Source organism: Neoarius graeffei, chromosome 7 (genome assembly GCF_027579695.1).
Source record: "Neoarius graeffei isolate fNeoGra1 chromosome 7, fNeoGra1.pri, whole genome shotgun sequence".
In the NCBI taxonomy this organism is placed as follows: Eukaryota; Metazoa; Chordata; class Actinopteri; order Siluriformes; family Ariidae; genus Neoarius; species Neoarius graeffei.
The window spans coordinates 56,995,065-57,265,187 of NC_083575.1; the positions used below are offsets into that span (position 1 = coordinate 56,995,065).

The 270,123-nt window shown below is 42.5% G+C and overlaps 1 protein-coding gene across 2 annotated transcripts; it reads right to left on the reverse strand.

Annotated features, from left to right (window-relative positions):
- Window positions 1-6,873: 6,873 nt before the first annotated feature.
- slc24a3 (solute carrier family 24 member 3) lies at window positions 6,874-221,522 on the reverse strand. 2 transcript variants are annotated; one of them, XM_060926057.1, is made up of 17 exons: window positions 221,161-221,522; window positions 164,187-164,291; window positions 65,036-65,112; window positions 52,759-52,833; window positions 47,979-48,063; window positions 47,755-47,858; window positions 28,750-28,824; window positions 25,653-25,678; window positions 24,238-24,291; window positions 22,412-22,539; window positions 22,100-22,260; window positions 20,606-20,879; window positions 20,350-20,516; window positions 20,153-20,267; window positions 19,067-19,179; window positions 8,875-8,940; window positions 6,874-8,724 (listed from the first exon to the last, which is right to left on the reverse strand). In XM_060926057.1, the coding sequence occupies exons 1-17, from the start codon at window positions 221,315-221,317 to the stop codon at window positions 8,581-8,583; spliced, it is 1,926 nt and encodes a 641-aa protein (XP_060782040.1). In that variant the 5' UTR covers window positions 221,318-221,522; the 3' UTR covers window positions 6,874-8,580. The 2 variants fall into 2 exon arrangements, with proteins under 2 accessions (XP_060782040.1, XP_060782042.1); XM_060926059.1 differs by lacking the exons at window positions 6,874-8,724; window positions 8,875-8,940 and adding an exon at window positions 17,672-18,086.
- Window positions 221,523-270,123: the final 48,601 nt, after the last annotated feature.

The window sequence follows — 270,123 nt, forward strand, 5'->3', positions numbered from 1 at the left end:
TTTGCAAAAGTCTTAGGCACATGCAAAGAAAAGCTGTAAAGCAAAGATGCCTTCAAAAATATAATCAACTTAAATGTTTATACATTAAAAAATACGATAAAGGGCAGTAAACAGTAATAAATGAAACAAAGTCAACATTCAGTGTGACAAACCTTTGCTTAAAAAATAGTCTCGGGTACAATTTGCACAGTTTCATTCATCTCATCTCATTATCTGTAGCCGCTTTATCCTGTTCTACAGGGTCGCAGGCAAGCTGGAGCCTATCCCAGCTGACTACGGGCGAAAGGCGGGGTACACCCTGGACAAGTCGCCAGGTCATCACAGGGCTGACACATAGACACAGACAACCATTCACACTCACATTCACACCTACGGTCAATTTAGAGTCACCAGTTAACCTAACCTGCATGTCTTTGGACTGTGGGGGAAACCGGAGCACCCGGAGGAAACCCATGCGGACACGGGGAGAACATGCAAACTCCGCACAGAAAGGCCCTCGCCGGCCACGGGGCTCGAACCCGGACCTTCTTGCTGTGAGGCGACAGCGCTAACCACTACACCACCGTGCCGCCCCTTGCACAGTTTTATCAAGAAATTATCTGCCAAGTTTTATTGAGCATCTTGCAAAACCAGCCACAGTTCTTCTGGAGACTTTGTCGCACTTGCTTCTTGTTTTTGCTGCAAAACCCAACAGCCTTCATTATGTTTTTTTTTTTTTGGTCTGAAAAGTGGTGTAAAATGCTACTTTCTTTACTGACATCCAAACTGTACCAGTTTCTGTAACATTAAATGTTCATCTCATCTCATTATCTCTAGCCGCTTTATCCTGTTCTACAGGGTCGCGGGCAAGCTGGAGCCTATCCCAGCTGACTACGGGCGAAAGGCGGGGTACACCCTGGACAAGTCGCCAGGTCATCACAGGGCTGACACACAGACACAGACAAACATTCACACTCTCATTCACACCTACGGTCAATTTAGAGTCACCAGTTAACCTAACCTGCATGTCTTTGGACTGTGGGGGAAACCGGAGCACCCGGAGGAAACCCACACAGACAGAACATGCAAACTCCGCACAGAAAGGCCCTTGCCGGCCATGGGGCTCGAACCCGGACCTTCTTGCTGTGAGGCGACAGCGCTAACCACTACACCACCGTGCCGCCCTAGTACTGTATGTATTATATATTTAAATATACTACATATTTTTTAAATCCTACATTCTTAAGGGACCACCTAGTGGCTTGAAGACATTCCTCAACAGCTTGAAACAGCCCAATATATAATAGGAGTAAAGGCTGTATTTTATCATTGGGAAAGTTAAACACAATATACTATACATACAGTATCTATCATTAAAATCTTAGCAATTCAGCAGAGTTAAGAGTTTATTCTTGGATATTCTACCTTGGAAACAAACTTAAATATACTCTGTTTTTTTTTTTCTTGTGAGCTGTGGGACTTTGCCATTTTTTCCCAGCCTGATGCCCATGGTAAAACTGAGCAGTGGGACTTTGCCTTTTTTTTTTTTTTGTGAGAGATTCCACTCAGTTACTTCATGAAAATAGTAACTGGTAGTAATTTCCAGCAGTATTCCCCTAAAAAAACATGCAATGAACTAAGACTTCTAATTCCACAACTGCTTTTCTTCAGTGCCCACCATTATGTACTAGTAAATTGTGGCTGGAACAGAACGTCCTAAGCCGTGTTGTAGTTTTCCTTCTTTTCTTTAACCTCCTCACCTGTCCGATGAGTCAGAGTAACTAACTGAGCCCACTCTGTCTGAGGCCAAAGATAGCGTTCATCCTGCAGGTTTACAGAAATAAAAATCACAGTTGTTTAATCTGTGCTTGTGTTTGAAACATTCCACTGTAGGCTTTAATAACATGAAGTATCAGAATCAGTAAAACAAGAATTTTGGCCTTAGCAAAGATCATTTTTATTTAAGTTTGAGTAGCAAAAAATGTACTCTGATATACACTTGAATCACCTGAACAAAATACTTTAGTACATAAAGCAAACAATTCTTTCTTGCATTGTCTCAAATGTATAGTAAACCATTGATTTGGACTTAACCTGTGACTGATACCATCATTAAAGAATCGATATTTCCAGCAGTATTCCCCTGAAAAACATGCAATGAACTAAGACTTCTAATTCCACAGCTGCTTTTCTTCAGTGCCCACCATTATGTAATAATAAACAGAAGTCATTTCTTATATTAAAATATCTTCATGCGAACTAGCAAACCAAAGGGCATTTTAGTCAAAACACAAATGAGGACCCAAACATTATATAGTATCTATGAAAATATAGTTAACAGATATACAGGTAACAACAAAATATATAAATACCTTTTCATATGTGTGTATATATATATATATATGTACATCAGCAATACGCCACCATGTAAGTATCACATTTGTGTGTTCAGAAATGTACTCATCTTATTAAAAAACACCAGCAGATGAGCCTCTGGTTAGGATATATGCAGGGAAAAATGTTATTCATAAGTATGGTCTAATAAGTTGTGCTTGTCCTTGCTTTTAATCAGTGTGATCGTTGTGTATATAAAGTAACAGCAGCAAAGTACATTGCTAAAAATGATTAACCAGCACTGGCCTTTTAGCACAGCTCATGAGAACTGTATCAGTGTAGTAGCTCTGACAGAATAATAACTCATAGGGAACGCAAGTCAAATGTGGAACTGGCGGTTTTAAAGGTTGTAACATGACAAAAATTCAGTGATAGGAGAGTGCTAATTTTGAATGTCGAAGCTACTGTTGTTGTGTAGGTGTTAAATAAAGCACAAAAAATATATATATTTTTCCTTTACAGACTGAAATATGTAACTAAGCTATAAAGTTGTGTAAAGTGTATTATTTCAGGACAAATAAGAGAATACTGTATGTACAATAATTGTTAATTATTATTGCATTATAAATTAACTGGATCTCTAACTTTAACCCTGTTTGCCTTCAAGTCTTAAATAAACCTCTTCAACAAAATGACAAATGAACTAGCTAACTAATATTGAACAACACTTATAGTCCAACCCTCCCCAAATACCCCCCCAACCCAGTTCCATACTATACATTCTACCTGGAATAAGCCATGGTTTTCATTAAGTACAAGTGACACATTGATCAGACCTATTGCTAACACTGCTGTTGCATTTTTTTGGGGAATCGGACTCCTACAAAGCAATACACCAACATATTTATCAATATGGCAAATCTAAGAATGATATTTTCTGTATTTTCTACCCAAGTAGCAAAAGGAAAAGGATATGGCAGAAACTGTAATTAGAAAGAAATTAACAGTGTACAATAAAAAAAATAGCTTTATGAACAATGTACATATCAAATGACTTGATGCACATTCTAAATTTGAAAGCAGATAACCTTTTGAAACATTTTGCATTATAAAGTACAAAGTTTCTTTGTGATAAAAATACCAGTAAGACCATGTAAATTGCTCAGTGTGCATATATATATATATATATATATATATATATATATATATATATATATATATATATATATATACACACACACACACTCACAGAGTTGTGGTCAGAAGTTTGCATACAGTGACATGAATGTCATCTTGGATATGAATGTCATGGCAATATTTGGGCTTTCAGTAATTTTTTTGAACTGTTCTTTTTCTGTGGCAGAATGATTGTACAGCATGCATCTTTAATTTAAAAAAAAAACAAATTTTGGTGCACAAGTTCTAATTTTCTTTGGGTTTTCTGAAATCAACACAGGGTCAAAATTATACATACATGGTTAAAAATGTACATACACTCACTTAGATTATTAACTCAGAGGTGCTGAAACTTCCAAAACGTCTCTTATCTTGCCAAGGCCGAGGTCTTTTAACTTCCTGTTAGTGATCATGATTGACTAAAGCTGGTAGCTACTCTGTGCCTTCATAAAAAGGGTTTGTTTACAGCACTCATTGGATTGACCAACACACAGTAAAATGGGAAAGTCCAAGGAGCTCAGTGCAGATCTGAGAAAGAAGATTGCAGATATACACAACTCCGGAATGTCTCTTGGAGCCATTTCTAAACAACTGCAAATTCCAAGATCAGTTCAAACAATTGTATCCAAGTTATTGTGAGGTGTAGTCACTTTGCCAAGCCATTTTGCTTCAAGAAAACCCAAACTGTCACCCTCAGCTGAAAGGAAATTGGTTTGGATGGTCAGGAACAACCTGGGAACCACCATGGCACAGCCCTGCCATGAACAGGAAGCTGATGGATCACTGTCTACAGTTCAGATCACCATGGACTAAGAGGCTGCTATCCAAGAAATAACCCCCTGCTCCAAAATTGACACCTTCAAGCTTAAATTTTGAAGCTGACCACACAGACAGACAAAGAGAAAGCCTTCTGGAGGATAGCTGTATGGTCAGATGAGACAAAGATTGAGTTGTTTGGCCACAATGACCACCATGTACAGAGGGACACTGTACCAACTGGTGGTGGTGGTAGGATCATCATGCTCTGGGGCTGTTTTGCTTCCAGTAGAACTGGTTCATTGCACAAAGTGAATGGAATAATGAAGGAGGACTACTTCAGAATTCTTCAGCATAAACCATCAGAAACTTGAACACGACTTAGGAGTTACAACAGGACAATGAACCCAAACACACATCAGAGCTGGTTGTGGAGGATAAAGCAGACTAACATTAAGCTTAAAACAAGTCCTGACTTCAACCCTATTTAAAATATATGTACCGTGCTTATAAGTCGAGTCCATGCCAAGGGGAAAAAAAATTAATTGAACTCTACAAATTCTACCATAAAGAGCCATGACATATCCAACCAAAATTCTGCCAGAAGCTTGTTCATGGTCAACAAAAATGTTTGATCAAGGTGAATCTTGCAAAGAGACATTTTATCCAAATATTAGGTGTGCTCTATGTATATTTTTGACCCTGTATGTATAATTTTGACCCTGTGTTGATTTCATAAAACCCAAATAAAATTAAAACTTGTGCACCAAATTCTAGGTTTTTTTAATTAAATATGTATGCTGTACAATCATTCTGCCACAGAAAAAGAACAGTTCAAAGAAATTACTGAAAGCCCAGATATTGCCATGACATTCAGATCCAAGATGACATTCATGTCACTGTATGTAAACTTCTGACCAACTCTGTGTGTGTGTACACATACACATATACACACACACAGAGTGCCCTCCACAATTATTGGCACCCCTGGTTAAGATGTGTTAAAAGCCTTAAATTCAATTTTTATTGCAGAAGCATAATCTCACACTGAAAATTGTAGAAAAATTTAACCCTTAACTCAAGTGAATTAAAAAAAAATCCCCAAATAAGAAATAATTATTTTTCATAAAATCACCTGTTCCACAATTATTGGCACCCATAACAATTCCTAGAAAATAAATGTCATTGAAGCATTTCTGTCTACTGTAGTTTATAAAGTTGATCAGAGCATCTAGGAACCTTTAATTAGTAATTCATCACATCCTGTTTCCCTGGGGTATAAATATGATGTGACACAGAGGCCTATTTCTCTTATCCACTCTTCAACATGGGAAAGACGAGAACACACCATTCAAGTAAGTGTGTCGACCTTCATAAGTCAGGCAATGGCTAAAAGAAAATAGCCACTCGGCTACACCTGCCCATATCTACAGTCAGAGGAATCATTAAGAAGTTTAAAACAACTGGAACAGTGGCAAACAAGCCTGGACGAGGATGCAAGTTTATTTTGCCACCATGCACAGTGAGGAGGATGGTAAGAGAAGTAAAAAGTTCTCCAAAGCTCACTGTTAGAGAATTGCATCAAAGAGTAGCATCTTGGGGTCACAAAGTCTCCATAACAACCATCAGGCGCTATCTACATGCCAACAAGCTGTTTGGGAGGCATGCACGGAAAAAGCCTTTTCTCACTTACAAGCATAAACGTAAACATCTGGAGTTCGCTAAGCGGTACTGGGACTTCAACTGGGACCGTGTGCTTTGGTCAGACGAGACCAAGATAGAGCTTTTTAGCAACAAACACTCTAATGCATCACAAAAGATGAGTATGCGGAAAAGCACCTCATGCCCACTGTGAAGTATGGGGGAGGATCGGTGATGCTGTGGGCCTGTTTCTCTTCCAAAGGCCCCGGGAACCTTGTTAGGGTGCATGGCATCATGAACTCTTTGAAATACCAGGACATTTTAAATCAAAATCTGGTGGCCTCTGCCCGAAAGCTGAAGATGGGTCGTCACTGGGTCTTTCAGCAAGATAATGACCCTAAACATGTGGCCAAATCTACACAAAAATGGTTCACCAGACACAAAATCAACCTCCTCCCATGGCAATCTCAGTCCCCAGACCTCAACCCAACTGAAAACCTGTGGGGTGAGCTGAAGAGGAGAGTGCATAGGAGAGGACCCAGGACTCTGGATGATTTAGAGAGATTGTGCAAAGAGGAATGGTTGAATATCCCTCTCTCTGTATTCTCCCATCTTGTGAAATGTTATAGGAGAATATTAAGTGCTGTCTTGTTGGCAAAAGGGAGTTGTACAAAGTATTAACATCAGGAGTGCCAATAATTGTGGCACACATGATTTCATGCAAAAAAAAAAAAAAATTCTTAATGTGGGATTTTTTCCCCTCACTGAATAAATGCACTTGAATTAAAAGTTGGGTTTTTCTATTTTTTTTTGCATTGTTGTCCTATATTATTTAAAAAAAAAGAAAAAAGAATTTATTAGAAGCCTAAGAACATATTTTAACGAGGGGTGCCACTAATTGTGGAGAGCGATATATATATATATATATATATATATATATATATATATATATATATATATATATAAAATTTCAGATAATGTGCCTTGTGACAGAGAGACTTGGGTTGCGTTACTGTAGCTGGATTTGGACAGCTATCTAAAATCTTTAAAGCCCTCTGATGAGATACAGTTCATAGGTTTACAGATGCTGTACCACTGTTCACAGTGCACAGGCAGGTCCATGGTGATGATATTTTTCATCTTCAAGTGATATCTCCAAACTAGATAATCCAATTAGTTTGCAGTTTGCATGAAAGCAGTCCAAACAGATGAGCTTTTATATATTTATAGATTCGTAGATGATGTTTGGGTTCATCCTCTGAACCCAATCTATTTTGAAATATTTACGAGAGCAGGGTGTGTGTGTGTGTGTGTATATGTGTGTGTGTGTGTGTGTGTGTATATATATATATATGTGTGTGCGTGCAGAAAATCATGTTTTTGCTAAAACCCTACTAACTACAACAATAGCTTCATTTTACCAGGATGCGTTCCTGCTAATCAGCTACTTGGGTTTGCATGGCCCTCTGGGACCAGAAACACTGTGTGAAACACACATACTGTCAGTTGACCCCTCATGGCGATCATGCCACTCTGGTATGCTGAAACAGGTTCATTAAAAAAAAAAAGTGACACACAAAGCTTTCAAAGTTAAAGTGACAAAGCCTGGCTGAAACTGGTCTTTTCTTTGGGACAGCTGTGGATTTTTTTAAGACTACAATAAGAAATTAATGTGCATAAATAGTTTTCAATAAATTATTAAATAGACAAATCTCTGCTTCCATATATACAGAGTAACTGACAAATAATTAGTAAACATCTTTTTACACATCTCATATCAGCATCAACATATTTTCATTTTCAATTTTACCATAAATAGTTTACTTTTGGCAAGACGACTAGAACCCTGATTGAAATATTTCATTCTACCATGTATCAACGATATTTACATGTTCCGCATGACCTTCAAGGGAACATATGTCCAGAACTACTTTACTAAAAATATCATCATCTGTTCATTTACAGCAACCTTTCAACCTTTCCTACTCATCATCTAGTCAAGAAGTAAACATACTCTTATTTAACATATTAAAAATCCTCCATTTTGATAATCCCTGGCCTCCAGACAGAGCTGGTGAGGGAGGTTTGAAATACTCAATCTGGGTTTAATGCCCATGATAATCTCCAGTCACATGATCAACCACATCAATATTGTCCATAAGAATATATAACAGGTCACCAGTACCTTTTAGCTACTCCTAAAGTAATCCTTTAAGAAATCTTTCAAAATCATAAACTTCATGTATCCATAAGTACTCAGTACATCATGGCCATGGTCTTCAGTCTGACCTTTTCTTAGCCAGTTTAGCAGCTAATAAAACAAATGTAATCAAAACACAGACATAAAATTCTTAATATTTCAATAACAAACAAGTTATTAATTTTCATATAAAATTTTCAAACCTTTTCGTTTTCACATCAAACCAGGCAGTAGTCATCTTTGTCCATCTCCTGGTCCTGTCTAAGAAGTTTGCATCTTTGAACAGATCCACCATTCATATCTGCTCCTCTCCTTTCCTCTTTCCACTGGCAAAAGCCACTGACCAAATGCTCCATCAAAAGTGGAAAAAAGGGGAGGATTTACTGGATCAAGAAGAAAGTTTTCATAAAGGACTGCTCAGATCTTCCTTAGACAAGGAATGACAAGTCCTCATGGAACCGGCCAAGAGAGGGTAGTGATCAAGAAGAGAGGTGTCAATGACAAGTAGGCAGATTGACAAAGATGAAGACATTGAATTCAATAAGGATGGAGAAACACAGGAAAACAGCATACATCAGGAGACACGCAAAGCCCAGACGTTTGTCCAGGGTCCACTTATTCAGATGCACACCCAGAACCTGAAAGAGAGAATCATCCCTGTACCATGAGGTCATTAACAGCTTTATTGCTGAACCTGAATGGAGATAATTACAAAAATATTTAGAAATATTAGCATTTTATAAGCAGACACAAGGAATAAAACACATCCATCCATGCTTGAGGCTTACCGTGAGAAACACGGATGCTAAGAGCAATCCAACAGAGAAAATGAGGCCTTTGCTGTTGAGATGAATCTAGGTAAAAATTAAACATTGTATACTATTACTGATTTTTTTTTAATGGTGCAGATAAACAAAGGATAACATGCACACCTTACTGGTACAACTCTAATAGAATAGACATTTTTTTGCTGTACAAACACTACCTCCCTCTAGTGGTCCAAACTAAGGACTATACTGCGCAGGACAAACATCTGAAACGTGCGTGAAAATTTCACACATTTTATATATATATATATATATATATATATATATATATATATATATATATATATATACACACACACACACTCTCTGTATGGAAATCACGCTGACAATATTGCATTATGTCAATATTGGGCTGTCAATAATTTCTTTGTACTGTTCTCTTTCTATGGTGGAATGATTGTACAATATACATCTTTAATAATAATAATAATAATAATAATAAACAAGAATTTGTTGCACAACTTTTAATTTAGTTTGGGCAGAGGTTGGTAAAGTAAGCAAACACTAAATCAAGTAAAAGTACTGTTACTTTATCTCATCTCATTATCTCTAGCCGCTTTGTCCTGTTCTACAGGGTTGCAGGCAAGCTGGAGCCTATCCCAGCTGACTAAGGGCGAAAGGCGGGGTACACCCTGGACAAGTCGCCAGGTCATCACAGGGCTGACACATAGATACACACACATACATATATATATATATATATATATATATATATATATATATATATAAAACATTCACACTCACGGTCAATTTAGAGTCACCAGTTAACCTAACCTGCATGTCTTTGGACTGTGGGGGAAACCGGAGCACCCGGAGGAAACCCACGCGGACACCATGCAAACTCCGCACAAAAAGGCCCTCACCGGCCACGGGGCTCGAACCCGGACCTTCTTGCTGTGAGGCGACAGCGCTAACCACTACACCACCATGCCGCCCTGTTAGTTTATAATAATAATAATAATAATAATAATAATAATAACAACTCAAGTAGAAGTCTAAAGTAATGGAGTATAAGTACATTTTTTATACTGTAAATGTACTCGAGTAACAGTAAAAATATTATGCATTAAAATTACTCCTGCAAGTCCAATTTCCTGGAAAAAAGTTACTCAAGTACATGTAACAGAGTAAACATAACATTACTACCCACTTCTGATTTTGGGTTTTCTGAAAACAACACAGGGTCAAAATTAATCATACAGGGTCAAAAATATACATACACCCACTTCGATTATTAATTCAGTAGTGCTGAAAGTTCCAAAATGTCTTTTAACTTGTCAAGACCAAGGCCTTTTAACTTCCTGTTAGTGATCATGATTGACTAAATCTGGTAGATTTTGTGCCAACAAAAAATGGATTGTTTGACAAGTACAGTTATTGAGAAGTGAAGCCACTTTGCCAAGGTCTGGAAGAAGACCTAAACTGTCACCCTCAGCTGAGAGAAATTAGTTTGGATGGTCAGGAACATCTCAGGAACCACCAAGGCACAGGCCTGCCATGAACTGGAAGCTGCTGGAACACCAGTGTCGCTGTCTACAATCAAGTGAGTTTTACATCTCCATGGACTGAGAGGCTGCTGTCCAAGAAAGAAGCCCCTGCTCCAAAATTGACACCTTTAAGCTCAACTAAAGTTTGTAGCTGACCACATGGACAAAGAAAAAGACTTCTGGAGGAAAGTTTTATGCTCAGATATGACAAAGATTGAGTTGTTTGGCCACAATGACCAGAGGTACATTGGTGCTTGAAAGTTTGTGAACCCTTTAGAATTTTCTATATTTCTGCATAAATATGACCTAAACATCATCAGATTTTCACACAAGTCCTAAAAGTAGATAAACAGAACCCAGTTAAACAAATGAGACAAAAATATTATACTTGGGCATTTATTTATTGAGGAAAATGATCCAAATTACATATCTGTGAGTGGCAAAAGTATGTGAACCTCTAGGATTAACAGTTAATTTGAAGGTGAAATTAGAGTCAGGTGTTTTCAATCAATGGGATGACAATCAGGTGTGAGTGGGCACCCTGTTTTATTTAAAGAATAGGGATCTATCAAAGTCCGATCTTCACAACACATGTTTGTGGAAGTGTATCATGGCACCAACAAAGGAGATTTCTGAGGACCTCAGAAAAAGTATTGTTGATGCTCCTCAGTCTGAAAAAGGTTACAAAACCATCTCTAACTTTAAAGAGTTTGGACTCCACCAATCCACAGTCAGACAGATTGTGTACAAATGGAGAAAATTCAAAACCACTGTTACCATCCCCAGGAGTGGTCGAACAACAAAGATCATTTCAAGAGCAAGGCATGTAATAGTCGGCGAGGTCACAAAGGACCCAAGGGTAACTTCTAAGCAACTGAAGGCCTCTCTCACATTGGCTAATGTTAATGTTCATGAGTCCACCATCAGGAGAACACTGAACAACAATGGTGTGCATGGCAGGGTTGCAAGGAGAAAGCCACTGCTCTCCAAAAAGAACATTGCTGCTCATCTGCAGTTTGCAAAAGATCACGTGGACAAGCCAGAAGGCTATTGGAAAAATGTTTTGTGGATGGATGAGACCAAAATAGAACTTTTTGGTTTAAATGAGAAGCGTTATGTTTGGAGAAAGGAAAACACTGCATTTCAGCATAAGAACCTTATCCCATCTGTGAAACATGGTGGTGGTATCATCATGGTTTGCGCCTGTTTTGTTGCATCTCAGCCAGGACGGCTTGCCATCATTGATGGAACAATGAATTCTGAATTATACCATCGAATTCTAAAGGAAAATGTCAGGACATCTGTCCATGAACTGAATCTCAAGAGAAGGTGGGTCATGCAGCAAGACAATGACCCTAAGCACACAAGTCGTTCTACCAAAGAATGGTTAAAGAAGAATAAAGTTAATGTTTTGGAATGGCCAAGTCAAAGTTCTGACCTTTGTGAGAAGCGAGCAGTTCACGTGAGGAAACCCACCAACATCCCAGAGATGAAGCTGTTCTGTACGGAGGAATGGGCTAAAATTCCTCCAAGCCCGTGTGCAAGACTGATCAACAGTTACCGGAAATGTTTAGTTGCAGTTATTGCTGCACAAGGGGGTCACACCAGATACTGAAAGCAAAGGTTCACATACTTTTGCCACTCATAGATATGTAATATTGGATCATTTTCCTCAATAAATAAATGCCCAAGTATAATATTTTTGTCTCATTTGTTTAACTGGGTTCTCTTTATCTACTTTTAGGACTTGTGTGAAAATCTGATGATGTTTTAGGTCATATTTATGCACAAATAAAGAAAATTCTAAAGGGTTCACAATCTTTCAAGCACCACTCTATGTTTGGAGGAATAAAGGTGAGGCACTAAACCCCAAGAACACTGAACCAACTGTTAAGTAACTGTTAAGCATGTGTTGCAGTTCGTAGGAGGGGGAGGAGCACAGAAAGACGGCAGGCCAGAATAAAGTTCCATAACTTGTTTATTTGTTCTTTTCAGACACAAATTACTCTCCCAGCCATACACACACACACACACACACACACACAAGTCGTCTGGTTCAGGAGATAGCTCACTTCCTCTGCTCTCTCTCTTTATATAGGGCGCGGTCACTGGGAAGACACACAAACAGGTTAATTGACATCAGGTGTAGTGATTCTGCCACTTACCTTCCCTGACTCCGCCCTCCGGTCACAGACCGGTGCTTGACCACGCCCCCGCTGCCACATACCCCCACCGCCCGACTCAGGCCGGGCAGCCGTCCGGCCTGCAGCCGACTCCCCCCCACTTGACGGGCGAGAAAGTCCGCCACAACCATCTGTGCCCCCGGCCTGTGGATCACCTTGAAGTTAAAGGGTTGGAGTGCCAGATACCAACGGGTGATCCGTGCATTGGCATCCTTCATGCGGTGGAACCACTGGAGGGGCGCGTGGTCCAAAGAGGGTGAAAGGGCGTCCCAGCAGGTAGTAGTGGAGGGCGAGGACCACCCACTTGATTGCGAGGCACTCCTTTTCGATCGTGCTGTAGCGCCCCTCGTGTACTGACAGATTTCTGCTGATGTACAGCACTGGACGGTCCTCCCCCTCCACCTCCTGGGACAAAACGGCCCCCAGCCCTCTGTCCGACGCATACATCTGTAACATAAAAGGGAGAGAAAAGTCAGGGGAATGTAACAGTGGCCTCCCACCTTTACCTCAGAGAAAGCCTGCTGGCATTGCTCTGTCCACTGGACCGGATCTGGTGCCCCGTTTTTAGTGAGATCAGTCAGCGGGCTTTTTAGTGAGATCAGTCAGCGGGCTGGTGACGTCCGAATAATTAGGTATAAACCTACAATAGTAGCCAGCCAGCCCCAGGAACTGTCTCACCCCCTTTTCGGTCTTGGGCCTCGGGCAGGCCGCAATTGCTGCTGTCTTGTTAATTTGGGGACGCACCTGCCCGTTGCCCAAGTGGAAGCCCAGATACCGTACTTCCACCCGCCCAATCACACACTTCTTCAGGTTGGCTGTGAGACCCGCTCGCCTCAGTGACCTAAGGACGGCCCTCAGGTGTTGTAGGTGCCGTGGCCAGTCATTACTATAAATGATGATGTCGTCGAGGTACGCGGCCGTATAGGTGATGTGGGGGCGGAGGACCCTATCCATCAGCCGCTGGAACGTAGCGGGCACCCCAAACAACCCAAAAGGAAGTGTGACAAACTGGTGTAAGCCGAATGGTGTGGAAAAGGCCGTTTTTTCCCGGGATAATGGAGTCAAGGGGATCTGCCAATAACCCTTTGTCAAATCCAGTGTCGAGTAAAAGCGAGCCGTGCCTAGTCGATCGAGCAACTCATCAATACGAGGCATTGGGTATGCGTTGAATTTAGACACCGCGTTGACTTTGCTATAGTCTACACAGAACCAGACCGACCCGTCGGCCTTGGGTACCAAGACCACCGGGCTGCTCCAGTCACTGTGGGACTCCTTGACGATGCCCATCTCGAGCATGGCCTCGAGTTCTTCCCGAACCACTTTTTTCTTGTGTTCGGGTAGCCTGTAAGGGCGGCTACACACTACCACCCCCGGGGGCGTCTCAATGTGGTGCTCTATGAGGTCGGTGCGGCCGGGAAGGGGCGAGAACACGTCCGAAAACTCGGTCTGCAACTGGGCAACCTCTGCGAGTTGGGTCAGGGAGAGGTGGTCTCCACAGGGGACCGGAGAGGTACGCGATGCCAATGCTCCCTTTTGAACCTCCGGCCCCAGCTCCGCCTTCTCCGGAACCACCGACACCAACGCTACGGGGACCTCCTCATTCCAGAGTTTGAGCAGATTGAGGTGGTAAATCTGTAGCGCCCCACCCCTGTCCATTCGCCTCACCTCATAGTCGACGTCCCCGACTTGCCGTGTGACCTCAAAGGGTCCTTGCCACTTGGCGATCAATTTGGAGCTCGATGTGGGCAACAGTATGAGTACTTTATCTCCCAGTGCGAACTCCCTAAGGCGCGTACCCCTGTTGTACCGGCGGGTTTGCCGTTCTTGGGCCTGCCGCAAATTCTCCTGGGTTAGGTGTGTGAGTGTGTGGAGTTTTGCACGCAGGTCAATAATGTATTGAATTTTGTTTTTACTTGGTGAAGGTCCCTCCTCCCAATTTTCTCGCAACACATCTAAAATGCCGCGCGGCTTACACCCATATAATAATTCGAACGGGGAGAACCCCGTAGAGGCTTGGGGGACCTCTCGCACTGCAAATAACAAGGGTTCAAGCCATTTATCCCAATTACGTGCGTCCTCACTTACGAATTTTTTAACTATATTCTTGAGGGTGCGATTGAACCATTCAACTAAACCATCCATTTGTGGGTGATACACACTAGTGCGGATCGGCTTAATACCTAATAACCCATACAGTTCGTTCAGTGTACGTGACATAAACGAGGTGCCTTGGTCAGTCAGAATCTCTTTCAAGATTCCAACTCGGGAGATGACACGGAAGAGCGCTTCCGCAATACTGCGTGCTGAGATATTGTGAAGAGGCACTGCTTCCGGGTATTGCGTTGCATAGTCCACCAGAACTAAAATAAAGCGGTACCCTCGTGTTGACCGATCTAATGGCCCGACGAGATCCATCCCAATTCTTTCGAACGGCGTCTCGATTAATGGGAGAGGGCACAAAGGCGCTTTTGGAATGGCCGCTGGATTTACTAACTGGCATTCGCGGCACGCCGTACACCACCTATGGACATTGCCGCGAATCCCTGGCCAATAGAACCGGGCCATTAGTCGGGCTAGTGTCTTATCCTGCCCTAAGTGTCCAGCCATGGGATTAAAGTGAACCACCTGGAATACCAATTCCCGGCGGCTCTTTGGAATCAAAAGGTGTGTGACTTGCTCTTTAGTCTGAGTGTCCTGCGTCACTCGGTATAATCTATCCTTCATAATAGAAAAATAGGGGAAGGACGGGGTGGCGTTTGGCTGGAGCGTTTGACCATCGATTACTCTCACTTGGTCAAATGCATGCCGCAGAGTCTCGTCTCGCGACTGCTCTAACGGGAAATCCGTGAGGGATTCCCCAATAGAGAGAGGAGGAGCCAGCGGCTCCTCACTCTGACGCGGAGATGACGTAGATGGCTCTGTGACAGCTGCTCCCGCCAATGCGACACCGGGACCTCCCCTTGCTAAACTACGGCAGGACCCACTCTTTACTAAATGCTCATTAATTCCCCAAATCCCGGCCAATCAGTCCCCAAAATTATCGAGTGGGTAAGGCGAGGATTAACCGCCGCCTTTACTCTAAATTTTTCCCCTCGGAAAAAAATGTGGACTGACACTAAAGGGTAGCTGTGAACATCCCCGTGCACACACAACACCTTCACCCCCTGTGCTCCCCCCAATGCCTCGTCTTGCACCAGGCTTTGGTGAATTGACGTCTGATTACAGCCAGAGTCCACCAAAGCCTGATATGTATCCCCTTGGATACTCACCGGTATGCGATACACTCCGGACCAATCGAGGGCGGCTCCTGGCGCGTCGGGGATCCAAACCACCGCGCCCACTTCCATTGCCGAGCACTGCTGTTGGAGGTGGCCCAGCTCCCCGCAGCGCTAGCAAACCGGTCCGGGCTTCCTCTCTGCACTGGCGATCTGGGGCTCACTCACCTGGGGGGGGGAGACAGACACAGAAGGGAAAAACGGGAGGGCACCGCGGGTGCGACAGGCTGGCTGGGGTGGGGCTGGCCCCCGCCTCCGCGGTGGGGGAACGGGGCGAGGACGAGACACAGGAGGAGAGAGGGAGAGAGAGAGAGAGAAGAGGATGTCCGCTGTCCTGCCGTCGGAACAGCCGCCAAATGGTCCTCCGCCAACTCGATGGCCTGATCCAGCGACACCGGGCGGTGGTACTGGACCCACTCTGTGGTTCCCTCTGGTAGTCGGGCGATGAACTGCTCCAGTACCACCTGATCAATGATTCCCTCGGTGTCGCGGTTGTCGGCCCTCAACCACCGCCAGCAGGCGTCCCGGAGCTGCTGGCCAAACACGAATGGCCGGCCGACTTCCTCCAGACGCAGAGCGCCGAAGCGCTGTCACTTTTGTTCGGGGGTGCTCCCCACCCGCTGGAGGACGGCCTGGTGAAGGTCCGCGTATGCCAGCCGGCAGTCGGCGCGGAGCTGTAGCGCGGCCAGCTGCGCCTCGCCCATTAGCAGGGGGAGGAGGCGCGTGGCGCGCTGTTCCACCGGCCAGCCCGAGGCCTCTGCTGCCTGCTCGAAGAGCGTGAGGAAGGCCTTGGGGTCGTCATGCGGGCCCATCTTAGTTAGGGTGAGGGAAGAAGGGCCCACGGCGGTGGAGATGGTGGACCCTGCTGACGCGAGGAGGTGCCAGAACGCCCGTCGATCTTCCTACTGCGCCAGCACCAGGGCCTCGAACCGGTGTTCTTGCTCCTTCCGGAGGGTGACTAGCGCCTGGCGCTGGCTCTTCTGGGCCGTGGTGAGGGCGTGGACCAGGTCTGCGAAGGGGGAGGACTCCATGGGGCTGTTCTTTTCCTGCAGTTCGTAGGAGGGGGAGGAGCACAGAAAGACGGCAGGCCAGAATAAAGTTCCATAACTTGTTTATTTGCTCTTTTCAGACACAAATTACTCTCCCAGCACACACACACACACACACACACACACACAAGTCGTCTGGTTCAGGAGACAGCTCACTTCCTCTGCTCTCTCTCTCTTTATATAGGGCGCGGTCACTGGGAAGGCACACAAACACAGGTTAATTGACATCAGGTGTAGTGATTCTGCCACTTACCTTCCCTGACTCCGCCCTCCGGTCACAGACCGCCGCTTGACCACGCCCCCGCTGCCAAAGCATGGTTAAACAATGTGGACGGAATAACGAAGGAGGACTACCTCAGAATTCTTCAGCAAAACCACAAACCAACAGATAAACAGTTGAACCTTGGACAAAATTGGGTGTTCCAACAGATCAGTGACTCCAATCATGTCAAAGCTAGTTGGGGTATGGATAAAGCAGGCTAACATTAAGCTTTTGGAATGGCCTTCTCAAAGTCCTTACTCCACCCTATTGAAAAATATGTGGACTTTCCATTCCAGGAAACCAACAAATCAAAGTGAACTCTACTAATTCTGCCAAGAAGAGTGGTCAAATATCTAACCAGAAGGTTTTTGATGGCTACTAAATTTTCTGGTCAAGGTGAAACTTGCTAAGGGACATTTAACCATATATTAGGTGTGCAGTATGTACAATTTTGACCCTGTGTTGATTTCAGAAAAATAAAAAATAAACTAAAACTTGTTGTACAATCATTCATCCTCAGAAAAAGGACAGTTCAAAGAAATAATTGAAAGCCCAATATTGCCATGGCATTCATGTCCATGATGTAAACTTCTGACCTCAACTGTATCAAGAAAACATTTCCAGATTGTTTTTGTGAAATATTTATGGCTTAAGTTTAGAATTCAGATTATGTTACAGGCAATAAAAACAATTTTGGGACATAACCTGACTTTTCTTTTTTGGCTGTTCAGCCAGAATGACATCTGGTAAGTTTTCCCAGACGACCACAAATATATTCCAGGATGTTTTGAGCTGTGTATGGAAATATGATAAAGTGATATCAACCCCTGGTTTATGTTTGCTGGCTATCACACCGTACAGTACATGACTATGAGGAGTGAATTCACACCATCTTTGGAAGGAGTTTTGGAAACTCACTGCAAAACAAAGTCAAATGTTCAAAACAAATGGATGTTAGACACAGACTGGTTGAGAGGAAAAGTTAAGGCGTTGGTTAAGTCAGCAAAATGTCAAGTCACATCCAAGTGGACTGGGCTTTCACAAAAACCGACAGACTGACAAAACACACTGGCTGCAGATCACTTCCAAAGTAAGCTCTCTGTATTTTTTCTTAGAGGAGCAGTGGAACATTCTCAACACGTGCATTGAGTCTGGAGTGGACAGGAACTGTTAAAGCTGTCTAACAGGTGTATATAGTGTTTCTTTTGGATAAATACAATTTCTTCCTTCTTATAAATCTGCTCAATCTTTCCTCCTTTCCTGTTACACTAAGGGAAAAGTTTGGTGCAAGAAAATTGGGTCATAATTAATAGCAAAATTGCCCTCAGATATTAGGAGTGCTATATAGCTGCAAGCCAATTATCCATAAAGGTTATAAAAGAAAAGAGTGAAAAATTAGCATAAAACAGCAAATAAACCTACATCCATCCATTATCTCTAGCCGCTTATCCTGTACAAGGTCGCAGGCAAGCTGGAGCCTATCCCAGCTGACTATGGGCGAGAGGCGGGGTACACCCCGGTCAAGTCGCCAGGTCATCGCAGGGCTGACACATAGAGGCAAACAACCATTCACACTCACATTCACACCTACGGTCAAATTAGAGCCACCGATTAACCTAACCTGCACGTCTTTGGACTGTGGGGGAAACCGGAGCACCCGGAGGAAGCCCACGCAGACACGGGGAGAACATGCAAACTCCGCACAGAAAGGCCCTCGTCGGCTGTTGGGCTCGAACCCAGGACCTTCTTGCTGTGAGGCGACAGTGCTAACCACTACACCACCGTGCCGCCCAATAAACCTACATTTAGTACTTTATGGTGGCTATAATGTTAGCACTACTGGAAAACTAACCATATACAGGATTTCATAGAAACAGCACATTTTGTTTATACTTACAATTGAGCCGTAGTCAATAGCAAGAGTCTGGAGAGCCCAGGGCAGCCCCAGACCGACCAGTATATCAAAAACATTACTGCCAATGGAGTTAGACACGGCCATGTCACCTAGGCCTGGCAAACAGTATAATGAGGAAAGATGAGAAATTTAAAATGACCAACAGTTTACAGCATGTACAGGCTACACTTGTCCTTAAAGGAAAAATCCACCCTATATGAGTTGCATATTACACTTTATATTTAACATGTGATCTTAAATAGCACCCAGAATTTATTTTTGAAACCAAATTCTGATTATACTTTTTTTTATGTTTTGGGTTACATCTGTTTTCAGTATGTTTAATGATTTCCTACATTAACCCACAATGCTATTTGACTACCTACTGAAATAGCTCTTGCTTCATCTCTGCCTGAAGAGACTGGTAGAGCAGCACTTTCATCCTTTATTCTGTTGAGCTCCTCTCAGCTGCTCATGTGTGCACTCTGCTCAAACTCATTATCTTGTAGATAGCTAACTAGATGTGCTGAATCTCTCAGTGTCACTTTGTTTGTATAGCTGCATTGCAATCTGGAATTTTGAGTCGAACATTTGCTGTCTTTACTACTGCTATGTTGGATTTCTCGTTCATATGACATCACTGGAAAATGGTAAGAAAATAAATTCTTGTTCTCTTGTTTTTAGGCTCCTACAGTAAAACCTCCCTGTTATCCATTATGTTTAAGATAACTGATTTTATTCCCCCACCTATTAAATTCCATTATACCTGCACCAGCATTGTAAATGTGCTAGCAATATCCCCCTGTGGTGTCACTGTGACAAACCAACCACTTCTCACAGGAACAGTGAAAATACATCAACCAACAAATTAGCACCAGAATCACTAACACTAAGCACATCACGAATATTTCACCATAAAAATATTTGTGCTTCAGGATGGACATTTCCTTTAACGATTAACAAAGGACTATGAATATTTTAGAAAGAAAGCAAACGTGAGAGTGTGGAAGTGTGCTATGCCTGAGACAGTTGGTCGATATAACCAGTTTTGAGAATTTGTTGACTACTTTTGGTCCGTCTTGTGCCTACCTTGTCGTGCCACTATAAGGCTCGCCATGCAGTCAGGGACACTGGTGCCTGCAGCCAAAAATGTAATTCCCATGATGACATCTGGGATGCCCAGAGTGAAGCCAATGACTGTCACCTGGACAGAGCCACAAGAACAGCATCAAGTATTTTGGGGAGAAAAATAATCAAACAAAAATAAAGGAAGTAGATGCTCTTACCATCCACACCATGATGTAAGAGAAGCCAGCGATCCAGAGTGTGGAGGTGATGAAGGTGACCATGAACCAGCGCTCCCAGCGAGGTGAGGCACAGTTGGGCACCGTGAAGAAAAGCATCAGACTCAGCGGCCATGCCAACAGCCACTTCACCTTATTGCACATGCCCCCTGTGCGCACACGTGCACACACAGATCAATGAATAGTAGAAGATGCCATTATATATGCTTCTGTGATTAATCAGGTCATTAGAAGCTACCTGGGCAGTGGAAAGGAACAAAAGGTCCTTCGTTCTCATCTTCTTCCTCCTCTTCTTCTTCATCGTTCTCATTGTTCTCATTATCCTCGTTCTCATTCTCTGTATCAGTGCCAGGATCTGCTCCTCGTGTGTCGTCATCACGATGCCCATTCCTCCATGTATTCGGGCCTCGCTCTACACTCACAATGCCGTTCTCCATTGTACGCCTTACAGGAAATTTGACTGTCACCTCTGAATCCCCATTACTGAAATGACCGTTGATGAGACGCTGCCTCTGTAAACATGCACAAAACACACACTGATTTACTGCCATCCTACCCATCACAACGCGCATCATGCTACTTACTTCTTTTTACAATAGGTTTAGATGATTCATTAATTTTTAGGCTTGTTTGATTCACATTCTCTCTTCATGCTGAGTTAAAATGTAGCTGTTTATATTTGCCATTTCCTCAGCATGTGTCTGTGTGCAAACAGAAGTATATGTGTCAAAGATGAGACATCTTTTTGCACTGTTGGCAGTTCACTTTATAGAACATGATTAATAAATATTACAGAATATCATCACACAAACAAATATTTTTACAGAAAAATATGTATTCGAGAAAAAAAATGGAAACTTTCTCTTAAATTGTTTTTGGAAGAATTTTGCTTTACAGAATTGGCTAAACATTCACATAGTACTGAAAATCTGTAAAAATGTATAATGGATTTAAAAATTCTTTTTTCACGTATTCATATTTGGATGAAAAACACAGTAAAACCCTATATGAAGCCAACTCCACTTTAGATTTTGATTGAATGGAAAATTGAAACTGTTGAATAGTAAGCAGTAACAGGCGTTCAAATGACATCAGGTACCTGATACACTCAGAGATGCAATTAGACAAATAAATGTATGTACACATACAGTATACAATGTATTCCTTAAATTATGTATTCCTCTATAAAATAATCCATCCATCCATCCATTATCCGTTACCGCTTATCCTGTGCAGGGTTGCAGGCAAGCTGGAGCCTATCCCAGCTGACTACGGGCGAAAGGCGGGGTACACCCTGGACAAGTCGCCAGGTCATCGCAGGGCTGACACACAGACACAACCATTCACACTCACATTCACACCTACGGTCAATTTAGAGTCACCAATTAGCCTAACCTGCATGTCTTTGGACTGTGGGGGAAACCGGAGCACCCGGAGGAAACCCACGTAGAGTCGGGAAGAACATGCAAACTCCACACAGAAAGGCCCCCATCGGCCAATGGGCTTGAACCCAGAACCTTCTTGCTGTGAGGCGACAGTGCTAACCACTACACCACCGTGCCGCCCCTTCTATTAAATAATGTATTCCTTAAATTATTAGTAACAAGTATTACAGTAACATGGTGAAATATAATTGTACATTTTCTAAATAAAAAATTAAAAAATAACCCACAGATGTGTTGAATAAATTCATTCATAACTGGGAAAAAGTGTGTATGTGTGTGTTCCTGACCTCCATGATGAGCATGCGGGAGGCCATGGTAAGTCGGGTGCGTGGAGAAAAGTGACTAGTGATCATGATTCTCATGCCAGCTTCAGAGAAGGAGAGCTGGTGTGGGTACGCAGACAGTAACTCATCCACCATCAGTACTGACGGCTTCCTGTGGAAATTCACTACAAACAAAAGAAAACATTACCACGTTATACACATCCATCCTCCTTAACCTTTACTCAAACATTACAGTATATCTTTACTTAATGACATTATTTTAACTAATTTTTATGAATAAATTAAGGGATTTTTTATATTTGCTCTTCTTATTACCTTTTTTGAGTAGCACAGCTGTAGCATCACATCCATCATCAAGGTCTGTGCTGCTTGCCGTACCATTTCCCAGGTTTGTAGCTTTCTTCTTCCTCCGCTCAAAGTAGTGCAACACGTACGAGTTACATCTGATTGACATAGCAATGATCAATGACTAAACATACAGACATTTCTGCAACAAAACTTATTATACAGTGGTGCTTGAAAGTTTGTGAACCCTTTAGAATTTTCTGTATTTCTGCATAAATGAGACCTAAAACATCATCAGATTTTCACACAAGTCCTAAAAGTAGATAAAGAGAATGCAGTCAAACAAATGAGACAAAAATATTATACTTGGGCATTTATTTATTGAGGAAATGATCCAATATTACATATCTGTGAGTGGCAAAAGTATGTGAACCTTTGCTTTCAGTATCTGGTGTGACCCCCTTGTGCAGCAATAACTGCAACTAAACCTTTCCGGTAACTGTTGATCAGTCCTGCACTCCGGCTTGGAGGAATTTTAGCCCATTCATCCATACAGAACAGCTTCAACTCTGGGATGTTGGTGGGTTTCCTCACATGAACTGCTCGCTTCAGGTCCTTCTGCAACATTTCGATTGGATTAAGGTCAGGGCTTTGACTTGGCCATTCCAAAACATTAACTTTATTCTTCTTTAACCATTCTTTGGTAGAATGACTTGTGTGCTTAGGGTCGTTGTCTTGCTGCATGACCCACCTTCTCTTGAGATTCAGTTCATGGACAGATATCCTGACATTTTTCTTCAGAATTCGCTGGTATAATTCAGAATTCATTGTTCCACCAATGATGGCAAGCTGTCCTGACCCAGATGCAGCAAAACAGGCCCAAACCATGATACTACCACCACCATGTTTCACAGATGGGATAAGGTTCTTATGCTGAAATGTAGTGTTTTCCTTTCTCCAAACATAATGCTTCTCATTTAAACCAAAAAGTTCTATTTTGGTCTCATCCAGCCACAAAACATTTTTCCAATAGCCTTCTGGCTTGTCCACGTGATCTTTAGCAAACTGCAGACAAGCAGCAAATGTTCTTTTTGGAGAGCAGTGGCTTTCTCCTTGCAACCCTGCCATGCACACGATTGTTGTTCAGTGTTCTCCTGATGGTGGACTCATGAACATTAACATTAGCCAATGTGAGAGAGGCCTTCAGTTGCTTAGAAGTTACCCTTGGGTCCTTTGTGACCTCGCCGACTATTACATGCCTTGCTCTTGGAGTGATCTTTGTTGGTCGAGCACTCCTGGGGAGGGTAACAATGGTCTTGAATTTCCTCCATTTGTACACAATCTGTCTGACTGTGGATTGGTGGAGTCCAAACTCTTTAGAGATGTAACCTTTTCCAGCCTGATGAACATCAACAATACTTTTTCTGAGGTCCTCAGAAATCTCCTTTGTTCGTGCCATGATACACTTCCACAAACGTGTTGTGAAGATCAAACTTTGATAGATCCCTGTTCTTTAAATAAAACAGGGTGCTCACTCACACTCATTGATTGAAAACACCTGACTCTAATTTCACCTTCAAATTAACTGCTAATCCTAGAGATTCACATACTTTTGCCACTCACAGATATGTAATATTGGATCATTTTCCTCAATAAATAAACAACAAAGTACAATATTTTTGTCTCATTTGTTTAACTGGGTTCTCTTTATCTACTTTTAGGGTTTGTGTGAAAATCTGATGATGTTTTAGGTCGTATTTATGCAGAAATATAGAAAATTCTAAAGGGTTCACAAACTTTCAAGCACCGCTTTATCTCTTAATTAGACTTTGTTCAAAAAAGACCAATAAACTTACTTCATTATTAAAATGTAAACCAGGTACATCAAAATCAGGACAAGAGATTCCCACCTTTAAAATGCAACACACAACCTTCGATTAAAATATAAATACATCTTTTTCGCACTAATTAATTATATCATTCCAAGATATAACTGAAAAACATAATGGGAAGAAACAAGAAACAGTCAAAAGTTTGAATACACCTTCTAAATCAATGGTTTTTCTTTATTTTTAATAATTAAATACACTTCATGTCTTAAAGTAAATGATGAATGTCGTTCCTCTTTCCTTAGTTGAGCGGTTCTTGACATGATTACTACAGTTGTGGAATAGGGCTGTTTACTGTATTTTTATTATTTACTGTTGATCTCAAATGCATTAAGAGGGCAAGAAATTGCAGTAATTAACTTTTGATGAGGCACAACTGTTAAAGGAATACTCCAGAGTGAAATGCTTTCTAGGTCTATTTTTGCATTATTGGGAGTGCATACGTTGAGTTGCTACCACAATCACGTCAATCGGATGTGTTTTGAGAAAACTAGTTTTTTTGCGATTTCAACCGGAAAGCGCTAACACGGCAGTGTGCGGGACATGTCTTTTTGCCGATACAAAACTCTAGTTTTAAAACCATTGCAAAGCTCAAAACAACATGACAGTTCTGTGGAAGTGAGTAGAGGGTTCCTACAAACAAAACGAAGTGTCCCTGGCTCTGCAAGTGCACGGATAGAGTGTGTAGAAGAGTAAATACAAAGCCAGTGACCTTACCTGAATTTGGTCTTCTCCAGACGCTATCTTCATGGGACAGTATGGCACTCGACTTTTACGGACTGTCCCATGAAGATAGCGTCTGGAGAAGACCAAATTCAGGTAAGGTCACTGGCTTTGTATTTACTCTTCTATACACTCTATCCGTGCACTTGCAGAGCCAGGGACACTTCGTTTTGTTTGTAGGAACCTTCTACTCACTTCCACAGAACTGTCATGTTGTTTTGAGCTTTGCAATGGTTTTAAAACTAGCGTTTTGTATCGGCAAAAAGACATGCCCCACACACTGCCGTGTTAGCGCTTTCCGGTTGAAATCGCAAAAAAACTAATTTTCTCAAAACACATCCGATTGACGTGATTGTGGTAGCAACTCATGTTTATGTATTTATATATATATATATATATATATATATAAAAAACACTTTTTACCACATAATTCCATATGTGTTCCATCTGTTATTTCATAGTTTTGATGTCTTTAATGTTGTTCTACAATGTAGAAAATAGTCAAAATACAGAAAAACCTATGAATGAGTAGGGGTGTCCAAACCTGTGACTGGTACTGTATATGACAATGTGAAGCATGAAGTTAATGCACCAGTTTGAAATTTACAAAAGGGATAAAATATTTTCCTGAAGTTAATGACCATATGAACCTGACTCACCATGTAACCTTCTCATCGTAGATAAACTGGAAAAAGAAAGAAAATGTTGTTTATACTGGATATACTGGAGAAATCAAATACAGTGTGTTTAAAAAAATTTGATATTATTTGAGATGTAAATATCCCAGAAACTACAACTCCAATTCCAAAAAAGTTGGGATACTATGTAAACTGTAAATAAAAACAGAATGCGATAATTTGCAAATCATAGAAACCCTATATTTAATTGAAAATAGTACAAAGACAACATATCAAATGTTAAAAGTGAGAAATTTTATTGTTTTTTGAAAAATGTATGCTCATTTTGAATTTGATGTCAGCAACATGTTTCAGATAAGTTGGGACAGGGGTAACAAAAGACTGGAAAGTGTAATGCTAAACAAACAAACAAAAAAAACCTAATTTGGTTAATTGGCAACAGGTCAGTAAGAAGATTGGGTATAAAAAGAGCATCCCAGAGAGGCGGAGTCTCACAGAAGTAAAGATGAGGAGGGGTTCACTGCTCTATGAAAGACTGTGTGGGCAAACAGTGCAATAATTTAAGAATAACGTTCCTCAATATTAAATTGTAAAGAATTTGGAGATCACATAATCTATGGCACATAACATCATTAAAAGATTCAGAGAATCTGGAGAAATCTCTGTATGCAAGAGACAAGGCTGAAAACTGACATTGGATGCCTGCGATCTTCAGGCCCTCAGGCGACACTGCATTAAAAGCAGACACGTGTCTGTAGTGGAAATCACTGTATGGGCTCAGGAACACTCCAGAAAACCATCGTCTGTGAAAACAGTTCATTACTGCATCCACAAATGCAAGTTAAAACCAGATATAAACAATATCCAGAAACACCGCCACCTTCTCTGGGCCCGAGCTCTTTTATGATGGACTGAGGCGAAGTGGAAAATTGTCCCCACGGTCTGACGAATCAAAGGTAGAAATTCTTTTTAGAAATCATGGACATCACGTCCTCCAGGCTAAAGAGGAGAGGGACCATCCGACTGATCAGTGCACAGTTCAAGAGCCAGCATCTGTGATGGTATGAGGGTGCATTAGTGCACATGACATGGGTAGCTTGTACAGTACATCTGGGAAGGCATTATTAATGCTGAATGATGTATACACATTTCAGAACAATATGCTGCCATCCAGACAAAATATTTTTCAGGGAAGGCCTTCCTTCTTTCAGCAAAACAATGCCAAACCGCTTTCTGCACATAATAAAACTGCATGGCGCTGTAATAAAAGAGTCCAGGTGCTAAACTGGCCTGCTTGCAGTCCAGACCTAGTCTGGTTAACACCAGACCATATCACAAGTGAAATATGGTCTGGAATCCGCCTATTGAATTTCTCGTAGGGGAGGTGTGGTTTACGATTGTCAACGGCCGTTTATTGGACGTTGCGAATGTCTATCATTTGGTGTATACGTAGCCCATGGCCAATCATGGCAGTTGTACCTGGTGACGTAGTTAGAGCGACGAAGAAGACGAAGAGGCGAAGAAGAGAAGGAAAGAGAAAGAGAAGGCAAAACAAAAATAGGAAAACAATGGCACCGAACAATTACTGCCGTTTGTGCAAGACAAAGCTTGATCGAAAGTTTGGTTCGTATCGCTCGCCGCCATGTTAAATGTGATCCGTAAACAGTCCCAAATAAACTACAAGCTTCCGTTTGTCGAGTAGTACGCGTCAACGTCTTTCCACCCCTCCCCACTCTCTGATTGGCTCCCTAACTCAGGCGAGCCTTTAGACCATAGTTTCCATGCTGTCTTTTCAGATCGGAACGATTGTGCAAAGACTTCCCAGGCTAGTCCAGACCTGTCTCCCATTTAAAACATTTGGCGCATTATGAAGCGCAAAATACAGCAAAGGAGACCCCGAACTGTTGAGCAACTGAAATTGCATATCAGGCAAGAATGGGACATTTCTCTTTCCAAACTATAGCAATTGGTCTCCTCAGTTCACAGACGTTTACAGAGTGTTGTTAATAGTAGAGGTGATGCAACACAGTGGTAAACATGCCCCTGTCCCAACTTTTTTGAAATGTGTTACTGACATCAAATTCAAAATAAGCATATATTTTCAAAGAACAATAAAGTATCTCAGTTTCAACATTTGATATGTTGTCTTTGTACTATTGTCAATGAAATATAGGGTTTCTGAGATTTGCAGATGATCACAATCTGTTTTTATTTACAGTTTACACAGCATCCCAACTTTTTTGGTATTGGGGTTGTAAATAGTCTAGGCAAATGAAACTGAACAGGCTTAATGTTGAGCAATATACGATTTATTCCTCAAAATCTGAATGAGAAATTCAAACGTATGTGAATTCCATGAACGATTTCACAAATTTTCAATACGCGCGCTGTCTGAGACACGGCACTCTAACAAAAAAAACGCCTTTTCTTTTCCAGTGAATGGTATTTCTATACCTAAAAAGATAAAAACAAAAAACATTAAACATAAAATTTTGACCTGTTTCCACACATGCTGTTAAAATTTGAGGTCAATTGTATGATAATTGGCAAAGTTATTAGGTTGTGAAATGATATTAAATTTTTTGGACCACCCTGTACATTGACCTAAATTTATCACCAGGGGGCAGTAATACACAACATTCTCAAACATTTTTGAAGATAAATAACTATAACTATAAATGCCCACTAGAACTTTCATTCTCTTTTATAAAGAGAGATGACAGAAGAAATTCTGGTTGAAACATGCACAGATGCACACTTGGCCAGTACAAACAGTACGGTCACGCAGTTACCACAATTATGTAGTTTAACGAAACGTAATTGTACTTGTGTTCAACTCATTTGCAGTGCTAATTAACTGCTTATACAACACAATGCAAGTGTGAAATAAGTATAATGAACTCAGTACTTCAGATCAACACTGGGATGTGTATATAACAAGATACGTGAAAGTGTTTGCTTTGCTTGACTCCAGCTACCATGCTGTGTGTGTAAATAAGAGGCGTGTAGTGGAGGTTATGGACCCCCAGGGAAAGCTGCTTGCTTCTCTTCTCTTGCTGTGTGAGAAGAGTCACAGGCTTCAGAGGAGCACGAGCAACCACTTGGAGCCTCTACTCACCACGATCAGAGTGGCCACTGAGACAGTGTAGTACATGGAGTCCCTCATTAGAGTCCAGTAGGAGAGACGCACGGCCTGCACACCGAGGAAAGACGATGAAGGAAGAGAGAGTGAGAATGGAGCGAGCATCAATGAGCTCCAGAGAACTGAGAGCAAAAGTAACATAATGACTCATTTCATCTTTCTTTATGAGCTCATATAGCAGATGAAAAAGGTTTTGATCTTATATGATATTTCTACATATTAATTTGAAAAATCCTATCTTATGATATTTCTACATATATTAATTTGCTGTTGCATGTTTACTTTTCAAACTATATTCATTTTGACAAGTCCTTTTTTCATGCATTATGATTCTTAATTTTTACTCATATATCTGTCTGTATGAGCAGCGGCACAGTGGTGTAGTGGTTTGCACTGTCGCCTCACAGCAAAAAGGTTCAGGGTTTGAACCCCACGGTCGACAGGGGCCTTTCTGTGTACTGTTTGCATGTTCTCCCCATGTCTGTGTGGGTTTCCTCCCACAGTCCCAAGACATGCAGATTAGATAAAATACCCAGCCACTGGGGTTGCACAAGCCAGTGCGTACTTGGTGCCGGTCCCAAGCCTGGATAGACTGGGGAGGGTTGCGTCAGGAACTGCATCCGGTGTAAAACCTGTACCAAATCAAATATGTGGAAGAGATCTGCTGTGGTGACCCCTAACGGGAGCAGCCAAAAGAAGATCTCTGTATGAGATCAATTTGCTTGAGTGAGTAACTGAGTGCGTGTGTGGGTGTACATAGTTAAATATCACATCAAAATCATGTTTGAACATACAGTCCTTCCTGCCTACCTTTAAAGGATAAATCTACCCTGAGTGACTTGCAAATCTTCATAATTAATGTGAAGATTTATTTTGCAATGAAACTGAGGTGATGTTTTAAAGTTTAATCTGCCTTCATTGACATGCCAGTCTTTTTTATTTTCAACAATTTCCAAAATTTCCCACAATGCTATTCAACTAGGTGCTGATTGTGGCACCAAATAGTATTTCGACCTGGCTTCGGCTTTACCTAAAGAGACCAGTGCAGCAGCGCTTTAGTCCTTTCGTCTTTTCCCCCTCTCACATCCTCATCTGTGTGCATGTGTGTACAAGCATGTATTTCTCATTAATGACAGAACGTTCCAGGAAAATGATGCATCAGAAAAGAAGCCCTTGCTCTTTTGTTTTTAAGAGCTAACAGCAAAACTTGACCCTGTGAAATCTGAGATACGAGACATGAGATAGGTAAATTTTTTTCTCTTATTAAACACAATTGTAACTGTCCCTCTGTGACGCAAGTGTGGCAGACAACTGCAGCATTCTCACGAGAACAAAAATAAAGCACCAGGCAACAAACTAACACCCGAATCACTCAGCACATCCCAATTATTTAAATAGTAAAAGATATTTAATGTGTTTAGGGTGGAGTTTGCTTTTAACCACCACGATCCGGTCCAGACCATATTAAACTAGATTCTGTGATTGCTTTGGCTTCTTTAAAGGATCTTGCCTGAAAGTGCAGAGAGACAGTCTGTCGATTGATAGGGAGAGAATAACGACCACATAAAGCCACAGTTCCGGTTGGGATCCGATAAGTGAAGGGAAGGAGCAGCTGTAAAAGTGTGTAATGCTGACGTAAGTAGTGCGCTTGCTATATAAAGCAGCAAAGTCAATGTTTAAGTGGCGGAAGTGGTGTGCCACGGCAACCCAGGTACTTTGTGCCGCTGTCAGCGTTGCCATGGCGACCACAGGTTGCATTGCAGTGGAAGGCTTTTAACAGCACACATGATGCACACTTGCTCAGCACTTCATACACCTTTGTTAGACAGTTCAATCTCTGTGAGGTCAGTTCTTTGTGTGTGTGTGTGTTTATCTTAATGAGTGTGCATGAGTGTGAATGAGAAGGAATGTGGCCAGGATGAGTAAGGACATGAGAAAGCAGGCCTCGGCACTTTAAATTGTTAAAAGATCAGGCAACATCCTGTTGTTTTCAAGTAAGGGAGAGAAAATATATACATCTGGTCATGAATACCACGGCAGAATATGTGGAGTGTCACAGAATACGAAAACTTATCACACTGCATATCCTATGTAGGACACTGGATAGAGAGTAGGAATGGAACCCAAATATGAATACACTATGTGCACACTATTCATTTTTTTCCAGGTTTTTTTTTTTGAGAAGAAAGATTGGCAGAAAGATGTACATGACCTCTCATTGAGATTAATATCGAGCATCCTTAGGATCATGGTTTGAGCTACTTTTTCATTCTCTCACAATAAAGGTTGGATTTAAAATGGTGTATTAGAGACATTGTAAATTTTAAAAAAGGAGATGAGCTAATATTCCAAGAAATTTACAAGATACAACTTGGATATTCTCTGTGATTATAAAGTCAAATTTGCAAAAAAAAAAAAATCAAACCAGAAACTCCAAAATTAAAAAGCCACAATTTTAAAAGAAAAAAAAAAATTGGGAAAAATAGTGTTTTTTGCAAGGTTGGATCAATGTCATCACACCATAAATGCCACAGCTTTGGCAAGAGTTATAGGGAATGAATGCAGTCTTTCCTCCTCGATCGCACAATATAAAACCATAAAGGGCTAAGAGATTTTCAACTGCATTTCCCAGAACGCACTGCAGCGAGGAAGTTGGGAAACATGTGATTGCTCATTGCACTTCCTAAATGCAATAGATGAATGTACAAACCACACAGGTTTGTTTATCAGTGTCTTTTTGTCTTAACTGTTTATAAATGTACAATTATTGTACAAGGGCAGGTTCCCGTTGCTTTTAGTGTGTGGATTCTTCTCATCTCCCCAAATTCCTGTTACTTTGAAAAGGTTGAGCTGAGAGTTATAGGAAATGCGGTCTTTCCTCCTTGATTGTGCAATATAAAAGAATAAAATATTAAAAGATTTGCGCCTACGTTTCTCAGAATGCACTGCAGCCAGGAAGCTGGGATGCATGAGAGTTTTTTTTTCTCATAAATTTAAGACTTCTTAATCTTGGAATTTTCGACTTTCTAATCTTGGAATTTCTGAGTTTTTTTCTCACAACTTTATAATTTTGGAGAATATCAGAGTTTTTTCTCCTAAATATATGACTTTAATCTTGTAAATTCTGAGGTTTTTTTTTCTCAGAATATTACTCACTGCCTCAGTTCCATTTTTTAACCTACAATGGCTCTAATATGCCATTATATGGAGTAGCGTTAATGCAAAAGTATTGAGAAGGAACACAAAAGCATTGGGAACAAATGCAAAAGTATTGTGAGGGAACACAAAATACCCCCATGGGGGCAGCCATGGCCTGAAGGTTAGAGAAGGAGCCTTGGGCCCAAAGCTTGCCAATTTGATTCCCGGGACTGGCAGGAAAAATGTGAGGAGGGTTGGGTGAATGAACAGCACTTCCCCCTCCCTCTGTATCATGGGTGAAGTGCCCAGGGGCGGAGCTAAGGGGTGGCCAGGGTGTGTGTGATCACCCCAGGGCACGCTTTGGCCCTGCCCTGGCCACCCCAGGGCCGGACAATAAAATTTATAAAACCAATATGTCCCACGAAATGTTAGTTCCGCCCGCTGGATTTTTGTTCCGCCTATTTGGTTTCTGCGGGGATGCATATTACCGTAGCACATAAACATTTCGCGCGTTCAAGCAGCAGGTGGTATCAGATAGTCATGCTCTAGTCTGACAACACAACAACCTACGAACTACGTGAACGTGCGATTAATTTGGGATGTAAGTTATTCATCTCTTATACTTTCTTAAAGTTTTCTCACTTTGTAGACATACAGTTACTGTACAATCCTGTCCTCAGACAATTCAGAGTTTCCAGAAATCTCCCGAGTTTCCAGAAATCTCCACTCTGCCCGGGGTTTTCGAAAGTATCCATTTTCAGTGACTGAAAACTTTGTTTACATGTAAATGCAACTGTACAGATAAATATGCGTCTTTATAGATATCCGGCTACAGTGGGATTTGTGCTGTGTGCACACAGATAGATACTAGATAGATAGAAAGCAAAACGTCGGTGGTTTTCGATTCTACGACTCAAAAGAGAAAATTACGTCAGCAAGTTAGCTGTCTGTAAATCACTTTGCTCACTCTAACCGTAGAATACAACTTTTAAAGTTAATGTTTGTCTGTTACATGAAAATATAGAGATGTTGTGTGTTACTGGTGGGAGTACACATTGATTAATAATTGTCACACTCATACATACACAACACTCATGCATTCTCTCAACACACACTCTCCCCCTACCCCCCCCTCTCTCACACACATCCCTCTCATGCACCACATTTCTATATTTACATGTAACACACTCACTCATACACAACACTTATGCACTCTCTTAACACACTGTCTATCTCACTCTCACACACACGCACACAATTTGTGCACTACATTTCTATATTTACATGTAACATTCATACACTCAACACAGACACACAACTCATGCACTAAATTTTTATATTTAAATGTAACACTCATGCACTGTCTTAACACTCTCTCTCTCTCTCATATATGAACACATACTTCACTCTCTTAACACACACCGTCTTTCTCTCACTCACTATAAGATACAACTCATGCACTCTCAACACACACCCTCTCTTACACACACACCACTCATGCATGATGCACTACATTTCTACGTATATTTACATGTAACACACTCACTGGTATACACAACACTCGTGCACGCTCAACACACACTCACCCACACACCACCCATGCACTACATTTCTATATTCACGTATAACACACACAACACTCATGCACTCTGAACACTCTGAACATACACTCTCTTTCTCACACACACACACACACACACACACACACACACACACACACACACACACAACTTATGCACTTCATTTTTGTATTTACATGTAACATATCTTCACACACACACACAATTCGTATACTACAGCTCATCTATATCTACATGCAGTGCACATACTCCCCCCCCCCACACACACACCACTCATGCACTACACCTCATCTATGTCATGTTACATCAGTGCAACACTTTCACTCACTCACTCACAAACGCATTTTGTAATTCAACACATTGTTTGTACAGTATTTACAATAGACAATATCACAACATGTTGTGTTTACATATGTTATACGTATGAGTTAAGTATACAAGTATTTTCCTTTTCCTGAGCAAAGCACTCTTTATTCAAGCCTGACTAATATCCTTACTACTTCCCAGGTGCCTGGGACAGGTGATCTTTTAGTTTTTACTTTTGCATTTTAGTAGTTATCGTTAAAATCCTGATGCTTAACTAGAGTAAACAAGTTGGATGGTTTCTTTGTTTTGCAGATGCTTTATGTTACATAAATAAATTAATACATTAATTTCTGACCTCTTGGCTCACATGGGTTTTGTTCATGAGTTAGGCACCAGATATGCCACCAGATACATCAGAATACAAATCAAATCTAGCTAATTCAAAATTTCCCAGGGGAGGACCCCCAGACCCCCCCGTTTATTTAGTCACAGCATGGCCACCCCTTGTATATCCTTGGCCCCTCTTTGGCCACCCCATGTAAAAAATCCTGGCTACGCCCCTGGAAGTGCCCTTGAGCAAGGCACCTAACCCCCTACTGCTTCCCGGGCACTGTAGCATAGCTGCCCACTGCTCTGGGTATGTGTGTGTGCTCGTTGCTCACTTTTGTGTATTCACTACTTCAGATGGGTTAAATGCAGAGGAGGAATTTCACTGTGCTTGAGTGTGCATGTGACCAAATATTGGCTTCTTCTAAAAGTAGCTAAAAAAAAAAATCCCCACCATGACCCTTAGGGGGCTCCATAGACTAGAGGTGTACCTTAGGATGCAGCAACAACAAAGAATGCCAATGACATATTTTTCTTTTATACAGGTGAGTGCTTATATATGAAACTTATGGGACAAGAAAGACTGCATTTGTTAACATGAACGATGCATTTACAGCCCTTATTCATTCATTTTTAATTTGGCTACTAGTTTGTGTAGGTCAGAAACAGAATCAGCTAAGTTTGTTAGATGTCACAAGCAGGTATGAACAAAAATAAATAACTGCACAAGAAGGATCTCCATGCTCTTTAGTTTAGGCCATGCCTACTTTGTTTAAATGCAAATTCAGACACAGATATGAATATTGGAGCACTAAACAGATATAAACACAGAGAGTGGCATTGTACTACATTCGTAAGAGGCAGCCATGATGCCACAATGATCTGACTCAAAGAAACTACATACATAGTAGCCTCTCTAATATGGTTTACACACAGATGTGATAAACAATCATTTTACAGATGACTCATCGAGCAGGCTAATGTTGCTGCAGTATAGGCTGTGTGATGTGACTTTTTATCTCAATGCCTTACACACTTCTAGACACTACTACACACTTGCAGTATGAGAGCAGTATATGCTATTTACACTGTGACTATTTCAATGTCAGTGTTAATTAAAAGGGTCAGGAGAAATCCTTATTTCTGATTAAGCTAACAAGACTGCAATTGGTAGCGTCCCCTCACCGTCTCCTGCATAAAAACACACAGGACCACATGGGCGTGCCACGTGGACAGCACGGTGGTGTAGTGGTTAGCACTGTCGCCTCACAGTAAGAAGGTTTTGGGTTCGAGTCCAGTGGCTGGTGGGGGCCTTTTTGTGTGGAGTTTGCATGTTCTCCCCGTGTCTGTGTGGGTTTCCTCCGGGTGCTCCAGTTTTCCCCACAGTCCAAAGACATGCAGTTAGGCTAACGTGGGGCGGCTTTGGGCTGAAGTGCCCTTGAGCGAGGTACCTGACCCCTGACTGCTCCCTGGGTGCTCTGGTGTGGCTGCCCACTGATCTGGGTGTGTGCGCATGTGTTCACTGCTTCAGATGGGTTAAATGCAGAGGATGAATTTCACTGTGCTTGAAGTGTGCATGTGACAAATAAATGTTTCTTTGAAATGCACTTATAAACCGTAAACACCACAACTAAGCATATATTTGTAGCAATACTATTACTACAAATACTATGACTACAAATTAATAAAATAGTATTACTTTCAATACAGCCTTTGGAATTGCAACCAATCAAACTCTTGTAGAGTGAATCAGATTATTAAAATTTGATGGTAGTGTTTCTTGTTGCAAATGACCATGGTGGGGACAGATTCAGCTCGGATAACAGTGAAAAAAGAAAAGAATAAACAAAGATGGTACCAGGAAATAAGTAGGATATAGTAAAATGTTAAAATATGAAGGATACGTATACATTCCAAGCAGTGTGAAATGCTAGCAGGGGTACAGTAATAAGCTGAAATTTACAGCTTGGAACTTATCTAGCCTTGCTTTTCATGTTAGGCTGTGGTCACACTACAGCTTGCGATGCTTTGCGATGGGATGAAAATGAGGCATTTGGTAGCAATGCTTCCTTGCGCTTTGGGAAATATTCGCAAACCCATCTGCAAGTATTCGCTGCTTGGTTTGCCAACGAAAACATCGCCACCAAATTTCATGCGTGCACTGATATTTTTTTGCAACGTTTCTGGCCACTCAGGAGGCGGAGACACACCAACCCCCCCCCAAACTCTTAAAGCTCAGAGAACATTTCTTGTGCATCGCACGATTGGTGGTGATGCTACCAATTTTCATTGCCAAGTATTCACAAACCCATCACGAGCTATCATGTGACCAGGGCCTTAACTTTAGGACCACAATGGAAATAAGTGTTTTACAGTTTGTTGTGCTATCTTTGGTTTTAGTTTCATGTATTTAGTTCAATTGTACTTTAGTATATTGTCCTACTTGGATGTAATTTTTTACCTTAATAATCTTATCTATCTATCTATCTATCTATCTATCTATCTATCTATCTATCTATCTGACATGTTTATGTTAAAATAGTTTTCCTTTTTTGGCTCAGCCTTTGGCTGAAGCCTACAGAGGTACCTGTCTGTATGTGTATGTTTAACTGAGTTCGAGCATGTTTAAGAATGTAACTGGCGTGCCAACATCAGGTAGTGATTCCACAGTTCCAGTGTGGGGCCACTGCGTACTCACTATGTAAGCGTCATGTTATATAACCTCAGTTTGTGATGTAATCCTCTGTGGCTGAGTGGTCTAGAGCACTGTCTAGGAAAGGAACAGATTTTTCAATGTTGGTTCGAATCCTAGCACTGATGTATTTCTGAGCGGGTTTTTTTCTATTTATGTACCATAGCTTCTATCTCCCAATCAGACAAAGGCTGAGCTCAGACCTGCAGTACTAATGTAGGAGGTAAACTAGAGTAAGAAAATTACCAAGAATGCCAGTGTCCATATTCTCTCTAAATGGTAAATTGCATGAGGGTTGCTGTGTACTTACTAATGTACATCATTCGGACACTAGTACTACAGTGCACTGTGGAATTATTTGAGTATATTAGATATTCTCCATTATGCTTTTGAACACAAGTACAAAATGCCAGAAAATCCAAAATAGTGCACTATATAGTGAATAGGGTGCAGTTTCAGATATACCTAATACAGTTTAGCTTAATACCGATCTGTTGACCTTCCTCAGTCAGCTTTCTATGTAAACTGTGCAGTCAGTCTGGGTGTGTTTTGCTGTGTCCGAAATCACTCACTCATTCACTACTCCCTACTCACTATATAGGGAATTACTACAGTATATAGTGAACTCAATGGTATGGTACATGGTGAAGAAATATCTTGGTATTTCTAATGATCTCTCTTGCTTTAGCCCCATTTGGGGCAATACAGATTTCAAACCAGGAAGATTGGACGCAGGCTTTAAAAGCTGGGCTGATAAAGGGATAAGGGCCATACATAATTTGTACTCTTCAAACAAACTCATGTCCTTTGAAGAAATTGTTAATAAATTTAATATACCTAAAAATCACTTCTTTAAATACTTACAAATAAGAAATTTTATATTTGTAGCTCAAAATAATACTTTAGACATGCCAACAATAAACAACCTAGAGAAAGAAATGTTAAGTGATTGTTATGCGAGAGGCTTAATTTCACATTTATACAGAATTATGATAGCAGGGTCACAAGAATCGTCAATTACTAAATTAGAAGCCTGGAAAAAGGACCTAAAAGAAGATTTGTGCACAGCAGACTGGACAGAGGCATGTAAGGAAGCTCAAACTCAAACAATAAGTGTAAGATTGAAACTACTACAATATAAGTGGTTGATGCGGACTTACATAACTCCATCTATTCTACACAAGTACAATGACGATATACCTGATACTTGTACAAAATGCAACAAATTTAAAGGTGATTTCTATCATTGTATATGGGAATGTGAACACATAATGTCATTCTGGGAGGGGCTGAGAGATATGATAAATAAGATAACAGGTATAAATTTAACATTATCAGCAAAAGTGTTTGTCATGCACTTATATCCTCTCGAAGTGACATTGGGAAGAAGGGAATATATTTTTCTTGACATGTGTTTGTTACAAGCAAAACGTTTAATTGCTTTATTCTGGAAAAGAATTCAAGCACCAAATGTGAATGATTGGTTGAAAGAAATGGCAAATAATATGGTCATGGAGAAAATAACATATATAGTGAAAGGTAAAGGCAGTAAATTTGAGGAGATATGGTACCCATTTTTAGCCTTTCTGGAAAAAGATGGAGGCAATGGAACACCAGATGTGAATAATACAGACACCAATTGAGAAGCTTTTTTTATTTTTTTTTTTATTTTTTAATTTTAATTTATTTTATTATTATTATATATTTTTGTATTTATTTTTAATAATGTATGTATTAACGAGGTTTTTAATTAGTTATTATTTGTTTTCGGTTTAGTTCTTTCTGTCATTTGAATTTGGTTTATGTTAAACTTTAAAGGTTTTTTTTTGTATTGTCTTATATATTGTCTTTGTTCAAATGTAAGTATACCAATGTTAAAACTCAATAAAAATATTTGGAAAAAAAAAACAAAAAAATATAGTGAACTCAATGATAAAATGGAAAAAAGCAAAAAAAACCAAAAACAAACACCAACATGTTCGGACACGACTGTCGTGCCGTTATTTACATCATTAGTGTCGCACAAGTAAAACGTGCTAGATCAGTCGGCTGCTGGGTTTTCAAAATAATAAATACATGCATGTATTTTTGTGATAAATACATATTATACTGAGCATATTTCCCACATTAATAAATACAAAGTACTTTGTGTCTGCTGCATCTTTCAGTTCTTTTAAATCAAGGCTGAATACTTTCTTCTTTGCCGCTGCCTTTTATTAAATCAAATTTGAGGCTTTTGATTAATTCCTCGCTCTGCACTGTAACTTTTATTCTTGTATTTTATCTCTCATTCTATTTTAGATTATTTTCTATTCTCTTACTATTTTTAATTGTACTTGAATGTCCATTTATAATGTGCTTCTTCCTCCATCCATTTACCCCAACACACTTTTTTTTCTTTCAGTGCAACCACAATGCATGATGGTATATATTGCTTGGTTAGTGACCATCGATTGTACACTACTTTTCATGCTGCGTTGTGGGATACTTTGAGTGCACTATTTAGGGTGTAATAATTCTCACTATACATTCGGACAGCACTACAAAATGGCAAACTCACTATATAGTCCACTATTACTGGGTTTCATGTGACGTCACATCCGCCTCATTACTTATTCAAAACTTTAGCTGGTGGTCTACCAAAGCCCAGTTGCCAGAGTGTTTGTATGAAGAAGGTGCATTGCGTGCATGAAAAATGTCTTATGCTTGCGTTGTTTTAGGTTGTTCGAATCGATCAAACCATAAAACTGAAAAGTTTCTTCAGGGTTCCCCGTGAACTAATAAAAAAGGGTGAACGAACACGGGATTTCACAAAAAGACGTCGAGAAAGGTGGCTTTTGAGCCTCTCACTGAAATCGAAGGGAGCCGAGTCAAAGCATGCTCGAGTTTGCAGTGATCACCTGGTGAAAGGTTTGTATTTTCCTCTCAGCTATGTCCTTAGTGTTTTCCAAGTACTTTTCTTGCTATGTGTCATTATTTTACGGTACTTTTTTTAGTCACAAAGCACTAAAGTCCCCAGCTGTTTCTTTGTTTACTCCTCACAAAGTCCATATGCATGAAGGTCGCGACAAAATTCTTACCCAGCCATACAGTTACAATGCGCCGTGATCACTTCTCCGTCTTGTTTAACTAAGATCCAGGTCTTTAAAGGGGTTTCTGACGATCTTTGTGAATGATTTACCTGAGAGACAAGAGCCAACACAAGTGAGAATCAAGTGAACTGTTGTTTGTTTACACTTCACCTTGCAGCGCTTCGTTGTAAAGATGCGAACGAAAAGCTTAAAAAAAACCAAAACAAAACCCATACTTACACGGGCAAAAACAATACAGGATTCATTCGGCAGCAACTTGATACTGAGGTCCTTTACCCAGCCACATACAAAAAAGTTGTAAGCCCATACTCTTCCACGCTTTCATCTGTTTTGCGGTGTAGAAGGATGTCTGCAACACCAGATAGTTCGAGATGTTGGGGAACTCGACTGAAGGGTAATTTTCGAGATCGTATGACAAATCCTTCTTTCCCAGGCTGTAGGGGTCAATTCCATTGCACATAGCAATCTTCTGAATATACAGTGCTCAGCGTAAATGAGTACACCCCCTTTGAAAAGTAACATTTTAAACAATATCTCAATGAACACAAACATTTTCCAAAATGTTGACAAGACAAAGTTTAATATAACATCTGTTTAACTTGTAACGTGAAAGTAAGGTTAAAAATATAACTTAGATTACACATTGTGCCAGCAGGGGCGTGGTCAAGCGTCGGTCTGTGAATGGAGGGCGGAGTCAGGGAAGGTAAGTGGCAGAATCACTGCACCTGACGGGAATTAATCTGTGTTTGTGTGTCTTCACCAGTGACCGCACCCTATAAGTGGAGAGGGAGAGCAGAGGAAGGGAGCTCTTCCCCAACCTGGACCCTTGTGTGCGTGTACGTGTGTTTGGGCGAGCAAAATGAGAAGCTGAAAAGCTAAAATAAAAGAGTTTTGTGAGAACTCAGTTCTGGCCTGCCGTGCTTCTGTGCTCCACCCACCTTAACTATTTCTACAGTGGTGCTGAAACCCGGGATGGAGTACAGAAGAGAACAACCTCATGGAGTCCTCCCCCTTCAAGGACCTGGTCCATGCCCTCGCCACAGCCCAACAGAGCCAGCACCAGGCGCTGGTCACCCGCCGGAAGGAGAAGGAACAACGGTTTGAAGCCCTGGTGCTGGCGCAGCAGGAAGATCGCCAGGCGTTCCGGCACCTGCTTGCGTCGGCGGGGTCCACCATCACCACCGCTGCGGACCCTCACCACCTCACCCTAACGAAGATGGGTCTGCATGACGACCCTGAAGCCTTCCTTGCTCTTTCTGAGCAGGCAGCAGAGGCATGGGGTTGGCTGGTGGAACAACGCGCAGCGCGCCTCCTCCCCCTGCTAATGGGCGAGGCGCAGCTGGCCGCGCTACAGCTCCCCACGGACAGCTGGCTGGTCTACGCCGACCTCCGCAGGGCCGTCCTCCAACGTGTGGGGCGCACCCTGGAGCAGCAACAGCAGCGCTTCTGCGCGCTGCGCCTGGAGGAGGTCGGCCGGCTGTTCGCGTTTGGCCAGCAACTCCGGGACGCCTGCCGGCAGTGGCTGAGGGCCAACAAGCTTGACACCAAGGGAATCATCAACCTGGTGGTGCTGGAACAATTCATCACCCAACTTCCGGAAGGAACAGCGGAGTGGGAACAGTGCCATTGCCCGGCGTCGCTGGATCAGGCCATAGAGCTGGTGGAGGACCATATGGCGGTTGTTCCAACGGCAGGGCAGCGTGTCTCCTCTTCTCCCCTCTCTTCCCTTCTGTTCCTTGTCCCCGCCCCATTCCCCCACCGCGGAAGCGGGGACCGGCTCCACCCCAGCCGGCCCGCTGTGCCCGCGGTGCCCTACAGTTTCCTACTTCCGTGTCTGTGTCTTCCCCCCTCAGGTGAGTGAGCTCCGGAACACCGGTGCAGAAGGAGAGCCTGGGCCGGTCTGCTGGCCCTGCGGGGAGCCAGGGCACCTCCAGCATCAGTGCTCGGCGATGGAAGTGGGCGCAGTGGTCCAGATCCCCAACGCGCCAGGGACCGCCCTCGATCAGGCCGGAGCGTATCGCATACCGGTGAGTATCCAAGGGGATACATATCAGGCTTTGGTGGACTCTGGCTGTAATCAGACCTCAATCCACCAAAGCCTGGTGCAAGACGAGGCATTGGGGAGAGCACAATTGGTGAAGGTGTTCTGTGTGCACGGCGATGTTCACAACTACCCTTTAGTGTCGGTCCACATTCTATTTTGAGGGGAGAAATTTCGAGTAAAGGCAGCGGTTAATCCTCGCCTTACCCATTCGATAATTTTGGGGACTGATTGGCCGGGATTTAGGGAATTAATGGCACATTTAGTGAAGAGTGGGGCCTACCATAATTTAATGGGGGGAGGTCCTGGTGTGGCATTGGCGGGAGCAGCTGTCACAGAGCCATCTATGTCATCACTGCGTCAGAGTGAGGAGCAGCAGGCTCCTCCTCCCTCTCTCAGGGAATCCCTCGTGGATTTCCCGTTGGAGCAGTCGTGAGATGAAACTCTGCGGCATGCGTTTGACCAAGTGAGAGTAATCGATGGTCAAACGCTCCAGCCAAATGCCACCCCGTCCTTCCCCTATTTCTCCATTATTAAGGATAGGTTATACCGAGTGACGCAGGACACTCAGACTAAGGAACCGATAACATAGCTTTTAATCCCAAAGAGCCGCTGGGAATTTATATTCCAGGCGGCTCACTTTAATCCCATGGCCGGACACTTGGGGCAGGATAAGACACTAGTCTGAATAATGGCCCGGTTCTATTGGCCAGGGATTCGTGGCGATGTCCGTAGGTGGTGTACGGCGTGCCGCGAATGCCAGTTAGTAAATCCCGCGGCCATTCCAAAAGCGCCTTTGCACCCTCTGCCATTAATCGAGACCCCATTCAAAAGAATTAGGATGGATCTCGTCGGGCCATTAGATCGGTCAACACGAGGATATTGCTTTATTTTAGTTCTGGTGGACTATGCAATGTGATATCCGGAAGCAGTGCCTCTTCGCAATATCTCAGCACGTAGTATTGCAGAAGCACTCTTCCGCGTCATCTCCCGAATCGGAATCCCCAAAGAGATTCTGACTGATCAAGGCACTACGTCATGTCACGTACACTGCGTGAACTGTATGGGTTACTGGGAATTAAGCCTATCCACACCAGCGTTTATCACCCACAATCGGATGGCTTAGTCGAACGGTTTAATCGCACCCTCAAAAACATAATTCAGAAGTTTGTAAGCGAGGATGCATGCAACTGGGATAAATGGCTTGAGCCCCTGTTATTTGCAGTGCGAGAGGTCCCGCAAGCCTCCACGGGGTTCTCCCCGTTCGAATTGTTATACGGGTGTAAGCCACGTGGCATTCTAAATGTGCTGCGTGAAAATTGGGAGGAGGGACCTTCAACAAGTAAAAATGAAATTCAATACGTCATCGACCTGTGCGCCAAACTCCACACACTCACGCACCTAACCCAGGAGAATTTGCGGCAGGCCCAAGAACGTCAAGTCTGTCTGTACGACAGGGGCACGCGCATGAGGGAATTCACACCGGGAGATAAAGTACTCGTGTTGTTGCCCACGTCGAGCTCCAAATTGTTCACCAGGTGGCAAGGACCCTTTGAGGTCACATGGCGAGTCGGGGACGTTGACTATGAGGTGAGGCGAACGGACAGGGGCGGGGTGTTACAGATTTACCACCTCAATCTGTTAAAACTTTGGAATGAGGAGGACCCTGTGGCGTTGGTGTCGGTGGTTCCAGAGAAGGCAGAGCTGGGTCTGGAGGTTCAAAAAGGAAAATTGACATCACCCAGCGCTCCGGTCCCCTGTGGAGACCACCTCTCCCTGACCCAACTCACAGAGGTTGCCCAGTTGCAGACAGAATTTTCTGACATGTTCTCGCCCCTGCCTGGCCGCACCCACCTCAGAGAACACCACATTGAGACGCCCCCAGGGGTAGTAGTGCGCAGCCGCCCTTGCAGATTGCCCGAACAGAAAAAAAAGGTGGTTTGGGAAGAACTCGAGGCCATGCTTGAAATGGGCATCGTCGAGGAGTCCCACAGTGACTGAAGCAGCCCGGTGGTCTTGGTTCCCAAGGCCGACGGGTCAGTCCGGTTCTGTGTGGACTATAGAAAAGTCAACATGGTGTCTAAATTTGACGCGTACCCAATGCCTCGTATTGACGAGTTGCTCGATCGACTAGGCACGGCTCATTTTTATTCGACACTGGATTTGACAAAGGGATATTGGCAGATCCCCTTGACTCCACTATCCCGAGAGAAAACGGCCTTTTCCACACCATTTGGCTTACACCAGTTCGTCACACTTCCTTTTGGACTGTTTGGGGCGCCCGCTACGTTCCAGCGGCTTACGAATAGGGTCCTCTGCCCACACGCCACCTACGCGGCCGCCTACTTGGATGATGTTATTATTTACAGTAATGAGTGGCCGCGGCGGCACGGTGGTGTAGTGGTTAGTGCTGTCGCCTCACAGCAAGAAGGTCCGGGTTCGAGCCCTGTGGCCGGCGAGGGCCTTTCTGTGCGGAGTTTGCATGTTCTCCCCGTGTTCGCGTGGGTTTCCTCTGGGTGCTCCTGTTTCCCCCACAGTCCAAAAAATATGCAGGTTAGGTTAACTGGTGACTCTAAATTGACCGTAGGTGTGAATGTGAGTGTGAATGGTTGTCTGTGTCTATGTGTCAGCCCTGTAATAACCTGGTGACTTGTCCAGGGTGTACCCCACCTTTCGCCTGTAGTCAGCTGGGATGGGCTCCAGCTTGCCTGCGACCCTGTAGAACAGGATAAAGCGGCTAGAGATAATGAGATGAGATGATTGGCCATGGCACTTAGAACACCTAAGGGCCGTCCTTGAGTCGCTGAGGCGAGCAGGTCTCACAGCCAACCCGAAGAAGTGTGTGATTGGACGGGTGTAAGTACGGTATCTGGGTTTCCACTTGGGCAATGGGCAGATGCATCCCCAAATTAATAAGACGGTAGCGATTGCGGCCTGCCCGAGGCCCAAGACCAAAAAGGGGGTGAGACAGTTCCTGGGGCTGGCTGGCTACTATCATAGGTTTATACCTAATTATTTGGACGTCACCAGCCCGCTGACTGATCTCACTATAAAGGGAGCACCAGATCTGGTCCAATGGATGGAGCAATGCCAGCAGGCTTTCTTGGAGGTAAAGGCTGCACTGTGTGGGGGGCCACTGTTACACTCCCCTGACTTTTCTCTCCCCTTTATTTTGCAGACAGACGCATCGGACAGAGGGCTGGGGGCTGTTCTGTCCCAGGAGGTGGATGGGGAGGAACGCCCAGGGCTGTACATCAGCTGGAAGCTGTCGGTGTGTGAGGGCAGGTACAGCACAATCGAAAAGGAATGCCTCGCCATCAAGCGGGCGGTCCTCGCCCTTCACTACTACCTGCTGGGGCGCCCTTTCACCCTCTGTTTGGACCACGCGCCCCTGCAGTGGCTCCACCGCATGAAGGATGCCAACGCGCAGATCACCTGTTGGTATCTGGCACTCCAGCCGTTTAAGTTCGAGGTGGTCCACAGGCCAGGGGCACAGAAGATCATGGCGGATTTCCTCTCCCGTTGGGGGGGGGGGAGTCAGCTGCAGGCCGGATGGCTCCCCAGCCTGAGTCAGGCGGTGGGGGTATGTGGCAGCAGGGGCGTGGTCAAGTGTCGGTCTGTGAATGGAGGGCGGAGTCAGGGAAGGTAAGTGGCAGAATCACTGCACCTGACGGGAATTAATCTGTGTTTGTGTGTCTTCCCCAGTGACCGCGTCCTATAAGTGGAGAGGGAGAGCAGAGAAAGGGTGCTCTTCCCCAACCTGGACCCTTGCCATGCTTCTGTGCTCCACCCACCTTAACTATTTCTACACACATTTTTTCAGTTTTACTCAAATTAGGGTGGTGCAAAAATGAGTACACCCCACGACAAAAACTACTACATCTAATACTTTGTATGGCCGCCATGATTTTTAATGACAGCACCAAGTCTTCTAGGCATGGAATGAACAAGTTGGCGACATTTTGCAACATCAGTCTTTTTCCATTCTTCAACAATGACCTCTTTTAGTGACTGGATGCTGGATGGAGAGTGATGCTCAACTTATCTCTTCAGAATTCCCCAAAGAAAATAATTTCTTTACACCACAAAGGTGAAGGCTACAAGAAGATCAGCAAAGCTTTACTTATCAGTCAGAATACTGTAGCAAAAGTGGTACAAAAATTTAAGAAAGATGGAACTGCAACCATCTCACACAGACGTCCAGGTCGTCCACGGAAGTTAACAACTCGACAGGAGCGTCTTCTGATAAGAAGGGTTGAAGAAAATCGGCATGCAAGTTCGCTGCAGTTATCTAAAGAAGTAGAAAGCCAAACTGGGGTGACTATTTCCCGTGACACAATACAGTGTACACTGCAGAGGAATGGCATGCATGGATGCCGTCCATGAAAGAAGCCTCTCCTAAAGCCCAGGTACAAAAAAGCCCGCCTAGAGTTTGCCAGGGCCCATGTTGACAAAGATGAAGACTACTGGGACTCTATACTCTGGAGTGATGAGACCAAGATAAATGTTTTTGGAACTGATGGCATCAAAACTGTATGGCATCGAAAAGGTGAGGAATACAAAGAAAAATGCATGGTACCTACAGTGAAACATGGTGGTGGCAGTGTCCTTATGTGGGGCTGCATGAGTGCTGCTGGTGTCGGGGAGCTGCATTTCACTGATGGCATCATGAATTCACAGATGTATTGCTCTCTACTGAAAGAGAAGATGCTACCATCACTCCGTGCCCTTGGTCGTCGTGCACTTTTCCAACATGACTAAACACACATCTAAGGCCACTGTTGGATTTCTGAAGAAGAACAGGGTGAAAGTGATTCAGTGGCCAAGTATGTCTCCTGATCTGAACCCAATCGAACACCTCTGGGGAATTCTGAAGAGACAAGTTGAGCATCACTCTCCATCCAGCATCCAGTCACTAAAAGAGGTCATTGTTGAAGAATGGAAAAAGATTGATGTTGCAAAATGTCACCAACTTGTTCATTCCATGCCTAGAAGACTTGGTGCTGTCATTAAAAATCATGGAGGCCATACAAAGTACTAGATGTAGTAGTTTTTGTTGTGGACACTCATTTTTGCACCACCCTAATTTGAGTAAAACTGAAAAAATGTGCAATCTAAGTAATATTATTAACCTTACTTTGACGTTATAAGTTAAACAGATGTTATATTAAACTTTGTCCTGTCAACATTTTGGAAATTGTTTGTGTTCACTGTGATATTGTTTAAAATGTTACTTTTCAAAGGGGGTGTACTCATTTACGCTGAGCACTGTATCTAAAGCGAGCAGTGGCTTCTAGATTACGAGCATACTCTGATAAGTTATTGCTAGTTGTTTGCAATATGGCGGCCGTTTAGACCACCAGCTATTTCACTTACGGTAAAACCGCTAAGAAAAGTCACGTGACCGAAACCCAGCAATATAGTGATTACGGACACGGGGTTTATGTTTGCTGTGCTGTTACCTTTTGAGGTGACTGATGACCTGTTTTGTTCATGGTTAAGTGCTCCACTTGGCAAATTAATTCTGTTCATTTTGCAATAGTGTATGATTCATTATTTACTACTTCATGATGAGTGTTTGAACAGCATCACTCCACAGTGTACTCTCACTTGGTCCAATCCTGTTATACTCTGCTCTACATCCATTTTCCATCCTGCATCATTCAGGTCAATTGTTGTGCACACAGTTTTGCTGCACATGTATCACTTTAATCGCTATATTCTCGGATTACAATGGATACCTGATTTAAGCATCTGCCAAATAATTAAACCTAAATATAAATATATACACAATGGCCCATTTACCTGCCCAGCGAAGATCCCACACACTCCTATGATGCACAGGATGTTGAAGACTGCAGAACCTACGATTGTTCCTACTCCTACATCTCCCTTGGTGATAAACACTCCTAGCCATATGGAGGAGAGTTTATAGCACAGTTAAAGTCACACACTGAATCCAGTTAGTCATGTTATCATTAAGAGCAGAAGCTTCAACAGTGTGATAGAAAGACAGCAGCAGATTTTACCTATGACAGAGGTGAAGAGTTCAGGTGCTGAGCTGCCAGCTGCCATGAACGTTGCTCCAGCCACATCCTCGCTGAGATGGAGGCGCTGAAACAAACACACACAAAAACAACACAATAAAATTAGTGGCATAGCAAATTACAGTTGTGCTTATAAGTTTACATACCCTGGCAGAATTTTTGCTTTCTTGGCCTTTTTTCAGAGAATATGAGTGATAACACAAAAACTTTTTTCCCCACTCATGGTTAGTGGTTGGGTGAAGCCATTTATTGATAAACAACTGTGTTTTCTATTTTTAAATCATAATGACAACAAAAAACATCCAAATGACCCTGATCAAAAGTTTACATACCCCAGTTCTTAATACTGTGTATTGCCCCCTCTAACATCAATGACAGCCTGAAGTCTTTTGTGGTAGTTGTGGATGGGGCTCTTTATTTTCTCAGATGGTAAAGCTGCCCATTCTTCTTGGCAAAAAGCCTCCAGTTCCTGTAAATTCTTGGGCTGTCTTGCATGAACTGCGCGTTTGAGATCTCCCCAGAGTGGCTCAATGATATTGAGGTCAGGAGACTGAGATGGCCACTCCAGAACCTTCACTTTGTTCTGCTATAGCCAATGACAGGTTGACTTGGCCTTGTGTTTTGGATCGTTGTCATGTTGGAACGTCCAAGTACGTCCCATGCGCAGCTTCTGGGCTGATGAGTGCAAATTTGCCTCCAGTATTGGCTGATAACGTGCTGCATTCATCTTTCCTTCAACTGTGACCAAGTTTCCTGTGCCTTTGTAGCTCACACATCCCCAAAACATCAGCGATCCACCTCCGTGCTTTACAGTAGGAATGGTGTTCCTTTCATCATAGGCCTTGTTGACACCTCTCCAAATGTAACGTTTATGGTTGTGGCCAAAAAGTTCAATTTTGGTCTCATCACTCCAAATTACCTTGTTCCAGAAGTTTTGAGGCTTGTCTCTGTGCTGTTTGGCATAAATTTTTGTTGGTCTACCTGACCGTGGTTTGGTTTTAACAGAGCCCCTGAGTTTCCATTTGTTAATCACAATTTGAACACTGCTGACTGGCATTATCAATTCCGTGGATATCTTTTTGTATCCCTTTCCTGTTTTATACAGTTTAAATACCTTTTCCCGTAGATCCGTTGACAATTTTTTGCTTTCCCCATGACTCAGAATCCAGAAACGTCAGTGGTTGATGAAAGATGCAGGAGTCTGTCCGGATCCCAGAAACTCACTCAGCTTTTATGCGCACACACTGATTACAAGCAAACAGATCACAGGTGAGGACGTTACCTTTAGTAGCCATTCAAACCCATTTGTGTCAACTTCTGTGCATGTTATCAGGCCAAAATCACCAGGGTATGTGAACTTTTGATCAGGGTCATTTGGGTAGTTTCTGTTGTCATTATGATTTAAAAAGAGAAAACACAGTCGTTTGACAATAAATGGTTTCACCCAACCACTAAGCATGAGTGGAAAATATGTTTTTATATTATCATTCATATTCTCTGAAAAATGGTCAAAGAATCATAGATTCTGCCAGGGTATGTAAACTTATGAGCACAACTGTACATACTGTAATAAGACACAATGTGGGTGTGAGTCAAATAGTCTTGGTATTTTCATTAGACCCATTACTATCTTTTTGGGAGGGTCTGGTGTTTAATTACTATTGATTATGTTAATTATATGATGGGACTAATTATATATAATCCTTCTGTTTCATTTTTACTGGCTGCAACCGAGTTCATTCTTGTTTGCTGCAGATAAAATAATTCAGCTATATTAAAGCTATCGCTCGCTTTGTGCAGTCAAGCAGACAGAGGATGTCTGTGTGCGCATGCACAGGTTTACCACCTTCTTCTTCTTTTGGGTTTTACGGCAGCTGGCATCCACAGTGTTGCATTACTGCCATCTACAAATTTACCTTGACCGTGCACTGACAGTTACATCATTCTGTCACGAAACAAACAGCTGATCACACCGAGGTGCTCGCTGACCACTGATATTTATTAGTTCGGTCCTGCGTTTCCTTTCCTTTGCAACATAAAGTCTTTTCTTCTCACTTTCCGTTACTGTAGTCAGTCTTTCACGTTTCATTTGCACACTCACGTCCTCCATTTTTCTCTCCTGTTTCAAATTTGTATCCCACAATGCCTTGTGCAAACGAGGAAAGCCCACCACATGATGCTTGACGTAGTATCTTGAATTGGGTCATGGTGAAGCAGGAAAAAATAGTGCAGAATTTAGGGCCACGTGGCCCTAATTTCATTAATTGTTCTGTTAATAAACCTAATAAAATTGGAAGCCTGTGATTCGAATTCAGTAGCTTTCAGTCCACTAAACAAAAATAATTGGGTGTCAGGGAAAATTCTTTTTATGACCTAAACTTGAAAAATCTGAAAGGCAGTCTACCTTTAAGTTAGTAGGCAAAGTAGCCTGTTGATATTAAAGCGGTTGTAGGAAATGGAACATTTAAGGCTTTGCTTGAAGACAGAAAAATTAAAAGATTAGCACTATTTTGGACAAATGTGGTTTGGAAAATTCCTCATATTTCATATCTGTACATTGTACTCCATCAATGACTGTATACTCAGGCTGGGTGATGTAGCTGAAAATTTAACAAGATAAAATGTTTAATTTCAGTTAATATCAATAATTATTGGTAATTTTAATGGCCTATTTTTAATAATTACCAGGAGAAAAAAGCTTGAATTTAACCACTCTATTTTGAATTTAAACACCTTAGTTTTCTCCACAATTTTCTCATTGTCTACAGTGTTTCCCACAAACAGACTTTACCTGGGTAGACTGCCAGGAATTTTAACAGCCGCTAACATATATCTGGCGACTAGGGCTGTAACGATATGCGTATCGAAATCGAAATCGCGATACGCAGAGCCACGATCCGTATCGCGATACAAGAAGGCAGAATCGCGGTACATCCTTTCAAACTTCTCCTCAGCCCAAAAACAGAGGCGCTTCCAAACTTCAATTTATGAATACTTTACTTTTTATTTAAATTACATTTTAAACTTACTTAAATTACTTTTATTTTTTTATATCTATTAGTAAGTCGTTTTTTCACCGACCTGCGACAATCTTCTGCGAGTCACGCAACGTCCACACTCGCCACTGGCAGAGCATTCATTTCTTTTAAGCGGTCGCCATTCTGGTTGCGACGCAGGGAGCGAATCTGTAAACAAGCAGCTCATTGGCTGGCTAGGTGTGCCACAAGCCAATCACAATCACTTGACCGGAAAGGCATGCAGTGTTGCCAGATTGGGCAGGTTTAGGTGCTTTTTGGCTGGTTTTGAACATATTTTGGGGTGGAAAACGTTAGCAATATCTGGCAACACTGAAGGCATGTCTGCTTGGGCGGAAGCCTTCTGCGGCAGTTACATTTTGACACGCGAGCAATGTTTCACCATAAAAATTCCGTAATTTCCATCTGTTTTCCACGATCACAGAAAATCATTGGCCTCATGAGAGTGAGACAGTGAGAGAGCCACCCCCCCAAAAAAAAAATCTTAACGGATTTACACGATTTGGAAAAATGACTTTTTCAGAACCGAAAAAACAGAGCTTCCGGCTCAACAGTATTATTTTGAGAAATAAAACAATGTTTGGATATACATTTGTTCATTTTTGCATACATATTACTCATTCTCTGCAGTGGTCTGAATTATTTGTTATTAAATAGTTAATGTAAGTAAGTAAATGTTAATAAGTCAAATTTACTACTTCAAAAAAAACATTGAAAAAAAATCGTGGGCGTATCGAATCGTGGGTCAAAAATCGCGATACGAATCGAATCGTGAGTTGGGTGTATCGTTACAGCCCTACTGGCGACTCATTTTAGCAAATACGTATGAAGAACTAGAATACTCTGTGAGCGACAGATAAATAGTAATGTACATAATGTACTATATCGCTAAAAGGAACTGTGTTGTGCTGGAATGGTTGGCCAAACAGCTGACCACATGAACGGAAAGCTTTCATGCTGTAGACATACGTTACCATGACAGTCAGTGCATTCAGCTTTGTAGCAGCACTTTTTGCTAACGTACTTAACTGATTATAAAATAGACAATAACACTCGGTGTACATTTGATCATTCTATTTTCATGTCTGTAACACAAGTTAATAGACCATTGTTGTTTTTTTGTGTTTATTTTCCTTCTTTGTAAATAAAAAAAAATGAAATAGCAAACAAAATAAAAAGAAGAGTCATTTTTACATTACATTACAGGCCTGTGGTTGTCACTAATAGATAGCGTACATGCTTAACTAAGCAGCGCAAGCAGAGCAGATTTCAATCCGTGCGAGTGCAGCAAATTCCAACGCGATACAAAATCGCATAGTAAAACATTTTTGTGCTGGCAGGTAATGCCGCTCCTTTCTGCCGGCTACCACTAGTATATTGCAGACCTGTGCTCATTTTCTCACTCCACGCTGTTTCTGTTGTATCACACGTCAATGATGCAACCCAACAACACACTTGTTAAACGAAAGTCTGTTTGCATGTCACTCGTAGCACTATCGTAGCATTATCAAGGGATATAATAGTGAAACTACCAAACATTCTATAGAACAATTGTCTTATTGCTATTGATGAAGTGGCTATCGACAATATACGTATAGGTATTATCATGCAGGCCTACCATATACCCGTTCTGACCACAAATAATGACAATGCCTTATGCTTGAATGAAAACAAAACTCTCACTAGTCATTAGGTTTTTGTTTTTCTTAATTGTAGAAATAGTTCACCTCACAAATCTTCTCCAGGGATGGTACAAAGTAGTCATCACACACCAGGGCCAGGGCATAGAACATGTACATGGCCTTTAGAAAAACAGAGAACACAGTTAATTCATTCAATTTTGTTGTGAAATTCTGCTTATACTCTCACCATATGTGCTCATCAAATACTGTAAATAAACACTGAGGCACTGTGCATCATGTGTGTTAGGCTACTTATATTCTTCATTTTTTCCATAAAATGTATATTTATAAATGCAATGCTGAGAACTGATTCGACTGAAAATTCCACATCAATATCAATTAGAATTTAGATCAAAACAAATGGTGGACTGAAAACATGCAGAATCTGCTCCATGGGCTTTATTTACAACCTGCTGAGAGGTCTGTTGTCCAACATGGAAAAGCAGCTTGATACACAGATGCACTCCAACAGACTGTTGCTCCTGATCAGACACTCCACAATTCGTGGAGATCTTGCATAAGGAATTAGACTGGCTTTAGTATCTTTCTGGTGTAGAAGGGACCCGTTTTTTTTTTTTCTTCCAAACCTCAGTTTATTATTTAAATGTAAAGTACTCATATCACTGCAGTGCATAAGCTTTAATAATGGTTTCATATGTTGAGAGCATACAGCCAAGAGCTTCATTTTCATATACCGGTACGGTATACAAGGTTTCATACTCTTGCTGAGAACGCTCTGGCCATTTCTGAGAGCGTGTGGTTATTTCAGTGCTGTACCCACAGCAGGCACATGTGTGTATGTGGGATTAGTTCAACATACGCTTGTCCTAAAATACAATGGCATCAGCAGAGTGTGAAGCTCTATGTGAGGTTGTACAGCATTTCTTTATCTACATAGTAATGTAAATACACATTCCTATGCCAGTGGTTCTTCTATATGTTTGTGATTGGGAGGTAATGAACATTACAAGGTGTGCAAGGAAACGTTTAAAAAATATATAGTGCATGGGGTCTTTTGAATTGGGTTTGAGAACCAGTACAGTGCTCCTTCACACACACACACACACACACACACACACACACACACACACACACACACCTTCCTGTTATCACCACTAACTCTAACCATGCTGGGCAGGTGACCTAAATGTTAGGCATTGCGTTTCACAAATGTTCTTCTTCTACACTCCCTCACCCAAACATTTACACAGGTAATGACACATGGCATTTGGCAAGACATTTTCCAATTTTATACAGCCCTTTGGACCTGTGGTTTTACATAACACGTGTTAAAATACTGTATTGTATGTATTCTGAACAAATCTAAGCAGTACTGACCAAACCCAAGACTTCATCAGTTCGTGTGTGTAATCTCACACACACACACACACACACACACACACACACACACACACACACAGTATTGTTATGTAATTCCCCTCACTCTTATCCTGATAAAACAGAGCTCGGGGAGTGAATACCCTGAAGATAAAGTATGGAAAAGTAGCTGAAGGGAGTCTGAGAGGAACTCCTCACGAACCTCTCTCTGCTTGCAGAAGCAGTTAATTAAACAGCACAACACAACAGCAGTGTCACCTGAGCCCACAGAGGACATCAGGTGGAACATGCAGTACGTTTAATGTCCCCATCTTTCAATTAAGCACACTCATACATCAGGTCACACACAAGACTTTAGACTGGCAGGACTTCAGCTTATGTAGAGGTGTGGGTAGCAGAAGATGATGTGCATTCCTGTAGCACATTTATACACAATTTTATTTTATAGTCTTTCCTGTATATTTAAAAATAATGTTTTAAGTTAAAAATAATGAAGAAAATCAGAAAGAAATGTAAATCTGTAAAAATTTGAACATTTTACAATTCATAATTTTTTTTAGTGAGTATCAATATTTTGTCATATAGCCCAGATAATTCATAAAATCTGTAATTCACAATGATAAAGAATCTTGTTTGTATCTTCATGTCAGGATTTTGTTTATATTTTCCTCTGAGCTTCTCAGCTTTGCCCCTTTCTTTTACCCCCATGTTCTCACTGGCAAACAACACAGCAACCACTCATTTTCTATGACAGGTGGATATGACACAAAAGTTGAATTTCATGCAAATGAGATATGAACTGGAAAATCGACAAATCCAAATGCCTGGCTCCAGTCAATTTGTCACACCAAGTCTAAACACACACCAGTCTAAGCTCACTGGGTTCAGTTCCTTTTCAACTGCATTGAAAGGGAATTAAAATGTCACTAAAAATGGAAATAAGCCCATGGTTTCATATTTTCTAGGGTTTTACTAAAGTATGAACATAATACTTTTCACTGTACACATTTTAGTGAATCATATAAGAACTTAGGGGTTGGGGTTAATTTGGAGTGAATCAGATTTGTCATCATCATTTTCAGTGAAATCCCCCTTGACAGTAGCAGAGAGCTCTTAAAATAAACTCTTCCAAATTCTTTAGTAACCACCTTAACCTGATCAGGGTGATGGTGAATCTGGAGCCTGTCACAGAAACTTTCAGTATGGGAAACTACTCCATTGCAGGGAACCTTGCACACATGCATTCGACTCATTTACACCTCGAAGCAATTGAGCATAACCAGTCAACCTACTGGCATGGTTATGGACATGAGAAGAAAACCACACAGGCATCAGAAGAACGTACACATTACATTACATTACTACATTACAAACACACATGCTAAAATTACAAACGCAATAATTGTATTTATTTTTTTCGCGGTCCGGTTTCCATCAAATCTTGCGCTCTGATTGGCTGGCGAGCGGGTCCATATCCTACAATACAGACCCCAGTTATGGAACCCAGTTACGGACCTCTGGTGACTCACTCGTTCACAACAACAACAAACATAGTAGAATTTTTTGTCAACATTTATCTTTTTTTTTTATAAGATTTATTTATAAGATTATCAAAAATCTTGTAAATTTTTGCCAGCTTTTCTCAGGAGAATAGCACTAATTTTACAGCATGGATAGTGATAACGACAGTCTTCACAGCGAAAGCGAGTTTTACTAACCTGAGGAAGAAGAAATAAAAGAAAACATTTCAGGAGAAAGCTAAAAACTGTTGCTAACGCTGAGCAAAAACATGGCTGAATCCTGAATGACTCAATTTTGTATAAATAGGGGACTACATAGGCGGCAAAATGTAGTTTTTTTCTTGACATGGAAGTGCACTTGTATACCGAGGAGGAAGCAATTTGCATTGCAGCCGTGAATGAGGATTCAAAATGGCAGCGCGGCTCGCCTCGGCTCGGTTTTCCCTTTCGGGCGCTCTCGTTTTCTGTTAGAATTTGGTAAAGAAAAAAATAAATATATTATTTACCAGCTTAAGGTCGGTCCGTATGGTGAAATACCATGACCTCGGTCTTGAATACTGACCTTGGCCCAGAGGGCCTCGCTCAGTACTTTCAAGACCTCGGTCACGGTATTTCACGATACGGACCTCCCAGCTGGTAAATAACATATATATCAATTCAAACATGATGTAATCTGCTCCTCTGCATAATTAACAGCAGCCACACAGTCTCACTGACTAAGCCACACCGTTCTTGTCTCTAAAGGCCAGTTGCTATCCTACACCAGCAGCCTGGCTGGGTTTTAGAGCCATTTGTTAACATTTCTGAACTGCCAACAGTGTGACTGAGTGAATGTCAACAAAAAAAACTGCCAGATGGAAACAGCGAGAACAATGATGTTGGAGATGTAAACCATGTAAAAGCTGTACAGAACAGCCTACAATAAATCACACTAAGCACTTTCTGTTCTGGACAACAATTTGCCTGCTCTGCAGATATGTATTGTTTAACTGTTAAAGTGAGTAAAATTACAAAACCAAAAAACAAACAACACAAGCAGCAGACAGTGAGGCAGACGTGAAATGATTTCATTTTCTGTAAATTGAAGTGAGTTATGTGTCACGAGGCCAGGGTCTGGCAAAATACACACACACACACACACACACACACACACACACACACACACTGCAAAAGTCAATCTTTTGAGAGGCCCCACATGCTGTGCTGTAAATAATATTTCTTGTTAAACATGTAAGGACATAACTGATCTAAAACCATAAAAATGAAGAAAGCCACAATCAATGGCGACATCTCGAATAAAACAATTCAGAGAGCAATAGGAAGGTGATGAAGATAGTTTTTTCTCTGCAAACAAGTATTTAAGCGGAACCATACAAGCAAGGCTACAGTATGATCTCCCTGAGCTAAATCTTTCCAACCCAATAAATTAATACAATTTCTTCGTAGTGGAGCCTTCAAATAAACCACTTACTCTCACTCTTTCAGGTTCAAGAGTAATGTCTGGAAATATCAGAACACTAGCAGTAATTCCACATTTTTTTCTCCCTGAATTGTTCCACTAAAGCTCCATTTCCACTGAATGTTGCTACTGCTTTAAAGTCGCTTTCCTATAAACTTTGCTTTTTGGTGGAAACAACACTGACCTAGTTGTTTCCATAAGCTTTACAGCATGTTCAATTCTTTCATTGTGGTTTTCAGGTCAGAAAATCAAAGGTATCTGTGTTATTTTCAATCTCTTTTAAAAGTAAATGTCATGGTGTCTGAGTTTTTGCCAAGAAAAAAAAGCCCTGCACTTCTCTTGGAGATGAAAGTAAATGAAACTGGGACAAATGTCTATCCTTCAAGAAAACAAATGAAATACAATGGCATGGAAGGAGTGCAGTATGAGGCTTAATTTAGGTAAATAACATACTGTGTAAATAACATATACCATATAGCAGTGTTTCTTAACCACATTAGTGGGCCGTGAAGCGCTATCTAGTGGGCCGCAATTTTTTTTTTCCAAGTTGAAGCTAATTTTTACTCGTAGTAGGGTACAATTGCTGGGTTGCATCCAACGTCACATCCGCCTCATTAAGCTACGGTCACACTACAGCTCGCGATGCTTTGCGATGGGTTATTGATGAAAATGAGACGTTATGGCGGCGATGCATGGTGATATACACGTGAGCTAAAACTTGTAGTCACCCAGCAGATGAACACTTAACTGTCATGCCTCTGCGCGCTTGAGTCTGGCACAACTCGAGAGGCTGCGCACGCTCACAGAGTGCACCGTGTGCACTCTTGGGACCCGGTCGTTACGGGAAACACCTGACGCTGATTTGAGCACAATCGGCATGCACAGATATGGACGCACTTTTCAGAGGCTTTGCAAAGTATCATCATTATCACGGTCACATTTGTTTCTAGCCATGTTTATAACACTGTTTAAATACTCTGTTTTATGATTCTGCTTTTGTTTTTGTAAATATCACGCCTGCTAATAAACACTCTTCCTGCACTTAGATCCGTCTACCGCCATCTATCTTGTAGTGTCCTGATCCCCAGATCTTTAACCCAGCCACATATAAAATGTACTCCTCCATGCTCTTCCAGGTTTTCATTGGTTTGTCCGTGTCGATCGATGTCTGCAGCACCATGTAGTTTGAGATGTCGGGGAACTCAATGGATGAGTAATTTTCCAACTTGTAGGAAAAAATCCTTCTTTGTTAACATGTAAGGATCTAATCCCACTGAGTGGTTTCTAGACCCACTTCTTTGAAGTGAACTTCTTGGTTTTAATAAATTGCTTGTTTGCTGTACACAAACAAACAATAAGTTCTTATGTTAATGGACCAGACTCCACTTTTGGATCATTAATCCCTTTTGACTGAGAATGTCCTGCATGCATGGTTTTACTGTATGTTGGCTTCTGGCACATCCATACAGTTCTATTTCGTTTCTCCTGACCACCAGAGGCGGTGCTTTCAGCACATGGATATCCATCACACGAACGTGCAGGTCGAGTAATAGTAACAACAAAGTCACGTGTGACCTGGGTGACGTCACCCCGTGACCCCGGCATAAAGGACCGGTAAACCCAGGAAGTGACCTCTCTTGCATCTTCTCGCGTTTGCAGGTTGCGAGTTGGAATTTGGACAAAACGCGTGTTAGTTTCGTTACCCGTAGGGTTGGGGCTGTGCTTACGCATCCTCCAAGAAACTGCGTTGAGTCCACCAATTCTTTTCTCTTGTCGCTATATTCGTTGATTTGTTACTCCGTTAAGCTGAGCGCTCTCGCTCGGTGGAGTTAGCTGATTAGCTCTCCGAGGCGGTGTTCTCGCCGCTGGAGGCCGGCTTGTTTTCGTTCAGGTAAGCGGTTTTCATTCATTTAAATTAAAGCGGTGTTTCTCGCCGCTGTTATCAGTTCTGTGGCGCACGGCGCCTATCCTTGTTAATATTATCAACCGCTTTGTTTTGTGTAGCCTTGCCTCCGGCCTGCTCACGGGCCGGCTGTCTTGTGTGTTGTATTCGTATTGTTGTTACTCCGTTAAGCTGAGTGCTCTCGCTCGGTGGAGTTAGCTGACTAGCCCTCCGAGGCGGTGTTCTCGCCGCTGGAGGCCGGCTTGCTTTTGTTCAGGTAAGTGGTTTTCATTCATTTAAATTAAAGCGGTGTTTCTCGCCGCTGTTTATCAGTTCTGTGGCGCACGGCGCCTATCCTTGTTAATATTATCGACCGCCTTATTTTGTGTAGCCTTGTCTCCGGCCTGCTCACAGGCCGGCTGTCTTGTGTGTTGTATTCGTATTGTTTGTTACTCCGTTAAGCTGAGCGCTCTCGCTCGGTGGAGTTAGCTGACTAGCCCTCCGAGGCGGTGTTCTCGCCGCTGGAGGCCGGCTTGTTGTCGCTCAGGTAAGCGGTTTTCATTCATTTAAATTAAAGCGGTGTTTCTCGCCGCTGTTTATCAGTTCTGTGGCGCACGGCGCCTATCCTTGTTAATATTCCCGACCACGGGTGTGTTCGCCCGGTCGTTTTTCATTGCTGCCTGATTGTTTATTTTGGGATACTTACTTGGGGTGTTCTCACCCTATTTTTTAAGTTCCCTTCTGCCAGCCAGGTGTCATGGACCTATTCTCTCGCTGCGCCAACTGCCGGGCCCCCCTCGAGCCGGAGGACGGCCACCGCGAGTGCCCCTCGTGCCTGGGTATTGATCACCTGCGGCAGGGGCTGACGGACATGGCCTGCGCAGACTGCATGTGCCTGAGTGTGGCTGCGCGGACCGCCAGGCTGGCTCGGTTGGATCCTCCGTCTGACATCCCCCGGGCCTCGGGGGGACAGGACATGGTGCCGGCTGCAGCAGCGGGGCCCAGCAAGCGCCGTGGGGCTCCCCCACGCGTCTCCGCTTCTAAGGCGAAAAAGAAGCGCTCGGGTGATTTGGCTCGGAAGGTGGAGGTGATGTCCACCGAGCTGGAGGAGATGAAGGCCCTGCTGGTGAATCTCCAGCCTCCACCACAGGGCAGCAGTGTTCCCGCAGCCACCCCTTCTGCCTGGCAGCCCGACCGTTCACCATCACCACCGCTTCTGTCACCGGCCGTTGATGCACGCGGCCTGGATGAACTGTCGATCCGGGCGTCGGAGAGCTTTGACTGCGGTGGGTCTGACGGTCACGACTCCACCTCTCCAGCCGGTTCCCAGGCCACCAGCCATGGCACCGCGGCAGCGTCGGAAGGCGGACGCTCATCCATCCAGCCAACGCTGAGGGCTGCATTGGCCCGTCTGGGGTTGGACACGCCCCCGGTGGCCCAGCATCAGAGTGCTTTCTTCAGAGGTTCCACACAGCCTTCCTCGTTGTCTGTTCCGCCCTCGGCCCCATACATCGAGGAGTTACAGAGGTGTTGGGCGGACCCTAGACGCCTTTCCCACCTCCCTAGTGACTGCAGGGCCCTGGCAGCAATGCAGGACGCCCCTACCTACGGCCTCCAGCAGATGCCCAACATTGAGCCCTCCGTGGCTGCCCTCGTCCTTTCGCCCAACGAGGCTCTGCGGCCTGACGCCCGATGCCCCCGCACCCAATGCCGTGCGACCGACGACCTCATCGTGCGGGGATACGACACGGCGGCACGAATGGGTCGTATTGACAATTCCATGTCCCATCTGCTGCTGGCCCTCGCCCAGATGCTGGAGGGGACGAGCACGGCATCACGGGAGCTGTGCGACGCGGCTCTCCAGGCCTTTGCCTACTCGTCGCAGGAACTGGGCCGGCTGATGTCGTATCTCACCCTCGCCCGCCGGCAGATATGGCTGGCACAGTCCCCTCTGGCCGAGCCCGACCGGCGTGTGCTGCGCTCTCTCCCTGTTGTCCCCGGGGAGCTGTTTGGCGAGGCCGCTCAGCAAGCCCTGGACCGGAGTGCCCAGGTCGTCCAGGCGCGACAGCAGTTCGCTGGCCTCCGCCAGGTCCACTGCCATGGCAATACTGCCCAGTCCTCCAGGGGGCCCACACCGACTCTGTCTCGGCCACGCACCCGCCAGGAGACCAGACGGGTTGATGACTTTCGTCGCCCCACCACCTCCCGGACCCGCGGTGCCGCCCCCTACACCCAGTCCGCTCCTCATCACCCCCATGGTGACCGACGGGGGCGCTCTGGACGGCGCGGACATCAGCGCACCAGCGGTCGGCCGCTTTTCCAGCGAACAGCTCCAAAGCTGGAAAGCGTTGACCCCAGACCCCTGGGTGCTGGTGACCCTCACCGAGGGTTACCGCATCCAGTTCTGCCGCCGACCGCCGCGTTTTCATGGGGTCAAACACACCACCGTGAGCCATCCGGGGAAGTCCCTCGTCCTCCGGCAGGAAATCGCCACCCTCCTGGAGAAAGGAGCAATCTCTCCCGTCGACAGGCAGAGACAGCAAGGTGGGTTCTACTCCAGGTATTTTCTGGTTCCGAAGAAGGATGGCGGTATCCGCCCGATCCTCGACCTGAGGTCCCTCAACTCCCACTTGAAGACCATGAGATTCCGCATGCTGCGTACAGTGGATGTCTTACACCACATCCAGGCGGGCGACTGGTTTGCCACCATCGACCTGAAAGACGCCTACTTCCATGTTCCCATTGCGCCACACCACAGGCAGTTCCTGCGGTTTGCCTTCGAGGGCCAGGCTTTCGAGTTCAATGTTCTGCCCTTTGGGATATCGCTGGCACCCCGTGTGTTCACCAGGTGTGTGGCAGCGGCATTGGCACCACTTCAGGCAAGGGGTTTGCATGTCCTGCCTTACCTGGACGACTGGCTCGTCTGTTCACGGTCAGCAGCTCAGGCCCGCACTGACATCGCGACTGTGCTCTCACATGTCGCAGAGCTGGAGCTCAGGGTGAATTACAAGAAGAGCTCGCTGGTGCCCAGCCAGGAGACGACTTTCTTGGGCATGCACCTGGATTCGAGGTCGTTGATGGCAACCCCTCCCAGACCAGGATCCACAACATCCGCCTGCTGCTTGGCCGCTTCGGACGGGGCAGGTCACTCGCCCTGAAGACCTTTCAGCGCCTGCTGGGCATGCTTACGGCAGCCTCCTCTCTGGTCCCGCTGGGACTCCTGGACTTGCGCCCGCTTCAGAGGTGGCTCAACGGTCTCCACCTCCACCCGGTGCTGCACAGGCACAGGCTCGTGAAGGTGACGGATACTTTTTTCAGGCTCCTCCGTCCATGGAGGAGGAGGGCTTACCTTCTGCGGGGTGTTCCGCTGGCGGCTATCCCCTCCCGGAGGGAGGTCATCACCACGGATGCTTCCCTGGGAGGCTGGGGTGCAGTCTGGCAATGCCGGACCGTCAGAGGCTACTGGAGTCCAGGACAGCGACAGCAGCACATCAACGTGCTGGAGCTACGGGCTGTGTTCCTCGGCCTACAGCACTTCCTCCCAGGCCTGGCCGGCAGACATGTTCTGGTGCGGACGGACAACGCTACGGTAGTGTACTACATCAACCACCAGGGAGGCACCAAGTCCCTCCAGTGCTTGGAAGTGGCCGGCCAACTTCTGCGGTGGGCCCATCGACATCTCTTGAGCCTACGTGCCATGTACTTGCCAGGCACTGCCAAGAGGGCAGCGGATCTGCTGTCCCGCCAGGACCCCGATCCCGGGGAATGGAGACTCAACCCAGCGGTGGTTCTCGCCATCTGGGAACATTTTGGCAGGGCAGAGGTGGACCTCTTTGCCTGCCAGGAGTCGACACACTGCCCTCTGTGGTTCAGCCTCCACGGCCCCAGTCCCCTGGGCCAGGATGCGCTGGCGCATGCTTGGCCGAGGCAACTGCTGTATGCCTTCCCCCCTCTGCCGCTGATTGTGCCAACCCTACACAGGGTTGCGATGGACCACCATGGGCTGCTGCTTGTCGCCCCTCGGTGGCCGGGCCGAGTGTGGTTTCCCAAGTTGCTGCAACTTCTGAACGGCGACCCCTGGTGCCTGCCAGTGAGGACGGACCTGCTATCACAGCTGGGAGGGCAGATCTGGCACCCGGATCCAGCCCATCTGCAGCTCTGGGTGTGGCCGCTGAAGGGCCGGACCCCCTGCTAGGTCTTTGTGAGCCGGCAGTGGTCAACACCATTGCAAGCTCTCGGGCACCCTCCACCAATGCCCTCTACGCCAACAGATGGAGGCTTTTCTCCAACTGGTGCTTAACTCGGGGGGAGGAGCCTACATGCTGCCCCCTGCCGACCATTCTACTGTTCCTCCAGTCTCTGTTTGATAAGGGTCTTACTCCTGCCACCATCAAGGTCTATGCAGCTGCCATCTCTGCTCAGCATGCCAGAGTTGGGGGAAGGACCGTGGGGTCCCACCCCTTGGTGGCACGTTTCTTGAAGGGTGCTCTCCGGTTGAGACCCCCCGACGGAGCCGGGTACCCACATGGGACCTTCACTTGGTGCTGCAGGCTCTCTGCGACGCACCGTTTGAGCCCCTGCTCACGGCAGACATTTCATGGCTCTCCCTGAAGACTGCTTTTCTTCTGGCCATTACATCGACGAGGCGCGTCGGGGAATTACACGTGCTGTCAGTCAGTGGGGAGTGCCTGCAGTGGCACACCGGCGACAGTGGGGTCACTCTGTGGCCTAACCCCTCTTTCCTCCCGAAGACCCTCTCTGCTACCTTCGTCAACCAGCCCCTTAGCCTTGCGGCGTTCGAGGCGGGCCATGATGAGAGGTCGGAACTTTTGTGCCCAGTTCGCGCCCTCAGGGTGTACGTGTCCCGTACAGAGGGCTTCTGTAGGAGTGACGCCCTGTTTCTGTGCCACACAGGGCCGAGGAGGGGTCTGGCGCTCTCTAAGCAGAGGCTATCCAAGTGGATAGTCGAGGCCATATTACATGCCTACAGGCACAGTGGCTCCCCGATTCCTCCGGCTGTCAGGGCGCACTCTGCACGGGGCGTGGTGGCCTCATGGGCATCACTGAAGGGCGTGCCCCTTTCAGACATATGCAGCGCAGCCTCCTGGGCTTCCAGCTGCACCTTCACCAGGTTTTACCGTCTTAATGTCGTCCCACATAATCCTGTGGCGACGGCTGTCATTCCAGGCCCGTCGCAGCAGCACTGAGTACGGGTAGGCACTCCTCATGACCTGGTTGGTATTAGTCATCCATGTGCTGAAAGCACCGCCTCTGGCGGTCAGGAGAAACGAAATAGAACGAGGGTTATGTATATAACCGCGGTTCTATGAGTTTCGGATGACCGCCAGAGCTTGGCAGTCACTCGGAGTGTACACGAGAAGATTTGCCAAGAGGTCACTTCCTGGGTTTACCGGTCCTTTATGCCGGGGTCACGGGGTGACGTCACCCAGGTCACACGTGACTTTGTTGTTACTATTACTCGACCTGCACGTTCGTGTGATGGATATCCATGTGCTGAAAGCACCGCCTCTGGCGGTCATCCGAAACTCTTAGAACCGCGGTTATATACATAACCCTTGTTTTAAATACAATACCTACAATTCAACTGCAAGTCTGACCATCCCCTTCTATTATTTCTTCTGTACCCGCCCAAAACATAAGCAAATAAGTGATTTAAACCACAGCAACCTTTCTGAAGATAAAGTGGTTACTAAAGATGAATTCATTAAATATTTAATATGCAAGTCACAACTTGAGATACCTGATTTGTACATACTGTAATTTAGATCGTTATAGCTGAGACAACCGATTCAGCAACCACTGAAAACATCACTCAAATGTCCAATTTACCCATATTTTTACTGGAGTATACCAACCAAAGCCAATAGCTTTTTTCCATATCTGCTTGATTCATGAACTCATTTTTAAAAGACTTACCAGAACAAAACAAAAAAGTTACAGGTAAGTATTTAATTAGTTAAAAGTAAGACATTTAATGAAGTTCTACTCTATGTTACTGGAAATCTCAAGCTTTATATTTTTATCACCCGGTCCTACCTGCATGAGAGTAAAAACAGACCATTCCTGCATTTGTCTAAGTCAAAGACACACACACACACTTACACTCATGATGTGCAGGGCCACAGCTCCCTCCATTCGCTCCTGGTTGGTGAAGAGGTCTTCAGGGAACTCATGTATACCTGAGAAAAAACAAACACATGGATCATTACACATATGAATAAAAGATTCAGATGCGTACCCATGTCACAGGGGTCATTCAGACAAGTAAAGGGGAACTGGCTTAGGTTCTATCTTAATCACAGGAATTTCAGTTAATATTAGAAATGCATTCCCATCTGCTGCAATCGCTGACTATAAGGAGTCCCCCAAGGATTAATACTAGTGCCGGTGCAAATTTCATTTTATATGCTTAAACTGGGGAAAATTATTTCACTGTGATACTTATGTGGCCGGGTGACACGATGGTGCAGTGGTTAGCACTACTGCCTCACAGCAAGCAGGTTCTGGATTCAAACCTTGCAGTCAACTTGGAACTTTCTGTATGGAGTTTGTAAGGTGGGGTTTACATTAGACCGTATCAGCGGATCATCAGATTAACGTTTTTAAAACGATTAGCGTGCACACAGCAACGCCAATGCACGATTTGCGTGCACACAGCAACGCCAATACACGGTTACGCTCGGCTCCGCAGGCATCCTGCGCTCCAAATCACTCCGCCCTGAACAGCGAGTGCCCTCTGGAGGGTGCGCACTCCGGCCCTGCGCAGCTCACAGAGTGCGCGAGTGAAGCGCACGAGCAGTGATTCGGGACTGAGCCACTGTGTGTGTGATCCTAGTGCATATCGGGCATGCGCGTCACTTACCACTTGCAAGTGGAAGGATGGCAAGCCTAAAGACAATCATAATTACACAATGGGCAGTATTTCCCTTACCGACACATCTATTCAAACAGATAATGCCTGGAGTAATTGAACCGCTTCTAAAAATAATAAATTCTTCTCTTATGATTGGCTATGTACCCAAATCCTTTAAACTAGCAGTTATCAAACCCCTGATTAAAAAACCTGACCTTGATCCCTGTCAGCTGTCCAATTATCGGCCAATATCAAACCTCCCCTTTATCTCCAAGATCCTTGAAAAAGCTGTGGCACAGCAGTTATGCTCATATTTACATAGGAATAACATCCATGAAATGTATCAGTCAGGATTTAGACCTCATCATAGCACAGAGACAGCACTGGTTAAAGTAGTAAACGACCTACTGTTGGCGTCTGATCAGGGCTGTGTCTCGCTACTTGTGTTGCTTGACCTTAGTGCAGCATTTGATACCATTGATCATTCCATTCTTCTGGATAGACTAGAAAATGTTGTGGGAGTTAAGGGAATGGCCCTCTCCTGGCTCAGGTCTTATCTAACGGATCGTTATCAGTATGTTGATATAAATGGTGATATTTCTAGACCTACCGAGGTAAAGTTTGGTGTTCCACAAGGTTCTGTCTTGGGTCCACTGCTTTTTTCTCTATATATGTTACCTCTGGGCGATATTATTCGTAAACATTGTATTAGTTTCCAATGTTATGCTGATGACACACAGTTGTATGTCTCTGCAAAACCTGATGAGAGACACCAGCTTAATAAAATTGAGGAATGTGTTAAGGACATTAGACACTGGATGCTTATAAATTTCCTTCTGCTTAACTCTGACAAGACTGAAGTACTTGTGCTAGGACCACATACAGCTAGAAGTAAGTTTTCTGATTACACAGTAACTCTGGATGGCCTTTCTGTTTCTTCACGTGCAGCAGTAAAAGACCTCGGAGTGATTATTGACCCCAGTCTTTCATTCGAAACTCACATTGATAACATCACCCGGATAGCTTTCTTTCATCTCAGAAATATTGCAAAGATAAGAAATTTAATGTCATTGCATGATGCAGAAAAACTAGTCCATGCTTTCATTACCTCCAGGTTGGATTATTGTAATGCCTTACTGTCTGGATGTTCCAATAAGTGCATAAACAAGCTCCAGTTAGTTCAAAATGCCGCAGCAAGAGTCCTTACTAGAACTAGAAAATATGACCACATCACGCCTGTCTTATCCACACTGCATTGGCTCCCAATCAAATTTCGTATTGATTATAAAATACTACTATTGACCTTTAAAGCACTGAATGGTCTCGCACCACAGTACCTGAGTGAACTTCTGCTCCTCTATGACCCGCCACGCCTACTTAGATCAAAAGGTGCAGGCTATCTGCTGGTACCTCGTATAGTGAAGGCTACATCAGGGGGCAGAGCCTTTTCTTACAAAGCCCCACTGTTATGGAACAGCCTTCCAAGTAATGTTCGGGAATCAGACACAGTCTCAGCATTTAAGTCTAGGCTAAAAACATATCTGTTTAGTCAAGCCTTTTGTTAATGGTGTTTGAGGTAAAGGAGTAGATCTGGAGGGTCCTCAGACATAGAGTGTTTTGGTAAACTGGGATGTATGGATGCTGTCAGTCCCCCACTCACTTGCTCACTCGAGTTTGTTGACGGTGCAGTGGCTGGCTGCTTTATGTCCCGGGGCTCCCTCATGCCTGTGTTACCTTCTGGCTCTCTCCTTTTAGTTATGCTGTCATAGTTAGTTGCCGGAGTCCCTGCTTGTACTCGGTGCAATATGTATACTGTTCCTACTTATTCAGGTGACATTGGGCATACCTAACCACCTGTGTTTTCTTTCTCTCCCCCCCCCCACTCCAAATCTGTCCCTCTGAGTTACATGGAGTCAACAGGAAATCTTTTGGTGGAGACGGTGGGGACCTCGACTGGCTATCGTAGCCTGCAGGGAATCGGCCGTCAGACATTCTGTCGCATGTCCCAGACCCGGTGAAATGTAACTGAATTGTCTTGGCCAGGCCTAAGGGTCCCATCTGCATCTCATCATTGCTGAGGAGTGTGCTCCCATCACCCAATCAAGCATCCAGCCAGAGCAGGTCATGATATATTTTTTTTTACCATATTAACATGCCATTGTGTGTCATGCCTGATGTAAAGACTCTCGTCTCTGCGAGCCTACCACACAGATTTAATACTTGTCATTTTTAGGGCATACCTAACAACATGTTTTCTTTCTCTCCCCCCCCCAATCTGTCCCTCTGAGTTACATGTTGATCCTGGGATTGAGATGCTGGCCTCTTCTGCCCCTCGGACCTGCTTGATCCATCCTGGTGCCCTGTGTCTGGTCGGAGTTTTATCGCCCCACTCCTGTGAAGGACGGCCCCATGAGGACAGTTGAGGGTTATACCTGTTAAAACTGTTAATATTATAGTCAGGCTGTCTGTTGTTGCCCAAATGAGGATGGGTTCCCTTTTGAGTCTGGTTCCTCTCGAGGTTTCTTCCTCATGTCGTCTGAGGGAGTTTTTCCTTGCCACCGTCGCCACAGGCTTGCTCATTGGGGATAGATTAGGGATAAAATTAGCTCATGTTTTAAGTCGTTCAAATTCTGTAAAGCTGCTTTGCGACAATGTTTATTGTTAAAAGCGCTGTACAAATAAACTTGATTTGATTTGCATCAGTATTTGCAGTATTTTCATACTTTTATAATTTTTAATGAAAGGTGATACAAGGCGGAAGTCCACGCCGTTTTTCAGCAGTCGCGTCACATGACCAATGCCAGCGAATCAGGAAGGTGGATGTCACAGTGACGTTGTCCAATGACGACGCCAGCTAGAGCTCAGCACAGCGTATCCACGTATCTCAATGTTTACACAGCACCGGACCAGACACGATCTGGATTGAATACGTGGACCCTGGCGGATTCCCGTTTCCCGGCATTTCCAGGCGTTTTAATGTAAATGGACAGTGCATCTGCGAAGAAAACGAGACAGATACGGTCTAATGTAAACTTGGCCTAAGGCTACATCCACACAACGGCAACGAGATTTTATTAAAAAAAATATCGCGTCCACATGGGCAACGGATCAGTAAAATATCAGGTACATATGGCAACGCAACGCTTGCTGAAAACGATGCAATACACATGCCACACCTCTACGTGCGCTGTAAGACGGTCCCATCGGAGACACCAGAACAATAGAAGAAGTAGACGCATGCGCAAAAACCCCTTCTTCTACCCGGTGTGAAGCACTCTCAGGAACAAACACACAACAACAAGAAGAAGATGGCTGCGACTACGCGAGGAAATCGTGCCTTCTGTGTGTACAAATTAGTTTTATTAGTGTGCATAGTTTTATATAACTTAATTTTCTTATTGTGTGTGAACATTTTGAAAAGCATTTTTATATAATTTATATAAAACTTTTTATATTGTGTGTGAACATTTTGAAAAGCAGTCTTATCCAATAAAAAAAAAGAAATTCAAGAAATGGTTCAGTTACTTGTTTATTTAAAAGAAAAGCTGTATACAAAAGTGAATGCAATACAGTGGTTCATACAAAACAGTGAGAGTGCTGCTTGTTCTAGTCATGTGGTTGTGACATCATCATAAACAAATCTGTTCTACTCATCCAGACGACTTCGCAACGGTGCCGTTGCCAGATTTTTCCACTCTGGAACCTGTTCTCAAAAAATATCGTTGTGGGGCACCCAAAACGCCGGTGCCGTGTGGACGTCAGGCCGAAACGATAAACAATTTTATCAGATTCACCTGAATCCGTTGCCGTGTGGACAGGGCCTAAGAATGAGTGTCTTGAAGAGATCAACGTCCAAACTAAGTCTAAAAACGGTCTATTAAACAACCTAGAATCACTGTCACAATGCGTTAAAGATGTCAGGAATTTGGCATAATTGGAGTAATCCGACCTCACATTTGATCATCTAATCAACTCTGTTATTAAGAGAAAATTTTTTCCAACTTTAGCAAATTGCTAAATCTTTCTTGAATTTGAAGGTTAAACATGCATTCATATCAAGTGTAAATTAAAAATGTTTTACATATATTCAAGTCAAATTCATTTCAAAAGCACATTTAAAACAACAAGTGTTGAGCCAAAGTGCTGTACAAAAGGCATAAAATGAGCACAATACCAACAATAGTGCAAAAACAGATTATTAAAAATTGTAATACCACCACCCCTCAACAATTACACACAATAAAAAGCGGAGCATAAAAAGTGGGTTTTAAGATGCGTTTTAAAAATCTCGATAGAGGAAGAAGACCTGATGTAGAGAGGAAGAGCATTCCAAAACCTAGGGGCAACAACTGAAAAAGCCCTATCGCCCCAAGACTTCAGCCGAGATCTTGGGACTACGAGCAGTAGTTGTCTGGATGACCTCAGTGATCTCGGTGTCGACTAGGGATGATGGAGGTTGCAGTTATATTTTGGAGCAAGATCATGCAAGGCTTTAAAAACGAACAATAAAATTTTAAAGTCAATACGGAATCTCACCAGTAACTAGTGGAGAGACACTAGTACATGTGAGATATGATTTTTTTTTTTCTAGTGCTGGTTAAAATTCTAGCTGTTGTGTTTTGAATCAGCTGAAGGCATGACAGAGCAGACTGGGCCAAACCCACATATAAAGAGTTGTTACAGTAGTCAAGCCGAGATATGATACAAGCATAAATGACTATGTCCAAGTCCTTCTGCCAGAGAAAAGATTTTACCTTTGAAATTTGTCTCAGTTGGGAGAAACTGGACTTTACTCCCATGGAAAATTGTTTATCAAAACTTACTGACGACTCGAAAATGATACCCGAGTTCCTGACTTCATTGTGAATTGTTGCTGATAAGGAGCCTAACTGAGTGCCGATTTCAGCAGTTGATGAGGCTGGGCCGAAAAGAATGACCTCTGTTTTATTTTCATTTATTTGGAGGAAATTTTGAGTCATCCAGTGTTTAATATCACCAAGGCACTCCATCAGCTATTTTACTGATGAAGTGATGTCAGGTCTCACTACACACACACACACACACACGATAAGTCTTCTATAGGACACTTGTGGTTAGTACAGAATGTTCTAATACTTTCCACTACAGTATACACTATCCAGGTTCTTTTATTCAAAGTCCTTCATGGATTGCAATCCCCTACATAAATTATATGCTCAGACCATATTCCCTTGGTCCCTAGGTCTCAGATATTTAGATTGGTTGTGGTTGCTGCCCTGAGGGTGTGAAACAACCTACCATTCAACATTAAATGTGCTCCCACTGTTCATTTTTTATTTTTTACATACTCTTTATTAAAGGATATGGGACATGAAACATAAAAGCACGCTATATCAATTTCTTTCCATTAAAAATATGAATTAATTGCATCAACAAATACAAAATCATCTATTAAATTCAGCAAAATCGTTATATTCGTGATGATTATATGGCATTTCTGCTCGACTTCCGATATGCATTTTTTGCAACCGGAAGAGCCGCTGTCACGTGATCATACGTCACAAAAACTTTCGGGCACAGCACAAGCGGGTAGATGAACGGAGAAGTGGATGACAAGAAAATTGTTTTTATAGTCTTTAAAGTACATTGGACATCATACATTGGACATCATGGTGTATTGTGCTGCTTATGGTTGCAATAATTCCAATGGGAAATGCCCTGGAGTAAGTTTTTTTGCATTCCCCAAGGACCCGAAGCTGAGGAAAGTGTGGGCTCACCTGCGCATGCGCAGTAGGCTTTGCGCATGCGCAGTAGGCTTGGTAGGACAACTTTACAGAACACCTGTTGAAAAAAACTTTGCACCTACTGTTTCCCACAAACTGTATTCGGACCATTTCACTGAGGATTCTTTCAACATTAATACTCAGGTACTGAGTGATATTAATTCATGAAACAGGAAGTATAAGGATGAGAAAAAAAAACAAACAGTTCAAATCGGGAAGCCGCGCACACCTGCGCCAGGCTGCACAAATGCGCGCAGCTTCCCGACCCAAACCGCCTCGCTCTCATCCTTACACTTCATGCCTCATGCTCCATGAACCAACATCGCTATTTTTTTAAAAATCGGATCTGCGCGATTCAGCCGTGAAAAAGGCGGCATCCGCCGAAAGGCGTGCTGTTTGCATCCCTGCACGGAGGCCAGGGGACAGGGCAGGAATATTTTTGTTGATATGAGTGATCCGGTGCGATTTCGCGACCCCCCTGTTGAAGACCTCTGCGCTAAGCGACTGAAAGCCGAGGTAAGGATTAGTATTATAATTTTGGGTGTATCAATTATTGATTATCATAATTCTGACTCGTTTCGCCATTTTGAATGTTTTCATCTCGGACTCTGGAAGCATTGTATCTCAATCAATCTCGAAAAATATCAGCAAAAAAAAAACTAGCTTGCAACGGACTTTAGCTAGATCTATGATGAACTTTCAATGTATGATACAAAAATAATACTTCTTTCAACAGATCATTAGCCTTTGAGCAGAATTGTTTTTAACTTACCAGGAAGTGTTATCGAGCCGACCGCTTTCAGTTTCATGAGGGCTGAATGAACGCTCACTCTCAGAATCATCTGACCCTTCAGAGTAAAGACAAGATCCATGTTCATGTGAATTTCCAGCTATCGGTTCGAATTGATAGGGTCTAACTTCACATCTCTGTGAAACATCGGGAATGTCACTGTCGATGGTGTCCATTTCGGTAACCTGTTTACATTAGATTCCCAAGCGCTGGCTCCTTGGAAAGTTTTTGTGACGTCACGGGTCACGTGACCACCTAGCTCATTAACAAATCCTTGTTTTACGCTGATGTATAAAAATACTTGAATAATGTGATGATTTTCACATTTTTGACGCCCTGCAGTGATTTAGATGGCATTTCTTATGTCCTTTATACATAATTATGCCCAGGTAAAAATCCATGTCCCATATCCTTTAAGGCATGGCCATAGGAAGCCATGGCCTAATGGTTAGAGAAGCAGTTTTGGGGCCAAAAGGTCACTGGTTTGATTCTCTGGACCAGTAGGAATGGCTGAAGTGCCCTTGAGCAAATCACCTAACCCCTGACTGCTCCCTAGGCTGCTCTGGGTATGTTGTACATTGCTCTAGATCAGTGTTTCCCAACCTTTCTTGAGCCACGGCACATATTATACATTTGAAAAATCCCATGGGACACCACCAAACAAAAATATCACAAAAAAATCTAGTCTCAATTTATTCACAATTTCCTTAGTGGGAAACCTGGGCCTGTTTAGTTGAACACAAAGCTGATATACTCGTAGGAATTGAAGAAAGACACACACAAAGATCTTCAACAGCTCTGAGTCACTCTCCTTTTTTAGTTTTATAGCAGTCATGCTTGAAAAGCCCAGCTCGCATAGATAGGTTGTGGAAAATCACCCTTTTTGCTTTCTTCTGACCTCTACTCATACTAGGGCCTTCATCTGGGTCTGAATTTTCTCCAGGGCCCAGTTTGGATTGTGTACTTTTTCTTTTCAAATATTTATCTATCGCTATTACCGCTGTCACACCCGAAGCATTACTAATTCTATTGTTTGAATGGCAACAGGTAGATACACAGGTTGATTAGCTACCTGCTGCCATCTATTGGAAGAGTATTTAATTGTTCTGCCGGTCACTATACGTCGCTGGCATAGATGAACGAAGACAAATTATTTACAGTAAATAAATAATTTTCGGAACAATTAAGTGAAATTGCATAATGTCCCACGGTACACCTGATGATCTCTCATGGCACACTAATGTGCCGCAGCACAGCGGTTGGGAATCACTGCTCTAGATAAGTGTGTCTGCTACATGCCTGTAATGTAATTAAGACATATATTTTATATGTTAGCTTTTTGATCCTTCAGAGTGGACGCCCATGTCTGTTTTTTTTTCCCCAGGTGTATTTCAGTGTTAAGTTTGTTTGTTCATTCGGTTGTGCATTCTCTATAAAAATAGCTTACTTTTTTAAATGATTGATTGTCTTTATAATATAATTAAAGTATGTACGTTAACCTTTCCAACTTTCAGGAGAGCTGAATGCACAATCTGCAGGCCAGACACTAACTTCTGTACCATCTGGATTTATGGAAATATTTCTCTGTTAGTTTTGATTTGACATTTTAAAAGAAACTATGATGCCGCTGCCTTCATAATACACTGGTGAGTTGGTGAAAACCATATGGGCTATTCTTCTAAAACTGCATTCAAACTTCAGTCAGATGACCAATCAATGACAGAGCGGTAGTTGTAGCTTTTGCTACTGTAATGAATCCTCACATTGCTGCTGTTTTCTGTTGGCCTTCGACCTTACCAGGAATAACTTCTTTGGATGTTTTCTCCAGTACACACTCTCTCTCTTTACATTATGTATTAAAAGAATGATGGTGGGCGGCACGGTGGTGTAGTGGTTAGCGCTGTCGCCTCACAGCAAGAAGGTCCTGGGTTCGAGCCCCGGGGCCGGCGAGGGCCTTTCTGTGTGGAGTTTGCATGTTCTCCTCGTGTCCGCGTGGGTTTCCTCCGGGTGCTCCGGTTTCCCCCACAGTCCAAAGACATGCAGGTTAGGTTAACTGGTGATCCTAAATTGACCGTAGGTGTGAATGTGAGTGTGAATGGTTGTCTGTGTCTATGTGTCAGCCCTGTGATGACCTGGTGACTTGTCCAGGGTGTACCCCACCTTTCGCCTGTAGTCAGCTGGGATAGGCTCCAGCTTGCCTGCGACCCTGTAGAAGGATAAAGCGGCTAGAGATAATGAGATGAGATGAGAATGATGGTTGACCTTCCATGGGCAGCTTAGATTTGATATGGATTGGTTTGTTTTCAAGGCAGTCCATGGCATATGCAAGCTGCCATTCTCAGGTTTTGTTTATCGGTCAACGTTTACATCGAGGTAACTGAATAGACCGTGATTTGACCAAGTATCCTCCAATCATTTGACATCCTGCCAAGAGCAATTCATTACCCATGACACTTCTTTGTTGATTATTAATCTAATCAAGCTAGAATTGTCTACTCTTCCTACTTTTTCTTTCTCAAAAATGAAATGAAGCCTTATGTAAAGTTGCAAGCCCATTGTATGTAGGACTATGTTCTTTCAAGCAGATGTTTCTAGATCAGCAGTCATTATCAGGAGACTGAAGGCTGTTGTGGAGTCTTTTGCCAGAATACTGTTTTTCTAAATACTTTCCTGACACATTAAAAAAGATAGTACATCAATGACAAAATGGGCTCTGGTATTAAGATCCTAAAATTAAGTGAGGCTCCTCAATCACGTTTAAGCAGAAATAACAATGATCAGACTGAGAGACAGACACGATTCTTACCTCCTGATTGCCCTGCAGTATAGCTACAGTTAACAAGCTATTCACAAACACAGCATGACACCTTGATGGCTGCATTGATAAACTCCGGCTCACAGATTGATCTGGGTTTGTATGAGCAGCTGCTGCAGGGCTCTTATACGGCCAGGGCTGAATTCTATATGATTTAAAATGTGAAGTCAGTAGTGAGCTCTCTGAAGCGCTATAATTGCATTTGTTCCTGTACTGCCAGTCACGATGTCAACTACAGAACTATTACAGATCTCTATGAAAATCTCTGAGACACTGTCACAGCACAGAGACACATGCATTTGTACTTAATGTCAAACACAGGCTGAATTTTCTCAGCAAGCTGTACTTAGAGCATAGAAGCAATATATAACAATAAATCCGATTTACTGCTTACATATAATTGCACATATTAAGAAAGTTTACTGTGTGTAACAACATGATGATAGTAATATGCAGTGGTGAACCGTTACTATTAGGGCTGGGACTTCAGTTTAGCCAAAACTTAGCCAGACACACACAAAAAAGCAACAGGGCAAAGAATTTTGTAAGGGATTAGCGGCAGGCTGCCAGGTTGCTCCCTTGGTGTGTGGTTGTCGATGGTGATTTTAAAAGTAACTAAGTAAATTACATCAGGAAATGAATAATTACAACCGAGTGAAAGATACTGAGGCGAGTGTGTGTAACCAACTATAACCAGTCAGTTACTCCAATAATAACAAAGTATCTGTGTGGCTAATAGATGATGTAGAGGAGGCGAAGAGTTGATCTGTCAGCATTTACCGTATTCTGGAAGACAATGAATGATAGGGCAATGAACACATGGAGATAGGGGAAAGAATTCTGGCATCCCCCTTTCCAGACATCCCAAGCACGATTAAAAAAAATAAAAAAATGATATACTGTTGACTACACACCGTTTAGTAGGCTGGCTACATTATACTGTGAGAGATAGAACAGACTATAATAGTCATGCACTTAAGACTAATCACATAGTGTAGTTTACAATGTACAATAAATGAAATAAAACATACAGTAATTAATAAAATATGACAGACCTTAAGCGTTTTCTTAACATAGTCATGCTGCTGCATGATTTAATTTAATACACTTCATATTTATTTCTGTGCTGAGCCAAATTGCAACGAAATTTTGTTCGGTGTACACTTGTTGCATACTGAATGACAATAAAGGTTGTCTAAGTCTAAGGCCCTGTCCACACGGCAACGGATTCAGGTGAATCTGATAAAATTGTTTATCGTTTCGGCCTGGCGTCCACATGGCACTGGCGTTTTGGGTGCCCCAAAACGAAATCATTTGAGAACGGGTTCCAGAGTGAAAAAATCTGGCAACGGAGTCGTTGCGAAGTCGTCTGGATGAGTAGAACGGATTTGTTTACAATGACGTCACAACCACATGTGCTTCACGCCGGGTAGAAGTGTAACGAACTCGATGTGAGTTGTCAACAAATCCTATAACTTGGTTCATGAAACATGCTTACAAAATATTTTCACTGTGAATATTTATTGTGTAATGGTGCAAAGTGAGAGAGAGTGTGAGAGAATAGCCCTTAGGGCAGAGTCAATCCCGCCAGCAAAAATAGGGAAAAAAAAAAAAGGAGCGATCTCACCTCTTCAGATGTTGGTTTAAGTCCGACAATACATTCCTCAAAAAGGGCGTAGAAGAACAAAGTAATCCATCAACGTGTAGCATTCAATTTATTCCGGACCATTAAAGAATTCTGGAGGATATCAGAATGTTGGCGTACCGGCTTCCATCTACCCCCGTTCATTCCTCTTTCCGCGTCTCCATTCAAAAAACGAGCACGTGATTTAAAGGGACTATATCCATAGGATAGGGAGTGAGAAAGTGTGTGCGTGTGACAGTGACAGGGATAGTCACTGTGCGCATGCGCAGTTATGCACATGCGTCTACTTCTATTGTTCTGGTGTCTCCGATGGGACCATCTTACAGCGCACGTAGAGGTGTGGCATGTGTATTGCATCGTTTTCAGCAAGCGTTGCGTTGCCATATGAACCTGATATTTTACTGATCCGTTGCCCATGTGGACGCGATATTTAAAAAAAAAATCTCGTTGCCATTGTCGTGTGGATGTAGCCTTAGTCAAACATACCTGGAAAACAATGAATGACAGGGTTATCAACACACGGAGACGGGGGAAAGACTACTGGCTTCCCTACGACATCATACATCAGTTAGCACTCAGCCAAATGGCTACTCAGATAAATACTTGACTTTACACATGGAATTTTCCAACGCTAATTTACATATTTGATCTGATAAACAGTGGTTGTGTGTCAAAACATTCTTACATCAAAAAATAAATATCATATCTTGAAAAAAAATTAAAAATATATACTGTATTAATGAATATTGCCCTTGCAAGATTCACGAAGCCAGTTTACCCCTTTCCAGACAGCCCAAGCATGATAACGTCCACAGGTGTGTTACACTAATTAATGCCCCATCAGAAACAATAGTGGAACCATTAATGGAACCCAACAAATTAACATATTTTATAATACAGGAATTTGGGGAAGTTCACAAAAAACTCCAAAACATTATTCATATGAAATTATGACAGTGCTACATGCACGTGGAAGAAGAGTCTGGAAACAGAAATCGTAGTTTCTTGGTCGTTAACCTGTGCTACTTACTCGTGATAGCACTGGCTTGACTACTAGCGTTGGTCTTCGAGAAATTTTTGATCCCTCCCACTTTAAGTCAAAATCTGATTGGTTAATTCATCTGTCATTTCTGACAAACATACACTGCCATGGCCTTCTGTCCTGGCAATGAAGTCCTGACCAATCAGTGAGCCATCTCTAAACTCTTCTCTGCCTAGAGATGATAAATGAAAAAAAATCTCACTGGATAACTCTATTTTAATGTTTTCACAATGGTAACACTTTCATTTCTGAAGTAAATTTGATAGAAAATGAGGCCAAATTAAAATTAAAAGAGAATAATTTTAATGAACTTATGAAAGAAATTAAAGAATGAAAGAAATTAAATACAACATTTGAAATGTTGATATGTTTGGGCCTTCTCTGAAGGCCAAGAAGGCCCTGACGGTTCCTGTCTGGTAATATGTCTTTTGACATATTTCTGTAATGGTCAGTGGTGGGACAACAGGTGGTTGAAACACATACACACACACAGAAAAAAGATAACTATCATATTAAGCCTGTTGTTTAGGGATGACAAGAGCATTAGCAGAGAAAGAGGAGTATGGCATGTCACGCATGTACAGTGATATTTTCTTAATGAGCAGCTGAGTAATGTGTATGCCAGCAGACTTCACACTGCCCTCCTGACCCTAATCAGATCTGAGCCACAGACCAGTGTTAGGCCAAGTTTACATTAGACCGTATCTGTCTCGTTTTCTTCGCGGATGCACTGTCCATTTACATTAAAACGCCTGGAAACGCCGGGAAACGGGAATCCGCCAGGGTCCACGTATTCAATCCAAATCGTGTCTGGTCCGGTGCTGTGTAAACATTGAGAATACGCGGATACGCTGTGCTGAGCTCTAGCTGGCGTCGTCATTGGACAACGTCACTGTGACATCCACCTTCCTGATTCGCTGGCGTTGGTCATGTGACGCGACTGCTGAAAAACGGCGCGGACTTCCGCCTTGTATCACCTTTGATCACACAATCATCCGTGTATTGGCGTTGCTATGTGCACGCGAATCGTGTATTGGCGTTGCTGTGTGCACACTAATCATTTTAAAAACGTTAATCTGATGATCCGCTGATACGGTCTAATGTAAACCCCACCTTAGTCAAGGTACGTGAAGTAGAAGAAGAATGAGAAGGATAATCATAATTATTGATGCTTCTTCTTCTTGACCTAGCTTGACTAACCCTTGATAACCCTGCTGTTACTGACCCTGTCCTCCAGGCTTGCTCCTTGATTTTCCTCGACAATTCTCATCTCATTATCTGTAGCTGCTTTATCCTGTTCTACAGGGTCGCAGGTAAGCTGGAGCCTATCCTAGCTGACTATGGGCGAAAGGTGGGGTACACCCTGGACAAGTCGCCAGGTCATCACAAGGCTGACACATAGAGGCTGTCCACACGGCAACGGATTCAGGTGAATCTGATAAAATTGTTTATCGTTTCGGCCTGGCGTCCACACGGCACCAGCGTTTTGGGTGCCCCAAAACGAGAACGGGTTCCAGAGTGGAAAAATCTGGCAACGGCGCCGTTGCAAAGTCGTCTGGATGAGTAGAACGGATTTGTTTACGATGACGTCACAACCACACGACTAGAACAAGCAGCACTCTCGCTGTTTTGTATGAACCACTGTATTGCATTCACTTTTGTATACAGCTTTTCTTTTAAATAAACAAGTAACTGAACCATTTCTTGAATTTCTTTTTTTATTGGATAAGACTGCTTTTCAAAATGTTTACACACAATATAAAAAGTTATATAAATTATATAAAAATGCTTTTCAAAATGTTCACACACAATAAGAAAATTAAGTTATATAAAACTATGCACACTAATAAAACTAATTTGTACACACAGAAGGCATGATTTCCTCGCGTAGTCGCAGCCATCTTCTTCTTGTTGTTGTGTGTTTGTTCCTGAGAGTGCTTCACGCCGGGTAGAAGAAGGGGTTTATGCACATGCGTCCTACTTCTTCTATTGTTCTGGTGTCTCTGATGGGACCGTCTTACAGCGCACGTAGAGGTGTGGCATGTGTATTGCATCGTTTTCAGCAAGCGTTGCGTTGCCATATGTACCTGATATTTTACTGATCCGTTGCCCATGTGGACGCGATTTTTTTTTAATAAGACACAGACAACCATTCACACTCACATTCACACCTATGGTCAATTTAGAGTCACAAGGTTAACCTAACCTGCATGTCTTTGGACTGTGGGGGAAACCGGAGCACCCGGAGGAAACCCACATGGACACGGGGAGAACATGCAAACTCCGCACAGAAAGGCCCTCGCCGGCCACGGGGCTCGAACCCGGACCTTCTTGCTGTGAGGCGACAGCGCTAACCACTACACCACCGTGCTGCCCCCTCCACAATTCATTTCAGAAAAACTAGACATATAAAAGAATAAAATGAAAGGCATCTGTTTGTTTTTCCTCTGAGAACAACAGGCATGCACTGAAACTGTTGGCCAGCACTGGGACCCAGCACTGATGACAGCACTATTCATTAGAGAGACTGAGACTTGGTCCTCTTGCAAGGGAACAGTGCACTGAAGCGTGAATGTAATGAGTGTATTCAAGAGTCAATGATGAATCTCATTTCAATAGCATTACCACAGCACACAACAACACTAACCATATGTCATTTACTGATGCCAGACCAACTGGAAGATTGAAGAAGTACAGGTTAAAAGCAGGTTGGAAACATTACAGAATAGCATCAGAAACATCTGCTTTTACTGTTATTGCAGTGTGCTTCAAATATTATGAGAAAGCACATTGTTCAAATGTGGTTCATTATTTTTAAAATAAAATGTCATGGGGGGGGCACGGTGGTGTAGTGGTTAGCGCTGTCGCCTCACAGCAAGAAGGTCCTGGGTTCGAGCCCCGGGACCGGCGAGGGCCTTTCTGTGTGGAGTTTGCATGTTCTCCCCGTGTCCGCGTGGGTTTCCCCCGGGTGCTCCGGTTTCCCCCACAGTCCAAAGACATGCAGGTTAGGTTAACTGGTGACTCTAAATTGACCGTAGGTGTGAATGTGAGTGTGAATGGTTGTCTGTGTCTATGTGTCAGCCCTGTGATGACCTGGCGACTTGTCCAGGGTGTACCCCGCCTTTCGCCCGTAGTCAGCTGGGATAGGCTCCAGCTTGCCTGCGACCCTGTAGAAGGATAAAGCGGCTAGAGATAATGAGATGAGATGAGATGAAAATGTCATGGGTCATTCAAGGTCACTAGGACCTCTTTAGTGTTTATACAAATACAATATGTTGTAGCCAGGTTATAACAGGCTTCCTGACGCTGATCTGGAGAACAGGAGGACAGTTGATGAATAAAGGCTTGGCTTGCATTTTTGTGCAGACCTGCAGAAGAGTAACAGGCAGTAGGTAGGACGTGACCTTAAACTTCTCTGCAAAGAGTTGCTTAAAAGCCACTATAACCTTCAACTCAAGCCTCAGCTTTACCAAAATGATCAGACTTCAAAGAGTTAGCATTGAAACAGCCTGGTGTACACAAATCTAACACTGCTAACCTAAAGTACCAATCAAACACATATTATACATACAGGATGCTTTTTTGATGGAATAAAAAATGTATTCTATTCCCTTCTAGAAGGTTTCATTCATTTGGGTTGATAGGGTTGCCTGTAATTTAACTAGTCATAATGCTTTTAAATCAGCTTGTAAACAAGTTTTATTTGACCAGTTTTGCCATTTTGTTGAAAAAAATTTTTTTTTAAATTACTAGTTCATTTTTATTGCCATCGGTGCTATTCACCACTTTGTATATATGTATTGTTGTTAATATTATAATCAGTTTATTTACCCATTGTACACTTTTGTCTTTTTTTTTTTCACTAAGGACCTTAATGGAAATAAGTCCCCTATTGGACTTTTTTGAGTTATCCTTGGTATAATTTTGTAGTACTATTTTTAACTCATTATTTACTATTGTATTCCCAATGGTGCTTGTGTGTTGTGTTACGATTTTTATACCAAATAAAATCAGTAACATGCAATATTGTTAGCATACCGTTTATCCTACGTGTATTACGTCACTCTACCCAATGGAGAATGAGCGTTGAATACAGTTTACGATATTGCATGGTTGTCAAGACAACATGATGTCACACATTGGAGCTGATGCGAATATCCAATGAGAAAGTTTTCTGCACATGCGCAGAAGCATTTCTTTGTTAGCCAGGAAAGATGCGTTGAATACCTGAAAGGCTACCAAAACTTCATTAGATATTCTTCATGCATATTTAGAAGAAAAAAAACCATACCAACGGACATCAAAAAACTGGAAAAGAGACACGTCGGAGACGTAAAACTTCTGTGCTAGCAAGCGACTGTGACAATTTGTAAACAAACATGGCCACCAGGTTTGCTTCGTTAATTACAGAAGATTTTGAGAGAATTTTGAAAGAGAAAGACGCGTTGAACACCAGAAAGGAATGTGTATATAATAATAATTATAATAAGAAGAATAAGAATAAGAATATTGGCTGGCTTTTTTTCCTGGTATATCAGATATATTCCATTCAGCTAACATGATACTGAACTCGTCTTCAACTCATTCAATATCATGCTAACTGAATGGAATATATCTGATGTACCACTTAACGCCAGTCAATATTATTTAAATGTAACACTCAAGTGACAGACACCAGGCCTCTGTTATACAAGCCAAATAGAAAGGATCATCTGTTGTCAATTAAGCTTCGGTGATGCAATTTATGTTTATGTATCAAAGTAAGGTAGGCAGCTAAGTATGGTGCTGAAAAACCTGATTTCATCTGCCGTAATTCCTGCTTCTTTATTTGTTCCATTTTAAGTGAAATAGTCCAGTCAAGGACAGAGTACGGCAGATTGATTTTTACTATATTATTCTCAGCTTCCATAAACATATACTGACAACAATAGCTGATGCAAGAAAAGAAATCCAAGAATCATCAGTTCACTGCCTGTAATCCTGGGCAGAACTTTCAGCCCACATCTGCACCTGCCAATGCAGCATCCCATAGAGCTCCAGAAAGGAATACACAGACCTGTCTTAGGCTAGTTATAAATAACTTGTGTAAATGGATGGAAGTGTTTGAGATAATAATTACCTTTAATTAAATTAAGCCAGGGCAGCACGGTGGTGTAGTGGTTAGCACTGTCGCCTCACAGCAAGAAGGTTCTGGGTTTGAGCCCAGTGGCCAACGAGGGCCTTTCTGTGTGGAGTTTGCATGTTCTCCCCGTGTCTGCGTGGGTTTCCTCCGGGTGCTCCGGTTTCCCCCACAGTCCAAAGACATGCAGGTTAGGCTAATTGGTGGCTCTAAATTGACCGTAGGTGTGAATGAGAGTGTGAATGGTTGTTTGTCTCTATGTGTCAGCCCTGTGATGATCTGGTGACTTGTCCAGGGTGTACCCTGCCTCTCATCCATAGTCAGCTTGGATAATCTATGCACAGGATAAGCGGTTACGAATAATGGATGGATGGATAAATTAAGCCATTCTCCTTTGTATCGGGGTAGTAGAACTAAGTCATTTTATGTTGCTTGTATGAACGAGAGAACTTCTGACTTTACCTATTCTACCTTTCTGATCTACAAAATGCATACCACACTACACTTTTCCTCTGTCAAACAGAGGGAAGAGAATGAGAGTAAATTAAGCTGTATAATGACTGCGATGTAGCTTGTCTGCATTTTATACACTGCGTTGGAGTCCTACATTCATGAACGACAGATGTTCTGCATAATCTGACTGAACAGGGACAGATTGTAACTGATCAACTTTAAGTGAAGTAAACGTAATGTCTGTCTTAGTATGGGGGAAAAAAGAATTATAATAGGCTACATCTATAGTAATGCTTGCAACATATTTAAACACACTGCTAAAAATTCAGTGTAGCCTGGTTAAAGATCAGCTTGCATTATTTTGTCCCTTAAGTACACAATACGAATTCTTTGATTCATTTGAGACTCTATTAGTCAGAAGGGGCTTAAGCTTGTTTGCATTCTGCAGGTCAGTGTAACATCAGTATTGCAAAATCCCATATTACAATAATAATTATCAATAACAAAGCTACACTATAGTGTCCTTGTATTACACAGACAAAGGTAATAAGTAAGGCTGCCCAATATAGTTTATTTTTTATGCTGGGTAATGAATGCACAATATCCCTTTGGTATTTTATTTATAATCTCTTCTAATATGATGCTTTACTTTAAACCACTTCAAACCCATGATTTCCCATGACAATTGCTAATTTACAGCGTATTTCCAAAAGTATGTGGATGCCTCACCAAAACATCAATATGGTTCTTCCCCAAACTGTTGCCACAAAGTTGGAAACAAACAGTTGTCTAGAATTTCTTTGTATGTCCTTGGATTAAGATTTTCCTTATCTGGAACCAAACATTCCTGCATGACAATACTCATTTGCTGAGATCCATAAAGACATGGTTTGCCAAGGTCGGTGTGGAAGAACTCAGATGATCTCAACCCCACTGAACCCCTTTGAGATGATTTGGAACAATGGCTGCATCCCAGACCTCCTCACCTAACATCAGTGTCTGACCTCACTAATGCTCTTATGGTTGAATGAGCACAAAATCTCTTAGCCACATTCCAAAATCTAGTGGAAAAGCTTCCCAGAAGAGTGGAGGTTATTATAATGGGACTACATTTGGAATATCACACACATCACATTATCTCTAGCCGCTTTATCCTTCTACAGGGTCGCAGGCAAGCTGGAGCCTATCCCAGCTGACTACGGGCGAAAGGCGGGGTACACCCTGGACAAGTCGCCAGGTCATCACAGGGCTGACACATAGACACAGACAACCATTCACACTCACATTCACACCTACGCTCAATTTAGAGTCACCAGTTAACCTAACCTGCATGTCTTTGGACTGTGGGGGAAACCGGAGCACCCGGAGGAAACCCACGCAGACACGGGGAGAACATGCAAACTCCACACAGAAAGGCCCTCGCCGGCCCCGGGGCTCGAACCCAGGACCTTCTTGCTGTGAGGCGACAGCGCTAACCACTACACCACCGTGCCGCACATTTGGAATAGGATGTTCAAAAAGCACATAAGTGTGATGGTAAGGTGTCCACAAGTTTTGGTCATATAGTGTATTTTTTTTCCAAATGGCAGAACTCAAACTGACTGCTAACAAAGTATAAGAATTAACAGGGTTTTTTTTTTGGACAATAGCCCTTTTTAAACTCTTGTTTGGCTCATGATGAAATCCTTCCCTGTAAATGCAGCATCTTCTGCCTGTGTCTTTACTTCCAAACCCTCCATTGTTAGTCACATGATTTAATTATCCGCAATGCTAAGATGATTAGCTTAAAACATGACATGTCATTGTATTTCACATTACATTACATGGCATTTAGCAGATGCTCTTATCCAGAGTGATGGACAACGAGTGCAAAAGTCAGGTACACAAAGTGCTGAACTTCTAGACAAGAAAGTTCTAGTGCCAACTGAACAAGTGACAGCAATACCTAGTGTAATATGCTGTTAAAGTACCAATACTTAAAGGTAGACTGCCTTTCAGATTTTTCAAGTGTAGGCCATAAAAATAATTTTCCCTGACACCCAATTACTTTTGTTTAGTGGACTGAAAGCTACTGAATTTGAATACAGACTTCATTTTATTAGTATTTTAAAACAAAAAATAGAACAATGAATGGATTTAGGGCCATGTGGCTCTAACTTCTCCACTATTTTTTCTTGCTTCACCATGATGCAGTTCAAGATACGATGTCATGCATCATGTGGTGGGCTTTCCCCGTTCGTGCAAGGCATTGTGGGATACAAATTTGAAACAGGAGAGGGAACTGCAAGACATGACTGAAACGTGAAAGACCGACTACAGTAACGGAAAGTGAGAAGAAAAGACGTTATGTTGCAAAGGAAACGCAGGACCAAACTAATAAATATCGGTGCTCAGCGAGCACCTCAGTGTGATCAGCTGTTCGTTTAGTGACAGAATAATGTAAATGTCAGTGCACGGTCAAGTAAACCTGTAGGTGGCAGTAATGCAACACTGGATGCCAGCTGCCGTAAAACCCAAAAGAAAAAGGAAAAGAAGAAGAAGCAGGTAAACCTGCACATGTGCACATGGACTTCCTCTGTCTGCTTGACTGTGCAAAGTACGCGATTTCATGCACATTATTTGCTCGGGAATTCCCTTGTCAGCCACAGAATGGCCTGTTTTTTTTTTTTTAGATATTGCAGAAATAAACATACACTACCGTTCAAAAGTTTGGGGTCACTTTGAAATGTCGTTATTTTTGAAAGAAAAGCACTGTTCTTTTCAATGAAGATCACTTTAAACTAATCAGAAATGCACTCTATACATTGCTAATGTGGTAAATGACTATTCTAGCTGCAAATGTCTGGTTTTTGGTGCAATATCTCCATAGGTGTATAGAGGCCCATTTCCAGCAACTATCACTCCAGTGTTCTAATGGTACAATGTGTTTGCTCATTGCCTCAGAAGGCTAATGGATGATTAGAAAACCCTTGTACAATCATGTTAGCACAGCTGAAAACAGTTGAGCTCTTTAGAGAAGCTATAAAACTGACCTTCCTTTGAGCAGATTGAGTTTCTGGAGCATCACATTTGTGGGGTCGATTAAATGCTCAAAATGGCCAGAAAAATGTCTTGACTATATTTTCTATTCATTTTACAACTTATGGTGGTAAATAAAAGTGTGACTTTTCATGGAAAACACAAAATTGTCTGGGTGACCCCAAACTTTTGAAAATTTCAGAGGGAACTAAATTTCACTGATTTTATGAAATTGAAAGGCCGTATAGCTTTAAACAGCCAAGGAGACAAACCAACTGTATAAAGTACAACTAAATAGAGAACGCAAAATGACTAACCCCAGGCTAGACAGTACACAGCCTGGGTTGGACTTGACTGAAACGCAGTTCAACAGTGGACAAGGGAAAAAGGGGAGAGGTGCAGCCTGAAGAGGTGGGTCTTCAGTCTGCGCTTGAAGGTGGTCAGGGAGTCGGCAGTTCTGACATCAATGGGACGGTCATTCCACCAGCGGGGAGCCAGGACAGACAGTAGTCTTAAGCGGGCTGGGCAGGAGCGGAGAGGAGGAGGGGCCAGGCGACCAGTCATCACCATCATCATTATCTCAAACTCTTTTCAAAAACCTCTGATTCTTTCAAGTTTTCAAGTTTCAGATTTATTATCCTTTAAAAAAGGAAATTTGGTGTGCAGCAGGTATTCAGAGAACATGAGTTAAGAAGACATAGACATGGACCACACAGACACATTCCTAAATATATTTACACACAAACACATTACTCAAATGGATATACCCACCAGCCCCCCCCACCCAACCCATGACTGTGACTATTAGTTATTGCCACTAAACAATGACAACAACAGTAACTACAGAAAAAATAAGAAAAAAAAATTTAGATGTCCCTTAATGAATTAAGGGTCCTAACAGCCACTAAAATAAAAGAATCTCTGGCACGCCTTGTTCTTACAGCAGGAATTCTAAAACCGCGGCCTGAGGGGAGCAGACTAAATTCCCCAAAAAGTGGGTGGTCGGGGTATTTTAGAATTTGTTGTGCCTTACTCATGACCCGTTTTACATACACATCATGCAGCTGGGTAAAATGAACCCCAACCACCTTTGCTGCCACATTAACTAGCTTTGATAACCTGCCCTTACTGGTCAGTGGCAAATGACCATACCACACAACAATACAAAAGGACAAAACAGATTCAATAAAACTTTGATAAAATAAAGTCATCAAGGTCCTACACACATTAAAAGACTTCATCTTCCTTAAAAAGAAAAGCCGCTGTTGGGCCTTTTTACACATACGGTAGCATCAGTGTTACTCTCAAATGACAATTTGTTGTCAATAATGGTTCCCAAGTATCTGTATTCTGTGATAACATCAACATTTTCGTTTTGAATAACAGTATGTGTAAAAGATTTCTGAGACCTGCAGAATCTAATTATCATATCTTTGGTCTTGGCTACATTAATAGATAAATAAAACTCTTTACGGCGGCACGGTGGTGTAGTGGTTAGCGCTGTCGCCTCACAGCAAGAAGGTCCGGGTTCGAGCCCCGTGGCCGGCGAGGGCCTTTCTGTGCGGAGTTTGCATGTTCTCCCCGTGTCTGCGTGGGTTTCCTCCGGGTGCTCCGGTTTCCCCCACAGTCCAAAGACATGCAGGTTAGGTTAACTGGTGACTCTAAATTGACTGTAGGTGTGAATGTGAGTGTGAATGGTTGTCTGTGTCTATGTGTCAGCCCTGTGATGACCTGGTGACTTGTCCAGGGTGTACCCTGCCTTTCGCCCGTAGTCAGCTGGGATAGGCTCCAGCTTGCCTGCGACCCTGTAGAGCAGGATAAAGTGGCTAGAGATAATGAGATGAGATGAGATAAAACTCTTTACACCAAGCAATAAAATCATCAACAACAGAACCATGTCCCTTCTCATCATTGTTTAAAAGGCTAACTATGACTGTGTCATCAGCAAACTTACTCCTGCAATCATCTGTATAGCAGGACGAGAAGGGGGGAGAACACACAGCCCTGAGGTGAGCCGGTACGTGAAACTTGTATGGAGGAGAGGGCAACATTAACTTTTACGCACTGTGTCCGCTCTGCCAAAAAATCAACTATCCAACCTATGAGGCTAGACTCAAGGTTAAAGTGAGTTTGGAGTTTTTCAGCCAGCAAATAAGACTGGATGGTGTTGAATGCTGATGAAAAGCCAATAAAAAGAAGCCTAACATGGGTCTTAGGCACCTCCAGATGTTGATAGAGGGAGTTTAACAATGTTAGGATGGCATCCTCCACACCTCTACCAGCCCCAGTGGCATGCACAGACATTTTGGGGGGCAAGTGCTCTGGGGTGAAAAAAGGGCACTTTTTTGCGCATGTGGAACACCTTATTATAAAAGTCTGAGATTTAACCCTCCTCTTGTGTTCGGGTTGCCACTGACCCGTTTTAGTTTTTAAAGGTGTAAAACAACCACTTAATGTTAATTTATTACATCAAGGCTTTTTGACTTTGCCAGGAATCTCTAGTTGAACAAAATAGAAAAAGAAATTTTTGTTTTCCTAAATCTGAAAATGGTCTAGCAAAAAATATAATACTTATGTGCAGTTGTTTCTGTATGCGACGGGCTACTTCACGACAAAATAATTACAGCTTGGGCTTAGAGGGCAAACAATACATTTTCACTCGATTCATGTGTTACCTGGCTGGTGGGGCAGGGGAAGAGCTGACTGACTGCCCGATGTGTTGTCTGCGCTACGACAAGGCCGTGGCTTCCAGGACGCTATGCTGCTGCAACCTCACATTGAATGCACTGCACGCTTGTTCACGTGACAGAACAAGAGAGACAGAGGTCCGGTGTGTGTGCGGAGGGGGCACACATCGGGAGATTATTTTCACACACGCTTTTAATGCCGCGGCTTTTCTAAAAGATCATGTCGACATTGGCCTCAGTAAACTGTAAAAAAAAAAAAAAATTCAAAAGGGCACTTTTTTGGACAGAGGGCAGAGGGGCAGGTGCTTGAGCACCACCTCGTGTCTATCTGTGAGACAGACACTGACCAGCCCTATAAGCAAACTGGAGAGGATCTAGCTGTTGCTCCACCCGTTTCATTAATTCCCACTTAACCAGTTTCTCAAATGACTTCATCATCAGTGAGGTGAGAGCCACTGGTGTAAAGTCATTGAGAACCTTGGGGTGGCTACACTTAGCTAAAGGGATAACAGTGGCATGTTTCCAAATTTTTGGAATAGCTTGCATCTGAAGGGATAGGGTGAAAATAAATTGAAAAATTTCACTCAACTGTCCTGCACAAGACCTAAGCACGCGACCACTAATGTTATCCGGGCCAGGGATTTTCCTTATTTTAGTATGCTTGAACAGCTTTTCGACTGCAGCAACATCAATACTAAAAGCAGACGTGTCTCTGACCCTTTCCCACATGTCTATGATCTCATCTCATCTCATTATCTGTAGCCGCTTTATCCTGTTCTACAGGGTCGCAGGCAAGCTGGAGCCTATCCCAGCTGACTACGGGCGAAAGGCGGGGTACACCCTGGACAAGTCGCCAGGTCATCACAGGGCCGACACATATGTCTATGATTTTATCATTAAAATCATCATTCGAAAATCTCAAATAAAAATGATTTAATTCATCTGCCAGCTGCACATCAGAGGCAAAACCTTTTAAAAACACAGTATTACTATTGCAGCTGTTGTTTAGGCCTGTCATAAGTTTCATGCCATTCCACACAGATCTGAGGTCAGACTCATTAAACTTTGACTTAATCTTAGTTTTATATTTACGTTTAGCTTTGGCTATTTCGGCCCGCACAACCTTCCTTATTTCAGAATATGCGATTTTATCACCACTTTTAAAAACAGACCTTTTTTCCCTTAACAGCTTTTTTAATTCTTTGGAAATCCAAGGTTTGTTATTGGGGTAGGAAACAATGGTTTTAGTTGGTATTACGCTATCCACACAAAAAGAGATATAACTGCATACAGTGTCTGTCAGTTCATCAATACTATTGGATGAATCCTGAAAGATAGACCAGTCAGTACAGTCAAAGCAGCCCTGCAGGGCCAGAGTGCTATGTTCACTCCACACCTGAACCTCACGTGCCCTCACTTTGTCTCTGCGTAGCATAGCCCTGTATGTGGGTATAAGATGCACCATACACCTACACCATATTGGGCAGGTTGAAAACAAGACTATAACTAGAAGGGCACTTGGTAGCATGCATACCTCAGCCAAGCAACATATTAGAATATCCATTAAAAAAAAACAAACAAACCTGGATCCACATAGATTTGCATCAAAATCTAATCACTTGTTTCTTGGCCCATGGCCCACCTTAGCTCAAAATTACACCTGAAGCTAACAAGTGTCTATTTATGATTTGAAGCCTTCGTAAGGAAGGATACTCGCAATTGGAAATAGATCACCTTTTTAATTCCATTGTTCTTTCTAAATTACTCTACGGTTTACCGGTGATTGCTGCTAGTCAGTCTGATCTTACTATTATCCAACACTTTTTAACTAGATGTTTTAAACGACGTAATACTTCAACTCATTTCGATATTTTTAGTCTTCTTGAAAAATGTGACCACCAACTGTTTAATAAGTTTAATGCCACAGATCATCCACTATTCAGCTTGTTACCTAAGGTAAAGGAATCTTCTGTGCACCTAAGGAACAGATCGAGTGTTATGCCTAGAATAAGCACAGAGCGTTTTAGGAATAGTTTTTTTAATACAACCCCGATTCCAAAAAAGTTGGGACAAAGTACAAATTGTAAATAAAAACGGAATGCAATAATTTACAAATCTCAAAAACTGATATTGTATTCACAATAGAACATAGACAACATATCAAATGTCGAAAGTGAGACATTTTGAAATTTCAAGCCAAATATTGGCTCATTTGAAATTTCATGACAGCAACACATCTCAAAAAAGTTGGGACAGGGGCAATAAGAGGCTGGAAAAGTTAAAGGTACAAAAAAGGAACAGCTGGAGGACCAAATTGCAACTCATTAGGTCAATTGGCAATAGGTCATTAACATGACTGGGTATAAAAAGAGCATCTTGGATTGGCAGCGGGTCTCAGAAGTAAAGATGGGAAGAGGATCACCAATCCCCCTAATTCTGCGCCGACAAATAGTGGAGCAATATCAGAAAGGAGTTCGACAGTGTAAAATTGCAAAGAGTTTGAACATATCATCATCTACAGTGCATAATATCATCAAAAGATTCAGAGAATCTGGACAAATCTCTGTGCGTAAGGGTCAAGGCCGGAAAACCATACTGGGTGCCCGTGATCTTCGGGCCCTTAGATGGCACTGCATCACATACAGGCATGCTTCTGTGTTGGAAATCACAAAATGGGCTCAGGAATATTTCCAGAGAACATTATCTGTGAACACAATTCACCGTGCCATCTGCCGTTGCCATCTAAAACTTTATAGTTCAAAAGAAGCAGCCGTATCTAAACATGATCCAGAAGCGCAGACGTCTTCTCTGGGCCAAAGCTCATTTAAAATGGACTGTGGCAAAGTGGAAAACTGTTCTGTGGTCAGACGAATCAAAATTTGAAGTTCTTTATGGAAATCAGGGACGCCGTGTCATTCGGACTAAAGAGGAGAAGGACGACCCAAGTTGTTATCAGCGCTCAGTTCAGAAGCCTGCATCTCTGATGGTATGGGGTTGCATTAGTGCGTGTGGCATGGGCAGCTTACAGACTGTTGTAAAGAGAAAAGGGGATGTCTCACAGTGGTAAACATGGCCTTGTCCCAACTTTTTTGAGATGTGTTGTTGTCATGAAATTTAAAATCACCTAATTTTTCTCTTTAAATGATACATTTTCTCAGTTTAAACATTTGATATGTCATCTATGTTCTATTCTGAATAAAATATGGAATTTTGAAACTCCCACATCATTACATTCCGCTTTTATTTACAATTTGTACTTTGTCCCAACTTTTTTGGAATCGGGGTTGTATTTCTTTGTCAAGCGTCTGTTGTTATTGTCAGTTATAGTGTTGCGTGTCAGCATGGATGTACTTAGACTTATTTTGATTCTTGGTTTGTTTATGTTTGTACTTTTTGTTTTCATGTTGATTACTTATTGAGTGAAACACGAACAAACAATCTGTACCTGCATCAGCCTTTGCCTCTTAATCCTGACAATAGCATACTGATGCAATTTAGGAAACATTTATTGCCTACACATTATCACTATTACATGACCGCTACGCAACCTGGGAGCACAATGACATTTTCTTCCTCTATAACATGGGAAGTCAGATACGACATGTTTTCAGACTGCCAATCATGTCCCAAAGCTGAACACACTTGGATGAGAGTGCTAACTGACTTCTTAATAATACACAAGCTTCCAGACTCCGGCAAATGTCTAGTTTTGTCCTGATTTACTGGGGAGAGAAGAATCACATTCAACCTACCTAGAAAGCAGATGGAATTATGCTCTCTGAGACTCAATGCTACTGATGACTATGGCATCCTGAAGAGTCGAACCAGCATTCTCCCAAAAGAGGAGACAAACACTTTTTGTACAAACTATAGAAAATTTTTATATAAAAGGGAAAAAAAAAATCACCTGTTTGAAGTTTCTCTCTGGCAGTACCATTCTGGATATATTTTGTTCATTACAATGTGTGTCGAACCACATCAGAAATGACAATACTGCGGTCAAATTACAGAATTCCACTGAACAGAACAACAGTCTTCATTGTCTGTGGCCAAAAATGTCACAGCAAAATATCAACACTGAGAAGGCATGCAAATTGATAAAGGCTGTTGAATTATGTATGGAGAATGCATAAATATCCCATTCAAGCATAGAAAAGGTGAATAAGAAATATTTTAATGTAATACCTACCAAAATAAGGGAGTGGAACAATAAATAAATCCATCCATTTCTATTCATTTCAACTCTGCAATAAAAAAAGAAAACAAAAGGAAGACTGCTCTGATAATGTCATGACCCTGAGCATAGCAGTGCGGGCTAAGCTGGGAAAATGCAGTGACTAGGAAAATCGCTTTAAGACCTTGCCCTTAAAATTACTCTTTTGTTACAAAGGCCACAACAATGACTGCTATATATTATGATACTGTCTCTCCTGGGTCAGCAGACCACTGCTTTGATAAATAAAGGTAATCCAGCTGCAGTATCATGATCACGTCACCTCCTTCACGGATTTAATATTAAAATAAATATTCAAATTAATCTACACTGCAAACTGGATGATTTTGTCTTTCTCAAATGGTGCAACAATTTTCCTCAGTTGGTGTGACTCATTCCTTATTCACCTCTCGGACTTTTTGAGAATATGCTTTTGTGAATTTAAAATACAACCCTGATTCCAAAAAAGTTGGGACAAAGTACAAATTGTAAATAAAAACGGAATGCAATGATGTGGAAGTTTCAAAATTCCATATTTTATTCAGAATAGAACATAGATGACATATCAAATGTTTAAATTGAGAAAATGTATCATTTAAAGAGAAAAATCAGGTGATTTTAAATTTCATAACAACAACACATCTCAAAAAAGTTGGGACTAGAGGTCTGCGCGGGTCGGATTTTTCAGTCCCGCTCCCGCCCTCGCCCGCATTGTGCAGTCCCACTCCCGCCCGCGCCCGCAAAGAACTATGATTTTCAGTCCCGCTCCCGCCCGCGCCCACAAAAAAATTATGATTTTCAGTCCCGCTCCCGCCTGCCATATTTTGTCCCGCTCCTGCATGATGCAGACGTTCGCATTATTTCTCACGAAAGTTCTTGTCTTGACACAGCATGATGGTGCCCCGCCCCCTACTTTGAGTGGATGTGAGCATAAATATCTACAGCTCACGTTTGTTATTGTTTACCTTATTTCTGAATTCAGCATGTAGTATCTCTAATAATAATAATTAGTGCTGTCAAACGATTAAAGTATTTAATCGCAAATCACACATTTTTATCACATGAGAAATCATTGTAATTCTCTGATCAGCATAAAAAAGTGAATGGGCTTGCTTTGTACCAATGTTGTTGGTTTTTTTTATTGCAAAGCAGAGCTAGTAAAAGAAATGAATTGATTTACTGCTTGCGTTAGTCTACAACTTTAATCAGAGAGACATGTTACACAGTGACGGTAGGCTTGACTCAATGCTATCCCAGAAATCCTTCCTGTAATATACAAATTTGGCTGTCCAATCAGAGGCGGCCAAATTTGCATATTACAGGAAGGATTTCTGGGATAGCATTGAGTCAAGCCTACCGTCACTGTGTAACCTGTCTCTCTGGTTAAAGTTGTAGACTAACGCAACAAGTAAATCAATTCACTCATGGTTTTCTTGCTAGCTGGGTGTGAACTGCGAGTCATTAGAGTGATCAAAGAATTTCCCCTTAGGGTGATCAATGGCAAGTTTAAGATGCCATTTCTCACTCAATCCGGCAATCTGACTTTCTCTGCAAATTTAGGCATCTTAAAATGTTTTAATTAATGCCAAATAAAATATCCAGCACAAATTATATATGATAGACATAAATTAATAATTTATAAATTTTATTTCAAGCACGTTTTTAGTTAGCGGGACTGCAGCTTATCACCGCTCCCACCCGCGCCGCATATGTGCACTTCCGCTCCCGCCCGCGCGCGCATATGTGCACTTCCGTTCCTGCCCGCTCCTGCAATGAGCTTTCAAAATTTGTCCCGCGCCGCACTGCTTTGCAGAGGGTCCCGCGAGTCCCGCAGGACTACCGCAGGAGTGCAGGGCTCTAGTTGGGACAAGGCCATGTTTACCACTGTGAGACATTCCCTTTTCTCTTTACAACAGTCTGTAAACGTCTGGGGACTGAGGAGACAAGTTGCTCAAGTTTAGGGACAGGAATGTTAACCCATTCTTGTCTAATGTAGGATTCTAGTTGCTCAACTGTCTTCGGTCTTTTTTGTCGTATCTTCCGTTTTATGATGCGCCAAATGTTTTCTATGGGTGAAAGATCTGGACTGCAGGCTGGCCAGTTCAGTACCCGGACCCTTCTTCTACGCAGCCATGATGCTGTAATTGATGCAGTATGTGGTTTGGCATCATCATGTTGGAAAATGCAAGGTCTTCCCTGAAAGAGACGCCTTCTGGATGGGAGCATATGTTGCTCTAGAACCTGGATATTCCTTTCAGCATTGATGGGGTCTTTCCAGATGTGTAAGCTGCCCATGCCACACGCACTAATGCAACCCCATACCATCAGAGATGCAGGCTTCTGAACTGAGCACTGATAACAACTTGGGTCGTCCTTCTCCTCTTTAGTCCGAATGACACGGCGTCCCTGATTTCCATAAAGAACTTCAAATTTTGATTCGTCTGACCACAGAACAGTTTTCCACTTTGCCACAGTCCATTTTAAATGAGCCTTGGCCCAGAGAAGACGTCTGCGCTTCTGGATCATGTTTAGATACGGCTTCTTCTTTGAACTATAGAGTTTTAGCTGGCAACGGCGGATGGCACGGTGAATTGTGTTCACAGATAATGTTCTCTGGAAATATTCCTGAGCCCATTTTGCGATTTCCAATACAGAAGCATGCCTGTATGTGATGCAGTGCCGTCTAAGGGCCCGAAGATCAGGGGCACCCAGTATGGTTTTCCGGCCTTGACCCTTACGCACAGAGATTCTTCCAGATTCTCTGAATCTTTTGATGATATTATGCACTGTAGATGATGATATGTTCAAACTCTTTGCAATTTTACACTGTCGAACTCCTTTCTGATATTGCTCCACTATTTGTCGGCGCAGAATTAGGGGGATTGGTGATCCTCTTCCCATCTTTACTTCTGAGAGCCGCTGCCACTCCAAGATGCTCTTTTTATACCCAGTCATGTTAATGACCTATTGCCAATTGACCTAATGAGTTGCAATTTGGTCCTCCAGCTGTTCCTTTTTTGTACCTTTAACTTTTCCTGCCTCTTATTGCCCCTGTCCCAACTTTTTTGAGATGTGTTGCTGTCATGAAATTTCAAATGAGCCAATATTTGGCATGAAATTTCAAAATGTCTCTCTTTCGACATTTGATATGTTGTCTATGTTCTATTATGAATACAATATCAGTTTTTGAGATTTGTAAATTATTGCATTCCGTTTTTATTTACAACTTGTACTTTGTCCCAACTTTTTTGGAATCAGGGTTGTACTGTTAGACATCTGTGTGTAATAATAATAAGCGGCGGCATGGTGGTGTAGTGGTTAGTGCTGTCGCCTCACAGCAAGAAGGTCTGGGTTCGAGCCCCGTGGCCGGCGAGGGCCTTTCTGTGTGGAGTTTGCATGTTCTCCCCGTGTCCGCGTGGGTTTCCTCCGGGTGCTCCGGTTTCCCCCACAGTCCAAAGATATGCAGGTTAGGTTAACTGGTGACTCTAAATTGACCGTAGGTGTGAATGTGAGTGTGAATGGTTGTCTGTGTCTATGTGTCAGCCCTGTGATGACCTGGCGACTTGTCCAGGGTGTACCCCGCCTTTCGCCCGTAGTCAGCTGGGATAGGCTCCAGCTTGCCTGCAACCCTGTAGAACAGGATAAAGCGGCTACAGATAATGAGAAGAGATAATAATAAGCCTGCGACCCTGTAGGACAGGATAAGCGGCTACAGATAATGGATGGATAATAATAATAATAATAATAATAATAATAATAAATGTTTAACTTGTATAGCACCTTTCTTGCACTTAAGGTCGTTTTCCAATTACAAAAAACAAAACAAAAAAAACACTCCACCAAAAGAGGTCAGGATGTAACTCCAGTGACATAGCTGGTCACAGTTGCACCAAAAGGTGCACAAGGGTAAATCCCACACCGCCTGCACAGCCACCACGATGCCACCAGGCAACAGCACTCAGAACACCGTGCCATGGATCCAAAAAGCGAGCACAGAGGCACCAACGCACAGAGCGCTAGGCATCTCCAATGTTAAAGAGAACATCATACTCACTGAAGTTCATAGCAAGCAGAACATGCATCTCCCATTATGGATCAAGGCCTGAGGAACCTGACACCCCAAACTGGGTCTGGAGCTATACCACAACTGGCAGAGAAAACATTCAAACAAAGAATACAAACACAGAAAGAAAAAGATGAGAAAAAAAGAAAAATTAAAAAAGAAAAGACAAAGAGAAAAAGCTCTAGCGAGAAGTGGCAGCCAAAATACACACAGCGTACTCGCAACCGGAAATGGAAGTTTTGATGCAGTCATTAAAAACAAGTGAGGCCATATGTAGATGTTCTACATTTGGCTGTGATGATATTGCAACTCCAGTAGTGAAAATTGGGAATGTTGCATGAGAGATTATTTGGGTGCTGGCTGGTCATCATTAGTAGTATGCTCAAACCCTGATACATCCAGTGGACATTTCAAACTATCTGTAAGAAGTGAAATTCTAATAACACATGCCTCGTAGCAAGACGGGTTCATGTGGAAAAACTTGAGAGTGAAAAAAGAGTGAAAAAGCAAGATGCGACGTCACAATATCAATACCACATTTATAAACATGGTGGTGTAGTGGTTAGCACTGTCGCCTCACGATAAGAAGGTTCTGGGTTCGAGCCCAGTGCCTGACGAGGGCCTTTCTGTGTAGAAGCTAACTGGTGGCTCTAAATTGAGCGTAGGTATGAATGTGAGTGTGAACTGTTGTGTCTCTCTGAATGTCAGCCCTGCAATGATCTGGCGACTTGTCCAGGGTGTACCCCACTTCTTGCCTATAGTCAGTTGGGATAGGCTCCAGCTTGCCTGCGACCCTGCACAGGATAAGCCGTTATGGATAATGGATGGATTTATAAACATATCAGTCTATCTTCTCTTACAGAGCAGAATGTGTCCAGGCTGGCCTTGTATCAACTGTGGATACTCAAACACTATGAGGAAGTGATTACCAGCTGCCACTAATCCTGTGTGAGGATTCTCACTTGTGGACAACTGTGAAGCAGCCACATGGTGTACACCGTCCACCTTCACCAGATTGTACAGATTGACCCCAGGTGCTCTGTGATGAGTTTGATTATCATCCTCAGTGAAGAACAATACTGAGCCTCTCTTATCCTTAATGGGAACAATATCCAATATATAACTTTATACCCAATAGAGCATGGTACCAATATTCTGAATGAGTCTCATCAACAGAAAGTTGTAGTGTGAATGATCATCACCTAGTGATGTGTTATAAGCACTTTTGTGGGTAGGCATTATCATGTGACAAACACTTAAGATGACTCCTGATATAGTTCCTTCACAGTTGCAAAGGGGTCCGGAATGTAGAAAGTCTGTGGAATGTGGAAAGTAAAATGAAAGGGTATGCATGTGGTGGTACAGTGGGTCCATGACCGTGTGGAACATCCAGGCCACCTGAGTCACTCTGGTGTATGAGAACAACCAGATGATGTAGCAAGGACTTTCCATTTTCACTACCCAAGTAGGGGGTAAATTCACGATCACAACATGACACCATTTTTATTGCTTACTTGGCAAGGAAATCTCATGGAAATCTCCACTTGTTCAAAAAGAAAATCACCCTAGTAGTCTTCCACCATGGTTACATACATAACCTTACATTAAACATGCACCAACTTAGACCAAATAATCTCTCTTTTTATGCCTCCGCCACCATAAGGTGCAGGAGGCATTATGTTTTCGGGTTGTCCGTCTGTCTGTGCGTCCGTCTGTCCCGAAACCTTGTGAACGCGATATCTCAAAAGCTAATGAAAGGAATTTCACCAAACTTTCACCATTTGTGTGCTTTGGGACAAACATGAACTGATTAGATTTTGAGATCTAAAGGTCTAAGGTCAAGGTCACTGTGAGGTCAAATGTCTGTCCGAAAACTTTGTGAACACAATATCTCCATGGCAGATGAAAGGAATTTCACCAAACTTTCACCATTTGTGCATTTGGGGACACAGATAAACTGATTAGTTTTTGAGATCAAAAGGTCTAAGGTCAAGGTCAGTGTGAGGTCAAATGTCTGTCCGTGTGCATCCGTCCCGAAACCTTGTGAATGCGATATCTCAAAAGCTAATGAAAGGAATTTCACCAAACTTTCACCATTTGTACGCTTTGGGACAAACATGAACTGATTAGATTTTGAGATCAAAAGGTCTAAGGTCAAGGCCACTGTGAGGTCAAATGTCTGTCCAAAAACCTTGTGAACACAATATCTCCAAGGCGAATGAAAGGAATTTCACCAAACTTTCACCATTTGTGCATTTGGGGACAAAGATAAACTGATTAGATTAGATTCACTTTATTCATCCCACATCGGGGAAATTCACATGTTACAGTAGCAAGAAAATGCCAAACAGATAACAAATAAAACTGAAATAAAAATTAGACAAACGAAGGATTAAATACAGAGGGCTATTTGCATCATCTACTGTGAAAAAGTATAGAAAAATTGCCTTTTTGAGAGGCTCGGAAAAATTGCACATTACAGGTAGACTCTGTACACACACATACCTGGTATATACATAAATTATATATATATTAGTTTAGGGCCTATATTTACATCGATGAGAGATGGCAGAGGTAGTAGTGGTGAAGTAGTGCAAATTAAACGACAAACAGGTTATTGGTGCTAAGTTACAAGTTGTGGATGTTATACAGTCTGACAGCAGCAGGTATGAATGACCTGCGGTATCTCTCCTTCTTACACCGTGGGTGTAGCAGTCTACTACTAAAAGAGCTGCTTAAGGCCCCCACAGCCTCATGTAGGGGGTAAGAGGGATTATCCATGATTGAGGTCAGCTTGGCTAACATCCTCCTCTCACCCACCTCCTCAATGGAGTCCAGAGGATAGTCCAAGACTGAGCCAGCCCTTCTGACCAGTTTATTAAGTTTCTTCCTGTCCCTCTCTGAACTTCCACAGCCCCAGCAGACCACAACGTAGAAAATAGCTGATGCTACCACAGAGTCATAAAAAGTCCTAAGCAGTGTCCTGCACACACCAAAAGACCTCAGTCTTCTCAAGAGGTGGAGACAACTTTGGCCCTTCTTGTACAGGACATCTGTGTTGTTAGTCCAGTCTAGTTTGTTGAGGTGAACACCCAGGTATTTGTACTCCTCCACGATCTCGATGTCCAAACCCTGGATGTTCACTGGTGCAATTTGGGAAACCATCCTTCTGAAATCGATCACCACCTCCTTTGTCTTGCTGGCATTGATGCGCAGGTGGTTCAGTTCGCACCAGGCGACAAAGTTGGTGATGACCTCTCTGTACTCCAGATCGTCCCCCTCCAACACACGTCCAACAATGGCTATATCATCTGAGAACTTCTGGAGGTGGCAGCTGTCCGTGTTGTAGCTGAAGTCAGATGTGTAAAGTGTAAAGAGGAAAGGAGAGAGCACTGTACCCTGTGGAGCCCCCGTGCTGCAGACTACCACATCAGACACACAGTCGTGGAGCCTCACATACTGCGGTCTGTTAATGAGGTAGTTGATGATCCATGCAGCCAGGTGGCAGTCGACACCAGCTCCCTCCAGCTTCCCCCTAAGCAGTGATGGCTGGATTGTGCTAAAAGCACTGGAGAAGTCAAAGAACATGACTCTCACAGCGCTCCCAGTGCCCTCCAGGTGCAACAGTGACCGGTGTAGCAGGTAAATGACAGAGTCATCCACACCAATGCCTGGTTGATATGTGAACTGCAGGGGGTCCATCTCGCTGTTCACCAGGTGTCGGAGGTGGGAGAGAACAATCCTCTCCATGATCTTCATGAGGTGAGACGTTAAAGCTACTGGCCAAAAGTGGTTGGGCTCCCTGGGGTGCGCAGTCTTGGGAACTTTTAGATTTTGAGATCAAAAGGTCTAAGGTCAAGGTCACTGTGAGGTCAAATGTCTGTCCGAAAACCTTGTGAACACAATGTCTCCAAGGCTGATACAAGTAATTTCACCAGGTCACAATTACTGTGAGGTCAAATGTCCATCCCCAAATCACAACTTAATAAGGCGTGTAGTCTACCGGGCAGAGGCATCCCCATCAACGCCATTGGCGTCGAGTTCTATTTAGTTTTTTTAAAATCTTGAACCCATTCCTTCATCTTTATTACACAACATGCCACCCAGTCTTTAACAGGGGTACAGATTTTAATAAATCTCTAGAAGTTTGTAGCAAACAAGACAAAGTTAAATTACAAACGGCCAACATAACATTCTTCATTTACAATAGTGGCCCAATACTGAATAGTGATTGATGTGCTTGTGTCAGTATCAGAATGTTGACATGACAAGCTACATTCCTGTAGCTAGCATTTTTCTTAAAGAAGAAGAAGAAACCTTTATTTGTCACATGCACAGTTCAAGCACAGTGAGATTCATCCTCTGCATTTAACCCATCTGAAGCAGTGAACACATGTGACCAGCGGACAGCCACACTACAGTGTCCGGGGAGCAGTCAGGGGTTAGGTACCTTGCTCAAGGGCACTTCAGCCTAAGGCTGCCCAATGTTAACCTAACTGCATGTCTTTGAACTGTGGGGGAAACCGGAGCACCCGGAGGAAACCCACACAGACACGGGGAGAACATGCCAACTCCACCCGCTGGCGGCTGGGCTCGAACCCAGAACCTTCTTGCTGTGAGGCCACCATACCGCCGCTGGGATTAACCAGGAAATTTTGAAATTACGGGGTTATGAAATGTCACTATTATACATTAATACAAGATGTTCTAGACAAAAAAATTAAGCGGACTTTAGCTTAAAAAACATGTTCAAGTTGTAACATCAGTCTGTTGGGCCATTCCCCTGGGTGTGGCCATACTGGATTAGCCAGATATATGGATGTATTAGGAGACGAAAACAAGGGTGGCGCTGTGTGACGTAGGATTACGCATGTCTTCTTCATTCCATCCTGGATCCGCCATTGTGTGCAGTCAAAGCTATTATCACTGTCCATTTCTTTCAAGCATTGTTTTGTCTGTGTGTTACATTTTAATTAGTATAATTCTAGTGGTTTGTGAAGGAGTAATGTCTTCATCTATATCTTCTCAAAGATGGGTAAATGCACTGCTTACAAGTGTGAGAACCATGATTCAGACCCAAGAAAAAACACCAGGACTGTCATGGCATGGCTATCTTTTGAAGAAACAAAGACATTTGGCTGAGTGGCTTCATCAAGCAAAGCGAGAAAACTTTACTCCTGGAAAAAGCAGCAAATTGTACAGTGAGCATTTTACAGAAGATTGTTTTGTGGAGGACTCATATGAAAAAAATCACTGGGAAGAAGCGAGACACAAGGCAGAAACGACAAGTGGAGCCAGATGTGATCCTGACTTTATTTCACCACAAAACACTGACACTGCACGATAGCCTACCGTGTCACACATCAAATGGATGGAAGATAAGCAGGTAATTTTTAAAAAAATAAACAGGCAATAAACTAGCCAATATGTTATTTTGATTCCTTTTCTAATACTGCATTGCCATAATTTTTGGGAAGAAATACAAACAAATTGACAGAGAAGTCATGCTAAACCATAATATTATACTATAGTATAGTATAGCATGCATGTGTACACCTCCGTTGTGCCTGCCGAAAATAACATCACGGACGATGGAGTTATGGTGGCCTCCCTGACAAAAAATAGTCTCGTCTATTTTCATCACTTTAGTGGTTATATCGTTAAGAACAAATTCAATATGCAGCTTTTTTTTAAAAATAAAGGACAGACATAAAGGCCGACTTTTAGCTCAATTTGTTTATTTGCGAGATATTTCCTTTAAATCATTTTAAGACACATTTAGAGAGAAAAATGCAGTGAAAGGGCCAAAATCTGTATCTAATGAACAATACTTAAGTCATTTGCTTAAGGCCCAAGAACAAAATCCAGTCAAATCCTTACCAACATCTGGCACCAAAGTCAGCACTATGAAAGTGAGGAAAAAGTCATATGAGGAATGATCTTGTACACGTGTGTGTGTGTGTGTGTGTGTGTGTGTGTGTGTGTGTGTGTGTGTGTGTGTGTGTGCGCGCGCGTGCGCGCGTGCGTGCGTGTGTGAGAAAGATTGAAATTTTTTGTGGAAAGGCAAAATAAAAGACTGCAGCATATGAATGCTAGGAGCTAAGAGAAACTTGAAAATGCCTTCATGATACACAATATAGTAACATATCTGTGACGAATCTCAGTCATCCAGGTACATAGTAATCTGTGGTTGGTTGAAGAGAGCAACTGGACTTGCTTGAAGATTCTTGAAAACGTTTCGCCTCTCATCCTAAAAGCATCCTCAGTTCTGTCTGACTAATAGGGAGTATCCTGGATGACTGAGATTCGTCACAGATATGTTTCTACGCACTTTGGGATGAAATCCCTATGAGAGGACTTCCAGAAAACTGGCAGACATCTTAGCCAGAGGGGATCGTTCATTTTTGTCAACCTGGAACGACCATCATTGAACAGAGGTGGGCGTCTATGACATCTTTTATCGGCCACCTACAATGCAGCCATCAGCATTCTGATTCGGATTCTATGATGATCCATGAGAGGATAAATACTGGATACTCCCTATTAGTCAGACAGAACTGAGGAAGCCTTTAGGATGAGAGGCGAAACGTTTTCAAGAATCTTCAAGCAAGTCCAGTTGCTCTCTTCAACCAACCACAGATTACAATATAGTAACAAAATTCAAAAAATGAAAATAAAAATAAACAAAATGACAAATATATATAAGCAGAGACACCTGGCAATACTCTAACATTCAGGAAAGTGTATAACAATATAAATATTGCATCATCATATCACACAGCCCTGATAAACAATATAAAACATGGCATGGCAAATAGTGGAGCGATTAAAGCCAAGATTCCTGCTTGCCAAAGGCACAAGCATGTCAGAAGAGACTGTGAAGAGCACACAAGTGACCCATCCCAAACACAAGTTCAGTTAAAAAAGGACACATAAATACTCGTACAAGGTTCAGAGTATTACTTAAAGGTAATTTCCCCAAGTACCAGTCAACTATTTGTTCCACATCTGGGACCAACAAGGATTTATGTTTTTCCTTTTCTCACACATAAATTCAGTCCATGAAGGCCTTGGCTGAGAAGAACTAGCTGAGAAGTTGAATCAGCTGTGTTTAATGATGTACAGCGTTGTGAAAGCTGTGGTTCTCCAGGACACCACTGATGTATTCATTTACAGGAATGAGCTCATAAGAACATTTTTCACATAGCTAATTATTTTCTAAGTATTAAACAGGCTGGCTGTTTTTCTTACTCTGTTTAAGACTGATATAAGGAAATGATCTCTGTTCGGATTGTGGGAAACTTTTTTACAGCTCATATGTTTGAAACAGAGTTTGAACTGATCGTTCTGGAACTGAAGGAGAAAACAATAAATGAAATTAATTAATTCCACAACCAACATTAAAGAAATGTAGAAACCCTGAAATAAGCAAAGGCTGCACAGTTGAGAAGGTTACCCATCCATTTCCAGATGTTAGAAATGTTGACACATACTGCAGTAACTTTATTATTATTATTATTATTATTATTACAACATCGCACAATACATCATTTTTTGGGTTAGTCAGTCTGTACTGGTATGTTCTGCCATCTGTGTGCTGTTCCAAGTAGTGCTGACTTTTGCAAGGTTTTAATATCATATTTAACATCAAGCATGTCAAGATAGGTCTTCAGTTTCTTTGGGACTGATCCCAAAGCCCCAGTCCTTACAGGGATGACCTTAACCTTCGACTCTGGTAATCCCCAAAGCTGTGAGAGTTCCACTTTAAGTTCTGCATACTTTGTTATTTTCTCAATCTCCTTGGCTGCGATATTAGGATCACTTGGGATAGCTACATCTATAATCAGAAATTCTTGCTGCTTGTTCTTATAAAAAGCACCAAGTCCGGCCTACAGCTTTCAAGTACTCGGTGTGTCTGAAAACCGAAATCCCACAAAATCTTCGCTTTACCCTCATCATCCATCAAGTTCTCTGGTGTGTGCTCATACCACTCCTCACCTACCTCATACCCATATCATCTACATAGAAGCCAATGGCGATTAAGGCATACTTTATCATGCCGTCGTTTGTACTGTATTATTATTATTATTATTAGTCTGCGGCGGCTATCCATCACTAACGATGATGACTACTTCATTAGGATGCGCAGAAACATGGATGGGCCATGAAGCCCATACCAGAGCAACAGAATCACCTGCAGCGACAATATGAACAGCCCGGCTGAGCTGCCATGGAATGTCTGGCCTTGTGAGCTCTTGCATACTATTCTCCTCTCCTAATGAAGTGCTTTGCACAGTAAGGTAAGACAAACGATGTTGTGTCCCCATCGTGGACCTCCAGACCGGATGCCAAGTGGTGCACAAAGGTGCCATAGACCTGATGGGTATAGAAATTGCCCATTTGCCGAGTGATGCCATTCATTGGCCATTTGAGTGGTTCTTCCGCACGCCATCTGGTGGTGTGCCATTGACCCTATTGGGTTCATCTGCCACATTGCACAGAAAAGCACCCTGCTGCCAGCGCCTTATTGGTGATGTACTATTTAACCCAGAGCTGGAACCCAGGCAGGTGCTACCACTCCGGGTCAGAGCAGACCTAGGAGCAGTGGTGATTAAGGAGGAACTCCACTTTCCCCAATAATCAAATCCTCCCGGACCTGAGACTCACCACCGGCTGCAGTTTAAAGTCATACCCAAGACTTATTATTATTATTATTATTATTATTATAATAGCTGTATTATAAACATTATATTAAACTTGATCAGTCGCAGTGCATTTTTATAATAATAATAATAATAATAATAATAATAATAATAATAATAATAAACATGCGCTGTGACTGATCAACTTTGTTAACATAACTGTATTTTCGTTTCTACCACCTTTAACTTCCTGAAACCATTTTAACTGTCACTCGAATGTGAGCTACTTCAGGAGAGGCATTCAGTAAAGCTGTTGCTGTACATTTAAATTTTCCATTAATTAGTACTATTTATAACAGCATTGCTGAAATCTTGAATCCGATTGGTCTGAAGGTAGTTGTTTCGTCGTTTATATTAATGTTTACGTATTAACGTCTATATTAAGGTCTAATACATTGTTTCTATAGCAACAAATAATTCACAGGGACTTGTATGGCAGACATGCCACAGAATTTAAAGCTGATAAGAAACAGATTGCAAAATAGTGCTGTTATATAACATGGCGAAGCTTTCTGTTAGGACATATTTAATTCACATTTATGGAAGGACTCTCAGGTGTCAGTGTTTTGTTATTTAAGTGTCCCACCACTGGAAAGTCTTCAGAATCAAGGCCATTCCTCGAGGCTAGTGAAGAGACCACTGTTTATATCTGCTGTATCGTAAGTGACAACAGGAACGAACTTTTCTCACAGATGTACCCATAAAAGGAACAAATATCGGATTAAAAAAAAGAAGTATGATGTGACTTTCAGTAACAAATTATACATTGTACTCTTTGGCAAATCACTGTGGTTTAAGAGGAATGAAACACTTATACTGTATATTACGCCTCACAAACACAACCACAAACGTGTCATCGTCAGGTGGAAATCTTAGTTCCACCATCTTAGTTCCAGTAGGAAAACGATGCTTCTTTCGACCATATTTATAACATTTCCTTCTGAGCATTTAAGGAACATGCATCCCTCTAACATAGAAATATCATATTTAATCTCATCTCATCTCATTATCTCTAGCCGCTTTATCCTGTCCTACAGGGTCGCAGGCAAGCTGGAGCCTATCCCAGCTGACTACGGGCGAAAGGCGGGGTACACCCTGGACAAGTCGCCAGGTCATCGCAGGGCTGACACAGACACAGACAACCATTCACACTCACATTCACACCTACGGTCAATTTAGAGTCACCAGTTAACCTAATGGGCGGCACGGTGGTGTAGTGGTTAGCGCTGTCGCCTCACAGCAAGAAGGTCCTGGGTTCGAACCCCGGGGCCGGCGAGGGCCTTTCTGTGCGGAGTTTGCATGTTCTCCCCGTGTCCGCGTGGGTTTCCTCCGGGTGCTCCGGTTTCCCCCACAGTCCAAAGACATGCAGGTTAGGTTAACTGGTGACTCTAAATTGACCGTAGGTGTGAATGTGAGTGTGAATGGTTGTCTGTGTCTACGTGTCAGCCCTGTGATGACCTGGCGACTTGTCCAGGGTGTACCCCGCCTTTCGCCCGTAGTCAGCTGGGATGGGCTCCAGCTTGCCTGCGACCCTGTAGAAGGATAAAGCGGATAGAGATAATGAGATGAGATGAGTTAACCTAACCTGCATGTCTTTGGACTGTGGGGGAAACCAGAGCACCCGGAGGAAACCCACGCAGACACGGGGAGAACATGCAAACTCCACACAGAAAGGCCCTCGCCGGCCACGGGGCTCGAACCCGGACCTTCTTGCTGTGAGGCGACAGCGCTAACCACTACACCACCGTGCCGCCCCCCGCCTCATCATATTTAATATAAATATAAAATATTCAAATCATAAAATTTGAGTCACTTTTTTATTCATTCATCTTGAACTAAAAATATACGATGAATTTACAACAAAAAAACCAACAAAGTCGTAGAAATACGTATCCAAAAAATAAGAGTATAATAGATAAGAGTTTGACTATGTCTGGTTGTTTAGGAATTTCTTTCAACCATTTCCCCATGTCTCCTTATATTTTTCCTCTCTTCCTGTATTAAAGATAGCTAGCAGTTGTTGAGATGATTGAGGGATTAATTGGAAGAAAAAAAAAATCAAAAAATCAAAACATTTTGCTCAAGTGGCCATGGTACATACACAGGGGCATTAAACACTGCCAATTAATAACATGATCCATGCTGTCACCATGCTACTGTTCCCGGCAATCTGTCTCCTCAGTTTCTGCTCCGACACTGTAACCAATTAAGCCTGGATTCAATTAATCCTGTTCACAAGTCACTGACTGCTTTAGTCGCGTCACAGTTCAGCCTCCTACAAGCGTCATCTTATTCGCATAATAAGTTCCACAGTTTGCAGATGATCATGTTGAAGAAAGAAGAAAGATAGAAGAAACCTTTATTTGTCACATGCACACTTCAAGCACAGTGAAATTCATCCTCTGCATTTAACCCATCCGAAGCAATGAACACACGCACACACTCAGAGCAGTGGGCAGCCACACCAGAGCACCCGGGGAGCAGTCAGGGGTCAGGTACCTTGCTCAAGGGCACTTCAGCCCAAGGCCGCCACACGTCAACCTACATGTCTTTGGACTGTGGGGGAAACCTGGAGCACCCGGAGGAAACTCACGCAGACACAGGGAGAACATGCAAACTCCACACAGAAAGGCCCTCACCGGCCGCTGGGTTCGAACCCGGAACCTTCTTGCTGTGAGGCGACCGTGCTAACCACTACACCACCGTGCTGCCCCATGTTGTAAAAGATATGCCATGCATTTTATGGGTTTTTAATAACATGCATTTATGAGTGCACAGAAATCAGTATGGCACAGTTGAAGAAGCAGAAAGAGAAACACTGGAATGTCGAAACAATACCATATCATTCACATTAAACTACATTTCAGTCAAAATTAAAATCGCACATAGTAAAAGGCATAAGACATCTGATGGCACAGAGTCCTCTTAAAATCCGTGACTTTTAAATCTATGCTGGATCAAGCTGGATTTTTCAGCACTGCTCCTACCGCTGGGACTCCGCTGGAAAATTTTCATGCCAGTCCGTGTTGATTACATAATCATCCAAATGTTATATAATTCAAACTTTTATACATAATTCATCTGTATGTCATAATATCTAAGGCGATAAAGCTTTTTAAGAACAGTGCAGAACAGAAGTGCTTTATTTGACATGGCACTGAATGGTGAACAGATGCCAGTCTGTGTTTGTCTGTAGCAGGAATAGCGGAGGTGGACGTTAACGGGGCAGGATGTGAGATTAAATGAGTGCTGTGGCTTTTGCTTCCTGAGCCTGCCAGTGGTACTAATGATAAGTACAATGTGTTAGACAGCAGTGACACTACAACTAATGAAACAATCAGTGTGTTTAGTTTATGGTATTAATGTACGCAGTATATATTTATCATTAAATGATGTATTCGTTTGTCAGCTGGTTGAGAAAATTGACTCAAGTTCATTAGCTGCTATTGAGGCTGCTCTGTCAGTGACCCAGTAATTAGTGTAATTATTATTTTCGGGATTTCTCTGAATCAATGTAAATGAATGAATGCCTTTATTCGTCTCTGGTGACGGTACAGTGCGTTTAGTCAGTTTTTAGAGATCACTACATTATGTGTTGAGTAGCTGTTCAGTTTTGTTTTTTTGATTAACCTTTCATTTTTCTCCTTTAAGCCACCCACAGACTGCACGTAGATCATTTAATGACCGCGGCGTCTCTCCACTTCTGTCTTTCAAGGCCGAGTCCATACAATGGTACCGTGTCTTATTGAGGTTATACAGGCAGCACCACAGTGCTGCTGCTATGGCTGTCCTCAAGGACAACTGGCCAAAGTTTTGTGTGTGTGTGTGTGTGTGTGTGTGTGTGTGTGTGTGTGTGTGTGTGTGTGTGTGTTTTAACCTCATTTATATGTTGTACAATGTGAGTGAATGTTTGCACCTTTCAAGAAAATTCACATCATCAGAAAAGACAAGAATAACATCACTGATGGTGTCTATTCTCTTGAAAGGTGCAAACACTGTAAACTGAAAAATGCTAAAGGAAATACGAAAATCAATCAATAAAATGCATGCAACTAAAAGTAAAAATCAGAATTTCACTATGCATTTATTTCTTATTTACTTTAATCATACTAATAATCATTACCAGGTTTTGAATTTATGTTTTCCTTATTTTTCTATGTGTTTTAAAGATGAATTTATTTCCTTAAATCGCTAATCTCTATTTATTTTCCTGTTTTTACTTGAGGGTACTGTCAAGATGTCTTGTCATAGGGTCAAAGAGATACAAACATAAATAAATCACGCCTTCAGACACAAGGAAAAATGCTATGGAACTTCATGTGTACAACTGTATACATTATGTCCGAAGGGGTTAAAGGAATATAAACGTAGAAGTACATACACTGAGTAAGACACAGTACCAATCAAAATTATGGATACACCTTCTAATTCACTGGTTTTTCTTTATTTTTATTAATTAAAAACACTTCATGTCTTAAAGTAATGATGGATGTCGTTTCTCTTTACTTAGCTGAGCAGTTCCTGACGTAATATGGATTACTACAGTTGTGGAATAGGGCTATTTACTGTATTTTTATTATTTATTATTTGCTGTTGATCTCAAATACATTAACATGGCAAGAAATTGCACTAATTAACTTTTGACGAGGCACAACTGTTCATTGAAAAGCATTCCAGTTGACTACCTCATGAAGCTGGTTAAGATAATGCCAAGATGAAACTTTTTTTTTAAACACTTTTTTGTTTACCATATAATTCCAAATATGTTCAATATGATATTTCATAGTTTTGAGGTCTTCAGTAATGCTCTAGAAATGTAGAAAATCTTTAAAATGCAGGAAAAAACCATGAATGAGCAGGGGTGTCCAGACTTTTGACTGGTACTGTATATACTAAGCATAAATGAATAGGCAGGATGTTCTGAAAATGTTTATGTACAGTATGTATACCATAAGTTTAAGACTGGCACAAAAACCTGCTACATAATTTTAGAAATAAGAGAAAATAAAAAATACCCATGCCAAAGCCCTCTTCTTACCTCAATTAACAAGGGACACTTTGAAAACGCATGGTAGCTTTACACGGGCTCGTTAACATTTCACTGTGGGCTTATTTTCCGTGAATAAATATTAGAAAAGTTCAAATAATATTCAAGCAATAAAAGTTGTTATAACAGTGCTAGTCTCTGTAATTCACAACAAATCCTGCCTTCATATATTGGATGACATTCAGAATCTCACAAAACATTTCTTCACATTCGAACATGGCAAGATTTGTGGTCTGTGGTCTTTATTCTATACACAACAAGATCATCTGTGAGCTACTGCTCACTTACGTATCCCCCCGCTCTCGCTTATATCAGAATGCAAGCAATTGAAGGAATGGGACACTTATTATGAATGTTGACTTCAACAAATAATTAACCCTGAAACAAGTAAGTAAAGAGCAATGTCTCTCCCCAGGGATTTCGAATAGCATCCTGGTAAACTGTCATTTTGAAATAGCATTTTGCTTCTTGAAATAGTATCAAAATCCACACTATACGTTTCGTAAATACATTCAGTCGGTAAACAGGAAGTCGATGCATGACAGACCTGAAAACGGTATACATGGTATAGAACCTCAAACTGAAGCTCAGTACTAAACATCAAGCAGTTGTGATTTGTAGTTGCTGAGAAAAGTGTTATGAAAATTTTGTAAATCCATGCTACATGTTTCGTAAATACATGCAGTCGGTAAACAGGAAGTCGATGCGCGACAGACCTGAAAACGGTATCCACGGTATAGAACCCCAAGCTGAAGCTCAGTACTAAATATCAAGCAGTTGTGATTTGTAGTTGCTGAGAAAAATGTTACGAAAATTTTGTAAATCCACGCGATCTAGTTTGTAAATACATTCAGTCAGTAAACAGGAAGTTGATGTGCGACAGACCTGAAAACGGTATACATGGAATAGAACCCCAATCTGAAGTTTGGTACCCAGTGGCTATGATTTGTGGTTGCTGAGAAAAAGGGTGTTTTGGATGGATGGAAAAACAGAGGTACGGACAGAGGTAAACCAGTTTAACACCCCCCCCTCGGAACAGGGGTATAATAATAATAATTAATAAGGAATTGTGTATCTGGACAGAAAGCATGGTACTCAAGAACAGGTGTATGATGCTTAATATTCCAATGTACATGTCTATAGCAACAACAATCATGTGTTCTGGACAGAGTTCAAACAAGGGCTTAATAGTTCATACTTATCGGGCTTTTAAGGAGTCCACATGCACTCCTGGCCCTTTAAATGTCCACCTTTTCCTGCTTCTGTCAACACTTACCAACATGCACATATGGTTGCAGTTAGGTTTTTTTTTTTTGCCACAAGTGTTTAAAAACAACTGGATGGCACATTATCTAATGCAGAAGTCATTTGTCTTATGGGAGAGAAGGAAACTGAGGGAAAGTGTAATCTCCAGGCAGAGTCATGGATTTGTGATATTATTTGATTATTCATTAAGAAAACCATCATATTCCTGCTGTATTTACAGCATGTAAATATATGTAAAATATGGCAAGTTGCTGTAAAGGAAGGAAGTACAGTCAAATTCTTTCTCCGATTCTAAAACAGAGGAAAATCTCATAACTGATTCCAGCAATGTCTGTAACACAGAGACACACAAGACTCTAAACTGAGGGAGGATGTAGCGTATCTGCACAATGAAAGAAAATGCTACAGGCTTATTATCCTTTGTGCAGATGTCTGGGTGCGTGTGTGTGTATGAGGAATGACTCTTAGTGAACTGTGTAACCTGGGCTAAGTGAGTCCAGTAGATGCCAGAGGGATCCTAACCCACACCAATGCCAGCCAAGCTCTCACACGCCATTCATCAGGCCTTAAGAAGAAGACCAAACAGTGAAGAAAGGACTGGCGAAGAAGTAATACAGAGGGGAGGACAAAAGAAGGATCAGGTGAGGAAAAATAAGTCAACGTGTACTGAACTTTTGTTCTTACAGCAACAACCATCCACAAATTTCTGCTTGTGTGTGTGTGTGTGTGTGTGTGTGTATACACAGCACTGCGTCATTAGAGAAACGTTGTTCAGTCAGTGTAAAATGTAGTGGCAGGAAAATGAGACCTCCTCATGTGGGAGTAAAGCACTTAATTAAATCTTCCCAACATTCCCTTTGTGGGTGAGCACCAAATCTTTTATTTCACGCAGGAATGATCTCAACTTACAGTCTGTTTACTGAACAATAATCTAATAGCATTTATCTCCTACATTCAGTTCAAATGAGTCATCCCAAAAAAAAAAAATCACATTAATTAAAGGTGTTTTAATAAAAAAAAAAAAAAACAAAAAAAAAAAACCTGGCATCTAGTTTACAGCACAGCAGTCCATTCTGAATCTAAATCAGAAATTTGAGTAATGACTTCCTCAATCACTGATCAACTGCACTCAGTGTGCGTACGTGCACACGCACACACACACACACACACAGTGTATCTCTTGTCAAGCCGATATAAAACTCTGTTTTGGAGATGTCTCTCTGCTCTCTGAGGACTAATCCCTGCTCTCTGAAGAGGTCATATTCCTGGAAACACGACTATTTCCGCCTGTGTGTGCAGCAGTGAATAATAAATCATGCAGTGAAGAGATCAGGTCAGGTCCAGATGGAGAGTAAGTACCAGAGAGAGAGAGAGAGAGAGAGAGAGAGAGAGAAACAAAAGATGGAAAAGAAAGGGACAGCACATCTTGTAGAGAGGAGGAAGAAGAGAAGTTAGTGGGACAAGACCGTCATGTTAAAGGCTGCAATCGGCCAGTGGGACTGCAGAAAGGGCACATGGTAATACTGGCATTTAATCAGGCTGTCGCTGGACGTGGTGAGAAAGAGCAGCAGCACCACCCAAAAGCCTCCAGAAACCAGATTTCTGGGGCAGTGAGAGAGTGAGAGCACTTTATAATCATTACAGAGTCCTTTTGATCCAGCAAGGAGACTCTTTGCTTAAACCATTGCACCGCATTTAACTGGAGACGAGCATACACACAATGAAACTCGTTAAAACCCATTAAGGCATCACCTCCCAATGCTTGTAGCAGTGAAGCATCCTGACATGAAGGTGGGGTTTACATTAGACCGTATCAGCGGATCATCAGATTAACGTTTTTAAAATGATTAGCGTGCACACAGCAACGCCAATACACGATTCGCGTGCACACAGCAACGCCAATACACGGATACGCTCGGCTCCGCAGGCATCCTGCGCTCCAAATCACTCCGCCCTGAACAGCGAGTGCCCTCTGGAGGGTGCGCACTCCGGCCCTGCGCAGCTCACAGAGTGCGCGAGTGAAGCGCATGAGCAGTGATTTGGGACTGAGCCGCTGTGTGTGTGATCTCAGTGCATGTCGGGCATGCGCGTCACTTACCACTTGCAAGTGGAAGGATGGCAAGCCTAAAGACAATCATAACTACACAATGTGCAGTATTTGCATCAGTATTTTCATACTTTTATACTGTTTAATGAAAGGTGATACAAGGCGGAAGTCCGCGCCGTTTTTCAGCAGTCGCGTCACATGACCAACGCCAGCGAATCAGGAAGGTGGATGTCACAGTGACGTTGTCCAATGACGACACCAGCTAGAGCTCAGCACAGCGTATCCGCGTATTCTCAATGTTTACACAGCACCGGACCAGACACGATCTGGATTGAATACGTGGACCCTGGCGGATTCCCGTTTCCCGGCGTTTCCAGGCGTTTTAATGTAAACGGACAGTGCATCCGCGAAGAAAACGAGACAGATACGGTCTAATGTAAACTTGGCCGAAGTCATCTGCCTTGGGAACTTACACATAGGTAAGCTTTTCCATTGGAACTACGCAAATACAAACAGCTTCACAATGGGAGCCATGTGCTGCATGCTCTTATGTTTTTGATCCCATCTTTTCCCATTCCATTCCCATTTACTGGGTTATACATTGTGGGAACATTTAACAGCATAGCCTCTCTCTCCCACACACACACACACAAACTGAAAGATTAGAGGAATTCTAAATGTGGACATCTGAATAATACATTGGCTGCACTCCTTACTAAGGGCCCTTTACTATGCTAAAGCTTTTTCTGCCTCTGCATACAGTGAACCACCTACAGCACCCTGAAGCCTGAACACACACACACACCTGGGCTCTGCCCTACAGGTACTCGCTGTCTCACCTTGTCCATTCAGTCTGCCCTACAGTATATTGTGAGGTTGGGGCCTGTCATGTGACTGAGGCTGTGTTTAATTGCAAACACATTTATTGAGGTGGAATGCTCGTAAAGAGGAGGGTCTGTGCCAGCACACTGAAGAAAGTGAGGGAATGGGAACGGAAAAACAAGCCGTTGCGTGAGGTGTTGTTTTGAGCTGTGACCAGCCTGGAGAGACACTGATGGATCTAATTTGACATGAGTGAGTGCAGCAGCGTGAGGACAGACTCCACAGAATCGTGGCATAAATAAAAGAGGCACAACAGACAGGTCGAATGGGATACAGAAACCTCCTGATGGCATCACTTTTCTTTCCTCTGTCTCTCTCTCTCTTTCGCTCTGCTCGTTGTGTGTTCCACATGACTCATCAGAGGTGTTTTATTGACTTTTCAATCTCTTTGCAGCTCAGGGACTCACGAGAGGAAAGAAGAAAGCAAACAGAGAGAGTCAGACAGGACAGGCAGAGAAACCGTGTATGTGTGTATGGCATGAATGAATGAATGAATGAATGTGTAATGTAACTTTATACTACTAAAAATACACACACACACACCCATGCCAAACATAAATAAATTCAAACAGCTATTTGTCTTTTACAGTATCACAGGTCGAGAGGACTATAGATTTCCCTGTCCCTGAGAATTCATCAACAGCATCAGCAATTAAAGAGATGATTAATACTCAAATCTGGCTCAATAAAGTTTTGAAACAGCATTATGATCTCATCTCATTATCTCTAGCCGTTTTATCCTGTTCTACAGGGTCGCAGGCAAGCTGGAGCCTATCCCAGCTGACTACAAGCGAAAGGCGGGGTACACCCTGGACAAGTCGCCAGGGCATCACAGGGCTGACACATAGGCCCTGTCCACACGGCAACGGATTCAGGTGAATCTGATAAAATTGTTTATCGCTTCGGTCTGGCGTCAACATGGCACCGGCGTTTTGGGTGCCCCAAAACGAAATCTTTTGAGAACGGGTTCCAGAGTGGAAAAATCTGGCAACGGCGCCGTTGCAAAGTCGTCTGGATGAGTAGAACGGATGTGTTTACGATGACGTCACAACCACATGACTAGAACAAGCTGCACTCTCGCGCGCATCATTCGTAACAACAGAAATTGAAATTGTTTACACATTAACCTGACTGACCTGCCAGACAGACAATTTGCACCTGCTTTGATGAACAGAAAGTACAGCCTTCCACACAAAGCAACAGTTACCTGACTATAATGGAGGCAGAGGGGAAAAGGGTCAGAAGACCCTTCAACAGACTGTTTTGTATGAACCACTGCATTGCATTCACTTTTGTATACAGCTTTTCTTTTAAATAAACAAGTAACTGAACCATTTCTTGAATTTCTTTTTTTTTATTGGATAAGAGTGCTTTTCAAAATGTTCACACACAATATAAAAAGTTATATAAATTATATAAAAATGCTTTTCAAAATGTTCACACACAATAAGAAAATTAATTTATATAAAACTATGCACACTAATAAAACTAATTTGAACACACAGAAGGCACGATTTCCTCGCATAGTCGCAGCCATCTTCTTCTTGTTGTTGTGTGTTTGTTCCTGTGAGTGCTTCACGCTGGGTAGAAGAAGGGGTTTATGCGTGTAACAGACGTTGCGTTGTGTTGTTCACCAGTCTTTTTATTCTGAAGAAATGAGACACAAATACACCGCTGAGGACGGGCTGCAAACGTCCAGTGGCATTGGCGCTTACATTTCCAAAACGAACTGAAAGAGGCCAGCGCCTCGTTCCCATAACTACCTGCGCTCTTAAAGGGCCAGCGCAGAATTTCCCCACCACTACACACAATGGCAAGTGGAAAAAAATAAACCCGTTACATGCGCATGCGTCCTACTTCTTCTTCTATTGTTCTGGTGTCTCCGATGAGACCGTCTTACAGCGCACGTAGAGGTGTGGCATGTGTATTGCATCGTTTTCAGCAAGCGTTGCATTGCCATATGGACCTGATATTTTACTGATCCGTTGCCCATGTGGATGCGATATTTTTTTTACCCGCTAAAAAAAAAATCTCGTTGCCGTGTGGATGTAGCCATAGACACAGACAACCATTCACACTCACACCTACGGTCAATTTAGAGTCACCAGTTAACCTAACCTGCATGTGGGGGACTGTGGGGGAAACTGGAGCACCCGGAGGAAACCCACACAGACACGGGGAGAACATGCAAACTCCGCACAGAAAGGCCCTCGCCGGCCACGGGGCTCGAACCCGGACCTTCTTGCTATGAGACGTAAGCGCTAACCACTACACCACCGTGTTGCCCGCATTTAGATTATTTAAATTTTATTTCAAATAGGTACCTGGGTATCGGTTAGAGGTGAGCAATATGGCAAAACTATCATGATACTTGAATGCACTTTCAGAATCCATGACCAAAAGTGACACTTTCCGTTGGAGATAAAATGAGAAAAAGTTTGAGCAATGTTTCACCCAAAGACTTTTAAAGGAATTTATTTAATTCAATGCCATTATCTGGATCTGTTTAATATTCAAAATATTCATATCTACAATAACAGTCAGAAGTCTGGACACCCCTACTCATTTATATGTTTTTCTATATTTTGACTATTTTCTGGGCAGCACGGTGGTGTAGTGGTTAGTGCTGTCGCCTCATAGCAAGAGGGTCCGGGTTCGAGCCCCGTGGCCGGCGAGGGCCTTTCTGTGCGGAGTTTGCATGTTCTCCCCGTGTCCGCGTGGGTTTCCTCCGGGTGCTCCGGTTTCCCCCACAGTCCAAAGACATGCAGGTTAGGTTAACTGGTGACTCTAAATTGACCGTAGGTGCGAATGTGAGTGTGAATGGTTGTCTGTGTCTATGTGTCAGCCCTGTGATGACCTGGTGACTTGTCCAGGGTGTACCCTGCCTTTCGCCCGTAGTCAGCTGGGATGGGCTCCAGCTTGCCTGCAACCCTGTAGAACAGGATAAAGCAGCTAGAGATAATGAGATGACTATTTTCTACATCGTAGAACAATATTGAAGACATCAAAACTATAAAATAGCACATGGAATGTATATGGAGTTATGTGGTAAACAAAAACAAGTGTTAAAAAACAAAAATGTTTCATATGAAAGTGGGCGGCACGGTGGTGTAGTGGTTAGCGCTGTCGCCTCACAGCAAGAAGGTCCAGGTTCGAGCCCCGTGGCCGGCGAGGGCCTTTCTGTGCGGAGTTTGCATGTTCTCCACGTGTCCGCGTGGGTTTCCTCCGGGTGCTCCGGTTTCCCCCCACAGTCCAAAGACATGCAGGTTAGGTTAACTGGTGACTCTAAATTGACCGTAGGTGTGAATGTGAGTGTGAATGGTTGTCTATGTGTCGGCCCTGTGATGACCTGGCGACTTGTCCAGGGTGTACCCCGCCTTTCGCCCGTAGTCAGCTGGGATAGGCTCCAGCTTGCCTGCGACCCTGTAGAAGGATAAAGCGGCTACAGATAATGAGATGAGATGAGATTCTTGAAAGTAGCCAGCGTTTCCCTTGATGATGCTTTGCACACTATTGTCATTATCTTAACCAGCTTCATGAGGTAGTCACCTGGAACGCTTTTCAATGAACAGTTGTGCCTTGTCAAAAGTTAATTAGTGTAATTTCTTGCCTTCTTAATGTGTTTGAGATCAAACAGTAAATAGTAAATAATAAAAATACAGTAAATAGCCCTATTCCACAACTGTAGTAATCCATATTATGTCAAGAACCGCTCAGCTAAGGAAAAAGGAACGACATCCATCATTACTTTAAGACATGAAGTGTCTTTTAATTAATAAAAATAAAGAAAAAAAAAACCCACTGAATGAGAAGGCGTGTCCAAACTTTTAGCTGGTACTGCATCTATTGATTGATTTTATTTCGCAAATACATACAAACAATTGTACGGTAAATACATTAAAAATACATGGATGACACAAGAAAGTGAAAACACTTATTTCCACTTATTAAAACACTTATTATATTCTCATTTTAATCATGATGAACTATGCAAGGTAAAAGTATATTACCCTGCATAGAACAGTTACACTGTCGGACTGGTAATATATAAATAATTCACCAAACTGAGTTTCTTTGTTATTTGTGAGGCCCTTAAAGCCATTAAGTATCATGGACTATTAACAGCATGGTGTTTATTTATAAAAGGTATGAAGTAAAGCACATTTTAAGCTACAAAGGGAAAACAAGAGGCCCTCACGGGATACACACAACTGTGTAATGACAGGAACAGCAAAAATGCAGAGGCCACACACACATACACACACACGGCTCCATGACAGAAACCACTACCAGTATAAAAGCAGCCAAATACACTGTCCACCGGGGTCTGGCTGCATTATGCGTCGAGTGTTAATAATTGACTTGTGTACTCATCCTCGAATCATGCATATATAGTCCAACTTGCTGCTACTGCTATGGTAGCTCAATATCTGAAAATAACTGAGACGTAAAGAGATTACAATGCTCTACAGCCTGCTACCTCTGAAGCAAGTTCTGTAGAGCAAAGAACAAAACACTCGGTACGACTCATTCCGCATTACTGGATGCCAGCTGACACTATTGAACTAACAGCTCTGTTTGCAGCAACATTTAAGCTGTTATTAAACCAGATTCAAGACATAACAAAACGTTTGGTGCATTCTTGAACACACACACAAAAAAAAACACCCCAGAAATACAATGAATGTGGACTCGAAATATAAAAGAAACTTTCGCCTAAGGTTGTCAAATTCCTTTTTTTTTTGCCATGTTCCATCAATATATGATGTAGTTTTCAACCACACACGTAGCCATTTAGCCAGGCACATGCTCAGTAGAAACGAAATACACACATCCACCCAGAGCACGCCATCTTACACAATCAGCTCAGTTGCACGGAGAAGAAAATAAACAGATGCATAAACACCACTAATCAGCATACATTAATTCTCGATTTAGTAGCAGGCAGCTCAGATTTTCTGTTCCTTTCCTGATATCATGGCTTACTCCTGGCTGAAAGCATCAGTCAACTCAAGTGTCCCAGAAGCACTGATGATGACATCACACTAAAGTATTGCAGTCCATCATGCACTGGGTGGGGGTGGCTAAACTGGGCACATGTGCATCAATGCAGCAGTGGCGCATAAAATGTCCAACAGCGGAGCTAAAAATAAACACAGAAAACAAGGCAGAAGAATAAAGCAGCTGTAAAGACAAGCCTTCCATCAAGCGTTGCATTAGGTATGAGTGAGTGCTCTTCTGCAAGCCATTACTGCCTTACTTCATCAACACACAAGGGACTAGACTCGCTGTCTTTGGCCAAATGAAGCTCGGCATGAAGAGAAGGCAGTGTATGAAAATCTAGATACATACAGCAACTCGGCTGTGAAATGTATAAAATGAGATTGGTGCAAACCTAAAGCTTTTTCAAGCTTGGTGGAGGAAGAACAGTGAAGGGTTTTTCCATGGTGAAGAGAAAGAAGCAGGTCAGCGCAGCTCACCCTTATAAAGAACGCCTAGCTGCAGGCCCTGACTTCTTTCTGCTGAAAACTGAGACTCGAGTAGATTATTGGCATCAGCAGATTAAAAATATGCAACTACCAGCCAGTTGTTTAGAAATAACGGAGAGTGCGTCATGTCAGGAGGGGGAAAAAAAGACAATGCAAAGGATTTTATACCAGGGGTTTCAGAACATTTCACAGTGATAACACGATTCAGTATTTATAATATTTACATATTCAGAAGGAAATGAGGGCCGGCACGGTGTTGTAGTGGTTAGTGCTGTCGCCTCACAGCAAGAAGGTCCGGGTTCGAGCCCCGTGCCCGGCGAGGGCCTTTCTGTGCGGAGTTTGCATGTTCTCCCCGTGTCCGCGTGGGTTTCCTCCGGGTGGTCTGGTTTCCCCCACAGTCCAAAGACATGCAGGTTAGGTTAACTGGTGACTCTAAATTGACCGTAGGTGTGAATGTGAGTGTGAATGGTTGTCTGTGTCTATGTGTCAGCCCTGTGATGACCTGGCGACTTGTCCAGGGTGTACCCCGCCTTTCGCCCGTAGTCAACTAGGATAGGCTCCAGCTTGCCTGCAACCCTGTAGGACAGGATTAAGCGGCTAGAGATAATGAGATGAGAAGGAAATGAATGTGGAATTATGCACTGAGCAAGAAAAGATTTAGATTTGAACTATTTTATATCCTATCTATAAAACATGAAATAACTTTCAATTCTTAACAAGATTCCTGATGAAGCCTTCCACTCTGTTGGCACCTTCTCATCCAGCTTCATGATGGAGCTTCACCCACAAACAGGTTCACAAACAGGCTGAGGACTTGCTGATTGATTCTCCTAAATTCTGAACAAAACTACTTGTTTTGAAAACTAAGCAAAAACTACTTCTTAAAAAATATGTTCTGATTCAGCAATAAATGTACAACTTCACATTACTTTAGTCAACAACGCCATTTATCAAAATATCTTTAGGACAAAACATATACAACATGTACCATATGTAATAGCGGAGCTCTCCGCGTGCAAAACAGAGCCCCATACTTTAGAGAATATGGTAATGCATCGACCTGATTTTTGATGGCTTTGACCGTATGAATGACAAACATGTACCACCACAGGGTACCTGACCATAAGTGCAAGGCAACATATCTCAAACACTCGACCACCAGACAACGAAATTTTTATCTTGAGTTACATAAGATAGATAGGTTTTTATCCAGCGCTTATTTTTAATTTGCTTTTTAAAAAAGTAATGTGAGATCATTTACAAACACATTTTATGGAAAATATTCACGACAGTTTCATATAAAACTAGTTAAAACAGTTTTATTAGTCCACTAGCTTGCTGGCGTGGACTTGCTGGCGATTTGGGTGATAGATGGCTGCAAGTGCAGAAAGAGTTTATTAATAAGCACGCTAGCAAATAGATCCAAAACATCAGACAAAGGCAGAGTTGAAAATCAGGCAATGGTCAAGCGAGGAACAGACAGGATATCAGAGGGAAAGATGAAGGACTAAAATCTAAGAACACAAATACGAGTCAAAACCAGGAAATACAAAATACAAAGCTTGGTAAATGTCAGACACAGGGTATAGAACATATACTTCTGAAAGTCTGTGTACTAAGAGTCCTTATAAGCACGAGCTGTGATAGTGCTCTGATCAGGAACAGGTGCTGGTAATTGGTCCTAATAAACTTGAGCGCAAGTTGTCATCTGAGGTGTGCGGACGTGACAGTTGGACAATTGACACTTCAAATCAGACAAGTGTTTGACATATCAAGGTTGCCACTGTAACCCTCAGAGCTCATACATTGCATTCAGTCGTATATTTCCCAGTAGGTTTTCCCCCTAGTTTGAAAAAGCAACAATTTTCACCGTTTGCGGTTTATATGATAGAAAAGCAAAGCGCAGCACTAATGCAATGGTCATTTTTTCTGTGGAAATATAGTCAATAATATCACATTACTCAATGAGACCTGAAACTGTTGAGTGTCCAATGAAATTGTGTGAAAAGTATAGTGAAGTAAAAAGGGGGTGTTGTATTATAGGTGAGGCTGCTTTGAGGAAAGACCAGCTGTGTGTTCTGGCTCTGCATCTTTCAGCTACAGCAAATGATGAATGTGGGCTCCAGAGGACAGAACCAGATCTCTCTCTCTCTCTTTCTCTCTCACTTGTGCACAAAGACTGCAGTCCTGCACCCTGTGTAATTATACACAGAGGGATAAGATGTTTGAACCGAGTAGTGGGCAGCACAGAAAACTCCATGTTCGACAGCTTGCCTCCACCACTGCATACCTTTTAATTGGCTTGAACTATTCCCCTCTCTCCAGCTCAACTTAATACTATTATAAGTTAGGACTGGCTTAAAAATGCTCAAGGTCAGAGGGTTCCATTTCTGAGGAGAAAAATAGAAGTGGTTGGGTGATTTGAATATCTTGCACAAAAGGAAATTTCAGAGTTCATAAAATTCAGTATTTTGAGTGTTGTGATATTTTTCTAGGTGACCTGAAGGTCAATTCAATTTCCCTGAATAAGTCCCTCCCTTGAAGCACTGCCCTTGGGTATCCATCTTCCCTTCCCAGAGAGACAGCTCAAATACATTCATAGTCAATTAATACATACCCGCTTCATTATTGCTGAAAATCTCCAGTAATGAGATGCTCTGGCTGCTTTGATTTATTGCCATAGTTTAATAGCAAATCAATCCCAATTTGCATATGAGATGTCAGGCTTTGTGAGACAACTATGAGGCCATGTGAGGTGTGAGAAAGTTAAGTCATTATGAGGAACGTACATGGCCAGTGTATCCCTCCTCAGAGGAAACTCATTCGAAGAGTCCTATTTAACATAATGCATGCACCATTTTAATACAAAATCCTTCGTGTACAGTATTTTTGAGACAACTAATTTTATTCCCCAGATAAGCGGCAAGCAACAGTGAGGCAAAAGTCTGGTGTGACCGCAATCTAATAATAAGCAAAGTGGAAGTAACTGCTACCGGAAACATGTCTCTTTGACCTCCCGTATGAGTCAGATCAGGTCAGTTTATAACTGATCCTGCTGTTGGTAACATTGTAACCCAGTAGTACCTGCCACATGGTCGGGTGGTCAGCGACTAAACCATCTCCGGCATGACTCCCAGCAGGAAGAAAAACAAGACCTGTCAAAGGGTGGATAAGCTCAACTTGAGCCAATGGCCTTCATGCAACAACAACAAGATGCTCCTGCGGCCGTCTCAGCACTGCTGTGCCGCTGATTCAACAGGCCATCTTACCAAGAGGGTATCACATAGCGCTGAGTGGTACCGACATCATAAGCGCAGCCACACAGAATTTCATGACATAATGTCTATAGCGTTATTGAGTAATGCTACCACGTACAGGGCACCCGACGCGCCACCCCCTATGGCAGTGGTGAGAAATAGGCATACAGTAAAAAAAAAAAAATGATAGCTATACATCTGAGAGATCAAACTGGTCAAAAATCATCTCCGTTGCATGGGGCATGTTTGCCGTACGAGCGATGATAGACCGGCAAAGGCTTTACTATATGGTGAGTTGGCTGATGGAACAAGAACAGTTGGTCGGCCACTACTTCGTTACAAAGACACTTGCAAAAGTGCTCTCAAGCGTGGAGAGGCTTTGGCAGAATGGCGTTCTATGGTTGATGATCGCAACAAGTGGAGAGCCCTTACCCTCAACATTTGTCGCAAGATTGACATAAAAAGAAAAGAAGACCACGAAAGATGATGTGCAAAGCACCATAATAGATAGACAATTTCAACTTCAATGCTTTACAAACTATAGACTGTTTTTTTTTATTTTTATTGTTTTACTTTAGGATAAAGCAGCTAGAGATAATGAGTGAGACTTTGGTTCTGTCCGTCTGTCCGTACTGGGTGTAAAGGCATATCTATCTATTATATATATATATATATATATATATATATATATATATATATATATATATATATATACACACATATATATATATATACACACACACACACACACACACACACAGTGGGGCAAAAAAGTATTTAGTCAGCCACCAATTGTGCAAGTTCTCCCACTTAAAAAGATGAGAGAGGCCTGTAATTTTCATCATAGGTACACTTCAACTATGAGAGACTGAATGGGGGTTAAGAATCCAGGAAATCACATTGTAGGATTTTTAATGAATTAATTGGTAAATTCCTTGGTAAAATAAGTATTTGGTCACCTACAAACAAGCAAGATTTCTGGCTCTCACAGACCTGTAACTTCTTCTTTAAGAGGCTCCTCTGTCCTCCACTCGTTACCTGTATTAATGGCACATGTTTGAACTTGTTATCAGTATAAAAGACACCTGTCCACAACCTCAAACAGTCACACTCCAAACTCCACTATGGCCAAGACCAAAGAGCTGTCAAAGGACACCAGAAACAAAATTGTAGACCTGCACCAGGCTGGGAAGACTGAATCTGCAATAGGTAAGCAGCTTGGTGTGAAGAAATCAACTGTGGGAGCAATTATTAGAAAATGGAAAACATATAAGACCACTGATAATCTCCCTCGATCTGGGGCTCCACGCAAGATCTCACCCCGTGGGGTCAAAATGATCACAAGAACGGTGAGCAAAAATCCCAGGACCACACGGGGGGACCTAGTGAATGACCTGCAGAGAGCTGGGACCAAAGTAACAAAGGCTACCATCAGTAACACACTATGCCGCCAGGGACTCAAATCCTGCAGTGCCAGACGTGTCCCCCTGCTTAAGCCAGTACATGTCCAGGCCCGTCTGAAGTTTGCTAGAGAGCATTTGGATGATCCAGAAGAGGATTGGGAGAATGTCATATGGTCAGATGAAACCAAAATAGAACTTTTTGGTAAAAACTCAACTTGTCTTGTTTGGAGGAGAAAGAATGCTGAGTTGCATCCAAAGAACACCATACCTACTGTGAAGCATGGGGGTGGAAACATCATGCTTTGGGGCTGTTTTTCTGCAAAGGGACCAGGACGACTGATCCGTGTAAAGGAAAGAATGAATGGGGCCATGTATCGTGAGATTTTGAGTGAAAACCTCCTTCCATCAGCAAGGGCATTGAAGATGAAACATGGCTGGGTCTTTCAGCATGACAATGATCCCAAACACACTGCCTGGGCAACGAAGAAGTGGCTTCGTAAGAAGCATTTCAAGGTCCTGGAGTGGCCTAGCCAGTCTCCAGATCTCAACCCCATAGAAAATCTTTGGAGGGAGTTGAAAGTCCGTGTTGCCCAGCGACAGCCCCAAAACATCACTGCTCTAGAGGACATCTGCATGGAGGAATGGGCCAAAATACCAGCAACAGTGTGTGAAAACCCTGTGAAGACTTACAGAAAACGTTGACCTCTGTCATTGCCAACAAAGGGTATATAACAAAGTATTGAGATGAACTTTTGTTATTGACCAAATACTTATTTTCCACCATAATTTGCAAATAAATTCTTTAAAAATCAGACAATGTGATTTTCTGGATTTTTTTTTCTCATTTTGTCTCTCATAGTTGAAGTGTACCTATGATGAAAATTACAGGCCTCTCTCATCTTTTTAAGCGGGAGAACTTGCACAATTGGTGACTGACTAAATACTTTTTTGCCCCACTGTGTGTGTGTGTGTGTGTGTGTGTGTGTGTGTGTATATATATATATATATATATATATATATATATATATATATATATATATATATTTTTTTTTTTTTTTTTCACCTCCCATGTCCTTTCCCCTTCCTTTCTTGTTTCCATCAGGAGAATTTTATTCTCCTTTGGTCTGACTGCTGCTTTAGCTGAATAAATAAATGAATGAATGAATGAATGAATGAATGAATGATTACTGGTGTGTGAGTGAGTGAGTGAGTGAGTGAGTGAGTGAGTGAGTGAGTGAGTGAGTGAGAGAGAGAGTACCTATTTAACACTGGAGCCGTGGGCTTTGCACACCCTTCCAGGACCCATGAGAGCAGGCACTGATCTCTGAACACCAGTGAAATGTTTTTGCATATGGCTCCCCATGAGTGTAATACATGCAGGCAAACATTTTATTGAAACTTTCAACACACTGTCAGTTTTATCAAATCCCAAATGAATTCCTATTTACTATATGTTCACTATATAGAATATACAGTAGATTGTACTATTGTAAAACATACAGACCATTACACGTAAAATAGAACACCATTTAAGATTCAAGCATAGAAAATGTAGCACATTCAGAACACATACCTTGTTCACATTTTATATTCTATTAGAAAAGTAATACATAATTTAAAAAAAGTAAAAATAAGTCATGCCATATATCATATGCATTTACTCAGATACTTTTTCCTACATCAAGTGAGACGGCCATTTGGCAAAACATGAATGTGTGGTTTAACAGAATTATACTGAATTTGACTAAAAGTCATAACTCATCATTTTCAAATTCTGATTAGGAAAGTAATAATAATAAGCAATTTATTTAGCACCTATACAAATATGCTCTAAGCGATTTACAATCATAAACTTGTAAATAATTCAATAACTAATCAAAAAGACTAATAACTTAAAAAAACCTATAGATTAAAAGTGAGCCTATTGTGTATAAATGTGTCTTAAAGGAACAGTCCACCGTATTTCCATAATGAAATATGCTCTTACCTGAATTGAGACGAGCTGCTCCGTACCTATCCGAGCTTTGCGCGACCTCCCAGTCAGTCAGACGCGCTGTCACTCCTGTTAGCAATGTAGCTAGGCTCAGCATGGCCAACGGTATTTTTTGGGGCTGTAGTTAGATGCGACCAAACTCTTCCGCGTTTTTCCTGTTTACATAGGTTTATATGACCAGTGATATGAAAGAAGTTCAGTTACACAAATTGAAACATAGCGATTTTCTATGCTATGGAAAGCCCGCACTATAATGACAGGCGTACTAACACCTTCTGCGCGCTTCGGCAGCGCATTGATATCTGAGCTCCGTATCAATGCGCTGCTGAAGCGCGCAGAAGGTGTTAGTACGCCTGTCATTATAGTGTGGACTTTCCATAGCATAGAAAATCGCCATGTTTCAATTTTTTTAACTGAACTTGTTTCATATCACTGGTCATATAAACCTATGTAAACAGGAAAAACGCGGAAGAGTTTGGTCGCATCTAACTGCAGCCCCAAAAAATACCGTTGGCCATACTGAGCCTAGCTACATTGCTAACAGGAGTGACAGCGCGTCGGACTGCGTCTGACTAACTGGGAGGTCGCGCAAAGCTCAGATAGGTACGGAGCAGCTCGTCTCAATTCAGGTAAGAGCATATTTCATTATGGAAATACGGTGGACTGTTCCTTTAAGTCTGGCTTTGAAAACATTAACGTTCTCGGAAATACACGCATGGTCAGGCAATTTATTCCAAAGAAACGGAGCATGTGAAGACCTAAAACCATAACTGTTCAGTCTGTAGGAGACTAGGACAAGCCGGACAGCAGAAGTAGAGGAACGTAAGGTTCTACTAGGTCTATACACTTTCAAAAGCTCTTGTAGGTAAGAAAGCGCAAGACCATTCAGACATTTAAAAGTAAGTAGATTAATCTTGAACAAAATTCTAAATTCACCTGGCAGCCAACGCAGCTCCTGTAAGACAAGCGTTATATGATCATATTTGCACTTCATGTAAATAACCCGGACTGCAGCGCTCTGGACAGTCTGAAGTTTGTTGACTAAACATTTAGGAAGGCCAAAAAGCAGAGCATTACAGCTATCTATCTTAGAGCACACAAAAGCATGAACTAAAATCTTGGTGGTCTCTAAAGATAAGTGCTGTCTTATTTTAGCAACGATCCTTAGATGGTAGAAGACAGATTTAACAACAGAATTGATGTGATTAGTCATAGACAAAGTTGAGTCAAAAATGACTCCAAAGCTCTGACCATGAATAGAAGTATAAACTATATAATAAACCAAAGAAAGCTCCCCCTCATCGGAATATTTGACAGTCAGACAAAAGATGAACATCGAGGTGTATATGGCTTCCCCCCCAATTTACAGCTCAAATGCACAGATGTTGAAAATGATGTAATTCCGAGTTCAGTCTTCCCCTTCCGAGGTCATGCAATGCAACATTACATTACGTAGCTTAAAGTGCCATTCCACCATTGGATGTATTTTTTTGGCATAAAATACAATATATTTTATGACAACATGCCTCGACAGAGAAATCTTTTAGCTTCAAAATGATACATCAAACAATTTTTTGACAACGACAAGTATATTAATTTTGCGACCAAAGTCACCTACCCTTTTAATTTCCGCGCGGTAGTGAAACGTGATGTCATCGGCAGGTTCCCCTTCTTGTGTACCACGTCACGTGTGACGTGGCACAGATTATCAGCAATGGCGGATAGAACGCGATTGTCAGCTTCGGAAAAGAAGCGAAGGAAAATAGCAAGTGATGCCCAAAGGAGACGGTCGATGGTGAATATCGGCACAGCAATCGACAAGTGGAAATCGCGTTCTATCCGCCATTGCCGATAATCTGTGCCACGTCACACGTGACGTGGTACACAAGAAGGGTAACCTGCCGATGACATCACGTTTCACTACCGAGCGGAAATTAAAAGGGTAGGTGACTTTGGTCGCAAAATTAATATACTTGTCGTTGTCAAAAAATTATGTTTGATATATCATTTTGAAGCTAAAAGATTTCTCTGTCTAGTCATGTTGTCATAAAATATATTGTTTGCCAAAGAATACATCCAATGGTGGAATGGCACTTTAAAGTAGAACATGAGAAATGAAACATTCAAATCTTGTTTTTAGGCACGGAAAATGTGAATACATAATTTTAAGAAAGAATAGTAGTCAAACAGTGAAATTCATTCAGGCAGATCTAATATGCAAGATGTGCAATCCACTGAACAGCCCTAATGCACGTCTCAAACCAAAGCCTTTCTTTGTCTTCTGTGAGCTGTGAAGTGACAAAGGTGCAACCAGAAGCATATTGTGTTAATATTGACCGTCTCCCCCACCCAAAAACAGGTATACAGGCATGCACGCACATTGACAGAGAAAGTGAGATGCTGATACACTGAGACACACTGTGTTGTGGTGCTGTGTTACTCATCACTGTGGTGAGTAACATGACATTAAGCTCTACTTCACTACATGTCAAGTCAAGTTTATTTGTATAGCGCTTTTAACAATAAACGTCGCAAAGCAGCTTTACAGAATTTGAACGACTTAAAATATGAGCTAATTTTATCCCTAATCTATCCCCAATGAGCAAGCCTGTGGCGACGGTGGCAAGGAAAAACTCCCTCAGACGACATGAGGAAGAAACCTCGAGAGGAACCAGACTCAAAAGGGAACCCATCCCCATCTGGGCAACAACAGACAACATGACTATAAGATTAACAGTCCTAACATAAAGTCAGCTTCATTGATGCTATAAACCCCCCACCAACGGAAACCCGAGCGCAAAACCGTTCACGACAACCGCAGTCCCAAAGTCAGCAAGTCACCTGTAGTCCTAAAGTCCTACATCCCTTGTCTTTCATCTCTAACACAGTTTTCTCACTTATCCTTACAGTTGAATCAATCTATTTGTCATTATAGCACAGAAACTCATATGCAGTAGGGGCATTTAGAGAAGTGAGGTTATAGGGGATTTTTTTTTTTTTTAAATTAAATGATCCCAAAATGATTATGAACATTAACATAGCAATAGACAAAAAAGGTTATTTGTTAAGGTTGGAGCACAGTAGATCGGTCTCTTTGTAGTTTATATGCAAATGATACTGGATCTATACACTTAGAACAAGCACAGATCATGTACAGGTAATAAAGTCAAGCAGTGGTTTCACCGCTTTCTAAACGTTATTCAAATGCACTGACTATGGATTAGTCCAGTCTACTGGCGCAAACAGAAAGTGTCACCTTTGCTCTATAGTAGAGTACATACATGTTGAATAACCTTATGACAAAACTTGTAAAGATTAGTAAAAAGGGTTTAAAAAACAAACAAACATGTTTTGGTGAAGTAGCTGGTGCTGTTATGATCATGTTTGATGTTAGTCATGTTCATGACTGTTTCAATGATTGGCAGTTGGTTTCAAAGTGCCACCCATTTGAGACGTCTCACAGTCAAACGGAGACGCTGGGCTTCTGGGTGGGAAAAGCGGAGAGTTCAAGATATTCTAGACAAAACCAGTTATATGAACGAACAATATTGCACTTCGATAATCTGATCACGTGATTTGCTAAAATATTGAATTTCACAAAGAGTGATGAATAATATAGATATATTACTACATGGCGGCACGGTGGTGTAGTGGTTAGCGCTGTCGCCTCACAGCAAGAAGATCTGGGTTCGAGCCCCGTGGCCGGCGAGGGCCTTTCTGTGAGGAGTTTGCATGTTCTCCCCGTGTCCGCGTGGGTTTCCTCCGGGTGCTCCGGTTTCCCCCACAGTCCAAAGACATGCAGGTTAGGTTAACTGGTGACTCTAAATTGACTGTAGGTGTGAATGCGAGTGTGAATGGTTGTCTGTGTCTATGTGTCAGCCCTGTGATGACCTGGCGACTTGTCCAGGGTGTACCCCGCCTTTCGCCCGTAGTCAGCTGGGATAGGCTCCAGCTTGCCTGCGACCCTGTAGAACAGGATAAAGCGGCTACAGATAATGAGATGAGATATTACTACATTTTAAATAGAAACTTTTCAGTGGCTCATTTTAATTAAATTTTAGGGTAGGCCAGGCTTCCCATAATAGTCTTAAAGCAATCGCCTGTAGTAGGGAGAAAGCACAAGGCTGTGTGCTTTCTCCGCTGCTCTTCATTCTGTACACTGATGAGTGCAGATCAACGTACCCCAACTGTCATCTGGTTAAGTTTGCTGATGACACAGTTCTCCTGTCCCTCCTGTCCAGCCCTTCCCTCCATCATGGACCCGCTCTTCAGCAGTTCGTAGAGTGGTGTGACTCTTCCTGCCTGGAGTTGAATGTTAGTAAAACTAAGGAGATGGTGGTGACCTTCTCCAGCAGCCAAAGGGAACTAGCGGCGGCTGTCACCACTATGGTCCACGGTTTTCCGGTCGAGACAGTTGAGGAATATAAATACCTGGGAACCATTCTGGACTGCCAACTGAGGTTCTCTTCCAACACAGAAGGGATCCTGAGGAAGTGCCACCAGAGGATGTACCTACTAAGGAAACTGAACTCTTTTTCTGTCAGTCAGAACATCTTGTTGACATTCTATTATACATTCATTGAAAGTAGGGTTGCCACCTGTGTCTGACAAAAATCCTGGACATTTCGACCATCCAATCGACCTTTTTGCTTGTAAGCAACGGCGCCCTTCGCACATCTAACCCAAGACAAAAATCGCCCTTCTACGCTGAAATTGTATTGCTCTAATTAGTAAAAATGACGCTTTTGCTAGTTATTTGTTTAGTTAATTGCTTTACATAATAAAGCAGGTCTTCATTATTTTGGTTTATTTCCAACAGTTTTTGGTTGTGGACACCTGGGGGCAGTAGTGGGCACAGGTAAAAGGGGAATACATAATTAAGTTCTGTTTGTTTGCTTATGTGGAATAAAAATAATTAATTTTTCATTGTATCTAAGAATACCTGAATGTAACAATGTAAGGTGTAGTGTCCAACAGCTTACCTAATTGCTTAGAATGTGGTGTGTGCTTTGCTTGTGCTTGCCTGTGCCTCTGCTGCTTGCTGCTCTTGGCTAAACAAATACATAGGAGGACATGTAACTGATATAACTGGGCACATACAGGAGTATGTACTACACTACACTATTTCATTTAATTCACCAAAACCTTACCTAATCTTCCATTTATATTTGGTGTTTTTCTTTGCTGCTGCTATGAGTCCTGGCTGATTTTCAATGAATGTCTTTAACTCAGTACAGGACAACTGAAAGTTTAGCCTGACTTGAAGCTCAGCCTTCACCATTGCAACAGAGAGTCTGTTTCTTTTATCAGTCCAAGCATCCTCCATTGCCCCTTTTCCACCAAAGCAGTTGCAGGGCTGGTTCGGGGCCAGTGCTTAGTTTGGAACCGGGTTTTCTGTTTCCACTGACAAAGAACTGGCTCTGGGGCCAGAAAAAACGGTTCCAGGCTAGCACCAGCTCTTTGCTGGGCCAGAGGAAAGAACCGCTTACGTCAGCGGGGGGCGGAGTTGTTAAGACCAACAACAATAACAAGACCGCGAAAGATCGCCATTTTTAAGCAACGAGAAGCAGCAGCTGTACAAACGCGAAGTCAGCCATCATCATTATTGTTGTTGTTGCTGCTGCTTCTTCCGTGTTGTTTTTGCTTTGATATTCGCGCCAAGGTTTATGCAAACGTAGCGCCGTAACTGACGTATACAGCGACATAATGACGTGGCTCCGCTTAGCACGGCGAGCTCGGAAAAGCAAACTGGTTCTCAGCTGACTCGCAAGTTGAAATACACATTTTGCCCATTATGTACAAAAAACCGGGACATTCAGTGTCCCGGATTTTTTTTTTTCCCGGGACAGACCATGAAAATCCGGGACAATCAAGAAAAACCGGGACAGGTGGCAACACTAATTGAAAGTGTTTTAGCTTTTTCTATATGCTGTTGGTATTACTCCATTACTGTACAGGATAGGAACCGCCTGCATAATATTGTCAAGGTGTGTTCTAAGATTATTGGACTTCCTGCTCGCCACCTGAATACTGTGTACGAGCAGCAGGCTAGCGGCCTGGCTCGTCGAATTCTTAAGGACTCAACTCATGCTTTGTTCCCGGCATTTGAGCAGCTGCCATCTGGTCGCAGGTTCCGCTGTCCGGCCTGTAAGACCCAGAGGAGGAGAGCAACCTTTGTTCCAAGTGTTATTCTCCTCCTGAACTCTAAGAAATCTAAGGACAGTTACAATAACTTAAGTCTTCTGTACAATACTCTAGTGCAATATCACATGTCCTGATGTGCAATATTACAATATCACCTTGTCACTTTAACTACAATGCCATTCTAATCATATTGTCATTTTAATTTTATCCACACGTCATTTTATTTATTTGTCATATTTTATCTGCTGCCTTTTTTATTTATTTATTTATTTATTTATTTTTTCTTTTACTTTGTTACTGGCAACAGGCCTGCCATTGTATATTATACATAATACACTTTTTTTTCCCACCCATTTTTGTGATTTTATTCTTTTTGTGATTTCATTTTCTTGCTCTTTTAATGTACCACTCTTCGCCCTTCTAATTGCCCTTCGGGGATAAATAAAGTTTTGTCTAAGGATGCAATACTCTGACACTGTGTGACCTTTTCACTGACATTAACCTATTGTAAACATTATTATTCTATCCACATTCACAGGATATGAGCAATCATGCACTCTGATTGGCTGCACTACTATTAGGCTATCAGCTCATATACCATGAATAGAGAAAAACAAAATGGCGGCGCATGTTGCTGAACCAACCGAGGACGAAATAAAAACTCTACTCGAAAAACAAAAGCCCAAAAAATGGCAACAAAATATGGAATAAAAGTATGGTGATGATAAGAACATATTACATTCTAAGCGGAAATGATTTTGTCGGATGATTTGTATCAAGTTTTTATTTATCAAATTTGCAAAATATAAAAATGCTCCATTTCTCAAAATCGAGTGAATGTGAGTAGAATAAAAGTTATTCCACACAGTCTCATCATACATGTCTCGTCGGCTATCAGCTCATGTATGAATCAATTTCATAGAATAACTGTTAATTATATGGATACTGCTACTGGTCACCATTTCAAAATACTGAAGAGATAAATGAAAGTAAAGAAAACAGAGTTGCCATAATAAGAGGAGTTTATTAAAAACAGGCTAAAATGGCTGGCTTGTCAGCTGTCTAATGCTATAGTCTATCCCATTTTCTTTATGTCACACGAACTTAGCCTGCTAACAAGCAAAAACTTGATAGCCAACTATACTGACCATAGTTTGCCACTGCTTACTGTAACTGCCTTTGTAACTCCTTACTACCCATCCATCCATTATCTGTAGCCGCTTTATCCTGTTCTACAGGGTTGCAGGCAAGCTGGAGCCCATCCCAGCTGACTACGGGCAAAAGGCGGGGTACACCCTGGACAAGTTGCCAGGTTATCGCAGGCCTGACACATAGACACAGACAACCATTCACACTCACATTCACACCTACGGTCAATTTAGAGTCACCAGTTAACCTAACCTGCATGTCTTTGGACTGTGGGAGAAACCGGAGCACCCGGAGGAAACCCACGCAGACACGGGGAGAACATGCAAACTCTACACAGAAAGGCCTTTGCCAGCCACGGGGCTCAAACCCAGGACCTTCTTGCTGTGAGGCGACAGTGCTAATCATTACACTACCATGCTGCCCTACTTACTATTTTTCTTGATATGAATTATTTGAATAAGGCCTAATGTTTATCTGTGGGCTTTTAGCCAATATCCTGTTACAGCTTCACTGGGTGCCATTAGAGAGAGAGAGCAGCATAGCCAAGGCAAAGCTGGAGGAAAAGAGCAACAGCCTCCGGTAGGGCCTAACATCCGGCAATCATACTTTTTGCAATTATCAAGAAGCGAAGACACTGCTGAATAATTAAGAATGAATATGAAATTCGAGTGATTTAAATTTATGAAGTACTTTTATGTGGAACTAAAAAACTTTTTTTTTGGCCCTTAAACTGGCCTAGCGACATCTCGAAATGTAGGCTATTATCACATGCTGGGATCAAAAGGCTCCAAGTCTGAATTAGGGAACAGAACAAATTACTTTTCCATAGAGCTTTCCAGCCCAAACTTGCCAAAGTCTATGAAACACGTCCAAACAAAACAGATGACCCAAACCAGGCGAAACAGTGAGACAATTAAAAATGACCTGGAATAAAAGATATATCACTCATTCAAAAAAAGGAATGATATCAACAAATGTCTATGCAATATGGTTATCATCTTACATATCTTGGAGCATATTATCTCCTATAAGACATTACAATTTATAACATCCCAGTGGTCTGAATCTGTGCTGTCAGTTCTTGCCAAAGGAAGGTGTATCCAAGCCAGTACCTCACAGAGACCTTAATGCTTACACAGAATGCTTATCCAATAGTCGTTCTGTTCAGGGAAAGCACGAGGAGACTTTAGCCAGAATCTAAAGAATGAAAGTCCTGCTGATGTGGAATTTGTTACTAATGCATTAGCTTAGATAATGAATGGCGATATCTCCCACTGCAATGATCAGCAGCGCTGTCTGTAATTTGCACTTACTGTGGAATTGCAAATGTCTTACTGAGCCTGGATAGGAATTATAATAAATATAAACCCCCTGGAGGCACATATGTGATACGAATATCTCAATTTTTTACTCTCAGATACACACACAAGAGCGTGCATACATGCACATACACAGTTTATATGGTAATTAAAGGTATCATTATTGAAGGGAGAAGGTGCCAGCAATGGTGTGCACAGCAGCCTCCTCCCATCATGTCCTGTTATCTTGTTAGCCTGGAACCACAGGCAGGATATCCTAGAAATGCCAGTTTTAGTTCCTCTCTCTCTACAAATGCCAGGTTTCTACCTCAGCTCTCATCAAATTTCTCCTCAACAGAGACAGCCAGTATCGACTAAACATGCCTGATTTCTAAATACACCACTGCCTTTTTCATCTTTCTGTCTCATTCATTTCTCATGGCAGAGAGCAAAAGGGAACATACTTCACAAAGACAGAGACAGACTTTGTATAGAAGAACTTGTGCCTTGTCAAAAGTTAATTAGTGGAATTTCTTGCCTTATACGGTAAATGTGTTTGAGATCAAACAGTAAATAATAAAAATACAGTAAATAGCCCTATTTCACAACTGTAGTAATCCATATTATGTCAAGAATCGCTCAACTAAGGCCCTGTCCACACGGCAACAGATTCAGGTGAATGCGATAAAATTTTTTATTGTTTTGGCCTGGCGTCCACACGGCACCGGCGTTTTGGGTGCCCCAAAACGATATTTTTTGAGAACGGTTTCCAGAGTGGAAAAATCTGGCAACGGCGCCGTTGCGAAGTCGTCTGGATGAGTAGAACGGATTTGTTTACGATGACGTCACAACCACATGACTAGAACAAGTCATCACGCCGGGTAGAAGAAGGGGTTTATGCGCATGCGTCCTACTTCTTCTATTGTTCTGGTGTCTCCGATGGGACCGTCTTACAGCGCACGTAGAGGTGTGGCATGTGTATTGCATCGTTTTCAGCAAGCGTTGCGTTGCCATATGTACCTGATATTTTACTGATCTGTTGCCCATGTGGACGCGATATTTTTTTTTACCCGCTAAAAAAAAAAAAAATCTCGTTGCCGTTGTCGTGTGGATGTAGCCTAAGTAAAGAGCATAAAAGCATCATTACTTTAAGGGTAGACTGCCTTTCAGATTTTTCAAGTATAGGTCATAAAAAAAATTCTCTGACACCCAATTATTTTTGTTTAGTGGACCAAAAGCTACTGAATTTGAATCACAGACTTCCAATTTCATGAGGTTTTTTTTAAATAGCACAATTAATACATTTAGGGCCATGTGGTCCTAAATTCTCTGCTATTTTTTTCCTGCTTCACCATGACCCAATTCAAGATATTATGTCATACATCACGTGGTGGGCTTTCCCCGTTCACGCAAGGCATTGTGGGATACAAATTTCAAACAAGAGAGGAAAATGAAGGATGCGACTGACACGTGAAAACCGACTACAGTAACGGAAAGCGAGAAGAAAAGACATTATGTTGCGAAGGAGAGGAAACGCAGGACCGAACTAATAAATATCGGCGGTCAGCGAGCACCTCGGTGTGATCAGCTGTTCGTTTAGAGACAGAATGATGGAACTGTCAGTGCACAATCAAGATAAAGCTGTAGATGGCAGTAATGCAAAACTGTGGATGCCAGCTGCCGTAAAACCCAAAAGAAGAAGGAAAAGAAGAAAGTAAACCTACGCATGCGCACACGGACTTCCTCTGTCTGCTTTACTGTGCAAAGTGAGCGATTTCATGCACATTATTTGCTTGGGAATCCCCTCAAATTAAACAACTTCCCAGCCACAGAATGGCCTGGTTTTTTTTTTTTTTTAGATATTACAGAAATAAACATATATCACAATAAGCAAATTTCAGAGGGAACTAAATTTCACCGATTTTATGAAATTGAAAGGCTGTATAGCTTTAATGCACAAAGTGTCTTTGAATTATAAGGTGTATCCAAACTTTTGATTGGTACTTATACAGGGGGCTGCAAAAGTAGGTATACAGTAAGGATTATACGCAAACAACAGTAGCAGGACAACTTCTACTTTCAGCAGGATGGGGCGCCACTGCACTTCGCACTCAATGTGCGTGCGCTACTTGACAAAGAATTTCCCAACAGGTGGATTGGACGTTGGGGAGCCGTTGACTGGCCACCACGTTCACCGGATCTCACTCCTTTTGAGATCCGGTGATGTGTAAAAGATAGGGTTTTCACACGCAAGCCACGTTCTGTTGACGCCATGATTCAGTTCATACGGGAGGCTTGCCAGGAAATTGGTGCTGATAAAGACCTTTGTGGCAGAGTGTGCACGGGTGTCCACACTCGACTAGTGGAGTGTGTGAATGCCAGGGCAAATAGTTTGAACGTTTGAGGGATTAATATGTTTATTATCGATATGTTTGTATAATCAATAAAATTACATTTTGTGCGAACTTTGTTTTTCATTACTGTATACCTACTTTTGCAGGCCCCTATATATTCTTTAGTCATGATGAATTCTGTTTTCCTTTTCTTCAAATTGATTCAACCACGATTACCAGCATCTTAAATTTTATTTACAGCCTGATCTATTCCCAGTACAGTCTCCTTATATTCTCTAGCATTATTGAAACTGTAATGCTATGGGGAAGGAACCTGTAAAATGGAGTCCAAGTTTTCTGAACACTGATTCAAAATTACAAGTAGAACGGTGACTGTGAGGCTGGTTTATTATTGTGATCTGAATATATTCTCATAGAAATATGATATGTTTTGTTAGAATTATTTATTATTCTTGGACTTCCTTCCTTTAAAATCCCTTGGGTGGATGTGCTTATCACTACGCCAAATTACACTGGTCTTTTGCGTTTTCTTTTATTTACATCTGATCATGAGGTGACTTATAGAGTAGTCATGCTATTGTTTAAAATCCTTTCGCCCGTCTTAACAAAATCGGGGCCAGTTGCACCTAACCGTGTTGGCTGTTTACTGTATTTTTATTAATTTACCACTTACGGTTTGATTTTCTCAAATGCATTAAGAAGAAATTGCACTAATAAACTTTTGACAAGGCACCTGTTAATTGAAAGGCATTCCGGGTGACTACCTCATGAAGCTGTTTAAGATAATGCCAACAGTGTGCAAAGCATCATGACTACTTTGAAGAATCTAAAATATGAACCATAATTTGTTTTTAACACTTTGTTTCCTACATAATTCCATATATGTTCCATATGTTATTTCATAGTTTTGATGTCTTCAGTATTGTTCTACAATGTCAAAAATAGTTAAAATACAGATAAAACTATGAATGAATAGGCATGTCCAAACTTTTGACTGGTTCTGTGTAGAGAGGAAATAACCAAAACAGGTCACTTATCTGTGTACAACGCATGACCTGGAGAAGAATTTCAAACTGGTCTGAAAGGACAAGCTTTTACTACTATTAGGCTTTCATTATTATTACGTCAAAATAGGTGTATTAGTATATCTACAATCAGCTTCCTGATGTCAAAGAAGCAAAAATAATTTCTTCTAACGCAACCGATGAATGTTCTGCATATTATGATGTGTTCTTTTATCATTTATATGAGTGCTACAGATGTGTTTGCATGCACAGGGCTTGACAGGCCACTTTCACACTCACATTTTCCAACAGCCATGAGCTTCCCACTGTGTAATCACTCCATCTCACTCACAAACTTCCCTCCTCTGCTCCTCACCTGCTGCTTCTCCAGTTCCAGCTGCTGCTCTCACTAGTACTCATTTTGTTTTCTTAAAAACAGAAATAAAGGTTTCAGGGAAGTGATTAAAATCATTACACTGACTGCAGAGCACACCCCGCTGTATGAATTACTTTGTTGGAGAGCTGAACACTAATTTCATGTACAATCAGAACCTCAGGGAAGCCCTTCAGACAAAGACAGCAGGACGGAGTGACAAGTAACACTCCAAAGCCTGTGTGCCGTCTGATTTCTACACAGCATCATGCTCTCCTGCTGCTATGTGAACACTGTTTGCATACTTTTCATATGTTACTTGACGTATGCTAGCTACAACTGGACAAATGTCCAACAGGCCAAATAAGAGTGCAAAGCAAGACATGTACAGACTGGACACACAGAAGTGAGGACAGACACGTGGGACGTCAGATGAGAAACACCAGCATAATAAAGTTGAGGAAAGTGTAAAGGACATTAGACACTGGATGCTTATTAACTTCCTTTGACTTAATTCAGACAAGACAGAAGTACTTGCTCTCTGGATGTTCCAGTAGGTACATAAACATTTAGTCTTGTATCATATGACCCGTACGGACACGTGCACGCACTCTTAATAAAACAATTGGGGAAAGTCACGTAACTGGGCAGATACGGATTTTTGAATCCAGTCCGGAAAAAGCTGTATGCGGACCCGGACCCGTTTCCCTCATTTCCGCCATTTTCATTTTGCTCTGAATTGTTACTTTGAAAAATGAGCGACACAACTTTACGAACGATGTTAGCTTAAAATCGTTTTCATTTTGAGAGAACAGTGAAGTCAGCTGTATTTCATAGAATTCAAGCTGTTATTTCAAATATGTGTGAAGGTGATTCAGCATATAAATGGTTTGTGGTCATTCAAATAAAAATTGATCGATTCGTTTTTCACACACCGTTGTTCATTGTTTTCTTCTGTGTATGTTAGTTAAAAAAGATCATATGATAAAATGCTTATTGACTCGCTGCGCTTGGTCCGTACAGCATGATCTCGAGCCAAACATTTTCCCGTCCTGCCCTCCCACTTAGACAATAAGTACATGGTATGCAGCAGCCAGAGTCCTTACGAGAACCAGAAGATAAGACCACATCGCCTCTCTCATCCACACAGCATTGACTCCCAATCAAATTTCACATTGATTATAAAATACTACTACTGACCTACAAAGCACTGAAAAGTCTTGTGCTGCAGTACCGAGCAAACTGCTAGTTTTTTACCATGCCTTTTTTTTTTTTATCAAAAGGTGCAGGCTCTTTGTTGGTACCTTGAATAGTGAAGGCGACAGCAGGGACAACGCTTTCTCTTACAAAGCACCAGAATTATAAGAGTTCAAGACTCAGACACAGTCTTGGTGCTTAAGTATTTGCTGAAAACGTATTTGTTTAGTAAAGCCTTTTAATAGTTTTTTCTTGTGTAAATGTGCAGATCTGTAGGGTTCACAGGCATACGGTGTTTTGGTGAACTAGGATTTTTAGATGCTGATACCTAATAATGTGTGCCCCCCATGCTACTCCTGAGATACACATATTAGCCCTGAGACATCAGTGATCCTGACCCCTTCTGCTCTCTAGACCCACCTCATCCATCCTGATGCCCTACTTCTGTTTGGAGTTCTTATCACCTGAAAATCACTCACTGCTGTTGAGGATGTTCCCACATGGACAACCTAAAGGTCACCATGAGATTACTGTGGATGGTACCACATAGAAAGCATAGAGGATTGCTGTGGATGTCCGTCCTTAGATACACTTAGGACTGCAACTGCTTTAAACAGTTTTGCACTCTAATCCTCCATCACTGAACAGTTGCCAATTTCAACATAATAGACTTCAAGAAAAACCATAATGAATTCAGAAATTACTGTGATGCTCATACTCCTAAGCTCATAAGTCCTGTTTCCACAATTGCACTTTTTGACTATGTAGTATACAGTTATAGAAGGGAAATGATTTATAATAGTACTATCCAGTGTCACCCAGACAAGGATGGGTTCCCTTTAGAGTCTGGTTCCTCTCAAGGTTTCTTCCTCATGTCCTCTCAGGGAGTTTTTCCTTGCCACAATCAACTCTGGCATGCTCCTTAAGAATTAATTTTATAAATTTAAAATGTATATTGTAGGACTCCCTATGTGTGGGTGGAGCACAGAGGACGGCAGGACAGAGATCAGGTTTGTCACTTGGCTTTATTGCCACACTTTTCAGTTTTGACAATAACCAAAACTAGCACAGACACACATACAACCGGCGTCTGGTTCAGGGATGAGCTCTCTCCGCTCTCGCTCTCCCTCCTCATATAGGGCGCGGTCACTGGGAAGACACACAAACACAGGTTAATTGCTCTCAGGTGTAATGATTCTGCCACTTACCTTCCCTGACTCCGCCCTCCTGTCACAGACCGGTGCTTGACCACGCCCCCGCTGCCACATATACATTTATGTAAAGCTGTTTTGTGACAATATCCATTGTTAAAACGTGCTATACAAATAAAACGAGGGTTATGTATATAACCGCGGTTCTATGAGTTTCGGATGACCGCCAGAGGCGGTGCTTTCAGCACATGGATATCCATCACACGAACGTGCAGGTCGAGTAATAGTAACAACAAAGTCACGTGTGACCTGGGTGACGTGACCCCGTGACCCCGGCATAAAGGACCGGTAAACCCAGGAAGTGACCTCTTGGCAAATCTTCTCGTGTACACTCCGAGTGACTGCCAAGCTCTGGCGGTCATCCGAAACTCATAGAACCGCGGTTATATACATAACCCTCATTCTATTTCGTTTCTACTGACCGCCAGAGGCGGTGCTTTCAGCACATGGATGACTAATACCAACCAGGTCATGAGGAGTGCCTACCCGTACTCAGTGCTGCTGCGACGGGCCTGGAATGACAGCCGTCGCCACAGGATTATGTGGGACGACATTAAGACGGTAAAACCTGGTGAAGGTGCAGCTGGAAGCCCAGGAGGCTGCGTTGCATATGTCTGAAAGGGGCACGCCCTTCAGTGATGCCCATGAGGCCACCACGCCCCGTGCAGAGTGCGCCCTGACAGCCGGAGGAATCGGGGAGCCACTGTGCCTGTAGGCATGTAATATGGCCTCGACTATCCACTTGGATAGCCTCTGCTTAGAGAGCGCCAGACCCCTCCTCGGCCCTGTGTGGCACAGAAACAGGGCGTCACTCCTACGGAAGCCCTCTGTACGCGACACGTACACCCTGAGGGCGCGAACTGGGCACAAAAGTTCCGACCTCTCACCATGGCCCGCCTCGAACGCCGCAAGGCTAAGGGGCTGGTTGACGAAGGTAGCAGAGAGGGTCTTCGGGAGGAAAGAGGGGTTAGGCCACAGGGTGACCCCACTGTCGCCGGAGTGCCACTGCAGGCACTCCCCACTGACTGACAGCGCGTGTAGTTCCCCGACGCGCCTCGTCGATGTAATGGCCAGAAGAAAAGCAGTCCTCAGGGAGAGCCATGAAATGTCTGCCGTGAGCAGGGGCTCAGAACGGTGCGTCGCAGAGAGCCTGCAGCACCAGTGAAGGTCCCATGTGGGTACCCGGCTCCGTCGGGGGGGTCTCAACCGGAGAGCACCCTTCAAGAAACGTGCCACCAAGGGGTGGGACCCCACAGTCCTTCCCCCAACTCCGGCATGCTGAGCAGAGATGGCAGCTGCATAAACCTTGATGGTGGCAGGGGTAAGACCCTTATCAACAGAGACTGGCGGAACAGTAGAATGGTCGGCAGGGGGCAGCATGTAGGCTCCTCCCCCCGAGTTAAGCACCAGTTGGAGAAAAGCCTCCATCTGTTGGCGTAGAGGGCACTGGTGGGGGGTGCCCGAGAGCTTGCAATGGTGTTGACCACTGCCGGCTCACAAGGACCTAGCAGGGGGTCCGGCCCTTCAGTGGCCACACCCAGAGCTGCAGACGGGCTGGATCCGGGTGCCAGATCTGCCCTCCCAGCTGTGGTAGCAGGTTCGTCCTCACTGGCAGGCACCAGGGGTCGCCTTCCAGAAGTTGCAGCAACTTGGGAACCACACCCGGCCCGGCCACCGGGGGCGACAAGCAGCAGCCCGTGGTGGTCCATCGCAACCCTGTGTAGGGTTGGCACGATCAGTGGCAGGGGGGGGGGAGGCATACAGCAGTTGCCTCGGCCAAGCATGCGCCAGCACATCCTGGCCCAGGGAGCTGGGGCCGTGGAGGCTGAACCACAGAGGGCAGTGTGTCATCTCCTGGCAGGCAAAGAGGTCCACCTCTGCCCTGCCAAAACGTTCCCAGATGGCAAGAACCACCGCTGGGTTGAGTCTCCATTCCCCGGGATCGGGGTCCTGGCGGGACAGCAGATCCGCTGCCCTGTTGGCAGTGCCTGGCAAGTACATGGCACGCAGGCTCAAGAGATGTCGATGGGCCCACCGCAGAAGTTGGCCGGCCACTTCCAAGCACTGGAGGGACTTGGTGCCTCCCTGGTGGTTGATGTAGTACACTGCCATAGCGTTGTCCGTCCGCACCAGAACGTGTCTGCCGGCCAGGCCTGGGAGGAAGTGCTGTAGGCCGAGGAACACAGCCCGCAGTTCCAGCACGTTGATGTGCTGCTGTCGCTGCCCTGGACTCCAGTAGCCTCTGACGGTCCGGCATTGCCAGATTGCACCCCAGCCTCCCAGGGAAGCATCCGTGGTGATGACCTCCCTCCGGGAGGGGATAGCCGCCGGTGGAACACCCCGCAGACGGTAAGCCCTCCTCCTCCATGGACGGAGGAGCCTGAAAAAAGTATCCGTCGCCTTCACGAGCCTGTGCCCGTGCAGCACCGGGTGGAGGTGGAGACCGTTGAGCCACCTCTGAGGCGGCGTAAGTCCAGGAGTCCCAGCGGGACCAGAGAGGAGGCTGCCATAAGCATGGCCAGCAGGCGCTGAAAGGTCTTCAGGGCGAGTGACCTGCCCCGTCCGAAGCGGCCAAGCAGTAGGCGGATGTTGTGGATCCTGGTCTGGGAGGGGGTTACCATCAACGACCTCGAATCCAGGTGCATGCCCAAAAAGTCGTCTCCTGGCTGGGCACCAGCGAGCTCTTCTTGTAATTCACCCTGAGCCCCAGCTCTGCGACATGCGACAGCACAGTCGCGATGTCAGTGCGGGCCTGAGCTGCTGACCGTGAACAGACGAGCCAGTCGTCCAGGTAAGGCGGGACACGCAAACCCCTTGCCTGAAGTGGTGCCAATGCCGCTGCCACACACCTGGTGAACACACGGGGTGCCAGCGATATCCCAAAGGGCAGAACATCGATCTCGAGCCTGGTCCTCGAAGGCAAACCGCAGGAACTGCCTGTGGTGTGGCGCAATGGGAACATGGAAGTAGGCGTCTTTCAGGTCGATGGTGGCAAACCAGTCGCCCGCCTGGATGTGGTGTAAGACATCTACTGTACGCAGCATGCGGAATCTCATGGTCTTCAAGTGGGAGTTGAGGGACCTCAGGTCGAGGATCGGGCGGATACCGCCGTCCTTCTTTGGAACCAGAAAATACCTGGAGTAGAACCCACCTTGCTGTCTCTGCCTGTCGACGGGAGAGATTGCTCCTTTCTCCAGGAGGGTGGAGATTTCCTGCCGGAGGACGAGGGACTTCCCCGGATGGCTCACGGTGGTGTGTTTGACCCCATGAAAACGCGGCGGTCGGCGGCAGAACTGGATGCGGTAACCCTCGGTGAGGGTCACCAGCACCCAGGGGTCTGGGGTCAACGCTTTCCAGCTTTGGAGCTGTTCGCTGGAAAAGCGGCCGACCGCTGGCGCACTGATGTCAGCGCCGTCCAGAGCGCCCCCGTTGGTCACCATGGGGGCGACGAGGAGCGGACTGGGTGTAGGGGGCGGCACCGCGGGTCCGGGAGGTGGTGGGGCGACGAAAGTCATCAACCCGTCTGGTCTCCTGGCGGGTGCGTGGCCGAGACAGAGTCGGTGTAGGCCCCCTGGAGGACTGGGCAGTATTGCCATGGCGGTGGACCTGGCGGAGGCCAGTGAACTGCTGTCGCGCCTGGACGACCTGGGCACTCCGGTCCAGGGCTTGCTGAGCGGCCTCGCCAAACAGCTCCCCGGGGACAACAGGGAGAGAGCGCAGCACACGCCGGTCGGGCTCGGCCAGAGGGGACTGTGCCAGCCATATCTGCCGGCGGGCAAGGGTGAGATACGACATCAGCCGGCCCAGTTCCCGCGACGAGTAGGCAAAGGCCTGGAGCCGCGTCACACAGCTCCCGTGATGCCGCGCTCGTCCCCTCCAGCGTCTGGGGGTCCATGACACCTGGCTGGCAGAAGGGAACTTTAAAAAATAGGGCGAGAACACCCCAAGTAAGTAGCCCAAAATAAACAATCAGGCGGTAATGAAAAACGACCAGGCGAACACACCCGTGGTCGGGAATATTAACAAGGATAGGCGCCGTGCGCCACAGAACTGATAAACAGCGGCGAGAAACACCGCTTTAATTTAAATGAATGAAAACCGCTTACCTGAGCGACAACAAGCCGGCCTCCAGCGGCGAGGACACGCCTCGGAGGGCTAGTCAGCTAACTCCACCGAGCGAGAGCGCTCAGCTTAACGGAGTAACAACCAATACGAATACAACACACAAGACAGCCGGCCCGTGAGCAGGCCGGAGACAAGGCTACACAAAACAAGCGGTTGATAATATTAACAAGGATAGGCACCGTGCGCCACAGAACTGATAAACAGCGGCGAGAAACACCGCTTTAATTTAAATGAATGAAAGCCGCTTCTCAATGTTGGGCATCTGCTGGAGGCCGTAGGTAGGGGTGTCCTGCATTGCCGCCAGGGCCCTGCAGTCACTAGGGAGGTGGGAAAGGCGTCTAGGGTCCGCCCAACACCTCTGCAACTCCTCGATGTATGGGGCCGAGGGCAGAACGGACAACGAGGAAGGCTATGCGGGACTTCTGAAGAAGCGCTCTGATGCTGGGCCACCGGGGGCGTGTCCAACCCCAGATGGCCCAATGCAGCCCTCAGTGTTGGCTGGACGGATGAGCATCCGCCTTCCGACGCTGCCACGGTGCCATGGCTGGTGGCCTGGGAACCGGCCGGAGAGGTGGAGTCGTGACCGTCAGACCCACTGCAGTCAAAGCTCTCCAACATGCAGTCTGCGCAGGCCATGTCTGTCAGCCCCTGCCGCAGGTGATCAATACTCAGGCACGGGGGCACTCACAGTGGCCGTCCTCCAGTTCGAGGGGGGCCCGGCAGTTGGCGCAGCGAGGGAATAGGTCCATGACACCTGGCTGGCAGAAGGGAACTTAAAAAATAGGGCGAGAACACCCCAAGTAAGTAGCCCAAAATAAACAATCAGGCGGTAATGAAAAACGACCGGGCGAACACACCCGTGGTCGGGAATATTAACAAGGATAGACGCCGTGCGCCGCAGAACTGATAAACAGCGGCGAGAAACACCGCTTTAATTTAAATGAATGAAAACCGCTTACCTGAGCGACAACAAGTCGGCCTCCAGCGGTGAGGACACTGCCCCGGAGGGCTAGTCAGCTAACTCCACCGAGCGAGAGCGCTCAGCTTAACGGAGTAACAAACAGTACGAATACAACACACAAGACAGCCAGCCCGTGAGCAGGCCGGAGACAAGGCTACACAAAACAAGGCGGTCGATAATATTAACAAGGATAGGCGCCGAGCGCCACAGAACTGATAAACAGCGGCGAGAAACACCGCTTTAATTTAAATGAATGAAAACCGCTTACCTGAACGAAAGCAAGCCGGCCTCCAGCGGTGAAGGCTAGTCAGCTAACTCCACCGAGCGAGAGCGCTCGGCTTAACGGAGTAACAAACAATACGAATACAACACACAAGACAGCCGGCCTGTGAGCAGGCCGGAGGCAAGGCTACACAAAACAAGGTGGTTAATAATATTAACAAGGATAGGCGCCGTGCGCCACAGAACTGATAAACAGCGGCGAGAAACACCGCTTTAATTCAAATAAATGAAAACCGCTTACCTGAACGAAAACAAGCCGGCCTCCAGCGGTGAGGACACCGCCCTGGAGGGCTAATCAGCTAACTCCACCGAGCGAGAGCGCTCAGCTTAACGGAGTAACAAACAATACGAATACAACACACAAGACAGCCGGCCTGTGAACAGGCCGGAGGCAAGGCTACACAAAACAAGGTGGTTAATAATATTAACAAGGATAGGCGCCGTGCGCCACAGAACTGATAAACAGCGGCGAGAGAAACGCCGCTTTAATTTAAATAAATGAAAACCGCTTACCTGAACGAAAACAAGCCGGCCTCCAGCGGTGAGGACACCGCCCCGGAGGGCTAATCAGCTAACTCCACCGAGCGAGAGCGCTCAGCTTACGGAGTAATAAATCAATACGAATATAACGACAAGAAGAAAAGAGTTGGTGGACTTAGCGCAGTTTCTTGGAGGATGCATAAGCACAGCCCCAACCCTACGGGTAACGAAACTACCACAGCGCTTTGTCCAAATTTCAATCCAACTCGCAACCTGCAAACGCGAGATGATGTAAGAGGTCACTTCCTGGGTTTACCGGTCTTTTATGCCGGGGTCACGGGGTGACGTCACCCAGGTCACATGTGACTTTGTTGTTACTATTACTCGACCTGCACGTTCGTGTGATGGATATCCATGTGCTGAAAGCACCGCCTCTGGCGGTCAGTAGAAACGAAATAGAACTGTATTGAATAAAAGTGCTAGCACTCTACTGCTGGAGTTGGTTTACGCAATGTCAGACTGGGGAAAGAAAAAACGGGGATATTAGGATGGATTTCAGATTTAAGGAGAGTATGGGAGGGCATAATAATTATCAGTTGTGAAATCAGAACAGCTTTCCAGCAACTGCAATTGTGAATACTTAGCTAGATGGTGGATTTATAGGCAGTACACAATAAAAAAAAAAAACTAAAAAAAAAAAAGAAAAAAGGGCAGTAAATTTCCAATATAATCCTTTCACAAATCTGTTCTGTTCCATGACCACTGTCAGTAATGATACTGAAAAGCGGAGTTTGGAGCAGCCTCCAAACATGGCCGCTCCGGACTACAATTCCCGAGCCACAGCACCCCACATCACCAGAATTCTAATTACCTCACCTGCCACCTATCTACCAATCAACACCCAGCCTATATATACTCAGCTCTCTCAAACAGCCAGTGTGAAGTATTGTTCTGCATGCTGTACCTGATTTTACTGAGCCATTTGACTTCTGCCTGACTTTCTATTCTAACCACCATTTACGTTTAATCTTGACTTCATCTTATCAACTGACCTCCGCCCATCCCCGACTACGTTTCCTGTTTCTCGACTCGGCTGTGACTGCAGTTTGCAACGCACCCGCTCTCCCCTGCGACTGCATCCGTAAGTGCCTGCACGCTGACAACCACATGACTGCCATTTTTACTTTTGATGCTGCTCAGTGTTTGAATGCACCTGCTGTAGGAAAATGCCGGTCAAAACAAACAAGCAAAAAGCATATTTCTTAATTATCATCACCATCAACATGATATGTAAATTGTTATATCTGACACTTCTTCAGAAGTCTATTTAATCTGTTTAGGTCAAAATCTGCATCCTTTTTTCCTTTAGCAAAATCAAACAAGTTCATATTAATAAACTCAAAACCTTCTCGCTCGTGTGAGGGCATTCGAGAGCATGGGAGACTGGGGAAGGGGGTGGGGCTTCCAGGACCTGTCAGTTAATATCAGAGGGTTCAGAATACCTGCGTAAATCCTTCTAGATACATATCCTTCATATGTCTATTGGTTCATCTCCTGATTTATTGGGGAGAAATGACTGCCCTTTTGTCATATTTTTAAGTGATTGCCCATGTTTCTAGTGCACTCGGATGTTAAATTGCAGAACCCCTAAGTAAAATGCGTAAAGCTTGGCAGGTCTGGGACAACAATGTAATTGGAGAAAACGCCACTGGATATTATGGCAATGGGGGATAAAATCGTCATATAGCATAAGCCTGTGTAGGAGTGTATGAGAACACTACTATTCCTGCATCAGGCCTATTCCATCTAATATCCTAAATGGTTCTTCTGTTTGTCCCTCTGAGGGAACCTTTAAAGGCTCTAGAAAGAACACTAAACCAGATGCAGCCTCTGTGGAATTTATGCACAGAATGGCCACAAAATTTAATTGAAGTCTTGGTGTTGATTACTTTTTTATAACAGCACAGCTCTGACGGTACACAAAGCATAGATTTATATCAATGAGCTCAACTGAATATGTTTCTGTAGTAACAGCTTGCACAGAGACCTGGGCTGGATTTCCTGAAAGCTTCTTAAGGCCAAGAGTGTCTTTAATTGCCTCCTAAGATCCACCGTCAAGCTAACATGGTTTTCTATTAAAACATCTATTAATGTTTTGAACAATATCGTAGCCCAAGTAGTCCTTTAGTTTGCTCCGAATTTATGAGAGACCCGGACCACTCTTTCACAACAAAGAACGACTCGCTCACAGCTGAATACACAGAACGTGCATGCGCCTCCGAGGGACTCTCACAGTCAACGGGGGAAACTGGTGTTGAATCTGCTGCCGGTTTTATATTATTTTTCTTGTCAATTGCAAGTACATTGAGTTAATTATTAAATAAATATATGCAAAGCATTATGAATATATTTCAGTACGTTACGGAATCACGTATGGATATCGGAATGTCACATTTATATCGCTACATTTTCATCAAATTTAACTCCATTAGGCGAGTGATTCTCATTTAGTGTCATAAATGAGACATTTCTGCACCTCTAACGTTTTGTGTATGTGCGTGAGAGAGAGCGAGAGAGAGAGGTTTTTATCTGTTTCTGCCTAAGGAGATTGAATTGACCTCTTTTTTTATTTATATACCTACTTAGATAGAGACAAATCAAAACCTCTCTCTCTGTGTGCACGGACATATACGGAAGAACATTGCTAACTTGGCATTGTGGATAAGAGTTGAAATAATCCGGACTGCATGTTTGGGTAACAGTGAAATGAGCAGGAATGGGAAAACATTTACTTAATTACTTAGTTTATTATTTGCTCATTCTTTCATGTGAATGTTTATTCATTTAATTAAAAAAAAAAAAAACACACACAACATGCTTGGAATAAAAATATTGCCCAAAAATGTAAAATAGTTTCAATTATTAATTACCACATTATATATGCAATGCTTAATGATACAATATATTAACATATCTTAAATGTCACATTTATATCGCTACCTGTGTTTTCTCTCCCTCTCTCTCTCCCCCTCCCCCCAAATCTGTCCCCCTGAGTTACATGTTGGTCCTGGGATCGAGATGCTCCTCGGACCTGCTTGATCCATCCTGGTGCCCTGTGTCTGATTGGAGTCTCACTGCATCGCTCCTGTGGAGGACGGCCCCATGAGGACAGTTGAATGTTTATATTTCATGTTTATTACTGTTTGCACCGCGGATAAGAGGGAAACGCAATTTCAATTCTCTGTATGTCCTGCACATATGGCATTATTGATAATAAAGTTGACTTGAACTTGAACGTCACACTTGGAAGACGCTCTGGACTCTTACAGTAATGCTTTTATGGCTGAGGACTACAGTTGACTTGCTAACTTTAGGACTGCAGTTGTCATGAAGTTTTGCACTCAAGTTTCCATCAATGAAGAGTTTATAACATCAATGAAACTGACTTCATGTTAAAACTGTTAATATTATAGTCATGCTGTCTGTTGTTGCCCAAATGAGGATGGGTTCCCTTTTGAGTCTGGTTCCTCTCGAGGTTTCTTCCTCATGTCATCTGAGGGAGTTTTTCCTTGCCACCGTTGCCACAGGCTTGCTCATTGGGGATAGATTAGGGATAAAATTAGCTCATGTTTTAAGTCTTTCAAATTCTGTAAAGCTGCTTTACGACAATGTTTATTGTTAAAAGCGCTATACAAATAAACTTGACTTAAACACTCCTATATTTCATTGTTTTTTGGTAAAAAACAAACGCCATGTGACCTCATCGACTGGATTTAGCAACTACGAATGCCTATATAGGGGACGTGCATTGCAAAGAAGCTCTTGGTAATGTTGCTCTTCAGACTCCTAAGTGAGTTCAGGAAAACCACGTACAGAGATAACGTTTGTTGCTTCAGAGAGTCTCTCAACTTGATCTTTAGCCCTAAAGGGCAACGTTATCGGGAAACCCACCCTGTACGGTTGCTAAAGGCCCTTTGCGCTAGGCTATATCACACCACCTACTCATTGATTATTTTCCTAGGATGTGCTGCATCTTGTTTTACTCCTTATTTACCCTCATCTCAAAGAGACAGCTAAACAGAGAGAAAGATGGAAAGAGGGGAAAATAAGGAGATGATGGGTAGGGCACTGTCTAATAGCCTTATGAAGAATGTATTTGTGATGGGCATTGGACAAAAAAATGAGCATTTATTTTAGCCAGTTGGAAAAAATGAATCTATAAATGTAATAAATCAAGCAAGCATACTTCAAGAATTATGACATCCAGTGGCACGAACTCATCTCATCTCATCATTATCTCTAGCCGCTTTATCCTGTTCTACAGGGTCACAGGCAAGCTGGAGCCTATCCCAGCTGACTACGGGCGAAAGGCGGGGTACACCCTGGACAAGTCGCCAGGTCATCACAGGGCTGACACATAGACACAGACAACCATTCACATTCACACCTACGGTCAATTTAGAGTCACCAGTTAACCTAACCTGCATGTCTTTGGACTGTGGGGGAAACCGGAGCTGGCACGAACTCGTGTAGTTTAAAAAAAGAAAAAGTCTGGAGCTAGGACTGTTTTTTTTTTTTTGTAAGCCTTTCACTGTATTACAATTTTTTTAAAAATATATTGTTTAGTAAAACAAGCAAATCAACATGCTATAGTGAAAACTTGCTCTGGGAGGAACATGACAGCCATGCAAACGTATTGCCTTGAAAAAGCAGTTATAATGAAAGCAATTTTACTCAACATGCACGACATTTTCACTAAGATTAAAGAATTTTAATTGGTGTGGTGTGTTACTAACAATGCTGTCAAATTGTGATATCCAAAGAGACTTGAAAGTAAATAATATGTAACTGAGACTCTCCTGCAATCATATTAATTAAATTCACCTTCTGGCTGCTAGTGAGACACTTATCTGCTGAGCTGTACCACTGAGCATTAAGGTACCTCAGTTTTAATGACTGAGATGCAGAATTAAAAAGGCATCTCATCCACAGACAGGTATTTGGAAAAGAGCAGATTCTCCTTGAACCATTTCCCAGAAAAAAAAAAAAAAAAACACCAAAAAACTCAGAGGTGATGAGAAGGAATGTGATTCAGAAAAGCTACAACAATTACATTTAAAATAATTACAGCATTTCAGACGTCAAGACTAATTACGGACAAATATGATGATTCTTTGGCTAAATACAGATTATTTATAGTAAGCATGATTATGAGAACAATACATCATGAGATGGATAAAAAAAAAAAGCAAACAATCAAATACCATCTGTTTAAAGCCAAAATTGTGGAGGTGTCATGGTCACAACAAGCAGAGTAAGGAAACCCTCGCCATGTGCTAAGGTGCCAGGCTGATGGGGTGGGTGTTTCTGGATTCCCAGCACGGGTAAAAGCTTCAGAATTTAACTCCCTCTTTAATGGCAAGATCAAGGAAATTCTTGGCAAGTAGAACAGCCTCCTAAAACACCAGGACCCCACTTGGAAACATTCACCAAATCTGTCCAGGGATAAACATGAGCGAACATGGACTGGCCACGTGGAAGTACGGACAATAAGCTGCTCTTTCAACATGGAAGCAATCCAAGTGGCTATAAAGGACACAGATCACTGGGATCAGAAACCATGGTCTAGCAACCTTCTGCTATTGTTGTAATAATAAACATAATAATTAAACAGTACACTTTCAGAAATAGGGGTATAGTAGGAGTCCATTTCTGTCCCCCAAGATATGATCTACTACACTAATGTACCCCCTAGGGCTCATTATTAGACCTCAAGGTAGCTATCTGTACCTTTTTAGGTCCAAAAAGGTACATATATGTTCCCAAGCAGTATATAAAGAGTACAAAGAAGTACCTTAGAGCAGGGGTTCTCAACCTTTTCTGCTTTGAGGCCCACCTATTCATACTTGTAACGAGTCAGGGCCCATTAAAAAAGATCCCCAATTATTTTGGCTCATCTGTTCTATTAGAATCTAATAACCTATTGTAACGTGTATTAATAGAATGCAACATCACTCCCTGTTACAGATGGGAGCCCAGGAATTAAATAAATACAACAAAAACAAGCTGCTTTTGAATTGTAGGTATTGTATTTAAAACTGTATGAATGTGCCAGAAGCCAACATACACAGTAAAACCATGCATGCAGGGCATTCTCATTCAAAAAGGATTAATGATCCAAAAGTGGAGTCTGGTCAATTAACACAAGAACTTATTGCCATGTTTATGTACAGCAAACAAGCAATTTATTAAAACTAAGAAGCACACTCAAAAGAAGTGAATCAATGGGATAGATCCTTACACGTTCACAAAGAAGGATTTTTCCTACGAGTTGGAAAATGATCCGTCTGTTGAGTTCCCCGACATCTCAAACTACCGTACCTGGCGCTGCAAATATCGTTCTACATGGACAAACAGATGACAACCTGGAAGAGAATGGAGGCGTACAGCTTTTTATATGTGGTTGGGTTAAAGATTTGGGGATCAGAACACTACAAGATAGACGGCGGTAGACAGATCTAAGTGCAGGAAGTGTTTTTATTAGCAGGCGTGATCTTTACAAAAGCAGAATCATAAAGTAGAGTATTTAAACAATGTTATAAACATACCGTAGCTAGAAACAAACATGACAGTACTGATCATGCTTTGCAAAGCTTCTGTGAAAATAGCTTCCTTATTTGTGCGTGCTGATCACGCTCTAATCAGTATCCGGTGCTTCCCGTAACGACCGGGTCTCAAGAGTGCACACAACACACACTGAGTGCGTGCGGCCACTCGAGCTGCGCCAGGCTCAAGCGCGCAAAAGTGTGACAGTCAAGTGTTCATCTGCTGTGTGACTATAACTTTTAGCTCACGTGTATATCGCCACCAAAATGCCTCATTTTCATCGATAACCCATCATGAAGCATCGCGAGCTGTAGTGTGACTAGCTTAATGAGGCGGATGTGACGTCAGATGCAACCCAGCAATTGTACCCTACTACGAGTAAAAAATTAACTTAAACTTCTCATCTCATTATCTCTAGCCGCTTTATCCTGTCCTACAGGGTCGCAGGCAAGCTGGAGCAGCTGACTACGGGCGAAAGGCGGGGTACACCCTGGACAAGTCGCCAGGTCATCACAGGGCTGACACATAGACACCATTCACACTCACATTCACACCTACAGTCAATTTAGAGTCACCAGTTAACCTAACCTGCATGTCTTTGGACTGTGGGGGAAACCGGAGCACCCGGAGGAAACCCACGCGGACACGGGGAGAACATGCAAACTCCGCACAGAAAGGCCCTTGCCGGCCATGGGGCTCGAACCTGGACCTTCTTGCTGTGAGGCGACAGCGCTAACCACTACACCACCGTGTCGCCCAACTTCAACTTGGGGAAAAAAAAAAAAAAAATTAACGGCCCACTAATGGGCCATGGCCCAGTGGTTGAGAAACACTGCCTTAGAGGGTACTGCCCCAGTGACAAGCTGTTGTACCTCTAAAGGTACAATCATGTACTTTGTTTTCTGAGTGTGTAGTTACTCAGTGAGTGACTGATGCCCCTTTTCCACCAAAGCAGTTCCAGGGCTGGTTCGGGGCCAGTGCTTAGTTTGGAACCGGGTTTTCTGTTTCCACTGACAAAGAACTGGCTCTGGGGCCAGAAAAACCGGTTCCAGGCTAGCACCAGCTCTTTGCTGGGCCAGAGGAAAGAACCGCTTATGTCAGCAGGGGGGTGGGGGGGGGGGGGTGGAGTTGTTAAGACCAACAACAATAGCAAGACCGCCAAAGCTGACATAACACCGGCTAACGTTAGCTCATAACAAAGGCTAACATAACCATCTCACATACAGTGTAAGTAAGAGTCAAAACGTTATTAGGTTATTACCTGTCTCCTAGAACGTAATCGCCGTCCACTCAAAACCTGTCGATCAACACAAACATATTGGATCTGCCGTTTTCTGATCCCAATGAAACACCGTAAAGCCAGAAGCAGCAGCTGTACAAACGCAAAGTCATCCATTATTGTAGTTGTTGTTGTTGCTGCTTCTTCTCCATGTTGTTGTTGCTTCGATGTTCGCGCCAAGGTTTATGCAAACGCAGCGACGTAACTGACGTATACAGTGACGTAATGACGTGGCTCCCCTTAGCACCCCGAGCTATGGAAAAGCAAACTGGTTCTCAGCTGGCTTGCAAGTTGAACGAGTTGTGAACCAGCACCAGCACTGGCCCCGAACCAGCCCTGGAACTGATTTGGTGGAAAAGGGGTATGAGTGAGTGAGTGATTGACTGAGTTAATTGACTGACTGAATGACAGTGAGTTAGTGTGTACGACTGTGACTGACTGTGCGAATGAGTGACTGTGTCAGTGAGTGTGAGTGAATGAGTGCCTTTGCAACTAAACATTTCCATTCTAACAGAACATGTATTTCTTTAAAACTTAATACAAAAGCAAACTGTTATAATTTACAGGTCATTAGAGTTCTGCTGTAGCAAACACTGCTGAGAGGAGATGTTTAATCGATGGACCTACAGTATTGATGGTTCCTTTGTTCAGCTACTTCACCTCCTCTCCCAACAAGACCTGCTCTAATTAGCCACAATGGCTAAAGCAAACAATTATCCCATTCAAAAAGCAGCATGATACAATGAAATTATAAACCATGAAAAACTGAGGATAAAAGGATGAGAAAAGTCATTTCGTTGGGGCTCTGAATGGGCAAACACAGTCTCACTCATTGTGAGAAAAGATTGCAGAGATGGACCAGTAGGCTTTTCAGAATCAGCAAGGAAAAAAAAAAGTGCTCAAGCACATTTATTGGCAATACCACAGCACACAGTTTAGCTGTTTGCTCATGAATAAATGAGCTCCAGGTTAGTGAAGACTTGTTCACTGCTAAAGTGTCATGATAATGGTTATGAAATGCTTAATTGAAATTGAAACAGCACTATTTTAAAATCACAGTTACTCAGCCAATTAAGGAACAAAATTGCTTAATTATTCTGTTCCTTAGTCACATTAATTGAGCAGATCATTTTATGTGGAAAGATATGTATATGCTAAAATTAGACTATACAGTGGCATGCAAAAGTTTGGGCACCCTTACTGAAAATGTCTGTTACTGTGAATAGTTAAGCGAGCAGAAGATGAACTGATCACCAAAAGGCATAAAGGTAAAGACATTTCTTTTCAGCGTTTTCTGCAAGATTTGTGTATTATTTTTGTTTTGTACAATTGGAGAGTGAAAAAAAGAAAAGGAACACCATGCAAAAGTTTGGGCACCCTAATACATTTGAGTTCTCAGGTAACTTTTACCAAGGTTCCAGACCTTAATTAGCTTATTGAGCTGTGGCTTGTTCAAATTCTGCGTTAGGAAAGGTCAGATGATGCAGATTTCAAAGCTGTATAAATTCTCTGACTCCTCAAACTTGTCCCTAAAATCAACAGCCATGGGCTCCTCTAAGCAACTCCCTCGCATTCTGAATAATAAAATAATTGATGCTCACAAAGTAGGAGAAGGCTACAAGAATGTAGCGAAGTGTTTTCAGGTAGCTGTTTCCTCAGATTGTAATGTTATTAAGAAATGGCAGTTAACAGAAACAGTGGAGATCAAGGTGAGGTCTGGAAGATGAAGAAAACTTTCTGAAAGAACTGCTCATTGGATTGCTAGAAAGGCAAATAAAAGCCCCTGTTTGACTGCAAAAGACCTTCAGAAAGATTTCGCAGACCCTGGAGTGGTGGTGCACTGTTCTACTATGCAGCGACACCTGAACAAATATGACCTTCATGGAAGAGTCATCAGAAGAAAACCTTTCCTGCATCCTAGCCACAAAATTCAGTGTATGAAGTTTGCAAATGAACATCTAAATAAGCCTGATGCATTTTGGAAACAAGTCCTGTGGACTGATGAAATCAAAATAGAACTTTTTGGCCACAATGTGCAAAGGTATGTTTGGAGAAAAAAGGATGCCAAATTCCAGGAAAAGAACACCTCTCCAACTCTGAAGCATGGGTGTGGATCGATCACGCTTTGGGGTTGTGTTGCAGCCAGTGGCACAGGGCACATTTCATTGGTCAAGGGAAGCATGGATTCAAATAAATACCAGCAAATTCTGGAAGCAAACATCACATCATCTGTAAATAAAAAAAGTTGAAGTTAAAAAGAGGATGAGTCCTACAATAAGACGATGATCCAAAACACACCTCAAAATCTACAATGGAATACCTCAAGAGGCACAAGCTGAAGGTTTTGCCCTGGCCCTCACAGTCCCCTGACCTAAACATCATTGAAAATCTGTGGATAGATCTCAAAAGAGCAGTGCATGCAAGACAGCCCAAGAAACTTGTAGAACTGGAAGCCTTTTGCAAGGACGAATGTGTGAAAATCCCCCAGGTAAGAACTGAAAGATTATTAGCTGGCTACAAAAAGTGTTTACAAGCTGTGATACTTGCCAAAGGGGCTGTTACTAGGTACTAACCATGCAGGGTGCCCAAACTTTTGCTTCAGGCCCTTTTTCTTTTTTGTAATTTTGAAAATGTAAAAGATGAAAATAAAAAAAAAAAATGTTTTTGCTTAAAATATAAAGGGAATGAGTCATCTTTAACTTTATGCCTTTTGGAGATCATTTCATCTTCAACTTGCTTAACTGTTCACAGTAACAGTAATTTTTGACCAGGCAGGGGTGCCCAAACTTTTGCATACCACTGTAACTATAAAGGCCATTTTGAAAGGTGAATGAGGAGCATGCGGTGAGGATTTAAGAACAAAATTGCACACGTCAGTTTTCAGGCCTTAGGTGTAACTATGGACTTCAGAGTTCAGAAGCAGTGTGAAAGTTGAGCATACGGGATGGAGCTCACCTAAACTAGAGGCGTGCCTCAATTATGACTGATTCTGAATTTGAAGTTGCATGAAGTGCATTATTTCCGTCCAACCACAGAATGTCAGTCTACCCTTAAGTGTGACTTTCAGATTTTTCAAGTGTAGGTCATAAAAAGAATTTTCCCTGACAACCAATTATTTTTATTTAGTGGACTGAAAGCTACTGAATTCAAATCACAGACTTCCAATTTTATTAGGCCACGTGGCCCTAAATTCTCCTTTATTTTTTTCTTGCTTCACCCTGACCCAAATCAAGATACTATGTCATGCATCATGTGGTGGGCTTTCCCCGTTCGCGCAAGGCATTGTGGGATACAAATTTCAAACCGGAGAGAAAAATGGAGGACGTGAGTGTGCGAATGAAACGTGAAAGACTGACTCCAGTAACGGAAAGTGAGAAGAAAAAATGTTACGTTGCGAAGGAAAGGAAATGCAGGACCGAACTAATAAATATCGGTGGTCAGCGAGCACCTCGGTCTGATCAGCTGTTCGTTTAGCGACAGAATGATGTAAATGTCAGTGCACGGTCAAAGTAAACCTGTAGATGGCAGTAATGCAACACTGGATGCCGCATGACAGAAAACCCAACAGAAGAAGAAGCAGGTAAACCTGCGCATGCGGACTTCCTCTGTCTGCTTGACTGTGTGAAGTGAGCGTTTTTATGCACATTATTTGCCAGGGAATCCCCTCAAATTAAACAACTTCCCAGCCACAGAATGGTCTTTTTTTTTTTTTTTAGATATTACAGAAATAAACATATCACAATGACCTAATTTCAGAGGGAACTAAATTTCACCGATTTTATGAAATCGAAAGGCCGTCTCTACTTTTAAATTCATGTGTTGTAAATAAACTGAAAAAATATGGAATGCCTTTTGTGACCAAAATTACACATATGCACTTAATTCATTAACAGCATCACTGCAAGTCTGTAAAAAGTTTTTTTTTGTTTGCATGGAGGGTGTTGGCTGAGACAGCATTTTAAATCTGAGACGCTACTTATCTCAAGCACGACTTTTTTTATGAGTAAAGTTATGAATTAAATTGTAATTGAGTTCTAAGTGTAGCAGATGAAGGCTCATTCAGATTATCCTTCAAGCCATTGGCATGTTTTCTTTAGAGGTAAATTAAAGGTCCACTATGTAGGATTCATTTGATTGCAATTAACGGATTACCCCCTCCGTTTTGAAGTGCATATGAGACTGTACAGTGGACACCAGATGCCTCTAGCATACTTCTAATACGTACATTCACACCCTCTTTCTTTTATTCATGCTAAATAATTAAGTTACTCCACGAAATCGAGTCGTACATGAGCTGATAGCTGACAAGGCGTGTAGCACCACATTCATTGAATTTTAAGAAACCGAGCATTTTTATTTTTTGCAAATTCAATAAATAAAAACTTTATACAAAACTTCTGACAAAATCATTTCTGCTTAGAATTTAAACAAACTGAAGAAATGACCGTAGCAATTTGTGAAAAAATGCTTTAATAATAATTCTTGAAAAATACAAAAATATACAACCCCGATTCCAAAAAAGTTGGGACAAAGTACAAATTGTACATTAAAACGGGATGCAATAATTTACAAATCTCAAAAACTGATATTGTATTCACAATAGAACATAGACAACATATCAAATGTCGAAAGTGAGACATTTTGAAATTTCATGCCAAATATTGGCTCATTTGAAATTTCATGACAGCAACACATCTCAAAAAAGTTGGGACAGGGGCAATAAGAGGCTGGAAAAATTAAAGATACAAAATAGGAACAGCTGGAGGACCAAATTGCAACTCATTAGGTCAATTGGCAATAGGTCATTAACATGACTGGGTATAAAAAGAGCATCTTGGAGTGGCAGCGGCTCTTAGAAGTAAAGATGGGAAGAGGATCACCAATCCCCCTAATTCTGCGCCGACAAATAGTGGAGCAATATCAGAAAGGAGCTCGACAGTGTAAAATTGCAAAGAGTTTGAACATATCATCATCTACAGTGCATAATATCATCAAAAGATTCAGAGAATCTGGAAGAATCTCTGTGCGTAAGGGTCAAGGCTGGAAAACCATACTGGGTGCCCGTGATCTTCGGGCCCTTAGACGGCACTGCATCACATACAGGCATGCTTCTGTATTGGAAATCACAAAATGGGCTCAGGAATATTTCCAGAGAACATTATCTGTGAACACAATTCACCGTGCCATCTGCCGTTGCCAGCTAAAACTCTATAGTTCAAAGAAGAAGCCGTATCTAAACATGATCCAGAAGCGCAGACGTCTTCTCTGGGCCAAGGCTCATTTAAAATGGACTGTGGCAAAGTGGAAAACTGTTCTGTGGTCAGACGAATCAAAATTTGAAGTTCTTTATGGGAATCAGGGACGCCGTGTCATTCGGACTAAAGAGGAGAAGGACGACCCAAGTTGTTATCAGCACTCAGTTCAGAAGCCTGCATCTCTGATGGTATGGGGTTGCATTAGTGCGTGTGGCATGGGCAGCTTACACATCTGGAAAGACACCATCAATGCTGAAAGGTATATCCAGGTTCTAGAGCAACATATGCTCCCATCCAGACGATGTCTCTTTCAGGGAAGACCTTGCATTTTCCAACATGACAATGCCAAACCACATACTGCATCAATTACAGCATCATGGCTGCGTAGAAGAAGGGTCCGGGTACTGAACTGGCCAGCCTGCAGTCCAGATCTTTCACCCATAGAAAACATTTGGCGCATCATAAAACGGAAGATACAACAAAAAAGACCCAAGACAGTTGAGCAACTAGAATCCTACATTAGACAAAAATGGGTTAACATTCCTATCCCTAAACTTGAGCAACTTGTCTCCTCAGTCCCCAGACGTTTACAGACTGTTGTAAAGAGAAAAGGGGATGTCTCACAGTGGTAAACATGGCCTTGTCCCAACTTTTTTGAGATGTGGTGTTGTCATGAAATTTAAAATCACCTAATTTTTCTCTTTAAATGATACATTTTCTCAGTTTAAACATTTGATATGTCATCTATGTTCTATTCTGAATAAAATATGGAATTTTGAAACTCCCACATCATTACATTCCACTTTTATTTACAATTTGTACTTTGTCCCAACTTTTTTGGAATTGGGGTTGTATGTTCTTACCATCAAACACTTTATTCCATATTTTGTTGCATTTCTTTTTTGTTGTTTTTTTTCCTTCTTCTTCTTTAGGGTTTTTTGGTGGTTGGCAAACCAACTTAAAAGGTGCATTACCGCCACCGACTGGGCTGGAGTGTGGAACAGAAGATACTCTGGGGGTGGGGGAATATATTCTTTTAGCTATTTCTGTTTCTTTTAAATACTTGATCATTTTTGGGGTTTTGTTTTCGAGTAGAGTTTTTATTTCGTCCTCGGTTGGTTCAGCAACATGCTCCGCCATTTTGTTTTTCTCTATTCACGGTATATGAGCTGATAGCTTAGGAGTAGAGTAGCCAATCAGAGCGTGCAATTGCTCATATCCAGTGACTGTGGACAGAATAATAAGCATGATCCTCCAAAATTTCGGTTCTCAAACTTGTTAGCCAGTACCAGCAAACCCTTATTCCTCTTCCTTTCTTCGTCTTCCTTTCAGTGCTACCTTCTGCATTCACAATGCCATTTGTAAAAACGCAAAATGCGGTAGGCGCTCTCTAGAGGTTTGTCCATTCTGGGCTACTGTAGCGGCGCAACATGGCAGTTCGGTGGAAGTGGCCCTGTGCCCTATACAGATATAAAGGGATCATTCTAAGCTAATGAAAACACAAGGATTCATAGTTACAGTTAATTATATACTAATGAAAACATACTACATGAATACTATATTCCATTTCTGCTAATAGATCCCATAAATCCCACATAGTGGACCTTTAACAAAAACAGTCATTATTTTAATAATTAGACAATGCAAAATATCAGATTAAAAGCCTGACAAAAAAGCCCAAGCACACATTATGACTTCATGATCTTGATTAACTGTCGGTGCACCACAGAAAAAAAAATATAATGCAAAATATTAGGATGTGCTGGCTCAAGTGCTATATTATAAGCTGCCATATGATTAAGGTAGAACTATAATGTTAAAATAATTACATTCGCAGTAAATAATGATTAATAGGGCTGTTCGTGCAGGAATATAATGCCAATATAATAGAGTTTTATTTCAATGTTTGACAGCTCAGTCTATTAGTCACTGTATTAGTCTTTTTTTATTTTTCATTTTCATTCATTTGTCTCTTGCTTTTTGCCACATCATATTACATTTGAAAGCAAAAAAAAAAGCGCTTTACTATAAAAACAATACAACTTCAGTCCACATTTTCTATTCTTGATATTTTCCTGGTATGAAAGACAAATGATTATGTTTAAAGTTGACTATCTAGATGCTATTATCAAATCCATTTCCAAAACTTCTACTCCAGCAACCCCAGAGGCATTAATTACATACCAGTAATGTGCCATTCATAGCTGTAAATATTGACAACTTTTAGACTTCAGCTGCCAACTCTGAATCTGACCCTAAATAACTAAATAAACCTGTCACGACAGAATTCAATCATGGCTATCTTAAGTCTGGCCTTTCTTGACTACTGGATCAGTATGTCTGAGAATCAGAGAGCAGGAAACTGTTCATTTAAGTTTGTTCAAATAGTTAAACCATTAATGTGGGGCATTATCCAATACTGTAACTGGCTATATTTAATTAATTGAGGAAACTGAAAATCTTGCTTGCAATTAAAATATGATTCGTTGTACAGCTGTATTGTGCTATCATTTGCTTCCACACTCCCACAGGCAACTGTGATCAACAATGGTGTTGACTGTGTCAGCTGGATTACGCACTCCGAAGGCAACAAAAGGGGCAGTCAGATCAGGTCCTGCCTTTCTGTCGTCCAAAGCCAGAGCAAACTGACCATCAGCATCCACCAAAGTGCATGACACAATGACCTTTCCACACCAACATTGTAAAACTCCGTGCTTGGCCCAAAGTAATACTGCATATTCAGACTAATTTCACACAATGGACTCCTTTCACAGCACACACAACTAACTTACATAGATACATGGCTATGCAAAACACATTTGCAGAGCTAAAGCATAAACAGGCGTATTCTTTAATCAGCTACAGAGAGGTCAAACTTCTGGTTTTGCATGTGACCTATTTAAACAAAAAACTTACATAGCTGGTATTATCTACGCCATGGAGCATGTACTCATTCAGTGTGAGGTGCGACGTGCGGACTGGGTTTTACCTGGTGGAGTGCAGTTCCTCAAGGTCTCATTGGTGACGTGCTGCAGAAGCCTGCGGCTCTCCCATGTCTCACTGACCTCAGAGGACATGCTGGACATGACGTACTCTGTGAAACAGAGATTACATTCATCACATCAGATAGCTGCATAATGTCACAGTGCAGTGATGCACTATATGGTCAAACGTTTGTGGACATCTGCCCATGACCCACACTTGTGTGTGTATAATATATATATAAATATTACTCACACACAGAGTACCAATTTAAAGTTTGTACACCCCTACTCATTCATAGGTTTTTCCTGTATTTTGACTATAACCTAGGGGCGGCACGGTGGTGTAGTGGTTAGCGCTGTCGCCTCACAGCAAGAAGGTCCGGGTTCGAGCCCCGTGGCCAGCGAGGGCCTTTCTGTGCGGAGTTTGCATGTTCTCCCCGTGGGTTTCCTCCGGGTGCTCCGGTTTCCCCCACAGTCCAAAGACATGCAGGTTAGGTTACCTGGTGACTCTAAATTGACCGTAGGTGTGAATGCGAGTGTGAATGGTTGTCTGTGTCTATGTGTCGGCCCTGTGATGACCTGGCAACTTGTCCAGGGTGTACCCCGCCTTTCGCCCGTAGTCAGCTGGGATAGGCTCCAGCTTGCCTGCGACCCTGTAGAACAGGATAAAGCGGCTAGAGATAATGAGATGAGATGACTATGATCTACATTGTAGAACAATACTGAAGACATCAAAACTCTGAAATAACATATGGAACATATATAGAATATATTACAAAGTCACGTGAAGATATGAAGTTTATCTTAGAGGGGTGAATGTATATTTCATGAGTGAGCATAGCGAACAAGTGATTTTTTTTTTAAACACAAGAAGATAAACTTCATGTCTTCATGCCACCGTGTCATGTCTTTTATATTACAGTGGGGCAAAAAAGTATTTAGTCAGCCACCAATTGTGCAAGTTCTCCCACTTAAAAAGATGAGAGAGGCCTGTCATTTTCATCATAGGTACACTTCAACTATGAGAGACAGAATGGGGGGAAAGAATCCAGGAAATCACATTGTAGGATTTTTAATGAATTAATTGGTAAATTCCTCAGTAAAATAAGTATTTGGTCACCTACAAACAAGCAAGATTTCTGGCTCTCACAGACCTGTAACAACTTCTTTAAGAGGCTCCTCTGTCCTCCACTCGTTACCTGTATTAATGGCACCTGTTTGAACTCGGTATCCGTATAAAAGACACCTGTCCACAACCTCAAACAGTCACACTCCAAACTCCACTATGGCCAAGACCAAAGAGCTGTCAAAGGACACCAGAAACAAAATTGTAGACCTGCACCAGGCTGGGAAGACTGAATCTGCAATAGGTAAGCAGCTTGGTGTGAAGAAATCAACTGTGGGAGCAATCATTAGAAAATGGAAGACATACAAAACCAACTGATAATCTCCCTCGATCTGGGGCTCCATGCAAGATCTCACCCCGTGGGGTCAAAATGATCACAAGAACGGTGAGCAAAAATCCCAGAACCACACGGGGGGACCTAGTGAATGACCTGCAGAGAGCTGGGACCAAAGTAACAAAGGCTACCATCAGTAACACACTACGCCGCCAGGGACTCAAATCCTGCAGTGCCAGACGTGTCCCCCTGCTTAAGCCAGTACATGTCCAGGCCTGTCTGAAGTTTGCTAGAGAGCATTTGGATGATCCAGAAGAGGATTGGGAGAATGTCATATGGTCAGATGAAACCAAAATAGAACTTTTTGGTAAAAACTCAACTTGTCGTGTTTGGAGGAGAAAGAATGCTGAGTTGCATCCAAAGAACACCATACCTACTGTGAAGCATGGGGGTGGAAACATCATGCTTTGGGGCTGTTTTTCTGCAAAGGGACCAGGACGACTGATCTGTGTAAAGGAAAGAATGAATGTGGCCATGTATCGTGAGATTTTGAGTGAAAACCTCCTTCCATCAGCAAGGGCATTGAAGATGAAACGTGGCTGGGTCTTTCAGCATGACAATGATCCCAAACACACCGCCCGGGCAATGAAGGAGTGGCTTCGTAAGAAGCATTTCAAGGTCCTGGAGTGGCCTAGCCAGTCTCCAGATCTCAACCCCATAGAAAATCTTTGGAGGGAGTTGAAAGTCCGTGTTGCCCAGCGACAGCCCCAAAACATCACTGCTCTAGAGGAGATCTGCATGGCGGAATGGGCCAAAATACCAGCAACAGTGTGTGAAAACCTTGTGAAGACTTACAGAAAACGTTTGACCTCTGTCATTGCCAACAAAGGGTATATAACAAAGTATTGAGATGAACTTTTGTTATTGACCAAATACTTATTTTCCACCATAATTTGCAAATAAATTCTTTAAATATCAGACAATGTGATTTTCTGGATTTTTTTTTTCTCATTCTGTCTCTCATAGTTGAAGTGTACCTATGATGAAAATTACAGGCCTCTCTCATCTTTTTAAATGGGAGAACTTGCACAATTGGTGACTGACTAAATACTTTTTTGCCCCAGTGTATATGGACACAGCCACAAAACACAAACAACTTCCCACAAGCTAATCCAAAAATTTTAACTTTGAATGAGGTTTGCCATTTTGACGACATGCGTCAAGTCAGCGGGAAAACACTGGGAGTGACGTCATCGGAGTGAAGTATCGGGAAATGTGTTATTCACGTCTGTGATGTATTTCGTATGAAAAATATGAGCTTTTCAACACGAGAAGATCCACTACATATCTTCAAGCCAATGTGTGATTTCCTTTTTATTATATAGACACATTCACAAACAAATTTATTTTACAGACACATACACACAAATTTATCAAAACAATTGATCAATATCCTCATGAGTGAGGATATTGTAAAATGCATCATGGTTGTAGTTCTCAATGTCCTGGATGTAGTTCATATGAAAAATACAAATGGTATATTTCCCAGTAAAACACTTATGTCTGTATAATATATGGAATTATGTGGTAAACAAGAAAGTGTTAAAAAAATATGTTTGAATAACACACACACACTCAGAGTTAGAGAAACAGCTTTGAGACCAAAAGGTTGCTGGTTTGATTCCCTGAACCAACAGGGTTGGCTCAAGTGCCCTTGAGTAAGGCACCTAACCCCCAACTGCTCCGGCAAGTGTGGTGGCGTATCTTGTGTCTGATTAGCCAAAGAAAAATTGATGATGCGATTATCAGTACGGACATGAATCCGGCAATAATAAAATATATATTATTGCACACACGACAATATGTCATCTTTGTATGTTGGAGCATTTCCCTTGACTGGAATAAATTGGCCCCAACATGTTCCAACATGACAAAGCCCCTGTGCACAAAGTGAGAAACATTCATCTTCTGCACCTGCTGTATCCTGGTCAGGGTAGCAGTGCCAGTAGCCTTAACTGGGAACATTTGGAATGAAGCAGGAATACACCCTGTATTCAATACCAGCTCATCAAAAAGCAGCACGCACACTCACATTCACACACTCATTCACACCTAGTGTCAATTTAGCATAACCATTCTACCTTTTGCCATGGTTTTGGGAAGTGTGAGTAAACTGGCGAACCCAGAGGAAAACCAAGTGGATTTAGGAAATGCATGTACAGAAACTCCACATAGCTCAAGCTCATAATCGAACTTGGCATCCTAGAGCCTGGAGGCATCTACCGGTACCTGGTGTGCCTCTATGCCACCCCAACTGTTAAGGTACAACCTTTTTTTAGGATATGGAAGTGATATGATCCTGCAAAGGTATGAATGAACAATGATCCATCCTAAAGTGATAAAGCCTATGCAGAGAATTTTTTTTTTAAATCAAACACAGGAGCCATTTGTAGGGTGGTTTCAAATCTGAAGTGAGGAATCTGAGCCCTTCGACAGTATAGGTCACAGCCAGAAGGTCAACTGACCGACTTTTTGTTCCTGAAATTTATTTATTGTTATTGGTGTGAAAAAAACGTGGCGCACCGTGGTGGCACGGTGGTGTAGTGGTTAGCGCTGTCGCCTCACAGCAAGAAGGTCTGGGTTCGAGCCCCGTGGCCGGCGAGGGCCTTTCTGTGCGGAGTTTGCATGTTCTCCCCGTGTCCGCGTGGGTTTCCTCCGGGTGCTCCGGTTTCCCCCACAGTCCAAAGACATGCAGGTTAGGTTAACTGGTGACTCTAAATTGACCGTAGGTGTGAATGTGAGTGTGAATGGTTGTCTGTGTCTATGTGTCAGCCCTGTGATGACCTGGCGACTTGTCCAGGGTGTACCCCGCCTTTCGCCCGTAGTCAGCTGGGATAGGCTCCAGCTTGCCTGTGACCCTGTAGAACAGGATAAAGCGGCTAGAGATGATGAGATAATGAGAAACCCCATGTCTGTTGCAACTGGAAAGTTTACCAATAAATTATAATTCAAGTTATTAGCATAACATTTAGAAATAAAAAATTGTATCTAAGAATAAAACAGAACTGCAGCAAGTTAGCAGTGTGACAGTCACTACGTTTACATGCACATCCAAATCGAGCTGCTGTCGGTAATCGAGCTGAAGGTCCCAGCAGGGTGCCAGAGAAATCCAATCCTACATGCACACAATGAAATCGGGCTATTGTGTGAGGTGCATTGTGCACCCGAGCCACAGGTGGCGCAACACGCCCCATCGTGTTGGTACACTTCCGGTTGTCGTCATGAAGAAGAGCTATTCAAGAGTGTAAACAAAGTTATCAGTTCCGTGTTCTCCATTGCGCGTTTTTCTCCCGTCCATGAATTTTAATATATTCAACTCCTTAAGCTGAATGAGCATGAACTCTGTCTCCTCATTGCTCCAGAAGTGCACGTTTCTGCTTGCCTGTGGCAGTGGGGGCGTGGTCAAGCGCCGGTCTGTGACAGGAGGGCGGAGCCAGGGAAGGTGAGTGGCAGAATCACTTCACCTGACGGTAATTAACCTGTGTTTGTGTGTCTTCCCAGTAACCGCGCCCTATTTAAGGAGGCAGAGGGAGAGCAGAGGGGACAGCTCATCCCGGGACTAGAACACAGCGTGCGCACGTGTGTGTGTGTGTGTGTTTTTCTCTCAAGAATAAAAGTAGGCTGTTAAACTGAAAAGTCTGACAATAAAAAGCCTATTAGTACCAGAAGCTTTGTCCTGCCGTCCTCTGTGCTCCACCCACACTTCAGAGAGCTCTACATCGCCATTTTCTCTTCTTCGTTTGTTCCTCCTGACCTCTTCTGCTGCTCGCTACTACTGTTGTCATGCCGACCGAGGCTGTTGTGTTTCCCGCTTGTGGTCTCGTCACTCGTCACTTCCGGAAGTAGCTCGACAACTAGCTCGATAGGGTATACATGCACAAAGTAGCTCGGCAGAAATCGCATAAACTAGGTCGTGTAGCTCGATTCCGAGAAATCAAGTTCGGTTCAATTTCAGCCGAATTAAGGTGTATACATGGCATTTTGAACTTCGATTTCAGTCGAGCAACGGCAGAAATTCGATTCTCTCTATGTGCATGTAAACGTAGTGAGTGTTTCCTGGCTTTTATTGCTACCTCAGGATACATATCAAGGCAAGTGAGCTTTACTTGGTTAATGCAATTGGTGGCAGAGTGAAACTGGAAGCTTTTGCTGCTTAGTTCTTTTGTTCGTAATTATGTTACTGATCCTTGTTTTTAAAACATGTACAGGATTATGTGATAGCAGAACACTTCAGCTGGGAAAAACGATGTGTGGAGTATGAATGGCTGTTAATAAGAGTTCTCATTGTAAACTATGTAGCCTTTGAGTGAGTATGACAGTCATGATTTCTTTGGAATGGACTGTATCCAATATTTTACATTCAACATTTTACTTTTAGAAGAGAAAGTGAAGCACAGCTCAAACATTCATCCCATTCAGGAAAGCTGTCGTTATCTCTCTTCACATAGTGATGATCCATCTGGTACCCCATGTGTCACTGGTCACCGAGAGAACCTAGAACGTGAAGTCACGCACAGAGCGAGCTGAGAAATGTTACATCGTGTGACAAGCTCACAGGCGTAGGAGCTCCATGCGTTACTTGGAGAGAGTGTAGCGCGCTGCCTTTACAGCCAAAATGCCGCTGTGGAATATTCATGAACCCCGTCTGTTCTACTGAGCAGGGTGCGATCCTGCAGTAGGGCCAGAATCTAGCACGGTACTGAGAAGAGGAGACACAATTCGGCAAGTACCCTCAAAAATTCCTCAATCCAGCCCTCAGAAGTGAATCACTCAGAGAAATTGCCAAGTTACAGCTCCTTGGGCTAAAGATAAAAAAACAACAACACTACACCACATGACTTGAGAGAAACAAAAGTGCCATTCTTAACAATAAACAGCATTACAAGCACAGTGAACTAAAGGCCCGGTCCCACAATACTGATAACTGCAACTATAACAATAACTATAAATAAATCTCTGCAGTTTGTGGCTGGTGGTCACACCAGACCGATAATGATCCCTACAGCCCAGGCCTGGGTTTATCGATATCGGTGAACTTGCTTCTGGAGCGATTTTTCCAGGCCTGGACCTGATCCGATAAAATATCTGACCAATCAGGTAATTGTTTACATGTGACGTTTTCTGAGCACGTGCTATTTTTCCCGGGCATCTTTGTACATCCTCGTTGCATCACAAAATCATGGAATACGGATTCACTGAAAATAAAAAAATATAATACAAAAGCCCGGATCTTTTATTCAAGGACATGTCATATTTTCTGTGAAATATCAAATAGCAAATTAATAAACATATAAATACAGGTAAGATATTTTAATTATGAATTTCAGCAGTCCAAACATTTGTTTTAGACTTTTTATCTGTGATGCATCATCTGTATGAAATCCCTAACCAATCTGTAATATACTGAAGGGTCCGTGACCAATCCATAAATTATTAGCATCCATGATGCGTCCGTATTAAAATCCGTAACCACTCCGTATTTTGTATCCTTTTTTATTATATTTCCGTAATCCATGACCCATTTGTATTATATCAGCCACGGGAGTGTGTGCATGGGTTGTTTTGAAGTCCAAGCTGTACAATAAGACCGAGAATAATGTGCTTACTACGTACTTGGAAAAAAGTTCCATGACTATTCCTAAGTTGCATGCACTTATTTACCTGAGTGGCAGGACTAAGTGATATTATAGTCAGGATTATAGTTGTGGTGTGACTGCTCCAGACTGGAACTAAATTCAGGCAGAGGTATAGTTATCGGTGTTGTGGGACCGGGCCCTAACACAATCATTTAAAAACCCTGACTGCTATGATTTAGTTTTCTTTGCAGATTTGATTGCAGCCTCCGAGACCTTGATATCCACCTAGTAAAAGTTTAGTCAATCCTGAGAGAGGCTGTTCATTAATTCATGGCACCCAGAAGATTTCCAATATCAAGAGACTCATATGAAGTGAGGACAGCTGTGACAGATACAGTAAATCTGATATGTCATTTTCCTTCTGACAGGAAAGAGACAGCAGTGATATTTTTGCAGAACGAGAAATCCAGTGATTTCCAGATCCAGAGTCCTGCAACATCCATTCTCTCTCTTCTCTAAATCATTCTACACGTCTGTCCTACTATCACTCCCAGGCCAAAGCACATCAATGCACCTTCCCGTTTAAAGGTCATAGGCAAGGGTTGGAGGTGGAACGTAGAATATCAACTTTATTTTCTAGAAGAACGACCCAAAAAGCGAATTCAATCTTCCTGGTGTCTAATTTGCACCCTAAAATTGAATAAAACAGTTAAAATATACTGGTTTGCGCAAGTTCCGTACTGCACTGTGACCTCCATGTGCAAAATCATGTTTAAATGTTTTTGAAGCTTTATTTAAAACACACACGTGGCTGGGGCTGTTGTGTAGCTTTCTCCGACCTTGTGTTGCAATACAATGTGCAGCGGTCTTGTATATGTATTGCGTGTTACATTGTAGCTTATGAGACAACGCAAATAAAATCTTGCTCAAGTGGCAGACATGCACCGGCCACTTTATTAGGTACACCCATACAGCTGCTGTTTTGTGCAGTTCTCTAAAATCAGCCAATCCCTCGACAGCAGCACAATGCATAAAATCATGCAGATACAAAATCAAGAGCTTCGGTTAATGTTCACTTCAAACATCAGAATGGGGAAGAAATTTGTGATCTTTGTGACTTTCACTGTGGCATTGATGGTGCCAGATAGACTGGTTTGAGTATTTCAGAAACTGTTGATCTCCTGGGGTTTTCACACACACAACAGTCTCTAGAGTTTACACAGAATGGTGCGAAAACCATTGAGTGAGTGACAGTTCTATGTGTGGAAACGCCTTGTTGATAAGAGAGGTCAGAGGAAAATGGTCAGATTGGTTTGATCTGGCAGGAAAGACGCAGCAACTCTTTACAACCGTGGTGAGCAGAAAAGCATCTCAGCATGCAACAGCAGAAGACCACATTGGGTTCTAGTCCTGCCGTCAATCAATAATTGAGAATTAAACAGATGTCTTTCCGGAGTCAATTTCAATTTTCACATAGCACTCTTAGAATCAAGAACATGTTCTTATTAAAAAGTGGCCGGTGAGTGTATGTTGCGAGTCAGATTATATAATTAAGATTCTCTCACTGTTGTCAAAATGATGCAAAAACAATATAAAATTCTGCTACTAGTGACTTTTTAGTTGGTGACGCAAATTACTGACACTGTCAGAACTTGTGTCAGCCAACGGGAAAAAATAAATAAATAAAAATAAATAAATAACGTTACAGACCATTTTTTTTTCTTTTATCTTTTTTTTGTGTGATGATTTTGTTTTTGATTATTCTTATTCTTCAGTGGACACGTCAACGCTCATGCAATTCGGTTTTGTTAAACTGACATGTGAATGTCAAAGAAGCAGCTGATCTTATGCAAATATTTTGTACAAAATATTTAAAATAAAAAAAAATGATAATTTACACTTTTTTATATTTTCTTCTCCTTTCAGTGTTACATTTTAATTTTTTTTTTTTTTCAATTATTAATTCATTCATTTAATTTGGGAGACATTATATGAATCGCCAACCTTTAAGAACTGTAATGCAGTTTTGTCATATTGCCCACCCCTACTCACAACCGAGGAATTTTCACCGTTTTCATGCTTTTGGTTGCAAAAGCATTAGTGCACCAAAATCGGACTGTATAAACAGCCTTTTAAAAGCCATTACCATCGGTTTAATGCATAATCCACTCAGGACACACATAGTGACGTGATGTTGAATAACTACAGGGGCCAAGAGAAGCAACGATGATGTAACACTAAGATGAGCACCACACACTCACAGGCACACTTTGAGCGCACGCACACACACCCCAGCAATGTCATCAGCGTACACACAGGGACAAGCAAGGACACACATCAGCTCACATGCAATGCCAAAGGAAAGAGTGATGAAGCAAGAAGGCAGGGGTATGAGTTCAGCATGTTGTGCGTGTATGTTCATGGTGCCCTGTGATAGATTGGCATCCCATCAAGAAGTATTGCCATCTAACACTCAATATTTCCACAATACATGTGCTCTGGATTCACCACAACCCTGAGCAGGATAAAGCAGTAACTGAAGACGAATGAATGATTAACTAGAGTGCAGTTCTGTCTTACAAACTAGTAGTAAACAGATAATGATCTGTGTATTGTGTTATGACTGTTTTATGCCTAACTACCTAAGGGCATTTCATCACGACTTATCTGTTAGGCAAAACTTTCTGTTGACAAACATTACAACGACGCAAATTCCTCTATATTAAATTTTAACGTAAAAAATTCCGTTAAGCATCTCAAAAAAGTTTTAAGTACATGCTTCTTAGAGTCTAATACATCTCTATTGTGTAATGTGACTGAAAGCTCTGCTGCAGTGCTGTAATGGATATGAGCACGCAGGTTTTAGTTCCTCTTGCATTAACACAGATTAGAATTTCTCCCTCACTGCCAAAAACCCAGAGCACTGATGAAAACCTCCACATGTTACATAAAACACAATTACATCAAATGTTTATTTTCTCATCTTTTTACATTTGTGTTTTATGACATTTTGTTTTATCCTCGGAGATGTTTGCTTTATGACGTACAACGAACACATGGTGTGTGTCATTATACAAGCAGGCATAACCAAACATTTTTTGAATGGGTCGACCCTCAGTATAAGCGCTACATATTGTAAATACTCAGTGGGGAAAATATCAAATTGCGTCCAAGATTACACAGGATGCCTGGTGAGATAGAACAGAAAAATAGCCTTGTCTTGAGAAAAGACCCAAATGTCCATCTGGATGTTCAAATAATTTTGTAAAGAACAGACATGACTAAGACAGTTTATGTAACTTTGCACTAGTCACACAACAGCAGGTCTTCTTGTGTGGAGGCAGTTGCTTTATCTAAACTGTCTTTGCTGTCTGCATCCAAAACATTTCTGGGGGAAAAATATGATTGCAGCAAGATGTTTCCTCGAAACTATTTATAATGCAGTGCTGTTGAATTCTCGAATCTGACTGGTCAGAAGGTGCTGATTAATTTCCTATACCGGCACAGCTCCGACACTAGTACCAGCTGAAATTCATATTTCAGCTTTATAATAATGCACTTGTATTAAAAGAGAACTGAAGTCATTTTTAAACTTGCTTTATTTCTTAATTAACATGTTATTCAATTACGTTTTTGGTTTTAGTAACCTTATATCGTGACTTGTATTGGCAACTAATTGCAATTAAATATTATACTTACCGGTCTATTCGGTTTTTAGCCATGTTGAATTTAGTTCGTTTGGTCCACGGCAGGCGTCGCTTATCCGCACGATCTTCACAAGACTTGTGCGAGACTTCGAAACATGAAGTGTCAGCCAGGTGTCAGTGCCGCCATTTTGAAAACTGTTTTCCAAACGAAATATTGCACAAAAATGAGTTTACATGGCGATTACTGCCTACTTTTTTCAAACTTTCCTGATTGCTATCAAAACAAACAAAACTTCTGGCTTGATTACATCAGCATTCGAAAGAGGGCGTGTGTGTCTTTTGACAATGTTGGCAGATGTTGGTCACTTTGATTTCCGCTGTACGTTTTACTTCCGTCCTACGATGTCTCGCACAGGTCTCAACGAATCTCATTTACAGCCATTGCTTTGACATATGGACTGATATTACAGAGCATATTTCAAAACACTCATAACTTGCTATAGCAGTGACAAAATAGCTATCAAAAATGCATTCCTACATTTAATAAAATGAGAGAAATAGAATTTTGATAATAAAAAAATTTACTTTCAGTTCCCCTTTACTACATTATCATTTCTCTGGTAACAACTCATTCACAGGGATTTGGATAGTGGACACCCAAGTAACAGATCTTGCTTTCTCTGAGGAGATATTTAACATTTATAAAAGAAGACTTCAGTCGGTGTCAGGGTTTTAAGGTAAAGCTATTTCTTTATGTTCTTCACCATAGGGAAAGCCATCAGTTATGTGACAAAAAGATGGAGGCCAGTGAAAGAATATCAGTGTGTCTATATCTGTTACAATTTAAGTCATAAAAGGAACTAATTTGTGCCACAGATGCTCCACAACATTAAATGTAACTATCAAATGATTAAAAAATATAATGTGAGGTTCTTAAATTAATACAAAATTGTAAAATCAGCGTCAGTTGTTGGTATAAGAGGAATAATTAACAATTACTCCATGAAATCGAGTCGTACATGAGCTGATAGCCGACGAGACGTAGTACTGAGTCGGCTACAAGTCACGTACGACGAGATTGAGTGGAATAACTTTTATTCTATCCACATTCACTGGATTTTGAGAAACGGAGCATTTTTATTTTTTGCAAATTCGAGCAATAAAAACTTTGTACAAAATGTCCAACAAAACCATTTCTGCTTAACAATCCGGCGAAATGACAGTAGCAATTTGTGGAAAATGCTATAATAATAACTAGACAGGGACACTCTAACGAGTGCAAACCCCGCCTTTTCCCTATTAAAATACATTGGGCGAAAATTTCGAAGTTCTGCCATGACCTTGACCTTTGACCTTCAAAATTTAATGGTTTCCTTCCTGGGTGATTGGCAACATGTACAAAATTTGGTCCAAATCGATCCATTGGTTCTTGAGATATCTTGCAGACACACAGACAGACAGACAGACAGACAGCCGGATACACACACACACACAGACTGACGCAGGTGAAAATAATAACCCCTCCGACTACTGTCGGCGGGGTTAATAATTATTGAAAAAAAGGGACACGTTCTTACCATCAAATACTTTTATTCCATATTTTGTTGCTTTTTTGGGGTTTTCTTTTCGTGTATTTTTATTTCATCCTCAGTTGGTTCAACAACATGCTCAGCCATTTTGTTTTTCTCTACTCATGGTATATGAGCTGATAGCCTAGTAGTAGAGTAGCCAATCAGAGCGCATGATTGCTCATATCCAGTGAATGTGGATAGAATAAAAACACACTAGAGCATGCTGTTATAGGAAAATACCAACTTTGGACTGGTAACACAACACCACTCCATCGCTGATTATTTTCCTACAGCAACACATCCTAAACCATTTTATTCCTTACCTAGTCCATTTATATTCATATTACCGCTCTGGCCTGAGGTGGGGTTTACATTAGACCGTATCAGCAGATCATCAGATTAACGTTTTTAAAACGATTAGTGTGCACACAGCGACACCAATACACGATTTGCGTGCACACAGCAACACCAATACACGAATACGCTCGGCTCCACAGGCATCCTGCGCTCCAAATCACTCCGCCCTGAACAGCGAGTGCCCTCTGGAGGGTGCGCACTCCGGCCCTGCGTAGCTCACACAGCGCGCGAATGAAGTGCACAAGCAATGATTCGGGACTGAGCCGCTGTGTGTGTGATCCCAGCGCATATCACTTACCACTTGCAAGTGGAAGGATGGCAAGCCTAAAGACAATCATAACTACACAATGGGCAGTATTTGCATCAGTATTTGCAGTATTTTCATACTTTTATACTCTTTAATGAAAGGTGATACAAGGCGGAAGTCCGCGCCGTTTTTCAGCAGTCGTGTCACATGACCAACGCCAGCGAATCAGGAAAGTGGATGTCACAGTGACGTTGTCCAATGACGACGCCAGCTAGAGCTCAGCACAGCGTATCCGCGTATCCTCAGTGTTTACACAGCACCGGACCTGACACGATCTGGATTGAATACGTGGACCCTGGCGGATTCCCGTTTCCCGGCGTTTTAATGTAAACGGACAGTGCATCCGCGAAGAAAACGAGACAGATACGGTCTAATGTAAACTTGGCCTGAGTTTCCCAAAAGCATCGCAGGACAAAGATCATCGTTAAATGGTAGAGCGAGCAGCACAATGAATGCTGTCTCTCCTAATTAAGATGCTCTTACAGTTAAGAGGCTTTTGGGAAACCTACCCCTTATCAGTAAGACCTTTCGAAGCCCACTGGCTCTTTAGCATGCCACATGTACAGTACCAGTCAAAAGTTTGGACACAACTATTCATTCAGAGGTTTCTTTTTCTGTATTTTGACTATTTTCTACAATACTGAAGACATTGAAACTATGAAATAACATATGGAACATATATGGAATTATGTGGTAAACAAAAAAGTGTTAAAAACCCCCAAAATGTTTCCTATTTTAGACTGTTCAAAGTGGCCAGCATTTACCTTGATGACGGTTTGTACACTATTGGCATTATCTTAACCAGCTTCATGAGGTCGTCACCTGGAATGCTTTTCAATTAATAGCTGTGCCTCATCAAAAGTTAATTAGAGCAATTTCTTGCCTTCTTAATGCATTTGAGATCTTTTATTTAATAAAAATAAAGACAAATCATTGAATTAGAAGGCATGTCCAAACTTTTGACTGATACTGTACATATACGGTACATATGCATTTTTTTGAGCAACACGACAAACGTCTACAAACTCATAAATAAATAAATAAATAAAATGATGCTACACTATTACATTCCGAGAACAACGCTCATGTGTGTGCTGGATCTTGTTTTCTACAATGGCCAACAATAGTTAGACTTTCTTCAACATAACCAGATTACCAAGGTTTCCATGCATTTTGTGCACATCATCATGCGATTATGTTCAGTACATGATCTGAACAGCAAGGCTGCCCCAAATACCAGCTGCAGTAGGAAGAACTCAATCCCTTGCATGCGGCTGGCCGTGCACACCCGACCCCATACTGTCAATGCGGAGATAAATTTATCCCCGCAGCCGTCCACCCTGCCAAAATGTAATTACCTAGTTTATCTTCATTAGCTATGCAGGTGAGATGCTCAATGTGGAACAGAACTAGTTGGAACGAGGAAAAGTTGTTAAATGGACCTGTAGCTAAGAATGTAAAAAGTCTAGCTTCCTTAGATATTTATTCATTTCATTTCCTTATAAACCAGATGAAACAAAGTAATAAATAACTAGATATCTGATTCAGTCATAATGCATGCCAGCTAATAATACTCCTGTCTGGTCAATCCCGAGATGATGCATCAGAAAAGAAAAAAAAAAAAATCAATACTGTTATATTTACAGGCAGTGATTGGGTATCAGTAATGGGTCATTTAAGGATGTGACAGGCCATTAGCAGGCTCATTAGAGACTGGTGTCACTGGCATTCCTGCTGTGTGTGTCTGCTAGCATCCAGACTGAGCAGAAGGAGTGCTTCATCTTCACCATAATGTCGCTCCTTCAAAAGGCTCGAGGAGAACGCTTTGAGGTTGGGGGTTGCCCAGCAGGAGTGGAGGTTTCTTGGACGTCAGTCTGCGAAGCGCAGCTCCTCCCTCCAGCTGGAGATTCCACTGCGCGCACAGAAGTGCACAATGTACAATGAGCCGGAGTGGGAGTTGGGAGTCAGTTCAGCTCTGACACACGGAGAGAAATAATGAAGAAGAATTCTCCACCACTATAAATATGTGAACACACAGATTTCCATCGCTAGGGGCTTGATACAGATTTAATCAAACTTTCTTCAATGTGTCACAATGACAAATTTCAGTCCAAGCTGTCTGCTCTGAAACACATCTGAAAAATGCAAAGGATGGAGTATATCATATCATATTATATTTATCTTCTTTGTGTAAGGTTATCTGTGTGTATCCACTTCATTTATTGTTTTACTTCAACTCCATGGGTTCAGTGTTTTCTCAGCTTACATCAGAGCCATTTCTATTTGTGTAGCTTTCAGTCAGTGCCAAACACTGCTGCTGTTTATCTTGCCAACATATGTGAGGAATTTTGCAAGACATGACTGCTGACAGAACAGGACCAAGACTGATAGTAAATGGGAGAAGTGATACACCATTAAACTTTTTAATAACCTTTAAAAAGAAAGGCTCTATTCCAAACTGGTATATAACCTTAACACATGTAAACATCTCTCCCAAAGTCAGAACATCGTCTACTTTTATTCTACTCTCCAATGTGACCCAGTCTTTCAGCTTCATCCAGATGGTTTCCGTTGAGTCAGTGCTGGTTGTTGTGTGGCACTGAAACATGATTACATTTGGCTTCTTTTGTGTTGATTCCTGTTTTTGCGATATCACTTGCATGTTTTTGAACCTCGCTTTGCATGTTTAACGTTGTGTAGTACAGGCTGTCTTCAGGCAACTAAATACGCACTTACAAAAGAAAGATGCCAGAAATGGTTCTTTACAGTGATACCCTAGAAATAGTACCGTATGTTTGGCTCTCTACAGAATATTTTAAGTTCCCAAAAGAGTGTTTCCGTCCACAATTCTTTAACAATTTTTTGCTATTGCCAAAATGAACTGAGTAATTATTCTCCATCATAAATACCCTTCCATACAGTATACACCATAACATTTCAATACACCATAACATTTTGGGGGGCGGCACGGTGGTGTAGTGGTTAGCGCTGTCGCCTCACAGCAAGAAGGTCCTGGGTTCGAGCCCCGGGGCCAGCAAGGGCCTTTCTGTGTGGAGTTTGCATGTTCTCCCCGTGTCCGCGTGGGTTTCCTCCGGGTGCTCCGGTTTCCCCCACAGTCCAAAGACATGCAGGTTAGGTTAACTGGTGACTCTAAATTGACCGTAGGTGTGAATGTGAGTGTGAATGGTTGTCTGTGTCTATGTGTCAGCCCTATGATGACCTGGCGACTTGTCCAGGGTGTACCCCGCCTTTCGCCTGTAGTCAGCTGGGATAGGCTCCAGCTTGCCTGCGACCCTGTAGAAGGATAAAGCGGCTACAGATAATGAGATGAGATGAGATGAGATAACATTTTGGGGCGGCACGGTGGTATAGTGGTTAGCACTGTCGCCTCACAGCAAGAAGGTCCGGGTTCGAGCCCCGTGGCCAGCGAGGGCCTTTCTGTGTGGAGTTTGCATGTTCTCTTCGTGTCCGCGTGGGTTTCCTCCGGGTGCTCCAGTTTCCCCCACAGTCCAAAGACATGCAGGTTAGGTTAACTGGTGACTCTAAATTGACCGTAGGTGTGAATGTGAGTGTGAATGGTTGTCTGTGTCTATGTGTCAGCCCTGTGATGACCTGGTGACTTGTCCAGGGTGTACCCCGCCTTTCGCCCGTAGTCAGCTGGGATGGGCTCCAGCTTGCCTGCGACCCTGTAGAAGGATAAAGCGGCTACAGATAATGAGATGAGATAACATTTTGGGGCGGCACGGTGGTATAGTGGTTAGCACTGTCGCCTCACAGCAAGAAGGTCCGGGTTCGAGCCCCGTGGCCGGCGAGGGCCTTTCTGTGTGGAGTTTGCATGTTCTCTTCGTGTCCGCGTGGGTTTCCTCCGGGTGCTCCGGTTTCCCCTAGCCTGGGAAATCCCATGCTGCTTTGCACAATCGTTCCGATCTGAAAAGACAGCATGGAAACTATGGTCTAAAGGCTCGCTTGAGTTAGGGAGCCAATCAGAGAGTGGGGAGGGGTGGAAAGACGGTGACGCGTACTACTCGACAAACAGAAGCTTGTAGTTTATTTGGGACTGTTTACGGATCACATTTAACATGGCGGCGAGCGATACGAACCAAACTTTCGATCAAGCTTTAGACACTGTTCTGAATAGTTTAGAGCGAAAGTTTGTTTTAAAAAAAGAACAGCGTTTGGCGTTACAGTCTTTCTTCACCTCTTCGTCTTCTTCGCCGCTCTAACTACGTCACCGAGTACAACTGCCATGATTGGCCATGGGCTACGTATACGCCAAATGATAGACATTCGCAACGTCCAATAAACGGCCATTGACAATCGTAAACCACACCTCCCCTACGAGAAATTCAATAGGCGGATTCCAGACCATATTTCACTTGTGATATGGTCTGGTGTTAACCAGACTAGGTTTCCCCCACAGTCCAAAGACATGCAGGTTAGGTTAACTGGTGACTCTAAATTGACCGTAGGTGTGAGTGTGAATGGTTGTCTTTGTCTATGGCCAAGTTTACATTAGACCGTATCTGTCTCGTTTTCTTCGCGGATGCACTGTCCGTTTACATTAAAACGCCTGGAAACGCCGGGAAACGGGAATCCGCCAGGGTCCACGTATTCAATCCAGATCGTGTCTGGTCCGGTGCTGTGTAAACATTGAGAATACGCGGATACGCTGTGCTGAGCTCTAGATGGCGTCGTCATTGGACAACGTCACTGTGACATCCACCTTCCTGATTCGTTGGCGTTGATCATGTGACGCGACTACTGAAAAACGGCACGGACTTCCGCCTTGTATCACCTTTCATTAAAGAGTATAAAAGTATGAAAATACTGCAAATACTGATGCAAATACTGCCCATTGTGTAGTTATGATTGTCTTTAGGCTTGCCATCCTTCCACTTGCAAGTGGTAAGTGACGCGCATGCCCAACATGCACTGAGATCACACACACAGTGGCTCAGTCCCGAATCACTGCTCGTGCACTTCACTCGCGCGCTGTGTGAGCTTCGCAGGGCCGGAGTGCGCACCCTCCAGAGGGCACTCGCTGTTCAGGGCGGAGTGATTTGGAGCGCAGGATGCCTGCGGAGCCGAGCGTATCCATGTATTGGCGTTGCTGTGTGCACGCTAATCGTGTATTGGCGTTGCTGTGTGCACGCTAATCGTTTTAAAAACGTTAATCTGATGATCCGCTGATACGGTCTAATGTAAACCCCACCTATGTGTCGGCCCTGTGATGACCTGGCGACTTGTCCAGGGTATACCCCGCCTTTCGCCCATAGTCAGCTGGGATAGGCTCCAGCTTGCTTGCGACCCTGTAGAAGGATAAAGCGGCTAGAGATAATGAGATGAGATAACATTTTGGTGTGGAAAGCGTTTTTTAGTTTGCTGTAATTAAATAGTTAAAGAGCAATTCGAGGAAATCAAAAATAGTTATTTTCTTGCACTAGTCTAAAAGTGGGGCGGCACGGTGGTGTAGTGGTTAGCTCTGTCGCCTCACAGCAAGAAGGTCCAGGTTCGAGCCCCGTGGCCGGCGAGGGCCTTTCTGTGTGGCGTTTGCATGTTCTCCCCGTGTGCACGTGGGTTTCCTCCGGGTGCTCCAAAGTTTGGTGTAAAACTATTCAAAGGTAAGGTGGAATTGTGATTTATTTTATCTATATCAAAACAAAGTATTTTATGTGACTCGGCATAGATAAGCGACAAGTCTGCGCACATTACATTTGCATCCCGCTTTTGAAGACTGATATAAATTATTTAACAGTTTTTTAAATAATCACCTGTGTATTTATGCTAAAACGATTATCCACCTCAAGTTCAGTGAATAATAACAGTTAATCACCTTGGCTTCAATGAACAAGTGTTAAATAATAACTGGGCTGTAGGAAAAAAAAAAAAAAAAATCAAGAAAATTATTTTTATTCTTGAATATGTTAATTTATATTCTAGGGAAATTCAAATACAAGTGTTCTCAGGCAAAACAAACCTCGCCTGGCAGCACTTATTTTATACCTATATGTTGATAATGGTAATATTTCTCAATCATCAGCTGTCAGGTTATAGTCCTATGAAAATCCATGACCTTGAGTTTGACATTTCAAAGTCACTCAAGGTCATGGTGCCAAATGAAAGCCCATATGGCACTTCCTATAAGTTGATAATGGTAAATATCTGTCTACCATCAACCGCTTTCAAATTACAGCCCTCTGAAAATCTGTGACCTTGAGTTTGACCTTTCAAGGTCACTCAAGGTCAAAGATCATGGTGCCAAATGAAAGGCCATATGGGAGTTCCTAGATGCTCATAATAGTAAACATTTGTCTATCGGCAACCGTTTTTGAGTTCTAATGGAAAATGTTATTTTGACCGAAAGGCTGACCTTTCCGGTGACCTTGACCTTCACTTTGACCTGATTACCCCCAAAATTTAATCAGGTAATCTACGGACCATTGTCCACCTACCCTGAAAATTTGAAGTCAATTGGTGCAACCGTCTAGACGCTAGATTAACAGACAAACACACACACACACACACACACACACACTGCACTGATTACAATACCTCGCCCTGCTTACGCCGTCATGGGTGAGGTAAAAAGGTCCTGTTACATAAAATTTCTTGCTTACAATTATCCCGCTAGGCAACTGACATGACTGAATGGTGATAACAGTTACCTTTTAATAGTTAACCATTAAAGATTAATTTTTGGCTATATCTAAGACAAGTTGAACTGGTTATGTCTAACTTCGCAGTGGCGCGATATGGTACCACTTTTGACTAGTGACATGGACTCTGAACACACAAGACACATCTATTTTAAATTTGAAGTGGAGAATAAACGCTTCCTTCTTCTTTCATCATTATTCATTGTTAAACATTGTTTTTCTTTTTTCAACCTTGCTTTTGGGTCATATCGTCAATTCTCAACTCTGACAAGCGAAGTAAATAAAAATAAAATAAATCTACTAAAGTTTGTGAAAACTTCTTTCTGAACTAATGTCTCAAATAATTTACATAAATGCATGTGAATGGATAAGCGTTTGCACTCCAGTCCACCATTTCAAATTCTTAAAAACATACCAAAGATGGCCATTGTTTATGTTCTCACCTTGTGATATTTGCAGCAAATAAAGAGACACATGAACTGTGATTACTAGTGAACTGCAGCCCCAAGCCAGGAGCATCAAGTGCGTCTCATCATGTGGGCAAACTTCATCAAACCTCATGTCTAACTATTAAAGGTCATAGGCAATGGTCCGAGGTGAAACGTAGAATATCAACTTTATTGTCTAGAAGAACAACCCAAAAAGCGAATTCAATTTTCCTAGTGTTTAATTTGCACCCTAAAATTGAATAAAATGGTTAAAATATACTGTTTTTGCCCAATTTCCGAAGGTTTGTTTACATCTCACTTATGCGCACTTTCACTGCCAGGGGACCGTCATCGTGACGTCATTTAAGCCAAACAGACCAGGAGCAGCTCTGTGTTTACCTGCGAACCGAGCACACGCGTACAGACTTTGGTCGTGAGAGGCTGTGTAAAAAGTCTGAAAACAATAGCGATTTTGAAGTAGGAACTCTCCAAATTAAATATCGAGAGGTGAAATCATATATGTATGAACCTATGGCTGTTGCGAAGCAATCGGTGAATGTGGCTCACTGGTTTGACCGTGCAGCCTTGGAATCGGACAGCGACTTGGCCAACTCTGATCACGGTGACCCCGGACCTCAACAAGACTCGCGCCCAAATGATTTATCCTGGTAGTTATGATAAATTCTTACTTTCGTCGTAATACTAAATAAGAGCCCTTTTGAAGAATAATTAAACTGCCCTCCCTAGTGGATATAGGTAACGATGACTTGACAGTGCGCTGGTAGGCCACATTAGCCTGCCATCCGCGGCATTATACTATTTATAGCCGACTCTAAGCGAGGAAATATCCCTTTGTCTCATTTCCACAATGATTGTACAGGATCCCTCAGGATTCTTGACTTGTCAATTGCAAGCAAAAGTAAAAATGTTTACCTCCAATCTTCTCTTTTTTGCTTGAGCATTGCTGGTCCGTTTCTTCTTTGACTGCTTGATTTTGTTTCACGCGCACAATCCACTCTCTCCGTCTCGTCTCCTTTTTCGGAAAAAGCCAACCCACTCACTCCGCCTCTTCTCCTCTTCTGGAAAAAGCCAATCCACCCTCTCTGTCTCTTCTCCTCTCTCGGAAAAAGGTAAAAACTTCTTCCTGAACCGGTCCCGTTGTTATAGTTCAGTGCACAACAATAAGGCATGGTTTGTCTTTGGAAATTCCTGAACGCACATCTGCACTCAAGCCGAACGGCAATGTAAGTAAACGGAAGTGGACTCAACTCAAGCGATTTGTTTGGCTTAAATGACGTCACACGCCAAGTGGTCACAAAAATAGCCAAACAGAAATTTGCCGCGATCCACAATAACTTATTTTAATTATTACTTATTAACAATACTTCTTGGGACCAGAACAAAATTACAGAGGTTTTTTTTAACATATAAAGTTTCAAATGTGCATAAAATTAAAACCGTTGCCTATGAGCTTTAACTTAGTTGATGACAGGATTTCATAATCAGACGGAAACTCAAACAACTGCACATAAATTCAAAGCAGTATGTTGCTTAAAACTGGTTATTCTTCACCTGTGGATTATAAGCATACTCCACAAGGCTCTTCGCAGAGGAAAAACACTATCATGTCTGAAAGAATGATATTTAAGCACGTCTGTATTTCCTTTGGAATATTTAATTCCTACAGCCTCGCTCATGATTTCCTTTCCACCCCACAGCTAACTCACAACTTATCCGAACTAAGCAATTTAGAGGCTAATCAGTTACTGACTGCTTTTCAATTGTGTCTGCTTTGTGAATGTGAGTAAAGGTACCAGGATAATTACTCAGTCGGGAATACGTGATGATGTGCTGTGTTCTCACTCACGTGTGTGATAACAGGCTCTGGGATGTCTTTTTCTAACAAAATTGACTCAAAGCTTTCTCTTTGTGCATGTCTTGCCTCAGGTATCAGTATTCTGAAAAGGTGAACCACATGCTGAGAAAAGTGTATATTTCTGTTGTAGAAATGAAAAGTTTACAGCAAAAGGACCTTGCATTAAAGGAGATATATAATTAAAAACTCACTTTTTTCAGTGCTTGTGCACATGCATTTGAGCATCTGGAGTGCTTACCAATAAACTCTGAAATAAGACAACACAGTCAGTTTCTTTTAGGCTGCCTAGATCAGAAAACCTGTGATTCAACAATCCATTAAGACTGGCTAACATCCAACTCTGTAATCTATGGCCCCGTCCACATGAGTACGTTTTTGTCGAATCCGCATAAATACTTTATCGTTTCGGCCTCGTGTCCAGACAGAGCTGGCTTTTTCGAGGTGTGTAACCGGTATTTTTTGAAAACGGGTCCCAGAGTGGGAAAATCCTAAAACGCCGGATAGCCCGGAGTCGTCTGGACGGCGAAGCGGATTTTTTCAGAAACGATGACGTATAAGCCCCACCTCTCTAACCTTTAACCTCAGCCACCGCCGCTAGACGCGTCATAACAACAACGGCGGACTACAGGCTTGTGCTCGTACTGCAGAAACAACTCCGTCTATTACGGCTGCTACAACAAAACCTTCTGCTTTTATATTACTGCGAGGAGCAACAAAACTTCTCGTGTTATGAGCTTGTTTTGTAAACAGCGTGTGACCTTTATACGCATGCTCCATGGCTTCTCTTCCGGTTTTAGTGTATTGGTGTGGCGGCGTCACAGCACCACATACAGGCCTGGCATATGTACTACAGCGTTTTGGGTCGTTTCCAGTGAATCGAAACGACGCCGTGTTTACGGAGATTTTTTTCAAAACGACAGCGTATTGGGTGAGGCCGCGTACTCGTGTGGACGGGGCCTACACCCATGGAAGGCACACCCCCAAAATCACCCTGTTTTATCCTGTAGTGTTTTATACCACATCAAAATGGCAGAAGAAAAAAGGAACCAAGGCTTTTTTCCTCCAATTAAAATAAATAAAACAAACAAACACCGCACAAACTTTACAAAAGCATCTCAGGGAATAATATGAAATAATTGAAAAGGTGTACAAATATGTTTCTTTTAAGAATAATGTCATCACAGAAATAAAGAATGCTGCATTTTAGACTCTCGCAGATCCTCAAATAGATAAAACACTCCAAACTGAAAATCACATTTTCTCCTTATATTAGTACTCAAAAAAACTGAATTTCTTCTTGAACCTGTGTTATGCTGTGTATGTGTATGTTAGGCTATTTTATGTTGTCTTATGTCGTCTTATGTTAGGGCGTGTTATGTGATGTTTGCACAGCTCTTTATCAGCTTTTGCAATATTTAATGTTTACTGTTTTATCGTGATATTTGTTGTTTGCACCGTCTATGCACTTTGGTCCATAAGAAAATATTTTGTTCTTCTCTATACTATGTATGTGGAAGAATGACAAAGTTGAGTTGAATCAATCTTCTCACCTGGCTCATCCAGTCAATGCCAAAGAAGATTAGCACTCAGGGTTCTCCAGAAAATCTGAAGTTTCTGGCTTTAAAAAAAAAAAAAAAAAGTAGTGGGTAGCTCTGGAATTTCTGGCGCCAAAGGTGTGCTCATGCTAGGGGGGGTCTGGGGGCATGCTCCCCCAGAAAATTTTGAAATTGACATGCTTTTTGGTGCATTCTCAGCTAATAAATTACTAACCTTGTTGTTATGACTGTCTGTCAATGTTCAACAATAACAAGGTCCTCCTCTTCGTTGTCTTCTTTGCCTTCCCAGGTCTTGCTGCTGCTGGGGTTGTTGCCGTCTGTCGCCGTCTCTCATGCGCCTGCTCATGAGAGAGAAGTCCGATCCCAGACTGGCAGATCCTGGGACAACAACGGCAGGCGAAGGGACCAGGCACAGGAGCAAAGGGAAGGAATTGCTGAAGATGTTGCTGGGCCCATTTCTCGTCCCTCAGCCTGGCCCATTCTTCCTCGAAGTGGCGGACTCCCTGGGACAGTCCGCTTCCAGTTCACGCAGTCCTTGGCGAGGATCTCAAGGTTGGCAGGAGGGATGTTGTAGAACTGCAGGGACCACTTCAAGAAGTCCTTCCAACGCTTCTTAGGTCTTCCACAGGAGTGGGCCCCTTCTGTGAGTTCTCTGTAGAGGACCATCCGGGGCATTCGGATGACATGTCCAGTTCATCAGAGGACACGATGGAGGATCATGGACTCCACGCTTGTGGAGTTAGCCTTGCTGAGGATCTGCATGTGAGGTATCCTGTACTCCCAAGTCAGCCAATCAGAGCGCGAGAATCGATCAACAAATATGGCGTCGCTTCCAGTCATGTTAGACCCGGAAGACAATTTTGTGGTGGAATAATTGGATTTGCAGCAAATTATGGGGAGCGGAGACAATATAAATTGCTTGAGCACTGAAAGGCAAGTTTTTATTTTTTCTGGGATTGAATAGCCCGCACAGACCATCTGTGCAGGCGGAGAAAAACGCTGGTCGCCGGCGCTTCTGGACATCTCTGAGCACTGGTACTTCCTTCAGCACAGAGTTTGTCTATTGTATAAATCTGACTGCTGGTCCTTGAAAACTTCACTTACTTCTGCAACAGAGGGCTGAGTCTGCTTTTGTCTCTGTACCAACTTAAAGCAGCCAGGATGGCAGGACATCGTAAATCATGGCTCTAATAAGCATATTTAGGGTGCCCTATATATAGCAGGTAGAAAAGGTATGTAGGACGCCACCTTTCTCCTCAATTAATGAACCTGTGCAACTACTGCAAGTCACTGAGGGAAGGACACATGGTGCCTGCAGATAGGAAAACCCTTTCTTCTTTTTCATCTGCCATATTTTCCCCTGATCACTTATTCCAGAACCACAGTACTTCTCGTGTGGACTAACACATCCACAGGAGAGACAAAAATAAGACTGCTCTTAATAGGCCAATTGAAATATAGGGCCAACTTTAACTCCCAAGCAGATTTTCCTTTAATATTGAAATACTAAACAACTGAACTTTCAAAGATTTTGAAATTAAATACAAATGTCAAGTAGAGAAACTGCTATATAAATGACACTATAGTTTTACAGTTCAACATCTAAAAATCTAAAAACCAGCTCCATTAAAAGCGAATCTGTGCATAATAGAAGCTGATTAAAATTATACAGCACAGGAAGCAGCTTCTAATGAGCAGTGCAAAGAGACAGGAGCTGACCAAATAGTGGGCTAAGCTGAAACACTGCCATAAAACTTTCAGTTAGCTTAACAAATAGTACTGTGTTTGTAATGAAGATAACCCTGTCACTTGGACAGCACAGAAAGCAGTTAAAGGAGATACACAGAACCTTTATTTTTAAATAAATTTCTGAGTGGATAGCATCTCCATCCTTGACTCTTGTATGATGCATAAATGGGAATTTTTAAAAAATGTATTTTTGAGAGTTAAAATCGACCACAAAGTTGGCATTCGAGCTGCCCCGCTGAGCCAGCCAGCCCTGAGTGCATGACGTCACTGCAGTAACCGGTTTTAAGGCAGAGGCCTTTTACAGCTATAGACCAAAGTCATATAAATAAAAATTTATGGTGAAAGTAAGAAATACTGTTACCGACTTGCTCAACTAAGACTGATTTGACTTCATTGTGGGTTGACTCTCATTAAAACAGGATAGGTGTTATAACTTATGCAACATACAGTTAGGTCCATATATATTTGGACACTGACACAAATTTTGTTTTTTTTTTACCTGTTTACTGAAACATATTCAAGTTATAGTTATATAATGGACATGGACATAAAGTCCAGACTTTCAGCTTTCATTTGAGGGTATCCACATTAAAATTGGATGAAGGGTTTAGGAGTTTCAGCTCCTTAACATGCGCCACCCTGTTTTTAAAGGGACCAAAAGTAATTGGACAATTGACTCAGAGGCTATTTCATGGGCAGGTGTGGGAAATTCCTTCGTTATGTCATTCTCAATTAAGCAGATAAAAGGCCTGGAGTTGATTTGAGGTGTGGTGCTTGCATTAGGAAGATTTTGCTGTGAAGAAAACATGCAGTCAAAGGAGCTCTCCATGCAGGTGAAACAAGCCATCCTTAAGCTGCGAAAACAGAAAAAAACCCATCCGAGAAATTGCTACAATATTAGGAGTGGCAAAATCTACAGTTTGGTACATCCTGAGAAAGAAAGAAAGCACTGGCGAACTCATCAATGCAAAAAGACCTGGACGCCCACAGAAGACAACAGTGGTGGATGATTGCAGAATAATGTCCATGGTGAAGAGAAACCCCTTCACAACAGCCAACCAAGTGAACAACACTCTCCAGGAGGTAGGCGCATCAATATCCAAATCTACCATAAAGAGAAGACTGCATGAAAGTAAATACAGAGGGTTCACTGCACGGTGCAAGCCACTCATAAGCCTCAAGAATAAAAAGGCTAGATTGAACTTTGCTAAAAAACATCTAAAAAAGCCAGCACAGTTCTGGAAGAACATTCTTTGGACAGATGAAACCAAGATCAACCTCTACCAGAATGATGGAAAGAAAAAAGTATGGCGAAGGCGTGGTACAGCTCACGATCCAAAGCATACCACATCATCTGTAAAACACAGCGGAAGCAGTGTGATGGCTTGGGCATGCATGGCTGCCAGTGGCACTGGGTCACTAGTGTTTATTGATGATATGACACAGGACAGAAGCAGCCGGATGAATTCTGAGGTATTCAGAGACATACTGTGTGCTCAAATCCAGGCAAATGCAGCCAAACTGATTGGTCGGCGTTTCATAATACAGATGGACAATGACCCAAAACAAAGCCAAAGCAACCCAGGAGTTTATTAAAGCAAAGAAGTGGAATATTCTTGAATGGCCAAGTCAGTCACCTGATCTCAACCCAATTGAGCATGCATTCCACTTGTTAAAGACTAAACTTCAGACAGAAAGGCCCACAAACAAACAGCAACTGAAAACCGCTGCAGTAAAGGCCTGGCAGAGCATTAAAAAGGAGGAAACACAGCGTCTGGTGATGTCCATGAGTTCAAGACTTCAGGCAGTCATTGACAACAAAGGGTTTTCAACCAAGTATTAGAAATGAACATTTTATTCATAATTATTTAATTTCTCCAATTACTTTTGAGCCCCTGAAATGAAGGGATTGTGTTTAAAAAAATGCTTTAGTTTCTCACATTTTTATGCAATCATTTTGTTCAACCCACTGGATTAAAGCTGAAAGTCTGAACTTCAACTGCATCTGAATTGTTTTGTTCAAAATTCATTGTGGTAATGTACAGAACCAAAATTAGAAAAATGTTGTCTCTGTCCAAATATTTATGGACCTAACTGTACATGTACATGCATGCATTTTCTTCACTGATAAAACGTACAAGGCTAATTAAATAATCAGATGAACTGAGACAATCACATTCTGAAGCAAATTAAATAATCTTATACCGGTAACTTAAATACACAATATTGTATTTGTACAACTTTGAAGGCGCCCAATGTGCCCGTGAACTTCTCGCAAAACGTGTCCAAATCTTTGCAGTTTGAACATTCTTGGGCCATGAATGCAACGTAAATCCACCTTCTGTCATGTTGCTGCACTGGCTTGCAACACATCTATGTGGCATGACGATAAATTAGCTCAAAATGGAGGATCAGAGTTGCAGTCAGCTCTGTGTTTTAGTATAGCGGAAACGGCGAGGAGACCTATAGACTTCCTGCTGTGATGTCACGGACATCAAGGTCATTCACTTAGACTGCTACCTATATGAATCACTTTAATCGTAAAAATTACTATATTAGATTTATTGTTGGGCGGCACGGTGGTGTAGTGGTTAGCGCTGTCGCCTCACAGCAAGAAGGTCCGGGTTCGAGTCCCGTGGCCGGCGAGGGCCTTTCTGTGCAGAGTTTGCATGTTCTCCCCGTGTCCGCGTGGGTTTCTTCCGGGTGCTCCGGTTTCCCCCACAGTCCAAAGACATGCAGGTTAGGTTAACTGGTGACTCTAAATTGACCGTAGGTGTGAATGTGAGTGTGAATGGTTGTCTGTGTCTATGTGTCAGCCCTGTGATGACCTGGCGACTTGTCCAGGGTGTACCCCGCCTTTCGCCCGTAGTCAGCTGGGATAGGCTCCAGCTTGCCTGCGACCCTGTAGAAGGATAAAGCGGCTAGAGATAATGAGATGAGATGAGATTTATTGTTAATGTTTAAAACTATTCCTGTGCCATTCTTGAGGTCTCAAGGCATTTATAAACGAAAGTGAGGCCATGGCTCTGCGTATATGCTTTAAGTGTTGTTCCAATCGGCATCAACAAAATTTCCTAACAGATTAAAAAAAAACAAAAAAACAGTTCAGCTTGTACGGAAATAATGCCACTGATTTTTGCAATCAGCATCTGGATAAGGTGCATAACTGGCAACATTCTGACAGCAAGATCATTATTTGCACTTCATCCCTGAATCAAATAACGTGATTACCTTCAGTCGCTGTGAACGGGTTTGAGAATGCATCAGTAATACGGCTCATCAGCAGGAAGGATGAATGCAGTATTTGACAGGCCGAGGTTTCAAAGAGAATCATTGATTATTAGACATCTGAGGCACAGAGACGAGGTTCATTTTATGTGCACAAGCAGTGGCTGGTTTACAAAATGGTATTTTATATACACCAAAGGACCACTGGCTCTTTACAAAGAATTATACCAGTGACTGAAAGCACTGAGGATTTTGGGGCTGATGGCAAATTCTACACATAACAGCAGCAATATAGACATTATAGAGATAAAATCACAAGAGAAAAACTAACATTTTACCTGTTGTCTCCTTAGTCTATGGTCAACAAAATATTTCCACTGAGACTACGTGACAAGATAACATTAAAATGACAAAGCAAAAATAAATGAACAATAATCTGTCGAAATATATTGTTAGGAGAAAAACTCTGACCAATTACAACAGTGATGTTAACTTGACAGCTTTTTTTTAAGAATAGCAATAGTCCGGTGGCACGGTGGTGTAGTGGTTAGCGCTGTCGCCTCACAGCAAGAAGGTCCGGGTTCGAGCCCCGTGGCCGGCGAGGGCCTTTCTGTGCGGAGTTTGCATGTTCTCCCCGTGTCCGCGTGGGTTTCCTCCGGGTGCTCCGGTTTCCCCCACAGTCCAAAGACATACAGGTTAGGTTAACTGGTGGCTCTAAATTGACCGTAGGTGTGAATGGGATTGTGAATGGTTGTCTATGTGTCAACCCTGTGATGACCTGGTGACTTGTCCAGGGTGTACCCCGCCTTTCGCCCGTAGTCAGCTGGGATAGGCTCCAGCTTGCCTGCGACCCAGTAGAACAGGATAAAGCGGCTAGAGATAATGAGATGAGATAGCAATAGTCCTTGCAAAGTAAGTACAAAAATGAAACAGAAAAATGGTCGAGAGTATTCGAGAGACCACTTTCCTAATATAATAGAAAGACTTTTCTCTGACAATGGTACTTCAAGCTTTCCATCTTTCTGTGCCATCTGAGATCATTCATCTGGGACGGTCGGGCCGTCAGCTAGTGCTGCGGCATGGTGTCAAACTAGCTAAAATAATAAAGCAGAGATTGGGTAAAGAGACGGCCACTGCAGATGATGAATGGGGTGATCAGGAGGGAATGCGAGAGAGAAAGAGGTACAGTACAGGTAACCAAGCAAACCCAAATAGCTGTCAAGCTTGACTGCCTCTCTCTCTCAGGGGGACAAAATGTGTTTCTCTGATACATTTCAAAAGAGCCTCATTTCCACTTTGAGCTACATACATACATATATTCAGATACACTCTCTCTGTCTCTCTCTCTCACACACTCACAAAAATGTTAGGGCACACCTAATTCAATGGCTTTTGTTTATTTTTATTAATTAAGAGACATTTCATGTCTTAAAGTAATGATGGTGTCGTTTCTCTTTACTTAGTTGAGTGGTTCTTGACATAAATATATGTTATTTACCAGCTGGGAGGTCCTTGTCATGAAATACCGTGACCGAAGTCTTGAAAGTACTGACTGAGGCCCTCTGGGCTGAGGTCAGTATTCAAGGCCGAGGTCACAGTATTTCACCATACAGACCGACCTTAAGGTGGTAAATAATATATTTTTTATTTACCAAATTCTAACAGAAAACGAGAGCACCTGAAAGGGAAAATCGAGCCGAGGCGAGCTGCGCTGCCATTTTGAATCCTCATTCACAGCTGTAATGCAAATTGCGTCCTCCTCGGGATACAAGTGCACTTCCATGGCAGGAAAAAAAAAAAAAACAACGACATTTTGCCGCCTATGTAGTCCCCCATTTATACAAAATTGAGTCATTCAGGATTCAGCCATGTTTTTGTTCGGCGTTAGCAACAGTTACAGGTTTTTAGCTTGCTCCTGAAATGTTTTCTTTTATTTCTTCTTCCTCAGGGTAGTAAAACTCGCTTTCATTGTGAACACTGTCGTTATCGCTATCCATGCTGTAAAATTAATGCTATTATGCTGAGAAATGCTGGCAAAAATTTATAAGATTTTTGATAAAAATCTTATAAATAAATCTTATAAAAAAGACAAATGTTGACAAAAATTGCAACCATGTTTGTTGTTGTTCTGAACGAACGAGTCGCCAGAGGTCCGTAACCGGGGTCCGTACCATAGGATACGGATCCTCTCGCCAGCCAATCAGAGCGCAGGATTTGATGGAAACCGGACCGCGAGAAAAATAATATGGATTACTACAATTGTGAAATAGGGTTATTTACTGTATTTTTATTATTTACTATTTACTGTTTGATCTCAAACACATTAAGAAGGCAAGAAATTGCACTAATTGACTTTTGACGAGGCACAACTGTTAACTGAAAAGCATTCCAGGTGACTACCTCATGAAGCTGGTTAAGATTTTTCGAACAATGTGCGGTGTTTTGTAATGTCTTAGCTCTTTATGTTATTTTATTTATTTTTTTATTTCTCGTTTTCTTTCTTTTGTATGTACAAATAGTTACATACATTTTTTATACATGTTCGAAATAAAAATAAATTCAGTTCAATAAAAATAAATTCAATTCAATTCAAAGATAACGCCAATAGTGTACAAAGCGTCATCAAGGTAAACGGTGGCTACTTTGAAGAATCTAAAATATGAAACACATTTTCTTTATTAACATTTTTTATTTACCACATAACTCCATTTATTTTTTTCGTGGTCCGGTTTCCATCAAATCCTGTGCTCTGATTGGCTGGCGAGCGGGTCCGTATCCTATGGTACGGACCTCTGGCGACTCGCTCATTCACAACAACAACAACAATAGTAGCAATGTGTGTCAACATTTATCTTTTTTATAAGATTTATGAGATTTTTATTAAAAATCTTATAAATTTTTCCCAGTATTTCTCAGCATAATAGCATTAATTTTACATAGTGGATAGCGATAATGACAGTGTTCACAGGGAAAGCGAGTTTTACTACCCTGAGGAAGAAGAAATAAAATAAAACATTTCAGGAGAAAGCTAAAACCTGTTGCTAACGCCGAGCAAAAACATGGCTGAATCCTGAATGACTCAATTTTGTATAAATAGGGCACTACAAAGGAGGCAAAATGTTTTTTTTCCTGCCATGGAAGTGCACTTGTATATCGAGGAGGAAGCAATTTGCATTACAGCCATGAATGAGGATTCAAAATAGCATTAATTTTACATCTTGGATAGTGATAACGACAGTGTTCATAGTGAAAGCGAGTTTTACTACCCTGAGAAAACAAAATTAAATTAAACATTTCAGGAGAAAGCTAAAACCTCTAACTTGCTAACGCCGAGCAAAAACATGGCTGGATCCTGAATGACTCAATTTTGTACAAATAGGGGACTACATAAGCAGCAAAATGTCGTTTTTTTCCTGCCATGGAAGTGCACTTGTATACCGAGGAAGAAGCAATTTGCATTACAGCCGTGAATGAGGATTCAAAATGGCGGCTCGGCTCGGTTTTCCCTTTCGGGCGCTCTCGTTTTCTGTTAGAATTTGGTAAAGAAAAAAATAAATATATTATTTAAAAAACCTGTAACTGTTGCTAACACCGAGCAAAAACATGGCTGAATCCTGAATGACTCAATTTTGTATAAATAGGGGACTACATAGGTGGCAAAATGTCGTTTTTTTCCTGCCATGGAAGTGCACTTGTATACTGAGGAAGAAGCCATTTGCATTACAGCCGTGAATAAGAATTCAAAATGGCGGCTCACCTCAGCTTGGTTTTCCCTTTCGGGTGCTCTCGTTTTCTGTTAGAATTTGGTAAAGTAAAAAATAAATATATTATTTACCAGCTTAAGGTCGGTCCATATGGTGAAATACCGTGACCTCGGCCTTGAATACTGACCTCAGCCCAGAGGGCCTCGCTCAGTACTTTCACGACCTCGGTCACGGCATTTCACGATAAGGACCTCCCAGCTGGTAAATAACATTTATTTTTTTCGCGGTCCAAATCTTGCGCTCTGATTGGCTGGCGAGCGGGTCTGTATCCTACAGTATGGACCCAGGTTACAGACTTCTGGTGACTCGCTCGTTCAGAACAACAAACATAGTAGAATTTTTTGTCAACATTTATCTTTTTTTTTTATAAGATTGAGATTATCAAAAATCTTATAAATTTTTGCCAGCATTTCTCAGGAGAATAGCATTAATTTTACAGCATGGATAGTGATAACGACAGTGTTCACAGCGAAAGCGAGTTTTACTACCCTGAGGAAGAAGAAATAAAATAAAACATTTCAGGAGAAAGCTAAAACCTCTAACTTGCTAACGCCGAGCAAAAACATGGCTGGATCCTGAATGACTCAATTTTGTATAAATAGGGGACTACATAGGTGGCAAAATGTCGTTTTTTTCCTGCCATGGAAGTGCACTTGTATACCGAGGAAGAAGCAATTTGCATTACAGACGTGAATGAGGATTCAAAATGGCGGCTCGGCTCAGTTTTCTCTTTCGGGCGCTCTCGTTTTCTGTTAGAATTTGGTAAAGAAAAAATATATCATTTTACCAGCTTAAGGTCGGTCCGCATGGTGAAATACCGTGACCTCGGCCTTGAACACTGACCTCAGCCCAGAGGGCCTTGCTCAGTACTTTCAAGACCTCGGTCACGGCATTTCACCATACGGACCTCCCAGCTGGTAAATAACATATATATATTTTCCATCTGTTAGTCCGTAGTTTTGATGTCTTCAGTATTGTTCTACAATGTAGAAAATAGTCAAAATATGGAAAAACAGCACGGTGGTGTAGTGGTTAGCACTGTCACCTCACAGCAAGAAGGTTCTGGGTTTGAGCCCCGCAGCCAATGGGGGCCTTTCTGTGTGGAGTTTGCATGTTCTTCCCGTGTCTGCATGAGTTTCCCCCAGGTGCTCTGATTTCCCCCACAGTTCAAAGACATGCAGGTTAGGCTAACATGGGGCGGATTTGGGCTGAAGTACACTTGAGCAAGGCACCTAGCCCCCAACTGCTCTCCAGGCGCTGTAGCATAGCTGCCCAGTGCTCTGGGTATGTGAGCGTGCTTATTGCTCACGCGTGTGTATGCATTTGTTCACTGCTTCAGATGGGTTAAATGCAAAGAGGAATTTCACTGTGCTTAAGTCAAAGTCTACTTTATTGTCAATCCTGCAATATGTACAGGACATACAGAAGATTGAAATTGTGTTACTCTCAAACCCATGATGCAGCAATAAACATTAAATAAACACCAAGCTTAAAATATAGGACTAATACACACTAATCCTAAAGATTATTACGATATATATCTCCATATATATATATATAAGGGAGATATACGTGTGTATATATGAGGGAGATTATATATAAAATCTCATCTCATTATCTGTAGCCGCTTTATCCTGTTCTACAGGGTCGCAGGCAAGCTGGAGCCTATCCCAGCTGACTACGGGCGAAAGGCGGGGTACACCCTGGACAAGTCGCCAGGTCATCACAGGGCTGACACATAGACACAGACAACTATTCACACTCACGGTCAATTTAGAGTCACCAGTTAGCCTAACCTGCATGTCTTTGGACTGTGGGGGAAACCGGAGCACCCGGAGGAAACCCACATGGACACGGGGAGAACATGCAAACTCCGCACAGAAAGGCCCTCGCTGGCCACGGGGCTCGAACCCGGACCTTCAGCGCTAACCACTACACCACCGTGTCGCCATATATATATATATACATACATACATAGCGAGCGTACGTACGTATGTACGTGTGTGTATATATATATATATATATATATATATATATATATATATATATATATATATATACACATACACACACACACACACACACACACAGTGGTGCTTAAAAGTTTGTGAATCCTTTAGAATTTTCTATATTTCTGCAAAAATATGGCATAAAACAATCCTCAGATTTTCACACAAGTCCTAAAAGTAGATAAAGAGAACCCAGTTAAACAAATGAGACAAAAATATTATACTTGGTCATTTATTTATTGAGGAAAATGATCCAATATTACATATCTGTGAGTGGCAAAAGTATGTGAACCTTTGCTTTCAGTATCTGGTGTGACCCCCTTGTGCAGCAATAACTGCAACTAAATGTTTCCGCTATCTGTTGATCAGTCCTGCACACCGGCTTGGAGGAATTTTAGCCCATTCCTCCATACAGAACAGCTTCAACTCTGGGATGTTGGTGGGTTTCCTCACATGAACTGCTCGCTTCAGGTCCTTCCACAACATTTTGTTTGGATTAAGGTCAGGACTTTGACTTGGCCATTCCAAAACATGAACTTTATTCTTCTTTAACCATTCTTTGGTAGAACGACTTGTGTGCTTAGGGTCATTGTCTTGCTGCATGACCCACCTTCTCTTGAAATTCAGTTCATGGACAGATGTCCTGACATTTTCCTTTAGAATTCCCTGGTATAATTCAGAATTCATTGCTCCATCAATGATGGCAAGCCGTCCTGGCCCAGATGCAGCAAAACAAGCCCAAAACACGATACTACCACCACCATGTTTCACAGATGGGATAAGGTTGTTATGCTGGAATGCAGTGTTTTCCTTTCTCCAAACTTAACGCTTCTCATTTAAACCAAATTGTTCTATTTTGGGCTCAGCCATCCACAAAACATTTTTCCAATAGCCTTCTGGCTTGTCCATGTGATCTTTAGCAAACTGCAGACAAGCAGCAAGTTTTTTGGAGAGCAGTGGCTTTCTCCTTGCAACCCTGTCATGCACACGATTGTTGTTCAGGTGTTCTCCTGATGGTGGACTCATGAACATTAGCCAATGTGAGAGAGGCCTTCAGTTGCTTAGAAGTTACCCTGGGGTCCTTTGTGACCTCGCCAACTATTACACGCTTTGCTCTTGGAGTGATCTTTGTTGGTCGACCACTCCTGGGGAGGGTAACAATGGTCTTGAATTTCCTCCATTTGTACACAATCTGTCTGACTGTGGATTGGTGGAGTCCAAACTCTTTAGAGATGGTTTTGTAACCTTTTCCAGCCTGATGAGCATCAACAACGCTTTTTCTGAGGTCCTCAGAAATCTCCTTTGTTCATGCCATGATACACTTGCACAAACATGTTGTGAAGATCAGACTTTGATAGATCCCTGTTCTTTAAATAAAACAGGGTGCCCACTCACACCTGATTTGTCATCCAATTGATTGAAAACACCTGACTCTAATTTCACCTTCAAATTAACTGCTAATCCTAGAGGTTCACATACTTTTGCCACTCACAGATATGTAATATTGGATCATTTTCCTCAATAAATAAATGACCAAGTATCATATTTTTGTCTAATTTGTTTAACTGGGTTCTCTTTATCTACTTTTAGGACTTGTGTGAAAATCTGAGGATGTTTTGGGTCATATTTATGCAGAAATATAGAAAATTCTAAAGGGTTCACAAACTTTCAAGCACCACTGTGTGTGTGTATATATATATATATATATATATATATATATATATATATATATATATATAAAAATAAATAAAAGTCCCTGATATTGACATCAGAACAATAAAGTGACATAGGCACTGAACAGATAAAAGTCTGTGGGTATGGCTAGTGCAATTATGAACAGTAGTGCAAATTGGATGAGCTTATAGACTGCCTAAAGTTATGTGTGCATAACCAGTTCTTGATGATGGCAAAGGCAAAGTCCGGTATTGGGGGGGTCAAGATCCGGAGTTTGCGTATTGATGGGGAGGGATGCAGGATTCAAAGTTTGTGTGTGCAGGGGGCAAAAGGGAGAGGGGAGGGGGGGGACAGAGCAGGGAGAGAGTTGAGCATCCTGACAGCCTGGTGGACGGAGCTATCCCTCAGTCTGCTGGTTCGAGCCCGGAGACTCCGCAGTCTCCTCCCTAACGGCAGCAGGCTGAAAAAGCTGTGTAGTGGGTGGATAGGACCACCTGCCGTGCAAAGGGCTTTCTGAGTGAGGCGGGTGCTGTGTATGTCTTGGAGGGAGGGGAAAGAGGTGCCGACGATCTTCTCAGCTGCTCTCACGATGTGCTGGAGAGTCTTGCAGCAGGATACGGTGTAGGCGCTGTACCACGCAGTGATACGTGTGACAAAGTGAAAGTGTACGTGTGACAAAGTGAAAGTGTACGTGTGATAAAGTTGTTGGTGTTCTAAAAACCTATAAATGAGTAGGTGTGTCCAAACTTCTGACTGGTATTTTACATTTTATACATCTCACACACACACACACCTGTGCAAGTGTTAGGCACATGTAAAGAAATGCTGTAGACCAAAAATGGCTTAAAAAAAAAAGATGAAATTAAATGTTTCAACATTAAAATACTATAAACAGCAGTAAACCATAATAAATGAAACAGTCAATATTTGGTGTGAGACGACCCTTTGCTTTAAAAAAAAATAGCAGTCTCAGGTACAATTAATGCAGTTTTAGAAGGAAATGAGCTGTGGGTTTTACTGAGCATCAGAACTGTGGCCGGTTCTGCAAGGACACGGTCACACTTGCTTCTTAATTTTGCAGCGAAACCCAGCAGCCTTCATTATGTTTTCTTTTTTAATCTGAAAAGTGCTCTCTTATGTAATATGCTGCTCAGATACACACTTTTTTTCCTGTAACATTTAATTTTGTGCTGGAGAATGAACGTTTGGACTCTAAAATGTTTTTGAAGATATGAAGTTTATTTTCAAGTGGTGCATATATAAAGGGACAGCCGTGGCCTGAAAGTTAGAGATGCAGCCTTGGGCCCAAAGGGTCACTGGTTCAATTCCTAGAACTGTCAGGAAAAATGTGAGGGAAGTTGAGTGAATAAATAGCACTTTCCCTTCCCTCTGTATGATGGCTGAAGTGCCCTTGAGCAAGGCACCTAACCCCCTACTGCTCCCTGGGTGCTGTAGCATAGCTGCCCACTGCTCTAGGTATGTGTGTACTTATTTATTGCATGTGTGTGTTCACCGCTTCAGATGGGTTAAATGCAGAGCTTGACTGTACACATGTGACAAAAAGTAAAGGCTTCTTCTATTTCACGAGTGAGTGAAATATTTTTCAACACAAAAAGATAAACTTCATATCTTTGTGCCACCATGTAAATGTTCTTTATATTATATGGACACATCCACACACAAAAAAAAATACACAAGTTAATCAAAAGAATTTTAATCTTGAACCGGTTTGCCATTTTGACAATGCACGTCTAGTCAGCAGGAAAACACTGGGGTTGATGTCATCGGAGTGAAATATCGGGAATTATTATACATACAGGACACTTTTTCGATGGAATGAAAACATGCATTCTATTCCCTTCTAGCAGGTTTCATTCATTTGGTTTGATAGCATGCAATATTGTTAGCATATCGCTTATCCTACGTCTATTACATCACTCTGCCCAATGGAGAACGAGCGTTGAATATGGTTTATGACACTGCATGGTTGTCAAGACAACATGATGTCACATGTCGGAGCTGATGCGAATATCCAGTGAGAAAGTTTTCTGCTGCGTATGTGCAGAAGCATTTCTTTCTTTGCTGGGAAAGAGAAAGACGTGTTGAACACCCGAAAGGCTACCAAAACTTCATCAGATATTCTTCACACATATTTGCAAGCAGTGGTGAACCGTTACTATTATAGCTGGGACTTCAGCTCAGCCAAAACTTAACCAGACACACCGAAAAAGCAACAGGGCAAAAGATTTTGCAAGGGATTAGTGGCAGGCTGCCAGGTAGCTCCGTTGTGTGTAGTTGTCAATGTTGATTTTAAAAGTAACTAAGTAAATTACAGAGAGAAACGAATACTTAAGTATAAGTGAAAATACTATGGTGAGTGTGCGTGGAAGAAGAGTCTGGAGACAGAAATCTTAGTTTCTCGGTTGTTAGCCTGTGCTACTTGCTCTTGATAGCACTACTTTATTAGCATTCGCTAACACTACTGACGAACGCTACACCAGCTGGAAGGTTACTTCACTGCTGCGCTGACTGCACTGACTCGCGGGTAAGCTTGCGCTGGCCTTCGAGTATGCTGATATGAAGAGAGTGTGTGTATATATAATAATAATAATAATAATAATAATAATAATAATAATATTGGCTGGCTTTTTTTCGTGGTATATCAAATATATTCCATTCAGCTAGCATGATACTGAACTCGTCTTCGACTTGTTCAGTATCATGCTAGCTGAATGGAATATCTGATATACCACAAAAAAAAGCCAGCCAGTATTATTTAAATGTCACAATGTATTTCATATGAAAAATACGAATGGCATATTTCCCCAGGAAAACACACACACACACACACACACACACACACACACACACACACACACAGGGGGGCTTGGCTCAAAGTGGAAATGAGGTTCTTTTGAAACAGTGGCATGCAGTACAAAGCGAAAGTAGGCAATGGAACCAAGAAAGCAGAAAAGCATGAATTTAAATGTCTTTTCAGTGTTGGAGAGACCTGAGAGAGTTTGGGGGAGAGGAGGGGGTACACCAATACCAAGCTTGATACAGTTTATCATTAGACTGTATCATAACATACATAACATTTTATCAGGGCTGGGCAGTGTGATGATATGTTATTGTGATAAATTATGTCACTATACACTTTGACATACTGTGATATCTTTATATTACATTTTTGCTTTAAGCAGCTGGGATGATGTTCAAAATTTTGTACTTGATCTTTAAAATTGTGCGATGAAAAAAATCAGTTCATTTTTTAAATGTACTTTTTAACAATAAAATGTTTTTTAAAATAAAATATTTGGTTTATAAATGATAAACAAATGTACCATTTATAACAGTCTTTGAAAAGACAACACTGCTGTATTGCTGGCAGTTTGTGAGTAAACATACATTTTGATCCATTTGTACTGCAGAAATGGCATCAGAAATGGACTCACTCTGTGACACATTTTGTCATTTTGCCCACCCCTGATTGTTAACTCAACAAACTCCATCTTTTCAAACTGCTGTTCATGCTGCATCACAGGGGAGCATATCGAAGCATGCTGCAGAGACTCAGATTGTTTTGCAGGTCAAGGGGCCCACAGGGCCCCTCCTGGGAAAAAACAGGGGCCCATTTCTACAATGGGGGGCCCAGTGATTATCCTTCAGTTGAAGCGAACCTAGTGAGCGAAGCGAGCCCAATGAACAGCTGGGGCAGCCCAGGGGCTGTTTTTTTCTTCTCAATTCTGTTTTATTTTTTGGTATTCGAAGCCATATGAAGCAATGTAGATGACAAAAATCAATGCTTCAACCAAATATATTGAGATATTGTTTAATCAGTGGCAATATTTTGGAATTCAACCACAGGCCACTATATATATCACATCTATATTATCTCCTCCTTGTAAATTATAATTTATTTTATTAAATTGTTTTCAGTTTGGTGTAGGTCTATAGTAGTAGTCACCAGTGGTAGTGGCAGTGGTAATAGTAGTCACCAGTGGTAGTAGTAGTAGTAGTGGTAGTAGTGGTTGCTGTTGTAGTAGTTGATGTTGCAGTAGTTGTTGTTGTAAATCTAGTATGACTAATTACCTTGGGTATCAGGGGTATCAGTTTTTTCAGGTGAATGTACTCTCTTTCTGCCGAAGAATGACAAAATAGATGTATTTTTCTTTTTTTTCTTATCCATGTTTTCTTGTCTCTTTCGAATATTCGTACATAGACCGTAAGACGCCACCTAGCGAAAGAATTGGATCAGGTTTTACTCACTTGGGACGCTACAAACGGGGTGGCGTAAATACACAAACGGGTCCGACGTATATTCAATATGGCGGCGGTCAAAACAAATTCATCCGATGCTGAAATCTGTTGAATATCCAGATAATTATGTTGGAAGTTGCATATTTGTGCAAGATTTTCAATATTGAGACCATGAAGTCAAGTAATACCAGTCCCCCCCAGATTTCGCGGGCCTTTTTTGAGATTGTTGCGGGCTAAAATGTCTGATGTTGCGGGGGTTTCCAAAAAATTGCAATGAAAGTTGGTGTTTTTTAGGTTTTTGTTGCGATTACATTGCGGGAGGAAGTGAAAGTTGCGAGAAATTGTTGCGATTTTCTCTTTTTGTGATTAAAATTGAGTGATAAGTTATTACTGAAAAACTATTGATTAAAAAAACAAAAAAAAAGACACTGAGAAATGGCCCTGTAAACAACTTTACCAATATAAAAGATTACCAGGACTACAAAATGCAGAAAAATAGGCTTTACTTATCCAAATACACCTGCTGGTTCAAAAGTTAAAGTGCATAGAAGCTCACAGCACAACATGAAGTTACCTTAAAATATAATATAAATGCCTCAGCTTTCATGTAAGAAAAAAAAAACTATTAATACTAGTACTGTGTGCAGGCAGTCTCTCCTGAAGACTAAATTAAACAATAATTATAAACTAATAAAATAAATGGCTCAGGCTTCATAGAAGAAAAAAAAACAATTTGAACAGAATCTCACAGTATGATGCTGAAGCTGCCTGAACAATGGAAAATAAATACCATTTTGGCAAAAATGTTGGCATCCATTAATTTCTTGTATTAAGTAAAAAAAAAAAAAAGTGCACACAGTCCTTCACTGTAAACATAACACACTTTCAGTAACAGAATTTAAGCCTATATAAACACTGACTCGCACATGCTGCTTCTCTTGAACGGAAACACGGAAGTAAGCAGTGTTGCCAGACACTGCTGACGTTTTCCAGCCCAAAATATGTTCAAAACCCGCCAAAATGCACTTGAAACCCCCCAACTGGGCGGGAAGCCGCCCAATCTGGCAACACTGGAAGTAAGGCGGAAGGTAGTTTGTCGACGCCACCTCAAGACAACGCCAACGATTGGTCAAATTTGCAGGAAAGTTGCGGTGATTGGATATAATTGCAACACCGCCCTGAATTCGCGGGGATTGGTTGAATTTGCGTTGAAGTTGCAAATCACAACATCGCAAGATCCTGGAGGGTCTGTAATACGCCACGAAACGTTCCAAATAGGGTATAAAATGCTCGCGTCCATATTGGCCCCTGCCCCTCTCGACAATGCGTTCATTATTCGAAATAGCACGTCTTAGACGTGGGCGCGCCAACAATCTGAGTCTCTGCTGCTGCATCAAAGGAAAGCACCATCTGCCTGCCCTCCTTCACTTACATGAGCTCACACATATTCACAATTGGCTAATGTCACTGTGATTGACAGGAGAGAGAGAATGCTGTCCCTGGCACCCTGAGAGCATGGCCAATATCACTCCCTTGGCTTTTACCCACAGAGGCATCATTTGGATTCTGACTCACAATCTCCTGATGACAGAACTCTGTTTCTGTTGCGTCACTCTTTACTACATGAGGAAGCCATGGCCTAATGGTTAAAAAAAGCAGCTTTGGGACCAAAAAGTTGCAGGTTCGATTCTCTGGACCAGCAGGAACGGCTGAAGCGCCATTGAGCAAGGCACTTAACCCTCAACTGCTCCCCAGGGTGTGTTGTATGTTATTCTGCTAAAAATGCCTGTAAATGTACATAGTTGTATGTTTAAGTAATGTGTAACATTTCATTCGTTCAAACATTGCATATATTTATGCATTGGATTTTTTTCTAAATTGAAAAAGACAAATTAAACTCTTACTCTCACAAGAGGGATCATATTCACTGCTCATCAGTGGTGTGTCAAAAACACTCAGAACTACAGAGTCTAAGTGTAAGGCTGCTCTTCATCCTGCTTCCCTCCTCTTTTATGCCGTTTTCCATGCACTTAGGTTAATATGGGACGGCCTTGGGCTGAGGTGCCCTTGAGCGAGGCACCTAACTCCCAACTGCTCCCCGGGCACTGTTAGCATGGCTGCCCACTGCTCTGGGTATGTGTGTGCACTCATTGCTCACGTGTGTGTTCACTGCTTCAGATGGGTTAAATGCAGAGAGGAATTTCACAAGTGCATGGGCGCAAGTATAAAATTTTCAAAAACCTGAAAAGTCTGACAAAGTCAGACGTGCATGGTGCAGCCATGCGAGGGGGTTATAAAGGGGGATGAGCCCCCCTTAGGGCTCGAAAAAAAATGTCAATTACAAGTTAAAATGGTTGTCTCTCATGCAATCTCATGCAAACATTTATAATATTAATAGTTATATGATTTGCATATTCACATCAAATGTTTAATACATTTCATCAATTCATCTGAAATAATATTTCAAGTACAAGGCTTGATATTTCAAAACATCTAGCAACTACTAATTTAAATGTTGAAACAACCATTTTTAATATGCTTTTGCTGTGATACCTTTTTTTACAATATATACACAGCTTGGGTTAAAATAAGGGGCCACATGTCTTGATGTCCTCAGAAACTCCTGGATTTTAGCAAATAACAAGATTCAGCTTTTTCCATATACAAAAATATCTATATTTCATAATCCATTACTGACTACAAATGAGCTTTCAACCTAACACCCACATTAGAAAAGATGATAAAGCTAACAAACTTATTTCAAGACCTACCTTACTTTTATTTAATAATTGAAAGGTAATCAAATGTCAAAAAAAAAAGTTTATAAAAGCACATACTTGTGAAGAATAATTTCAATTCTAGAAGAAAGCACATTGCATTTGCACATCACACAATATCAGATGACAATTTAAATCACCAATAAATGTTTTGAATTCACTTATTACTACATAGCACAAAAATCAGAAAAGTGATTAGTCTCATCGGCGTGACTTAAAAGGATAGTTCGGGATTTTTGACATGAATCTGTATGGCATCCCCATCAATAGTGTCGTGCAAACACACTGACTTACCCCTGACAGCATCCTGTGAGTCCAGTTCTTGTCCAGTTTTGGTCCAGACGAAAGTAGTCCGGCAAGTTTGTTGGGGTCACGAAAGTAAAACGTTTTTTGTCTCAAAACAGTATGTGTTCAAAAGAGTGATATATTTGCATCACAAAACCGTTGTCAAATAAAAAGTCAGACCTCGAAATCGCTTGGCACTATTTTCTCTCCCTTCTTATCACTGCGCGCTGCCGCCAGGTGACAGCCACGGCTGTTTCATTCATTGTTTACTAGTGATGGGAATTTCGGCTCTTTTTCAGGAGCCGGCTCTTCTGGCTCTTCTTACTATAAGGAGCCGGCTCTTTCGGCTCCCAAGATTTTATTTTTGATTTAAAGGAGTACGCCACCCCCAGATGAAATTGAGTCAGTCCCTGCAGTCCCTAGAGTTGGATGAGTGAGCCAAAGCGTTTTGTAGCCGACCCAGCCATTGTCCTGATCTATAAACGCCCAGGTTAGCTTAGCTTAGCGTAGTCGCTGTAATCCGGCGTGTCCAGCTAGCATTGTCGTTGCAAAAGTGAATTAAATAACTCAAGATTTTTTATAATTATTTCTCATGACTTGTACAGTCACATCGAGTACACATATCAATACAAATTAACACGAAGGGATTTACTAGACCAATTTATATCTGGAACTATTTTCAGCCACAGCACAGGCAAAGCACCGCTGCAGCCGCAAAGACACCGCGCAGCGCCTGAAAACGGGTGCGCAGCACCTGAAAACCCGTTTTCAGGCGCTGCGCGGTGTCTTTGCGCCTTCCTTTTCCTACCTATTCCTTTAATTGCTGCAATTAACTAGTTAATTCTGATTCTATTTCTCCTCTGTTATAATCTGTCCTGCTTTTGAAAAGATCCTCTCTGGGGGGACAGATGCTGCCACTATACACATCCTCCGTGCCATCACGTGTGTAAGCCGTGGATAGAGTGCAGCCTTGGCCTCCCACCAGTGGGTCTGCGTTTCGCTGTCACCTGGCGGCAGCGCGCAGTGATAAGAAGGGAGAGAAAATAGTGCCAAGCAATTTCGAGGTCTGACTTTTTATTTGGCAACGGTTTTGTGATGCAAATATATCACTCTTTTGAACACATACTGTTTTGAGACGAAAAACGTTTTACTTTCGTGACCCCAACAAACTTGCCGGACTACTTTCATCTGGACCAAAACTGGACAAGAACTGGACTCACAGGATGCTGTCAGGGGTAAGTCAGTGTGTTTGCACGACACTATTGATGGGGATGCCATACAGATTCATGTCAAAAATCCCGAACTATCCCTTTAAGTCCCTTCTTCCCGCTGGAGCCGTACTTGATAGTCTTTGAACAGCAGTCACAATACGCAACTCCCAGGACGTCTGGTTTTCTCAGCCATATTCCCCATTTGTCACCGTTTTTGTCACACTCGCTTAACCATTCCCATCTCCATTTATTTCTAGACGTCTTTTCTAATTCTTTTGTATTGGAGCCTTCCGATAAAAACTTCATTTTGACATATTTTGATCAGCAACGAGAGGCAAAGCACGTGGATCTATTGCAAGGGAGGGAAGTGAAATAAGGCTTATTATAAAAGCTGAAGTTTCATTGGACAGCAGTTAACAGTGAGCCAAATCAAAAGCACCATTCTAACTTGCACCAAAAGAAACGGTGACTCATGGGAATAGCTATGTTGATTTGGTCGAACAACGTGCTACATGTGTGAAACATGATATCACACATGTATAACACCGTGAAACAACGGGCTAGTCAGGACCGCTCGTCGGTGAGCGGCGTATAAATTGAATGAGGTTTGTGGCGAAGACGAGATGAAAAGATTTGTCTTGTGCAGAGACTGTACCGCGGTAACCCGGTAATATGCTGAGAGTGAGACAGTGAGAGGGCCACCCCTATACCCCCCCCCCGAAAATCTCAACGGATTATACGATTTGGAAAAATTACTTTTTCAGAACCGAAAAAAACGGAGCTTCCAGCACATGCCGAAAAACTTGCACCCATGCAAGTGTGTGATGAATAAAGTTATGCTTTCTTTCTTTCTTTTTCCAGCATCAGCCAAATCAAGTTAGCCAAACAATAGGATTCAATGTGAAAATTCACAGCAGAAAGAAGCACTGCACTGCCCTGAAAGTCCAAGCACTGTTTCTCTATTTCTTTTTTCTACGCCACTGATGGGGTCAGTAGTATGTGAGAAGTTAATACCTGCGTACGGCTGCTCCAGTTACCGATAATTTACCATTACTGGTAAATTTGACATTTGAAAGGGTACAGTATCATTTAACGAATTTCTGTAGTTAACGTTTGTGTTTCGCAGCTTTTTTCACTATACTGTAAAATGCGCCTTTAAGGGTTCACTCTTTTGTCGCCCTTTAAGACTAAGACGGCAGCTTGTGGGCATGATGCAAGTCTAACACTAACAGTGAAGAGCTCTCCCTCTGACCAGTGACCTGCCCCACAGCCTTGAGTTATCTGACCAAGTTTGGGAAGACGCTATGGACTCAGCAACTGTTGAACGAACTAGTGACATTAGATGTCTGTGAAGATTCTCAATCATCCAGGTCAGAGTAAACTGTGGGTGGTAGAACTGCGGTCTTGGACACTCTTCCCAGACGGCTGGTTGTATGCCAGGACCCAGCTGTTTTCGGTGACTCACAGGAGGACAGAGAGAGTCAGCTTTCCATTGATCACCCTAACAGGCAATCCTTTGATCACCCTAATGACTCGCTGTTCACACCCAGCCTCCAGTGACCCACACCAACATGATGCCTCAATGACACCTTAGATGAGCTGGTCATCAGAATTCTGATTCAGGAGAAGATAAATATCTGATACTCCCTATTAGTCAGACAGAACTGAGGAAGCCTTTCGGACGAGAGGTGAAACGTTTTCAAGAATCTTCAAGCAAGTCCAGTTGCCCTTTTCTACCACCCACAGTTTAGTGACATTAGATTGCTGAAACTAGTTAAGAAACAAAGCTCTCTGAGTGAGATATGGGGATATTTTGCTTTTAGGCCAAATGACAGTGGAGAGGAACAGACCCCTTCTGCATCTTTCTGCAAATGGTGTTTCAGGTTATGTGAGGTGGGACAAGGCAAGACATCTAACCTGATGAAACAGTTGATGCCCTGCATCCCAATTTGTACAAAGAATTCCAGGAATGGAAGGTGTGCATAGTGATCACATAAATAAAATTAAAATATAATTGTCTAAATGATAGGTACTAAACTTTGTCCATGGTTAGCTTATTCACAATATTTCCCATCCGGAATCTAGCTGACAGACTAACTTGCTTGTAACGCAAGTTTAGCCGACCTGATGTTACATGGGTCTAACTGGCAGACAGTCACTGTAATGAAAGCACTAAGACTATCGTTTGTCTTCTTTGGCTCCATCCACATTAAAACATTTTAGTTTTAAAACGCATCGCTTTTGCTACCTTTACACCTGGCGTCCACATTACTCCGGAGTCTCCTAAAACGGAGACTTTTGGAAACTCTCCTGGCCATGTTTTAGCTTGAAAATGCTTTTGTGGAGACGGCCAAAAACGTAGACGTTTGGAAATGATGAGGCAGTCACCCACATTCACTTCCTGATTGGGTCTCATCAGTCATGATGTATTTTTCCCTGATTCGTCATGCTCCTATCACATGACGCTTTCTCAGAAGAAACCAAAAGGCATTAACTGGTTTCCCAGAACGCGCATGCCCAGTGCATGTGAATACATGACTGTTTTCAGGTGTGTTATTATGGACAGAGACTTTTTCATTTTAAAACTACAATATATTAGTGTGGACGTAGCCTCAGCCTATTTAGCAGTCTACTCCTTAATGAATTAATGAAAGAAAGAATAACGAGGCTATAGAAATAACCTTAATAAGATGTTTGTAAAATTAGCCTACTTATAAATCCTTCCTTCTACACCTGTCACCCACAGACAGATGGAAGAAGGAAGTCAGCTTTCACTTATTTAATGCAGTGTTTAAACAATACAACTTTTGATATTTATTAATTTTATCTGTTTACATGGATGTGCATGTATGCATTTATTGCACTGGTACCAAACGAGTACTGTTACCTTTCTACCATGATAGATGCTGTACCGAGCCCAAAATTTTGGTACCGAGCATACGTCAACCTATACGGAATGTCCGTATTTTATACGGATTTGATTCAATAAACATAGTATACGGGCGTATAAATAAAGTTATACGGATTCTTTAAAAAAACTTCAATATTTATTTAGAGCTATAATCAGTTCCCACGATGATAAAAGAGCGTATAACATTTACAAATGTATTGTACACCACAGACAGCCAGTAAAGAGTCTTATGAAATTGCACGTTATCTTGTGGTAGCGAGACTTCGTTCCACTTTTGATCATGCGCACACCGCATTGCGAGAATCCCGCCAACCGGGAAGTCATAGACATATAAACATAGACGCCGCCTTCTGCGTAGAATCATACGTCATCCTCGCCGCCGTCTCTGGTATAGCGTCTAGACAGTAGCCGAGAATAAAGATGCCTCATTCATGTGCTGTGTTTAACTGTACCAACAGGTTTACCGTCCAAACGAGATCACATGGGATTACCTTTCACAGGTGAGACTGGAAAAATACTTTTCATTGTATTTGGTCATTATAACGTAATTTTACGAACAGATTTTCCTGACTTTGTGGCTAATATGAAGTCTTGTGCATAATAGCCGCTCGGTGAAACCTGTCTCCAAACAACGAAGTATTTCCTTCGTAACTACGCTGATAACACTGTGTTTTTGTCAAACATTGGAGCTTTGTATTCATTCTGAAGGTTTATTGTTATTAGTATTGAATAAAAAGTAACTGGGATATATCATTGTTAATTATCATTCAAATTTTAGGTAAATTATTTTAATTTGCATCTTATACAGATTTTATAAGGGAAATATGGATTTTGGAGGTTGGTTATACAGGTTTGATTGACCAAAGGTTGACATGTATGACCGAGCCAACCCTATACCTGAGTACAGCTATATCGCAGACAGAGTGCTTTGAAAGAGCCAAAAAAAAATAAAAAATCAGAGTAGGGAAGTAATGGAGGAACAAAGTAAAGCAAAGCAGATAAAAACCAACAACCTCAAAGACAGTCAGGAAAATGGTCTTTCCATTAATATTACACAGACAAATCATGCAAAGTAGAAAAATCCAGTGCAGTGATGTGCAGCCGCAGTCTAATACACTGAATTAAACAAATGAGACAAAAGCTGTCTGTGGAATGCAAGGTGCTCTTAGAGGGAGGGAGACAGAGAGAGAGAGAGAGAGAGAGAGTGCTGAGGTGCAACCGACAGCCCAGTCATTTCTCATCCATCTCTCTGTAGCCTGTCCACAGCAGCACTCACACAGTCGACCACTTTTTCCAAGCTGCTATAAAGCACTATACATTCTGTGTCACATACACCGCAAAAGCCAGGGTGCTGTGGTAACTCTCAAACTACCATGTAACAATGTAGGTTTTAATTCAGCACAGCATTCAGACAGTTCCTGGTAAACTGGTTTTACTGTGTGTGTGCTGTCACTTTCACCCAAACTATTATTATGACAAGAAATGACACTGCCCACTTAGTGTGCAACCAGATAATCATTTGTATTTCATGAAGTGCCCATGAGTGGACAGGAACTCATTTTAATCTTGGGATAAGCATTTTATCTTTAACAACATGAAGCTCTTGTAAGCCCTTGGAATGGCAAAGGCTGCATAATAGGAAAGTGGTTAAGCAACTGACATTAAAACATCAAAGACAGGAAGTAATGACTTACACGAAAACCAGATAACATTCAAAAGTGTAGTTGCTGCCCCCCTCCTTTTTTATTTTTTATTAACTTATTCTAAACCAATGAGTTTAGAATGTGCATGTAAGACCGTAGTGAGACCAGCTATGATGTACGGATTGGAGACCTTAACAAAGAGACAGGAGGTAAAGTTGGAGGTGGCGCAGTTGAGGATGTTAAGGTTTGCGATGGAAGTGACAAGGTTGTAAAGGATAAGGCACGAGCACATCAGAGGGACAGCACATGTGGAGAGCTTGGGAATTAAGCTAAGAGAGATGAGACTGAGAAGGTATGGGCACATCCTGAGAAGAGATGCAGAGCATGTTGGAAGGAGAATGTTGAGGATGGAGCTGCCAGGCAAACGAAAACGAGGAAGAGGAAAGCCAAAGAGGAGATACATGGATGTGGTGAGAGAGGACATGAAAGTGGTAGAGAAGGATGCGGAAGACAGGGAGCAATGGAGACGAAAGATCCGCTGTGGCGACCCCTAATCGGGAGCAGCCAAAAGAAGAAGATTCTAAACCAATGAGTATTGATAGCAAGCGACAAGAATACAAGGCTGATAATAGTTAAGTAGGTTGGACACCTTCTGCATTACAGTCTATATCTCCACAATGTTCTGTAATGTGTAACATTTAACGGAAATTTTTATCGACCCAAGACACACCTCAAAGCTGTGCGAGAGTTATTTGGGGAGAGAAAAGTGCTGTCTGTAATGTAATAGCCTGCCTAGGTGTATAATCTTAACCCACTCAAGCTCCTCTATGAAGAATTGGGTCAAAAGGTTCAAGAGAGGTGTCCAAAACACTCCACACACTTGTGGTGCGTCCCGCATGGAAAACAAAGTATCTCTGAGGAAAGCCTGGAAAAAAAAAAAAAAAAAAAACTATGAAACACGTGTGCGGCAGTTACAGACGCTAAGGGAGAGGTGCTTTTTTTTTTTTTTAAATAAATGAACATATAGTTCATCATATAGACACAAATACACTATGTGGCCACAAGTTTGTGGACACCTGACCAGCACACTGATATGTGCTTGTTGAACATTCCACTCCAGATTTAGTCCCACTTTACTGTTATAACAACCTCCACTCTTCTAGGGAGGCTTTCCACTAGATTTTGGAACATGACTTTGGGGATCTGTGCTCATTCAGTTACAAGAGCATTAGTGAGGTCAGGTACTGATGTCAGAAAAGGAGGTCTGGGACACAGTTGGCATTCCAGTTCATCCCAAAAGTGTTCACTGGGGTTGAAGTCAGGGCTCTGTGCAGGCCTGGCAAACCATGTCTTCATGTGACGTGCTTTGTGCACAGGAGCATTGTCATGCAATAACACATTAGGGCTAGGCCTCTTCTCGTGAAATGAAATTGTAATGCTACAGCATACAAAGACATCCTATACAATTGTGCGTTTCCAATTTTGTAGCAACAGTTTGTGGGATACACACATGGGTGTAATGGTCAAGTGTCCACAACCTTTTGGCTATATAGTGTATGTATAAGTCACAAACATTTGCAGATATGATCATGGGTGTTTTTTTTTCTTTGAGATTAATCCTGGTTGATCTAAAATTTATAAAGCTAGATGTACAGGTCAGTGTCATCAGCTGTGAAAACAAAGTGCTTCTAAAGCTGTACAGTGTGAAATCAGGAGATATTTAAAGTGATTGTTGATGCAATAGTTGTCAAAACATGGCATTTATACCATGTGGTTTCATTGAGGATGCAGATGAGTTCTTTTTTCTTAACATTTCCTTACAAATAACACGTCATTTATATTACGTCCATCTCTGTTCAAGTGTCTCAACACTGGAAAGGAGAAATCCTTCATTGTGCTGGTAAGAAAATGCTTCACTTCGTTCAGTCCTTTTCAATACCACTTATCCATTGCAGGTCACGCATGAAACACGAGCAAATCCCATCTGACACCGGGTGAGAGGCGAGGTACACCCTGGACAGGTCGCCAGTCTATCACAGGACTAACACAGAGAGACGGACCACCATTCACACTCACACCTATGGGCAACTTAGAGCAGCCAGATGACCTAATCCACATGTCTTTGGACTTCGGGAGGAAACCCAGACAGGCACAAAAAGAACACACAAACTCCATGTAGAAAAAGACCCCAGTCAACTGGCAGTTTCAAACCCAGAACCTGCTTGCTGTGAGGCGACAGTGCAAAGCACTGCACCACCGTGAAATTCCTATAATGCTTCAGTTGTTTTTATGTATATTTTGGACTTTAGCAAAATTAAAACAAGAGCCATGACAGATAGTGAGGACTATTCATAATGTTTTGGGTCACAAATATAATCCCTGTTTTAATATCTGCCTATGCGCACATCTTTATCCCTTACAGAAAAAACACATGAATTTCCCATGTATTTCACATGTGACCACAGGTTACCACATGTGATCACATGTGGAATACATGGTATCAGATTTTGTAACATGTGTTACCATGTCGAGCACATGTGGAAAACATGTTACCACATGTGTAAAACATTCCCACATGTGATTCAGATAAAATTGGGCCAAAACCATACATTTCCCATGTGCAAATAACATGTTTCTCATGTGCAAAACACATTTTCCACATATTTCACATGTGAGAAATCACATGTGAAGTTCATGTGGTTTTTCTGTAAGGGATTGCTGGCTGGAAAAATTATTTACATGGATATAATTATATTAGGGCAATTCCACGAAATGGTCAACCCAAGGGTTGAAAATTCATTTTGTATATATGGTGTTAAATTTGATTGGGTTATTATTAGTAATGAGTGGTTCATTCACTGCAGTCAATATTTTTGTGCTGAACTCATGTCACATGACTGGCGGCCATTTTGAAATTGGCAGATCCAAGCACATACTTTAAACCCAAAACTAACAGACACAAAGAAGCACTCAAACTGCTGTCAAAAGTCCCCACCAGGTAAGTTAAACTGTGTTTTATATCAAATGGACCTTGTTCTTTACATTTCCATGAAAAAATTGATTCAACTGAGTAATTATCACAGCTTTGGGGCCTTTTAGATCTAACAAGTAGCTTTGTTCACTGATCGATATTATGACTAAGAAACAGAAAATTACCACATTTCATCTCTCTCTGTACATCAAATCACATGTAAATTTGGAAAGTGTTGCGTCGGTTACCAAGAATGTTGCGTCAGTTACTGTAGGGGAGAGCGGGGTAAGATGAGCCAGGGGGCAAGATGAGCCACCCCCTGTTTCTAAGAAACAGTAAACAAATGTGACCGTGTGACCACATTCAAAGGGGGGGCGGGACCATTTACTTACACTTGTGGAGAGGAGCACCACATGTCAAACTAGGTGAGGGAGATATTTATAAAAATGTGTTTTTGTGCTTTCTAAGTCAATTCCATGTTTGTCCACAGTGAAGATGATTTAGAGAAGACAAAAGTAGAATAATATTTAGACACATTAGGGTTAAGTTAGTGGCTTTCTAAGCTATGATATGAATGCTAATAAAAATAATTTTGATTAGCCTAATCCCCTTTATTAGCATTTTTCTACAAAATGGTGGCCACGGGATAAGATGAGCCATTAGATGTGGGGCAAGTTGAGCCACTGGCTCAACTTACTCCATTGGTGGCTGAGCTTACCCAATATGGATGACACTTAAGTTTTCACATTTACTGGTCATATATGACAACAACAACAAATAAACAAATAAATAATATGTTAATATAAATAATGTGTTTAAAAGGTTTTTAATAAATAAAATAAAGCCCTCTGTTATTACAGGTGTGCATGATGCCACACTCATACAAAAGAAAAACAGACAGGGCCGCACAATCCCGTGCAGTTTTGGAGAGAGCCGCAGAGGAAGTCAGGAAAGGCAGGCCTATTCGGGCTGTGGCGAGGGATATGCATTTGGACAGGATGACTCTGACTAGGTTCATTGAAAAGATAAAGAATGGAGAGGTAGAGACCAAGTTGGTGAAAGTGCATTACTTCATTGGCCAGATAATCAAATTGGATGTCTTCGAAATAGAGGCAAGATTTCTCAAAAGAAGCCGGTCATGCCATGGCTCTGCAAGAAAGCCAACCTTTGTCTTCAAAGAGAAAGATGAGGCTGTCCTGTCAAGACAGGATATTGTGAAAAAATTGCCCCGCCCCTTTACTGTTGGTGGGACAGCACGGAGGGAGAGGCAAATGGTGTTCCCTTGCAATTTGAATGCTGGGAACATTGAATAATGATGAAATGATTGAATGATTGATGGAATGATTGCTGCATGTTTTAGCAATGTTTTAACCTACTGAAAGAAATAAGATTTTTTGGCACTGCTCTACTGTTTTAGTAATTTCTATAATATAGTATATCTCTCATTCCCTCTCTAACCATCCCTCTTTCTATCTATCTATGCATATCTCTCTCTCTGTCCATCTATCTATCCCTCCCTATCCCATCTCGTTCTATCACCTCTCTCTTCATCTCCCCTTCTCTATGCAACGGCCCTATCCCCCACTTGATTGACTTGACTTGATTCATTGATTGCACTTCAAATAATAAAAGTTGTTTACTTTGTTAACCTAACATGTTTTGTGTTGGCTCAATTTACCCCACACAGTGGCTCATCTTACCCCGTGCATGGGGTAAGTTGAGCCACTTGACATTTTTTTTTTCAAGAGGTAATATCACTCTAACCATAAGAGCTTATCAATTATTTTTTGCTCAGATAGTAACAGTACACTTTGAAATTTGGTATGGTGTGTAGACTGGAAGCAAAAATGGCTTAAAAATGTAGTTATGATGAAAAATGTAAAAAGTGGCTCATCTTACCCCACTCTCCCCTACATTCCATGAGCTCAACTGTCAGTTCTAAACGTTTTTCATAGTTTATTTCTTTCATTGTATACTATGGCATGTTAAAAGCAAAGTTGGAAAAAATGTTAATAAAATTGCAACAAGTTTCACAGAAATTGGCGTTTGTACTTGTGTGTTCACAGTTGTCGAATTCTCCAAGTTGCGTTAGTTACCAATGTTATCTGCATGCCACTAAATAAATTATTCATATCTGGGAAAAACTCTGTGTTGTCCAAGATGGCCTTTGGGCCTTAAGTCATCATACATTTGTTTGAGTTTGCTCTTTCTATAATAGCCACACAGTTTAATTTTAAACCTTCTGAATGTTGCGTCAGTTACCCTTGGAATTGTCCATTACTGTATCTTTTATAAAACTTATTCCTATGGAAAACTTTTAATATTTAAAATTAAGTCAAATAAAAACTGGATAAATGGACTGACCAGAGGTGGACAAAGTACCCAACGTCATTACTTAAGTCAAAGTACAGATCCCATTGCTCAAATGTTACTCCGATACAAGTGAAAGTTGTACAGTCAATTCTTTACTTAAGTCAAAGTACTTAAGTATTTTCTTTTAAAAATACTTAAGTATTAAAAGTACATTTTCTGTCAACGCATTGTTGTATTATTGCCACAACACTTACAAAACCGAATGCCGTGACCAAAGACAGAAATGTGAATTCACAAAATGAACGCATGCTGTGCATCATGGTGTTTTAACGTGAAGCTAGCTAGTCAGTGAAACTCCACCTGACATGCTAGCAAACTCTTTTCAAACTCGAAATCATATTAGGTAGCTAATGCTACTAGAAAAGAAAAAAATTCTACATTCTGTTTATTTGGCAAGATTATGCTAAAACATTTCTGAAAGGACTTCAGATAAGTTAACTTTATTCATGTTAGCGTAACTATTTTTACATGCTAACTAACAGTGTCCAAGTTAACTAGCTATTTGTTAACGTTAGCCATGGACAAGGCTACGGCAACTTGGCGGGCAAATCTATAAAAAGTCCTTTGACTAACTAGACTGCATAGCTATTGCAGAGTTATCGCAAGCTCTAAAAGCACAGACAACTTCGTTGCAAGCGTTCTCTTGGAATAAAACGTTTATACACCTCAATATGCTTCCGCAGGTTGGATGACGAGTTTTTGTAGGCCGTGATCTGGTTTGTTTCCGGCAAACATTTAAAACAAATCTTTAATCCTTTCAGAAAACTGAAACATGGGTTTTAGGTATGGCCATGAGTGAAGAAGAAACCTTTATTTGTCACATGCACACTTCAAGCACAGTGAAATTCATCCTCTGCATTTAACCCATCTGAAGCAGTGAACACACGCCCAGAGCAGTGGGCAGCCACACCAGAGCACCCGGGGAACAATCAGGGGTTAAGTACCTTGCTCAAGGGCACCTCAGCCCAAGGCCGCCCCATGTTAACCTAATTGCATGTCTTTGGACTAGAGGTCTGCACGGGTCGGATTTTTCAGTCCCGCTCCCGCCCGCATTGTGCAGTCCCACTCCCGCCCGCGTCCGCAAAGAATTATGATTTTTCAGTCCCGCTCCCGCCCACAAAGAATTATGATTTTCAGTCCCGCTCCCGCCTGCAAATCCCGCATGATGCAGATGTTCGCGTTATTTCTCAGGAAAGTTCTTGTCTTGACACAGCGTGATGGTGCCCCGCCCCCTAGTTTGAGTGGATTTGAGCATAAATATTTACAGCTCACGTTCACATTTGTTATTATTTACCTTGTTTCTGAATTCAGCATGGAGTGTCTCTAATAATAATAATTAGTGCTATCAAGCAATTAAAATATTTAACCACAAGTCGCACATTTTTGTCACATGAGAAACCATTGTAATTCTCTGATCAGCATAAAAAAGTGAATGGGCTTGCTTTGTACCATGAGTGAAGTGATTTACTGCTTGAGTTAGTCTACAACTCTAATCAGAGAGACAGGTTACACAGTGCCGGTAGGCTTGACTCAATGCTATCCCAGAAATCCTTCCTGTAATATGCAAATTTGGCCGCCTCTGATCGGACAGCCAAATTTGCATATTACAGGAAGGATTTCTGGGATAGCATTGAGTCAAGCCTACCGTCACTGTGTAACCTGTTTAAAACACGTTTTTAGTTAGCGGGACTGTTTGGACTGTGGGGGAAACCAATGCACCTGGAGGAAACTCACGCAGACACGGGGAGAACATGCAAACTCCACACAGAAAGGCCCCCACCGGCCACTGGGTTCGAACCCAGAACCTTCTTGCTGCGAGGCAACCGTGCTAACCACTACACCACCATGCCGTGTGCATTCCCCAGAAGAACCGTGTCTGCTGAGAAATCATTGAACTTGATTTTATCCAGTCTATGGACGTGACGTGACCCTAGTGATTACTGATCGGCTGTCTCAGTGTCGCCTGCAGAAAAAAAACAAACAATCATGTTTTAGAAAAGAAAAGAAAAATCACCCACTTTCAAAGCTGCATAACGAGGACCTTGATAGAAATGTAGTGGAGTAAAAAGTACGATATTTGTCTTTCAAATGTAGTGAAGTCATAAGTCCCCCCCCCAAAAAAAAAGAAATACTCAAGTCAAGTACAGATACTCAAAAAGTGTACTAAAGTACAGTACTCAAGTAAATGTACTTCATTACTGTCCACCTCTGGATCCATAATCATAACTGTCATTCTGTCACTGAAACAGTAGTCACCTGGGGATGGGAAGTTAAAACTTGTTTGCCTTTATAGTAAACAAACTATAGTAATGGGGGAAAAAAGAACATAAACATGGAAGTCTAGGCAGAATAGCAAACTCTTGCTGAGTGGCTGAGTCGAGTCCACTCCACAGCGCCGTTATTAAACCCAGATGTGCACATCAAAAAAAAAAAAAACATTTATACTACTGTTTTAATAAAAGCGCTCGTGTTTAACTTCTCAGGACCAACACTATTCAATAAATAAATACAAACAAATAAACACAGCTCTGTTTAGTGGAGCTCGGGTTAGCTTCCAGCACCGCATGCACAGGGAACACTGGAAAGAGCGAGCAGCTGCTTTACAGCCCCCAGGGAGAAACAAATGGGCATCGAACATCGCCCCGACGAGCGCGTGCACACAGTTTGATCCGACCAGTTCAAGAACTTACTCGAATTGCCAGTCCAGTTAGCCAGTCCTGACAGCACGGCGAGCAGCAGCCCCATCACACACATCTGCACTCCCAGCAGCTCGGATCTCCTTCTCCTCCGCCGCTGTGGCCGCGCTGTAGATCCGCACCGGAGCCGGACACACACATCCCCGTCCATCAGCAAGCCTTCGAGGGAAGAGCAACAAAAGTTTCGGGGCAGCAGTAGAGATCGGGATGTGGAAGAGGGCGCAGCTTGTTATCGGTAAGTTTTGGCCAGATGTTTCTGCTATTTTATGTCCAAGTCTAACGGGACGGCACAGAGATGCTGCGAGCAGAAAGGGCGCGCCATGGATGCGACAGATTTACAGCGACTTTTCACAAGACACGGAGAAACTGAGGCGCATGGAGAGAGAGAGAGAGAGAACGCGAGTGAGGGAGGAGTGATAGGAGGGGTGTGCATGTGTGGTAGAGAGAGATGTGGAGGAAGTGCAGCTGTGAAGGAGCCGACACTACCTGAAGTTCACGCGAAGGGGCGGGGCTGAAAGGGGACCGGAAGGAAGCGCTTATTTAATTGTCAAGGGTTGCCTGCATTTTACAGTCATTTCATTACAAGCCTCCCCAACTGTACCTGAACACGCATAGGACAGACATACACTACCGTTCAAAAGTTTGGGGTCACCCAGACAATTTTGTGTTTTCCATGAAAAGTCACACTTTTATTTACCACCATCTCATCTCATCTCATTATCTCATCTCATCTCATCTCATTATCTGTAGCCGCTTTATCCTTCTACAGGGTCGCAGGCAAGCTGGAGCCTATCCCAGCTGACTACGGGCGAAAGGCGGGGTACACCCTGGACAAGTCGCCAGGTCATCACAGGGCTGACACATAGACACAGACAACCATTCACACTCACATTCACACCTACGGTCAATTTAGAGTCACCAGTTAACCTAACCTGCATGTCTTTGGACTGTGGGGGAAACCGGAGCACCCAGAGGAAACCCACGCGGACACGGGGAGAACATGTAAACTCCGCACAGAAAGGCCCTCGCCGGCCACAGGGCTCGAACCCAGGACCTTCTTGCTGTGAGGCGACAGCACTAACCACTACACCACCGTGCCGCCCTGTTTACCACCATAAGTTGTAAAATGAATAGAAAATATAGTCAAGACATTTTTCTGGCCATTTTGAGCATTTAATCGACCCCACAAATGTGATGCTCCAGAAACTCAATCTGCTCAAAGGAAGGTCAGTTTTATAGCTTCTCTAAAGAGCTCAACTGTTTTCAGCTGTGCTAACATGATTGTACAAGGGTTTTCTAATCATCCATTAGCCTTCTGAGGCAATGAGCAAACACATTGTACCATTAGAACACTGGAGTGAGAGTTGCTGGAAATGGGCCTCTATACACCTATGGAGATATTGCACCAAAAACCAGACATTTGCAGTTGGAATAGTCATTTACCACATTAGCAATGTATAGAGTGGATTTCTGATTAGTTTAAAGTGATCTTCATTGAAAAGAACAGTGCTTTTCTTTCAAAAATAACGACATTTCAAAGTGACCCCAAACTTTTGAACGGTCGTGTACATACATGGGTCTGTCTCAGAAACTGTGGGGGTACCCCACTAAATATACTCATAGTCAATAAACTATACAGTTTTGAATGGTGATGTTGGTTTTAATTTGAAATAAAATGATGAAAGAAATAATACAGGTAAAACTAAATCTTTGATGTGAATACTCTATTCAGAACTTGGCTCTGCAAATTTGTGGAAAAATGGCGGCTTGATCTGGGACATGATAAATGGTTGACTACATCGCATTCCCTTAAAAAGGTTGTAGTCCACTGAAAAGTCTACAGTTATCACTAATTGTATTTTAAGTTGTAACTTTATACACAGGGCAGTATGGTGGTGTAGTGGTTAGTACTGTTGCCTCACAGCAAGAAGGTCTGGGTTCAAGCCCCGTGGCCGGCGAGGGCCTTTCTGTGCGGAGTTTGCATGTTCTCCGCGTGGGTTTCCTCCGGGTGCTCCGGTTTCCCCCAAAGACATGCAGGTTAGGTTAACTGGTGACTCTAAATTGACTGTAGGTGTGAATGTGTGTCTGTGTGCCAGCCATGGGGCTTGAACCTGGACCTAATTGCTGTGAGGCGACAGCGCTAACCACCGTGCCGCCCCAGAATAATCATAACTGTAATAAAACATGCAAAATATTTGATCACCATTGTAACTCCATTTTCCACATAACCAATACAATCGTGTGTTTTGATCTAAACGGAAAGCCTCAGGGTCAAGGTCACTACCTCACCAAAAGTAGTAACTTAAAATCACTACGCCATATAAAAATTTAGTTATAAATCTGCGATTTTGTTTTTTAAAACGAAAGCTGAAAGTTAGGTATAGAATGTTTCTTACAGAGTGTTACGATGGTAGCTGGTCTTGTATGAATTTCTGAGCTATAAAATGAGTTGTGGTCTATTTTTTACCGTAGCGTGTTATTTGTGTGCGGGGAAGGACACACATTAACAATTTGCATGTGTAGAATGGAATTTTCCACTCCAACAGTTAGAAGTTGATCGTGCTTCCATTTGCAGTCTTTCTGTTACGCGAGTGATCTGTTCGGACGTTATCACTGAAAAGGTGAGTTTTCACAGTTTTATTTTGTTTTAGTCTTGCAGTATAAGGCAATAGAATGTTTCTTTTTCATCTTACTTTCATATTTCATAGTGTTTGCGTATTTTTGGACAATATTTTGCAACCATGGTCAATTTAGATCGAACTTTTGATAGAATCTCCGGCCAGTCATTTTGCCCTGGCCCTGCTCCGTCCGGTCCGGTCGTGATGTCCCATTGCTCGCGCGCCGCAGCAGAGACCCGCGCGACCTTCAGCCGGTACAGTCGCTGTTCTTTTACCACCGCCGTTATTCTCATCTTTCCGGTGTGTTCTTGATTTTTCCATTGCGCCCTATTGTCCTATTTCGCCATATCAAATACCCAAAATGTATCATATTATTCATATTTAAGTGAATAATCAATTCAGTCATCATAACTTGGCATTTTTAACCCAAGCAATCAAAAAGAGGAAATTTATTCAATATTTTCACTCATCTGTGAAGGAGGGGCTTTAATTCTTCATGATGTAGTTATTTTATATGTAAATCAATTTTACAAAAGCATTTGAATTGTAGGCGGCACGGTGGTGTAGTGGTTAGCGCTGGCGCCTCACAGCAAGAAGGTCCGGGTTCGAGCCCCATGGCCGGCGAGGGCCTTTCTGTGCGGAGTTTGCATGTTCTCCCCGTGTCCGCGTGGGTTTCCTCCGGGTGCTCTGGTTTCCCCCACAGTCCAAAGACATGCAGGTTAGGTTAACTGGTGACTCTAGATTGACCGTAGGTGTGAATGGTTGTCTGTGTCTATGTGTCAGCCCTGTGATGACCTGGCGACTTGTCCAGGGTGTACCCCGCCTTTCGCCCATAGTCAGCTGGGATAGACTTCAGCTTGCCTGCGACCCTGTAGAACAGGATAAAGTGGCTAGAGATAATGAGATGAGATTTAAATTATAATAAAAAAATTTCCACAGTGGAGGCCAGATAAAGCAAGATACTATCTTTATTCTTATTAAACATGACAAAAGAAACATTGAGTGTTAGGTAAATGCAAAAAAAAAAGTAAAATTAGAAAATTTATTTTTTGACCATAATGTCCCAAATGGGAGACCAAGTGTGTGTGTGTGTGTGTGTAGTACTGTGCAAAAGTCTTAGGCACCCCATATTTTTCATACAAACTTCATTCTAGATTTCTATTTTATGACTTCTACATTATCGAGTCAGAATGTTTCAGAGTTCCAAACATTCGTTTTCCAGCAAATATTAAATGCTACAGGAAAAAAAAATGTTTGTATCTGAGCAGCAGATTACATAAGACACCATCCATCCATTATCTGTAGCTGCTTATTCTGTTCTACAGGGTCGCAGGCAAGCTGGAGCCTATCCCAGCTGACTATGGGTGAGAGGCGGGGTACACCCTGGACAAGTCGGCAGGTCATCGCAGGGCTGACACATAGACTCAGACAACCATTCACACCTATGGTCCATCCATCCATTCATTTTCTGTAGCCAGTTATCCTGTTCTACAGGGTCACAGGCAAGCTGGAGTCTATCCCAGCTGACTATGGGAGAGAGGTGGGGTACACGCTGGACAAGTCACCAGGTCATGGCAGGGCTGACACAGAGACAAACAACCATTCACACTCACATTCACACCTACGGTCAATTTAGAGCCACCAATTAGCCTAACCTGCATGTCTTTGGACTGTGGGAGAAACCGGAGCACCCGGAGGAAACCCACGCAGACACGGGGAGAACATGCAAACTCCACACAGAAAGGCCCTTGTCGGCCGCTGGGCTCGAACCCAGAACCTTCTTGCTGTGAGGCGGCAGCGCTAACTACATAAGAGATCATTTTTCAGATTAAAAAAGAAATCATAATGTTGGTTACCATACAACCGATCTGTTGGTGTACACCAGTGTAACAGACAACGTCCTGCTGCCAACGCCGTGTTTATAACCATATCCCTGGTTCTGGGAGGCTTAGGGCGTACTGACACTTACCTAAGGTGAGCACCCAGACTAGTGGAGGGAAGGAGTCGCCTTATTTCTCCATTCTAGACCAGCTCCAAGCAAAGTCTAGCCACTGCCCCAAAAACCATACATGCTGGTTTTGCTGCAAAATTAAGAAGCGAGTGTGACAAAGTGTCCAGAAGAACTGTGGCTGGTTCTGCAAGATGCTCAGTAAAACCTACAGCTCATTTCCTTATAAAACTGCACTCATTCTACCTGAGACTACTATTTTTTTTAAAGCAAAGAGTCGTCTCACACCAAATATTGACTTTGTTTAATTTATTATGGCTTACTGCTTTTTCAAATGTTGAAACATTTCATTTCATTATTCTTGTATAATTGCTGGTATAATTATTCAATTATACCAGCATTTCTTTACATGTGCCGAAGACTTTTGCACAGTACTGTTATATATGTACACACACACATTTTATTTTATATATATATATGAACATGTTCCGACTTGTCCAGGGTGTACCCCGCCTCTTGCCCATAGTCAGCTGGGATAGGCTCCAGCTTGCCTGCGACCCTGTACAGGATAAGCGGCTACAGATAATGGATGGATGGATGTTCATGTTCCTCAAACACATCCTAATAAATAGTAAAACCAGAGAAACTGATACTTTTGCAGTGGTCTCAATTTGTTTTCCAGCACTGTATATAGCCAATAGGATTTTGGGCTCCATTTGAATCTCTTAAAGTACTCAACTATTATACCTAGAAATAGTCCAGAGAAGATAAAAGGGAAATATAATTGTCGTAAACAAACAACCAAAAATGCATAACATTAAGATTGGGAGTTTGCAAAAATAACGAGGTTGTCTTGGTTGTATGACTGGTATCTTCTCTGCTCTACAAGCATAATACAGTACATGTGATAAGAAAACCAATCCCTCTATGTTTTTCATATAGAAACGCTGTAGTCCAGCCTCACTGTGTACTTTTCCATCCTGACCCTACTCAGCAAGAGCTGCATCAATCCTATACCCTGCTCACATTGTTCTGCTAGCTAAGGTGCTTAATGCCTGGGCTGTGTGGGGACAATAATGCACTTTGCCAGAGAAAAAAGAGAGGAGTGAGTGGCGAGCTCATCAGATTAAACCATGGTACAGTGCTGCAGAACAGATTGTGTATAATCTCAGAAGTCCAGCCTTTCGAGGATCCTAGATTGACCATGAAAAATGGAATCATTTGGATTATCATGAGAGGCTTCTGGGCCTTATGTAACGCTTTTGGTGACTATCCACAATATATACAGACCATCACACAACATGATGTCATGCTTAAAACACATGGTTTATGTTTGATTTTGTTACTAGATTTGTCATAACATTTAGCAATTTGTAACTCTTATAAGCAACCATTGTTTCCAGTCCATGAGGTATCTTTCTTGTCTTCAACACCTTTCATCTGATGTTTGTGATCTTTGCTTAGCCCTGTGTGTGTGTGTGTGTGTGTGTGTGTGTGTTTCAGCCTGTGGTTTGATGTGCCATTAGTGATGCATTGTCCAGATCATACAGGTGCATCTGTGTTATAATTTTGTGCCAGTAAGCCAATATTTATTCCCTACAAGTCTTTGATCAGGCTCTATAGAACATGAGTTCTATGTTTTGGTTTGTTTATTTAAATATTACATCAAACTAATGCATATTTTATTATTGAAATAAATGCACAGAGTGAATTTTCACAAGATGAGTGCCATTTGTAGTTTCTTTATTTATCTCATGTCCTGGATAGTTAGTGCTTCTGTTATGTAAAGCCATCTGGAAGAATTTACTTATTTTAATAAGTAAGGGGAAAATGAACTTCTTCTTTAACATCTTTAAAAGTAAAAAGAAAAGTTTATGCAACACTAACTTGCAGAAAGTTAATTACTTGCCTTGTAAGTCTTTACATAAATAGCTCTGGAAAATTTCAGCATGAACGGAAAAAGTGGTTAAGCTCTAGGCAACTAACTTTACCCTTGAACTCTCATTAGGTTCTGGCTCTTAGGAGGGAAGGGCGATATTGTAGGCTAGGAAGAAATAGTGTTAGAGAAGGACATTCATTTATTCATCCATTCATCTTCAGTGAATAGTGTTGGAGAAGGACATTCATTCATTCATCTTCAGTGACTGCTTTATCCTGGTCAGGGTTGTGGTGGATCCACAGTCTATCCTGGGAACACTGGACACTAAATACACACTTGTCTGGATACACACTGGATGGGATTTCATTCAATCACAAGGCACCATGCATACATTCACAACCTTATTCACCCCTAGTGGGAATTTAGGTTCACCAATATACTTCCCGGCATTTTTGGGAGTTGGGAGGAAATCAGAAAACCCAAAATCCACACAGACACAGGGAGAACATGTGAAACTCTGCACAGACAATAACTTGAGATCGGGCTCAAACTGGAACTGTGAAGTGCCAACACTACCTGCTACACCACCCTGCCATGATTTTCTCAAAATGTATCAACACTATGTCAAATCACAATCGTTGTATCTAAAAAATACACAATATTATAAGGTTCTACCTGAGTTAAGAATGAACAGGAGATAGAACCTAATAATAAGATCACTGGAGGTTACACTTAGTATTCCTATATGTATTCAACCACTGGTTCTCTGGCTCATCTATGCATGTACAGCATATATGTGGTGGTAACTGTATTTAGGTCATGTTTCTTGTAAATTCAGCCACAGCTGAAACCAAACCTCAGCTGGCCCTCAAAGCAAGTCAAAGTCTTTACGCACACTTAATTTAAGCTAGTCTATATACAGGGGATAGATTAAAGACATGTATTTTACACACATAGACTTACATGTACTTTATAAAGATATCCATCATATGTGTGACAGGAATGTGTGGTTACTTAACTTCCTATGCATGTAGATATATACTCATGGTAAAGATTTGTATTAATGTGAAAAATAAATAGGGTTTGAACAAAAAAGGCTAAAATGAAGGGCTGTAGCCTGCTTACATTGAAGCTTCCTTTGCATAAAAAGATGCAAGAGAGAGAGAGAGAGAGAGAGAGAGAGAAGGACTTGGGTAACAAGGCTGAGGACTATTGAGGTTTTTCACCCACGTGACCAAGTCATGTGATGCATCGTTAGGCTGCCATTTTGGACATCACGGCTCGAATCAGTTTGAATGCGAGGAAGGCGACAAACGAAAAACATAAAAGAAAAAGGAGCGAGATGCAGAAAACACCTTCACTATCCAGCGACGTAGGGCATTTACAGGGCGAGCAGAGGGAGAGATATTTGCAAAAATTGAGGTTAACAGGCTTAGAGAACGACGTTTACCTGCTTCCACCAGGATTGTTCACTGACGTACGGAAGTACACGAAGCCCTCGTCTTTACCTGACTTTGGCCCACATGATCTGTATACCTATGTCATTAAAAACCCATCGCCATACACAGGTATTGATCTGAAAGTGTATAAGAGTTTGGATGCCTATAAATATTTTGTGTCAGGCTGGGTAACATGCCTACATCAGCGGGTCGTCCCTGGAGCCGGTGGTCGCCATCTTATTACAGCTAAGGTTTGTTCACATTTTCATTTACTTTCGGTCCTCAGGATAAACAAAATGTTATTAAATGTCATTGAAATAACTTCTTAGTCTGTTGAGACATGGCCCGTTATAAATTTGCTGTTACCAGGCAATGACCAAGAACTGTATTATTAGGGTCAGTGTCTGTGTTGTAGCAGTGTACTAGCAGCTAGCTCAGGGGTGTCCAAACTGATCCATAAAGGGCCGTGTGGCTGCAGGTTTTCATTCCAGCCATGCAGCAGCACACCTGATTTGGCTTATTCAATCAACTGACACACCCACCCTTTAATCAAGGGTGGGTGTGGCTGCAAGTATTTGACTGTGTGAAGACAGTTCAGTTGATTGAATGAGCCAAGTCAGGAGTGCTGCTGCATGGCTGGAATGAAAACCTGCAGCCACACAGCCCTTTATGGATCAGTTTGGACACCCCTGAGCTAGCTGTTAGCACTAGCTAATGTCAACAACATAGTAGCTGGTATGTTACTGTAGCAATGTTTACGGTCAGTCATTTGGATGACTGTTAAAACCTTTCAGTCTCAAGTTTTTCCTTTACTGTATTTACTAGTTTACTGTAATTATGATCCGGCAGCTATTTACACTGGATCCAGTGTAAATAGCTGCCGGAGCGCGCTCCGGAACCTCAGCCGGAGCACTCCGGGAGCAAGCCGGAGCGCGCTGCTTAATTTGAGGGGGAGCAAGCCGGAGCGCGCTCCGGAACCTCGGCCGGAGCACTCCGGGAGCAAGCCGGAGCGCGCTGCTTAATTTGAGGGGGAGCAAGCTGGAGCGCGCTCCGGCAGCTATTTACACTGGATCCGGTGTAAATAGCTGCCGGATCATAATTACAGTAAACTAGTAAATACAGTAAAGGAAAAACTTGAGACTGAAAGGTTTTAACAGTCATCCAAATGACTGAACGTAAACATTGCTACAGTAATATACTAGCTACTATGTTGTTGACATTAGCTAGCTTGACCTTCAAAATGGCGGACACCGGGGCGTCACGTGACCCTGTGACGTCAGGTGAAATACCTCAATACCGTATATGCATTCTCAGTCTCAATCTATCTATTTCGCTCTGGCTTTCTCGTACTATTGTGCGTATTGTGTGATTAAGTTAATGGTGTCCTTGACACAGTGTCACATTTTACTGTGCAGTCATTGATACTCACATTTGTGTACTTTATCTTACAGGTCAGGTATACAAAAGGTAATTAGTGTGTATTCACGAGGACACCAGGTGCTAGCAAAACTACCATAAAAACCTAACAAGCCAATTGAAAACAGCAGACCATAACTGCTTGTTCTTCACATCAGATTCAGCTTACATTGAGATCTCTGCCATTCTTTACATACACTTGCACTCACACAGAATTGGGCTTTTACATTTTTTTAAGAGCCTTAGATCATTGTACTGCTCATGCATCCTAGCTACTTGAACAACACAATCTTTGAAAATGAATCCGATCCCCAAAACCTACTGCAACTTTTTATCATCCTCCATTTAATTAGTAAAGGATGCCAGTCAGTCACTCTAACCACCAAGCTAACTACCTCATCTTCCTGATGTGAAGCTCCTTCTGGATCTCTGGATGTGATACCGTATATTAGAGAAGATGTTTAAGCGTACATCAGACTACAGGTAATTTGAGACACAAGGCATAGAGGCATGGACTCCACCAAGGATCGAAGAATGGCCTACTTACACACACCTGGGTTCCTGTTGTTCACTTCCCCCTAACATCTTCTTTCTCATACAATGGGGAACTGAATGTTTGAATCTGGTGGTGTCTTTCTCAGCAGGAAATGAAGACTACATATCAAGTGAGTGGATTGTGGAAAGTGGAGAATAAAGGGTGTTTGAGATTGTTGGGTGCATCCATCCATTATCTGTAGCCGCTTAGCCTGTTCTACAGGGTCGCAGGCAAGCTGGAGCCTATCCCAGCTGACTACCCTGGACAAGTTGCCAGGTTATTGCAGGGTTGACACAGAGACAAACAACCATTCACGCTCACATTCACACCTACGGTCAATTTAGAGCCACCAGTTTGCCTAACCTGCATGTCTTTGGACTGTGGGGGAAACCGGAGCACCCAGAGGAAACCCACGCAGACACGGGGAGAACATGCAAAGTCCGCACAGAAAGACCCTCTCCGGCTGCTGGGCTCAAACCCAGGACCTTCTTGCTGTGAGGCCACAGTGCTAACCACTACACCACCATGCCATTGTTGGGTGCATTTAATGTTTAAAAAAAAAACTGGTGATATCAGGACTAGTACAATATATCTTTTGTAAATTCCAGTTGCAAAACTGCAACAATTAGTATGCTTGGATGCCATATGATTAAAAAGTGTTATTAAAAGGAAAGGTGATGTAATAAAAGCTCCTTCTGGATCTGATATATTAGAGGAGATGTTTAAGCGTACATCAGACTACAGGTAATTTGAGACACAAGGCATAGAGGCATGGACTCCACCAAGGATCGAAGAATGGCCTACTTACACACACCTGCACAGCAAAATCCCCAGTGTTGAATTAACACCCAGAGTGTTGATTTAACACCCTACTGTGTTTATATAGGTCCAATTGGACACAAATTAACTCTGAAAGTGTTAATTCAACACTGAGGAATTTGCTGTGTGGGTTCCTGTTGTCCACTTCCCCCTAACATCTTCTTTCTCATATAATGGGGAACTGAATGATTGAATCTGGTGGTGTCTTTCTCAGCAGGAAATGAAGACTACATATCAAGTGAGTGGATTGTGGAAAGCACCCTCTCCGGCTGCTGGGCTCAAACCCAGGACCTTCTTGCTGTGAGGCCACAGTGCTAACCACTACACCACCGTGCCATTGTTGGGTGCATTTAATGTTTAAAAAAAAAACTGGTGATATCAGGACTAGCACAATATATCTTTTGTAAATTCCAGTTTCAAAACTGCAACAATTAGTATGCTCGGATGCCATATGATTAAAAAGTGTTATTAAAAGGAAAGGTGATGTAATAAAATGCTAATAATGCCTCTATCCCAGCTGTTTTTGAGTGTGTTGTAGGCATCAAATTCTAACTTCATTTATATTTACAAAATACAATTAAGTTGGTCAGTAAAACTATTGAAAATCTTTTCTTTGTACTTTTGTCAGATACATAAAGGTACACACAAATTAACAAATCACAGGTTTTTGTTTTTATTGCATTTTGGAAAATATCCCAACTTTTCTGGAAATGGGGTTAGTAAAAGAGAGTCAATTATTGCGATGTGGATTGCAGGAGATTCCGTATCAAGGCTGCTCAGTTGGCTGTGCTGCAATAGGAACAGTGACTAAAGTAACATCTGCATTTAGATCTATGGGGAAAACATCAGTAAATAGAGAAACTGACATCAAACCTGCACTTGACATGTTTATCACGCGCTTGCATTAGTGCAATATACAGTATGAGAAAAAACAGAAATGCAACTGTTCTTCATGTGAATGAGAATGTCCGTGCAGGATGTGATACATTTATGTAATGATGAAACATTTCTATCCTGATAGGAGTGGTTTCTTCCAGAATGATCATGTCTTTATCAACAGTGAGTGAGGGCTGAATGGTTTGAGTATGAAATGATGTAAATCATTTGCCATGGTCTTTATAGTTACCAGATTTTGGAGCAATGTGTTAGACAGTGCTCTCTTCTGTGATGGCAGCATTAATGCAGAAAAGTACATTGAGACTTTGGAGCAACACATGCTGCCTTCAGGCTTGCCCCTTTTCCACCAGTTCCAGGGCTAGTTCAGGGCCAGTGCTTAGTTTGGAACCGGGTTTTCTGTTTCCACTGACAAAGAACTGGCTCTGGGGCCAGAAAAACCAGTTCCAGGCTAGCACCAACTCTCTGCTGGGCCAGAGGAAAGAACCGCTTACGTCAGCGGGGGGGCGGAGTTGTTAAGACCAACAACAATAACAAGACCGCGAAAGATCGCCACTTTTAAGCGACGAGAAGCAGCAGCTGTACAAACGCGAAGTCATCCATTATTATTATTGTTGTTGCTGCTGCTGCTGCTTCTTCCGTGTTGTTTTTGCTTCGATATTCACGCCAAGGTTTATGCAAACGTAGTGACGTAACTGACGTATACAGTGATGTAATGACGTATACAACGACGTAACTGACATATACAGCGACGTAATGACGTGTCTTCCCTTAGCACCGCGAGCTATGGAAAAGCAAACTGGTTCTCAGCTGGCTTGCAAGTTGAACGAGTTGTGAACCAGCACCAGCACTGGCCTCGAACCAGCCCTGGAACTGATTTGGTGGAAAAGGGGTAGCTGACATCTTTTCCAGGGATATTTCAACAAAACAATGCAAAGTCACATTCTGCACACATTACAAAGGCATGGCTGCAGAAGAAGAGGGTACCCGTCCCCTCTGTCCCCGATAGAGAATGTGTGGGGAATTTTGAAACAAAAAATATGACAATGACGACCCTGTACTGTTGCACACTTTAAGATATGTTTGCAGGGAAAATGGGACAAAATAACACCTGAAATGCTTCATCACTTGGTGTTTTCAGTCCCTAAACATCTTTTAAGTGTTGTGAGAAGGACTGGCAACATTGCAAAGTGGTACATGCTCTACCATCCAAACTCCTTTTGAAATGCCTTGCAAGAATCAAAATTTAAATAAGTATTTATTTTGGAAAAACAAGAACAACAACAATAAAAGTCATGAGGTAAATCTTCGAATAATGTGCTATTGTATTGTTTTTGTGCAATACAGATTAAAGGTTGTTTACAAATCATTCACTATGGGAATATACTGAATGAGAGCATACAGAGAAATGCAGGGTCTACTACATAATCAGTAACTATCAGTATTAGAACTATTGCTATGCCTATACCCTCTGTTATGAATAAATAAAAATGATACCACTGTCCATTACAGTACGTTATGTTCTGACTGAACACATGACCACAGGCCTTAGTAAAATGTCAGACTTTTCTAGAATGCACGAATTCATGTTATTGAAAGTTATTAACCATATATTCTATAAATGTTCTGCCTTTCTAAGCCATTTACTCTTTCTCCTTGATGTGTGCCCTTAAGCGTCATGGCTTTTCTATTCTCTGTCGCAATCAGATTGGATTCATCCATATTCATGAAATAAGGCAAAAATAATTTTGCGATTTCGTCACTGACTCAATGTCAGCCAAAGAGCAGAGTTATGGATAAAATACCCCTTCTGCAATGTAAAGTGATACATGCTGGGTGCTTAATCCTCCTGTCCTTTGAGGGAATATTTTGTTCTTTTTCTATTTCAGTTCACTCTCCTTTATAGCAGTGCTGCCTGCATGTATAGCATCCTAGTTCTTCCTTCTCTTATCTCAGGAGGATTGGACTGAGTCAAGAGCACAGCTCATGCTGTCCTGTTACTCATTACTGTTAGCAAAACAACTCACTCCATTTCATTAACACACGTTTCTAATTAATTTTACATCTATCTATCTATCTATCTATCTATCTATCTATCTATCTATCTATCTATCTATCTATCTATCTATCTATCTATCGTTTCCATTTTTAAATAATTTTTATCAATATCTATTTTTGGACCATATATGAAGATGAACTTTCCTTGAAGGACAAAATTGTTGTTTTTTTTCTGTACCCATAGTACTATTCGCCCTCCTTTAGAGTCCGTCTTTTATTTCGTCACTTTGCAGCAGAAGTTATGGTGCAGCTAAATTACTGTGAGAAACTGGCATTAAATGGGCCAACTCACCCTTCCCAAAATCCATTTTGTTGTTTTTGTTTGGAAATCAGGTGATCGCTACTCCGCTAGATTTCTGTACAGCAAAACCTCTGCAAATTCACTGCAAGTGATCCTTTTGAAACTTTATCTTGAACTTTTTTTTCATTTATGTGTCATACGTGGAGGTTTTGGGTAGAATATGCCTGATGTTTTCTTTCCTTTGTGGCTGCCCATGAGACAGCCGAGGCCTGTTCTGGTCCATTACTGACTACTTTCACATTACCCATAAAGCTTTGTACCTTGAGAGGTAACCAAAATATAAACAAACTAAAACAACATGGCGCCGCACACTGACAGTAATCTTTCGAATTTAAATCTCCTTAAACCATCAAAGAAGTGTCAAAACTCACAAACCAAAGCCTAAAGAAATTTGCAAAGCCTTTTCTGTGGATTTTGAGAAATCAATCGGTAAAAAAGCTCTTGTAAATACTGTATCGAACGCTTTGAAGATCTCTACTTTGGGTGACAGTCAGCAGCCTTCTTCATCTGTCAACATGGGTGTTCCAACAATTACTGACCTGCAGAAGTTAAAAGATTGGCAGAAGAGCTTTGAAAGCTTGACACTGATCATAGAAGGATCCACAGTGAAATCGCTTTTGCTGGGTGCTGGTTATGACAAGAAAGCCGTAAGAAAATATAAAACACTTTGTACATGGGAACACAAGCAAGGAATTCACTAAGTCAAGTAAATACTGTAAACACAGCAGAACCGTCAAATTTATTTTTTAAGTTAAGTTGATTTTGATTTCCTTCACTCTGATTTTCCTAGAGCTCATATGTTACTAGATTATGACAATCTTTGGGCTATTAGAGGAAGCTGTTAGGACTACAGGGTCAAATATTACATTTGATCTACCTACATAAACACTAAAAGGGGAAGAACATGTAAGCTTACTTACACTGCATCATTTGCGCTTTGTTTTGGGAGATGATCCTTCAATAAAGTTGCCCTTTTCAGTTCTTTGATTTGTCCTTGTTTATCGGTTTTCGCACTTTTTATGACTAAACACAAAGACAGAGAGGTTGTAGGCTTCATGACTTGAATCATCAGACTTTACTCCACCACTGAAGTGTGCAGGACACAGTCGCGTGTTGTCTGTCAGTGCAAAATTTTGACGGCGAATTCTGTCTAATCATGCTTTTCGACACTTAGCCTCTTTAGGTATTCTACAAAACTTTAAATTAGGAAAAGTAATTTTTCCCCATGTGAACTTGAAGAAATGACTGAGGTTATCTGACTTAGTAAACAAACATAATGCCTGGTTACCCACCAATGTGCAAGGCATTATGGGTATGTGAAAGTAGAGAATGGTGGAATAACCATATGAAAATGGAATAGATCTGTCAAATAATTTAAAATATAACTACTTTGACAAACTATCTTCAATTTCACATTCAAATTTATGCTCTATGGCTTAGGATGTTAGATTATTGTGGATTGTTTTTCAAACAGTGGAATATCCATGGGTGTGAAAATAGTGACTCGCTACTTGGTGCAGAGGCTTCTGAGAAGGGTGAACTGGCCCCTTCAAGACAACATTCATTTAATGGATGTAATTTGAAAAAAAAAAGGTCAGAAATAAAAAAAAAACACAACATGGTTCGAGATTTGTGATGTTTCAGGTTTGGCTTACTGTTAAATCGGTAAGCTTCACGGGCGATTGCTCTAAGACAACGAGGGAGGCTCAGCCTCCTCTAAAAATGACGAACATCGTGTAGGATGAATTGCGCTAGGCTTATGTTATAGCCGACCTTATAACGTTGCTATTTCAGATCCAGAATCATAGAAATATATGTGCTCAACCCAACTACAGTGCGAAATCATTCTGTTATAACTTTCCCCCGTTCGCCTAATGTGTGTGTGAGATTTTCCCCCTCGTGACAGCGCGATGCAGCCCAGCCTCAGTGGACTAAAATGGCATTTGGGAGCGATGCGCTTTTCAATATCAAAATGCAAGACAATTATTGGACAAATACTGTGAAAACGCCCACCCACGGACTCCCAGCCTCAGTGGACTTCAATGGCATTTGGGAGCGATGCGCTTTTCAATCTCAAAATGCAAGACGGTTATTGGACAAATACTGCGAAAACGCCCGCCCCACGGACTCCCAGCCTCACATGGGAGGGACATGGCAGTTTACGCGAGGAGACTGGTGATTGGTGAAAGCGGCCGGATATTTTCTTTGATTGACAGCTCGTTTCAACTATAGACAGGCAGCGGTGAATCTCAGTTCAGTCCCATGCGGATTCGCAAGTGGTGTGGTGTATTGTAAGAGCTCAGCTTACATTTCGATTTCATTCATTACATACGGTTTCTACCAGCTTTTTTAGTTTGTATATATTTTCATTGTAAATAAAGTGTAAATATAGTGTTGTCAAGTTTGCTATCTTAGTTCCAGAAATTTCATTTATTTGAGTGACTGAACTTGAACTTGAGGGGGCTAGTCAGCTAGCAAGAAAGCTGCGCACGGATGCCAAGCATTGCTGATTTAATTTTGGCGAAGCCATTTGCCAGTCTTCCTTTCAAGGAAAAAATTAAAATTAAAGAGCAGGGTAGACCAATGCCTCAAATTGACTTGGTGAAAAAGGTAGGGAATAATACTCGTTCCTTTCAGCTCTCCTGGTACGAGAAAGTGAATTGGCTAACAGCAAGTGACCCACATCAACAACAGTAAATAGGCTACTTTAGTAATATGTCATGGATGGACCAAAAATATAGAATCTATTTAAAATGTTTATGCTGAGTATATTATATTGGAATATATATTTCTCTGAATATGAATTAAACACAGCTACAATTTAGAAAACATTTTTAAACAAAAACACAGCCGAGAACATTTCACACTACAGACCTGGATTAAAAGTGAAGGGTTATCAAAATTGTCAATAAAACATTTCTCAGTCAAAATAAGTAAAATATAGGGAAAGTGTCATTGAATGAAATGTGTGGCACCCAGCTCTATGTTTGGCTCCCCAAGGTCAGTGCTTGTGCCTATTCCAGAACACTCTGCTGTTACTGCTGAGGTTCCTGACAAAGAGCTGCTTTCAGTAATGATCAATTTTTAAACAACATGCCACAATTTTAAAATATAAAATGTTAAAATATACCCCCCCAACGCCACCATCATGTATATTGGACAGTAGGCTAATGGGCCAAAAGAACCTGTTATTTCACAGTTTGTGACCCTGCCAACAATCAGCCAGATCAGAGGCAAGAGTATGGGCAAAATTGATGTCTTTTTTCTTTTAAAATCTGGAAATATCGTAACCGACCAGCCTCCCCTGTTTGAAAGACTACCAGCCGCCACTGGTAAGCTTGTACATATATGATGATCTTTATATACTGTTAACTTATGAATTTGACTTAATGTTGGTAAAATGCTTGTACTGCATTTTGACTTTTCTAACTAGTTATCAGCCTGTCTTTATCAATAAATAGCATCAAGTTTTACTCTCAAACCCACTTCAATTTCCACAGTGTTAAAATCAGAACGATGTACACATTTTATATTGAAGTTCAAGATTAAATGAACTCCTCTAGAAATGTCACAGTTGTGAGGATGAACCATGACAGAGAATCCACAGAATAGTGATGCTTTACCAAATAGTGGACATCTGTGGCACTGTCTGTCCTTGTTTTTTTTTTTAAATTAATTTAGTGCGACTTAAACTATAACTTTGTCTTATTTAAAATGTTCTCACACTGAATAAAAGCTCTTTTTACAGCTTTGCTTATCCAGGCTCCTTCACCTGATCTTCCAGGGCTTTAACCTTGCTGCAAAATTCCACAGCTAAGTTCTCATCTAAAATTCTCATCTAGCGTCCCCATTTCCCTTAACAGTCATGATTATGGACTCTGCTGATCTCCCTGACACATGGAAAGAGAAATACCCATATCTCTATCCAAGCCTCGGACACACAGCACTCCTATGGTCAATATTGATGCCAATCACTGCAAGAGAGGGCCCTATTATTACTGATTCTCTAAGCAGAGAGAGAGAGAGAGAGAGAGATACATAGAGAAAGAAAGAAAGAAAGAAAGAAAGAAAGAAAGAACAGTAGATTTCCTATCTGTCAGACAATCTCACTTGGTGAAAAGAAATGAGGTTTCGAGTGAAATCTCACTTCTGCAAAGAGCAAGAAGAGACATGAAACAGTTTCTTCTTCTGTTATTATCTCACATTTTCAGGAGTTCTTATTGCATTCTTGCGATGATGTTGAACTTTCTTTGTCGAGCTTTTCTTCAAAGTATTCCTTCTGAGTGTAGAATGATAACACTATCTTTAAAAAAAAACCAAATAGCAATGGACTTTTTTCCTGTTTGAGCATAGCACATTATAGTTCTAGTGAAGGAGCCAAAAGCAGAAACAGATCATATTGATTTGGTGAAAACAAATACTGGTGCTGCTGCATCACCACACCAACATTGCCTGATTTTACCACTGAGACCACAGAAGGCATGTTTATTCTAAGAGTCCCTGATTGTCTTTGGTTTCTCTATATTAGGCAAGGATACATTAGCCAATGACCAAAGTCAGGCCAAGGGCAGGCGAGCGGTATTAGAAAGGAAAGTACTCCTGCTCAGGAGGAGCAAGAGGGGTCCTGTGATGGAACTCATTTAGGAATCTTACCTGGAGGAAGGACAAAAAGGATGAACGGATGTAATGAAAGGCATGGAAAAAGGTTTGCTGTGAATCACGTCATCTCCCCAAGATGACCTGCTTTTGTTGATTTGCCTGGGGTTTGACCTACTATATGGTGGAATGACATGAGGCTATTCAGAAAATAGACTATGATACTTATCAAGCTTGAAAATAACACTATACTGTGGCTGAGTCTGAATAAACTTACAAAATATCAAGATCACCAAGACCTGATAAACCTTCATGTGAGTCAGTGTGTTAAAGTACGCAATGTACAGTGCACAGGTTTTCCAGAACCGTGAGAGTAAACTATAGTTTTAAACAGATAAACACTGAACACTGAGGCTAAGTATTAAATGAGTTGTGATAGCCTGGGTATGGTAAGTATGAAATACGTAAGTGGAGTGTACTACTAAAGGGCTTTTATAAATATTTGATCTGTGGCTAGCTAAGATAACCTGACAAAAGGTCTTGAAGAACACCAGGTGGCCTTTACTATCTAAACCCTTAATTTCTTAGCTAATTATTCAGTTTTGTATGGTTTATTTAGATTATATTTTAATCTTAAATCTTGCACATCATCCATCCATCTATTATCTGTAGCCACTTATCCTGTTCTACAGGGTCACGGGTAAGCTGGAGCCTATCCCAGCTGACTTTGGGCGAGAGGCGGGGTACACCCTGGACAAGTCGCCAGGTTATCGTAGGGTTGACACAGAGACAAATAGCCATTCACACTCACATTCACACCCACAGTCAATTTAGAGCCACCAATGAGCATAACCTGCATGTCTTGGGGGAAAACGGAGCACCCAGAGGAAACGGGGAGAGCATGCAAACTCCACACAGAAAGGCCCTCATTGGCCACTGGGCTCAAACCCAGGGCCTTCTTGCTGTGAGGTAACAGCGCTAACCACTACACCACCATGCCGCCCTATTGCACATCATATCATGTGATATTTCTAAGTATACTGTATTGAAACTGTTTTATGTTATGTTCATCTAGCCTGCTAGAGGGCGCTAGTGGCAATTGTGGTGATATATTTAGCCAGTAGGTGGCCAGAGGAAAACAACTAGCTTGCAGAATGACCATGGTGTTTTTCTGTATAACCTGAAGCCATCCTCTCATTTCCAGCCCTTTGAGTGGCAATATGAGTAAGTTTTCATGTTAAATATGAATGTTGACAAGTATATTTGTTGCACTTTGTCATAGTTTGTAATATTTTATAGATGCTATTTGAGATGTTCCAGTAGTGATAGTGGAGCCTATTTGAGTTGTCTGTGATACTGCTCAGCTACTGTTAATCCTTTAATTGTTTACATAGTGTAACTTTAATGTGCACTATTGATTTTACTGTTTATTGAATACTTCTTGGGCGGCACGGTGGTGTAGTGGTTAGCACTGTCGCCTCACAGCAAGAAGGTCCGGGTTCGAGCCCCGTGACCGGCGAGGGCCTTTCTGTGCGGAGTTTGCATGTTGTCCGTGTGGGTTTCCTCTGGGTGCTCCGGTTTCCCCCACAGTCCAAAGACATGCAAGTTAGGTTAACTGGTGAGTCTAAAATTGACCGCGAGTGTGAATGGTTGTTTGTGTCTATGTGTCAGCCCTGTGATGACCTGGCGACTTGTCCAAGGTGTACCCTGCCTTTCGCCCGTAGTCAGCTGGGATAGGCTCCAGCTTGCTTGTGACCCTGTAGAACAGGATAAAGTGGCTAGAGATAATGAGATGAGATGAATACTTCTTCGTATTTTGTATCTTTGTAGTTTCACACTTTTTTTGCATTAAATCCTGGTCAAATACAACACCTGCCTGTTCCTTGGAGGAAATGATGCAAGAGAGAGTTTACTGTAGCTGGCTGTGAATCTCAATTAGGACACGGGGTCACGTTGGGTGCAACAATACATTTACTGAGTAAGTTTTTGCAAAGCAGCGATAACTGGGTCATATCATGTTGACTGCTTGCACTTAGCACACAATGTATACTGCTGTTAACCACTGCATGACAATGTGCATACCTAACAATCTGTGGTTCTCTCTCCATCTTCTCTCTCCCACAACCCCCCCACCCCCCACCCCATTACATATACTATTCCTGAGATACCAGTGACCCCTTCTACTCTCCAGACCTGTCTGATTCATCCTCATGCCCTACTTCTGGTTGGAGTTCTCATCACCTCACTCCTGTAGAGGATGGCCCCAGATGAACAGCCTAAAGATGCATTTAGAAACCATGAAGATGGTTTTGGATAGCAATTGATATAAACAGTTATGCTATGATGGCTAAGGACTACAACTGCCATGATAAATTTAGAGCTGCAAATTTCCACGAACAGCCTTCCACTCAAGTCTCCATCAGTGAACAGTTTATCATTTCCTCAAAAGAGACTTCATTTTAAAACTGTAATGAAGTTCTTTGCTACACAGTTGCACTTTTTGATCATGTAGCACACAGTTATAGAAGCGAGTTATTTACAATATAAGTCACACTATCCAACGTCCAAAATGAGGATGGGTTCCATCTGGTTCCTCTCACGGTTTCTTCCTCATGTCGTCTCATAAAAATGTATAGATTCATATATGTAAAATTTATATCCAGAATTTATATGTATATTTCTGTAAAGCTACTTTGTGACAATGTTCATTGTTAAAATTGAATTGAATTTAACTGAGTTGAATATCAAGGCTGGTGCTTATTTAATCCCTGACCACTATATTTTGTTTGTATGTACAACCCCGATTCCAAAAAAGTTGGGACAAAGTACAAATTGTAAATAAAAATGGAATGCAATGATGTGGAAGTTTCAAAATTCCATATTTTATTCAGAATAGAACATAGATGACATATCAAATGTTTAAACTGAGAAAATGTATCATTTAAAGAGAAAAATTAGGTGATTTTAAATTTCATGACAACAACACATCTCAAAAAAGTTGGGACAAGGCCATATTTACCACTGTGAGACATCCCCTTTTCTCTTTACAACAGTCTGTAAACGTCTGGGGACTGAGGAGACAAGTTGCTCAAGTTTAGGGATAGGAATGTTAACCCATTCTTGTCTAATGTAGGATTCTAGTTGCTCAACTGTCTTAGATCTTTTTTGTCGTATCTTCCGTTTTATGATGCACCAAATGTTTTCTATGGGTGAAAGATCTGGACTGCAGGCTGGCCAGTTCAGTACCCGGACCCTTCTTCTACGCAGCCATGATGCTGTAATTGATGCAGTATGTGGTTTGGCATTGTCATGTTGGAAAATGCAAGGTCTTCCCTGAAAGAGACGTCATCTGGATGGGAGCATATGTTACTCTAGAACCTGGATATACCTTTCAGCATTGATGGTGTCTTTCCAGATGTGTAAGCTGCCCATGCCACATGCACTAATGCAACCCCATACCATCAGAGATGCAGGCTTCTGAACTGAGCGCTGATAACGACTTGGGTCGTCCTTCTCCTCTTTAGTCCGAATGACACGGCGTCCCTGATTTCCATAAAGAACTTCAAATTTTGATTCGTCTGACCACAGAACAGTTTTCCACTTTGCCACAGTCCATTTTAAATGAGCCTTGGCCCAGAGAAGATGTCTGTGCTTCTGGAACATGTTTAGATACAGCTTCTTCTTTGAACTATAGAGTTTTAGCTGGCGACGGCGGATGGCACGGTGAATTGTGTTCACAGATAATGTTCTCTGGAAATATTCCTGAGCCCATTTTGTGATTTCCAATACAGAAGCATGCCTGTATGTGATGCAGTGCTGTCTAAGGGCCCGAAGATCACAGGCACCCAGTATGGTTTTCCAGCCTTGACCCTTACGCACAGAGATTCTTCCAGATTCTCTGAATCTTTTGATGATATTATGCACTGTAGATGATATGTTCAAACTCTTTGCAATTTTACACTGTCAAACTCCTTTCTGATATTGCTCCACTATTTGTCGGCGCAGATTAGGGGGATTGGTGATCCTCTTCCCATCTTTACTTCTGAGAGCCGCTGCCACTCCAAGATGCTCTTTTTATACCCAGTCATGTGAATGACCTATTGCCAATTGACCTAATGAGTTGCAATTTGGTCCTCCAGCTGTTCCTTTTTTGTATCTTTAACTTTTCCAGCCTCTTATTGCCCCATCCCAACTTTTTTGAGATGTGTTGCTGTCATGAAATTTCAAATGAGCCAATATGTGGCATGAAATTTCAAAATGTCTCACTTTCGACATTTGATATGTTGTGTATGTTCTATTGTGAATACAATATCAGTTTTTGAGATTTGTAAATTATTGCATTCCATTTTTATTTACAATTTGTACTTTGTCCCAACTTTTTTGGAATCAGGGTTTGTTTTATTAATTAATTAATTTATTTTTCCATTGAAGGGGCAGCAGGGTGGTGTAGTGGTTTGCACTGTCGCCTCACAGCAAGAAAGTTTCGGATTTGAACTTCACGGCTGACAGGGGCCTTTCTCTGTGGAGTTTGCATGTTCTCCTCGTGTCTGTGTGGGTTTCCTCTGGGTGCTCCAGTTTCCCCCACGGTCCAAAGACATGCAGATTTGGTAAAATACCCAGCCACTGGGGTTGCACAAGCCAGTGCATACTTAGCGCCAGTCCCAAGCCAGGATAGATTGGGGAAGGTTGCGTCAGGAAGGGCATCTGGTATAAAACCTATGCCAAATCAAATCTGTGGAAGAGATCTGCTGTGGCAACTCTTAACAGAAGCAGCCAGAAAGAGAAATTTTTTTTTTCTATTGAAGGTCTTAACACTGGTTTTGCTTAGAAAAGCCTTAGATTAATGTATGTACAGGATCTGGAAATTTCTATGATGTTAGTATTGTAAGCATCCAGTCCACGTATTTACTATTTTCATTATAAAGTACAAATGCAAATCTCTGATTGACAGTGCGTTCCTTGTTTAGTGCATGAGGGGTCAGTTCAAGGTGTTATTTGATTTTACCTGAGTATTAATGGGAGCAGATAGCAGTTATAAACTAAAGAGAACCTCTCACATCATCATCAGCTGATACTTTAGGAAAACATATTAATTAAAAATGTCCCACTGCAGAATTCACAGCTCACACTCATCAGCAGATGGAATACACTGTGCTGTGTTGTAATTCATATTCTATGTAACTGCTGGTTTGGAATTCGACATGCTTTCTGTCATCTCATCTGTTGCCAGGATTAACACAGAGTTAGTGGAAAAGACAGATAAAATGGATCTTAGTCTGAATAGAAAATGTCTTAGATTACACTGTTTAATGAATGCTTTCTCCAGCCTTTCATCATTTCTGGTGCTCATTATTGATGAATTATTTATTATTTATTCATAGACATTCTTAAGGTTTTACACTGAGGTTGCCTTAAATAACATTATGAACTGCAGAAGTTAACATTTACAAGCCATAAAGCTCAGCATTAATAAACTATTAATAATGTGAACAAAGTAACAAGTAAGGAATAAAACACAACGGGGTGGTGTGATGTGGTCTGAGGTGAAATAGAGGGCCATGACCACCTCAAAGTTGATTATTTTCCTATTACATCACAAGGTGTTTTATGCCTCTTATACCACAGCAATTTGACAATTTTTTTTTTAAATTAAAGACTGACATGCCATGCACTTACTGTCTGTGGAACACCTCTGAAAAAAGTTAGCTCTTCGTCTTACTTATGTCATAACAGTTGTAAAAAGTTGCTTGCTCACTTTCTCTTGATGTTATTAAGAAACAACAAGGTGCAGCTTATTAAACAGAAACCACAAAACACACAAAATGTCCTCTGTCCTTAACCCTTTCACCACTGCAAACCACTATAATGATCCGGAACGGTCTTTCAACACGACAGACTTATGTATTGGTCGGCATTATCACGGCAGACCGCGATTCCAGTCTCAGTGTAGTAGGAAAACCCCTGTGTATTGTATATGTCAATTGGTTGATAAGTCATATTCCCTGGGATTTCCTACAATGTAATTTAAAGAAGTACAATGTTTTTTATGTTAATTAGGGTTACACATCTTTCTTTTAGTAAATATTAGTGGACAAAACGTGAATTTACCCATGTTCAGTTAATTGTCAGAAGTATGACATTTTCTTGGACCAGAATTCCTCTAGTTTCCAACAGTACCAAATATGTCACTATGGCACACACTCTGGTTCACTATATTTAATTTGCACTAGCAGCGGTAGCCTAAATTGTCACTCTCACTCAAGATCTTTCTTCTTCTCCTCTTTCTTCTTCTCCTAACATTTCTTAGGACACTATTTCTCCCTCAGTTTTCAACCAATCATCACCAAATTTCACATGTAGAATACCCGTTAGCTGTGTCAGTAACAATGTTGAGAGCGCCAGCTCGAAACAGCCTCCAAACATGGCCACTCTAAACGACAACTCCCAAGAATCTCAGCACTCCCCTGTCTCCTGTATATTAATTACACCTGTCTCTCATTTCCTTGTCAGTTAGCTCCTTTACTTAAACCCCTCTCTCACTCACTCCAGTCGCAAAGTATCGTTCAGTGTTTATCTCCTGTTGGGCCAAGCCGTTTACTTTCTGCCTGTCTTCTTGTTACCTCGACTTTGTTTGTGTTCTCTTTGACCTCATCTTCTATGCTGCTCTGTTTGCTGATCGACCGACCCCTGCCAGTTACTCTGACTACGATTCTCGTCCTCTGATTTGTCTTTGTTTCCAGTTTGCTTCACCTGCTCTCCCCTGCGCCTGCATCCGTAAGTGCCTGCATTCTGACAGGCTGAATTAAGTTGCTATGACTTTTGGTGCTGATCTGGATCACTGAACTGGAATGATCCATGAAAGACAGGCTTTTTTCAATCACTTATTTCTCCCTCAGTTTTCAACTAATCACCAAATTACACATGAAGAATACCTATCTGCTGAAGTAAATTGCTATGACTCTTGGTGCTGATCCGGATCACCGAACTGGAATGATCGCTGAAAAACTGGCTTTTTTTTTCTCACTAAGCATCATTCTCTCTTTTACCATTCCAGATCTATAGAGTATGGTGACCAGATGTCCCGGTTTGTAAGAGCTAGTGCAAATCACTGTGACTTTAGTTGCAGTATCTATCTAGTTTCTTTTACAATTGTGTACTTGTTTATAAAGAATTAATCACAAAGTTACTTAGTGTTAATGGTATTTCTTATTGAAAGTTTTATATAATGTGTATATATCCATCTATATATGAAGTTATGCAGTGGTGAAAGAGTTAAACTTCTTCAGAGCAGAAAAAGGAATGGATTGACCCCTGACTCTTACAAAGGCCTGACACTGGAGACTCCTTCCAGTCCCCCCAGGATTCCACGGGCCTTTATTGTGATTGTTCCGGGCTAATTGTCTGATGTTTCGGGGGGTTTCCAAAAAATTGCGACGAAAGTTGCAGTGTTTTTTAGGTTTTTGTTGCGATTACATTGTGGGAGGAAGTGAAAGTTGCAAGAAATTGCGATTTTCTCTTTGTGATTAAAATTGAGTGATATGTTAAATATTAAGTTGTTACTGAAAAACTATTGATTAAAAAAACAAAGACACTGAGAAATGGCCCTATAAACAATTTTTCCAATATAAAAGATTACCAGGACTACAAAAAGGCAGAAAAATAGGCTTTACTTATCCAAATGCACCTGTTGGTTCAAAAGTTAAAGTGCATAGAACCTCACAGCACAACATGAAGTTACCTTAAAATATAATATAAATGCCTCAGCTTTCATATAAGAAAAAACACTATTAATACTATTACTGTGTGCAGGCAGTCTCTCGTGAAGACTAAATTAAACAATAATTATAAACTAATAAAATAAATGGCTCAGGCTTCATAGAGGAAAAAAAACAATTTGAACAGAATCTCACAGTATGATGCTGAAGCTGCCTAAACAATGGAAAATAAAATACCATTTTGGCAAAAATGTTGGCATCCATTAATTTCTTGTATTAAGTAAAAAAATAATGTAAAGTGCACACAGTCCTTCACTGTAAACATAACACACTTTCAGTAACAGAATTTAAGCCTATATAAACACTGACTCGCACATGCTGCTTCTCTTGAACATATACATGGAAGTAAGCAGTGTTGCCAGATACTGCTGATGTTATCCTGCCCAAAATGTGTTCCAACCCCGCCAAAATGCCCTTGAAACCCCCCAACTGGACGGGAAATCGCCCAATCTGGCAACACTAGAAGTAAGGCGGAAGGTAGTTTGTCGACGTCACCTCAAGACGACGCCAACGATTGGTCAAATTTGCGGGAAAGTTGCGGTGATTGGATAGAATTGCAACACCGCCCTGAATTTGCGTTGAAGTTGCAAATCGCAACATCGCGAAATCCTGGAAGGTCTGACCTTCCATAATTGTTAAAGAAACATCTTACAGAAACATTCACCGTATCAGTGACTATGAAGTTTTATTTTTTAAATTACATATTTTAATCCATTTATTATTATGGCCAAGGATTGATTACATGGGTGCATTAATATAAACCCGGCTGTTAGCCAGAACTGTTATCAGAGTCATGCTGTTACAGAAATTTAATCGACACCTGACCAATCAGATTCAAGAACTCAACGGCATTATAGTAAAAACATAGGTTAACACATTAATGTTGCACATGTTGGACAGAACGTTAAAGTTAGGCAGCAAAGTAGTTAATCTAGCTAATGAAAGCTCCAGCAGTCATTAGCTAACAAAACCCAAGTGATAGCAAGGCTAATATTGTGCGATAGTGGGAGATATTTCTGTTTTTACCTGGGTGCAGACAGCCTTTTATGAAGTAATCATGTGAACCATAGTTGGAGACCAGTTCAGATTGGTCTTTGTGGATTTTTTTTCTCATAGATGGTATAAGGGAAGCATGGTGGTGTAGTGGTTAGCACTGTTGCCTCACATCAAGAAGGTTCTGGGTTCGAGCCCAATGGCTGATGGGGCCTTTCTGTGTGGAGTTTGCATGTTGTGTCTGTATGGGTTTGCTCTGGTTTCCCCCCAAAGATACGCAGGTTAGGCTAATTGGTGGCTCTAAATTGACTGTGAATGGTTGTTTGTCTCTGTGTCAGCCCTGTGATGAACTGTCCAGGGTATATCCTGCCTCTCACCTATAGTCAGCTGGGATAGGCTCCAGCTTGACTGTAACCCTGTACAGGATAAGTGGTGATGGATGGAATAAGCACTGTATTCAGGTGTTCAATTTTTGGCTTTAAGAATGAAGAACATTAAAAATAAGTGTTAATCACTTTGTTAACATTACTTATGGTTGTGCTGCATGAGCAGGGTGTTAGGACTGGGACTGTTTTGGCCTCTAGAGGCCACTGTTATTTCCTTTTCTGGCCATGTTTGTTTTGGGCCTCTAGAGGTCACCACTGTGTTCTGTGTTTTGTTTTTGTCTTATTGCCTGTTTCCTGCCCCGCCCTGTCCTTAATTAGTTTGTGTATTTATACCCCTGAGTTCAGTCCTCTTGTCACGGAGTCTTTGTGCTGTTATGTTTAGCTCCAGTAACCTCTGTTCCGATTTCTTCGCCCGTGTCTTTGTGGTTTTTGTACTTTGCTTTCTTTTGGACTTTTTGGACTTTGTGTTTACCATTTTGGATCCTCTGAGCGTTTGTATTTTTGCCTCTTCTTTTCTGGTTTTTTGGCTCTTTATTTCTTTGAACTTTTGTTTTTTTTTCTGGTTATCTTCTGAGCATTTGGATTATACTTTTGTTTTTGCCTTGGATTGTAAATAGTGTAAATATTGTAAATAAACCTTTTGATACTTTTTCTACTTCCGCCTCACACCTCTGCATTTGAGTCATCCCCCTGGTGGCCTAGTGGGGGTTTGCTGGATTATCACACCAGTGAACCAGGTTCGAATCCCAGTAAAACCCTAACAGAAAGACTCTGTCATGACTGACTCAGCAGAGGCTTCTTCATCTGTCTACCCGGCCAACCTTCAGGGAATGATGGCTGCATTAACATGCCTCGGATCCACCATGGACACTCATGGACGGACTCTCGCAAGCCAACGTGAGACCCTTGCTCGCCATGAGGCACTGCTTCAGTAGATTGGGAGAACCCTGGCACAGCTGACTTCTCTGCCCCCATCTCCTCCACCTGATTCTGCTCCTGCTCCACCATCCGCTCCTGCTCCAGTGCCTCCTGCCATGCTGCCTTCTTCACCTCGCGAACCCAGCCTTCCTCCACCACAGAGGTATGACAGCAAGCACAGTGAGTGTCGAGAGTTCCTTACCCAGTGTCAACTCACCTTTGAGCTTCAGCCTACCACCTACACTACGGATCGTCGCAAGATTGCCTTTGTGATAACCTTGTTAGCTGGTAAGGCGTGAGCCTGGGCTACTGCTATCTGGCAGAGACAGGGACCTGAGTGCTCTGATTTCCAGCTGTTTACTGAGGAGATGCTGCGTGTCTTCGATCAAGCAGACATCAGTAAAGATGCAGCCAGAAAGCTCATGTCCATCCGGCAAGGGGGAAGCGTCGCAGACTACGCCATCTCGTTCCGGACGCTCGCAGCAGTAAGTGGATGGAACGAGACTGCCCTGGTGTCAGCCTTCCACCATGGTCTGTCTGACCCCATCAAAGATGGCCTGGCTTCTATCGGATGCCCAAGTGACCTCGAAACACTGATCTCACATTCTACTCGTCTGGACAACAGGATGAGAGAACGCCGCCAAGTACTGAGCCTCCCCAGCTTCCCTGCCTCTACCTGGAGCCTGTCTACCTCCTCCAGTGACTGTCCAGAACCCATGCAAGTGGGTCTTACTCACCTCTCCGCATCTGAGAGGGAGCGCAGAAGGAGGGACAAGTGCTGCATCTACTGTGGCAAGCCTGGTCACTTCCGAGCATCATGTCCCGAACTCTCGGGAAAAGGACCGCCTCGTCCAGCCGAGGGAGGGTTGTGACGGGGCCTACCCTCTCTCCCGGACTCCCTGGCCAAGGAATCTACATCCCAGTCTCCATCTCCTGGGGTGAGTCCGTCCACTCTTGCCAAGCCTTGTTAGACTCAGGGGCGGCTGGAAACTTTATGGATATCCACTTCACCCAAAGCATCAATGTCCCGACTGCGCCTCTTGAAGTCCCACTGTCTGTGTCTGCCCTCGATGGCCAAGCGTTAGGTGATGGAAGAGTCACCCAAGTAACTTCTCCAGTCTTCCTCCAGTCTCAAGGTCACAAGGAAGAAATATCCCTGCACCTGATTCCTTCACCTGAGTTCCCAGTTATTCTAGGTCTTCCTTGGCTTACCCACCACAACCCTCGTATAGACTGGGTTACAAGCCAGGTTGTGGAATGGGGCCCTGCGTGCCATGCCTCTTGTCTGCTCTCTAGCTCTCCTGTGTCTCCTGCTGAGCCCCCTGATCTCACCGAGTTATCTCAAGTTCCCACAGAGTACTGGGATCTCAAGGAGGTCTTCAGCAAGAGCAGGGCTGCCGTTCTTCCTCCGCGCCTACGACTGTGCCATCGACTTGCTCCCTGGGACTACTCCTCCTCGGGGCTGTCTGTTCTCCCTCTCTCAGCCAGAATGCAAGGCCATGGAGGAGTACATCAAGGAAGAATTGGCCTCTGGGTTCATTCGACCCTCCACCTCACCCGCTGGTGCCGGCTTCTTCTTTGTCGGCAAGAAAGATGGGGGTCTCCGACCATGTATTGATTATAGGGGCCTGAACAAGATCACCGTGCGCAACCGCTATCCCCTTCCACTGATGTCCACAGCATTCGACCTGCTCCAAGGAGCCACCATCTTCACCAAGTTGGACTTACGGAATGCATACCACCTCGTCCGTATCCGACAGGGAGACGAGTGGAAGACAGCCTTTAACACCCCGTTAGGGCACTACGAGTACCAGGTGATGCCCTTCAGACTCACCAATGCACCAGCTGGTTTTCAGGCCCTTATCAACGACGTCTTGAGGGATATGATTAATCTATACGTTTTTGTCTACCTCAACGACATTCTTATATTCTCCAAGACCTTACAGGAACACCGCCACCATGTCCGCCAAGTCTTCCAGAGACTCTTGCAGAATAATCTGTTTGCTAAAGCCCAGAAATGCGAGTTTCATGTCCCCGAGGTCTCCTTCCTGGGATTTATCGTACGAATGGGGCAACTCCAAATGGACCCAGCCAAGACCCTGGCCGTCCGGGACTGGCCTACTCCCAAGTCCGTTAAGGAGGTTCAGCGGTTCTTAGGATTCGCTAACTTCTACCGCAAGTTCATCAGGAACTTCAGTTCCGTAGCTGCACCTATGTTGGACCTCACCAAAAGGACTGGTGGCTCCTTTGTCTGGTCCCCTCAGGCGGAAGAGGCGTTTAATGACCTAAAACACCCGAACTAATGGTTCTCCCGGACACCTCCCAATCATTCATCGTGGAGGTGGACGCCTCGGACAGTGGTGTCGGCGCGGTGGTCTCTCAACGCTCGGAAGGGAAGCTGCACCCCTGCGCTTACTTCTCCCACCGCCTGAGCCCTGCGGAGTCCCGCTATGATGTGGGGGATCGGGAACTGCTAGCGGTCAAATGAGCCCTTGAGGAGTGGAGGCACTGGCTGGAGGGAGCGCAACATCCATTTCTGGTGTGGACGGACCATAAGAACCTGGAGTACCTCCAGCAAGCCAAGAGGCTGAACCCATGACGGGCTAGGTGGGCTTTGTTTTTCAGCCGTTTCAGCTTCACCCTATCATACCGCCCGGGCTCTAAGAACACCAAACCGGATGCACTCTCCAGGCTGTTCTCGCCCAATAACAGGGAGAGTGAAGTTGGGCCTATCATCCCTATATCCCGGATTGTGGCTCCTGTCCGCTGGGGTATTGAGGAGACCGTTCGACAAGCTCAACGCCGGGACCCTATTCCTGGGACAGGGCCACCGGGCCTCCTGTACGTCCCTCGTCAAGCCCGGGCCAAGGTTCTCCAGTGGGGTCACTCTTCCCCTCTCACCGCCCACCCGGGAGCTCGGAGGACCCTGGACTTCCTGAAAAGACGCTTCTGGTGGCCTAACATGGAGAAGGAAGTGAGGTCATTCGTCCTGTCCTGTGAGGTCTGCACCAGAACCAAGAACCCGCGACAGCGTCCCCAGGGTCTCCTGCATCCTCTGCCTATTCCACGGCGTCACTGGTCCCACGTGGTGGTCGACTTCATCACAGGTCTCCGTGAGTCTCAAGGTAACACTGTCATATTGGTCATAGTGGACAGATTCTCCAAGGCCTGCCGCTTTATTCCACTGTGCAAACTCCCCTCTGCCTTTGACACTGCTAAATTGTTGTTCACTCATGTCTTCTGAGTCTTTGGTCTCCCTCAGGACATCGTCTCTGACCGGGGGCTCCAGTTCTCCTCCCGAGTATGGCACGGCTTCTGCAAGAGCATCGGGGCCACTGCCAGCCTCTCCTCTGGGTTCCACCCCCAGTCCAACGGCCAGACGGAGAGGCTCAACCAGGACCTGGAAACCACCCCACGAGGCCTGGCTATGGATAACCCGACATCGTGGAGCACCTGGCTGCCATGGGCAGAGTACGCCCACAACACCCTGCAGTCATCGGCCACCAAGCTGTCGCCGTTCCAGTGCCAATTCGGGTTCCAGCCACCTCTGTTCCCGGACCAGGAGGAGGACACTGGGGTGCCCTTGGTCAACCATTACGTGAGACAGTGTCGCAAAACCTGGAGCAAGGTCAGGAGGACACTCATCCAGACCTCCAGTACCAACCAGACTCAGGCCAACCGCCATAGGAGACCTGCCCACACTTTCCGCCCTGGGCAGCGGGTTTGGCTGTCCACCAAGGACCTTCCGCTGTGGGTGGAGAACCGCAAGCTTGCTCCTCGCTACGTTGGCCCCTTCAAGGTTGTATGCAGAGTTAACCCTGTCTCCTACCGGTTCCAGTTACCACGTACGCTAAGGATCAACCCCACATTCCATGTTTCCCTGTTGCGGCCCGTACTGACATCCACGTATGCCCCTGCACCTAGGAACCCCCCGCCCCCCCCGCATCTTCCAGGGTCAGACTGTGTTCACCTTGCGCCGCCTGCTGGATTCCCGCCGGGTTCGCGGGGGCCTCCAATATCTTGTGGACTGGGAGGGCTATGGCCCTGAGGAGCACTGCTGGGTCCCAGCTCGGGGCATACTCGATAAAGAACTTTGTCGGGACTTCCATTCGGCCCATCCTGATCGTTCTGGGAACGTCAGGAGACGCTCCTGGGGGGGGGGGGGGGGGTCCTGTTAGGACTGGGACTGTTTTGGCCTCTAGAGGCCACTGTTATTTCCTTTTCTGGCCATGTTTGTTTTGGGCCTCTAGAGGTCACCACTGTGTTCTGTGTTTTTGTTTTTGTCTTATTGCCTGTTTCCTAACCCTGTCCTTAATTAGTTTGTGTATTTATACCCCTGAGTTCAGTCCTCTTGTCACAGAGTCTTTGTGCTGTTATGTTTAGCTCCAGTAACCTCTGTTCCGATTTCCTCGCCCGTGTCTTTGCGGTTTTTGCACTTTGCTTTCTTTTGGACTTTTTGGACTTTGTGTTTACCATTTTGGATCCTCTGAGCGTTTGTATTTTTGCCTCTTCTTTTCTGGTTTTTTGGCTCTTTATTTCTTTGAACTTTGTTTTTTTTTTCTGGTTATCTTCTGAGCGTTTGGATTATACTTTTGTTTTTGCCTTGAATTGTAAATATTGTAAATAAACCTTTTGATACGTTTTCTACTTCTGCCTCACGCCTCTGTATTTGAGTCATCTCCCTGGTGGCCTAGTGGGGGTTTGCTGAATTATCACACCAGTGAACCAGGTTCAAATCCCAGCAAAACCCTAACACAGGGTGGACAAAGTACTGAGAAATTATACTTAGTTGAAAGGTTAGATAATGTGTTAAGCTCTTAATTAAAGGTGGAAGTATTCAGTCAAAGTGCACTCAAGTAAACGCAAAAAAGTCAGTACTTTCAAATGCACACAAGCATTAAAAATTAAATGTTTTTTTAACTGCTCAATTGAAGTTAATGTCATGTTTTCATGTGAAAATACCTTAAGTTTTACTTAATCTAAAAGTGTTAGTTTTTTTTTTTGCATGAAGACACGATTCAATCTCTTTGTTTACAATAATTATACTATTAGCTTGAATTTGACCTACTGCTTAGCCAATTATTTTAGTTACTAGAATTAATGCTAATCTAACCTGGCATTAGCAAAGAAAGCAGGCTAATATAGCCAGTCTGCAAACAAGCTGAACTTAACTTACCATAGTTTTTTCAAGTTAGACAGTTTGACTTCATGTATTCTAGGGAGGCAAAGGAGATTTCTTGTTTATTTGTCTCATCTTGTCTCGTCTTCTTCCGCTTTATCTGGGACCGGGTCGTGGAGGCAGCAGTCTAAGCATGGAAGCCCAAACTTCCCTTTCCCCAGACACCTCGGCCAGCTCCTCGGGAAGAACACCGAGGCGTTCCCAGGCCAGCCGAGAGACATAGTCCCTCCAGCGTGTCCTGGGTCTTCCCCGGGGCCTCCTCCCGGGGGGACATGCCTGGAACACCTCCCCAGGGAGGCGTCCACGAGGCATCCGAAAAAGATGCCCAAGCCACCTCAGCTGATTCCTCTCGATGTGGAGGAGCAGCGGCTCTACTCCGAGCTCCTCCCGAGTGACTGTGCTTCTCACCCTATCTCTAAGGGAGTGCCCAGCCACCCTGCGAAGGAAACTCATTTCGGCCGCTTGTATCCACGATCTTGTTCTTTCGGTCATTACCCAAAGTTCATGACCATAGGTGAGAGTCGGAACGTAGATCGACCGGTAAATTGAGAGCTTTGCCTTTTGGCTCAGCTCCTTCTTCACCACGACGGACCGGTAAAGCGACTGCATCACTGCAGAGGCTGCACCAGTCCGCCTGTCGATCTCACGCTCCATCCTTCCCTCACTCGTGAACAAGATCCCGAGATACTTAAACTCCTCCACTTGAGGCAGGACTTCTCCACGAACCTGGAGAGGGCAAGCCACCCTTTTCCGGTTGAGAACCATGGCCTCGGACTTGGAGGTGCTGATTCTCATCCCAGCTGCTTCACACTCGACTGCAAACCGCCCCAGTGCATGTTGAAGGTCCTGGTTTGAAGAAGCCAACAGGACAACATCATCCGCAAAAAGCAGAGATGAAATCCTGTGGTTCCCAAACAGGATTCCTTCCGGCCCCTGGCTGCGCCTAGAAATTCTGTCCATAAAAATTATGAACAGAACCGGTGACAAAGGGCAGCCCTGCCGGAGTCCAACACGCACTGGGAACAGGTCTGACTTACTGCCGGCAATGCGAACCAGACTCCTGCTCCGTTTGTACAGGGACTGGACAGCCCTTAGCAAAGAGCCCCGAACCCCATACTCCCGATGCACCCCCCCACAGAATACCACGGGGGACATGGTCAAATGCCTTCTCCAGATCCACAAAGCACATGTGGACTGGTTGGGCAAACTCCCATGAACCCTCGAGCACCCTATGAAGGGTATAGAGCTGGTCCAGTGTTCCGCAACCAGGACAAAAACCGCATTGTTCCTCCTGGATCCGAGGTTTGACTATTGGTCGAATTCTCCTCTCCAGTACCCTGGAGTAAACCTTCCCCGGGAGGCTGAGAAGTGTGATTCCCCTATAATTGAAGCACACTCTCCGGTCCCCTTTCTTAAAAAGAGGGACCACCACCCCAGTCTGCCACTCCAGAGGCACTGTCCCCGACCGCCATGCAATGTTGCAGAGGCGTGTCAACCAAGACAGCCCCACAACATCCAGAGACTTGAGATACTCAGGGCGGATCTCATCCACCCCCGGTGCCTTGCCACCGAGGAGCTTGCAAACCACCTCAGTGACTTCGGCTTGGGTAATGGACGAGTCCACCTCTGAGTCATCAGCCTCAGTCTCCTCAATGGAAGACATGATGGTGGGATTGAGGAGATCCTCAAAGTATTCCTTCCACCGCCCAACAATGTCCCCAGTCGAGGTCAACAGCTCCCCACCCGCACTGTAAACAGTGTTGGCAGAGTACTGCTTCCCCCTCCTGAGGCGCCGGACGGTTTGCCAGAATTTCTTCGAGGCCGACCGATAGTCCTTCTCCATGGCCTTCCCCGAACTCCTCCCAGTTCCAAGTTTTTGCCTCCGCAACTGCCCGAGCTGCAGCACACCTGTCCTGCCGATACTCGTCAGCTGCCTCAGGAGTCCCGGAGGTCAACATGGCCCAATAGGACTCCTTCTTCAGCTTGACGGCATCCCTTACTTCCGGTGTCCACCACCGGGTTCGGGGATTGCCGCCATGACAGGCACCGGAGACCTTGCAGCCACAGCTCCGAACAGCTGCGTCCACAATGGAGGCAGAGAACATGGTCCACTCAGACTCAATGTCCCCTGCCTCCCTCGGAAGCTGGGAAAAGCTCTCCCGGAGGTGGAAGTTAAAGACCTCCCCAACAGAGTGCTCGGCCAGACATTCCCAGCAGACCCTCACCCTACATTTGGGCCTGCCAGGTCTGTCCAACTTCCTCCTCCGCCAGTGGATCCAACTCACCACCAGTTGGTGATCAGTTGATAGCTCAGCCCCTCTCTTCACCCGAGTGTCCAAGACATAGGGCCGGAGATCAGATGAAACGACAACAAAGTCTATCATCGACCTCCGACCTAAGGTGTCCTGGTGCCACATGCACTTATGGACACCCCTATGCTCGAACATGGTGTTCGTTATGGACAAACAGTGACTAGCACAGAAGTCCAATAACAAAACACCACTCGGGTTCAGATCGGGGAGACCATTTCTCCCAACCACGCCCCTCCAGGTGTCACTGTCGTCGCCCACATGAGCATTGAAGTCCCCCCAGTAGCACAATGGAGTCCCCAGTCTGAGCACCCCTCAGTACCTCTCCCAGGGACTCCAAGAAGGCCGGATACTCTATACTGCTATTCGGCCCGTAGGCACAAACAACAGCAAGAGCCCTCTCCCCAATCCGAAGGCGCAAAGAGGCGACCCTCTCATTCACCGGGGTAAACTCCAACACATGGCGGCTGAGCTGGGGAGCTATAAGCAAGCCCACACCAGCCCGCCGCCGCTCACCATGGGCGACTCCAGAGAAGTGGAGAGTCCAGCCCCTCTCGAGGAGCTGGGTTCCAGAGCCCAAGCTGTGCGTGGAGGTGAGCCCGACTATCTCTAGCCGGTACCTCTCAACCTCCCGCACAAGCTCAGGCTCTTTCCCCCCCAGCTAAGTGACATTCCATGTCCCAACAGCTAGCCGCTGTGTCCAGGGATCAGGTCATCTAGGCCTCTGCCTTCGACTGCCACCCAATCCACACTGCACCAGCCCCCTACTGCTACCTCTGTGGGTGGTGAACCCACAGGAGGTCGGGCCCACGTCACCTCTTCGGGCTAAGCCCGGCCAGGCCCCATGGGCAAAGGCCCAGCCACCAAGCACTCGCAAACGAGCCCCAACCCCAGGCCTGGCTCCAGGGTGGGGCCCCGGCTGCGCTATACCGGGCGACGTCACGGTCCTCAATGGTTTCTCCATAAGGGTTTTGGTGAACTGCTCTTGGTCTGGCCTGTCACCTAGGACCTGTCTGCCTTGGGAAACCCTGACAGGGGCATAATGCCCCCAACAACATAGCTCCTAGGATCATTCAAGCACACAAACCCCTCCACCACAATAAGGTGGCAGTTCTATAGGTATAGTTTATATATATATATATATATATATATATATATATATATATATATATATATTTATTGTGTGTGTGTGTGTGTGTGTATATATATATATATATATATATATATATATATATACTGTGTGTGTATATGTGTAATATATATAAAATGTATATGTGTGTGTGTGTGTGTGTGTGTGTGTGTATATGTATGTATATGAACATTTACTGAGGTAGGGTAGAGCAAAGTATATTGTGTAGCATGAGGAGGTCATGGGTGATGACGAACTTGCACACTTCTTGGTAGATTTTTCTACATAGATGAACTCGGTAGGATGATAATCTAAAATGACTGGATGCTAAACTAAGTCCATTTGATTGATGTATTGTGTGCAGTCATTGGCTGTGTGAGAGAAGAAATGACCTTCAAGATTTGTAGTTTGAAGGTCTAAATACAAAATGTTAAGTAGGAGTACAAGTAATCATGTTCAGTAATACTCAGCAAAAGTATAAACATGCCAAAAATAATACTTAAGTACAGAAACAAAGTACAGTACAGTATTTTGCACACTGGCTGTTCTGAAAAATATCAGTCTGTGCTATATGCATCAGCAAATAATAAAACATAAAACTGTTTTGCATTTTTAGCTGGAGGTCTAGTTAACATAAAAGCCATCAGAAAGTGAAGACAGCTGACCAGACAACACCTCTGAGACTTGCCTGCACTTTGCCCAAACACCACAATGGATTGGAGGAGCTGAGGCCCTGCAGGCAACCCATGACTTTTTATGTGTTTGGACAGTGCTCTGTCCTCTGAGGAAATCACTGCACCCTGCTGTCACATTGAGAAGAAGGAGAAAGAGATCAACTGAGAGGTGTAGAACAGAGTTTCTTTGTGGCATTGGACAAAGATATAGTGCGCTGTAGCAGTACTGGCCGAAGAAAATTATTAGCTTGATAATAAGTCCTGTGAGAAATTATTGGGCGTTATGCTATACATAGAAGTTCAAATTTAAGTACTACATGTACTTAAAAGGCACTTACATTTCACCCTAGAGTTTCCCCAAGACAACCTATGCTTATGGTGGCCAAGGGGTTAAGGTGTTGGACTTGAATGCCAATGAGGTTTCCCTACACAGGTTCGAATCCTATTCATGATGATCAACTCTGGGTGAAGCCATAGTCTGAAGGTTTGAGAAGTAGCTCCAAAGGTTACTAGTTCAAGTCCTGAGATTGGCAATGAATGAACAACCCCCTCTGTATCATGGCTGAAGTGCCCTTGAGCAAGGCATTCAACTCCTGGGTGCTGTAGCATAGCTGCTGCTGCTCTGGGTATGCATATGTTCACTGTTTCAGATGGGTTAAATGTTAGAAGAAGAACTTTGTGCTTGAGTGTACATGTGATAAATTTATGGGGAGTTTCTCAGAATTACCCAGACATTACTACTTCCTTACACACTCTGAATCCAACTATGCATCGAAAATATGAAGAATGATAATGAGGTTGCACTGGCATTTTCTCAATGTGCAAATTGTCCCTAACATTTATTGTCTTTGAGCCAGAACATATCCACAAATATATTTGTGGGAAGAATCTCAGCTTGACCAAGGCATGCTCAGCAAAGTGCAGATTCTTGGAATATTTGGTTCAGAGCTGAAAGACAGGAATCAACTCCACATTATTATTCTAACCACAGACCTAGCACAAGTGAACTCATTATTCAATTATTCATCCAGGAACTGAATGTTCTATCCAATCTCTGTGTATCAGGAAATGGAAAACCTAGTCAATTTCAATAAAAAATATTTTTACTTCATTTTAACGTAGTGTAAACACTCTCAATTTTGTTACTGAAATAACATACTGAAATAATATGTTAATTGTATTACCTTATGCTGTGTAGTTCTGTGACACAGACCACAGGTCAGGTCTTCAGAAGTCTAGATTCCGATTAAATGTTTCCAGAAGCTTATTTGTGCTCCACAAAACATCACTACACAACCACGTCACAAATAATGTGCTTTGTATTAGTGTGTGCTATGCTTCTAATCTGCTTCTGTGTAATGATTAAACTTGGTTGGGCATACTGTTACAGAAAAATAATCAATGATGGGGTGGTGAATTGGACTATTTTCCTATAAATACACATCCTTAAAGCATATATGCAGAACCATGGCCTCACTTTCGTTTATAAATGCCATTCTTAAGGTCTCAAGGCACAGGAATAGTTTTAAGCGTCAACAATAAATCTAATAGAGTAATTTTTACGATTAAAGTGATTTATATACAGTGGTGCTTGAAAGTTTGTGAACCCTTTAGAATTTTCTATATTTCTGCATAAATATGACCTAAAACATCATCAGATTTTCACACAAGTCCTAAAAGTAGATAAACAGAACCCAGTTAAACAAATGAGACAAAAATATTATACTTGGTCATTTATTTATTGAGGAAAATGATCCGATATTACATATCTGTGAGTGGCAAAAGTATGTGAACCTCTAGGATTAGCAGTTAATTTGAAGGTGAAATTAGAGTCAGGTGTTTTCAATCAATGGGATGACAATCAGGTGTGAGTGGGCACCCTGTTTTATTTAAAGAACAGGGATCTATCAAAGTCTGATCTTCACAACACATGTTTGTGGAAGTGTATCATGGCACGAAACAAAGGAGATTTCTGAGGACCTCAGAAAAAGCATTGTTGATGCTCATCAGGCTGGAAAAGTTTACAAAACCATCTCTAAAGAGTTTGGACTCCACCAATCCACAGTCAGACAGATTGTGTACAAATGGAGGAAATTTAAGTCCATTGTTACCCTCCCCAGGAGTGCTCGACCAACAAAGATCACTCCAAGAGTAAGGTGTGTAATAGTTGGCGAGGTCACAAAGGACCCTGGGGTAACTTCTAAGCAAGTGAAGGCCTCTCTCACATTGACTAATGTTCATGTTCATGAATCCACCACCAGGAGAACACTGAACAACAATGGTGTGCATGACAGAGTTGCAAGGAGAAAGCCACTGCTCTCCAAAAAGAACATTGCTGCTCATCTGCAGTTTGCTAAAGATCACGTGGACAAGCCAGAAGGCTATTGGAAAAATGTTTTGTGGACGGAGGAGACCAAAATAGAACTTTTGGTTTAAATGAGAAGCATTATGTTTGGAGAAAGGAAAACACTGCATTCCAGCATAAGAACCTTATCCCATCTGTGAAACATGGTGGTGGTAATATCATGGTTTGGGCCTGTTTTGCTGCATCTGGGCCAGGACGGCTTGCCATCATTGATGGAACAATGAATTCTGAATTATACCAGCGAATTCTAAAGGAAAATGTCAGGACATCTGTCCATGAACTCAATCTCAAGAGAAGGTGGGTCATGCAGCAAGACAATGACCCTAAGCACACAAGTCGTTTTACCAAAGAATGGTTAAAGAAGAATAAAGTTAATGTTTTGGAATGGCCAAGTCAAAGTCCTGACCTTAATCCAATGGAAATGTTGTGGAAGGACCTGAAGCGATCAGTTCATATGAGGAAACCCACCAACATCCCAGAGTTGAAGCTGTTCTGGATGGAGGAATGGGCTAAAATTCCTCTAAGCTGGTGTGCAGGACTGATCAACAGTTACCGCAAACGTTTAGTTGCAGTTATTGCTGCACAAGGGGGTCACACCAGATACTGAAAGCAAAGGTTCACATACTTTTGCCACTCACAGATATGTAATATTGGATCATTTTCCTCAATAAATAAATGACCAAGTATAATATTTTTGTCTCATTTGTTTAACTGGGTTCTCTTTATCTACTTTTAGGACTTGTGTGAAAATCTGATGATGTTTTAGGTCATATTTATGCAGAAATATAGAAAATTCTAAAGGGTTCACAAACTTTCAAGCACCACTGTAGGTAGCAGTCTGGGTGAATGACCTTGACGTCCGTAACGTCACAGCAGAAAGTCTATTGGTCTCATCACCATTTCCGCTATACTAAAACACAGCTGACTGCAACTCCGATCCTACATTTCGAGCTAATTTATTGCCATGCCACGTAGATGTGTTGCTGCACCCGCCAGCAACACGACAGAAGGTGGATTTATGTTGCATTCATGGTCCAAGAATGTTCAAACTGCAAAGATTTGGACAGGTTTTGTGAGAAGTTCACTGGCACACTGGGTGCCTATGAAGTGGTCTCTCCCGTGCTCTGCACATTTTACTGAAGACTCGTACGAGACCTCTGATCTGTTGAGGAGCGTTGGCTATAAGCCCATATTGAAAGAGGGTACAGTATCAACAATTAAAGAAAAAGAAAAATACAAGAAAAGGAAGTATTTATTTTATTTATTTAAGCTCCGACTCTCATTTGGATAAAAAACAACAACAACAAAAACAACATTGTTTACTTGCATTTAGATTAATACATGTAACTTGTATTGTGTGTTTAAGTTACCGATATAAGATTATTTAATTTGCTTCAGAATGTGATTGTCTCAGTTCATCTGATTATTTAATTAGCTTTTTATGTTTTATCAGTGAAAATGCATGCATGTACCGTATGTTGCATAAGTTATAATACCTATCCTGTTTTAATGAGAGTCAACCTACAATCAGTGAAGTCAAATCAGTCTTAGTTGAGCAAGTCAGTAACGGTATTTCTTACTTTCACCATAAATTTTTATTTGTATGACTTTGGTCTATAGCTGTAAAAGGCCTCGGCCTTAAAACCGGTTACTGCAGTGACGTCACGCACTCAGGGCTGGCTGGCTCAGCGAGGCAGCTCGAATGCCAACTTTGTGGTTGATTTTTAACTCTCAAAAATTATATATATATATATTATTTTATTATTATTTTTTATTCCCATTTATGCAACATACAAGAGTCAAGGATGGAGATACTACCCACTTAGAAATTTATTTAAAAATAAAAGGTTCTGTGCATCTCCTTTAAGTGTTTTATACCACTGCAATTTGCCAATGATTTTTTTTTTATGAACTAAAGAACGTCATACTTTATTTAATCAATTTATATTTAGATTTAATGTTGTGGAACCTCTACAAAGAAGTTATTTCATGTTATCACTTGCATTATATCAGCTATAAACTGTCATTACCTCATCAGTCTTTCTTTAGGGCCAGACATCAGAGAAGAAGGTCTGGGACCAAAAGGTTACTGATTCAATTCCCTAGACCAGCAGGACAAAATCTGTGGGTGGGGGGAGTGAATGAACAGTGCTTTCCTCTCCGTCTACATCCCTAGCTGAAGTGCCCTTGAGCAAGGCACCTAACCCCCAACTGCTCCCTGGGCGTGTAGTGCAGCTGCCCACTGCTTCAGATGGGTTAAATGCAGAGAAAAATTTCACTGTACTGTAATGTCTCATCTCATTCTCATTATCTCTAGCCGCTCTATCCTGTTCTACAGGGTCGCAGGCAAGCTGGAGCCTATCCCAGCTGACTACGGGCGAAAGGCGGGGTACACCCTGGACAAGTCGCCAGGTCATCACAGGGCTGACACATAAACACAGACAACCATTCACACTCACACCTATGGTCAATTTAGAGCCACCAGTTAACCTAACCTGCATGTCTTTGGACTGTGGGGGAAACCGGAGCACCCGGAGGAAACCCACGCGGACACGGGGAGAACATGCAAACTCCGCACAGAAAGGCCCTTGCCGGCCACGGGGCTCGAACCCAGACCTTCTTGCTGTGAGGCAACAGTGCTAACCACTACACCACCGTGCTGCTTGTACTGTAATGTGTATGTGACAAATAAAAGCCTCCTTCTTCTTTTCTCTTGAAGTTAATAAGACAAAAATATGCAGCTTGTCATGTTACAGAGAAATCAGAAAGCCTTCTATCCTGAAGCCTATTCTGTTACAGAAAACTTATCTACTTTTACAAAATACTGACACCCAAGACTCCTGAATACACAAGTTTTAAATAAACATCTCTTGTTAGAAATCTTCACAAAAGCAGCAGTTATGTATATTTTGTTAAGTAACAACCAGTTTTTAATCAATTTAATTAGTCTTCGAGTCTGTGGAGTGTCCGTCAATGACATCCATGTAAATCAGCTGTGACTTTAGAAATGATGTATTAGAAAGAGTATAGCTGGTGCTAATATCAGAGCTATTCTTTTATAGAGAGCACATTCTGAACAATCAGATTCTTGTTTTCTGCTTATGAATACACAAGGACTTGACATTTGTAGAAATAATTCTTCAACTTTAATAAGTGTGACAATATTCACAACATAATACTGTCAAGAAATAAAATGCTCCAAACCTTCCTTTCCATAAGTCATAAAACTAAGTTTAGAGGTTTGGAAAAAGAAACCACTCGAAGACATGCTGTGAAACTGAGGTAAGCAGAAGAGACTGAAGAACGCTGAAGTACACAAGGGTTTGCTATCAGCTCACCTGACCTACAAATTGTAATACATTAAACATAGCATGTGTTTGAACACAACCAAAACATTCCATGTCCATGACAAGCAATTCTGGTGCTAACAGCATGAATGCAGTTTCTTTGAGAGAGCACTATGGGAAAAAATAGGCCTCTTTGCTCTTGAGATATTGCTTGTTACTGCAATAATCCTGCAGTTTTGATGTGGGATGAACTGAGTTGTTAATTCATCAATGCAACTCTAACAGAACTTGTGTTTGCGACACTCAGCATTTTACCATGGTAACCATGTGGAACTCTGTGTTTATATTTATTCTCAAGAATTTTTTATGAAGAACTTTTGGCAGGGTTTTTGTCACGCATATAAAAAATGGCAGCCTCATCACTAATAGAGCAAGGTATTTATGGAAGGCTTTTTTCCTGTGAGAAATTTCGTTATAGGTTGAGATGTCTGCAGAAACTTTGCACAGCAAACAGCTGCCCTACTTTTGCCCTACTGTGGCGTTCCTGTGAGTCACCTTCATTTAGGTACAACAAGGTGACAAATCCTGAACACAACACAGAAGAGGACAGGTTATGGGATGCTTAGTTCACAAGGCAATCTGGCATTTGAGGGCAGGGGGTCTCAAACTTTTGCACTGTTAACTTTAGACTTCCTCAACAATGATTTGTTTATTGAGCATAATCCAATATTCCACTAACATAGCACACTAGGGCCATGTCAAGTCAAGTTTATTTTTATAGCACTTTTAATAATAGACATTGTCGCAAAGCAGCTTTACAGAATTTTAGTGACTTTAAACATGAGCTAATTTTATCCCTATGTCTGTGGCGACGGTGGCAAGGAAAAACTCCCTCAGACGACATGAGGAAGAAACCTCGAGAGGAACCAGACTCAAAAGGGAACCCATCCTCATTTGGGTGATAACAGATAGCATAATTATAACATTTTAACAGTTTTAATATGAAGTCTGTTTTGTTGATGTTATAAACTGTTCATTGATGGAAACTGGAGTGCAAAACTGTTCATGACAACTGTAGTCCTAAAGTTAGCAAGTCAACTGTAGTCCTCAGCAGAGATTAAATTGGGCCGGAGCCCTCCGAAGCTCAGCTCCGCCTCCTCGCCTCGGCAGTACAGCCAGCAGAAGCTGAGCTCCCTCTGCTTCAGTGTTTATAATAATATAATACTTTTATTCATTTTCATCTATTCTAAAAACACTATCAATATGAGAGTTCGTCAATAATGATTTAGACAACAAAAAAAAAGCTAAAGTGAATTACACCCGTCAATTTAAAAAAAAAAACATTTTCATTGGAATTATCATTGAATGCACATGCACTGCAAAAATGCGTGACATCACACAGCATCATCATACGTTTAATGTTAACGTTAATGGACTTCAGCTCGAGAAATTGGCGCCACTGTTTTCTATCAGTCCGTCATACTTTATATTTTATGAGGATTTATGTCGTACGAAGTTGTAACTATCTGCTAAACACAATGCCTTAGCAAAATAGACAGAGGTAAGTCATGGTTCTTTTGTTTATTTTGTCTTTAGTTGAGAAACTTTCTCAGGCAAAATATACTAGTGCAGCAGATGACATAAGTAACGTTAGCTAACACTGACAGAGAGGATGCTAGTCGAAAAATTCACGCCTCCATTTGCTTAAGTTCAGATCTTTTTGTCTGTAGTTCTGTCATATGTTTTCTTCATTTACTAAGCTGTAGCTGTTTGTGTTTTTAGCTTTTAGGTAAATATCAGAAAATTGAGTTAGCTAATTTAATGGATGCCCGCTAACGAATCTTTGCGCATAGAACGTTAGCAAACCTCCCTCGTGATAGTGAGAACTGGCGGCCTGGACTTTTCCATTGGCTCGCACGCTCCACTCCCAATCCAATGTTGCTTTTGTTGGCCAAAGTTATGAGGTTGCTGTGGGGTACTAAGACTAGACTAAATAACAAAATTAAACGATTTAGACATCCCTAGTCTCCCGGATGCTCTGGGAGTCTCCCATATTTAGATAGTGGCCCTCGTGCACCCGCGAGTGATATAACATTTCCCATAAGTCATTTTTTTTCATTCACGCTAAAGAAGCTATCATTTTAAAGACGAAATGATTTGATGATGAGAGAGATAGAGGTCATCTGTTAAGGTATACGTCTGCAAAAATACTACACGGGACTGATCACACTCTCTCTCCCTCGCTCCCCCCATCTCACAGTCTCCAATTTCACTTGCGAGTAGGAGGAGCCGTCAGAACCAGTGGCAGGGGCAGCGCGAGTGAGTGACTTTGAGACGGGGGGAGCGAGAGAGAAAGAGAGATAGAGAGAGAGAGTGAGTGAGTGTGTGAGCATCAGTCCAGACTTGCGGAATCCAACCAAACATGTTAAGAAGTGGGTTATGACCTGGAGGTCAGCAGACCATATAGCATGTAGCCAGAGACAGGAAAGGCAGGAGAAACTTGATCTAAGTCCTATTTGGAAAGGTGTAAATTAAATTGTAATGACTGGCTATTGCTGATATGTGGTTTGATGTTGTGATGTAAGTTTAGCAAACAATTGATTTGATTGCTGTAGATTTATGGTGTGAGATGTAAAGAACTATTGTTAATATGTGAATTGATAGTGTGAGATGTAAACAAATAATGCAAATAGTGTAGATTGATGAGATGTAAATAACTCTTGCTAATATGTGAATTGATGGTGTATATTGTGAATAAGTTTTACAAATTACAGTGTAGATTGATGGTCAAACGTAGGCTTAATAAGTTACCAATATGTGCACTGATGTGAGATATAAATAAGTAGACCATAAGTTGATATTAAAATATGTATTAAACCGATGGTGCAATAAATAATGTTTTGAGAGATATTGACCACTGTGAGTGAAGAAGGGCTCCCCCTCCTTACAAAAGCCAATTTAACCACGGGTCCTCAGCCATAAAAGCATGACTGCAAGTGTCCAGAGCCATGTTCCAAGTGTGACTTTTGACTGTCCCTACGTGGCCGTCCTCCACAGGAGCGATGTGATGAGACTCCAGCCAGACATAGGGTATCAGGATGCATCAGGCAAGTCCGAGGAGCAGAAGGGGTCAGCATCTCGATCTCAGCATTGACATGTAACTCAGAGGGACAGACAGTGCTGGGGGGAGAATGACAGAGAGAAAACACAGGTTGTTAGGTATGCCCAATGTCACCTGATGAGTAGGAACAGTATACATTTTGCGCTGAGTGCAAGCAGGGACTCCGGCAAAACTATGACAGCATAACTAAAAGAGGAGAGCCAGAAGGTAACACAGGCATGAGGGAGCCCCGGGACATAAAGCAGCAGCCACTATGCTGTCAACAAACTTGAGTGAGCAAGTGAGTGGGGGACTGACAGCATCTATACATCCCAGTTTAACAAAACACTGTCTGAGGACCCTCCAAATCTACTCCTTTACCTAATAAAATTGACAAAAGGCTTGACTAAACAGATATGTTTTCAGCCTAGACTTAAACACTGAGACTGTGTCTGATTCCCGAACACTACTTGGAAGGCTGTTCCATAACTGTGGGGCTTTGTAAGAAAAGGCTCTGCCCCCTGATGTAGCCTTCACTATACGAGGTACCAGCAGATAGCCTGCACCTTTTAATCTAAGTAGGCATGGCAGGTCATAGAGGACCAGAAGTTCACTCAGGTACTGTGGCGCGAGACCATTCAGTGCTTTAAAGGTCAATAGTAGTATTTTATAATGAATACGAAATTTAATTGAGAGCCAATGCAGTGTGGATAAGACAGGGGTGATGTGGTCATATTTTCTAGTTCTAGTAAGGACTCTTGCTTCTGCAATTTGAACTAACTGGAGCTTGTTTATGCAGTTATTGAAACATCCAGACAGTAAGGCATTACAATCATCCAACCTAGAGGTAACAAAAGGATGAACTAGTTTTTCTGTGTCATGTAGTAACATTAAATTTCTTATCTTACAATATTTCTGAGATGAAAGAAAGCTATCCGGGTAATGTTATCAATAATGAGTTTCAAATGAAAGACTGGGGTCAACAATCACCCTGAGGTCTTTTACTGCTGCACGTGAAGAAACATAAAGGTCGTCCAGTTACTGTGTAATCAGAAAACCTACTTCTAGCTGCATGTGGTCCTAGTACAAGTAGTTCAGTCTTGTTAGAGTTCAGCAGGAGGAAGTTCACAAGCATGCAGTGTCTAAAGTCCTTCACACATTCCTCAATTCTATTAAGCTGGTTTCTCTCACCTGGTTTTGCAGAAACATACAACTATGGGTCATCAGCATAACAGTGGAAACTAATACCATGCTTACGAATATCATCACCTAGAGGTAACATATATAAAGAAAAAAGCAGTGGGCCTAAGACAGAACTTTGTGGAACACCAAACTTAACCTCAGTATGTCTTAAAAAAAAAAAAAAAAAAAAAAAAAAAAATATATATATATATATATATATATATATATATATATATATATATATATATATATATAACCACCATTTACATCAACATACTGATAGTGACCAGTTAAATAAGAGCTGAGCCAGGAGAGGGCCATTCCCTTAACTCCCACAACATTTTCTAGTCTATCCAGGAGAGTGGAATGATCAATGGTATCAAATGCTGCACTAAGGTCAAGCAACACAAGCAGCAAGACACAGCCCTGATCAGGTGCAAACAGTAGGTCATTTACTACTTTAACCAGTGCTATCTCTGTGCTATGGTGATGTCTAAATCCTGACTGATACATTTCATGGATGTTCCTATGTAAATATGAGCATAACTGCTGTGCAACAGCTTTTTCTAGGATCTTTGAGATAAAGGGGTTGAGATCCTTTATAGGCCTACTTGTTTTTATGTTACTGAGACTAGGATTAAATGCATTCAAGTGATGTCAAGTCAAGCAAGCTAATAACTATAAGAATGTAATAATCAATATGCATATAAATATATAACTATGAAAAAAGAGTAATTTAAGAGTTTAAGATCAGTGTTTTCCATCACTGTACTGTATATCATACTTATGGTGATAATAGTTGGGTGTGATGTCCGCCACTGTATATAAAAAAAAAAGAAAAAAAAAACCCATAGAGTCCTAAACCAGTTTAAGCCATTGCTTGGGGGGGGGGATTTTTATATATATCATCTCATTATCTCTAGCCACTTTATCCTGTTCTACAGGGTCGCAGGCAAGCTGGAGCCTATCCCAGCTGACTACGGGCGAAAGGTGGGGTAGACCCTGGACAAGTCGCCAGGTCATCACAGGGCTGACACATATACACAGACAACCATTCACACTCACGTTCACACCTACGGTCAATTTAGAGTCACCAGTTAACCTAACCTGCATGTCTTTGGACTGTGGGGGAAACCGGAGCACCCGGAGGAAACCCA

What these genes read in the sequence shown, in the direction of transcription:
- slc24a3 (XM_060926057.1), bottom strand. Translation starts at nt 221,317, where the DNA reads ATGGACGGGGATGTGTGTGTCCGGCTCCGGTGCGGATCTACAGCGCGG. An exon ending in TGGCCCTGCACATCATGAGT is followed by an intron (nt 52,834 to 65,035) that starts GTAAGTGTGTGT and finishes GTTTTTCTAAAG; the next exon opens with GCCATGTACATGTTCTATGC. An exon ending in CTTACATCATGGTGTGGATG is followed by an intron (nt 20,268 to 20,349) that starts GTAAGAGCATCT and finishes GGCTCTGTCCAG; the next exon opens with GTGACAGTCATTGGCTTCAC.